The sequence below is a fragment of the Falco biarmicus genome, chromosome 10 (assembly GCF_023638135.1).
Source record: "Falco biarmicus isolate bFalBia1 chromosome 10, bFalBia1.pri, whole genome shotgun sequence".
NCBI classification, from domain to species: Eukaryota; Metazoa; Chordata; class Aves; order Falconiformes; family Falconidae; genus Falco; species Falco biarmicus.
The window spans coordinates 33,785,909-34,067,763 of NC_079297.1; the positions used below are offsets into that span (position 1 = coordinate 33,785,909).

Sequence of the window (281,855 nt, forward strand, 5' to 3'; positions counted from 1 at the left end):
AAGCCTCACAAACGCTGCCTCTGCTGCCAGCCCTGAGGAATGTTGCTTTTATTCATTGTTCCCTTCTTACGGAAAAAAAGTAAGACTCGGGAATCGGCCATCCTTCCTAATTCTTGAAGCCCACAGCTCTCGAGGCGCTGTAAAGTCAGGGCTGGAAACTGCTGTCTGAAGTGGCCCAGAGGCAGAATTTAAACGGCACACGGGAGAGTTGAGGTGCTCCAGCACCCCGTGAGGGCATCCACAAGAAACTCCCAGTTCCCACCAAGTCGGGAAAACAGCCGAATCTAAAGGTACAGCCTTGAACAGGGTCGGAATATTACCAGTTGCCCGTGTCCTGCCTTGGAAACAGAGATCTTCCTGCCCAGCAGGACACTCAACCTCCGGCTGGGTAGAGAGAAAGCACCCCCTGCAATCATCTCAAACATCTGCTGACCTCTGCTCCGGTGTTTGCCATCTGGAAACTCTCAGCATTTCCTCTGCACGTGGGTTTTTTTCTCTCCCTGCCGTTGCGCTTCCTCCCCACAGCCTGCGAGGAAGCAACCGTGCCACGTTCGTCTGGGCTGTGTGCGCTGAAGGAAAGGGCATCGCAGCTTCTGCCTTAAACCCCTGCATCGCCCACACTGAATGGTCCCCCCAAGCCCGTCTTCTCTCTCGCTGCGTCTGACTGAACCACGAGCCACTGGAAGGCAGCAGGGACTGTGACCCCGCAAGCCTGTTGAAGCCTGTTGCAGAGGTAAATAAAGAGAGCAAGGCATGGAAAGGAGGAAGGAAGCCTGCTGCAATTGCACAACACAAAGGCCATTAAATAATACAATAATTTCCTCAGGAAGAGATTATAGAGGATTGTGTGTAATGTCTCAGGTATGAAGGGCTTAAAAAACTCACCTTAGAATGAAAGTCTTAATTGCAAGGCTAGAGCTGCAAAGAAAAACGTTTTTTTTATTAATCCCTCGCTAAAGTTGTTTGGAAAAATACTGGTTTCTCTTTATGAATAAAAAAAGCAAACCATTCATTTACATTGAATCGTGTTTTGGATGAAGGCTCAAGACTCAAATTTCATGATTTTGAAATTCATTTTGAGGTCTTTTCATTCCAGTTTGAAAGTGTGAACAACCTCAAGGAAAATGAAAGTTTTCCATGATGTCTTTATTTGTTTTTCTCTCTGGCCTCTCCCAACTAGTTTTGATTTTTTTTATATGTATTTTTTGATAGGTTTATTTATACATACACAGGCTTTTAGGCAATATTTATATAAATAGGTCTTTGTACACCCGTAAAAGTACTGAGTAAGTGACAGGTAACGAAGTTTCCGGAGGAGCAGGTAGATCTCTTGGTTATCATCCTTTCTACTGTTCAATTTAATAAAAAAAAAAGACAAAATCAGAAATATTAAGGCATACCTAAGCAGCAGTTTCTGTGGCTGCACGCTCCAGCTGTGTTCTGTATGAGACCACCATTTGTGTCACAATCTGTGTTCTCACTTCCCGAGCAAGTAAAGAAAACCCAAAAAGAGGAAGGGATGAAAAAGACAGACAAAACCGGAGGCACTGCAGACAGCATTGCACCAGCGCCCTGCTGCGCAAGTCACGGGCTCTCCTGGGCATCCTCAGGGCTGTGCTCTGCCATGGCCCCTCCAGGCCACCTCAGCACTGGAGCGAGGTGGCAACACGGCAGCGTGGACCTTGCAGGGAAGGGGCTCCCCCATCTCCAGCTCACGATGCTCCTGCCTTTGCCTGGCTGCTTCGTGGCTTGCACTTCCCAGCCTTTCTGCTCGCCGCCGTGCAAGAGCTGGCAACGAGAGAGAGTGGTTCCCAATGAGCCTGTGATGCTGGCGGGGGGATTTGGAGCAGAGACCCTCTAGGGGGTCCCTTAGGAGTGCCCTGAGGGCGCAGCATCCTCGCTGGCCTCAGACACCCAAACCAGGCTTCTTGCTTTCACCTGCTGCTGGATGTGGCGATGCAGAATCCAGAGGAGCTGACAGAAATCTAGGCTCCCACTGAAATGTTTAACGGTGACAAAGAGTTCAGATCTCAGCTCTTGTGGTTCCTGGTAGCGTTCCCTCTTTGTCTTTGTGTGTGGGAGAGGCTTGAGCTCTCAGAGTTCAGCTGTGAGTTGAAGTCTGGATACAGCTTGTTCAGCTGGACTGGTCTCCACTCCCAGTATGGGTCTGTGCTGGGCAGCACACGGTTTAGTGCCCTGCCCTCAGCCCAAGCAGCGGGTTCACCCTGCCTTGAGGTCCTTGTGCTCTTCTCATGTCAAGTCTAAGTCATCTCTGACCTATGCAATGTGCCCGAAATCTTGGTGCAGATTTGACCAGATCTGTAAGGTAATTGCTTTCTGTTCTTGCTGATCCTTTTGCTGTAGGAGCAACCTTAGCTGCAGCGTACTTGTGCATCATGGATTCCTTCAGTGGTAGACCAGTGTGAACCTGGCAATGTGCACACATTGAATTCACTGTATTTTGGAGAGCTGCTAGTGTTGCATCACCCTATGGTCTCTGGCAAAAAACTGAATGCTCTGCCAGTACAAGCTGGCTGACCTCTGAGAAGTACGATGTGTTGATGTGTTGGGCTCAAGATACCTGTGTAAAGTTGCAAAGGCACTGGCGCAGGAGGTGTAGGCGGTGTGGGCTTTAAAAGCCTGGCTCCAGTGAGTCAACGGAGCCTGGAGATGATCCTGTGGAGCTCAGTGGGCTTCCAGGTGAAGCAGCAGTAGATGGTGGTGCTTAAAGAAGCTGTTTTAAAAGCAACTGGTGCTCACCAGAACCTGACCTGAGGGAGCAGGACTCAGGACCTAGTGGAGCTCGATGTTCCTGCTTGGTTTATCCCCTTGTTGTAGCTGGAGATCAGTGGGTCAACAGCTTATTTACACTTTTTTGTCCCAGAAATTGCAACACAGCTTTGCCTGTCCTGAATCTGCTCCTTCCCCGGGGGAGCCTTTGGACGTAAGCTCTGCCTACAGTTCCCAACTGCTTTTGGGTCACGGGGGGTGAGTTCAGCGGTTTTCCCTGGGTCCTGGCTGAAGAAGGAAGGGCTGAGCCACAGAAGCGGGCAGCTCACGGAAAGGCCAGCTCCTTCGTGTCGAACCCCTAACCCCAGAGGACGAGGATGTCACTCAGAAGGGGGAAATGTTATTTTTATCATGCTGGCTCTTCTGGCCGAATGACAGATGTCTTGCCTTAACCTTTACCTCCCACCAATCCAGAAGACTGTGTGCTGATCACCGCCCTTCTGATTAATGCATCTGTATTTTTATTACGTCAGGGTTTCTATGAAGGCTGCAGGCGCTGACTAGTTACTGCTTTTCAGCCCTGCCTCGTGTTCCTGGGAGAAAGTTATTTGGATTCCGCGCTGAGGTGCAGGGAAAGGACTGCACAAGCTCTGCAAACAGATGAGAAAAAACAGAGAACGTTTTTGGCACAGTCACCCCAATCTGGTCTTCATTCAGCTCCCATGCACCTGGCCGCAGGCTTGGCTTTTGTTGGGTGCCAGTTTTCCCCTCCTGCTGCTGGGAACTTCCAGTTGACGGCACTGGTTTGTTTGCAGAGATGGCTTGTGCCTTGCGTACACACATCTATACACATTTAAAAAAAAAACCCGCCCCTCTCTTTGCGGGCCTTTGGGGTCATGGATGTTCCCATTCAGCAACTGGGCTTGGCTTTGGCATTCGAGGGCAAATACTCTGTGTGCAGAGTGACAGGCTGTGGGGCAGCTGGTAGGGATGCTGGGCTGACGATGGGGGACGATCAGCCCCTGGGGCAGTGTCCTTGCAGGAAAAAAAACCAACGTGACTTCTGTGCTGGGGGACTGGCCGGGCATGGGTGAGACAGTGTGTTGTGCATCACTTGGGGTTTTTTTCTTGGGCTTTATTCCTCTCTCTCCTTTTTCTTAATTGATGTTGGTTTTGTTGTTATTGTTGTTATTATTATCATTATTGTTGTTACATTTTACATCATTTAAATTATTAACTTGTTCTCATCTCAACCTTGTTATTATTATTATTATTATTATTGTTGTTATATTTTACATCATTTCAATTATTAACTTGTTCTCATCTCAACCCACAAGCTTTATCTTTTTCCACTTCACTTCCCCATTCCACTGGGGCTCAGAGCAGGGAGGGAGCGAGCGGCTGCCTGGTACGTACTTGGCTGGGGTTAAACCACGACCGTCCTTTTGTGACTGTGCTTCTGTGCTTCTGTTCTCGGTGCCTCCTTCATCCTCAGCCTTAAGAAAATCAAAGCAGGCGCTGCCTTCCCGGCTCACATCTCATTGCGTTTAACAAACCGGAGCTAGCCAGCACTTGCACCAGGCCACCCCAGCGTCTGAGTACGTAAGAAACAGAAACAAATTACCTTGGGGATGCCTTGATTAAAAAGGTCACGAGTTTTTGTGAGCCCAGCTGCTCATTTTTGGGGGGGACCCAAACCCTCCCTCCTATGCATAAAAGTATGGCGAGGGCAGACCTGAAAGCCACCTGCTCAGCCACCTCTGGGGGCTTTTGGTGAAAACGGGATGGCAGGAGGGATCCGGGTGAGAAACCTTTGTTTGGGTAGTGAAGACATCAAACCAAAGTTCTCGCAGCATGGGTGCAGTCAGGATCCAGTCCTGTCCTTGCTGGGGGGGGAGAAAACCACTGTGCCGTGGGCTGTGCACCATCCCTGCGGGGCATGCCGGTACCGTGCCCGTATCCCGACGGCCTTTAATGTCATCTCCATCTAAACCCCAGCTTTCTGAACCACAGGGAAATCGTGTGTCTCATGGCTAATGATTAAGACGTTCTGGGGACCACAACTTTGCTTGGAGGCATTGACTTGTTCACTAACACGTTTCAAACCAGATGTGAAGCCTGTTCCCTGGAAGGCACCCGATTAGTGTGCTTCTCAAACTGGAAGTCTCTTTTTCTCTTAGGGAAGGCATTGCTTCACTTCCCGTGACTGCGAATAGCAAGTTTGTGGACTGCCTGCCCAGGGTGATCTCTCAAAATCCCACAACCTTTTGCATCGCTGAGGAAGACAGCCATGCTGGGGATGGTTGGTACAACACAGGGCTCTGGAAGAGGCTGGGATAGGGAGAGGAATCGTCCTGAAATATCAGCCCTGAGCACCCCTGAGTTCCCATACAGACAGCCTTAAAAAAAAAAAAAAAAAAAAAAAAAAAAAAAAGGAAAAAGGTACCATTTCCCCTTTAAACAGCTGTGAAGACTGGGAAGAAAGAGCTGAATCTTAAGTACACAAAGTGAAACGATTACCGGAATTGGGCAACAGTCCGGGGCACCAGTAGTGTAGTTATTTCTAAAAACATTAATAAAGGGGTTTATATAGCTGGGACCGTGAGGCTGGCTGGGATGCCACGGGGCTTGCATTTCCACTGCAAACCAGTTCAACCAGTGGCCCCTCACCAAGCATACGGTGTGGGGTGCGTGTGTGGAGCGTGTGGCACATCAGGAGCTGGGTCCAGAGCCGGTCTAAACCACTTGGTTCTTGAGCAGAGATTTTCAGCTGTGTAATGGTGAGCAGCCAGTGCTCCTACAGAGCAACACGTGTTCTACAAAAGGGTGTTTTGCAGCCGGTGGTGATTCAGGCAGACTGCTAGATTTGGCATCTGGCCGGCTGGGTTTTATTTTGTTTTGTGTTTGAGAAACTCCTCAGGCACGGAAGGGTTTCTGAAACATTTCTCCATTACCCAAGTGGTTCAGTAAAACCAATTTTCTCTGTTTGGGTGATGTCTTCTGGGGAGTGTGTTTTCCCATTTCGTTCCTGGTTAGGGGAGCGGGTAAAGCCTTTTCCCTTTGTTTTAAAACCTGGGTGTTGTGGTGATAGGAAAGACGACCTGATTTTATAAAACAGTGTGAAGAGAGCTACATCTCAAAGAGATTCAGCACTTCTGAAAAGAAGCCTGGCCCTGACCAGAGAGAGCCAGAGCCATCACTTTACGGGTCTCCTTGGCAGCCGTGTGAAATTAGAAGGTGAATTTAGGACTAATCTTGGAGCAACATCGTTCAAATGGATGCCGGGAAGGTCAGAATGGAGCTAGAGATCGGGATCTCCCTTTCGCAGGGGGAATTTCCTAGGGAGGGTTTGTTGGAAGGGGAAATCCAGAAGAAATGATGTTGCTCTGTCTCCTTGAGGGCTTTCTGCTGCCCAGGCTCCAGGCAGTGGCCACCCCGCTAAACAGCAGTACGAACACAGAGCCACCGCGTGGGTTGTTTGGGGTTTTGGTTTTTTTTTTTAATTGACAAGCAAAAAATTAATCTAGTTAAGAAGCTTATGGTACTATTAAGCAAATGCTCTGGAATACGTCCCACGGGCTAGTTGGTCCCTGAGCGCAGGGACTGGGTTTTTGGGCTAGCTGCTCTCTCTGAGTGTTTCATGCTCCGGGGCTGGGGGGGGGGTTTGCTTCCCATCCACAGCTGTTCCTATAGCACCAGCCCTGTGCACATGCCGGGCATGCCGCCGTCTGCACCCGCTGAATTCATTCCAGTGCTGCTCTTATCGATGCCTCTTAATGCTCACTTAAATGTATTTTTCCAGCTGTCAGTCTTGCTTAACTAAACAACAAAAAAAGTGTTCGATTGCTGCCCTTGAAGATAAAGTGCCGAGAAGCTCCAAGCAGCTCCTTATCTCGCGGGCTTCTTTTGAGTGAGAACAAGAGAAACTCAACGTGCATTAGGGCTGCTGGGGTGGGGGTGGGGGAGAGTGAATCCAGTGGGAGCCCCGTGCCCAGCAGTGCAGGAATGGTGCTGGCTACCCCGCGGAGCTCTGCCCGTGGAACCCAAACCCATCCCGTGGGTGAGAAACTCAGCAGGCATTCGGGTCATAACCTGGGCTAAATCTGGCTCTTTTCCCCTCGGTACCTGCCCTGCCAGCTGTGCCAGCTGTGGCAGCCGTGGCAGGGGCAGAGCTGCTGTGTTTGGTTCGTGGTGCTGTAACTGCCCGGAGAGCACACGGAGCTGGGGCATCATCCCAGGGCATCATGGCCAGAGCCCCAGCCAGCCCCGGGATGTCTCCCCAGGCATCCCGCTACGGACCAGCAGAGCTCTATACAATTAAAAGGACAACACAAGAACAGGCTGCCTGGACCACAGATGTCTTTTGCGCCTGCGCCAGATGTTTAAAAATGGCAGTTGTGGTGGTCAGATGCCCAAATGTGCCGCTCCGGTGAGGCTTGAGTTTTTCAGGTTATAGCCAGGCAGTTGGGGGAACTTGGGTGCCTTTAAGATGTCAGGTTGGATGTCCATCTGCTGGGGCACCAAAAACCCTGCAGTGGGTCTAATTTTTTTCTCTTGCTCTTGCCCAGCTGCGTTTGGATGGCAAACCCGTCCCGGCAGGACCAGGGCTGGCTCCAGGAGCAGGCAGCAGAAGGGCTCATTCCCAAAGCTCTTCGGGCCACCGGCTGAGCAAACCAGCATCTTTATTTCTCTTCCAAGAACAAATTGAACTCTGTGCTTGGCCGGTACCTGAGGGAGACGTCTCCCGGGAGTGTTGTTTGGCTCGTGGTAACATTTCCTCCGCTTGCTTACACCGCTTCTTCCTCTCCCCGCCTCATCCCCCGCGCACGCACCTTGTTTCCAGAGTTTTTCCTGCCACGTCGTTATCCCCATCGCAACCGCGGTGAGTTATCGCTGGAGCCAGGAGTCGGATGCTGCGTGCCTTTGGGTCAGGAACTCCTCCCCTCCGATGGGAGGATGCGTTGTATTTGTTGTTGGCCCTCGGCCGGCGCGGTGCCCGCAGGAGGCAGCTGGAGGGGTGCCGGCGAGCAGGGGCGCAGCGGGAAGGAAGCGGCTGGGACCCAGAGCCCGGCTCAGCTCACAGGGCGATGCTCCTCAGGCGCCAGCGGATGCTCAGCAGGGAAAAGCTGAGCCTCAGCTCTCAGCGGCTTTCTCACTGTGTGTTTGCATGGGAATGGGGCTACCGGCAACGCGAGGTGGCTGGAATATATCGCCTTTGGCCCTCCACCAAATCCCAAAGGCACAGCAGACTCAGACCTCTGTTTCTCCAAGGATGCAATTGCCTTTTATCCCCCCTCCACTCTCCCAGCCTGCTGTTTCTTTAAAAACCCCACAGTTTAACCCAAATCGCAACCATTATGCTACCACCAGGTAGCAACTTGCAACTTTCTGCCGCGGCCAGGGGATGGTCAGACCAGACAGTCCCCAACAGGCTCCCAGGTGACAAATGGCCGGTACGGGATGCAACCGAGCTCCCGCAGGAGTAAAGCCTCTGCCTGCAGCTAACAAACAAAACCAGGGCTCCACAGGTTTTAGTTCTCCTGCTTTTATAACAGGCTTTCTGCGTGATTGCGGTCTGCACCCTTATCTCTTGCCTGAGATAACATTTGCCTCCCAGCCAGTTTGTTGGAAAAGTTGAATCAGCCATGAAGCCACTTGGGTTCGGTGATGAGAACTTTGGAAAAGGAGGTAAGGGGTGGCAGGGAGGTGGATGCTTATCTGGAGCCAAGCAGACACTGGAGGCTCACGGGCTGTTCTGTTCTCACTGAGGAGGCAGGGACAGGGAGGGAGACGAACAGGACTGTTCCTCCTTCGGACAACTGTCACCTTGCTGATTGTCACCTTGCTGATGCCGCCGGGGGCCCTGCGAGAGCTGACACGCTGACACAGAGATGCCGCCTGATCCCCGGCTGGCGCACTGCAGTTTATTTTTTTTAAACACATATTTGCATTTTGTTTACGTGGGGTAAGTACCAGGGGAAGAAAACACAAGTGCTCGCTGCTGGCTGTTGGTGCAATGCTCTGCCTTGCTTGCCTGGGTGGGGGCTGTGGATCACCACTGCCTGGTGGAGCTGGATGGGGACCATATGGCTGGGGGGGGGCATCAGGTGAGGAAGCAGTCATGGAGCTGGCCCACACACACGCTGCTTCTGTCCTTGCAAGCACAGGAAAATCCTAAAATACACGGAGGAGTTCCCAGAGGGATCATATCCCATGCAGAGCATGGGAGCGCCGTAGGGCGGTAGGTGGCTGGGCATGGGCAGGCATGGCCGGGGGGGCTTTCTGACTCCCTGCTTTTGGCCTTCTGATGGATGTGATGGTTTAATCTTGTTCTGGGACTCCAGTTTGGGTGGGAAATGTTGCCCAGCATCAGGTCCTGCATGTGTGTGTGGGGGGGGTTTAAGGTTTGGGCAAGATCCTTGAGATTTCTGAAGGAGTGGGGCTCCACTGGTGCTGCTGCAGGAGCAGCAGCTTATGTGCAAGGTCATCATGAACACTCCCAACGAGGGATTGTTCTTATCAGGACTGCTTAGGCCGTGCCAGATTAGGAACAATCACATGCTTGTTTTTTTTCCAGAGAAGCTGTGGCTACTGGTTTCACTAGCAGCAGCTACCAGCATGCAGGGAGGGGAGGAAGGAGGGGGACAGGCGGGTGGGCTGTTTCTCCTCACTAGCAAACATGGCTGTACCAGAGCATCTTTATGGTGATGCTCAATCATTAGGATTAGCATCATCCTAGATTATTTTTTCTCCTGGTCAACAGCGAGGGGGAGGCACCATCCAGCTCTGGCTCAGCCCCTGTGTGGTTTGAAGGTGCCCACCCCTGCTGGGGGGTGGCTGGGGGTCTGCAGGAAGGCAAGCAGGGGGAGTTGCAGCCTTTTTAGCTCCTTCCCCTGACAGCCTGTCACAAAGTGGCACTTTGCAAGACCCCCACTGCCCACCCCAGCAGCTGCCACTGTCCCCAGGGACGCAGCTGCACAGGCCAGGAGGGGACCCCAGGAGGGCCAGCTGGGGGGCACAGGCAGGACCTGCTGCTGCCAGCCTGGCTCGCCTTTGGGTGAGCTTTTGGGTGGCTTTTGCTCACCCAGAGGGCCCACGTGGGGTGCGAGGAGCACAGTCGGGGCTGACTTTGGGGTCTGTGTGGGCAAAGTTCCAGCGGCATGGGGAGCATGGGAATGGCAGGGGAGATGCCCGAGCTTCACGCATGGCGCACGCGGGGGGCAGCTCCCTTTTGTCTCTTGCTTTCAACTGGGGAGAAGAGCCTGGGGAGCGGGGCTTGCGCTGCACAAAGATGGGGGGCAGGGAAGGGGAGAGGCAGGTCCCTGCTGCGCTGTAGAGAGCAGGTGCTTAGGGAGGAGGGGGAGGGAAGGGTGGACACGGGAGGTTTGCCAGGCACCACAACAGCTGGGAGCTCCTGGAGAGGAGACACGTGGCACGTGTGGGCAGATTAACGAGCTGAGCCGATCAAAGGCTGCTCAGCCCTGCGCACATACGCCCGGGGCTGCTGCCAGCACCTCCGCAATGATTTTTGCTTGGCCAGCAGCTGCAGGAAGGTGCTGTTCAATGGGGGAAAATTCATGACCATCTGAACTTTTGCTCCCACCGGCCGAGACTTGGTTGCAGACTCTCCTGGCTGAGACCAAGACTTGGGTGCCAAAGTGTCCAGTGGCACAGCCTGACTGCCTGCAGGGCCCTTCCCACCAGCTGAGGGGAGCATAGCCCTAGGAACTGGCTTAGGGGACTTCAAACCAAACGCTGAACTGGTTGGGCCCCAAAATTTGTCTCCAGAGCTGAATGTGAGATCTGCCATAGTCTGGAGAGGTCTAACATGTCCAGCTCCGAGTGTAGACCTGAATGGGATGAGTACTTTGGTGTCCGTCTTGAACTGGGCGTCTTGCTTCCAGTCCATTTGCATGGTGCTTGGCTAGGGCTACCCGACCGTGAATTACAGGCGGTGCCTCCAGGCTTGCCGCGCACAGAAAAGCAAAGGGTATGACAGTGTTGTCCCCCAGGCACGGTGGGGAGGCCCACAGCCTGGCTCTCCATCTGCCCCCCCAGCTCCACCGTGCCACCCCAGCGAGCTGCAGCTCTGTGCCCGCAGCCTCACGTGCAAACTCCTCCGGGCGCAAGGAGAGAAACCCCCCTCCTTCAGCCCCTCCATCCCAGCCGTGCGCAGGGGGGAGCTCATCTTCACTGCAGCGCATGATGCCCGTGGGGAGAAATCCCCGCAGTGCTGGGGGCTGCTGCTGGTCCCAGGCTGACCCTGCACTGGGCGCTCTGGGCCAGACCCCTGCGCCTTGGCTTGGTGCAAATTGGCTGGTGCCTGCATGAGAGCCTGGCACTGCAAAGCTGGGGGGAGGAGCTTGGAAGAGGATGCAAAAAACCTGAAAAACCCCAAAAATAATCCCAGGTCATTAAGACCTCCGGCTGAAGCCACCCAGCCCCCACGCCAGAGCTGTGTTGCCTCCGCTCTGCATGCGTGCTGCCTTCAGGCTATCCCCGGGCGCTGCGTGTTCCCTGGGGCAATCCGGTGGGTCCCCCAAACTTCTGCTGCTGCCTCAGTAGGGCGTTCTGCTTTACGACCCTGAGAACACCGTTGCCTGTGGTTACTACAGGCGGGCAGGAGAAGCTGTGTGAGGGCTTGAGGCCACAGCTAGTTGCCTTTCAGAGCTACCCCAGGCGCACCCAAACCAGCCGAACACGGCCAGCCACCGGCACGAGCAATTGCGCGGAAATGCATCTCCAGTTCATGTTAATAGCTCCAAACCTAAAGTGGCCAGAGGCTAATTAGAGAAGCTTTGAGACTTTGAGAAGTAAAATTATCTTCATAGTTTAACTGCATAAACTCGCTGACTCGTTATATTGAGGGTGGAATAACGGGCTCCTGAGCACCGTGTTCACCTGCCAGCCGGCGGCTGGCTTCTGCTCCGCACGTTGGCCTTGAGATAGGGGGAAGGGAGTGAAGGTTGTGGCTCTGCGGGCTGATAGGGCTTTGCCTTAGTGATATGTTTCTGCTAGGATTTGCAGGGCTACTTGCCCATCTGTCTGCACAAAGAGTTGGAACTTATTATTTATATATATATTAAAAATATATATAAATATGTATTTGCGATATATTTTTCTATATAAAATATATATAATCCCACAAAAGCACCGTATCTTTATTTGTAAGCCACCTTTTTCTTCCTGGGCTGAGCTTTGCCTCGCTCCACCCGCAGTCAGACCTGTTTGCTGCCCATGCGCTCCCCTGCAAAGGCAGCGCAGTGACGGGCCTGAGTGGCTGCGAGCAAGTCAATACACAGTGTTTGGGAGAGGAAACTCATCTGCCGTAGCAGACAGGAGCGGGCAGCATGTTCCCAAAGAGGCCAGGGAAAGCATCTGCCCCAGGTGCGGCAGCAGGCAGGGCGACGGGCATCCCGTGCCTGGAAAGGGTGGCTGCTGCTGCGTGCCTGGACAGCTCTGGAGGTCAAAGCCTGCAAACATGGTCATGGGTGACAGGGAGGAGACGCCAAAGCCAACCAAACCACGCTTGGCCTCTGCAGGGAGGGCAGGACAGAGGATGGCAAAACCAGTGACTCCTTTCTGCTACCTCCTTGCAGCCCCGCGATGCTGTTTGCCTGGAGAGCTTCCAGCACTCAGGAGCCACTGTCCTGTTTGCAGCAGTTTATTGTCCAGGCTGCTGGACTCGAGACGCCACTTGTTCTCGTTCTAAAATACACTACTATCGTTAGCAGCCGCTTAAAATACACCTCCAACGTTTTTTTAAATCGCTATTCATTCCATATTGGCACACAATCACCTGTCTCCATTTTGGGCTGCCAGTCTCTTTAAGCAAACCAAACGGGCATCGGCGTAATGTGCAGTGAGCTCTTGTCTCCATGGGTGGAGAAGGTGCTGCAGCACAAGCTTGGTCATCAATACACCTCCATCCTTCCCTGGAGACTTCACCTGGGAGATGCATTTTCAAACTCCATCCCTGTAACACCCTGCCTTCCTGCGGATCCTACCTGAGGAGTCTGCTGGGAACGGAAGGGGTCTGCTACGGCAAACACCCCACAGCTGGTCCCCGAGGAGGCAGGGTGGGGATTTCTCGTTAGTCAAACGAAGGGCTGGCTGTACCGACACACAGCTCCCTGGCCGCCCTATGGGCATGCAGGCAAGGCTGTGTGATGGAGCCATCGCCTTTGCAGCCTTCACACTTTGGGAGGCATTAGCTCGCTCAGGGTGACCCTGACTTCCCCCAGCGCAGCATTTCTGGAGCGTTTGTTGAACCATCGGACCTGTGGGAGAGAGGGAAAAAGTGTGTCCGTGAGGGTGAGGTGCCGGACGAAGCTGTGCCACAAGTGCCTCCGCATGGACCACACCCGCACCTCACACAAGGGGGGCGACCTGCCTTTAGGGCCAGTTTCCCTGTGTTTCCACCCTCACTCTGGGCTGTCAGGGGCATCAGGATTGGGCTGTCATGACAGCGAAGGCAGCCCATGCCAAGGAGTACAATTCAGACTCTTGCTTTCCGTGGCACCACCTGAAAAATGGCTCCTGCTGTGCCTCCACCTCTGCTGACGCCCCGCTGCTCTTGGACATCCGCCTGCTGGCACAGCAGGTGACATTACCTCGCCCTGTCCCCTTTCTCAGACCATCTGTGTGAAGGCCATGGCCCCTCTGATCCTGCTGAGTCCTGCCCTTCCTCGGGACGAGCTTTGCCCCTGCCAGGGCCAGCCGGGGGAGAGGGTGGCCACTGGCATCCCCTCGCCCGAGGGCACGTCCCCTGCCAGCTGCCCACGCGTGCTTCATGGCAGCTCACCGCGCGTGCTCGCACGTGGCTTCAGCCCCCGCTTTGTGTCCCCCCCAAGCTGTGTCTCCAGCCTGTGGTCCTGGCGTGTGGCCATTCCCCACCCTGGCTCCGCTGATTGCTCCCACAGGAAAACTTCCCGGCCAAATCAAAGGGGTTTTGAAGTAATGTGCAACTGGGTGCCTGTCGAGGAACGTGAGAGCTGCAGCAACGCGTGGGAACCACCATTCAGGTTCAGACCATCAAGCCATCCAGTCCACTGACGTCTTTTGAAATAGCAGTCGCTGGTGGCTCCAGGGATGGAGGGAGAAATCCAGTGTGCGCCCGGAGTGGGGCAGGAGCATCACTGCTGATGTTTCTGAGGTCCTTGGTCCTGCTGGAGATGGAGATGATGCAGATGCACAGTTTGTCCAGCTCACTTTGTAGCACCTCCACCTAAAGCAAGTTTCTTCAAGAGGAGGAGAGAAATATGGGTCTTTTATAGTCTGGCGGTGGTGAACTTCCCCCCTGTTCGTGCGATGGTAGGAAGAGGAGGAGGTGTGTTTAGACCTGGTGCCTTTGCAGTAAGCCAGGGGACCACGGGGGCGCGTGGGGTGCCCCCAGCGCCCCACGTCCCCTCTCCCGGCCGGTCAGCTCTCTGGCGTCGTGCAGGCAGCTCGTCCTGCTTCAGACCATGGGCAAGAAAGAGCTGGAAAGAGCCTGGCCTGGCCGGGGAGCCGCGTAAGCTGGGGCTGGGCAGCGAGGGCAGCGCTCAGCAGAGCCCAGCAGCTGCGGGGCGGCAGGGAGAGCAATCCCAGCGGAGCAGCTGCTTCCCTGCCCCGGCTCGGGCAGGACGGGCTCTCTCCCGGCCTTCCCCCGCCTCTTGCCATGCTTTTCTTTCTGCCGTTGGCTCTTCTCTTAAGTAGAGAGGAGCAGCTGCGACCCTCTAATAACGGCTCTGTACTTGGCAGCTGCCGGTGGTATTTGGGCGCTGGCTCCTCTCTGGTGCTGCTGAGCCTGCCCTGCCGCGGTGCTGTGCGTGCTGCGTGCCTGGGCTGCTGCCCGGCCAGCTGCGGGGAGGCCGCCCGGAACCCCAGGAATGCATTTTGCTGGAAACCGCATCCAGTAAGGGAGAGACAGGCTGGAGACAGAGAAGAAACTGGGTCTCTTCAGTCAAGGGGGAGGGACGGAGGATGGGAAAGGTTTGCAATTGCTTCTTTGTCAGGACAAATTGAAGAGATGGATCAAAAAGAAACAAGTAGAAGCTAAACTTTTCTTCAAGTGAGAGGAGACTTTTTGCAACACTTTCCCCAGGCATTGCTCTGCCGGTGTTTTCGCCTCCCTCAGCAACAGACTTCATAAGCTCTGCAGTTCGCCTTGCACCTGGAAACAGGAGCAAAGGTCCCTGCGCATGCCGGGACACCCACCGACCCACCGTGTTTGGCTTGCAGCCTGACAAGCTGAGGCATCCCAGCAGCTCTACTTAAAAGAGGTCAAGATCTGCATTTGCCATGCAGAATTCACCCAGGCCACCTCTAGTTCCCTCTGGGAGGCTGCTGAGGGGCAGCGGAGGATGGGAACTGAGCGCACAGGTGCTGTGGGTGGGCTGCAATACCTGCGGAGCCACAGCAGTGGGGCTGGCTGCCGACCTGAGGCATCGGTGCTTCGCTCCCCCCTTCCCTGTTGTGTGTCTGTGACTGTCTGGTCCTGCTCGGGTGGTGGGGACAGCTGGACGTGTGGCCCTGGTGCGCACGTGGCCCTGTTACCACCCACGAAGGGTTTCTGTTTAAGTGGGAGAACAATATTTTATATTACATAGATAGAACTGGAAGAGCAATATTTTATTTCATATAGATTGTGTTCTGTTCTGTTGTATTCTACTCATTCTATTCTACTCTGTTCTATTCTATTCTACCCTACTCTATTCCACTCTATTTTATTCTACTCAACTCTACTCCTATTCTACCCAATTCAATTATACCCTATTCTATTCTACTCTCTTCTCCTCTCCTTCTCTTCTCTCTTCTCTTCTCCTCTTCTCTTCCATTTTTCTCTGCTTTGCTTTGCTCCTCCCTCCATTCCTTTCAGCCAGAGAGTCTTTTTATACATTTTCTTGACAAAGGTTTTTGGGTCTTCTTTTCTACCAAGGCAGGACAGGCTTGACACGACATGTGCATCTCCGTGTCCTCCCCGTGGCCCCGCCGCCTGAACCGGGCTGTCACTCCTTCCCCATCCTGTGCTGACAGCCTGCAGCAGGCCAGGTGCTCCCGCACATTTGTGACTCTGCCACTACCAGCAAAGACCTCACCCTTCCCCTCTTGGCCCGAGCCCCCTCCAAAAGCACTGCAGCCCCCTGAGATGCAGCCCCAGGAGGAGCTCAGCTGCCCTGCTAGAGCACCAACAGCCCTGCCAGGGTCCCGCAGGCTGGGGACATCACTGTATTTCCCTGTAAATCCCAGAGGGTCCCCTTCCCAGCCCATCCCAGGTGCCTAACTCCACACTGGGCAACGATGGCAAAAATCCTACCTTCAGAAATGGTACACAAGCACATCCTGGGAGCCCCCTGAGAGCACAGATGTGCCACGCCACCACCAACGTGGTAACAGCTTGGTTTGCTGGACTAGAAGAACAAGTTGCCACCCTGCCCGGCAAGAGAGGGGCCGACGTCGGCAAAGCTGGCTCAGCACAGGGCGTGCGTGGGGAGCCATGCGGCGCGGAGGCTGCTGCTGAACTCCAGCACAGCTGCGGATGGCTGGTGTCCTGGATGCTCATTTGGAAAATCCGGCCATCAGGGTCACGGGGAAAGCTGCTCCATCCTGAGCTCCCCTGCCGCTCCCAGGAGGGGCCCAGCAGGACACGGAGGAAGGCTGAGCTTCTAGATGCTCATAGCAGAGCATTTATAACCCCTTGGTGCTCTTGGTGAAGCCAATCCGTGTCAATATGTGAAGTCCTCCCTGCTCTGCAAGCCCATAAACAGGAGAAATGAGTGGGCTAAGAGTACGTGCTCTTCAGCTGCTTGTGCTATGCAGTTGTTTTAACTCTTCTTTCTCTACCCAAAGCAGTAGGATCTCTTTTCTTTTTTTTTTTTTTTTGGTTGTTGTTTTGTTGTTTTTTTTTTTTTTTTTTTTTACAAGTATGTCCTGTGGGTGTTGGAGCTGGGGCTGTTGGACCGGGTGCCAGCAGTGAATGAGAAGCCTTTGCACACACCAGTGGAGCTTGACCCACAGCCTTAGCTGTGCCAATGCCATCTCATACCCTTCCAGGGTGGCCAGGCGTAAAATCCAGGAGCATAAAGATGCTTTAAACACTCAGAGGCAATGAGCCATCTGAAAAGCAGGAGTGCTAAGTTACATGGAGACGACAGGGCCAAAAACTGTGGAGGGAGGTGAGAAAGAAGGTGAACACCACCCTCCACTGCTTTCCTTCCTCCCTCATCTGGTTTTCCCTCCTTACCCACCCTGGGCTTCGATGGTTTTCCCTGAGACATCTTGGATCAGTCCCATTCTGCCTCTCCAGCCTTGGGAGCTCTGCTTGCTCTTGATGAAGCCATGCAAATCCGGGTGGATTTCTTCCCCAGAGCCTTCGTTAGCCGACGCTAACCCACCTCATTGGGATTATAGCCATCTTTGATCCTGCTGTAGTCAGGAGACGTGGCTGCATGCCATGTAGCATGTCTAATTGAGATTTGCTTTGCATGCTGCAGCACAGAAGGGGGAACAGATCCCCTGGGATCCTGCTGTGCAGAAAGCAGCAGCTCCCCGCTGCAGTCAGGGATGAACAAAACAGTCTTTCCCCACCCCACCTCCCCTTTTGTGGGCAGGTGTCACAGAGAAAACTCTTTGGTGCTTTATATTGTAATTATCTCCAAGTGCAGCCTCATTACTTGATTTGCTTTTACTGCACGTTAGAGATGAGCCGATGCATCTGACCCAGCTGCAAGGAGCTCAATTAGCTGAGCTACACCTAGAAGTCGTGGCAGGTAGGCAATGTTTCCTAGACAATTACAATATGGCCTGGGGAGTATTCCTATACGCAGAAGCAGAGGTGCTTTAATCATCTGTGAAGCATAATTAGGGTCTGAACTAAGCATCTAAGCAAAGTGTGCAACAAGGGAAAGAATCACACGGTGTGAAAGAGTGAGCTGGGGTGGGCAGTGCTGGCTTTGCCGGGGGCTTTGGTCCGTGCACTGTCCTGCTGGCACGTCCTGGATCTTGGGATGTGACAGTCACCGGTGAGGTAGGAAACAGGGAGCAGCACCGCAGGATTTGCATGAGTTGCTTGCAGGGTGCATGTGCAAAGAGCAGCTGTGCTGGTGCTTTACGTCGCTCTGCGGATACTGCGGCTGCTGTGTGCCCGCCCGACGGCGGGGCAGCTTGCCTTAGGAATTCTTTTTGGGCGTCTGCTCTGGAACATCATCAAGGGCTTGAGGCATTGCCAACGGTTCACCTCTCCCACTGCATACCTGCCTTTAATCGCAAACAAGAGAGGCCATGACACAATATTGGCAAGCTGAAGTTTCCATCCCCCCAGCTACATCATCCCGAATCCCATGTGCCACCGATTTGCCCTCTAGCTTGGAAAGGCTTATCGCCTGTGCAGGCATCTGACCCAGCACACCCCTTCCCCCCGCCAGGGGCTGCCTGTCCTCCCCTGGGGGGCACAGAGGGCTGTGGCTGAGGGAGGCAAGCCTAACCTCACGTATTCATAAAGCTGCCAGTTTGCCAGCCCTTGCCAGCCTGGGAATGTGTTTGGCTGGCAGCAGTCACGGTGTGGGTGCCAGGGTGGGAGAAGCAGGGAAGGACGGGCCAGGATGCTGTGCCCCGGGGGGGGTTGGGATGCTGTGCCCTGGGAGGAGGAAGGCAAGGTGTCCACGGCCTATTTGCAGCTGCAGCAGGTGAATGGGCCAAGTAGGTCAAAACTCTTCTTGCCTTACAGGGAGAAGGACTTTCTCCCTTAGGTCTTAGTGTTGGGTGGGTTTTGGTTTTGTCGGTGTATGTTTTCCCCACTGGTAAAAGAGAGGAAACGAAGGATGTGCTGGGGAAGAAAGGGTGGCTGAGGAATGGAGCACACGGAGAGGAAGAGATAAGCTGGAAATGATAATGAACAACCATAATTTTCTGTGCAAAAGGGGAATTCAGGCAAGAAGTAACTCCCTCTACGACTGTTTCAGTAGAGGGCTGGGACTGACTCAGATGGCAAGCAAAGATGTTTGCAAAGAACAGGGGAGCTGTGGTTAACTCTTCAAATAAATACACTTGGCTCAGTTTCCCCTTTTAGATTCAACTGAAATTGTTGCTAGCATTTGTGTTATTTGGAGCTGGTGCCTGGGGCCTTGCTGTGCTGGAGCTCCTTCCCGAAAAGCCCAAGCAGCAAGGCAGCAAGGCAGCAGTCAGGGATGCCAGGGCAACCGTGGCATGACACCCTTCCAAAGCAAGCACCGGGTTTAGTGGGGAGCAACCTCTTTGCGAGGCCGGTGATGTTTGCTTAACTGCTTCTGCCAACGTTAACTGGGACACGGTGACCTCCTGCTGGAATTCGTATGCTGTGATGAGTGAAAAATCAAGTTTATTGCAGAATCCTAAACGATTAGCAGAAACCTGAAGTTTTCACACACTCTGAACCACTGTTCCAAACCTGCTCCCTTTGGATTTAAGTTCTCTGCTGCTTGATCTCAAGGGGTGTATTTTTTAAGCTTCTAGTATTTGCTTTAAACTGAAAGTCACACCTGGATTTCTTAACCTTCTAATTTGGCTGCATAATTTTATCTTTAAGCTTCCTTATGCTAGGTGGGACTCAACCCTTGCTAGCAGAAAGCCAGTATTTGCAAAGCACTGGTATGGTGAGTCCAACCATCTGAGGACCAGCCTGTGACTGCGACGTCCTGGGAGCTGCTGAGTGCTCTGGCCGTGACCTGGGACGAGCAAGTCTTTGACCGCCAGCCCAATATCTGGTCCACATGAGGGTTTTGTGACTCAATTCCTGCCTACTCCTTTTAGCTTAAAATGGTGAAGATCCATCCATCCAAAAATGCAGGAGCAAATGTCTCTGTCTTTCAGCAATCCCAGGTTCACGGTTTGTTGCGGAAGTGAGCGGGACCACCTAATAGACGAATAAAAACAGGTGAGTTTTAGGGATACAAATCCTCACTTAAGTCTTGTTTATGAGCACAAGTGTCTCTTGCTCCAGTGGCTCGCTCCCAGATCCTCGGATTTATCCCAGGTTTTTATAGTCGAGCACAAGACCTCACATTGTCCTAACGCAGGGGTCCTCAAACTGCGGCCCGCGGGCTAGATACGGCCCCCCAGGGTCCTCAATCCGGCCCCCCGTATTTACAGAACCCCCCTGCCGGGTGTTGGGGGGGGGAAACCAAGCAGCCGCAGATGACTGCCTGCCACTTCATCCGCGCGCCGGCCCCCGGGTTAAAAAGTTTGAGGACCCCTGTCCTAACGCATGGCACGCAGTCTGTGTGCCCAGGCTCCCCCCCATCCCGGTGGATCCGTAGAGCTCTGCTGGGCTGGCCTGCCCTTGGATGCTCCAAGCTCATTGAGATGGCAAAATGGGGCTGCAGCGGTTTTTCCTGCTGGAGCCGGTACGCGGATAAGCAGCAGGTGCTGCAGAGACCGTTCCCAACCCTGGTTTTGCAGGGAATGCAAAACCGCTCTGGGAACCGGCGGGCGTGGGGGTTGCCCCCAGCAGGAGGGTGCCGTCAGGGGCCGGACACCTGTGGGGGCCATGGTGGCAGCCCCGTCTCAGGGCTCCTCGGCCGGCAGCAGAGGAAGAAGAGGCATTTTCCAGGCGTCCAGCGCTGGAGGCCAGCGGCAGCGGTGGCCTGCGTGGGGACAGTGCCACCGCCTGGGTAGCCAGCACGGGGATGCTGCGGGGACGCATCCTGCCGAGGCACGGGTGCTGGCTGCCGGCTGGCTCGGCCCGGGTTCGCCTTTGGCTGACGCAGCCCATAGCCCACCCTGCCAGCGAGCTCCCTGCCGGTCAGCTCACCTCCCACCCGCCTGGCTGGAGACCCCCGCTTCCCTCCCAGGCGTCCTCTCCTCTCCTCTCCACCACACCAGGCACGCTCAGAAATCCACTTCCAATAGTCCCTTAATTTTTTGGGAGCGCTGCCTTCGCACCCAGGCAGATGCCTGGTTTTGTGGGTCCCCCTACGCGTCCTCTCGCCCCTCTTCAGCCCCACCTTCTCCCCCAGCTGCCAGGAGCCCGTGCATGCCCAGCCCAGGAGACACCGCGAACGCCGAAAGCCTGTGCCAGAGCCCCTCGGGACGGGCAGCTTTCCGAACACACAGATCGCTTCTGCCCTTGCTGGAGAAAACCAAGTAGCTCTTGGAGCAGAAAGGAGTGGGGTTTTAGCGTTTTGGGCAGCCTCAAGAGAGACATGCCTCGAGGAAAAAACAAATCCCATCCTTCACGCCTACCCGAAGGCACAAGTAAGCTACTTCTCAGGGACCATTTGAGATTTGCAAAGGCTACTGAGAACCCACACTCAGGTCCAATCCTTCCTTAAGTCAAAGGAAAGCCAGTTACAGCCTCAAGCAAAAGCAGACGCCTAAACCAAGGTATTAGTAGTATTGCAGTTCAGAAGCGTTGGCCTTAAAGGAGAAATACACAGACATATCCTATTTTTCTTTCTGTAAGTAGAAAACCAAAGCATTTAATGATTTGCAAACAGACTTTATTAAAGTTCCTGTAGAACCACTCTTGCCAGAGCAAACATATCAAACCATTTAATCCTTTCCCATATTAGCAGAAACGCACACAGCATCTTTTGTTTGTAGGAAAATCACTTTTCAAGGGACAGCAATTTTGATGTTACGCAGCTGAACAGCTGCTCATTTCTTTCCTCTATAGTGCATTGGCCACCACTGCTTTTCCAAGAAGTCTTCTAGGGAAAGGCAGGGGAGAGCTCCATGTCAGATTAAAATACATTTGTTTTTTTGGAGAGCCTTCCCCAGAGACCCAGCAAAAGCACCACCCAATAATAAGACAGTAGGTAGTTCTCCACGGGCTCTCTTTAAAGCCTATTGCGTTAGTGTGGTGGGTCGACCTTGGTGGGACACCAGGTGCCCACCAAACTGCATTATCACTCCCCTCCTCAGCAGAACAGGGGGGGAAAGAAAGTAAGATGGAAAAAAACAAATATGGGTGAAGATAAGGGCAGTTTAATGAAACAATAGCAAAGGTTGTGTGCATGGAAGCAAAGGAAAAAAAAAACCCAAAAAAAAAGAAAAAAAAGATGTTATTCTCTACTTCCCATCAGCAGGCGATGTCCGGCCACTTCCCAGGAAGCAGGGCTTTAGCGCATGTAGCAGTTGCTCCGGAAGACAAAATATTGTTAAAGGACAAACGCCCGCCCTTTCCTCCTCCTTTCTCTCTTAGCTTTTATTGCTGAGCAGACATCATACGGTACAGAATATCCCTTTGGTCACTTTGGGTCAGCTGTCCTGGCTGCATCCCCTGCCAAGATCTTGCCCACCCCCTTACCCCCGCCTCACCGGTAGGCTGGGGAGTGCTGGAGAGACAGCCCCGACGCCGCGCGGGCACTGCTCGGCCGCAGCCAGAACACTGGTGTCTTATCAACACCCCTCCAGGTACCGATGCAAAGCACAGTGCTGCGAGGGCTGCTGCGGGGCTCAGCGAGCCAAGGCCGTCAGAAAGGGTTGCGGGATTCCAGAGCTCCTAAAGGGTAGAGACCCACTTCTAGAAGCTGCCCAGTAACTTTATTTCAAGGATAGAAAAGCTGCTGTGAGAGCGTACAGTGCTTTCACCAGCCTCGGAATCAATACATCGAGAGATGCACAGGAGGTCGATCAGCTCCCCAGACACCCACTCAGGGATTCCACAGACATTTTTGGTACAAGCAAATTATCTATTAAGTTAATCAGCTTTATATATGAAAAAGTTCAGATTAAGAAGAGGACGTTGGTTTGATGTTGCTCCGCAGGTAGTCACCACTCATGAAATGATCTTCACTTCAGGCTTGGACTCCTCCACGGCTCTGAGTTCATCATCCACTTCAGAACTCCAGTAAATGTCATACAAACTACACCCAAACAAAAAGGCAAGCTGGTTTAGTGAGCATCCACCCATTCAGGAAAGAGAAAGATGCACAAACGGCCGGTATGGGAAGGTGGTCTAACAGGAAGGACCCTGTCTAGGTTCAAGAGTCTGGCCAGGCAGCCAGAAACATGCCTCATGACACAGGACCCATTACCACCCCCCCCAGCCCAGCACCACCTCCTCCTTTATCTTGGGCCTTATGGACCAAAGCAGATCAAGGCACTGTGGTCACATCACTTGGAAGGGACAAGGAGTGTTTTGCAATATGCAGATGGCATTTGGCCCACCCTGGGTCACCCGTTGCCTTCAGATGCAATTCCCAGAGAGCTGGTGCTCACAGCCCCCCACCCCGCAGCCCCCCAGCTCGCTGGAGCTCACCACCTGCCAGGTGGAATGCAAGCAGGACCAAAAACTTCTCTCACATTAAGTGCTGCAGATTGCAGCTGGGATTCAGCAAGGCTTTGCTGAGCTTCCTGACGCCTTCATCGTCCAGAGGGTTTTGGCTCAGCTCCAGCTCGGTAAGGCACGGCTTGCTAGTCATGATGGTGGTCAGGGTTTCACAGCAGGCTGACGTGATATCACAGTTGCCCAGCCTGCAGGGAGAGGAGGGAGAGGCCAGTGCAGTGAGTGATGGCTCCAGAGACCAGCCCACCCTCGGACAGCGGGCGCTGACATCCCTAGCACAGCCCAGAGACCCCTGTTAGGCTGGCGTCTCCAAGACATCAGCAGGGGCTGGGCTGTGGTCTTCCCATGGAGACAGCCGTCCTCGTGGCGACTGCTGAACACCTAAAAGTCCTCCCTAAAGCTTAACGGTGTGTAGCTACAGCAGGAAAAGGAACCCTAAGAAGATATCCCCAACTTCAACATCACACAATCTTCTCTCGGGTTTAAACTGATCATAAATCACCACTAAAGTCTACTACTTGAGATTTGCAACCATCTCTCTAAAAAAAGGGCAAACTGAGGCCTCTCAGCTGAGAGCCAAGCAGCTTTAACTGGTCAGCAAACATATCTTTCTGGGCAGAGACTTCAAGTCTTGCTGGTGTCTTCCATGACTCATCTGCCTAATTCACTCACTGTGAGTCTCTGCCACCGGAGCACAGCTCTGGCTTCTGTCAAGTGGCATGCAGGGGACAAGCATGGTGCCCTGAGCACCACGCAGGCCACAGCCACACCAGTCCAGAGCTCAGTGCCCACTGGGGAAGGGAAGAGGCAGATGGGGAAGGAGAGTCCTACCACAGGGCTGGAGATGATGCTTCAGCTGGCCTCCTGCTCCTGCTGGTGAGGCCGGACCAGCCCATATGAGTGGCCAGCTGGGGTTAAGCCACGACACCAGAGACTATACAGGAGGCAACTGGCGAATTCAGGCAGGCTTTGCACTGCGACTGGCAGGCATGAGGATTAACGTGCTAAGCCTGGACCAGGAGTTCCTCCACCTCGGTGTCCCACCCAGGAGAGGCCATACAGCGTGAGTTCAGAGAAGGGCAGAGGAAGCTCTACAGTGCGTGGCTTGCAGAACAAAGCAAAGATCTCTCCAGTCTCCCTATACCTTGGCTTTAGATCCTGAAGGTATGCTGCACAGTGAACTCTCAGTTCTGCACCTGGGAGAGCACCTGAGGATGGCTACGAATGCACCGTCACATGGGTGACGGCCTGTACTTGCAAGAGACCATGAGTGACAAGATACATGGAAGCACTTTTGGCTTTCGTTTACTTGCTAGTGGACTAGTTAAACATCAGTTTGTGGTGTGAATTGCTTCACATGAGCAAAAAAATACTGTGCTACCATCTATTGCTATCCTCCTCTCTCGAAGGGTAACACAGCAAGACAGAAGTCAGCTTCTGAGGGTGCACCTTACCATAGGGTATGGATGCTGCAGTTGGGGTGCAGCAGCCCCTGACACAAGAGTTCAACGCCTGCGTCTCCCAACTTGTTCTCGCCCATGTGCAGTACTTTCAGGTGCTTGTTTGTGCTGAGAGCAGAGCTGACGGCCTTGCAGCAAGCAGTCGTGAGCCCGCACTCCCTAAGCCTGCAAAGCAAAAGTGACATGAGATCTAGTTGGGGGATCTAGAGTATCAGGCACCATTCGCTTCTTCACATTTGCTTCACAGGAGCCCGGACAGTGGGAACAGAGGAACCAAAGCCTTCCCACAATCACCGTACTCCTCTCAATGCCCCCTGTCTGCTCGATCCTTCTAAGCAGCACATCTCCCACTCCTCACGTTTGGGATGCCTCTACTCGGAGCGTGCACCTAGGAAAGGCACATGCTCACAAAGCACAGGAATGATCAGAGATGAAGCGTGCTGCTTTCACAGTCACCCTGAGCACCGCTGTGCGCTCCTGAGGCACCTTACCAACTCCCAGGCCACCAGGGCAGGGCATGAACCCAGCTATGGGCAGGAGCTGAACTTGCCGTGTAGTAAGGTTCAGGTTATGCTTGTTCAGGTTCTGTGTGGAAGAACAATCCTCCTTTCCCGGCCACAGCTGGTACCAGACTATCCCAGCCTAAATGGTAACACTGTCAGCAGAGAGGATGCTGATAATGGTTTGTGTCATTAGAGCCTTCTTTTGGCTCATTAGTGAGGGCACTTGGATCCAGTGGAGAGCCCGAGATAACTGATCACAGCACTCATTTTGCTATTACACGAGGCCTTTCAAACTTCAAAAGTCTCTTAGCTGCCATTTGTTGCACAATAAAATATATTACACAGAAGCTCTGCAAGCATCCTATTGCTTATAACAGGATGACGACAGGGCAGACCTTCAAAGCCTCTATGAGTTTAGAAATACAAATCCCTTTAGCTCTGTAAGTCTAAATCCTTTAGGTAACAACTGACATGAGTTGTTCACGGAACCATTGCGACTGAGGATCTATCTGGTGGGCATTACTTCCCCTACATCTTTCCTTCAGTGAGGTCTGCAAAGGCGGCAGTGGGGATGTGAAACTTGACAGCAGCTCACCATAGCTCCTGGAGTTTACACTCGGGATCCTTCAGTGCCTGACACAGCATTTCCATGCCCGAGTCTCTCAGGTTATTGTCTATCAGACTCAACTCTGCGAGGGTCTCTTTTGTACTAATGAGTTTGGAGAGATATTTACATCCAGCACTTGTGAGATCACAGTCCCATAACCTGCAGGGAAGAACAAAATATTATTTTCCCCCCAAGAATGACTTAGATTAGAATACAGTGTTATTTTAGTATTCTGTATTTCTGATTACATCACCTCATTTTCTTCTATCTTTTACAAAACCCATCCATGCACCATACCACACAGCTTTCAGCTTACTTTCCACCCGTTGCACCAAAACCTCTGTTTGTAACACAAAAAAGAAATAGGAACATGCAATGCTAGTAGACAGATAACTCAACAGGAAGCCAAGACAATGCCATCACAAATTTCCATTCACCACCTCCCCAGAATTTTATCCGAGTGATTTCAGTGCGGTCCTGCTTCTCCACGGCATCCTCCGCCCGGTTTTGAGAACTAACTAATTTGCAGTAGATTATTCTCGTTTCACTAGGGGGTGTAACTGAGAAAGTTTCCGCTTAGGAGCAAACCAGCGGCGCACTGTAGATAGTTCAGAGGCTGCAAGAGGGATTTAAGTAATCTCTGCCTACCCTTACCATAGCTTCTCGATTTTGCAGTTCGGATGCATCAGTCCTTGGCAGAGGAGAGCCAGACCAGAGTCCCCAATCTTGTTATCCCCCACAGAGATCTCTCTCAGTGATGACATGCTACTGAGAACAGCGCTAATCTCCTGACAGCTATCACTGGTGATGCCGCAGTTCTCCAGGCTGCAGAAAAAAGAACCGCTGGAGTTGCTGCTCCAGACCCACTGTGTTAGATACCCCCCAACGCCCCCAGTTCAAACTGAGAAGGGTCTAACAGCTGGTTCCCTCTGACGCACCCATTCACATCCGTTAACGTAAGGATCATTTTTGCCAAACTCCCCCTTTATAGCGACTGTCCTTTGTAAAAGGAACTTCTAGTTGTACCACACAGCAACTCCCCGGCAGCCAACCCCTGCTGAAGCACAGAGGCAAGATAAAATGAATCATGCTTCTCCCCTAAATCCCTTCGGAGGCTTTACCCCAGACACGAGGCCAAATCCAGCATCTCTGTTGTGAAGCAAAAAAGGGACCTGAATAAAAACAGTCAGCTGGGTGGTAATCCAGGGGTAAGAACTGGAGCCACTGAGGGAGACTGCTGCTCTCCTCCGAGATGCTGGCGAGCAGTCACCCCTTGTAATTGCAGGTTTAACCTGGGGTACGTCATGCTCACACTGTACCAACAGGCATAAGAATGAGCTCAGAATCACATGCTAAAAAAAAAAAAAAAAAATATTCAAAAAAACTCGAAAACTGAAAGCTCCCAGGTATTTGCTTGCCGTTTCCAGTTACAGAAATCTGAACCAGCAAGAATTCTGGCCAAATGTTAAGTTTCCCTGACAATAGTTTATCTTATCTTATAGATGGTATGACTAGCAGCAGGACTAGTTGCAGTTAGAGGTGACCAGCTCCTTCTTACTGTAATAACTCTAGGTTGCAGCTTGACTCCACCAGCCCCCGGCACAGCTGCTTTGTAGCTGTATCTCCCAGCGTGTTGTTACTCAGGCTGAGCTCCTTCAGGGTGGGCTTGCTTTGCAGAGCAGCATTGAGAGCTTCCACAACATCAGCTGTGAGTTCGCAGTAGTCCAACCTGCAAGAAGAAAACAAATCCAGGGGAAAAACAACCGTCCTCATCACATCCTGCTACCCGCGAGATGTCAGCCGGGCAAAGTGTGCGTTAGCCAGGGCAGAAAACGTGGCAACATGAGCTGAGGGCAGGCAACACATGAAAACAGAGATAACCGTAAGAGTTTTTAACGGCATCTCCCGGTTCGTTTCAGGAAGTGTTAATTCTTAAACTAGACTCCAGGGGACCCTAGCAAACCAGTTTTACACCAGTCCTCTGTTAAACCAATGCACAGGCTGCCTTGGAACACACGACTTGAGTTTTGCATTGCAACACGTCAGGCAGGCTCACCACCAAGCCCTCCCAAGAGGAGCTGGGGCTGTGAACAGACCTGGGTCCTGCTCAGCCATAAAAAAAGGACCAAGTGCAGCAGAATCAGACTTCCCCTGGGTGTCTGAGAGGTCCTGCATGAACAGCCACCACTGCCAGGAGGGCCAAATAAAACCTATGGGAATAGACACCCAGCTCTTCCAAACCCATGAGATCTACCAGCACAAATAAGCATGACACAATTCCACACAGAATAGGAAGAAATCCCCATCTGGCAACAAAACTCCAGCTTGTCTCAAGGGAAGGACAAGCATGACCTGCCTGATGACCAAGAAAGCTCAGTGATTACTTACTGCAGCTTCTGCAGCTTACAGCTGGGGCTCATCATCCCTTGACAAAGCACCTTGACTCCAGCGGTTCCCAGTCTGTTGTCACCAATGCGCAGCTCCGTCAGGGAAGGCTGCGTGCTGAGGACAGCACGGAGGGTCTCACAGCTGGCACCTGTCAGATTGCAGTTTTGCAGCCTGAAGGAGAGAGGGAAACGCAGGGAAGCTCTTCTCAGAGGGGTGCATCTGCTGAGGATGGAGCTTGGAAAGGACACCGTGGGCACCGACAGTGTGTAACCCTCTAGAAAGCGGTATGTCTGAGTTACTACTGCTGTTTCACAGGTGTGCCCAAATATTTTATCAGCTAGTATTATACCTGCAGCATGAATAATACTCCCATGCTTCCTTCAGTATAATCACACATATAGCACCTCTAGCAGAAGGATCCAGCCTACATTAAGCAGCACCACCACTGCTTAATGTTTTAATCATCATGAGGCTTATCCCAGAGATAAATTAATGGCACCTTATGATTTCTTGCCTGTTCTGGAAATGTGATCCAGAGTAGCTGAAACTAAAAATCTCACCCAACTTGGCTTAAATCTCTGAATATCACTTCAAAGTTTAACAGTATACTGCAAGAAGGATCTATGAAGCTGCTCCTTCAGAACTCAGGCTGGGAGAAGTAGTGTAGGAACCAGGTGGTATTGCTACGGGGTGTTTAGAGTTCTCCATCAAGACTTTCTGGCAATGTAGAGGTGTTGTGCACAGTGGTACTAAGATTGATTTGGGTTTGGTTGCTCTTTTATTCCCTAGCGTGCCTTACCAGAACCCCCAAAATGGACAATTATGTTTCTAAAGAACTGAAACAGCCTAATCCAGGCTGTGACTTGAGTATCTGGAGAAGTCTGAAGGTTAGGACAAACTCTCTGAAAAATCACTTGTGTTAGGCTTCCAGTACAGCCCACCAGAGAGGTGCAGTTCGATTAGCTTCACAGTCAACTTCTCCTCTGTCAGTGAGTCCTCATTGCAGAGGACACAGGGACTTTGAAGCAAGCATATCTAATCTAAAAGGGACTTTGAAGCAAGCATATCTAATCTAAAAAGGCAAATGATTTTATAAGGTAGTGTCATGAAGACCCTAGACCCACCTCAGGAGCTGGAGAACTCCAGTACCCTGCGGAAGAGATGCTAGAGAGAGAAGGTAGCATCTCTTTGAGGGTCACTGAGGAGCAGGGGCAGCAGCCACTGGCTTTCACTAAAGCTCCTGCACCATGATTGCTGAGGGAAGCCCACTAAGGCTATAGCATGCTGCTGGCACCTCCGCGGAACATGCTGCCTTGAACCAGGCTGGCCCTGACCTACTGAGAAGACAAGGCTTGAGGCAGAGCCAGGCTGGTAGAGCACAGAAGACTGCCAGCTCTTGAAATGCCACGTCTCGTGAGAACAGCATTTTGCTTGGCTCCTAGAGAAAGGAGCAAGCAAACTGGACCAGATGCTAAACACTGTTCGTACAACTGGCAGAAAAGCCCTCTGAAAAATGCATTAGTGAAAACGTCGGGTATTGTGCTAATGGCAAAGCGGGGCCCTCTGTGGACATCCTTTTGTTTAAACCAGCCTAAACAGATAATCCAGCAGCCTAGGCCAGGGGAAGATCTGCTACCTCTTCTAAAGAAAGTCTCCAGAAAGCCTTCACTTGGCCGGAAAACCCCTCTCCCTGTCATTCCCTCAGTGCTGAAAGACAAAGGAAGACAGATTGACGATCTGGAATCTTCCAATAAATATACTGCTTCGATAAAAACTTCTGGGTTTTTCCAACCACCTGACCTAGGTAAGCACTGAGATGCCTCAGCATGGCTCTTAACTGCCATTACATACTGGCTTGCCTCATGCCTTCACCTGCAGCAAACTGCAGGCGTGTTAGAGCGAGACAATCAACGGGGCTTTACCATAACTTCTGTAGGCTACAGCTTGGCGTCAGCAACCCTTTACACAGGTACTCGATGCCTGCATCTCCCATCTCATTGTTGCTCAGCTTCAGCTCCGCGAGGACTGGATTCATACTAATGATGGAGGAGAGATCCTCACAGTGACTGCTGGAGAGATTGCAGTCATCCAGCCTGAAAAAGAAGAGAAGCAGCACTTTAGTTCTCAGGGTGGCTCCGTTCTCCCTGGCTGGAGAATTGCCTGTGAAAGCAAAGCAGGCAATTCACTCTGCTGCAGTCCCTGGGACACCTCTGTTAAGTACGTGCGGGGCCTGTTGGATGATGCGTGGCCCAACAAAGACACGTCCTCTCTGCAGGGCTGCAGTACAGGGGGGGCTGGGTGGCAGCTCCCCAAGCCACAGATCTCCTCTGTGCTGTGCAGAAGACGGCACACGACTCGAGTCATCCTCCCTTGGCAAGGCTTCAGCTGGATTACGCACCTTCATTTAAACACGGATAGCAACAAACCACCTGGTGTGTGAAGCCACGTCTAACCGGAGGCCAGCTTACAGGCTGCCAGACTGGTTCTGCCCTGAGACCAGCCCCAGCGACACCCATCAGTATTTGGTCTCACGTAGGTGAGTCACACTGGTCTGCACCGTCTCTCTCCAGCGTAACCCTCAGCACACAAACTGCAAGTTTGCAGCGTGGCAGGGGCTTCTTCCACTGGACATCAGCATTTTTCTAGTTACTGCTAAATTGATTGGGGGGGGGGGGGGGGGGGGGGGGAAGGGAGGCTGCTGTGTATGTGAGCTGAACTGGAAGGAGAACCAAGGAAAAGATTAGGAGCCCAAGACAGGCAGGGAAGCGTTAAGGGAAGCAGAAACGACATGGGACAAAAGGAAGGTGTCACGGAAAAACCCTACAGCCAAAGGCACAGCCAGGACTGCCGAAAGTAGTTGCCTGGTCACTTGTCCTTAGACAACTATGAAAACAGAGGCTCTAGTAGGCTTCTCATTCCCTCCCTCTGGCAAGGAGACTTGGCTCCCCATGGGATCACGTTCAACAATCCCTGCTGCAGCTGCTCTCATCCACTGTGAGTTAAGCAGCCCAGCCTCTGCCCAGGAGGCAACCATCCCACTGCCTTCTGGCACCCAAGGCAAACCTTGGGAAGTCAAGGTCAAGCCCATGAAGCTTGCCTGCACATAGCTCCTCTGCAAAAGAAAAGCAAGTCATCTTCAACCTGCCTGATGTCCTCCAAGTCATTGCTGGCTTGGTGCGGCCCATCCCCTCCAGCTAAAGCACAACGATGCCAGCCCGTGGGGTATGAATTCCCAGTCAATCAGGAGAGCAGGAAGAGCGCAGGGGCAACTCTTCTGAACCCTGCCCTACAGCTTACACTCCAGGAGATGGTTCCTTCACACTGGTTTGCTTAACACACAAGGCAGGTGAAGGCCAGATGAGCAATAAAAGCTGATGGCACGTGGCTTGTGCATGACTATTAAGTAACAGTTACTTGACAGCATCTGACCCGCTGCCCAGAGAGTGCGCAACCTAATGAGCACGGTGAGATGTCTTCCCTCTCAAGGGAGAAGGACAGGAGTTACCAAAACAGCGGTCAGATGCTTAGACAACCACATTACCTAGCTGAGCTCTACGGCATGCCATAGAAGAAGTACCTTACCTCATACCAAAGGGTGCATATCTGTAGCTGAAAAAGCTTAGGGTGGGTTTTTCTTTTTTTAACACTACCACCCCCCCTCCCCCTTTACATTAACTTTCTGGATAAAAATATGTAGAATCATTCCTGCTACTGTGCAATTTCTAAGTCACAGGTTAACAGCTCTGCAGCTGAAAAACACAGGAGAGAAGCACAACAGTTCTTACTTAGAAGAGATGATACGCAACTAGTTACTACCTGATGCTTTTGCAGGACTTCATTGTGGGCAGAAGTTCAGCCCATCTAGATGGGCTTATCTCCTCACACTGCATGTCAAGCTCCATTTTGACAGTCGAGACAAGGTCTGAAAATAAAATTTTAAAAAATAAAACACACTTTCATGGACTGAGAAGCAACAATCACCCCCCCACCCCAAGCTCTCAGTTGTGAGCTACACCATGCAGAGGACAGATTTTCCAGCACCAGTATGAGCCAGCAGCATCAGAGTGGTTTTGTCTGAGACCCCACAAAGCCCTCATCCGACAGGCAAAAAGCACACGGATCCTGGAGAGGTATGGCAACATTTTCTTATCTGAAGGCAGCTTGTACAAAAGTAAGATGCTCCCCTTCCCTCTCCAAGGGACCTTACGCAGAACGAGCTTTTCAGAGGCACAGGTGCCGCTGTCTCACTGCTGCACTACTGAGTCACACGGGTGTGCCACACCACTAAGGCTGTGACACTGGTTGTGAGACCTCGAGCTACATTTAACATCAGGGTATTTTTGAGAGAATGAGGCAAATGAGAGCTCAGATTAAAGTTCCTCCTGGCCACGTATCTGTACGTGAGAGGTGGAACCTAGGTGGATGGCAGAAGCATTCCTCCACGATTTGATATCCAAGCTTCCAAGGTCAGGCAAGTCCAAGTACAGAGAAGCTGGTAAGCAGGAATTTAGGTTTTTTGCTCTGCAGCCCAGCTGCACTTCTGAACCAATATAAACACAGCACCTCGCAGAGCCACTCCAGGCAAACACGCACAGGAATATGCCAAGGCTGAGCTCTGGGCTCAGAGGGGATGGTGGCAAAGGCAGCGCTCCAGAAGGTGACAAAGTGCGGTCTTGGTGTCTCGGCTTTGCTAACATGACTCAGACTGCAGAATGTTTGTACCAAAAATAATAAAAATCTCCTGAGCTATCACATAGGAATGTGAACAGTAAAAAAACCCAAAGCACCAGGCGTTAGGGACTGCAGCTCATCTCTGCCTTCCCCACCTCAGCCACCGCCACAACGCACAAGCTACCCCAGCCCGGGCTTTGCAGGGCGGCGAGCTGGGCGTCACAGCACGCACGGCCCCTCACCCGTGGCCAACGGGACCCCCACGGCCAACCAGGCCCCCCCACCACGGCCAACGGGACCCCCCACAGCCCCACAGACAACCGGGCCGCCAGCCACGGCCAACGGGCCCCCCACAGACAACCGGGCCCCCCCAGTCGGCCCCTCACCCATGGCCGACAGGACCCCCTGGCTAATGCGACCCCCTCCTAAGCCCCACAGACAACCAGACCCCCAGCCACAGCCAACGGGCCCACGCAGGGCACAGAAGCGCCGCAGGCGGAGGACGGTGCCCGGTACATACATATGTTTAAATATATAAACACACACAGAGCCAGAGGGCAGGGCGGGCAGCTGGGCACCGGGCGCTCCCGTACGCGCTCGGCCCCCCCCAGCAGCCGCATGCGGAGCCCCGCTGGGCTGAGCCCGGCCTGCCCCGCCGCCCCGGGGGTCCCCGGCGTCACCGAGGGGAGCCGAGCCCACGCCGCCTCCCAGCGCACCCGCCGCCGCCGCCCGCACCACTCACCGGGCTGCCGCTCGGCCGCCATTTCCGGATCGCCGCCGGGACCCGCCCGCCCCGGCCCGGCCCGCCCCCGGCTCCCGGCTCCCGGCCCCGCTCCGCCCCGGCCCCGGCCCCGGCCCGCCCCCGGCTCCCGGCCCCGGCCCCGCTCCGCCCCGGCCTGCCCTGGCTCCCGGCCCTGGCTCGCTCCGCCCCGGCCCCGGCCCGCCCCCGGCTCCCGGCTCCCGGCCCCGCTCCGCCCCGGCCCTGGCCCGCCCCCGGCTCCCGGCCCCGGCCCCGCTCCGCCCCGGCCTGCCCTGGCTCCCGGCCCTGGCTCGCTCCGCCCCGGCCCCGGCCCGCCCCGGCCTGCCCTGGCTCCCGGCCCTGGCTCGCTCCGCCCCGGCCCCGGCCCCGGCCCCGCTCCGCCCCGGCCCCACTCCGCCCCGGCCTGCCCTGGCTCCCGGCCCTGGCTCGCTCCGCCCCGGCCCCGGCCCTTCCCCGGCCCCGCTCCGCCCCGGCCTGCCCTGGCTCCCGGCCCTGGCTCGCTCCGCCCCGGCCCCGGCCCTTCCCCGGCCCCGCTCCGCCCCGGCCCCGCGGAGCCCATCTGTCCCCTCTTCCTCCTCCTTTTTTCCCTTTCTTCCCTCTTTCCCCCTTTCTCTCCCCCTTCCCTGCCTTCTCAGCCACTCTGCCCGCCCCTTCCCCTCTTTCCTCCTTACCTCACCCTTCCCTTTCCGTGACTTCTCCCTGCTTCGCTCTTCTCTCCCCTTTCCAGCCTTCTTTCCCCCTTTTCCCTGCTTTTCCTTCTTTCTTCCCTTCTTTCCCCTTCCCCTCTTCTTCATCTGTTTCCTTCATATCCTCTTTCTTCCCTCTTTTCCCCTGTGTTTCCCTCACTTCTTTTCCCTCTCTTTCCCCCTTCTCCCCTTCCCCTTTTCTTTTTTCTGTGCTTCCCCACTTCTCTTTTTCCTCCCTTCTTTTCCCCTTCTCCGTTTTCCCCCTCCTCCCCTTCCCTCTTTCTTGTCTTCTCTTCCGTCCCCCTTTCTCCCTTCCTTCCCTCGTTTTCATGTGCTCTCTCCACCTCCCTTTTCTCTCCCCCTTCTCCTTTCTTTCCCCCTTTAACCCCTCTTTTGTTGCTTTTCCACTCTTTTGCTTGCCTTTCCTTCCTCTTTCCCTATTTCTTCCCTCTTTTTCATCCTCTCCCCTTCTTTTCCTCCCTTTCCCTTCCCCCCCCTCCTCTGTTTTCCCCTTCCCCCCCCCATCTCCCCCAGAACAGGGGCAGGGGGATACACAGGGATGAAGAGGGGAATGGGGAACCCCCTGCAGTGAGGGATGCGCAGGGGGTGGGAGGATCAGCCCGTAACTGACGGTGTCCCGGGGCTGGCGGGGACCCGGGGTGCGATGGGGATGCATGCAGGTCACCCAGGGGAGAGGCACCGCGGGGGGGCTTGGCCGGGGCAGACAGGACCCCCTGTTGCACTTCCCCAGGGAGGCTGGAACTGGGAACAACAAAAATATCCATTCCTCAGCGCTCTCCCTGACTTCCAGCGTGCCTGCGTACAGGGGCCGGCTCGGAGGGCCTGGGCTGCCCCCCCTCCCCGTCCCTTTGACCAGTCCCATCCGTGACACATCTCTTCCATTCCGTCTCCCTCATTAGCGCAACATGTTGACGAGCAGCCGAGCTGCACCTCGCCCGCACAAAGGCCTCTCCTCTGAGCTGTTTGAGACGAAGCCACGCGAGCAATGGAGGATGGGCTGGGCACGCTGGAGTTTGGCTGCCGTGGTGCCCATCACCCTCCCCGGGCTCCCCCAGCGCCGCGGGACCCACCAGCCCAGCGCCCAGCAGCGTCCCCGCACACCCACCCCCCGCCCGAGCCAGGGTGCCAATGCCAAAGGCGTTCGTCATCGCTCGGTCCCTTCCTCCTCCAGCTGCCAGCTACTCCCCGTCTCCCTATTGTTTGCCGGTACTTTTAGCGTGGTAAAAGCTCTTTCAGACTTTCACAAGACAGAGCAAAGGAAGGTTTTGTAGTGCCAAGCGCTTCCTAGGCAATGTACTGAGCTGCCTCCCTTCCTCCCCTCCAAAATCCCAGTTTCTTCTTCCTACAAACACCCCGTCCCACTGGCTCGCACAACAGTTTGATTAAGCACAACCAGCCGTTCCCTACAAAGCAGCCTCTGCAATTCATGGCTTTAAAATCATTCCATGCTCCTCCCCGGTACGCAGAAGGGAAAGTTTAGGGAGTTTAAGAGCCCGATTTTCCTGCTGATACGTACCTCGCTCTTCTGGGCGCTCTGCAGGAGCGAGGAGGGCAGAGCTGACGCCTTCCTGCTGCTGTTACTACGCAACTTCTGCTGTTGTACGCACGGTGCCTGCTAGAGGGAGGAAAGCTGGTGCCTGCTAGAGGGAGGAAAGCCGTTTCGGGTGGTGATGCCTTTTTTCCTCCCAGCTCAGCTCTTCAGGGGCTTGTGGAGCCTCACTCCATACACGATGGTGATGATGCAAAAGTCCCACAAACCCTGATGATGATAGAGACGGCTTTAACGTCTTACCCCAATCGTGTAGCCACTCGCCGGGGTTTAGCCCAGAGCAAGGGAGTAGTTGCCATTGAAGGATCCATCCAGAAATGAGGCCAACCCACTATTAAAGCGTAGATAGAGATGCTGGAGTTTGCATAGTTTCTCCGTTCCTCGGGCAAGCCCTGTCCCGCCTGGACTGGGTGGGATGCTGAGCACATTGCTGCCTCCCTGTCACCTCACCTGGGGGTTAACCCCCCCAGCAGGGGCTAGGGCACGTGCAGCCTGCAAGGGTCCTCCAGGGGCAACCCTGGTCGTGCCTCCCCAAAACTGCCTCTCGGCAGCAAGCAGGACCCCAGACCTACACCCCCTCCTCCCAAACTCCTGCTGGCTCTTCCCCTCCCCGAGGATTACCCTGCCACCACACGCTAATCGTGGGCTGAAGTAACCCGTTTTCTCCCCCTCATCCTCAACAGCGTGAAGGTTAATTAATATTTCAATAGACTGCAAATGAACCGGAGGCAGAAGGTCAGCTTGGGTTTTCCCTCCTGTGGCTGTGGATGCCGGCAGAGGAGCAAGCAGGGAAGCACAGCCCATGTTGCACCCCCAGGGGAACACTAGAGGTTCTCCCCCCACCCCCCCACTCCAGTTGCCTTTTGTTATGCTTCTTCTGGAGGAGATGGGAACCGACCACCAGAAGAGCTCAGAGAGCTAACCCCCACCTTTCCTACTGCCCAGAAGAGAGCCAAGTGCCGGGGGCACACCTCTTCCCCATTCCCTCCCAAGGAAAGGCAGGATCGTCCACTTAAAGGGGTTGCCGGGACAGTCCTTGTGCCCCTGGCTCTGATCTGAAACCTGCTGAGCCCCAGCCCGAGCTTCGGGTGGCACGAGCTTCTGGCTTCAGGGCTTGCCAGGGGGGTGGGCAAGGGTGCTGCAGCCAGGGAAGGGGGGTCTCGGCCCTTCTTGCTTAGCCTGATGCTCTCGGGAAGACCACTAGTGTTAGGAAGTAAGTGGACGGGGGCAGGTGGTTGCACCATCCCTGGTCTGCCAGGCAATTTGGAATCAGGTGCCCGTCATTCAGCCCCACAGGCAAAGCGTCATTCCCTACCCAGCCCCTGCCAGCACCTGGCTGCTCCCCTCCCGGCGTCAGGAATCTCCACAGGACAAAGTCTAGCAGTGTTTGTTAGAGGTTGCAGAGCGGTTTACGTCACACAGATCTTCTCTAGAGCTCCTGCCCTGGGCAAAGCACCCGCTGCAGGCTGGGCTGTGCTGGTGAAAAGCTAGATTTACAAGCCAGTAGCCAGGCCAAGATGTTACCAGCTTCTCCCAGTTGTCCCTTTGGCTGCCCTCACTGTGGGGGACAGCAAAAGGCGTCTTGGGGAAAAGCTATCGCCCTTTCCCCAGCAAGCAGGACCAGGCTGTCCCACTCACCAAGGTACACACAGGTCCAGAAGAAACTGTGCCAAACGGGCTGGGGAAGCCACCAGCAAACGGTGGTGAGAAACGCAGGCGTGTGTCTTTCCACGGCAGCCGTGGCAGGCTCTTGGCGTGGAAGGCATGTCCATTTGGGCGTCCGCACTGACTCAGCTCGGACTTCCTGAGGAGTCTGACGGTGACACGCGCCCTGTGTTCCCTTCTTCTTTATCAGCATTTCCTCATCTCCTTTCTGAGGTCAATCAAATTCATCTCCCTTTTTTCTGAGGGCTTCCCTCTCCTCTGGCCTTTGTACCGGGGAGGGAGAGCTCAGTGCCACCCGCCTCACCCTGCGCTTGTGGCACGGCTGCCACCGACACACCACCCCAGGTCTTGTGTCCTGGGGTCTGGGGAAGTTGAGATGTGTCTCTGCATTTAAGGTGACTTCATTTTAAAACTATATTTACCCACATAACCCCAGAACAAACTTACAAAAGGATACTTAGATTAAGCTCATTTAGCATAAGCTGAAAGCATTCCTTTCTCCCTCTCTAGCAGTTTCCCATTTTGTCTTCTCTGCTCTCATGACGCCTCTGTGCATACTCTTAACTGCAATTAAAGGCAATAAAATTTTCAGGGTAGTGACAGACAGCTCTTTTGCTAACTTGACCATGCAATGCCTACCAGGGAATTTGTTACATAAATTCAGCTGTGGCAATTGGAACAGCCAGTGGCAAGCATGTGCTCAGCTCCATTTGTTGCACTGAGAGCCTTGTTTTAATTCCTGCTTGATCCATTGCTGGAAGCCATTTGCTCCTTGGGTTTGTGTGCGACTTGACGTAAGGCTTTGTAGGGGGAGGAAATGCAAAATTTGGGTCATTCCTGAAGAGCCAGAGGGCTGATAAAGCACTGGGGAGTGAAAGCATCTTTGGAGCCGGAGCAGAGAACCCAACACTGTGGCCTGGCTGATGCCTTGGGAAGACAAAAAAAAAAAAGGGAGATCAATAAACAGATGGTGGTAGCCTGCAGTTGGGAGCTGCAGGGTGGCCAAGCAAGCTTTGGGCTCCTCAGCAAATACAGGCAAATGCTCACCCTGACTTGCATGTGTGCACGCACACATATGGATGCTCCATACTGTGGTAGCTCGTTACAGATTCCCACAAGAAAGCCTTAAGGGAGGAATTTTTAGCTGTTCTGATGTGGTCATCTTGTTCTTGTAAAAGAAAAGCTGGTCTCTTCATTTCACGCTGGTTTTATTTTTTCAGGGGGTGGGAATCATTATAATGAAATAGTGCTGTAAGTATACGCGTGATATTTTATCCCTGTGTGTACAGTCTTTCACCGTGGGTTCAGTGAAAATGGGGCCCCAAGAAAATGGGATTTTCCAGACGTGTTCGCCAACGACTGCACTGCACTGACCTGCAGAAAAAAGGAACTTCAGGGCAATTTTTCACCCAAACCTGCTTTTCTTCGGCATCTTCTGCCTCAACCCGTGGCAGCTGCTGCCTGCCAGTCTGCAGAGGGCGATGCAGCACCAGTCTGACCAGTTTACGGCTCGCCCTCATGTTTTCCATCCTCCCCAGGTTGCCCATGGTCACCAAGGAATCGCAGGGGCTGAGGGCTGAGATGAGGCTGAAGGTAGAGGGGAAAATGAGAGGACGGGGCCGCAGGCACAGCTGTACTTCACTGCATGGTCTCTCCACGCCAGCTGCGTGGCAGCTGATGAAGTGGGAGACTGCGATGGATTTCGCTTTCCCGTTCCATCCTGCTGCATGGGAAGGCTTGATCCGTCTGCTGGAGCTTTGAAGGCCATTGTAGCGACAGCTGGTCATTTCATGAGTTTGTCTGGGACTCAGGAGCCTGAGTGTAAATCAGCTTGAAAAGGCAAGAATGGAATCTTCAACCCCAGTAACCAAACGCTCATCTGTTTTTCAGACTTCAGTTTGCCTGTTACCATCGCCGTGTTCCAGGAGGGACTGGTAGATGACTGCTGCCAGTGGAGACATCTCCCTCTAGCATCCATGAGACTACCGATGAGAATTCATGGGCATTTGTGCCAAATAATTACTTTGAAAAACCACTGCATCCTCACTTCAATCTGTTTCTTCCTTGGGCTGTTGGGAATTAATTGGGAATTGTCTAATTTAAACACCCATGCTGCCTATGAGGAAGGGCAGTGGGGTTAGAAGGACTTTCAGAGACCTGCAAGAGTTAAAAAGCAAAATAGCCACGGCTATAGATGCACAGAAAGACCATAGCTAAGTAGAGCTGCTCTGCAAAAATCTCCGCACCTGAGATTTATTCAGACCAAAAAATTATTCTCTTTTAAAGGAGGTGCAGTAATATTAAGGCTTCTTACTCTTTCTGAAGATGCGCTTTAACGGAAGGATGCTGCAGAAGGGCTTGGTCGGTCTGGAAGGCACCCGCCGATGTTTTCCACCATGCCCCAGGTCCTTGCTTGGGCATGTGAGGAACACGCTGGGAAGCCCTCTGGGATGTCAGAGCGTGGGCTGGGGGCCAGGTCTCTGCCCCCCGCAGCCAATCCAGGGCTTCGGCACGTGCCCCGCAGGGGGGGACCCTGGCCCAGGCCGGCTGCCAGCGCGTGGGGCAGGGGGGCTGCAGCTTGCTGCGGTGTAGGCTGGGGGCTGCGAGCAGCTGGAAAGCTGAATTCCACTCCTCACCATCTGGATTTGTCAGGACGATCGTTTCCTCATGCACGTAACGGGAGAAAGCGTGCAGAATTGCTTTCCACCTTTGGGTGCCAGTTAAGCGCGTGACTGGGATGGAAATGCCAACCGAGTGTATTCCTATGGGATTGGGTTCTCTTCATGACACACCTTCAGTTTTTAAAACCTCCTCTCTTTGAAGCTTTTGATTGTTCCTTCTGGCGTGTTGCAGTAAAATAATAGCAGAACATGAAGAATTTGAACGTTTGCCTGAACTTTGCACCTGGATAAATTTGCTGGGCAAAATCTTGCCAGTTTGTTGAGTCAACAGTGCATGCCTCGATGCCTCCTTGAGGTGTTTTGCTTCCTTCTCAAAATTACTCAAGGCAAACGGGGTCTGTTGGAGGCTCCTGGGAGAGGGAGGATGCTCCTGGGTGGGATGAGGAGGTGAGGGCTGCGGCCGTGGGAAGCACCGGAGGCGGCGGGTCTGCTGCCTTGTCCAATATTAAATGAAAAAGCAAAATAACTGATCGCCATGCTGTGCAGGCTGCAGTCAGCGCTCCGCTCGCCTTGAGCACGGGTTAGGTGAATGTGTCTTTAGGAGTTTTAAGGAAGTAAATAAGAACTTAAGGAATTTTTAAGAAAAAAGGAAAACGCATTGGGCCGTGCTGTGGAGGCCACAGTCAGCACTCAGCTTGCCCTAAGCACGGGTTAGGTGAATGTATCTTTAGGAGTTTTAAGGAAGTAAATAAGAATGTAAGGAAATTTTTTAAAAAAGGAAAATACATTAGTGAATCGGTAAAATGCATCTTTAGGAGTTTTAAGGAAGTAAATAAGAATGTAAGGAAATTTTTTTTAAAAAAGGAAAATACATTGGTGAATCGGTAAAATGTATCTTTAGGAGTTTTAAGGAAGTAAATAAGAATGTAAGGAAATTTTTTAAAAAAGGAAGACATATTGGTGAATTGGTAAATGTATTTTTAGGAGTTTTAAGGAAGTAAATAAGAATTTAAGGATTTTTTTTAAAAAAAGGAAAATACATTGGTGAATTGGTAAAATGTGTCTTTAGGAGTTTTAAGGAAGTAAATAAGAACGTAAGGAATTTTTAAGAAAAAAGGAAAACGCTTTGCTGAATCGCCAAAGGATAGAGAGCTGCGGCCCGGGGCACGAAAAGATGTGGAGAATGCGGGCATCGATCCCGCTACCTCTCGCATGCTAAGCGAGCGCTCTACCATTTGAGCTAATTCCCCTCCTTCCAGTCGCCTTCTGCCCGCTCTACTCTATTCTCTTCTCGCGAGAAGCTGGGCGGCGCCGGCCGCCCCCCGTCCCGCCCGGGGTGGCAGTGCGCCTGCGCGGGAGCGCGCCGGCCGGGGCTCGGCGGCGGCGCGCCGGGGGACGCGCGGCGGGGCGGGAGATGCGCCCGCCCGCGGTGAGGAGCGGCGGGGCGCGGAGCGGCCGGTGCGTGGCGGCGGGGGCCGGGAGGGGGCAGGGAAGGGGTGAGGGGCACGGGGTGGGGTGAGGGGCACGGCGGGGGTGAGGGGCACGGGCGTGCGCGGCGCTGAGGGGAGCGTGCGTGGGGAAGCGGCGGGCGGGGCGGGGGGTCGCAGAGGGCATGTGCCTGGGGGCATGGGGGGGTGCGGAGGGCTGTGGGCGTCGCGGGGGTGTGTGCAGAGAGCTGCGTACCCGGGGGCACCGCGGGGGGTGTGGGTGAAAAAGGCTGTGTGCACATGGGGGGGCTGCGAGGGGCAGCTGGGCGTTTGCCGGCGCGCTGTGGTGGGAAGGCATGGGGGGGTGCGGGGCTGCAGGGGTGGCGGCCCAGGGGGGGCTGCGGGGGGCATTTTGTGGGGTGAAGGGCTGCAAAGGGATGGGGGGGCTCAGGGCATGGGGCTGCGCACCCGGCAGCGGCTGGGGCAGCCCTTTGAGCCGTGGGGGGGCTGCACTGAGGTCAAAGCAGAGCAAAACAACAAAAAAAACAGGTGCTACCCCGTGTGTCGTGTGTTCCCCCCCGCCCCCGAAGCAGCACAGGAGCTGCCCTTGATGGCCCTGGCTGTTCTTCGGGGCGGCCTGGCCTTGCCAGCAGCCAGGCGTGCTCCCGGGGGGTCCCCAGCCCCACCGCTCCCGGGGACACACCGGCTGGCACGGCTGCAGCCGGGGTACCCAGGGTCAGCGGGGACCCCCAGCCCCCACAGCCTGGGACGCAGCTGGCAGCACCAGTGGGGCGCCCCGGTTTGGTCCCTGCGGGTGGCGGGGGCAGCTGGAGGGGATTAGGGAACCTGCTGCTTGCAGTTGCCCCCCGCTTGCCTTGTGATGCCTCCTGTAATGACAGCACCCCCACAAGTGACATGTGGCACCGTGGTGAACGGGGGGGGGGCTTTTCCCTCAAGAAATGTTTCCCTTTATTTTGCGCTCCAGTGGGAGTTCAGCGCAGCGTCTCCCAACTGGATGAGGAAGGAGGAGGCACGGGGTCTGGAGCGGGGGGCTTTGGGCAGCCATTGAAATGGTGGCTGGGGATGTGCTGGAGCTTTGGGGGGGCTGCGCCGGCTGGCCGGGAGCCGGTACCCTGCCTTCAGTGGGAAAGCGGCTTGCGCTCCGTCAGGGCCTGCCTGGCAAAGCGGGGGGGGAACGTCAGGACCTTTCTCTGCCAGCACAGTGTGAGGAAGAGGAGGCTGCTAATGGGCTTGACGCGTCAATGTGAAGCTGTGTTCAGCGGCGGTATCCAGGGCTTAGTTAGAAACCTGTCCTGGTAAATGCCTTACCTCGTGCTCAGTCACTTTTCTCGCCCTCTGATGTTCTTGAATAAGAGAAGGCAAACCCGAACGGCAGTGAAGGCCTGTGCAGAATGCTTTCTAAACCAAAGGGATTACAAAATCCCTTCTGTTGTATAACCTCGGTGGTGGTTGCTTAACACCTTGCAAAGTCCTGGGCTGAGCAGGCAGGGATGCCTGTCCCCAGGGATGCCTGTCCCCAGGTTACAGCAATTCCCTGAGCAGCGGAGAAGTTGGGAGAGAGCGATGGGACCTGCTGTGGCTCCCGCACCATCGGGCTCCTGGGTGCCTTACACGGTTTGCTTTCCTGCCTTGCATTTGTACTTCTGCCTCGGCTGTGTTCAAGTCAGGGTTCTGTTGGATTCAAACCCACTCTGCTCAATTTTACACCCTTCCTGAGGGATTCGCCTTAGTTTGTCCTCTGATGTACAAGTTACTTCTTTTCCTGGATGCATTTGCTGAGCTAGCCTCCTCCGGCCTGAATTCGTGATGAAGTACTCCTGTCTATCAACAGTTTCACAACTGAGAAATAGATTTTTAAAAATTATTTATTTCTTTTCCTTGACAGCTTCTGGTCTGTGAATGGGCTCTGCCTCTTGCAGAGTTTGCTTAATAGCTTCTCTGAATGCTAATTTATCAAACTACTTGGGCTTTCAAATTTACTCCTCTCTTGTCCTTTTCAGCATACTAATACGTTGCATCTTACTTTAAAGGGCTGGTGAAGTATGAGCTTAGCTCTTCGGAAACCGTCCTACCTTTCATCTACTGTTTTCACGGTTGTGAGCTCCCTTCTTGTTTTTTTTTGTCAGCAGAGAGAAGATTGGCCAACAAACATGTCCTGGAAGACACAGTTATCTTTTAAAAAAAACCCAACAGTGTCCAAACAGCCGCGCCCAGCCAGCAGTATGATTTCTTATCTCAGAGCTTGACTCATAATTCTGACACCTCCTTACCTTTATCGTTCTTTTAAAAAGAAAGTCGTTTTCTTAGCAAAGCTGTACCCCTGGGTGCCAGGCTGAAGAGCCTTGCACATGTGTCATTTCTTTTCCTGATGCCCTCCTGTCTCTTTTACATTGCCCTGAGCTGCAGGACCCCATCATCTTGCCCATAGGCTTCTTTTTTTTTTTCTTCTGATATCCAGAAAATAGGGAAATGCTTGAGAGTATCTCCTGCTGGTGAATCTCGCCTGAGATGCAAGCAGTAGCCTTTCCCCAGCTCACTTTTGCAAAACATCAGCTCGACGCTGTGGAGCTGGAAAAAATGTTTCAGGCTGCGTTTTGCATAGATGCTCTGAGATGCGAGTGAGGTTTCACCGCCTGGGTGTTACATGTGTTTTTCCTGTCACGGGGCAGTCTGCCTCCCTGAATCGTTATGTTGCTGCGAGCAACTGGCAGAGCAAATGCAGGGGCAGGGGGAAGAGAGGACTGCCTTCAGCCTGGCTGCATCAGCCACAGCCTCCCTCCTCTGCTCCCTGGGTGGTTTCAATGACGGGCTTGTACAGGATCTTTTCTCACAGCAAAAACACTTTCTTTTCCTTTTATTTTTTTTTTTTTTAGAATTAAAATCACACCAAAGAGTGCGTGTTAAGATAGACTCTGGAGCTGAAAGCCTGTTAGTCCTTTGCAGTCACGCTGGAGTAATTCCTGTGCTTTTCTCTCCGGCATGTTAATCGCAGGAGAGAGGAGTTCAGCTCCCGCAGCTCAAGCTGTTGTAAGGGCACGTCTATACTCTGCAGATCAGCTTTCCCCTTGCTGCCTTTTCCTTGCTTTGGCAGTGCTGTGCACCTGGCTCTCCACACCTGGGGCGAGCATCGTTCGAGTGCTGGTGAATCTGTTTTCTCCTTGAGCTCCTGCCCTGCCAAGGACAGAGAAATCCCTCTGCAGGTGACTGGCAAAAAACCCCACCAGCCCATGTCAACAAACCTACAGCTGCTCTGTGCAAAGAACAGCTCCCAGAGATGCTGAGTTGCGGTGCTGTCAGTGGAGCTTTGCAGTAGGTTGCTGGCTGCATCCCCTTTAGCTTTCGGCAGCCGGTGGCACTCCCAGTTGTCCATTTTATTGCGTAGCTCAGGGGTGGTTTAAGGAACTGGTTCACGTCGTGCTGCAAACTGCTCGGCGTGGCACTGCAATAGCTGCTGTGTGATGATGGAAGGCAGTTTTCTAGCACGTGCAAGATAATCTTCCATGCTGAGGTTAGCGATCTTGGCTGGTTTGCTACGGTACGCCTCCCCATTTTACACAGCGGTGGGCATTTCTGAAACAACTGTTCAGGCTCGAGTGCTTGTTCTCTGATTTTCGAGGTGGATGGGTGCTCTCCTTAGCTGTGGGTTTGCTTTGACACCCTCAGCATCAGGTATTTGCAGAGAGGCTGATGCAGATTCACCCTCCCTGAGTGTCTGCTTGAGCATCCCGCTGTGCTTCCCGGCTCAGCATCCTGCTGCGCTGCTCCTGCGCGTGCCGTCCCCCTCTGTGCTGCGGGAGAGCTAAATTGGGGTTGGGAAAGAGCTGGCAAGAGGCCTGCGTGTTCCTGGAAAGATATTGATTGCCCTGGACAATTCGGGTTTGTTCCTTTTGTTTCCCTGGCACAGGGTCAGGCTCGTTAGGGCAGCAGCTCGTTGGAGGATGGAGAAAGCGTGTCGGCTTTGCGGGTTGAGGCTGGAGCGGTGCCATTGCAGGCTGCTGCTCTCAAGTGTTAAGTGTGAAGCAGCCTGCCTGGTAATTCCATTAATGGGAGCCTAGTGCCGGAGAGATAAATGTAATTCCAGGGTAAAGCCGATGCCGGGGCTCAAATGGAGTGGATTTGCTGGTTCTCCTGGGTGCGCTGCTGTGAGTAATGTGCTCCTGTATTAACCCACAGACGATGTTTAAAGTCTAGGTGTCAGCATAGAGATGGGGCAGAGATAAAAAAAAAATTGCTGCTAAATCTGCATGTGAAGAAATCCTTAGCTTCAGAGCCTAGCTGCCTCTTTGCAGCGGGTTTTACCAGGAATAAGTTTCCTGTTTAACTTCTGACATGTGGGATGGCCGAGCTGAGCAGCCAGCCGATTCAGGAGACAGCTTGCATGGGATCTAGCCAGAGCGAGCTCACCCCGTGTAATCAACGCAAAGCAAAAATGATACCCTATGTATATTACACCAGCAGGCTTGCAAGGACATCAGAGCTAGCCACCACAATTGCCAGTAGCACAAGCTCCTCCGTATTTTTGAGCAGTGAGGTCCCAGATTGCTGTCCTGGCTAGCTGTTTTCCCAGTGCAATTTCTTCTTTTTCTTCTTTTTTTTCTTATTTTTTTTTCTGTAGACCACATCTTCCTGTTTGCAGTTGTATAATACCGCCGTGGCACCATCAGTGAGTCTTGCATTGAAAAGGAATGGTTAATTGGGATATTTTTAGCTCTCCTTGTGGCCGGGATCCTGGAAATTAAACACAGGAGCCGGCGCCGTTCAGCTTTATGCAGAGGGGCTTCCGAGCACTTGCATCCAGCAGGGTGGGAGCTCACAGCACCGACGAGCCCTGGTGCTGTGGTACCCCCAAAATGAAGCAAACGTGGTGCTTTCCCACCTTCTGGAGCTCAGTGCAGGGTTTTCCTTGTGGGGAAACAACTTGTCATCAGGCCAAGGCTGGGGGGGAGAAAGGTCCATGAAGAGGAAGCAGGTGCTGGGGGGTCTCAGCCCCCCACGTGCCCCCATCATGCTAGCTTTGCCCGACTGTCCGTCGGTACAAATATTGATCTCCTTAGGACTTAGGGTGCTGCCGGCATCCTGACGGCAGAATTACACCCACCTTGCTCAGAAATGCTTGAGGTATTCAGCAGCTTGTGGATGCCCCTCTCCTGCGAGAGGTGTGGTGGAGATTTGCTTGTTCAGCAAAGCGGGGTGCACGCTCTGCCGGTGCCCGAGCAGCAGCTGGGGCAGCCGTCCACGCTCTGCAACCCGCTCATGCATCTCTTCTCTCTGCAGTAGCTGCGTGGCCACGTGTGGTTGCTTTACACGCATGCTTTGGGGCAGCTCGCTTGCCAGAAACCAGCAGAATCTCACAGAGGCTCACCTCCTGCCTGGAGTTTTTACATCTCCTGCCTCCCGTTCCTTTCGGTTCTGTTCCCTGCCCAGTGAGGGCCATGCTTCGCGTGCCTTGCCCCGGCTGCTGCAGGGTTTGCTGGGGAAACACCTCTGGCAGGTGCCTTGACCAGGTGTGTGAGAGCCACGGCTGCTGCTCGCCACCACGGTGGCAGGATGCTGGGGGGATGCAGCTATTGGTCTTCAGCTGGTGCAATTGCCTTTTTGTTTTCAAATTTTTTTGGCCTTTTTTTTGGCCTTTTTTTTGCCTTTCTTTTTGCTTTTTTTCCTTTTTTTCCCCTTTTTTTTTTTAAGCTTTATCCATTTCCATCATAGCTGCCTACTCAAGTTTTAGTTTAATAGCATGGCTTTCTCTTCCCAAGATGAACTTTTTGAGCATCTCCTTTCCTGCTTTCATAGCTCTGACATCTGGTTTGGGCTTGGGCAGTGCAAAGTTGCACCCATAGCGAACTGTGTATCTTGTCAAACATTTCAATACAGAGCAGACGAGGAGGGAGCCGGTAAGAAAATGACCTGCATGTTTAAAAATTCAGTTTCTTGAGAAGTGTTGTGCCTTTGGTGTCTTGTTCTTATGGTTTCTCTCTTCCCTCCCCTCCCCAGTTCCGTGAGTCAAAACTGGTCGTGAGAGCATCCTTGCTTGAATGTGGGGGACTTATCAGGGAGGATGTAATATGTTTGTTTCCTTTGGGTGGTAATAAAGCGGGTCAGAAGTGTTTTGTGTGCTTTGGCTGCTGATTACAGCGTTAACCAGATCAAGTTCCTGAAGTTGTTTCAAAGCATCACTATTTTCTCTGCTTTCTGACTTGCTGCATGGATTTCACAGGGAAACCTGTACCTGCTCTGCAAAGCATTTATTGCTTTATGGCTCTTCTGGCCTAGGTGCAGGGCTGAGTCACCTTCTTGCCACCTTGGTGCAACAGTTTGGGGGCCTGGCATTACATTTCTTCTTTACAGAAGTGTCTTTGAGCCACAGCTGCATCCTCATCTAGTTTGCAGGCAGCTGTACCAGCTCAGCTGTGGAGGAACGGCCTCAGCTGCTGCGGGCTGATGCCCATCACTCTGTTCCCTAGAGACAGGGCTGGTAGGACCATCTCTTGGACCTCCTGGAGATGCCAAGCCTGTTTGCTCTAGATGTCTAGAGGCTGAGTAAGTAGAGGCTGGTAACGTCCTTCTGACTGTCTTGCGCTTATAGTGTAAATCCCACAGCAGGCTCTGCAGGTCATGAACTGAGGATGTGAGCAGTGCTGAGACACCTTGAACAGCACGACGTTTGGTGAGCGATGTTGCCTCAGTGCTGGGCCCTAACAATGCCCCTGGAAAAGCCACAAGGAACTGGATTTGGCACTGATCCGTGTTGTGGTATGAGGGAGTCAGCTTGTCTGGGTCCTCTCTGAGTTTTTGCAGCTGGAGGCCTTGTGGCGCTGTGTCTGCTCAGCTTTGGGATGTTTGGGGGCGACCTGATGGCTGTGCTTTGGTACCTCTGTGGTGAAGAGGGCTGGCTGGAGGCTGCTCAGGGTCTCCCACGCTGCGAGAGAATGATGCTGTGAGCTACAGAGGGTGGAATTTGAAGTTGAATTGGGGGTGGGAAAGGGGAGTATATAACATACAGCTCAGAAAACCAATAAGCTTCAGAAGACCTTAACCATTGAAGGGGCTGGACTTGTTTCTAGCTGACGTGTTTTAAAGCGTGATTAGCTGCCTCTTGCAGTGGGATGCTGTAATCCCCCAAGGGCTGGACTGCTTTGCCATGCCACTGGATGAGGTCAGTGGAGACCCAGCTAGCGTCCTTGCCCAAGCAGTTATCTCCTGCAGGGTGCTGGATCCAGCACGGGGGCAGCTGGATGGACAGGGAGGTCCCATCCCAGGGAGGCTGGGCAGGAGGCGTGAATGCCCCTCCAGCCCTTGGCTGGGAAACGCATCCTCAGTCTTCAGTTTGTGGCTCAAACAGTGCTGCTAGTCCATATTCTTCGGCTACGGGAAGTGGCAGGCTTGGAGATGAATATGTTGGGTTAGCCGGTGTCCTGCCTGAGCCGACGGAGTGTGAATTTAGATCTTCTTGGTTTATTTCAAGAAACTGCATTAAGAAACGAGTGAATGAAGCTGCGCACCAGAGGCTGCTCCCGCTGCAGACGTCTGCTTGCAAAGCCGCGTTGCAGAGTGATTCTTCCCGGCGCTGCAATGCCGGCGGGGAAAGCAGAGCCACAGCACGGGCCAGGAGACCTTTGGGGAGGTGCAGCCGAACGCCTGGCTTGATTGCTTTGGCAGCCCGTCTTTGAGCCAGGCATGGGCATTGCTTCTGTCTGTTAGCAGGGGTTGCTTGTGTCTTGGTGGGTGCAGTGGGCTGCTGGTTCCTGCAAGCCGAGGGGCCTTGCTCTGCCCCAAGTCCCTGCTGCCAGGAGGTGGCACGCAGCTTAATTGAAAGGTCCCCGCCGTAAATGTCGCCTGTGTGATGGCTCTTGTGTCCTGCCTAGCATCGGCTCTGTGGTTACAGCTAGTTGCAGCTGACTTCAAAGACTCTGCTCTGTAAAAACTGGCTTGAAACAATCCGTAGTGGCTTGTTTAGTTTGGTGTTTGGTGTTTTGTTTTTTGGTTTTTTTTTTGCTTTAAAGCTAAAGATAAGGATGAATTTCTGCAGAGGGGAAAGCTGGAGCTTTGTAATAAAGTCCATGATATTCTTCAGGATGCTTTGGGATATTTCTGGGGTGTGCATGTGCTCTGCGTGGTAACAGTTATCTGAGAACAGCTGGAGATGCACAGCTGGTTAATTGATTTTAATGCCGTGGAAACTCAATTTGAGTAGCTTTGTGTTTTTTCTGGAGGGGGGGGAAGAAAAAAAGGGCGCATTAAGTGAAGGAGCAACTCTGGGTATTTCTGTGAAGCGTGTTTAAAGGAGGCTTGAACGTGAGGGTTTTAACTGTGCTCGTCGGTCGGTGTTGAGAGCTGGCGGAGGCGGTGGTTTCGGTGCGAGCGCGGCAGAGCTGGTAGGCAAGGCTCGCCTGGGGGCCCAGGGCAGCTTCGTCAGGAGCCTGGTGACTAATGCTGCACAAACTTACAAAACCAAGAGAGGATGAGCTCTCCCTCCTTCACCTCTGTAAGGAGCTGGGGGCAGCTCCGGTGGACTGCTGCCGGGATGTTTGCATGGTACCTCTGGGGATGCTGGTGCATCAGCTCCCTCCACTCAGCGCAGCATCGTGACACGTACTCTTTTTAGGTGGGGATGGTGCTCTGGCTGGGTTTGGAGGTGAGGTGGCTGGCTGGGCTGCCAAGGCTTGTGCCAGCAGCCCATCCGGGACTCTCGGCTCTCTTGGGACCCCTCCATCCACCCCTGTGCCAGAGGAGAAGCGGGATGGAGGTGTGGGGGGGGGGCAGCTGGGGCCACCCTGTGGGGACCAGGCAGGGCTGTGCTGTGCTCTCCCTCTGTGTTCCTGGGGGTGGTCAAGGAGGTCACGTCTCAGAGTGAAGGGCTGGCTTAGAGTTTGAGTTAGTGCTTCTGGTTTTCTGTCTTTATTTTCCAGAGTTTCTCTGCATGGAATTGGAAAACCCCTTCTATGGGCTGCTGTGACAGCCTGAGATATGTCCAGATGGATTTGAACACTGGTGCTGGAAAGGGCTTTGTCTATTTATTCTCAGCATCTTGCTGTCTGCTTTGCTTAAGAGTTTTTGCTAGATCCTTCACATATGCTTGTCCTTGCTGCTCTTCTCCTGAAAAAAAAATATTTGAGAACACCCTTCAGCTGGGGCAAAACACACCAAAAAAAAATAATCCCCAAACCTCTTGGAAAAATTATTTTTAACTGCTGTTCCTTGGTATAAGCTGCAAGGTTTGCATAGCTGTGGTGTGTTGCCGTCTGGGTGCATCAGCCTAGTTTGGAGACCTCACGTAGCACTTCACCGGGCTGTTTTAGATGGGTCTTTAGAACGGGCACATCCAGCAGTGAATGCAGCTGTTCAAGTGTTTTTTAAGTGACTTACCCCTGTGCAAAGACAAAGCTATGATGTGTTGAAGCATGGTTCCTTGAAAGCCTCATCTAGGTTTCCAGATGTACCGCTGTGCCATCTTTCTGAGGTCGTGCTTCCCATCAGCTTTAGCTGATCTCAGGCTGTTCTCCTGCCAGAAATCCTTCCCCTTTATTTTCTTCTTTCTGGAATGGCTTCCAGTTGGATCAAGCAAACGATGGTTGCTACCACAAGCGTAGAGATAATTGGGTTGTGTAGAAGGGGGAGGAGGGAGGAGGCAGGGCTGTCTTGGCAGCAAAGGATGGTTTTGGATCAGTTAAGCTGATGAGCATGTGGGAGTGGGCACCGCTTGCCGGAGGGCAGCTGTGTAGCCCCCAGCCAAGCATGTCCAGCTTCTACCCCAGCGTCCCTCCCTGTGAAGGAGGGAATAAGGATTGCAAAGTGTGTTAATGTTTCTGGGAGGCTGCAATGTCAGTGGAGTCCTACGAGGTGCATTGCTGACTGACGGCTTCATGTATGTGTTGAAAACGTTCAGCTTCCCCGTTAACCCAGGGGGGTATCCCTCTGGGAGGACTTTGAGCACAGGTTTTAAATAAAACGGTGAATTTGACTGCAGCTTTTAAATAAAACGTTCTGCTGAATGTATCAAAGAGAATATTACATTGAATATAAGGGTGTAGTTGTCTGTGAGGCGCTGGCACAGATTGCCCAGAGAAGCTCTAGGTGCCCCATGACTGGAGCGTTCAAGGCCAGGTTGGATAGTCTAGTGCAAGATGTCCCTGCCCAGGGTAGGGGGTTGGACTAGGTGACCTTGGAAAGGTCCCTTCCAACCCAAACTACTCTGTGATTCGATGGTTTCTCTGCTTAAATACGCTGCAGACCAGGGCCTGATGTGTTAGTGCCTCTGTGGGAGGGAGCAGGACCAGTCCCGCTGTCCGTTCTCTTGCCCTAAGGCTGGGGGTAGGTTTATCTTCCTGCTTGACTTCTTATAAACATTCATCCGACTCATCTTGAGCTGAAAAGCCCTTGTCTTAGGTGCTTGTTGCAAATACTCTGTTGCCTTGATGATGACGTGTCAAGGTCTGTTGAGTGAGGAGCCGGCAGGCTCTCCCGGTGCTAGCTGGACCCCATATCAGAGGAGCCCATCGTACTAGCCGGATCCTGTATCGGAGGAGCCCATTGTACGCGCTGGTCACAGCGGGTGGTGCCCCTTGCTGTGAGAAGCCGCGCAGATGCTCAGCCTTGCTGTTGGCTGGGGCCCCCCCCGAGCTGTTTGCTTGAGCTTGAAATTGCTGGTGTTGCAAGATCATCACGGAAGGGGAGGAGAAAATTAGCGTAAGCCTCTTAAAGAAAACTTTATTATTTCTCAAAGATGGCAGGAAACACCCCATCCCTCTATTTAAGCTTCAGAGTAGGGATTCTCTTATGGTGGGTGTATCTGCTTGTGACCATGCAAAGTCGCATGGCCAGTCTCGGGGTCTGGCAGGTCCCCCAAGGTCGTGTGCCTTCCCTTTGGCCAGTGCCACCCTTCTGTCTTACTGCTTATGCTGGGGGGACTTGGCTGCTTGCTCCTGCCACGCGGAGCCCTCCTGTTTCTCTGCCCCACTGCCTTCCTCGCACCCTTCACTCCTGATCTGGGGATGTTTCCTTCTCCCTCTGCAGGTATCGCTCAGTCGTCTGCCCCTATGCTTCAAAACTTTTTAAAAAAAGTCTGGTGAATCTTTATTTGCTGCATTAGATGAAATAAAACAAAATGTTATCGTGCTGGTTCAGTCTGCCAACGAACAACATGTTGTGACATCGAGGTCAGGGCCAGAAGGAGGTTGTTGAGGTGGTGACACTGAGAAATACATGTTTTGGTGGACACACTGAAGCTGCGGGAGGGCAGCAGAGGAGCTTTGCTGGCATGAGTGTGTCATCCATGCCCTGCAGTGCCTGGAGCGTGGTTGTGTCTCCAGGAGGGAGCAGCCCTGGGGCGAGCGATGCCGCTGGGCTGGGCGCTGTGAGAAGGGAGTTTGGGAAGGGGGTGGAGGGGCTGGTTCCCTGGCTCTCAGCTGTGTCCCCAGTATGTCTGGCTGCTGCGGGACAAAATGCTTTGTTTGAGAGCTGTGGTTGCTTGGGGAAGGCAGGCGAGGCCACCTTCATATGGGTTTGATTAAATCCAGCAGCACTTAGGAGAAGCTGCAAGCATCTCTGCCTTGCTCAGCAGTACCGGCAGGCGAGGAGCTTGAACTTTGCCAGTGATGTTTCTGCAGTGTTGTCTAATAGTAGCAGTCGCATTGAGAAAGTTGTTGGAGGAAGAAGGAGCTGGAGGAGGGAGGGACAAAAGGTTGTTTGCACGGCAGCCGTGCTGCTCTCCCCCACGTGCAAAGCCCTGGCGCGGGTCGGTGCCAGTGCAGATGGAGTCCTACAAAGCTAATGCAGCCCCTTTAGATTTAAGCCACGCGAAACTGAAGTATAAATTTCCTTGCTGGGGGAGGAAATCTGTCTTTTCATACTTCCATAAATAAGCTGCCACTGAAGATTATTGGCCAGGTTGGATTTGTCATGTTATTTTGGTCTTTGTAGAGACTTTATGTTCCACTGCAGAACAGGGTTTGTTTACTGACTTCAAAAGAAAAACAGAAGACCCTCCTGGAGGTACACAATGCAAGTAAGTAACTCTTGTGTGTTGGCTAGTGCGATAATGTAAAGCAACAGGGAGAGCAATTACAAATGTTGATGGAAAAATCAGCTTGAGGCTGGAGTCCGAGGTCTGTGCTGTGGTCTTCAGCATTGTCTTCATCCTTAGAAATGCCTTCAGCCCTTCCATAACGGGAAGGGAGAAAGGGGGAAATGGGGGTCCAATGGATTATGGTTTTTTTTCTCGGTTCTTTAAATACCAGCTGGCAACGGCTGATGTCTGTGAGTCACCCACAGAGACTAGGGAAAACAAATCTTTTTTTCTCAGTCCAAGGTAAACCAGCGCGCTGCATGAGTAAGTTTTCTTGCCGTTCCTGACAAGGTCCAGCAGGCAGGAAATATGTGAGATGTTGTGGGGCTGATGCCGTACCTTCCCCTTGCTGGTTCGGTGCTTTGGCTGGAGCAGCTGTCCCACCCTGTTCCCGTACCTCCCTCTGCTTCCCAGTCCTCTGCCCGTTGCAACATGCTTGAGGATGGTTGTTCATCCGCCGTGTTCGTGGCTGCCCCTGAACCGCTGTGTGAACAGAATGGGAAAAGTAAAACCGGCTGGGATGCAGTGACCGTTGCTTCAGTTGTATCATCAGAAAAAACATTCCTTACAGCTCCTTAGAATTGTTTGCAGTAAAACATCTTCCCCCCCCCGCCTCCCCGATACTGCTTCTTCTGCAGGCAGCAGGCGCCTTGCATGCCTGCAGTGAGGTGTTTCTGCAGCCCACGGAGGCGGCTGCTGTCACAGCTTTTGCTCAGATATCTTTTGTGTAACTAATGTACAAAAAGCTTGATAAAGCGATCAGTGGGAAATGTAAAACCATTTATGTTATGAAACCATAATGAAGAATCAATGGTAATCATGAAAAAGTGGAAGCGGCCTGGCTCTGAGGCCAGATGGGATTCACCTGCTCTGCAGACTGTAAGGAATCACTCGGGTGCTGTGCACCAGGAGATCTTCAGTGGCATCTCGGGGTGAGGAGCAGGGGCACCGCTGCCTCTCCTCTGCCTAGGCGTTAACCTCGCTGCACTGGTGGTTGAGGAGTCTTTGCTGGATGAACAACCTTGGTCCTGGACTCATCATCTTGCTTTTTACCTTGGCTTCCCTCTGTGGTTTCGCAGGAGCACCCCGACAGCCCGGTGCTGGGTGACCCCGCTGCCGTGCCAGGGATCTAACAGCCGCCCATCTCTCACGAGCTTGCTGTGGCATCCTTACCTTTCCCCAGCCCGTTCTTATTAATGTCCCTAATTGCTCTTCTCTCTTACCGCTCGCAGGATTTGCCAGATCCCGTACGCTGATGGGGATGGTGTTCTGGCTCCTTGTCGGTGCCTCTGGAGAAGCCGATGCTCTGAGCAGGTACGTTGGCTGTGCTCCTGGCGAGCATCTGTGCGTGTCCAAGAGCAGAATGTGTGCACCGCTTGCCTTACCAGTGTGGACTGGCAGATACTGTGGGAGAGGCTGCTCTGCAGTGAGTAGGTTTTTTCTATCCAGATGTGAAAACACCCAGGCAGAAGGTAAGGTGTGCATGGAGCCTCTCTGCCAGCCCTCTGAGGAAAGCACTGGAGAACACAGTGTTGCTGCAGAGCGACTCCTGGGGGGCCACGCTCCTTGCTAACGTCAGCACAACCTTTTCCTTCCTGTGGCACCAGCTGGGGGATCCCAGTCGAGCTGGGGGCTGCGCCCTCCCCTGCTTCGCTGGCCTTCGATCGCTCCCCATCCCGAGCGGGGGTGGGGGGAAGCTGTTTTCATGTTGGTATCCAACCATGAACAAATCTGCTGTTGTTTTCTGAGTGTATGGCAAGAACAGCCTGTAGCAGCTTATTCCTCCCAGGATCGTTCCTGCTGTGCTGTGCCGCTGATTGCTGTCAGCAGCAGAGGGGTATGCCTCCGCTGCGCTGCCTGGTGCATCCTTTTGCACGAGTTATTTGCTTTGTTATTGCTTTAAGGCATCAGTGCTCAACAGAAAAGGTCTCGTCTGCGCTGTCTACAGCTGTTTGGCGCTGTAAGTGGATTACTTGAGTCGGTTGTCACCCAGATGCCAAGCGTGCTTTAAGTGGTGCCCTTCGCTCTGCTGCCAGTGGGTCCTCGTGCACCTTGACTGCAATTCCTGTGGCGCTTTGAGAAGAAAATGTAGGCCTGGGTTGCAGGCTACTTTTTGAAGAGCTGGAATTATGTTCCCAGCTGTCCAGAGGTGTGTGTGCAGCCACACACCGGGATTGGAGTGCGATATTTGGCTAGTTGTGGTCACTCGGGGGGGTCCGAGAGGCAGATGAGTGGATGCTGTGGCAGGAGCATTGATGGGTAAGGAGGGATTGGCCTGGCACCCGAGCTCGAGCCATCGGCTTGTCCTGAGAGCTTACAGAGCAGAAGAAGCTCTTCCTGAAAATGTCCATCCCTGATGGATCTCATCCCAAACTGGCGTTGCCTTGCGTTTGGCCTGCCTGCATGCTGGATGGCCCATTTGGAGGATGTAACTGTAACTCGCCGCATGACGATTCCTTGATCCTTCAAAAAGTGAAATGGATTCATTATGGAAAGTGATCTTTCTTGAAAACCTGGTTCACCGGGACTGTCTGGGTGGCGCAGCAGACGCGCTGGAGGAGTAGGAGTTGGGGCGGAGCCGTTTCCACCTCATTCCCCTGTTATTTCCTGGGATTTATCGCACCGGGCAAGCAGACATGCTCTCCATTCCAGAGCTTAAAGCAGAGCTGGTTGGTAGAGCGCTGCCTGTGCTTCCCCTGCTAGCCTTCTCGTCATACTTTCCTTTCCTTAAATTATTTTTCTGGCGTCAAAGGCATCTTTTCAAAGGGAGAACCGCACTGAGAAGGGGAACAGCAAAGGTAGGAGTGCCTCTGTTTGCTGGCAAGCTGTGGCAGGTGCGTCTGAGTCGGAGGGAGCCAGCACTGAGTCAGTGCCCCAGACTCCCGGTGACTCAGGTGGCAAAAGCCCAAGTCATTCTTTTACGTGCCTCAGCTGCAGCAGGTTTCCTGTGCTTTGGTTTTGCCTCCTGCAGCGGCCGTGCGGGGAACGCGTGTCATCCTCTTCCTGCCGCACGGGTTATGAGTGGCTCGGTTCGCAGGGGATGCAGGCACACGGTGGTGGCGCTTTCTCCTGCTGGCAAAACGGAGAAACTTGATTTACCCCAGCACCCTCAACCCTACCTCTCTCATTCCCCAAACTCCCCACTTTTTTTTTTTTTTTTCTTGTTATTCATTTTTTTGTAAGATGGGACAAGCCACAGTGGTTGCAGCTGTCTGTCACTGAGCTTGATGAGATTCTCATGCAGATCTGGAGGTTGTGTTCTGGCAGGTCTGCTTGCATACATTATACACTACTTCATCATACTGGGAAGGGATCTATTTTCTGAAACGTTTATTTTTAGTCAAGGCTTTCCCTGTCTAACTGGCAAAAGTTCAGCATTTGCAGCACAATTTGCAGAAGGAGCGATTTCACCAAATACTCCGGCTGGGGGAAGGGAGAGGAAATGTCATATTAGCTAGGAAAAAGCCTAGATGCTGACTTGAAAAAAATAGCTTGAGAGGCTGTTGTGAGAGCATAAGGATGGGTAATGCAAGTGGAGAGCAGCCTTGCATTTGCTGCAGTGGGTAAGTCAATCTGGGTTGCTCTTGTTTTCCCTTGTGACGGCTGCCCCGGAGGCTGAGCAGCACTGGGTGGGTGGGAGCTGCTGCTGGCGGGCTGGTGGGTGATGTGGCCTGACCCTGAGCAGTGAGTTGGGGCGCTGAGCAGTGATGCTGAGCAGCGGGTGAGTTGGAGTGCTGAGTAGCAGGTTAGAACCCTCACCTCAAGGGCAGAGCATGGCTACGCAGCACCTTGCGCTCTCCTGTTGTGCCCGTGCTTGGGGCCGCTGGAGACTCACTGGTGATACAGGCACTGCCATCCCCGTGTGTGTGTCCCCTTGTCAGATACCCCACCAGAGCAGGGTGGCGTGTGGGATGTCCTGGGGCAGTGCTGCTGTCTCCTCACAGCTGCTGCTCCGGGGGCAAACGATCTTCATATGCCTCATTGCTTTCACCAACTGCTCCTAACCATTCTGCGGCATGAACTGGCTTCTCACAGGCAGCTACCCTTCAGAGGCGCAGAGATCTTTTCATCTTGCTCTTGCATCTTGCATCCCCCTTGACATTTCTACCACCCCTTTCACAGAGGCATCTCTGTCACTGCTAGCTGTTAATGCTGTGAACACCAGAGGATGACAGCGGGGAGCGGAGGGCAGTGTTCAAAGCCTTTGATACTTACTCCTCTGACAAACAGGGCTTGGCTCTGCGTGTGGGCACGTGAATAATTTGTTTGCTGCTCCAGGTTAACTCCTGCAGTTGGCTTTATCCTGCTCTGCTGCCCCCAGCCCGTAACAGAGAATTGCACAGCAGCTTTGTCATCGTTCCATTAAGAAAACAAGAAGAAATGGTTCAAGCTTCAATTTTCTTCTTAATATTTGGAAACCAGAAGAAAGAAGGTGGCACTAGGATTTTAGGTGTACTCCTGCATTTGATCCGAGTGGGTGTACGTTGCCTGCAGGTTTATCTTTGTGAAGAACTGGGAATGAAACTTCTAAGTGCTGTTTCAATCACAGGGGTAGGAGCACCATGAGGATCAAGGTAAAAGCACCCATCAGCTGTCTAGAGCAGTAATCTTCCCAGGGGGCATCAATCTAATTTAACTCGAGTAAAGAATGTGTGCACTGGGGGAGTCTCTGCTGGGTTTCCTGGGAAGACTGGGAAAAATTAAGTGCTGAAACAACACTCTTACCTCCAGGGAGGGGCTTATGTTTTCCTAAGACCTGTTATTATCTTCCTATTGAAAAAAAACATCTGTATCAGCTGGCAAACTGGGAGTGTTTTAGCTACTCAGTTTTCCCTGGTTCCCTGGGGACTCTCTCATTGTGATCCTAATTGCAAATCCCCTCTCCACGTGGGATGCAGAACATGGGTTCTGCACGTGTCCCAGTGTTGCTGCCGTGGTCAGCCCCACGCTCGCCACGCATCTGCTGACCTCTGAATATAGAGGTTTCATCAGTTTGAAGCTTTTCCTCAGGGAAAGTTTGTGGGTGGTTGTTTTTTGCTTTGGGTTTTTTCCTTCCCTCCCCCCTTCTGTTGCTAGTTATTTCAGGGGAACTCCTGTCTTAGTAGTGCTTTCTCCCCAAAAGGTATTTCTTTTCCTCTCTGCCTCTTGCCCCCAGAGGCTGGAGGAACCCTGGTATGTTAGGAGAGCCAGTCTCTGCTTTAAATGGCCTTAAGCATGTGAATATTCAGCTCAATTTCCTTTTCCAGTGGCTTGTTACGAAATGAGCAGGAATCTCAGGGCATCCCTGGGTCGCCTTTCCTTCTGACCTTGGGGTGCAAGCAAGGAGGGTTTTGCTCCAGCGGGTGAGTGCTTGGAGGAGGAGGTGTCCACCTCGAGCTTCGAGTACTCTGGTAGGAAAATATTTTTGCTATCAGTGGATTTTTGCCGATACTGTTGAAGTACGCTTAAGATATGTGGGCAGATATTGCAGTCTCCTGGTGAAGACAGTGAAAATAGGCATCCTGGGCTGGCCGGGGGGTGCATCTGAAGTGCTTTTGCCCGGAGCGATGCCCTGTCTCCGGTAGCTGTAGCGTGGCTGCCCTGGAAGGAACTTTCCTGGGTGGAAGCTGAGCAGCCCCGTGCAGGTCCCCATCTGCTCTCACCCGACTGGGTTCTGAGCAGGCTGAGCGCTGTGCCTGGCTGGTCCTGAGCCCCAGGGCTGCGCGTGTGGCTGTGGCGGTGGGGGCTCTTGGGGAGGGGGGGCTACCTGCAGGGAGGCCAACGTTTGCAAGGGTCAAATGACCGCGTTGGAAATCGTCATTTGGTGCAGCGGGGCGGCTGTGGCACGCGGCTCCGTTCCTGGGGCATCGCAGGGTTGGTGCTCAGCAGCCTGCGAAGCCGACAGCGCCGGTTGAAGCGTCTTTCAATTTGCTTTCACGGGGGGCCGTCTCACGGAGGGTCAGCGCTTGGTGCCTAAATTGCTGCTTATCCCTGGAGGCTGTCGTGCCCTGCTTGGCCCCGTAATTCCCTGCCGCGCGTTGCGTGCTTCCCAGCAGCTTTTGCTGCGGTTTGCAAAGGGAGGACGAGGGGCAGGAGGAACCTGGAGGGCGGCTGCTGGTGGGCAGGGGGAAGGAAGCGTGCTCTCCAGGCAGATCCCGCTGCGGTTCTCCATGAAGTTTCCCTTTCCTTGGCTGACTCGTTGGAAAACCCTTTTCACTCGGCGTTTGGTTTGGAAAGAGAAACGCCCACACAGATGGCCGCTCTTCAGTTGTCGTTCACGTTGGGGATTTTTATGTTCCTTTTTGCATTACCCTCAGGTGAAACCCAGGCTTGCTGCCAAAAAACATATCCCAGAATTAGAAGGGAACTAAACACTAAGGTTATTCTGTTTTTTTCCGCTCTAAGCTAGAAATGCAATGGGCTATCTAATATTTTGTCGGCTCACAAGGGATTGCGTTGCTTTTTCTTTTTGGCTGAGTTTCTGTGTGGTTCACTTGTTTGTTTTCCTCACGTAAAAGATACAGCTTTTATTAAGAGTTGTTCTAGCTGTGTTTTGCTCCTTGATTGAGGCTGTCTGAATGGTGCCACTTCTTGAGACAAATGCTTTGCCTTGGAGTCCTGCTGCTCTCATCTGATAAAGTTTGGTTTTGTTGTGGTTTTTTTTTTTAATCCTACCTAGCTCCCAGAAGAATTGCTGGATTGTTAAATAACAAGAAGTATTTTTAGCTCTTGGAGACACTGTAACTGAAGGCCAGGGAAGGAGAGCGATAGCATTGCTGGAAGACGGGCTCAGTGTGCTGGTGATTTATGAAACCAAAGTCGCAGCCTCTTGCTTGGATCCCATGTTGGGATCCAGGATGCTGTGGGTGGCGCAGTCCACCTGAGCTCCAGTTTTCTGGCCGTACAGGATCTTTGGTCTGGCATTGCTTTTTAGCCAGTAGAGGAGAAGCAGAGCTAGGTCACGGCTGGCTGGTGTGCAGCTCTGGTGGGACTTCACCCTCCCAGTGCCCTTGAGGGGATGCCGGAGGGTCCCGCACTGGGCTGCCAGGGTGCTGGAGGATGAGGCTGAGGAAGAAGGTGGAAATGGCAACCTCAAGGCAAAGGTTTCTGGTTTGTTGCTAGAATTACAGCTTGCTGTCCCCTTGTTTATGTTCTCTGACCCTGCAAAACTGCTGTGGCAGGCTTTGGTAAGCTGGAAATATGCCGGTGCAAGGAGCTGGTGGTAATTCCAGGTGTATTAACTCATTCCTGAAATACCCGTTGTTCTAAACCCATTTTTTTTATAGGATAGCTGCTTTTGGGGCCTCACTGGGCGTCCTTTGAGTGGAAATAGGACTGTCTGAAGGCCGCTTTAGGAGGACAGGGACAGATACCTGCGTGGCATGCAGTGATGCTGCCAGTGCTGCCATCAGCCCCCATGGGTTTCCATACCCCCGTGCTGTGCATTGAGGACCACGCGGAGGAGAAGCGCAGCCTCCCAGGGATTCAGCAGGTTGCGTTTAAATATGCTGAGATTCATCGCTGTGAGATCAGTGGTGGCTTGAAAGATGCCCCTGCTGTGTCCCTCCTGCAACGAGGATTTTTTAAAGGAGGCATCTGTGGAAGAAGACGAAGCAGCAGACAGATGGGAGGGTGAGATGTGTGCTGCTGTACCTGCCCACAGCCCCATATTTATTCCCCGTGTGCATCGTCCCGTCTTGGGATGTAGATGTTAGGGGGGGGTGTAGCTTGTCTTTGAGACGTGAGGGGATGGAGAGGGGTTGACACGGCCACCGAGGTGCCTCCTTCCCTCCACAGTCAGTCCTTCGTGGCAGTGCTGAGTGGGGGCAGAGCTGGTCCCACACGTGGGGCTGGGGGGCACGGCGGGCCGCACCCCTGCTCGGTGCGAGTGCTGGGAGCCACCAAAACCCCTGTGCTGGGTTTCTGCTAAAGGCGCTCCTGGTAAAAGCCAGGTTCATGGGAGCTGGGATAAACAGCTCGACCACAGCAATTTTCTTTTTGGTCGTTATTTCCTAGCGTGCAACTGCTGGAATTCTTCTGTGTTACTGGTACCGTCCTTGATTTCTGAAAGTATGTTTTTCTTTTTCTTTCTTTCCTGAGGGTTTTGGGCAGTGTTTTCCAAAGCTATTGTGGTGTGCATTTCCCCTTCTCTCCCAGCAGCAGCTTTCATTTTTGAATGAATAGCTCAGCATTGTTCACATTGTCTTCCAATTTTATGGGCTTTTTTGTCCGTCCCCCCCCTTTTGACTTCAACTAAAGCAGTCTCCTGAATGCTTCTGGAGTCCTTTGGGTCACTTTGCAAAAAATATTTTTTTCCTGTTAGAGGAGGTGGTGTATTCAAAGCTCCAGGCAGGAAAACCACTTTTGTAGCACTAGCATTTGAGTTTCTGAAAGCATGATTCTTGCCGGCCTTTTGCTTGGTTTTTGGCCAGGTTTCAGTTAAGATCGCGCTAAGTTCAGCTTGAAGCAGGACTTCCTAAGCTTGGTGGAGTTGACTTTTGTCAAAATATTTCTAACAGCTTAACAAACCCTGCTACTTCTGGTTTCTACAGAGCATCCCACACATTAAATATGCTCTACTCTTCCAGCCCAGTGCCCATTTCCCACTCCCCAATTCCCTCCACGAATAACAGGTTGTCGTTATTAGGACCTGCACGCAGATGTGATTATCAGACTTGACATAGCTTTGCACCAAGGACGTTTATCTCTTTACCTCCGTTGAACTCCAAGGCTGGACCCTGCAGCCAGCATGGTGTGCATCTGCAGACCTCCCGTGGTTTGCTCAGAGCGTGAACTTCTGCCTGTGCAAGGACTTAGGTTTGTTTCCCCAATTTAAAATGAGCTGCCGTAACGAATTTCGGCACTCAGATTTTTTTGGAACCAAATATCTTTTAAGTGCGAAGTGGGTTTTATTTGCATTTTTGGGTTTTCCCCTCCCCTTTGAGCAGCGAATACTGGTGAAAGGCTTTGGGTTGTATCAACCCGGGTGGATGGTGTTCGAGGCATAGCAGTGGTGTCTCCTAGGATGTGTCTGACTTCTTCCCCTCTCTGCTAATCAACGTAGATCTTGTCGAGAGGGACGAGAGCTCCTTGTCCGTTGGGTACTGGGACCCTGCTGCTGTGGCAGTGGGAGGACCACGACGAGCAAGCTGCTCGGGGACAGGATGCGAGACACCCACAGCTGCCAGCTAAGTACCGTGACCTTGCAGTGGCTGCAGCTTGTGGTCTGATGCTCAGGAGATAAAGTTTCCTGAGTGTTAACTGTTTGAACGGTGCAATCCTGCTGCAGCTGACCAGCTGGGTTGGATGGACTCTAACAAACAACATGCTCCTCAGCTATCGTGCCCCTTAAGATAGGAAAAAAAAAATATTAAAAAAAGGGTGGAGGGGGAGAATGGGATGGACACATGTAGAGATCAATAATTTTTTCTCAAGTTGCCGTTCTCATTTATCTTTTGAATTTGCTTTTTTCCCAGTGCAACACCAAAATTTTGCAATAAAATCCACATGTGAGAAGCCAGTGGCACGTCTTCTAGTCCAAACAGCTTCCATGTCATCCGCCTCCTTAAATGGCCACAGAGAGATGTTTGGATTGAGGAACCGGAGGGCGAGGGCATGTTGAATGAATTAGTTTCTCCCCTTTATACTGCAATGACGATGCCGTTAGAGAAACCACATGAGAGGAACATTTCTCAGAGCATCTCTTTTGAGTTCATGTGTTTAAAACTGCAAACTGGAGTATTTTTAATCGCAGTTAAAACCTTTCTGGGTTTTTGGGGGAGGTGCTTTTCCTTGGTTAGGTTTTCTGGCAGGGCAGCTGTAGTGTGCATGCTTGCTGCTAGTGACGGGTTGGTCTCTGAGCAGAGGAGGTTGTGTCCTTCTCTCTCAGCCCTTGACCTCTTTTGAAGTCATCTCACTGTGTCAGCCCCTCTGAGAAGGTTGCTGATAGGTGTGGAGGGATATTCATTATTTTTCTTTGAAATCATGTGGTGTTTATATTGTCCTGGAATGATGGTCCAAGCATGGTCCCGACTTCTATTTCCATAGGAAAAGATGCACTTTCTTTCCTCCTTTAACCTCGTCTCTCTTAAGGTTGCTCTAAGCAGCTGTTTCTTTGGCTGCTTTCAGATACCAGCCAAAAATACTGACGTTCAGCCTTCAGAGGCTTTATGTGTGGGTTAAATGAAGGAATAGCATAATGAGGGACCTAAGCATGTCACTGCAGCATCCCTTAGGTAAGCCATGTTTACCTACAAGTGCCAAAGTATAAGGTAAGAAGTTGATTATACTCCTCTTTGAAAAACCTGGTTAGAGGTCAATGGAAAAAAAATGTAATTTTCAGAAGGGCTTGTACTTGACGATTGCCTGAATCCTGAATTCACACAGTTGCTGAGTATTATTTCCGAGGCAAAAAAACCCGCCTTTTCTTTCTGCCACCAGCACTGGGGATGCCCTTCAGGTCTCCAGGAGAAGGTGGGCAGCAGTCCCCTCCGTGCTGCAGCGGTTTCTTCCTCCGGCTCGTTTTGCCTGGTGTGTTAACGACCCTCCAGGTAGGCTGGCTTGTGTTTAAATTAGCCGGTCCTCTACCTCACTTAAGAAGCTCTCTTGGATAAATGTTTAGCGTTCACGTTGAGAGAGAACGTTTCTGTAAGTAGCCTGATGCCAAGTTTATTGGTATGTTAATTGGGGGGGAAGAAATAAAATATCCCTGGACTGTACAGCTTGCTTGAGCTTTCTAGCCGTAGCGGTTTGGCAGGCGTGCTGTGAAAGAGACTCCTGCTTTCCTGATGGAAACCCTTTGGATTAAACTTCCTTTGAGTCGAGGGACTTTGTGCGTCTGGTATGGAAAAGCCTGCAAGCGTACCAGCTCCCAGCGTCTGTGGAAAAACCAGTTGCTGCGTCTGCTCGATCCTGGGGATCTGCCCGAAAGTCTGGTTTTTCCATTGCTGGAGCACGGTATCAGGCTTGGCACGCTATGTCACACAAAATAACACGGTTAGGGCTTGCAGCTGGCACACCTTTCAAACAGCCTAGTATTATAACCTTGCCATAAAGGGTTCATTACGCTGATGAGGTAATGATAGTAGTGTGCTGGTATAGCTAAAATGGCTCCTAGAGCTGTACTAGCACGGATCGCTTGGCTCTGTCCTTCCAAGACCCCCTGCTGTCCCTTAAAAGATTGCAAAAGCTGCAAGGGTGAGGCATGAGAAAACAGACTTGGTGTTAATAATTGAGGAGCGAGATGCCTGATGCTTTAACAGTTGCAGCTGCAAAGATGAAAATATGATTTAGGTGTTGGTATGATAGGAGCACCGTGCCAAATGCAGGCGGTGGGGATTTTTACCTGCGTGAAACTGTACTTGCAGACATAACTATTCATATTGTACTTAACTATTAATATATTTAGTGAAGGATTGCCCTGGATAACGGACTGAACTTGAAAAGTCACAGCGGTCCTACTTACTGTACTTTATAAACTGGATTAACCTGCAGATTGGGCAGCCACCTCCTTTTTGGTGGGACGCATGACCTGACCGAAGACGAGTCTTTGGCTTCGGTTCAGTTGCACGTTATTTTCCTATCAAATCTAGAATAGCCATTTCTGAAAGCGGCAGGGAGAGGGATGCTTGATGGGTTTTTGGTACACCCAGGGCAGTGAAGAGGCCAGGAGCTGTGGGTCCACTCCGTTTGGTAGCCTTGGCCCCGGCGTGCTCCCTCAGCGGAGCAGATGCCGGAGGGCACCGGCTCAGTGCACGTTTTGCAGGCTCTGCACTGAAACGCTCTGCTTGGTTTGAGAGATATGAAATCATCATATCTTTTTCCCCGGAGGCTGAGCTATTTGCCTAGCCTGGAACTGAAGAGGGGAAAAAAAACCCGAGCCATTATTAGTGGGTCGAAAAGAGCAGCCGCCAGCCTGCTTAATGCAAGGGTTATGCCACAGCCCGGAGCTGGGCTTTTTGTGAAGAGGACTCAAGTAACAAAAGCAAGCAAACCTCCCGACAAAACAGAATCCAAAACTAACAAAGGAAACATCTGCTCTTCAGATGAACCGATATAGGTGAGGGAGGGGAAAAAACCAAACCATCGGAGACCTCCAAAGGCTTGCTGCTTTGGCCAGAAACCTGCCGTTTGGAGCTGGCAGGCATTTTGTAGACTGGTGATGGTGATGCTGGTGTTCCTGGGGTGCAGTCCTGGGCAAAAGCAGGCTGGGTGACAAAGAGTGGCGGAAGGTGCTGAGCTAAGATGCGGGAAAGCCACGTCTCGGGTCATGCTCTGTTTAGATGAGTTGAGGTGCACTTCTGCAGGCAGCTCCAGTCCTGTTCTGCAGCGTGGTTTTGATGCGGTGAGAAGGTACGGCAGGGAGAAGGGAACCGGGCTGCAGCAGCCACCTTCTTTTTCGGCTCGTGTGGTAGAGCAGGGTGCAGTGCCGGTGTGCGGCGGCACCGAGGTACTGGCTTGGCTGCTCTGCACGAGCATCTTCTCGTGGAGGTATGGTAGGAGCCCTGGTCAGCAGGAAGGGCACTTAGCTTCGTGCTGAGGTGGGTTGTTTTATTTGAAAGCCTGACACCAGGCAGAGATGCTTAGGTTAGTGTTTTTATGAGGGTAGCATTTGTCATGCTGGGTTAAGGATCCGTCCCTGCCAACGTGGGAGCAGGAGGGCTGTTTGGTTACTCTCCTGGTTGCCAGAAGCCTGGCTGGTACGAGGTGGGAGAAGCAGCGAGAGGAAGGGATGTTTTTGCTGGATGCCTAACATAAAGAGCAGGTATGATATGCCCGTGGGCTGCACGTAAATCTAGCGAACAGGTGCTTGTGTCGGCACTGCTGTCAGCTCTCATTTTCTCACAGCTGGGGGACCATGAATTGCGCAGACCCCATGGAGAGGATGTCCTGGTTTTAACCTTCTCAGGGAAGGGATTTGTCTGCCCTGAAGCACAACACATTTCTGCGTGCACCTCTCCAATAGCAAAGGGTTTCACACCCCTTTGCTGAACGGTCCCTGGAGGCGGCTGGTGCCACGTCACTCATCTTCACCTCGCTGTAGAGTGAGAGATGCTGGCCTAGGGCTTTTAATTGTGATCATCACTCTCATTATTACTGTCCGTAATGTCCGTAGAGCTCAGTCTGTTATTTAAACCAGCAACTTGGTGAGAACATCCTCGTAAAATTGTAGTAACCTATCATTTTAATAGCTTGGCTCCTTGTATTCAGAAGTGAGTAACCTGGTGTTGCACGGACGCCTGGAGCAGCTGCCAGGAGCGGGAAGCACAGGAGGAGCACAGAGAAACAGGAAGATTTGGTCAGCCTGGTTGGAAAGTAGCTGCAGCAGTGAGCAAATGCTTCCTCTTAGGTGCAAGCATGACTTGTGACAGCAAGGCAGGAAGCTGACAAGGTGCCTTGGCTTGGAGGACAAGTTGAATGATCTGCATAAAGTCCTTATGATTTCCCCTCTTGAGGCAGAAGTGGCTGAAAACCTTCAGAAGAGACCTCCGCCTGATTATCATTGCTGGCAATTTGTTCTGGATGGTTGGTTGCCACGGGGAGAAGGATGGGCCATCTCCCTGCCCCGTATCGCTGGTGTTGCATCTGCTTCTGGTTCAGGCGAGATGGAGATGCCCTCTGCGTGAGCCATTAACCTGTTTCCCGGACTTTGCTGCGCTCATGCGTCTTCTGAGAGAGCAACCCTAAAGTGAGCTGAGCGGCTTCCTCCCTGCCCCAGCCGTTTCCACCGTTAACGAGAGGGGGTTTCGTTTTGGAGGAAGATCGCACGCGAAGCTGCCCTGGCAGGTTTGCTTGTGCCAGGCTTCACCTTGGACACTTGGTGAAGCAGAGGAGCAGCTCCCAAGCAGTGCCCTGGTCCTTCAGCTGCCAGAGGGCAAGCGCAGGAATAAAGCGGCTTGAAACCCTCGCTGCTCAGCACCGTGGCACAGCACCATCTTCCTATTCCTTGTGTGTATACTGGTTTTTACAGCCTTCTGGCGTCATCCACAAGTTAATGGTTTTGGTAAGTGTTTGCTGTGGCAAAGCCATGGTGTAGGGAGGCGATCCTGGTGCATTTTCCTGGAAGCTCGTCCGGTCTGGTGGTGCAAGACTTTTGCAAGCACGATCTGCTTGTTGCAGCATCTAAGATTGCAGTGGTCGATGTGGCAGGGATGGCCAGGCAGATGGAGGTGCCTCTTGCCCTCAGGCTTCCTCTGTAAAGCTCGTGGGCAATTCATCATGAGAGCAGATGCCTTTTATAAAGGGCTGCTGGTTGTGGATGCTGGATAAATTTTGTGCAACTCATTGGGGGTCTCAGTTCTGGAGTCTGCGCTGACTTTGGGTTGATGAAGGATTGCTGCACTTGTTCTTGTCCCATTTGAACTCTTGCAGCCTCTGGTTCAGAGCGACACGCTGCAGAGAAGGTGGGACACGCTGTGTCTCACTGCCTGGGGCTCTGCATCAGAGAGAACAGTGTTTCCCCTCCGAACCCTCTGCCCAAGGAAGCGCAGGTGGTGGTGGGTGGTGCAAGGACGGTTACAAGGATCTCCGTGGTCTGCTCGTATTGCAGAGCCCTGGCAGAGATGGTCTCTTCAAATGCGGGGGGAGGGGGCTGAAATGCTGCTGCCCAGCCTTCTCTCAGCTTTGCTGTCATTAACGCCGGGGTATGGTAGCTGGAGAGGGGCAGACCTGCCACACTGGCTCCAGCCAAGGTCCAGCCTGGCCAGTGTCCCCCCACTAGTGACCACGGCTCCAGCCTGGCCAGTATCCCCCCACTAGTGACCAGCAGAGAGGATCCTCAGGGAAGCAGAATGAGTCACTGGGTTTAACAGCTGCAGGCGGTCTTGTTCGGCAGTTCGCTTCTTGCTTTGCAGACAGTTTCTGTAACTTGCTCTGAGTAACAGAACATGCCACAGCCCATTTGTGGGTCACTTGGAAAAAGTGTTTCCTCCTTCTGTTTGGCTTTTTTAATCTGCTGTCTCATGGTCTTTCACTGTGAACAGTCGTTCTTTGTTACTGACATGGTTTGCATGACACCAATGGCCTCCTGCAGGTTGTTTTGTTTCTTGTCTCGGTACAGAGATGCCTTTTTTTTTTGTGATGCCCATGGCTTAATATTTCATGATGATACACTGTCTGCCTTGGCCGTGCTGCTCTGGAGTCTGCGTCCAGGCAAACACTTTGTGGACGCTTTGAAGAGGATTAGAAGCAACCATCTAATTGGCGAGAAGATGGGGTAATTGCAGGCTTAGTTGAAAAAGCGTGCTGTGCTTCATTGCATTGACTTTCTTGCTGGAGGAGTTGTTGAGCATACTGAAGAGAAGGAATTTGGAAACATGCCCACATGACCCCACATCTATTACTCAGCAGGCATTTCTGTTGCACATCTTGCATTTATTTTCTTGCTGAAACATTAGGCAATTTATCAGTCTTTCCATTCCGTGGCTGGGCACCCCTTTGCGCGCTCAGTCTTTCCAGCTAAAAACAAAGTGAGAGCGCTGCTTGCTTAACAGCGTGATCTCAGCGGTTCATCTAGAGGAAGACAGAAGTTGGCTGCTCTCTCCGTTTAATCACTTGGTTAAAAGTACTGAAAGCTACAAACGAACTCGTTTCAGTTTTCTAAATGCAGGGATAAGAAAATAGCCAGCCCTGTTTCCCCAAAATTGCCTGAGCTGATGCCCATACAGCTAAAACTCCAGCACATCCAAAGCCCAGGGTCCTGTGCAAGAGCACTGCTGCTTGAGGTGGCCCGAGGTGACTGATGAAGGGAGCAGGCTAGAAATTAAGCCTACAAATCTCTACTTGTGTGCCAAGCCTTGTGTTTTCTCTGTGCTGCTCCGTGTGGAGAGGATTGGTGATCCATCAACAGCAATAGAGTAGAAACTGGGTGCTGACTGGTTTTGGTGAAACTTTTCCTGTGTGTCTTGGTTTCTCTTTCCAGTGGGATTTCCTTAAAACTCCCCTTCCCATCTTCTGGTGGCTGGTGCTAGATCAGATGGAGAAGGGCGTTTGTCCATGGCAAGGGCTCCCAAACACTAAGAGGACTAGTTTCGTTGATGCTGGATGTGAGCAGAAGGAATAGTTGCCTGCCTGGCTGAGTGCCGGTGGCTTGCTGGGACTTCTTTCGCTTTTTGGGATGCTTCACGGTACCTGTCACGGTTTCCCGTGGGGCTTGTATTTGCTGTGCGTGTGGGATTTGTGCTTCACCTGGGACCAGAACGTGGCTGATGTTAGGTGGGGAGCAGCAGCAGCAAAACCAGGCTGCTGTTGTCTGCTCTCTGAAAAGCACTTGGCTGGCGGTTTTCCCCTGTGCCACCTTCTCCAGCTCTTACTCCAAATGAAAATCACTTGCTTTCCTCTTTTGTGTTTCTGAAGAACCTTGTGACAACATACCACCAACATTCTGCTGTCGGGTTGAGGTGTGCCATGCCCTTCCCCTGAAGCAAGGAGGAGATGTTATGCATTAAACGAAGTAACTGACCTTTTTTTATTATTATTATATAAATTATATATATATATATATATATATATATAAAAATTATATAATTAACGTAGCTGGCATTAGCAGTCCTGGGAGCTAAACTTCCCTGGGCTTGGTGTGTCCTTTTTGCTGTGAGATGGATGTCGGCACAGTCTGGCTTCGCAAAGCAGAGTCAGATGCTGTTGGAGAGCTTTCTCCTGACCTTCTGCCTTCCTGCTGGAGCCAAGCCTGCGCAGTGCCGGCCTTTGCTGATGAAAAGTCGAGGGGCTGGTGTCCCTCGGCATGCGTGGCGCAGGGGATGGAGGAGCAGGGAGCATCTGTGCTTGTGCGGAGCGTGCCGTGCCCACGTGCCGGAGGGTGTCCGTCAAGCCTTGGCGTTAGAGGAGCTCGTTAGCTGTGGCAGGGGGCCCGGGTTTGGGTCAGCTTTTGGGCAGCTGCTTGGAGGAGGTGGCGGGTGCTGAAACGTTCATAAACTGGAGTGTGACTCTTCGGGCTCTTCCCAGTTGCCTCGTGCGAGATGGGGGAGCGCAGCCAAGAGCTGCCGTGCTCATCCCCTGCTGCTGCTCCTCGGCACCCTCCTCCGTGTTAATTCTCTTCCTTAATTCCCATAACAAAAGTTCTGCCTTCAAAAGCCCGACTGAGCAGAGGTCTGCCAGAGCGATGCCAGGAGTAAGAGCTTTTTCTATTTTTCCCCCCCTCCCCCCTCCTGTGAGGTTCATGTGAGGGAGTGTGCTTTTACAGTCTCGAGAAAAATAGCAACAAAACGATGCCAAATACCGGCTATAAAAACCCTACTCATTTGCTGTGCGCCTGTTGCAGTGGCAACGGGGGCGTCTCACGCAAGCCCCTCGTTATTTTGAGCTTTTTTCTTTGCTGCTTACATAAGTTTAAGACTTCTTTTAATATATTCCCCTATATTTAGAAATAAGGGCACAACAGTTCGGAACACCTTCAGTCTTTGTGCTTCTCACAAGATGCCCAGGTGTGCTGGGACCGGGTTGACAGCCCCGCGTCCAGCACGAGCGGGGCTGACCCTTCTCACTGCGAGCGTTTCCCCGAATTGGTGTTGTCGTCCTCTTTTCCTTTATGAGCTTTCTCCTGCTTTCCTCCTGAAAACCAACACAGTGGATGGTGGCCGGAGGAGTCAGGGAATTAAAAGTGAACTGCTGAGCTTGTCCTCAGTTCACCCCTCGCACATCTCTCGCTGCGGCAGCCTGCCTTAGCAAAGATGGTGTTGGATTAGTCGGAAGAAACAAATTTTCTGCTCCATGAGGAATTGGCTAACCATTACGTGTCTCAGTTTCCCCCCTCTAATAATGTGTTCTTGAAGTCTTTGAAACTGCCTGTCTTCTCCCAAGCTGGCATCTCTTTACAAGGGGCAGGAATTTTGTTACGAAGTCCCGTGCAGCGCTGCCATGAGTCCAGTGCCGCTTCCTACAACCAGGCACAAAGTGTCTTTCTGTGCATCGCTGGGGGGGAATAGCCTCCCTAACAGGATAGGGCTTGAACTTTTCCAATTTTTTTTTTTTTTTTTTTTTTTTGTGGGGGATATTTTTGCAGATGTTGAGCTTAAAGGCTTCTATTTTTAAAACCTTAAATCTTGAAATGTGGCTCCACAACACTATGTAGTGGGATTTGGAAAATGTCTGCTAAAATTGTCTGTGAGGAATGGTGGAACAGTTAGGTCGTGTTAAAGTTGTTAGACTTTCTGCTGCTGGTGCATGTGATTTTTATTTTATTTAATGAATGTAGACCTATGAATGTTTTTCTTTTTTTTAAAAAAAAAACCAAAACACCCAACTAACGGGCCTTCGATCTTAGACAAATGTCCTTTTTTTACGATGGTATTTTTTCCCCCAGTTAATGGCTTTTTTAGTGGGGGCTGCCCTGTTCTTTCCATCTGAGCTCTGTGCCCACACCTCTGAATGTTTCCATTTCAGACAGGAGGAGGACGCTGGTGCCAGCAGACGAACTTCAGAAGCTGCCATGCAGGAAAGTGTCACAGTTCTGAGGCATTAGGAACAAGCAAGGAAAAAAAACCCCAAACCCAACACCAAGACCTCTTAAACTTTTAGTGCCATGCAGAGAGAACAGAAAAACTTGCTTCTTGGTGCCTCTGGCCCGTGTCACACTAAAATACTGGAACGGAATAATCCTGTCATCCCGTAAAAAGAATTGGAGAGGTTTAGGGGCGTTTAGTAGTTTCTAAAGAAAATACGACGTTTTAGCTATTGAATGCCGCAGTTGTGCTGTCACGCTTGGTGACTTCAGATGGCACTTTTGGGTGCTGCTTAGCCGCAGGGCACAGGTAAGGGCAATCTTTCTCCATCATACTGCTGGTGGTCCGTCCGTCCCCCGCAGAGCCAAGTGGTACCCGGTATTTGTGCTCGCCCCCATCCCTAGTGCCCAGCTCCAGGCGTCCCGGTGGAGCCGGGTTTGAATTAGGCAATGTTTTTCCTAAGAGCCTATTGAGAGGGAAGGGGAATGGCTTTTTTTTTTTTTTTTTTTCCAAGAGCAGCTGAATGCAATGCCCTAGTTACCATGGTTTTTTAAATGGAGTACTTCAGAGGATATACAAAAGCATCTTTAGCACTTGCAGTACAAGGAGAATGAAAGGACCTAGATTATGTCAGCGCTGCAGCGGGGGCTTAAATGAGTGTCATTCATTTCTTGTCAGGACATGACCCAATTTGAATTGTCTTTATGGAGTGGGAGGGGAGAATGGACCTGTTTCAGATGACTTTTGAGCCTTAAATGTATTTGCAGGCTTTGTGTAGGGATGGCATTGGCTGCCGCGGGGTGAGCAGAGCCCTTCGGAGGGTGTTCCCCGTGTCCTGCCCTTCCCGGCCAGACGTGCTGCCAGAGTGGGTGGGATCACGCCACGTCTCTCCGCGTGGCGTTGTTGTGGATGGGGAAAAAATGAGTTGTCCCACAGAACCTGCCCAGTTAATTTTGATTTGTTTTATTGCATTTTCTTGCAAGGCTTTTAAAGCCTCCAGTTACTCTATAATTTGCAGACCAGTTCCAACCAAGCAGATGCTTAGCCAAGGGCTGTGACCCTGCAGGGCTGGTAGTGGGTCCTGAAGTCTGCACACTGTGGGATGCTTCTTTCTGCTTTCCCCCCTCCCCTTCTTGTAAAATGACAGGTGATCTGTTTTAAGCCCCACCTGTGTCACTGTCCGCTGCCCCCGTCTTTTCTCCTGGCTGCGATGGTGATGGAGAACTCCCCTTTCATCTGAAGGGCTTTGCAAGTTGGGCATTGGGTGTGCTGCTGCTGCTTGCATCTCCTTCTGGAAGGCTCATACCTGTCTTGTGAACAATTTTGGTCCTGCTGGGATAAATACGCCAGGTGCAGATCCTGTGAATGATGTAATTGCTGAATTATCTTCTTTTTTTCTTCTTTTTTCTTTCTTCTTTTTTCTTTCTTCTTTTTTCTTTCTTCTTTTTTCTTCTTACTTTTCTCCTTTTTTGTTTTTTTTTTCTTCTTTTTTTCCTTTTTTCTCTCCCCCACCCCTGCTTCCTTGCAAGAGTTCTTGTAGTCACTACATCAAGCTTGACCCTGATGATGCAGACTGCTTTGAGAAATGTTCGGAGCAGAAGCTGCTGTGAGCTTAAAGCAATCAGCAAATTTGGCAGGGGGAAGGAAGAAGATAAGCAGGGAAGACTCATGAGGAACCAGAGCTCAGAGAAGCTCAGCCTTTCCAGCAAACAGTCCTTCCTAGTTCAGATGGGCCTTGTGTGGTGGAGACTGGTGGAAATCTGAGTTTCATTGTAAAGTCATTAGCAGCATTCCCATTCATTTCAGCAGAGCCAGGGTGGTTCCTCTGGAGAGGCACGTCTGCCTCGCATCTTCCGCAGCCTGCTGTTAAAGGCAGCCCTTTCCCTGTGAAGAGGGGGAGGATGGCATCTACCCCTTCCCGCAGCTCTCCCAGCAAGCCCCGGGATGCTCTGCTCCAGGGGAGCTGCACCCCAGCTCTGGTGGGGTACCGCAGGGTGGTTGCCGAAGGATGGGACGGCTGCAAGTGCTTGGAGGGACCAGCTGGATTTGCTCTTTTGGGGAGACAGCATCAGCCGCAAAGCCGGGATGCTCCGAGCAGGGATGCAGCTGGTGCCAGCCGACTTCTGCGTTAGAGGAGGTTGTTGCTCTGTAGGAATCGTCGGGCAATGCTTTTAGTTTTGCCGAGAACCTGCTGGCTGGGAAAGCTTGCTTGTTTGCGGGCGAGAGTATCAGAATGATGTTGAGTGCAGGTGTGCTGGACAGCCGGGGCAAGGGCGGTGGGTGGGTGGTCTCATGGGGCAGGTCCCTGGGTCTGCCAGCACACCAAGGTTCCCCAGGGTGTAAATGGCAGGTTTTTGTAACTAAAGGCTTCGTGCAGAGAGGTATCTCTGGTGTGGGAGATGTGAGCCCGCGTTCACGCTTGGACGTGTCCCTTTTCTGTCTGTAGGAGCTTTAGGCTGGTAATTGTGTTTGGTTCATTTTTCTTCCTATGTTTTTTCTATTTTTTTTATTTTTTTTTAAATCAAATTTGATAATGCTGGTCCAAGTGAAGGATAATGAAAATTAAGTAACTTGCCCTACCTCTTACACAGCCATTGCTGCGCGTAGTTAGTAGTTTAATGAGAAATGAGGCAAGGCAGAGCTCGTTTTGCTTTCCTGCGACTGAGCTCTGCAGCCCTTAGGAGTGAGGTGGGATGGTAATCGGGTGCGATATCGTGGTCCTCAGGGCAAGACTACAGGAAATTCATTGTATTCCATTAAACAGGATGGAGCCTCTCACGTGATTATTATTTTTTTTTTTAACTTTAATTCTGTAATCTTGATCCGGTATCTAATAGCAGGAAGACTCCCTAAACTGGGAAATGTATTTCGTCTGCTTGGGGAGTAAAAGACTCCTCCTTGGTCTGCCTGGGGAGCTGGGGCTGTCCCCAAGCTGTCCCCGAGCGTGGGGCATGCTGTGCAGCAGCAGGTGCTGGGGGTTGCAGTGCCACATGCAATGCATGGAATCCCCTTTTCACTTGCATTCGGGCTGGAGGGGGTTTTGTGGCTGCTGCTGGCTGTGCTGCGGGCTGGGTAGTGCTGGCTGACACCCGCCTGCCCCAGACTGCCCTCTTGGATCCGAGGAGTTGCTCCAGAGCAGCTTTCCACTTTTGTCATCCCACTGGGTGGTTTCTGTCTCTGGGGGCAGTCTGTCATTCATCTGTCCTCACTGGTAAGCTGACTCCTTCCAGAGCTCATTAAGGTTTCAGAAGGAATTAAAAAAAATATATATATCTTTAATGTCAGTGATGTGCATCAGCAGGATCGATTACTACTTTTTCCTTCATCCTTATAGCTTTTCTCCTAGATTCTTTTTTTAGGCGTGGGCGGATTATAATTTAATTTCCTCTTGAATTGAACAGCTTTAAAAGGACTAAAATCAGTGGTTGGTTGGAGTTGTGACTGGGGATGCAGAAACTTTCCTGCCCTTCTCCTCTAGAGCAGACAATGCTTCAGGCGCGGCAGAGAGCGGAGCGCTGGGGAGCGGAGAGCTGTCCTGCGAAGCAGCCCACTGCACGGTTGCAGCCGGAGTCCCGTTTCAAGCCCTGCAGGGGGAATGTTTTGGGATGCTCTTCTAAATCTCATGTGTGACCTTCAGCTTTTAAAAGAGCACAGCTGAGTCTGCTTTATTACCTTGCCAAGTCCGAGTCGCATGCTCTGGTGCACAAGCCTGGAGAGCGGCTTTTCTGCCGCTGCACTTCTCCCTCGTGCTTTTACCCTGGGTTCGGTGTGACATCCCTGCCTGCTTTCCCCTAATAACCTCATTGCCCTATTTCAGCTACATTTTTACAGGGTAGAAACCCTACAGAATTAATTTTCTGCTTGCTGTAGAGGTGCAGCTCTAAGGGCTCACCCTGAGGGAAGGCAGGTGGGACTCTGGCAGCATCAGACAGGTGTCTGGTGGGTATCTGGTGGCCTGTCACTGGAGATGATGGAGAGGTGGGTAGTGTGTTGCCACAAGGTGGCAAGACTCAGTGGACACAGGGAATGACTCCTTAGAAAGTTGAGCTGCGGCAGCTCAGGTGTCCACAGAAGAGCTCCCACCTGCTCTTATGTCTGGGAGGAGGTTGCTGGATGGTAGAGCCATGCAAGGACCCACGGCGCAGGTGGGGGTGACATCCTTTGAGCATCCCCGGCGTTGGGGGGTGGGGGCTGACATCCTTGAGCATCCCCGGCGTTGGGGGGCGGGGGCTGACATCCTTGAGCATCCCCGGCGTTGGGGGGTGGGGGCTGACATCCTTGAGCATCCCCGGCGTTGGGGGGCGGGGGCTGACATCCTTGAGCATCCCCGGCATTGGAGGGGGGGCCTGACATCCTTGAGCATCCCTGGCATTGGGGGGGGGGCTGACATCCTTGAGCATCCCTGGCGTTGGGGCTGACATCCTTGAGCATCCCTGGCGTTGGGGGGGAGGCGAGGAAGCCCACAGCCTGGCTGGCTTGCTGGGCTCCTGGCTGCTTTGTCCTGAAGCCCCCGGGGGGAGGATGAACTCTTTTCCCTGAGGTTCCTGTAAGACAAAAGGCAAAGTGATACAAACCACAACAGCTTCCACTCTAAAAATACCATAAAAGGCTGCGTCCTTCGGAGCTGGGCATGGGAGCAGCTCCCACCCACATTGCTGCAGCGTGAGTCACTGGGCGATCCAACTGCTCTCCCTGTGGATGCCCGGCTGAAGATGTGGTGAGGAGCAGAGGGAGGAAGAGGAACCGCTCCGTAGCGCTGTGGAAGTGATGAAGAGTTACGAAGAAGAGGATGACACGCAGGCAAACATGAACTCAACTGAACTGCCAGATGGTTTTGCTTTCATTCGTGGGTTTTCTTGTTTGTTTTTTTGAGAACTTCCAGCAAATGCTGCTTGCTGACGATTTGAGCTTCAGGGGTTTGCAGCCAAGAGTCTTCTGAACATGCAGATCCCCCCCCAGTTTGCTTTTAGGAGGCACAGTATTTGCCACATGAACAACATGAAGCTGGGAAACCCCTCTGATCTGGAAGTATGTTTTATTTACTCTCTTTAAGAAAAACGTTTCTCTCCCTATCCTCCCTCCTTGTATTCATCCTCCTGTCCCCTGCCCCGGAGCAGCAAGAGGCTGCACTTCCTTGTGACAGGTGGTTTATAAACACATCTCCCTTACGTTACACGCCGCTCTCCCCCCATGCTTTTTATCCGACCTATGCAGGTATTAGGGAGAAAACTGGGTTTGTTTTGGTTTCTTTCCTGAGTCACCACCCACCTGCCCTGCCCCGGCAGTGGGACGGTTATTGTCATCCCTTTCCCTTCCCTCCTCCTTGACATCTTGGCTATCGGGGTTTACCGGATTAAGTTTGTCAGTGGGAAATTCTATAAAAAGCTTCCTTTATTTAGACACCAGCCTAGTAATGACATCATGCGGACACAGTCTTCCAAGTTCCTCAGAGCCGAGCGGGTGGAGGGAGGTGGTGGCTGTGAAGCTGAGCCCTGGCCCAGTGCATCTTTGTGGTCCTGCTTGGTGGCTCTCCAAAGTCCCCCCAGCCTTCCTCCCCCCGGCGGGGGGGGGGGGCAGGGGGCTCCCCAGCACACTGAGCCACCTCCTTTAGCAAACTTTTTAACACTCTAACTTAGCTGCGGTTTTCTCCCTGCTCATCGCTTTCAGGTTAGTCCTCGGAAGGGCTTTTTGGTGGGTACTCACCCTGACTTCTCAGGGGAGCAGGACGCTTGCACGCTCGATGTCGGCGATGCTGCTAAATTTTGCGTCGGGCCAAGTTCAGTGACTTGCACAGGGGAGCAGGTGGGCTGAAGGGCCGCACGCCTGCGGGGACAGGCAGGGAGCAGGACACGGCCACGCGTGGGATGTGCTGCTTGTTTCACGGCGGAGGGAAGGGGGCAGCTGGGGGGGGGGGCAGCGGGGCAAGGGTTGGCCGCCGAAGCAATGGACTGACAAAATTATTTCTGATGTGCGTGTGGTTTCTTTAAAAAGTACTGGTTTGAGTTCTGGACCTGCTGAAGAAGTTATTCCTGGATTTTGTTTACATCTTTGGAGGAAAAAGCATGCTGTGGTGTGCGAACCGTCCCCTTGAACATGCTCAGTTTGTTGAAGTGTTAGCACAGGCATTCCCTTACCTGCCTGCAGTAATTCCTGGGGGATTTTTTCTACGTGATAAATAAACAGGAGCTTATTTAAGCAAAGAAATGGTACAAAATTCTCTGCTGGGGGGCACTGAATTGACTCCCTTTATTCTGCTCATCCTGTTGATGGAAGCCGTCAGGTTGCCGTACGTAATGGCTGTTTTGCTGTCCACTGAACATCGTTCATACCCTTTGGAGCTGGGAGGATTTTGGGCAGCAGACTGAGTAACCGATTCAGTCTGTCCATAATGCAGATTTTTCCAGTCCTACCTAGGATTTGGGTCAGATGAGACGCGGTTTCCAGCCCTGTGCTGATGCTTGCTGCCACTCTGAATGTTGACGTTACCTCCTTCCCACGTTCTCCACCTTGATACTCTGAAGTATTAAAAAATAAAAATAAATCCATATTGCACAAGCACTCAGCAACTCGGTATGGGTGGCCAAAATACTTTGTTCTCTTTAGAAAGTTATTTTGCAAAGTGAGAGGTGGTGCTAGAAGAAAGTGCAGGTTTGCAGCGCCAGTTTCAGACTGTGCCTCACCATCAGGTGGCACAGAAAAGTGGGGTCTTTGAGGCAGCGAACAAGGTCTTTTTGCAAGGTCTCTTGTGTTCCCTGGCCAGAAAGTCCAGTGTTCAAAATACCACCTTAATTAAAAAGCAAACAAACATGTTTTTACCATTGGGAAGTGACATCTGATAATGTTTTCTTGATAGAAGGGGTGTGGGGATTGGGTATTTTTAGCTTCAGCTATTTTCAAGTTGTTGTTCTTTTATGACCTTCTCTTCATAATACATTTCTCTTAACGCTTTCTTTAATGTTTTTGTAGCTCCAGAAGGTTTTTCAGCCAAAGGCGTGTTGCTGGGGGGAGGAGCGGCCCACAGGCAGGAGAACTGTGGAAATCTGTTTGCTGGTGGGTTTTGGTGCCCCGCGCGATGCTGGCATCGGGCACATCTCGTGAGGGACCTTTCCCGGGTCAGAGGGGTGGCTTGTGCTTCAGCTTTTCCCCCAGCTGCAGCAGCTAGAAGATGACCCCTGCCTGCTTCTTAAAAGCAGTTGAGAATGGGATCAAAAACCGAATTTGGATGAGTTTAAAAGGTTGGAAGAGGAAAGCTTGGAGAGAGCAGTGACATCCTGCTGGAGATGCTGTGGTACAGGAATCCCATGGGAGGGCAGGGGTCTTACGTTTCGGTCTTTGTGTGGTGGTTTGGGCTGTGGCTGACTGTCTGCAGACACGTGGGACTTGCCTGCAAGTGGTGTTGTCCCTGGGGTGATAAAAGAGCCAACAAATTCCCATGCCAAGCCTGAAGGTCACCTTCGTCAGCCCCCGGGCTGCTGGGCTTCGCCTTGCCTGGTGTCTGGGGACCAAAAGGCCAGCGCAGACCCTGGGGGTCAGGTGAGCCAGGCCTGGGCTAGCACAGACATCAGGGTGGCCGTGAAAAAGCCGCTCAAAGAGCGGTGCTGTGAGAAGCAGGAGAGGACAGGCGTTCTCAGGTTAGGCTGCTGATGCCGTCTTGTCTCTAGGTAGTCACCAGGGCAGATGGTTGGGCTTGCTGAGGTGGACCATGTGGTTAGGCATTTCTCCATGCTTGCCATCAGGGGAGGAAGGCAGTTAAATGAGCGTAGGTAAGAAGCACATGCCAAGGGAATGCAGGCGGGAGGAAGGACAGGCAGGAGGTGGCCGTGCTGCATCCACGGCGAGCTGCTGCATCGTGGTGGTGCTGGAGGGGCGCCTGGCTTAGCCTGAGCCTGGGGAAGGGACGAGGAAGGTCTTTAAGTGCTTCTTGTTTATATGTTTTTCTCATTACCCAAATCAGCGACGAGGAGTTTCTGCGAACTGGCAATAAATGAACTGAAGGAAACCTTCCCTGCGCTGAGGCTGTGTTGCTTGCCGACGCGTCCTTTCACATGGTGGTGCCCTTTTAGCGACCACAAGCCCCATCAGAAATGACAGTCCAGCTTGTGGAAGGTGTTGACACCGCATGCGGTCACTGGCCCGGCCTTGAATCAGAAAAAATAAAAGGGTGGCCGCTCCCTGGAACACAGAGCCCGCATCCCATGGCCACTGTGGGGTACGGGCGTGCTTGCAAGCCCCATGGCTGGGCAGGACCTGCTGTGCTAAAGAGCACCTTGCCTGGAGGAGTTTATGGATCATTCAACACCAGAAACTGGCCAAAGTGGTGTGTTTTGTTGGGTTTTTTTTTAAATATATTTTGTTTTATTTCCCCTGATGGTATTGGGCTGAGAATTCACTTGTTTGCTTTGAAGCTCATGCTTTTAAAATCTGTTCAGTCTGCAGTAGAGGCTCACGCCAAAGGGATTGCCGGAGGTAAGACCTGACCTCTCCTCTTCTGGCTGAGACCCCCTGCCAGCCCTCCCGGTGGATGCTGCAGCGCTGGTGCCGAGCCCCGCAGGAGCGCGTTGCCTGCGACCCCACACTTCCCCTTGCATCAGTTTCGGGGTACCGAGCGGCTGGCTGGGTGACACCTCCGTTGCTGGAGCCACCACTGGTGTGTGAGCAGCTGGGGCTGGGCACGGCCGCCGTGGGCGGGTCGCAGCGAGGAGTTTGCAAGGTGCCAGCTGGGGCTGCGGTAGCGGAGTGTATTTCATGTCCTGGGTAACAGTTGGACTTCTGGTGCCCTTTTTGGTTTTAGGACCTGACACTTGATACTCTGCTTAAAAAAAAATTAAATTAAAAATAAAAAGTGACCAAATGCGTACATGCATTCGGTGCTTTGCTTTTATGGGAACTGTGAATTTGGCACCGTCTTTTCCTGTGCCACCTGTGCGTAATTCTGCGTGGCTCGGTGGCCGGAGCGCCGTGGGCTTGGTGCCGGCTGTGGGAGCATTCCCTTTGGTGGCTGAGCAAAAGAGCAGCATCAGCCGGAGTGGAGGTTTCATCCAGGTGGTTTTGGGGTGAAACGTGGTGATAAGGGATCTGGCAGGAAGGAAGCGATGCCGTGGTGAGAAGAGAGGCACAGCGGATGCTCAGGGTATGATGCAGCAGGGACCGGTGGTGACAGAGTGTCTTCTGGGGATGCTCTGCAGCTGGGAAACGGGGGCAGCTGCCCGGAGCCGGGTCGGTGGGGCAGAGCTTCAAGCTCTCTCCAAGCCGGGCAGTGGAGCATCCCTGCTCCTGGAGGAGGTGTGGAGTGGGCAGTCCCCCCCAGGGACGGGAAGGGCAGGCTCGGGCTGCGCTGCGTCCAGGCTGGATTTGCCAGGTGGGCATATCCAAAGCGCCTCTGTCCCAGGTCACCCCCTGCAGCTCGTCTTTGGGAGCCAGCCTGTTATTCTACTGGAAACCCTTCCGAAACAAGGAGGGGAGAAACAGTCTGGGAAAGCAAATAATTTTCTGATAACGGTGAGCAAGAGTACAAGCTTTTGTTTTCTGTCAATTGAAGGAAGTGGGAGAAACACGTAATAACTTTAGCGCAGCACCGGCTTTACTGCTGCAAAAGAGATTGAGTGCTCGCCCTCCTGGAGCGAGGTCCTAGGGGAGGGTCTGGTGGGGGGGTATCCTAGGGAGAGGCCAGGCTGCTTGGGGAAGGTGGGCAGGGTGCTGCTTTTGTTTTGCTGTGGCTGTGCATCTGCCTGAAGGTGCTGAAGGTGCAAGCCGAGCTGGGAATCCAGGTCTGGGCTTGGGTGGGAACTGGGAAGACAGACTCCTTGGTTTGTGTCAGCCAGGACGAAGCATCTGTGCTTTAAATTAAAGGGCGGGCTCACAGGGGCCCCTCTACTCAGCTAAGGGTGGTGGCAAGGAGCGAACCAGCTCTGATCGCTGCTCTCTGGAAAAATCCTTCCTGCTAAACGACTTGATATTTTGGAAAAATGAACTGTAAAAAACTCCCGTGCTATTGCCGTTCTATGTTGAAGTCTTACCTGAAGGCCTGCAGGCACCTTCTAACTTGAGCACGGATCATCTTCTTGCTGGCCCCACTCTTTACTTCAGGGGAATAAAAAAAGCATTGGGTTTGGTGGGCGTTTTTTTGTGCCTTTCCTATCAAGGCGCCCTCCGCTGCCCTCAGATGCTTATTTATTGACAAATCCCCTTTTCCAAGCTTTCTTGCACAGTGCCAAGTCCAGCTGTGCTTCAGTAGAGCTTCTGCTCTCCCAGGTTTTGTTCTTGGAATGGGAAGATTCCCATTCCCCAAGCTGCCGAGGAAATCATCGTCCTGCTTGCATATGTCTTTTGTAGCAATTAGTTGAAATGTTGTGTTTATAAGTGAACTGTTTTAGGTGAACTGTCTAGTTGTTGCTTTGTTGGGTGATTGTTAAAGCATTTTCAGGATAAATGCATCTTTTGTTCAAATTATCTTTTTTTTTAAATTTTTTTATTTAGCTGAGCATGTCTGCAGCTAACTAGGACTGCATCTTGGAACGCAGGTGATACCTGAGTTGTGTTCATTTATTTCCTGGAGAGACCAGCATCTGCTGCTGCTTCTACGGGCAGCCTCGCACGCGTCTCCATCGTACCAAATGTTTGGCTTTCTATCACTGCTGCAGGCTCTCATCCGCTTAAACTTCTCCCTCTGCTTTTTATGTCATCGGAGAAGGCATTTTGTAACGTTTTTAGCTCTTCCATGTGTACTGTCGCCTTCCCCGTGCAAGCTCAAGCTGTCACCGGAAAAAACTTTCTCAAATATTTTCATGAACAGACTTGAGCCTGCAGTGGTCCCCTTTGACTCGCTGTTATCCAGCTTCTGTTCCTGTTATTCACGTCAGAAATGCTGAGGACATGGAAAACAGTAATTGTAGGTAATAGATCCACTGTGGGTTTAAGCATTGTATTTTCTAAAGTTCCTTGTGTTGTCTTCTCAAGCATTATCTGATCGAAGGTGCTGCCTGAGTGCCTCTGAAACGCTAGGAATGGGAGGATGGTGCCAGGTTGGATGTCTTGCCCATGTCACCTGGCTCACTGGGCTGTACATCCCCGCAGGTACCGGCCTCCCTGGTGGCACCTGCGGGGTCAGGTCCACACGAGACCAGCTCGGGGCTCCAGGTGCCACCTTTGCGTCCCTCGTGGGGCAAAATGAGGGATGAGCCAGATGACATGCTGGGGTGCAGTGTTCTCCCCCCAAAGGCAAGCTGAATTCCTGCCTTTCCTCGACGTTGGGATCGTGGCAGGAGGTTTCCAAACCCGAGGTGGGAGGAGGTTGAGTCGGCAAACCTGAGGCTGTGGCTCACGCTGGTTTGAGGTGGCGGGGGGATGCTGAGGGTGTGCACTGTTACATGGTGGTAGGTGCCACCAAACGTGGCAGTCATCTGTCATCCCTCCGAGGGGGTGTGCGTGCCGGGGGCTCGGCCTGGCTGCTGGGGGTTGGGGGAAGGTGCTGCCATCGCGGTGAGGCCCGTGAGACGGCAGCGTGGCGACATGGGCGCTCCTCGCCAAGCCCCTCGGGGGCCGGTGTTCAGCAACCCCAAGTGCCAAGGGTGTGTTTGCAAGGGAAAAAAGTGTTGTTGGGGTCTTTCAGGGTGAGCGTGGGGCTGCTGAAGGAAGGGGGGAAAATCATTTTATCCCCCAAGCCATGTGGACAGGCACCAGCTGTGCACCCACTGCGCTGGGGGTGGTGTGGCGGTGCTCTGGGGCTGGGGGCTCCCCACGGCAGTGGTGGGGAGACGTGCTCCATGCCTGCGCGGGGTTGTGCTTGGCTGGAAGGGCTCCGACCGCAGTTTTGGGAGCACTGCATCGGCTGCTGTTGGTGGCCAGGAGCTGGTGCTGCTCGGCACTGGTCGCTGCCCGGCGTGGCACCTCACCACTTGCCTGCTACCAGTTCTGGGCCCGTACCAGTGGCTGGGAGACTTGCATCCTCTTCCACACATAGCTTTTACCAGCACCAACCCACCCGGCTGCACTTCCACCGCTCCCCTGAGCATCATTTTGTTGCACTTGTATCCCCGAGCGTCATTTAATTGCGCTTGTATCGCTGAGCATCGTTTTGTTGCGCTTGTATCCCTGAGCATCATTTCGTCGTGCTTGTATCGCTGAGCATCGTTTCGTCGTGCTTGTATCGCTGAGCATCATTTTTGTTGCGCTTGTATCCCTGAGCATCGTTTCGTCACGCTTGTGTCCCTGAGCATCACTTCGTCGTGCTTGTGTCCCTGAGCATCATTTCATCGTGCTTGTGTCCCTGAGCATCATTTCGTCGCGCTTGTGTGTCCCTGAGCATCATTTCGTCGCGCTTGTGTCTCCCTGAGCATCATTTCGTCGCGCTTGTGTCTCCCTGAGCATACTCTTACTGCAGTAACATGGCCTGCTCCCAAATATCAATGCCATTTCATTTTCCCTGGCTGGAAAGTCACGTGTCTGTCTGTGTTTCAACCCCAGCAGTTTCAATGGATCCATTTTTAGTGTCAGTTTTAGTTTTACGTCGACCACAGTATAACAGTAACAGCCAAATACGTTGTGAATTGTAAGATGCGTTTTGCAGCCCTGACCAAATGACACAGATGTTGAATTCAATGATCTTAGAAAAAAAACCCAAAAAGGCATGACAAAAACCCTTGAGTTATTTTTGTATTGACTTCTGAGCTGGCAATTTGCTTCTAACAGGGTGTCCTGCACAAGCACTGCTGTTTCGTAAGCTGAAGCATTAAGTCTGCCTTAAGTCTTTGCCTATAAAAACTGTTTTATAAACATGTTTTCCACGGAGTGAAGAGGGGAGGACTTCTTGTGTGAACAATTTCCTCAAAGGGAACACAACCATTAAATTTTCTTGTTTATATAAAATGTCACTTTTTTCACAAAAAAAAGAAATAGCAAAAATTCCTGCGGCGGTGCAGTTGGGGTAATTTTAGGAGTTATCAACAAGCAAAAAGGAAGGGAAAGGTTATGTTGTAACTAAAAAAAGATTCTTTTCATACTCCTTAAAGATTTTGTCTCCAAACGCTGTCCTGCATATGGTTTAAGGCTGTAAAAGCGCTTGGGGAGACATTTTCTTAGTACTTTCCAGCATCGGATCAAATACTTCTTGTTTCCCTGAAGTTTTCTGTTGCTGGACATGCTTATGTGGGGCTTTGGTGGAAGAAAAGCCATTCAGGACAGTTCGCCCGTTAGCGTCTGGAGATGCTGTTTGAAGGTAAAACAAGTCCAAGGTCCTGCCGGCAGGGAGTGTCCTCTGCAGAGGCTGCCAAGGACAACTCACTGCTTGGGGTTCTGGGTTTGGAGGCGGTTTGAGCTGATTAAACTCATTAAAACAGCTGAAGGAATGAGGGTGGTACTCAGGACCTCGTTGGAAATACATATTTTCTGAGGGGCTGAGCATTCGTCTGGGTCAGGGTCAGGTTAGTGGCTCAGGCTGCCTCTCCTCCAAAAAACGGGGCGCAGCCAGGGCTCCGGCGAGCGCTGCGAGACCCACACAGCCTAAGTTGCGCTTTAGCTCAGCTTATAGATCGATAACTTAGGAATCATTCCCCTCGATGATGATTTTGGGTGAGTTTTCCACAGACAGGCTTGCATCCTGTCGTTAGTGGATTTTTAATTTTTTTTTAATATATAATATTTTAAATTTCTTTTTAATTATTTATTTCATCGGTCTCGAGGGCTTTATGTGACGGTACATGTGTTCTTGCCTTATTTATGGTTTTAAAAAAGATGCCGTCCCCCCGTGCCAAGGAAAGCGCAAGCTGCTGGCAGCACCATGGCTTATTTTTGTAGCCTTATTCTTTTGGCTTTGGCTAGTGACCGTGGCTAGCTCCGCAGGGCTCGGGGTGGCACTGAGGTACCAGCCGGGCCACGTGGCCTCACCCGCTGCTTTGGGCATGTGGGAGGTGTGAGTGCCGCTAGCTGGTGGTGGCCGCCTGGCCCAAACAGGGAGTGTTTTAAATAGCAAAAGGAGATGCAATAAGAGCTTTTAGCGAACCCCAAATTGCCACGTAGAGCTGGAGGCAGGAGTGACTGTGGGGATGGTAAAAGGGATGAGTAGCGTGTCCCGTGGTGTTGCTACATGGACCAAAAAGAACAAAATACGGTATTTTGAGAGGAATGCATGTATATGCGGGGAATGACCAGTGTTGTAGCTTCCTTTAGCTTATGGTTAAAGAAATGTAAACTGCTCTTACAGCCTTAAGCAAACAGAAACAGCTGGTTCCTAAGTTCCGTGTTTATAGAGTTCCTTTCCTGGTAGTGCATCACCTGAAAAAAGGGGATTGCTTTCCCCCCCACCCCAGCTTTTCTGGCTTTTTTATAGACACTGGAATGGAGAAAGGAGGGAATGAGGACAGAAAATCAGTCTTCGATTCCCAAAGCAGCACATGGACTTTTGCATTCTTCAGCTTACTTCTCTTTTTAAAATGAGAAATCATTTAAATAATGATGTTTAAAAAAAGTATTAAAATTCATGCATCTTGGGGGGTTTTGTGCTGGGGTTTTTTTGGTGGGTTTTTTTTTTGTTTGTTTTGGCTCTTCTTGTCTGGAGAAGATGAGTTCCCGTCAAAAGAGCTTTAAAAAAAAAAAAGTTTGGATGTTCTTTTATTCCCCATGAGGTCTAAAAATAGAAGCTGATGAAGAATTACTTGTAGACTCGCTGTTCTGCTTGGAGGGTTTAGCTTGTGTTTAAAGCTGCATCTTCTGCCACTGCAACAGCTGAGCGTTGCAGGAGCACCAAGGCTGGGTTTACCGGGTGTAAGCAGCGAGCAGAGCACATCTCTGCACCAGCCTCTTGCTTCCCTCCTCCCGGCTCCATCCTTGGGCAGAAGACCTTAACCCGAGTGCCGAGGCACAGCGCAAGAAGCGCCTGTGAAAACGAGAGCGAGACCTAAGTGCTGGGAGCACAGAAAGGATGGTGGGAAGAGGGTTGAGGTTTTATTTACTGGCAGCGCTGCCGTGCGTGCTGGTAGTGGTGAGGCGGGTGGGTAGCATGTGAACGCAGCCTTAGGTAGTTTTTCTAGTTATTTCTATAATGGAAGTAATTAAAGACTGATATATCTGGGTTTCACGGTATTGCCGTAGTCTAGGAGCGAAGCATCCTCATCGTCGTGTCCACGGCTTGCCGTTGTAATTTAAACGCTTGATGCAAGTTGGGAGAGCAGGGGGAAGTGTGTGTAACCTGCACTGCAATGTGTGTAAGCACATTATAAGCTACTCAGTCATAACACATATGTAATGTAACCTGTGTTATAGATTTTTTGTTACTTGTATAACTATTGTTATAGATTACTTGATGATAACGGTGGCCACCTCTGAAAGGGTGTGAAGTCTTCTGCTCTTCAGAGGCTCCAAGACATTGTGTCCGGGTGCTGGAGGGGTGGCCGTGGGGAAATCTGGCATGGGACAGCCCAGGGACGTGTAGGGATGTCCATTCGGAGGGGCTTGTGAGGGAGGTAAGGGGAGAGGGTTTTACTGAAGCGGCTGCTCACGAGGAAAGTGAACTGTGCTTCTTTCCCGGGCATCAGTGCACGCTTCCCATCCCCAGCGCTTGCTGGCTGCAGACAGCAGCATCACGCTTCAGGGTGGTGTCTGGATTCCGCGCTTGTGAAACCCATGCGTTGCTTCTATGGGTTGATTCAGGTGAGAATTAGAAACCAGTTTTTAAAAAACGACAGCTAGATGTCAGGCTCCACTGTCCTGCGAACCACGTTAGCTGTTTGGAGGTACCAGGTAGGTGGCTCAGGTGGTGCTGCCGGTGCCAGCTCTTCTGCCGTGCAGCTCGGTGATGGTTGTGTTACTGGTCTTAACCGGGCCAGAGTCCTGGACGAGTGGCCTGGACCCCCCATTGCATCCCTTGGTGGTGGCAGCGTATGCTCAGATCGGCTGACATCGGGCGTGATGCTGCGCCTTTGGCTTGGGCAAGGGTCGTATCCTGCCTGCTTGAGTTGTCACTAGCACGTGTCTGCTGGTACAAAGGTGTGATGGGCTCAGAGGTCTGCACAGGAAGCCCCTCCATCCCCTGGCACTCAAGCAGACCAGAAAATGGGCTAAAGCACCACCGCCTGCTGCAGCCCGGGAGCCGGCTTGTACCTGAGCTGAGCATCCCTGGATCAGCACCCTGGATTAGATGACGATGTGCGGCTGGAGGCATGCAGGCTGGTTTCTGGTACCTGGCATGTGTGGTCAGATAGTTGTAAAATTCCTGCCCAGCCCCAAGCTGAATCCCTGCGGCGAATCCTCTGTGTCAGCACAGGGCTGGGCTGGGCTGATGCTGTGAGCTGGGTGGGGAGGAAACTCATCCTGGATAAACCCACCAAATCAACAAAATCCGAGCATGACCCACACCCGGGGGTTTTCTTGCAGCGTGGGTGACTGTAGTGTCCTTTTTCCCGTTCCAGCCAGGCTGAGGCATTGCCAGGTTGCCCGCTCTGGTGGGACCTGCCTTTCCTCCGCCTGCAGAGACCCCCGGTGCTGGTGAAGGACGGTGCCTCTGCTGTGCCAGAACTGGAAAACTTACAGACTTCTTATTTTCTTTGCAGTGAGCCCGGGGGAAGAGCGGGCCTGCGTGTGCATCACCTCCCACCTTGCCTGTTCCCCCCGCCGCCGGCGGTGAGCCCTCACGTGCCGGAGGAGCGGTGGGCAGAGCCGCAGCGGTGCGCCTGAAGCCGAAGGGCGGTGGGCTGGTGGGCTGCGGCAGCTGGGGGTCCTCACCACCCCTCGCAGCGGAGACAGCCAGCTCCTGCCAGGTAGATGCCTGCAGGGGAGAGGACAACTGCAGCGGGGCTGATGCATCTGGGCACCTGATAGCAGGCTCAGGTGAGGGCATGTTGCGTGCAGCTGGGTTGCCTCCCCATGCTTTCTCCTCCAAACTCACGAACCGGCTCTGGAGCAGGTGAGAATCGCCCTGGGAGCCATCGTGTGCCGTGGGTACGCGTGCTCATAGATCGGCAGGATCCTGTCTGCGACGTTGCTGGATGCTCTGGCTTGCTGGGGCATTGCTGGTGGCATCAAAGCAAGTTGCAGTGGTGGTTGTCACTGGAGTGTTCCCGTGCCGCTGCTACGGGAGGTGAGCGTGGTTTTATCCAGCGTGACATCCAGTGCAGGTCTGGATACAATGCGAGTTTACTGGGATAGGAACTTGTTTGAATTTTCCGTTAACACATCTGCGTCTCATATAAAGCGATCTGTGGGCAGTCATTTTCAAAGACCCCCGAGACAGTTAAAACATAAACCTCCGTGCAATTTAGCTGGCTTAGTGCTCCTTACGCTCTAAAAAAAACCCCAGAAGAGCTCGCTTGCGTGCTCTTGAGTTTTTGTTGTAGTCAAGGAAGTAAACATGCAAACAGGATCTCCTGTATCTGGGCTCGTCCTGCTTGATAGTAGTTTAATTCCTGAAGTCGTAGCTCACTTTGGGAGTGCAGGGATCTCCTTGTGGCAGCGGGGCTGCCAGCGAGGGCCAGCTTTGGACTGGTGGCGTGTTGCTGGAAAGCAGGTGCCTGGCCAGGGCACTTGCCGCTGGGCTTGCTACAGAGGGGGGGCAGCAGAAGTCCTGGATGCAAAGGTCTTGTCCCCTTGGGGATTGCAGCTTTGGGTTTCCAGTAAAAAAAAAAAAATCCTGCGGCAGCTGTGCTGATGGAGGGAGGGATGTTGGCCAGGTCTGGTACTAAGACCTGCGGAGCAGCTCGACTTCCGCGCAGGGAGCGGGTCTGGCGCAGGGCCATCACTTCCCCCTCCGGCTCGTCACCTCCCGGGCACGCAGCCCTGCGGGGCAGTGCCTGCCGGCAGCAGCCCAGCCTGCGCCTCCTCTTCGGTGGCTTCGTGGGAGGCTTTGAGGTTTCCTCGGGCCGTGGCGATGCCGTCGGGGCGCACCCGAAGCCGTGCTCGTTTTGGCTGCACTTGGTAGGTACGTGCGGTGCTGTGGCCCCGTGGCTTTGCTGCTGGTGGGCTTCGAGCGCGTGGGAGAAGAGCCTCCGATGGCAGCTCGCCTCGGCTCCCCACTGCCCCCCACATCATCCCAGGCGGCCGGGATGGGGAGCCTGCTGCCGGTTGGCAGCCCGCGTGCTTTGAAGCATGTCGGGGTGCCTGCTTCGTGTGCTTAAAAACCCACACCGGCAGGGTTTATCCAACGTTTCGCAGCTTGCTTTAGCCGCTTTGTAAGCAGACTGCTGCACCACTTCACGTGGCCGGGTTTATTCCAGGGTGTGCAAGCGTGTAAGTGGCTGTTACAACTAGTAGTAGCTTTGTGAGTGGGAGCAGTGCTTTGCTGGGGAGCGGTGCAGACTGCAAGTGTGCCTTGTGTGAGGGTCTCACCCCGTAGCAGGTGGTGTATAATAAGCCTTTTCGTTTGCACAGATGCGTAAGCATTTCCCTTAAGCCCGCTCCCCCCATGGGTAGATTGCAGGCTTATAGCATAGACCGCTCAAGGCATAAAACACTGCATTAAAGTGTGCTTTTAAAATAGAGCTTGAAACAGGAACAGCGACCTGTTGAGTTTCGGCAGCGGTGGATGTGGTTGTAGTGAGGACGTACCTTTGTGACTTTATTCCACAGCAGTAGCTTCAGTCTGATGCAGGCAGTGTTTTAAGTACAGCGTGTCAAAATCTGCCTGCTTTCCCCCCTCCTTCTCTCTATTAACAGCAGTCTTTATTAGTAGTTAATTGGGCGCATTCAGGACTCCAGCACACTTTCACCTAAGCTCATTTCTCCTTTTTCAGTGACCTTCTGCTTGCACTAGCATGCAGAACAAAAATCACACGCGTTTCCGTGCGCCTGGGTGCAGCTGGGCAGGAGAAACACGCGGTGCTGTGAGAAGCAAAAATACAGATTTTACGGTTTTTCCCCTGGAGGCGGTGCATGCTGAGGAGGGGTGCAGGTGGTTGAGATGACTCTGCTTGGGGGATGTAACTGTTAAAGATTTTGCAACTCGGCTGTATGTGGCTGTACGCCAGCATCGTGCTTGCCTTTAGTTTTGCCACTTAGTCTAAGTGGTGGATGCGGTGGGACTGGAGAAACAACCAAAATTCCAGTCTGTCATCTCCAGTGGCTTGCAGAGATGCTTCTCTACGGTATAAAACATTTAAAGATTGGGTTCCAGAATATCCCCAAATCCAGCCCGAGGTTGAGAACGTGATGCTATGCTGTATTTTCTAAAAAAGAGGAGGTTTTACTGATACTTTCATTTTCAAAAGCCCTTCTGCCAAGTGACACCGGATCTACAGTTCACCTTGCAGCAAAGTGAAGTTGGGCAATACAGTTCCAATGCTAGTGCAGCCTGACAGTGTAAAACCCACATGAAACCAGCGTAAAGGCATGTACGACTTCTGTGCTTTCCTCATAAGGAGGTGGAAGGGGCTTGAAGAGACGGAAAATTCAGCAGCTTTGTCTCAGGTGATTTGCTTGGTGGCATCACCGCAGCTGTTCCAAAGGCTGGGAAGCTGCTTTCTGGCCAAGGTGGCAACAGCCAAACTGCTTTGTGAGGAGGGCTGGGGGCGGTGGGGTCTGGAGTCACGGCTGCGGTGAATTTCTGGGAGGGCATCCCAAGACACGCTGATGTGCAACCACCCACGACCCTCTGCAGCCCCCATCAGCTGGGCTTCTGGTGTCTGGGCTCCAGTCAGACCGTTTTGCAGTTTTGGTGGATTAAATCCTGCGTGCGGGTCTCGTGTCGTGGTGGAGTCGAGCGGAAGTTTGTCCTTGGTTTGTATACATTGAGCAGCGAGGAGGGGAGGGCCTGGTGGCGAGCAGAGGGCTGCAGGCGTAGCCTTGGCAGGTGACCTCTCTGGAAAGAGGTGGCAGCATCCTTGTCTTCTGCAGGTGCCGGCACAGAGGGAGCAAAACCGGCAGGGTAAGCAGGAGCTGCCGTTCCATGGGTGGGGGTGACGGGGGACGTGTCCCCACGCTGTGGCACGAGCAGCGCTGCCACCATACCGTGGGAACGCTTGGTTCCTCTTCTGGGCGGCGAGCAGGCTCGCAACATGCGGTGGGTGACTGGTGGGCAGAGGTTCCCACGCGCCCGGCCAGGCTGGTCCCGGCAGGGGCCACCCCACGTGGGGCAGCGGGCGGCATCTGACTGGGAAAAATACGGGACTTTGCTGGAGGGTTGTAATGGTAAATGTGATTTATGGATATTAGGGTTTGCACCCAGTCTGGGATTTTTGATGCAGACGCTTTCTTTCCGCTGCTGGTACTTGAGATCCCGGCTGGTGAATTGATTGCTGGAAAGTTGCCCTCATCCACCGTTCGGAGCTTTTATTTCAGGTTTGCTGCTGCTGGCATTCCGTGTGGGTAGGCGGTACCGTGTGGCGCCATTAAGCATCTTTAGCTTTACTGTTGCTGGGATTCATTTTTACTTCCCAAAGTTGTAAACTGGAAGCTGCAAGTTGTAGTGTGAGGGGACAGACGGTGGGAGTTTTCAACTTGTTCTTTTCCAAAGGAACTAGTCGGTAACTTTGTTTCCGAATTGAATTTAAGTGTGCCTGGCTTGGGGCTTTCTGTTGGTTATAGCTAGTAAATTTATCTAATACCGTTCTTGCATGGTTCACGTTCTCTTACATCCCTGTTCATAGCGGCTTCACCTCGTGTGTTTGTCACGGGGAAAAAAACCAAAACTGTTTGCTGGGGGAATAGAGTACTCAAAGGAGAAAATTAGGTGGCAGGCTTAAGAAAGTAATTTTAGTGGTGTATTTAAAAAAAAAAAAAAAAAAGAATGAAAAAAAGCCTCCGATCTTATATAGGTATATGGAGAAGCGTGGCAGGTACAGTCTGTGCCTATGTATAGGCAGCCTATTTATATCAGCGCAGCATGATGTGTTTTGTCAAGCTTTGCAGAAAATAGATGTCTCGGTAGTTTTCATGTACATAAAGTGTCACTTCCCTCCAGCAAATGCTGTAACTTCGTGGTGTCAAACTACTCTGGTGTTCAAATATGCACGGAATTAAATAATGGGCATACCTGCATTCAGTACCTGCGTTCCGCACAGGGTGCCACAGAGCTAAGCTATATGCTGTCACACCTCCAGGGCACTCTGAGCATCGCCTGGTGGGGCACAGCACTGCCTTTGCGCTCCAAAAAGCAGCCTCGGGCTCCGCGGAGGCCGGTGCAGCCACTTGCCCTCCCCATCCTTCCCACCGCCAGCAAACCTTTCCAAGCTTTTTCTTTAAACTGGGCCTCTCGTGCTGTTCTAGCAGAAAGAAAACCAGCGTGCTCGTGCTGGGCATGGCTCCTGCGCACCAGCCTGGTGTTTCTGGCAGCAGGGAGGCTTCGGGTGCCAGAAGGTACGTGGCTCCTGCGGTGTAAAGCCTGCCGCGCTACCGAGGCGCTCTTCCTTCGGTTATTCTACTACAGAGTGTGGTCAGAGACTTTCAGAATAATTTCTACTTCATAAATATCTTGAAAAAGAGCCCATTTAACTTGACGTACAGTTTATTTTTTCTCTCCAGCCCGCAGAACAGGTGTATTTTCAGCAGCATGTGAAGGGCCCGTGGCTCGTGGTGTTCCCCGGGGTCACTGCTGGGTCAGGTCCTGGTCACCTTATGACCCAGTGGCCTGGGTGAGGGGACAGCACACCCCAGCAAGGTCATGGGTGATATAAACTGGGAGGAGCAGCTGATGCACCAGTAAGCTGTGCTGCCGTTCAGCCAGAGCTGGGCAGGCTGGAGAGCTGGCGGAGGGGGACCTGGTGGAGTTCAGCCAAGGCCAGCGTAGGGTCCTGCCCCTGGGGAGGGACAGCCCCAGGCACCGGTGTGGAGAAGGACCTGGAAGTGCTGGTGGGCAGCATGTTGCCCGTGGGCCGGCAGTGTGGCCAAGGGGCCAGTGGGATCCTGAGGGGCATCAGGAGCGTGGCCAGCAGGTCGAGGGGGGTGATCCTCCCCCTCTGCTCTGCCCTGGTGAGGCCACATCTGGGGTGCTGTGCCCAGTGCTGGGCTCCCCAGTTCCAGAGGGACAGGGAGCTGCTGGAGAGGGGCTGGCAGGGGCTGGCAGAGGCTGCAGAGGTGATGAGGGCATGGAGCATCTCCCGTATGGGGACAGGCTGGGAGAGCTGGGCCTGCCCAGCCTGGGGAAGGGAAGGCTGAGAGGGGATCTCATCGATGCACACACATCTCTCCAGGGCGAGTGCCGACAGGACGGGCCAGGCTCTTCGCAGCGGTGCCCAGTGACAGGACAAGGGGCAACGGGCACAGACTGCAACACAGGAGGTTCCTTCTGAATGTGAGGAAGCACTTCTTCACCTTGAGGGTGACAGAGCGCTGGGCCAGGCTGCCCAGAGAGGCTGTGGGGTCTCCTTCCCTGGAGACATTCAAACCCCACCTGGACGCGACGCTGCGCACCCTGCTCTAGGTGACCCTGCCTTGGGAGGGGGGTGGACTAGAGGATCCCCAGAGGTCCCTTCCCACCCCGACCCGTCTGTGACTCTGTGACCTAATTTGAATTATTTGTCTCCATAACAACCAAAAAACAATGTCAGAAGTGGGGGAGTGAATTTGCATCTGAGTTAAACTTTGCAGAAGAAAGATGTGAGAAGGAGAAGATGCAGATACGTTAGGTGACGCCCTGAGACAGTTGCTCAGACCTTGCTGCTTTGAAAAATGAGCAAAATTAATGGGAACATTCGATATAAGAGCTGCAGCTTGGAAAAATAAGACAACAAAATGTACTTTAATACTTCTATCCTTGCTCTGTTTTGATTGTGGAGTCAATAACGGGGAAGGATACACCTATTCCTGCCGTGAATTTACAGAGTTTGCTTTTCCCTGGTGTCTGCATAGATGAGTGTGACGCAGTGAAATGCCGGTGCTGGTGGCTGATGCTGTGTTGTGGCAGAGCTGCCCTGGTAGACCTGATTATTGCGTGTGCTTTAATATTTCTGTCACACTGCTGGCGCCTGGAGCGATGGCTGCTTTCCGAATGAAGAGTCAGGGAAAGGTGGATCTCCCGGCCGCCTCCATCCGTGCCTGATCGACATGGTGGCAGCAAGCAGGCTGCATTAAGGAGTTGGTAAAGATGAGGCAAATAATGACTGACAGCTGTCTGAAGGTGCAGAGAAGTGGGCTGATCCTTGGAGACAGCGCTGATGCCCGTCATGACTCCCCCATATTTTTATTAATTGCTGAAGGAAAACCCACATTCTTCAGCTCGTCCCCGGTGCCATGCCTTTGGCTGCTCTGCCTCACCCCATGCCAAGTGCTGCCGGCGAGATGCAGCTTCAGCCAGAAGCTGGGGTAGCATGTTCTACAAGAACCCTTCAGGTTCCTCCTGGAGGGCAGTCAGGGTGGCTCCTGGTGTCCATCAGAGAGCTGCAGCAGCAGCTTGGAGTAACCTTGCTCTCGAGCAGCTGCTGACAGTGTTTATCCATGGGTCGCGGTGCTCCTCTTCTCTGCAAGGAGGTGGGCACCAGTGCTTTGGGAAAGGACCAGAGCGCAGCGACGCAGGAGTTACTTTCCAGCTTTAGATGCAACACAGGAGTCAACCTGCTCTTCTTTATATTCAAAATTTTGTCATTTCTTACGAAGTCTGTTCAAGTCTGCTTTCAAGTCTGTTCTGCTACGGGGGATCCCAGATGCTCCAGGGAGCTCCTTTCAAGCTCTACAAGAAACCTCTGGACTGTGTTATTAAAGTTGTTTAACTTTCAGATGTTCCGAGTAAATCACTGGATCATTTGTAATAAGGCCGTGGGGAAAATATTTTTAAGGCTGTGTTGGTGGCTTTTAATAGATTTTTCCCAACCCTGCTGAATCTTTTCACAGCAGGGCAATAGGCAAAACCTCCTTAGAGCAGGCAAAACGCCGTCTGCCTTTATAGCAAGCTATTCTAAGAGGATTTCTACTCTTCAGTGTTCCAAGAACTTTTCCAAATGCTAAGCTGCTTGCAACTGTGGACTGAGATTACTGTGCCTTGCTGCTGTTGAAATGCATAGTATCTACCTGGGACCTGCGGTGAGCTGGCAGGACCCTGAGGGACAGCACCGTGTCGGTGACAATGCAGCGTGATTCCCAGTGCTGGCCCTGTCTGCACCGAGGGGGGTTATAATTCGTAGGGGGAGCGTGGGGAAAAAACTTAAAACTATTGAAAAAAGCTTTAAAAAAAAAAAAAAAAAAAGCAACTGATCACTGGGGAAGGGCAGCACCAGGAGGATGTGTAGCCGTGGAGGTGAGGCCATCCCCGCTGCTGCCCGTCCCCGCTGCCGTGGCCGGTACCCAGCTGTGGCAGCATCCCTCCCGTAGCCACCGGCGTTGGTGCCGTGGCCGTTGCGTGGTCTGAGCTGGGCTGGCCGCGACGCCCTGGGGTTTCAGAGAAGGATGCATCAGACCTTCCCTCTGCTCTCTTCCTTGAGCCTCCCGTGAGGACTGTGGCTCCCCGGGGATTCTGCCTGCCCGTGTTTTCCCCTCCCGGTGTTAGATCAGCCTTTCCTGTGGTGAAGCAGCGGGTTATGGCTTGACAGGGAGGATGCTCCTCTGGGCGTTTGCAAGACAACGCTCAAGCTGCGTTTGACTTGGGAAGTTACCTTGCTCATATGTACGTGCGTGGGACGAGGCGAGGCAGTGGGCATGGACCTTGGGGAGCTAGACTGGGTCTTGTCCAGACCAAGACTGGTCCATCTCGGGTCAGGTGAGACTCTGCAGCCATCTTGCTGCCGTGTTGTTTTTCTTCTGGGGGTGCGTATAGTAGGTGTTCATCTAGAGGCCAATTCACTTGTTGCGTGCACGCTTCAGCAGGCAAAACCTTCTCTCTGGTTTCTCCTTCGATGCTAAATCTGCCTTCAGATGCCTCTATACAAAGCATCTCGGGGCTCCACATCCATAGCTTGGGGCAAGAGCGTGGTGGTTTGCTGCCAGCCCCACGCGGTTTGCATGGGTTTGCAGCCCATGCATGGGTTTGCAGCGCCCCGTGCAGCGCCAGGGCTCTGTGCCCGGTGTGCCTGTCTGCATTTGAAAGCACAGTGTCTGTCGTACAGGCACGTGTGTGCCTAAGAACAGAGGGATGGCGCCTCATCTCCCGGCAGAGATGCCTCCCCCTTGCTCAGATTCGGCGTGTCCCCATGCCGAGAGCGGGGAGCTGGCGCACAGCGTGCCGGCAAGCTCCGGGCAAGCTCCGGGCAAGCTCCATGCAAGCTCCGTGCAAGGGCTTTCCACCCTCAGCCTGATTTTACCTGTGGGATACAGCTGGAAGCTGAAGTTGTCAGCAAAGCCTTTTTCTATTAGCACTTTCCTAAAATTTAATTCCTGTGCTGTATACTTACCTTCTTTTCCCTCCCCTTTTTGTTTTTTTCTTGCCTTACAGCTTCTGACATGAAGAAGGACATAGAGTCTTTAATAGCTCAGGAAAAAGCGGAGATCGTTGCCAAGTATGAGAAGGTACCAACTTCGAGTTTCTCCCTGAAATGCTGGCTAAGGCTGAAGCTATTTAATCCGTTAGGAATACTTCAAATAAGAACTTCTGCCTGCCTGCAGACGTCGCCCCAGTAACCCTCATGCCATCAGGCTTCGTGCCAGCTCTCCCTGCCTGCTTCTGCCGGCACATCCCCTCTCACCGCATCCTGAGTTTCTCATGGATTTCATGCGTGCTCAGCGCAGGTACCGAAAGGTCCTGGGCTTTTAGTGCTTCAGTGCTCCCGTAACACCGGGACGGCTTATCCCCGACGGCACTGGTTTCTCTGATGTATGGCCCTTCCCAGCTGGTAGCAGTCACACCGGGAAAGCTGGATAGGCTGGATTTTGCGTTTTTCTCTTGCCTGCGTTGATTTTGTCTCTTTAGAGCAGGTTTGGGGCTCTTGGCTCCATGCCTTCTAGCGTGCAGGGAGGGAGGGATGGGGGCACAGGGAGTGGGATGCAGGTACTGGGGCATTCCTGATGCTGGGGCAGCTCATGGGTGTCCGTTGTGCTTTCAGGGCCGGCAGGAGGGAGCTCAGATTGACCCGTGGGAAGATGCTGATTTCACGCTGTATAAGGTTACAGACCGGTTTGGATTCCTGCAGTAAGTCCTCCTGCCCGCTCCTGTTCCCCCTGCCCCGCGCGTCTGTGCGGAGCATCCCTCTGCGCCAAGCGTGGCAGACCCAGTGTCTTGCCTATAATCCGCTCCGTGGCTTGGATGGATCGATCCCAAATGTGGGAGGAGAGACCAGATGTGCCTCCTCCCTCGACCACACGTGTTCAAACACTCTCTGAGGCTTTGAATCTGCTGCGAGGCGAGGCTCGGGAATAGTTTCCGATGGCAAGCCCGGCGTGAGAAGGTGGGAAGAGGCTCTGGCATTGGCACCTGATGATTCAGGGAGACGGAGGACAAGACAAGATTTCTGATTGTCCTCGGTTCCCTTAGGGAATCCCCATCCTAAGTGAGATGCAGGTGAATTAAATGCATGCCCTGTACCTGGGGAGAATGCGTAAAAGAACTATTTTTATTGCAAATCCAAACAAAAAGCTATAATAGTAGGTGTTTTGTGTGCAGGAGGGGGTTTTGAAGCAACTGCTGCCCAGAAATCCGCACCTCCTCCCGGGCCCTTTTAATTGCTGGTCATGTGTGTATTGAAGGAGCTTTATGCCCAGGATTTCCAGTGACATCCAGTGCCTGACCACCCCCCGCAGCTCCTGTAGCATGGTGGGGTTTTGGCCAGTGCTTCCCCTGCCTCTTCCTCGTCAGGGATGGCCATAGGAACGCACGAAGCCCCTCAGCCATATCCCCTCGGGTGCCAAGGTGGTCCCCCAGCTGCAGCACCCCGCGCTGCTCCACACCCTTCCTCGCCCATGGAGTAACCGGTGACCCCTTGCTTTTCCAGTGAGCAGGAGCTGCCGACCCGTACCGCCTTGGAGGAGAAGGTGAGAGCTGCTATATCGTCATGGCTGTCAGATCCTTACCACACCGGCTGGGGAGGGGACGGTTTGTGAGGGGACAAATGTGCAAACGAGAGCAAAGCACCCGCTGGTCACTGCTGCTCGCGTGGAGGTGGGAGCTCTGCACAACGTCCAACTGCCGGAGCTTTTATTTTGCTGGGTCATGCACCTCCCCTCCACGCTGCACTGAAATTGCACCTTTTAAAGCAATTTTGGGCTTTTCCCTCTGCTTTGGCACAGTGCTCAGTGACTGCGGTTTAAAAAGGGGATTGCAGGTAACAGCCATCTCCATCCTCATCTTCCCTGGACTGGGAGCGTGTCCTCTGTTAGCATCTTGTTAGCCGGGGCTAAATAGCATCTCCTTTCTGCCAGTCTGTTCCGATGATACAATTTGAGGCTAGCCGAACCTGCAGAGATTTTTGTTGTCAAGCAATCCTCCTCTTGGAAGTGCTTTCTCTGTGTTAAGCCTTGTGTCTCTCATTATTTTTGCCAATTCTGCCTCAGTTACCATGGGCTGAGATTACCAGTTCCTGCAGACACCTTTGGATTATTCCCTGATGCAAGGTCTCTGCACTGAAATTTAAACCTAAAGAGAATGAAGTTTTGTTTTTTCAGGAGATATCTTCTGGGGCTCTTTTTCTTAAATTCGTCTTCCCTTCTTCCCCCCTTGCAACAGCAAAAGCAGCAGGAAATAGAACGTGTGGACAAGTGGCTAAAGATGCTGAAGAAATGGGGCAAATACAGAAACAGTGACAAGGTAAGGAGGAAAAGAGCACATGTCTGGAGGGGCGGGCATGGTGCATCCTTCCAGTGAGCCAGGCTTTTGGAAAGTTGCTAGAGAAACCAGAGATTGCTGGAAAATATCGCCTAATTCTACCCGTTAAGCTTTAATCTTTCCTTGAAGTTGCAGTTGAGGGAAAAGTCCTGTTCCGAGTGGTATGGTTTTAAAAACGGTTTCCTAAATGCTGCTGGCGTGTTTGTGCTTCTGCTTTCCCGTGCCAGCAGGAGCACAGCAGAGGTCCCTGCCCCAGAGCAGGGGTGGTCACACGCCGCAGGTCGCTTCTGTGTCTCCATCACCTGGGGGTGGCCCAGGAGATGCGACTGATATGGTCCAGCTGATGTTCCTTGTAGTTCTTCATGGAGGGAGAGTTATTTGACCAGACACGGCCTAGATTTTGTATTTTGCTCCTAGCTGTGCCCGCGAAAAGCTCCTTAGGTGTTAGATCGTGTGCACTCGTCTGTGGAAATCAGGGATGGGGACGCCAAGCTGTGTCTTGGTTTGGTGTCCAAAACAAACCCTGCACCAAACGCCACTGCAAAACCGAGTTAGATTTAATACCTACTATTTGTAACGTCTTCCTATGACAAACCTCTTGAAAGAAAACTCCCTTGAACCTAAGGACAGGACCCTTGCTGGGTAAGGACAGGAGCGTTAGCCTGACCTGCTGTGCTGCGGCGCTGGGCGCAGGGGAGGGCTGAAGCCCAGCACCCCCCTGTCGCTGTGGCCTCTGCAGCCCCCTTGTTGGGCAGGAGGAGCCGGCGTCGGGATGTGTTGCTTCCAGCTCCTGCTGCGAGTTTGCAGGAGAAACTTGAGCCCAGTTAAAAGGTTGTGCAGAGGGTATCTGCAAAGCTGCAGGCGGGCATCGAGCAGAGCATCCCCCTTGCCTGGCCATCCAGAGTGATGCCAGGTTCCCCCAGCAAAGACCAGCTGTAATCTTGTCCTTTTTTAAAAAAAACCCAAATCGTATCTTCGTTACAGCAGGGATAGGGTGGAGATGGGCTTGGGGGTTTATAATCCTTCGGTTCGCTTCGGGGTGGTTCTAATTATCTTGTTCATCGGTGCTGCTTCGTGGGCAAAAACGGAGGTTCTCCTGCGGCTTTGGTATTTCTAATTAGAAGTTAGCACTAACTGATTAGTGGCCTTGTGGGTAAAAATTCCAGCGGAGTGCAAGGAAACCCTTCAAGTCCTGGAGGATGTTTAGGATAGGTAACGATGGGTGGTTTTAGCATCCTTGGCTTGCCTGGGTCGGCTGGTGGGACAGGCATGGTGTTGGGGCGTGTGGAGCAGCAGCGGTCCTGGTCTATCTTGGATTTACCCCGATAATTAGCAGGTGTGTTAACTGTGCGGCAGCCGATGTCGCTCAGGTCTGCTGCATGGTGAGGGGGCTGGACCAGCAAGTGGCTTTTGAGGGACTCGGGGTCAGAAAATGACAGAACCCTTGTAATGGGATAAATGATGCTATTTATAACAGCCTGTAAATGGCCGGTGGCTCCTGGGCACAGTCGCGGCATTGTTCCCGCGCCGGGGGGGGGGTGGAAAAGGCCGTCCCCACTCCCAGCAAACCGAGAAGAAGCGCTTGGCTCCACGCAGGGAAGGAGCAATCTGGTGACCCCAGGGAGTAGAAAGGAGCTTTGGTTTCAGTCCCATCCAGCCTAACACCACCCCGCTGCCTCGCACCAGTGCAAGCGCTGGCAGGAAGGTCTGTGCACTGGAGCAGCCGCACAGTGTTACGTGCAAAGGCCCTTACAGGTGTAAAAAAAAAAAAAAAAGTGCTTTAAAAAAAAATAATTATAAAATCAGGGTGTATCCTTCGCCTGGGTGTGCAGCCCCATGCGCTTGTGTTGGGAGTGTGGAAGCTGCTCAGAGATTCCTGCTGCAGCAGCTGGGTGCAGCTCAGAGGTGGCGTTTCAGGGCCCTTTTGCTGGGATCACAGTCATGCTCTTCAGGTGGTTATGTTGTTTTCTAGCTAAAGTAAACGTGACAAGCCCTTGATCTGATTTTTCGCAAGTGGAGTGGGTTGGTTTTGTTCCCTCTCTGAGCACTCAGGCTGTCACATCTGCATTGCGTGTTTGCTTCAGATTTGTTTTGGCCACTTCACTGATGTGATGGAAGCCCAAGTGTCACAAGACAGCAGCTCTGTCTTATTTTGACAAAGACTAGGATGTCATCTTTGAAAAAACCCTCTGCTGAAGACAGGAACCTTCCTTTTGATGTTCATTTTGATAGACTGTGCTTGATTAGAGGGAAAAAAATCCTGTTGCAGGACCCCCAGGCAGTTTCACAGGGAAGCTGCCCTGACTTTGGCTCTGCTCAGGTGATGTACAAACCCATCTTATTTTCTAGGCTGGGACTTTCTGGTCTTCAGGGCCAACCTTTCGAGTCCCCATGCAGGTGCTGGGGCTGGCAGACAGCTGACCATATCAAGTCCGTGATGAAGAGGGACTCGTGCCTTATCCAGCAGGCTGCCGTGTTTTGCAGTATCTTGGTACCTGGTGGGGGCTTGGCTTGTTGTCTCAGCTTCTGTGTACCCATCCTGGGCACGGGCTCCAGAGCAGCCACCATCAGTGGGCGAGAAAGCAGCTTTCTGAGCCCCCTGGCGCGAACCGTCACCAGAGAGCAATGCATTTTGCTTTCTGTTTCCCCGTGTGCTGCTGGTTGTGGTCTGGGTATTGGGGCTGTCACAGATTATTGGAAAAAAAGCTGAAAAAAACCCTTAAGAGGAGGGACTTCTACAGTCCCCAGCCCAGGATGGCCCGGCTATGCCTAATATCCTTCCTGGCACAACCTGTGTCTGGATGAGCAACAGATAGGATTATCTTAATGAGAGCGCTGCCTTGGGGTTCCTTGTGCTCATCACCGCATCGCATCTGTCTCCATCTCTGCTCTAGACACATTGCATAGCGATCTGATTTAATTTCAGCAGCAGCATCAACAAAAAGTGACAGCAGCACGATTCCTGGCAGGGATGGGGTTAGACTGGTGCGATGGTGCCTTTCCCTGGCTGTACGTCCACAAGGGGAAGGGTACGAAACCGCAGGAGTCCATGCAAGGACCACGCTGCTTTGCAGAGTTAAGGTGCATCCAACCTGCAGCGCAGGGCTCAATCGTGTAATTCGGGGTTCAGCACAGGGAGGCTGGGGTGGTCGCTGTCCTCTTCACGGCTGTGTTAAACCTGAGTTTAAATCCCAACCTGACCCTGCTTGGGAAGGTTGGGACACGATGGGTGCCGTGTCAGAACTGACCCGGTTAAGGCAGCGTGGTTTTGCGGAGACCAAAGAGGCTGTGCTGCGTGCGGTCTGACAGCGGGACGGTTTATTCATCGTAGCCCTGAAAGAAGTTGGTTTCGGCCAGACAGACCGGCCCTAGGAAGGGGATGTGACCTCTGCGTCGTTCACAAGCTGCTTCTTGCTGCTGGCCATGTGGGACAGGACCTTTAGAGAGGGATGTCTTTGGCCAGAGACGTCTGGGTTTTAGGCAAAGCCCGTCTTTGTGCACAGGGGTAGCCTGGTCTCTGCTGAGGTCACGGGAGTGCAGGGCGCTTAATCCAGTGCATGCCAGCAAAGCGGTTTAGAATGAATCGGGGATCTGTATGGACTGACCCCCAGGAGTGAATAATCCGCTGGCGCTGGGGAGAGCCAGCAGGCGTTGATCGTGGAGGGTCGTCTGAAGTCAGGTCTGCCTGCGAGTGCCACGGGAAGGAAAGGGGGTTACGCTTGGGAGCTGCAGGGTGACTTCTGCCGCTGCCTTTGCCATTTTGGAAAGGCAGGTAGCATTGTCCTCTCCCCCAGAGACAGCCCTGGTAATAAATGCCAATACCCACTGATGACGCGTCAGCTTTAGGATTTTAATTTGCCCCGGCAGACAGGCTAGCAGCCCCTCCGGCGTAGCCAAGGCTCCGGCTGCAGGGACAGCAGCTGAGTTGGGAGCAACTGATATCCATACGGAAAAAAAGCTATGTACAGCAAGGTCCAGGCTGCCAAGTGTCTTGCATGGCCGCGTCATCAATCGCAGGAATTAATCGCATTGTAAAAAACAGGTCCTCTTCTCCAGGGTGAAGTTTTTCATGGCTCAGCTCTCCTGGTGCATCACTGGTGGAGGAAGTGAAGGAATCCTTCCTCTCCGGAAGGACCACTCCTTGAGCCCTAAAGGAACTGAAGAAGGGGGGCTGCCCCCCACTTCAGGTGTTGGAGACAGATGGTGGGTGTATGGAGAAGCTCTGAAAGTGAGAATGCCACGCATACCCAGAATTTGGGCATTACTCCTGCTGCCTCTTCCTGGTGGAGCACGCACACAGCTGAGAAACTAACAGTGACAGGCTCCAAAACGTGGAAGCGAGCTGAAACGCGTAGATTCTGCTTTAAAAAAACCAACCCAACTTCCCGTGTTTCAACTACTGCGAAAAGATGTGCTGTGTTTAATGGCAGTGACGCCACCTCTCTAATGAAAGACTTGGAGCGCTTGGTTGGGTGCTTCTCGCAGGAGGGCTCTGATGAGGGAAGATGGAGCTTGAGTCTGGGCTTCTAGAGGCTTCCCCGTCCCATCTACTAGAAAAAAAGTGCTTGGAGAGGGGAGAGGTGGGGATGGGGTGACGATGGCCTCCGTGCCGTGAGCTTCATGTGTTACAGCCCTAAGAGGGAAGATGATCCTACGGCGAAACCCAGCACAAGGTCACTCCCTTCCCACCGACGAGGGCTGAGCAGTGTCTGAGACAGAAGATGGTGACCTCAAGGGTGGTTTTTTTCTTCCCACACGGAGCAGGAGTTGCCATCACCTGCTGCCTTCCCTCCATCAGTTCCTCACAGTGTAAATGCTCCTTGTGGTGATAAACTTCCCCGTTTGCCTTCAAGTCTCATGAGGAAGGAAAATTGTTCATTTTTCTTGCGTGTGACTCACGGCTCCGAGGGTTTAGCACTTTCACGCCTGGAGGCGGTGGGAGGAGGAGAGCCCTGGGATGAAGAGCAGGGAGGCATTCCAGTTCAGTTCCGTCTCTATGCATTTTGTAACTCCCCTGTTCCTGCCACGCTCTCATGCGGAGAAAATCATTAAGAGACCTTCACTATCTGCCAGTGAGGGCTGCACTCATTAAAGTACAATACCAGCTCTGGGAATTAAAAAAATATTTTCTTTCCACGGAGCTAAGCATCATCTTCTACCTCAGCGGCTGTCAGTCAGTCTTTCCTAATCTGTCGGAAATAAATAATTTCTTCTGAACTGGTGATTTTATCTGAGTGGGTACACACTCCAGTTTCTTGATCCCGTCTCAGCTTTCGCTCCATGGAGTCAGGAGCACTTGTGGGCACCTCGCCAGCACCGCTCTGGGGACGCGCTTCACTATGTGGCTTTGTGTCGCCTGACACGTTGCACTTCTTGTGTCCTGGTTTAATGTCCCTCGCGGGATGGGCATCTCTTGTTCCTCTCCTTGGTCCTTCAGCCGTGGGGATGGGGCTGTCCGGCACGGCGTGGGTTGCTGTCCTCCAGAAGCTCCTCACGTGCGCTCGGAGGAACAGGACCAGCTCCCCTGGGCGTGCGGGCAGTGAATGAGTGATGTCCCGTGGGATGCTGTTGGATGGGCGGTGGCCTTCCATGGGCATGTCTCGCTAGTGAGATGCTTTTTCAGGGGCAGCTCTTACTTGGTGCGTACGGAGCAGGAGCAGGCAGAGGATTTCTGTAGGGGATGGTCCTGGCTATGCATTGCGCCGTCAGGTGTGAAGCAGCACCTGGGGCAGAGCAGGCGTTTGTCAGGTGCTGAGAATGGGGCTGTAAATGTTCAATGGTGTTCACGGGATCGGGATCCATCACACTGACACTTTCTGTGTCAGCAGAAATACTGAAATATTTAGCATAATGGGGAGGAGGAGCGTTCTAACACACACCTGACTCTCCTAGTACTACATGGTGGTCTTGGCATTTATTACGTAGCTATTCTATATACTTATTTTGACCGTGATAGCAGTGCCATTTCTTCGTTATCCCTTAATCTGTCTACTTCAGCCCCACCTCCCGTCTCGCCTGGTAGTAGCTCCGTGGAACGAGAGCCGTCGCGGCTGTGGGTCGCACTCAGCAGGCGCAGCGCTGCGGTGCGGGTGGTAACAAGAGGAGGAGCAGGGGTCTGTGCCGGGGTCAGGGCTCTGGGCGGGGGGGGGGGTGTGACAGCTCAGTGCCATGGCTGTGGTGTTTATAACCTTGTACGTAGGCTGGCATTACAAAATCAAGCCAGAAGGGAAAAAGCTGCAGATGCAGGAGGGGTCGTAAAGGAAGGGTAACAGGAGCAGGTGTTCGGCTTGGGGTAAGAGGTGCAAAGGCAATGCAGCAGGACCACGTCCAGAAAGCCTTGTGCTAGGGTATGGATGCTTCCTTGTGAATTGCAGCCCTTGAATCAGCCTGAAATGCGTGAAGAAGAACCCCCTATGGGGAAAAAAAAACCCAAAAAAGAGGGACTTTGAAGGAAGTCGGCTGCACTTGTACCAGGCAATACCAGTAGCTCCAGTTGATTGCCCAGTGGGGCACTGCTCTGCTCAGCGCCGAGCCCATTCCCATGGCAGGGAATCTGGCACCTCTGTCCCCTCCCAAGGAGTCGCCCGGTCCCAAGGGATGTCTGTGTCACAATGTAAATCCCCTCCACAGCTGGAGCTTGGGCACATGCAGCAGGTCCTTCAGCGTAGCCCGCGGTCCTCGGGGGCCCAGAGGAGTGGGCGGTTGCCTTTGTCGTGCAGCTACAAGGCGTTTCATGGGTTGGATGAGTGAAAGAGTGGAAAATATTCAGAAATTAGACTTTTTTCTTTTTTTTTTATGAAGCTTTTTCTTTTAATGGGAGAAATCAAGGATGGAACAAAAGCTCTTTTTTCTGTTTTCCATTGAAATGTAGTAGTTTCTTTAGAGAGAGGGGGCTTTATGACAAGAAAAAAGAGAAGAGGCATCTGTGAGATGTAGTGAACATGTGGAAACTGGAGGAGGGGCACATGCATGTTTGTCCCCAGTCCCCCTCCTTGCTGGAGGAGCACCCTGCACATCCCAGGTAGAGCCTTTGGTGTAGCCCACAGTCTGCTCTGCCACTTGTCAAGCCATGAGAGTTCCAGTGGACACATCCCTGTGGCTCTCATGGTCAGAGCTCTCCTCTCCAAGGAAAAATGTATTTTTCTCTAAGTCCCTGAGGATCCAGGTGAGAACAGCCATGCCAGGTCAGATCAGAAGCTTCAAAGCCAAGGATGCTGTGTCTGGTCCTTGGAGAGGAGCCCAGGGGCAGGCTGGTGTGCACAGAATGTGACTGCTGTGAAGCACCTGAGATGTCTCCACGTATAAAGGGGATGGTCTGTGTCCAGCTCTTCCAGTAAGGTTAAAAACATGAGGTGCAGCTTAATTTTGGCTGAGTAGCTGTCTTTGGTGGATACAGGTGCTCAGCTCCTCCATCAGATTGGCGATGCCCTCTCTGTGCCAGTGCAGGCAGGGGAAGTGATCGGTTGGGTGCCTTCTCAGCTGGCTGGTGGTCCACAGCAGCAAACTGTGGAGCAAATCTGTTCTGCAGGACCAGCTAACCTCGTTTCCCTCCCTGCAGATGTGCCGGCGAGTGTACAAAGGGATCCCACTGCAGGTGCGAGGCCAGGTCTGGTCGCTTCTGCTGGACGTTGAGAAGATGAAGAAGGAGAACGAAGGAAAATATGAGGTAGGGGCTCTTCCTGGCACAGATTGTGGGAGCAAGGTGATGGGGAGGCTAGTTTGGTGGGGCTTCACCAGCTGGGGCAAGTCGGGTGGGTGCAGGTGTCTCCATCCCCACCCACATGGGCAGGAGGGAAATAGGGTCCCTATGGAGCTGCTGTAAGGGCCAGGGGGGCACCCGGCCCTTGCATCCTCCCTGTCAGGGTAGCGGTGTGCCAGCCGCCCTACGATGTGCGCTGCTGGTGAGGTCCGATCCTGTCGGTGAACTCGGTGACCTCTGAGAAGGAAAGGCTTAGAATTTGCGAGGACTGAAAATGCAGAGGGTATAAACCGTTTATCGCCGTGTGTGTGTTAGGCTGGAGCCTTTCGGCACGCTAGCCAGCTGCTTTCCCTAATAGCCTGCTTCCATTTACTCTGCTGGAAGCCGCGAGCAAAAATTGCTGGATCGCAGTTGCTGCATCCTTAGGGAAAAGTGCAGGGAGGAGGGAGGGGGAGTTCAGCAAAGGTACCTCTTGCAGCTCCCCGGAGCAATGCGGAGCGGCCGCAGGTACCCCGGCGCGGGGAGGTGCTGGCTGTGGGTACCCCAAATGATTTATTTTGCATCACGTACCCAGGCAGGGATCAGGGTGTGATGGAGACGGTTACATTTTGGAGGCAGGAGGGCAAGTCTTGCTTCCAGCAGGTGTTTCTAAAAATCCCTGCCTATCGAGCAGGATGGTGCTAAGGCTCATTATAGTTAGTGGAGCGTAGATGTTAATTGCGAGATGCTGCTGGGATGGAGTCCCATGCAGGGCTTGGGGCAGGCGGGCTGGGCTCCGGGCAGCAAGCGGAGGTAACGAAGCTCTCGGAGGTAACGAAGCTCTCGGAGGTAACGAAGCTCTCCCAGCTGCTGATCGCGCTCCCTCCCTCGAAGCCGTGCTGCGCAGGCAGGGGAGCAATCCAGACAAATGAAAGTCACCAGGAGTTTCTCTGCACTCCGGAGGAGTCTGCGTTAAGCAGGAGCTTCAGGGCTAATAGGCTTTGCTGGTGCAGCCCCCCTGCAAGCTCGTCTTTATCTGCCTCTTCTTTGGTGCCAGCTGCCGCCAGTAATTAGCTCGCCCTTCATTTCCTCCCGACGAGGCTCAGGGCAGCTCCGGGGTGTGAGGGCTTTTGCTTTCAAGAAGGGACTAAGCCTCAGCCCCCAGCCCTGCGTCCTGGGGGGGCTGGTCCCACGGCCACCCCGTTTCTCCTTGGCCGTGAGCCATGGCACAAAAGCCTGGCTTTTGCGTGTGCCGTGAGTTTTGAGCGTGCCATCCAGCACGTGCTGGGCAATTTTTCCTTTTTGTATACCCACTGCTCCCTCTGTAGAGGTGTCCCCTGCGCTCAGGCTGGCGGAGGAGCTGCTTTTCCAGCCACGTGGGCTGCCTCGCTCCCTGTGTCCTTGTCGTCTCTGGAGTGATGCAATTAAAAAGCCCAGTGCGATTGCTTCCGTAGCGCTTCATCTTATCCCAGCTGTCCTCCAAGTCCTCTCTGTGCAAGTCCCCGAGTCTTCTTCAAGGCCGTGGCAGCTCAGTTGTCCGTGGTGCCACCGTCCGTGGTTTCAGCGTGGGTGTGATGCTCTGCCCTCCCCGGGGTTTTATAGCCACAACTGGGAGGGCTTGAGGAGAGCTGAGAAGGTGGACAGGAGAAACGTGTTGGGGGCGGGGGGGCAGAGTGGAGGCATCCTGGCTTTTATCGGCCGCTTTGGAAAAGGTCTTTGGGATGGGACCTCCAGCTTCCCAGCCTCTGCTCTGCCACTGGCTTGCAGGGCTCACGAGCTTGGCAGGGCATCTGTGGACCAGGTTACTTAAACAAGGGGAAAAAAGGACATCAGCCCATCCTGGGCTTCTTGTTTACCACCTGCGGAATTAATAAAGCCTCCTGGGTGCGTGGAAGTGGCAAAGTGCTGTGCAACCTACCTGCTATTCAGGTGCAGTGATTAAAAAAGCCTAAAGTAGGGAGGTTTACAGTCTTTGGCAGGCTTCTGTGTTGTTGAGGGCCTTTAGCAGGGGAATTTGCACTGAAGTGACCGGGTGCATATGAACAGTCATCTTGTCTCAGGTAATCTGCCTGCTTTATAGAGGGCAAGGAGCCATAGGATGCCGGGAGCACAGGATTTACAGCAGGGAAATGATCTGGTTCATCAGATCTTCGTTCTGTCATCACTTTTATCCTCCCTTATCCTGTGCAGGCAATAATTCAAAATAGCCCCTGCGCCGTTCCTCCTCCAAACCGCTGCTTTCAAGGTTGCAGTTAATATTCCCAAGGTGCTGTGACTGTGCTGTGCTGGACACGTCTGGGAGCTAATGATCTCCTGATGTTCCCCAGAGCTGATGTGGCCACCTCGGGAGGTCAGCAGCAGCCTGGAGGTGCCTTGTGTCAAGCTGACAGGCGTTGGTAGGACAGCAGCTGCTGGAGGTGATTCAGGATCTGTGCAGATGTGCTGTTTTCTGTCTCCTGTGTGAGCAAGGAGGGTCTTGAGCCTGGGCTCAAGACTCGCTGCTCATCTCCGCTGTCCCTAAGCTGCTGCTGGATCTCAGGCTACCTGAGACAGTCACAAAATGTATTTTGTTAATGCAGTTAACCCTGGAGGTATTGGAGGAGGAAGGCATGATCACCAGTGGTACCTAGAGGCTGTGGGATGAGATAATGGTCCTTGCCCGCACGCCCAGGGCTGAGCGGTGGGTTACGGAGGGGACTGCAGTGGGGTTCGTTCATGGAGCATCCTCAGCTTGGGAGTCTGAGGGCATGGCTGGTTGGGGTGGGCTTCGGTTTGGTTTGAATTCCCTTTTGTTGCAGTAGGCTTCGGTCCTTCATCTGTGTTGGGGGGATTCATGGGGGGAACATCCTTCATCTGCATGGGGGGAACATGGGCGTTCTTGGCTTTGAAGTCAGTTTCTGTTCTGGACTCAGCCAGTTCCTTAACATTTGCACCAGTCCAAGGGAATACCCCAGCACGGCTTTTCTAGCAGAAGCTCCTTAAAACTAAGATAATTTTCTTCTTCAGGGGAAGTAGTAGTTGGAGATCACTTCATAGAGTCTGGCGTAACTTTGGACTTGATTATGATTGAGCCTGTGAAAAGCTCAGAGACTCGGCGCATACATCTGCTTGTTGGTTCCTTAGGGAGGTGCATCATTCCTCAGGCGCCAACAGAGGTCTTGATGCTTTATGACAGCCAGACAGGGTACTACAAAGAAGTCAAAGTAAATCAGAATTGAATTCAGTTGCAAAGGCTTTAGATTCTGAAAACTCAGTATCTGCATTGCAAGAGGGCAAAGGCTGGGTTGGCAGCTGCTGGCGTCGTGGCGTGCAAGCATGGGGTTGTCCCCTTCGCCGTGCAAGGCGGCAGTGTCCCCGGTGGCTCTGCCGTGGCTCGGTGCAAGGCGGCAGTGTCCCCGGTGGCTGTGCTGTGGCTCGGTGCAAGGCGGCAGTGTCCCCGGTGGCTCTGCCGTGGCTCGGTGCAAGGCGGCAGTGTCCCCGGTGGCTGTGCCGTGGCTCGGTGCAAGGCGGCAGTGTCCCCGGTGGCTCTGCCGTGGTTTGGTGCCGTGGTTTTGGTGCTGTGGCTCGGTGCCGCTCCAGCAGTGGGAAGCGTGTCTTCTCCCTGCGCAGGAGGTGTGGGCTGGGATGGTGTCCAGCTCCTTCCTCTTGTCTGCTCCTCTCCCTTCCAGCAAATGAAAGAGCAAGCAAAGAGCCTTTCGTCGGAAATCAAGCAGATCGACTTGGACGTCAACCGCACCTTCCGGAACCACATCATGTTTCGGGATCGCTATGGAGTGAAGTGAGTACGGGAGGCGTCGCGTGGCTGCACGGGCATCGGTGCCGCTGGGGGTGCGTGGGGTGGAGTGGCCACCAGCCCCCTGGCTCCGAGCAGTGCCCAGGAGAGCAGAGTCACCTCTCCCTGCTCCACCAGCCACCAGCACACGGTGCTGGGCTGCTGAGTCTCTCTCCACTGAACTGTGTTCAGCCCCGGTTCCTGAGCCCAGCACCAGCCTGTTGCGGTGCCTTGTCCCCCAGGGAGCCAGGGCTGGGGTGACGGGGTGGGTCTGTGGGGAGCTGGCTGGCATGGGGCGGACGGCAGGGTTGGAGAGGTCTGACAGAGTGGCTGTGTCACTTGGGTGAGTCACACCTGGCTGCCCGGCACAGACGTGCAGCCTGCGAGGAAGCCTGCGCCGCGTATCTGCGCGGTACTGACCCCCTCAGCGAGGAGGGGAGGGAGAAGGGAGCCCACTGATGAAATGGTGGCAGTGCTGTCCCCCAGGGTATGTCACACCTGATGCCTGGGTGGTTACAAGTCTATTAAAATCCCACCACGACTCTAAACCCAAGGCGTGGGGGTGTTGAACACAGGGTGTGCGGGTACATGCATGTCTCTGTGGGAGACCCCCTGATGGAGCAGGCTGCTGGTGACCCCCCTGAAGGAAGAGCTCCCATCCCCCGTGCCCACCAAGGCACTTTCTGGTTCCATCAGCCCCGCTCCTTGCAAAAGGCATCAGGACCAGCTGGCTGGGTGTTCTCAGCACCTTTGCACTCTCTGGTGTGCCCACGAGGCTGGAGACCCCACGCTCGGGTGCTTTAATGTCCTTCTTTCTCCCCAGGCAGCAGGCACTCTTCCATGTCCTGTCAGCATACTCGGTTTATAACACCGTAAGTAGTACGTTAGTCCTGTTAAAGTGAAGAGCATTGCACTTTATATATGTCGTGTGTGTGTGTGTATATATCTCTCTCTAAAGATTTTTAAAAAGCTTTATATAAGTTTATATATGTGTATACATGCATGTTTGTGTATATATGTATTTACACCCCCGCGTTTAGCCAGTCATAATTCCAATTTTAAATCCTCACGCTGGCTGTACAGACAGCTGCAAGGCTCGCTGTCAACACAGGGCTCCTTGCCGCAGTTGTTTCATTCCCTTGTCTGTTTTGTCACCTGGTAAATGCCATCTGGTAGATGCGGTCTGGGTGAGTGTCAGCGGGGGACAAGGGACTGCCCTTCGGCTCTCCGGCAGGGCTAGCCTCTCGGCAGAAGGTCTGTCGTCTTTCTGACTCCTTGTCATACGCTCAATGGCATCCTTGTTGGAAACACTGATTTATTACAGCCTACCAGTAATTTTTAGCTAAAGGGCATGGGCAGAATAAGCCTAAATTAGCAGCTGAACCTACCGCCTCCGTCTCCAGGAGGGGACAGTTACCCCAGAAAGCAGAGAAGATGCTCGGGGGGGTTAGTCAAGGAAACAAGGACCCTGCCTTCCCTCAGACCAGATAAATGGTTACCGGATTTATTTATTTAATTACTTCAGCGCTTATGCGGCTGAAGGAATCCACAACAGCATTGGAGCCACATGCTGTTTGTCATCTCATCCCCTCTTCCTTGATGCAGCTGCAGGCACCTCTTATGTTGGGGCGTCTGTCCCTCGCCCTCCAGGCTCAAATGGGCTGATAGGGGTGGGGGGCATTGCCTGCAACCCCCCACCTCCCACTGGAGAACCTGCTGGAGCAAGTCCAGAGGAGGCCATGAAGATGGTCAGAGGGCTGGAGCCCCGCTCTGTGAGGGCAGCTGGGAGAGCTGGGGCTGTCCAGCCTGGAGCAGAGAAGGCTCCGGGGAGACCTGACAGCCGCCTTCCAGCACCTAAAGGGGCCGACAGGAAAGCTGGAGAGGGGCTTTTTACAAGGGCAGGTAGCGACGGGACAAGGGGGATGGCTTTAAACTGAAAGAGGGCGGATTTACATCAGGTATTAGGAAGAAATTCTCCCCCGTGAGGGCGGCGAGGCACCGGCCCAGGCTGCCCAGAGCAGCTGTGGGTGCCCCATCCCTGGCAGTGCCCAAGGCCAGGCTGGACGGGGCTGGGGGCAACCTGGGCTGGTGGGAGGGAGCCCTGCCCGTGGCAGGGGGACTGGAACTAGATGGTCTTTAAGATCCCTTCCAACCCAAACGGTTCTGTGAGTCAGTGCCGTGGTGGATGCTGTAGACCTACGGGAGCTGTGAATTTGAGCATAAACGATAAAAGACCTTGAAACAGGACCAAACCTTGGACGAGGAGAGGGAAGCACAGGCAGCCTGACCAGCTCCCGCAGCTTAGGCATCGCGGTGGGGTCTGGCGGCACATGTGCCTCTCTTGGCTCTTGCAGGAGGTGAGCTACTGCCAGGGGATGAGCCAGATCGCAGCCGTCCTGCTGATGTACCTAAACGAAGAGGATGCGTTCTGGGCGCTGGCGCAGCTGCTGACCAACCAGCGGCACGCCATGCACGGTACGGCGGGGCGGGATGCGCCCGGGGGGTCTCAGGGCTGCTCGGGTGGCTCGGTAGAGCCTCCTTCCCCCTCACCTGCTTGTTTAAAGTGAGTGAGGCTTAATTACATGCCAGCGCAACCTGACTGCGGAGCTGGGCTTGGCTCTCGGAGGCAGACAAGTTCGTCAGAGAGAAGTGCGGTTTATCGGCACTGAGCTTCAGCGCTCGGTAATTAACACGTTCACAGAGGTGCTATCTTCCTTCTGGAGCGCCTTGCCCTTGGCAAGCAATTAACTCAAGGTTATGAGTTTTTAAAAGTCTCACAGAAGTACATCCAAGAGCATCGTGTAATGCTCTGTTTTAAGCGTGCCATCAGCTACGTGCCCTGGCGTTTTTATGAAGATGTAATTCCACCAAACGTGCTATGTTAACTTCAAACACATTAAAGATCCTTTCACCTTGCTTGTGGTTAGCAGTAATCTGTGCGCGGGGAGTCAGGTTGTTCTCTGAGCAGAGGGCTGAGCCTTATGGCTCGATAAGACCAGACAGCCTTCAGTTTGTGTCCTGCTGGGTTACGGGGCGTTGCACAAGCTTGTGGGGCTCAAACGCCTTCAGCTTATCTCTGACCCTCGGAGGTGCATCCAGGGAGGGCTTGGCCAAGGCAAGGCTGGGGGCTCATCGGGGCTGCTGGGGGGCTGGGGTGGGGGTGCTGGTGCCCGGGTGGGCAGGGTGAAGGGTGGGCTCCGGGGGGGGATGCCGAGGGAGGTAGCTGGGCTTGCTGTGGGGTCCGGCTGACTTCAGCAGGCAGCATGGGATGAGTTTCTAGGCTGCCCCGGTGACTGCCTCAGAGCTTTTCTTGATTATTCTGTATTTCTCTCATCTTTTCAAGGTTTTTTCATTCCCGGGTTCCCGAAGCTGCAGAGGTTTCAAGCTCACCACGAGCAGATTTTAAGCAAACTCTTTCCCAAACTGAAGAAGCACATGGTATCGCTTTGGCTATCAGTCCCCCGCACTAACACCGCGGTTTAACGCTAAAGCAATTAGCGCCGCGTTCTGCCAGGCAGACACACAGCTGAACGCGTTTCTAACTGCGTTGAGGCTGCTTCTCTATTAAATGAGGTGCCTGAATCTGGCTGAGGCACATGGCTGTCGTTTGCTCGCTGGTTATCACCAGTTTAGGGACCGCTAAAACCTGGAGGCTCCCATAGGGAAGGCGGGAAGGCTCCCGGAGCCTGCGGCACAAGGAGCTGCGGCACGCAGCAGCAAGGCTGGACCACGCTCTCACGCCAGCTGCGAGGCCCCAAGGGTGATGCTGGACTATCTGGAGTCTTAATTCACTGATTATTTAACGGCTTTGCTGTTGGTTAAAGACAGGAGGTGTGTAAGGTTTGCTGTGTGTTTTGCTGCTTGGGAAAGTCCAGTTGCTTTTCTCTTGAGCAGATGGTACGAGCCCATTTGGTGGCTGGAGGAGCATCTGCAGGGCACATCGACTGCAGTCCGATTTTGCAACACCTGTTCCCCCTGCCCCCCTTTTTTGTTTTTCCTTCCCCCCTTGTCCCCCCTTGCATTTGCTGTAGACGGTTGGTATCCAGTGGCCAGACTCCTGCAGGTTCCTTGTGCTCCCAAGGGGCTCGGTGGCCCAGGTCCAGGAAAAGCTGTTTATATTGCCGTCTTCTGCAGCAGCGCTTGCGTCGTGCTGCAAACGAGCCAGCCCTGGCCGTAAAAGTGAAACAAAGCCAAGACAAGGTTTTCACTTCATTGTAGCCATGGGTACGGGGGGGAAACCTGGACAGGGAGGATGGGAATAACTCTCAGAAAGCTGCTCATGCCTCTCGGCTCCTGAAGGCTCCCCAGGCTTGCAGGTGCCCAGCACCAGCTGAAAGCAAAGTCTGGAGACGACGGTTAATCCCATGGGCTTCTTTCTCTTCCCATCCCCGCCGCTCCGCTGGCTTTGCGCGTCGCCTTTATGCACGTGCAGGGTGCTGCGCATCCCAGCACCGGCTGTGCCATGCCAGGGAAAGCAAAGGTATGTGCGAGCGCTGTGCCGGGTGCCAGGCAGGGATGGAAAAGTGATAGACCGGGGTGATGCTGGTGAGGTTTTTAAGAGTTTCCTGGTCTGGCAGCAGCCATGCCATGCAAGTGAGGCAGTGCTAGCAAAGCTGGCTTGCTTGTGCAGGTCTGGATTTACCTTCGGGATACTTGGGGCTGTCGTTATTGCGGTGCTCTGAGAGGCTCGCCTGGGAATGGCTGCGGAGACAAAAGTGGCAGCCCGCAAGGAGCACGTGGTTTTTGTCCGGGAAGGTTTTTGTTAGATCCTTGGAGTAGGTGTTAGGCCAGAAAAGCTTCTCCTAGAAATGCCCCTCCAAAGCTGCCTCTGGCCACGCTGAGGATCAGGGGCGATGAACACCGTGGGTGAAGGGCCAAAGCGGGGCTTCAGCGCCGGGATGGAAAGCAGGGGCTTTGCTGGGAGACAGACGCAGCCAGATCCTGCACCCAGACCCTGGCATTAAGCAACCAACCAGCCGACCTCCCCCCCCCCCCGCAAAAGCCCTGTGAGGTGCCTGACCCCCCAGCAGCCAGCCTGGTGAAACGCCTGTCTCTCTTTGCTCTCTCCTCCCAGGACAAGGAGCAGATGACTACGGGGATTTACACCACCAAGTGGTTCCTGCAGTGTTTCATTGACAGGGTGAGGATGCTCTGAGGCTTGTTTGCTGCTCTGCCGCTTGCGTGCACGGTTAATCCACCTGGATTTTTGAGAAAGTATTGTAATTGAAGAAGGTGTTAATATTTTATAAGGTGGGGTATTATGCGCGCACTCGTAAGTTAGTAAGGGAGAAGCTAAAAATAACTGTGTGTCACTGATGACAAGCCAGTCCCTGCTGCCTCATCACAAGCAGGTGCCGGGAGATGGCTCAGCAGCAGCAGCGTAAGCTGCAAAGTCAGGAGAGATCCTTCTCCTGCCCACTGGCACTGCTGCAGAGGCGATTATTAACCTCACTTCAGCTTTGGAAACAATGTAGGGAGAAGAACTGCTGGAGGCACAAACCTCAGCAAATAGCGCTGCAGCAGCTGCGGGCAAAGGAGCAGTCTGGGCATTGGAGACACTTGAAAGCGTGAGAAAATTACCCGGATTTGTCCAGAGCTAATTTGTCAGTCCCAAGCCGAGAGTACTTTATTTTCAGGGGCAGCGTTGTGCTCACACACTGGAACGCAAGATCTGGACTTGCTCATATTTAGGACATCTGTGTGTCCTCGGTCTCAGTTTTCTGCTGCCCCGTCTCCTATAAAACAGCAGGTGATCCCTTCCCCTGGAGAGGGATCTCGCTGCTTTGCAGCCTGACGCTCAAAGCTGTATAAAATGCAAAGTCCCTTTAATTGCAGCGTCGTGATGAGAGGGTCTTGCCAGACTCTGGAGAGTAAGCACAGCATCCTAAGCTTGAACTGAAATGTCACAGTGGGACCAGTATTAATTTCTGTGCTGGTGAGATGCCTGAAATCTTTGCTGGGAGGTGATGGACGGCTCCATCATTTTGGGTATCAGTTCAGTCCTGTTTGTTAGGTTGGATCTGGGTTTTTCTAGCAGGCACAAATAAGCCTGTGTGTAATGAAGAGTACTTCTCTAGACACCGAAGGAGTGATTTTTTTATTTTTTTAATGCTTAGTGAAGCACTGTTGGGCCCTCAGACCTGTGCCATCAATAGCCTTTCATCTGTCTGGGCAATCTGGATGGATACAGGAGTGGTTTTGTGTGCTCGCAAGGCTGGAAGATGATGATGCTCCCTCCAGGGTAGGGGAGTCCACGTGCTAGCATGCCTGTGTGGAAAGTTTCTCCTTTTTCTGCATTCGTGGCCAGGTTTTAAGTACTTTTCCAGCCACCCAAGGGTCTTAGCTTTAAGGCAAAACCATCAACTCTAAAATAGGGTTTTGTGTTGTAGACTAATCCAATGCCCTGTTGCATGTTGCGGTGGAAGGGGACGTGGCGGTGCCACCAAACTCTGCATCATCATCCCACCAGTCGGTGCCAATGAGTTTGGTGCTAATGAGGCTTTTTGTTTGTGTGTTTGAAACAGACCCCCTTCACCCTCACCCTGCGGCTGTGGGATATCTACATTCTGGAAGGCGAGCGGGTGCTGACGGCCATGGCTTACACCATCCTCAAGCTGCACAAAAGTAAGGTCCCAGCAGGGCGCATCTGGTACGGCAGGGGTGGCGCCGTGCTGGGCCACCCGCACGCAGCTGGTCCGGCGAGCCTTGGTGGCCACCACCGGCCTGCTTCGTGCCTGCCCCGGCCCCAGAAGGCACCGGCCCGTGCTGGTGCTGCGGGGAGGCTGTGAGATGCTGCAAGGGTTGAAACGCTGCGCTCAGCGCGCAGCAAGCCCCACCTGAAACGCTCCCGGCTGCCTTCGTGCTTGCTGCGCCCCGCATTTTATCAACAGACTTTTAGGGGTGACACAGACCCATCTGACTGCAAAGCTCTGTGTAGTGGTTCAGCTGAAAGGGCTGTTAGAGGGAGGAAGAAATCTATTAATACGTTTCTAAAATGACCAGACCCAGGGTTTCTGACATAATATTAGGGCAATGATGTTTCTACCTCGAGGTCTTTGGGATTTTGAACCCCTCTTCTCCCATAAACTAGCAGCCTTGCTTTTGTCACCCCGTTAGGTCTCTGATCTGGGGCGGGAGCGATGCTGACGGTGCATGTTGGGAACCTGTGGGCCAGCGGGATTTATCGGGACTGTGTGTGTTGGCTTCTGCAAACAGCCACCCTGCTTCTTCCTTCAGCCGAATGAAGAACAGGCTATCCTGAAATACATCTTTAAGTATCCTGTTGGTTTGCAAAGGCTGGGCAACTGGCAGGCAGAAGTTTCAGCCTGGCTGGGAAGTCACCTCTCCTTCCTAAGAATGTGTGGTGTGGATCGGCATCTCTGCCTGCATCCTATTCCTGCCTGCATCCCACCCCTGCCTGCACCCCTGGCGTGGGTCAGCACCTCTGCCTGCGCCTCTGCCTGGGGCTGGCGGCTGTTCAGTCTGATGCTCCGGGTCTGTCTCCTGGAGCTTTTCCTCCTCCTAGAGGTACTGGTGAGAACTTCCAGAAATGGCCCAAACCTTGCATCCTGGTCAGCGTAGGTCCCAGCCGTCATCATCCTGCCATTGCTGAGCTACTGCCCGCAGGTGGCACGGACATGTAAATGTATCAGCAACCCCCAGCAACAGCAGGAGGGTGGGAAAGAGGCAAAAATATTCAGGCTGTCCCACCTTGGAGTGGGAGCAGCAGCAGAAACCTGGATAAAACCAAAGCAATGCAACCCACGCTTGTGCTACCCAGCAGCTTGGCCATGCCGCTGCCATTACTCCTGTCTGTCATCCCCCAGAGCGCTTGCTGAAGATGACGCTGGAAGATTTACGGGAATTTCTGCAGGAGAAAATTGCCGCTTCCCTGCAGTACGAGGACGATGCCGTCATCGAGCAGCTGCAGGTGTCGATGACTGAACTGCGCAAGATGAAATTTGACCTTCCCCCACCAGGTGCGTCGAGGGGAAGGTGGGCGGCCCGGTGGAGGCAGCCGGTGGTACCCGTGTCCCCTGGGGACCAGAGCATCCCTCTGGTGTGGCTGGGAACCGGGGCAGCCCAGGAGGGCTGGCACCTGCTGGGTGCAGCGTCTGCCTTCCCCCCGGTCGGGGCATGCCGGGTGCAGAAGTGAAGTGATGCACGGTTTGGGGTTTATTTTGTTTTCTCTGCTTCCAATGCAGCAAAGCCTGAGGAGTTCCCACGGAAACCCCTGGGGCTGGAGCTCTCCCTCAACCCAGTAGCTGTGAAGGGCAGCGTGGCGGCCAACGGCCAGAATGGGCGGGTGGGCGAGCACCCCCCAGACAGGGAGCCCCATCCCCAGCGAGGTCCCGGGGCCCTGGGAGGAACGGCGGTGGCAGACTCCAGGACTCCCACCCTCCCGGGCAGCGAAGCAGCTGAAACGACGGACATCCCCCTGCATCCTCCTGTGGGTGGGCTGCCGGGAGAGGAGCGTCGGGTGGAACCCACCGAGGATGGGCAGCTGCCATCTCTTCTGAAGGCAAGTGAGATGCAGGGCCACCACCACCTCCTGCCCACGGCCCTGCCTCCGGAGCAGCCGCTCCTCGCTCCCGGCCGTGCCGTGGTGAACCACGGGCCGGTCTCCCTCCCCACCCCAGCCAAGCACGGCTCCTTGGACTCCTTGCTCCAAAACGCGCCGTGTCCTCCGGACTTGAGCACAGCTGAGCCTTCTGCTGTGGACCACGCGGTATGGCAGCCAAGTCCTGCTGCCCGGCTGGCAGGAGAACAAGCATCTTCCCTCGGTGAAGACAAAGCGCTCGATGCACCCCCTCGCCCCTGGCCGGGCGGCTGCCAGCAGCTCTCCTGCACGTCACAGCACGACAGCTCCCCTGAGAGCGAGCGCAGGGAGCAGACAGCTGAGGAGCGCTGCCAAGTGGCATTGCCAGACCCAACGGACTTGAAGCGCTTGGCAGCCAAAGCTGCATCCACGGGGGAGCTCACCAGTTTGCAGCAGAACGGGCCGGGGAGCCCCACTGGCCCCGGGCGCTGGCCGGAGGGCTTGTGCGCGCTGCCGGGGGGCAGCATGCCCCTCTTGTCCGGCAGCGAGTCGGTGGCCACGGGGCTGGGTGAGGGCTCCCCCGGGCAGCCGGCACCGGAGGCGGGGAACAGCCCCCACACCGTCATCAAAACCACCACTCCCCTCCACATGGCCCACGCGACAGAGCAGGACTTGGCCAACAGAAAGCAGGTGGCATCGCCTCTGCCGGAGACGGGACGTCCCCTGCCTGCCAGCTCCGTGCCACCCCCTCTCGCGCTGGACCCGGCGGAGGCAGACGCCCAAAAGAGCCTCCAGAAACCATTAAACGCACTGAAAGCCCCACGGCCCCCCCTGAGCCCCAAACCAAAATTACCGCCGCAGGTTGCCAAATCCCGCTCGGAGAACAGTTTCCTCTCGGGCTCCCCTCCCCTGGCGAAGCTGCCCAAATCGGTCACCTATTAGTGGGGACAGGGGGGAGGCGAGGGAGAGGAAGCGGGTGCTGGAGCAGCACCCTCGCCCCGTTTTCGGGACCACCCCCCCTTCAGCAGGGCCGTGTCGGGGTGGCAGCACAGCACTGTGCTTCGGTACGAGCGCCCGGCGAGGAGGTTGGAGCGGTGGCCGCCGGTGCCAGGAGCCACCAGCAAATTGGGTTTGCATCGTTCCTATGGACAAATGGGAAAGCGCTTTCGTTTTTGTGTTGCTCGAAGCTCTCTGAGCCTCATCACGCATTGGTGGGGCAGCAGCAGGGCTGGGGAACGCAGCTGGGGAACGCGGTGCGTGTTTTCTGCTCCTGTCTGCGGTGGGTACCCATGGCCGTGGGCGTTTCTTTAAAATGCCCGGCGGGTGCAGCCAGCAGCGTTGCTCCCAAAGGGCCCTGCCGCCGTAGCTCGGCGTTCGTGGCAGGCGGTGGGAGTGGGGGGGGGTGGCAGGGCCGTGGTGCCCGGCAGGGCACGGGCAGCGCTGCCCGCTCCGTGCAATCCCGCAGAGCGGTGCCCGGCTCTTCCCGGCGCCTACTGCAGTGGCGGGGGCTGTCTGGGGCAGGGGGGTCTCCTTGGTGGGACCCCGGTGAAGGACCACCGCCAGGGTGGTTTCTTTCCCAAGGTGACAGGGACAGCAATGGAGGTTGAGCCTGGTCTTCCTGCTGGCCTTCCCCTCCTGGGTGCAGGGTGGGAGCTGCTGGTGGCGCGGCGCGGCGAAGCCGGCTTGGTGAGCAAGCGTCGGGGAAGGGGAGCGCGCTGCCCCCAGCCTGCACTCGGCCCACCCAGAAATCAGCACCCAAGGAAGGAAAGCCAGGCATGGCGGTTGGGATGGTGATGCTGTAGAGCATCAGCGTCACCACGGCACGCTGCTGGGGAGATGAGGCAGCGGGTGCCTGCGTGCCCTTCATGCACCGAGTCCTGCTGGGCTGGCCATGTCCTCCCCATCCCGCTGCACAGCCCAAACCATCGGCTGGAGGTGTGCCGGGACCCGGGCACGGCTCCAGTGTGGAAAGAGCTGGTCCAAACTCCTGTTCCCAGTAGCTACTTCACACCTACAGGTGAAAGCGCTTCCTCAGGGAGGAAGATTGATGGAAAGGGCAGGTAGTAAGCTGGTCCAGATGTGCTCTGTTTGACTCTGCTGGCCAGAAGAGGTGGGACTGCAGGTGGGATTCCCATGCCATTCCCAGGCCCTACGCAAAAGCTCCGTTAAGTTCTAAGGAGACTTTGAAAATGTTTTTTATCTCACAAGTTGCTTCAGTAACACAACCTGATCTGAAGCCTACCTGGAAGCCCAGCAGAAAACTTCCACTACGTTACTCTGTGGGGTTTATCAGGGTTCCTTTGGGTCGCTGTTTGATATTTTTGCCTTGTGTGCACGTGGCCGTTTATGTTAGCAGCAGGGAGCACAGCGGAGGGTGCACCCCATCCTTGGCTGCGGCCAGCCAGACACAGCACCTCGGCTTCTGGTGCAGCCCCTGCTCTGGCAGGGACCACGGCATCCGCAGTGCCCAGCCTTGCCCGCCCGCTCTCGCTCCGCAGCGCAGGGATAACCCCACTAGCTGCCTCGCCGGCGCGTGGTGAGGAGTGGAGCGTTGCTCTTGGAGGGGAAGCGCTGTACGAACGTTCAGGTTTTGCCTTTTGAGACGCCACAGGCCCTTTCTAGGACGAGGGTGCTTGAACTGGTTTTCGTTTAGGGTGTGTTTTTCAGTAACCGTGCAGTAGTTACACTTGTTGGTCTGTTAAAATGCCGGGGCAGTGTTTCGGGACAGGTAGGGGTTACGTCAGGGGGCTGCTCAGCACCTCTTGGCTTGGGTTCTGTAGCTGGGGGGTCGGTCCTCTGCTTGAAGCACACGTAAGACTCCCGCTGGCGCATCCCAGCGTTTGACTCGCTTGTGGGAGATCTGAGACCTCTTTCCCCTCGTTCTGACCCGTTTCCCCTCTTTTCAGGTACTCAGCCGTTGCACGTCGTGCTGCGTGCGCGCCCGGGCTGGGGTGCTGTGTAGTACTGACGTTGGAAAAGGTGGTTGGCTCTGGTTTTGGAGACATGTCAAACGCACAGTACCCGTTGCGTGGCATTGGGTGCATGGTGGTCACCAAGAATTTGGGGGGGTTCCTCCCCTCCAAGCCCTAACAGGAACAAGAAGCAAGGTCCTCGGTCACCTCCAAGCCTGGGGGAAGCCACCAACTGGTTTCAGTGACCTTTGGACCAGGCTTGCCCATTCCTACCAGTGAGCTTCTTGCTGGGAAGGTCCCCATCCTCCTTGATGTGCCACCTAAGCAGCTCTTCTCCAGCCTGCAGCCCCTGAAAGCTGGCAGGTTTGGGAAGAGTTCCCGGGGGCAAATAGCCTGAGCTGGCTGGAAGCTTGGAGGGATGCCCGAACCTCTTCTGTCTCTTGCCGCAGAGGAAGATGTGTGCGGGTGTGCGGCAGCGGGGCGGGCAGGATGTGGCCCAGCCAGCCTCAGCTCTTCTGCTGGCGATAGGAGGGGAAGGAGAAGGCTGAGGGTGGCAGCTCAGCAGGACAAGTGACTGGCCCAAGCCCCCTGCCCCAGCCCCCTGCAGCGGCCTCAGCAAAACTCAGGAAAGCTGCTGCCCCGTCCTTGTCCTCGCAGCCTTGGGGTGGCACCTCGCTGCCCTCCGGGTAGTTTTAAAGACCAGTGTTGTGGGTTTGGCTTTAGTTTGTTGTTTGGTTGGTTTGTAATTGAGCACTTTGAGTGGCTGCAGTGCTGGGGGGGGCAGCGGGAGCCAGGAGGGCGGCACTGGGGGACCCACACTGGGGACCCACACCAGGGACCCGTGCCAACGCGGGACGGCGGCTGAGGTCAGGGTTTCAGAGCCTGGCTACCATCTGCTTTTTCTTTTTAATTGCTATTCTTGTTTACAGCGTGGAACGCTTCCTCCATGACTCTTTCTAATGTATTATAATTATTACTTTAAAAAAAAACAACAACGTTTTCATGTCTGTGCTTTTTATTATTATTATTATTTTGGGGTTTTTGGTGCCTTTTTGTAAGGAAGTTTGGGGGCAGGGGGTGGGAAGTCAGTCAATCCTTTTTACACTGTTCCAAACAGACCGTCCGGAGTATTTGATGCTGTGCTTCACATGGTTGTAATGGTGACAGTTAAAGGAGTTTAGCATAAAATTAGTCTCCGCGAGGTTTCTTACAGCAACAGATGCTGCAGCAAGACTGGCTGCCTCCTGGTGCTGGCTTTTAGCTTGGTTCCCCACATGTGCTTCAGCTGCGGTGAGTCTACCCTGCTCCTTTCGTGCCTTCCTCCCTGCTTTCCTGCCCTGCTTAAATCCCGGCATCCCCAGCAGCAGTGGTAAGAAAACTGCTGCTTTCGACGTGCTGCCGTCCTCTCCCGGTGGGCCATGGGCAGCATCCTGCCCCCAGCCCCTGCGCATCCCACGTGGCCAGCAGCCCTGCTGCAGTTCTCATTTTTTTGCCCAAGATTTTGTATTTGGAGTTTTGCTGCCCACAAGCAGCGCTGGGAGGGTCAGAGGGGATGGGGAGTGAGGGGACACAGGCCTTGGGCACAGCGGAGGGGGGGAATGTGACACATCATGATGCTACACCAGTCAGAGCCAAGTCATGCTTACGCTGCTCACTGGGAGCGTAAGGGGGTGCCGCTGACAGCGGAAAATGGATTTTAAAAAGCTGTATGTGAGCAGCCCCTCTGGCACCCCCCAGATTCCACGGCCACTGCTTCCCGTGCTTAGATCACCACAGCACTGTTGGCTTTGGGGTGTCACATTTGCACGGTATTTTGGTTTCCCCTAAGAGAACACTGCCGTTTGGTACTTCAGCAGCATGGTTATGGTAAACGCAGGGTCATTGGTCTCTAACAGGGCAGCACGGAGGCACAAAGACTGACAGCAAAATCCGAGCTGGATGCCATCCTAGGGCTGAAGGACAGTGCAGGAATTGTGGCATCCTGGAGCATCACCCAGCGAGTGCCATCAGCTGGTGTTCCTGCTTCTAGCAGTGCTCTGCCTCACCTAAAAGAGGTCAAACAGGGACAAAAAAGGCTCCTACCTTGTTCTCCTTAAGTTAGCGCATTTATATTAACTAGTTAAAACCCAGCCTGCGACCCTGGGGAAAAAAACAGCAGCAGCAAGCACCACGTCGCAGCACTCTCCAAACTATCAAGCTGCAACAAGGTCCGTTACCACCTCATCCCAGCACTCTTCATGCCAGACTCTCTGCTGCCTTCGCCTCGTTTCTCTTCATCCAGGGCATGTGTTCTGTCTCCTCTTGCTTCTTCCTCTCTCTCTCTTCTTCCTCGGCTGCTCTCCCTTCATTGGCTCTCGACCCCTTCACAGAACCAGCCACAGCTGCACCTTAGCTACATCGGCCAACGCGCCGCCCCTGAAGCCGACCACAGCTGTATATTATCAATGCTAATTAACCCAGCTTCATTCCTCTACAGAGCAGTGCAACAAGGAGGCAGCTCTTGGGGTGGCTCCTGTATCATCTCGCGCTGGATGCCAGCCCAGGGATGCTCCACGGCGAGCAGGGGCAGGACATCGTGGGCTGGAGGAAGCCAACCTCATCCCTCGCGTGTTTGCAGGTGCCAGCTGGGCAAACCTGCTGGCCGGGGCAGCACAGAGCGAGCGGGCGACTGGGGCCGGGTGTGAAGGGCTGGCAGTTACCTACATGATGTTGAGGATGTGGCATCTGTCTGACCGCTGGGACAGTGGCAGCTCCATGCTGCCACGCAGGGAGCAGAAGCATCCAGAAGCACAGGGTTCCCCCAGGGAAGGTGAGTCACGCTGGGTTTGAGGGGTGTAGCGGGGAGAGTCGTGTTCCTCTCCGAAACAGCCTCGTTTTGTGTGGTCATTTGAAAAAATGAAGTAAAGGCATTGCTCCCTGGCATCCCCAGGCGTGTGCCCGGTCGTGGCCTCCTGGCTGTGTGCCCCTGTGGGGACCAGGGAGCGGGGCCGGGCTGCACCGCGTGCCCTGACAGCATCCCTCGGGCTAGTGCAGGAGCACAGTGGTACCCAGCACCGAAGGGGACCCGCTAGGGTTGTGGGGCTTGGGTTTGGGGCTTGGCTCACGAAGGACATGCCAAGCACCCAGTGCAGAGTGCCCCCCCCCGGGAAGGCCACCCCTGGGACTTGCCCAGCAGGTCAGCCCAGGACCTCAGTCCCTTACCAGAGAAGTGACAGACCTCAGGGTGGACACAAGCCATGCCTGGGGTCCAGCCTAGGCCAAACACCGGGAGCAGCAGGTCACCGGCATGGCTCCCCCGCTGCCAGGAGGGGCTGGGGACAGGGTGCAGACAGCCCCTGTCCCCTCCTGTGCCCCCAGGGCCGGGTGCTGCTCCCAGGGACCGAGAGCAGGACAGCTGCGTAGTCCCAAGCCCAAGTTCACCTACAGCGGGGACCAGTGACAGATGAACCCTGTGGAAGGTACCGAGGCTGCTGCTTAAATCCTAACGGCTCTGTCAGCCAGGGTCAGGTCCTCCCACTGCCTCTCCCTCCGTACTTGGCATTCGCCATTAAATCCCATTAATATTGCCATATTCTCATTAAATCCCCCCCTTTCTGTGGTGGAGTTCATGAGTGTCACCCTTTATCCCAGCTCCCCGGGCCGGTCGCTGCCCAGAGGCCCCCCCAGTGCAGAGCCACAGGCGACGCTGGGCGCGGGTGCCCGGGCATCCCTGCAGTTCCTGCCCTTCCTGGCCCATCCACAGCCAAACCAGCCGTGCCAGGAGCTGGGACAGGGGCAGCCACGTCTCGCCCTGTTGCTTGCTCGCTCTGTGCCAAGCCACGGCTGCACTCCTCATCCTCCCTGCCCACCACCCACGGCCACCAAGAGCTTGGCAGCCCTGCTGCGTGCCTCTGCCATACACCAGCCAGCGCTGAATAATTTATGCTCAAGTGGAGCCTGGAGCAGAGCCAGGCCGAGGGAGGGAGCGAGGCTTGGGGCTGTTTGAGGCTCTGGTCCTGGGATGCAGTGAAGGGAGAGATGGATGTGCTGTGCCTGGGAGCTTTATGCCCCAGCCTGTTTGGCAGAGGTAGTGCTAGTCTTCCTCCTCTTCAACTCGCTGTGCTGCTTTGCCTGATGCTCGCATGCGGCTGTGCTGCTCGCATGCTCCTCGCATGCTGCAAAGGGGCTGCGGCAGCAGCGGCTGGGAGCTGGGCAGCGGGGTGAGGGCACGCAGGGCATGCACCCCCAGCCCCAGACGCCCTGGCCGGGGCTGGTACCTTGGCACTGCAAAGCCACAGCCCCTGCCCTGAGCCCAGGGCCAAGCAAGGCTCGCCTGCCCTGGGGAGAGCGGAGCTGCGCATGCACAGATCATCTTCATCCCAGTTCCCACAGCTGCTGGTGGCCAGGACGTTTGCTCCCACACCCTCCTCTGAGCAATGCTACCCCCCCTTCTACAGCGCATCATCAGGTATAAACCTGCACACAGCAAATAACAGCCTGGCAGTGGGAACAGGCATGTCTGAGCCCTTCCCAGACCACCTCCTGCATCCCACCACCTCCTGCATCCCACCTCGGGCGTCGAGGAAGCACGCAGGGTGCACGCCAGCATGCTGTCACTGAGCGAGGCCACCGTGCTTGCCCAGCAGCACAGGAGGGAAGCAACCGGAGCTGGAACAAGGCAGCCAGCCACCTCGCTAGGAGACAAAGCAGCTGGTCCCACCCCACGAGCACCCCTGCTCGCTGGCAGGAGCTACAAGAGACCAAGGTGGGGATGGAGATGGCTTTGAAGGCACGCGCAAAGGCACGGGTCCGAGGGGCTGGTGTCACCGAAGCCTGGCCCCGTTCTTCAACACGGTTAAAACGAGCCCTCCCTAAGACACAGAGGAAAGTTAACTGCAACGAACTTCCATCCTTGCTCCAAAACTGCTATGAGGTCCCAAGAGACACCTGTGGACAGATGCACCCCAAGCCCCTGCTGCCACCCACCCTGCCATGAGCCTGGGCCACTCTGGTGCTCTGGAGGCCACGCAGCCCTGCAGCTCCCTCTGGCAGGCAGTTCCTGGGGGAAGCTGGTTCTTGGGTGGCTTTGCTTCCCTGTAAGGCTCCTGGTGGAGCCAAGAGGTGATACAGAGGTACTGCTCGGGCTGCAGAGGTCTGCAGCATGGACTGGAGTCCAGAAGGGAAACCTGGTCTGCTCCTCTTGACCCAGCTACACCGCAAGCGAGGAGGAGGATGCCAGCACTGAGCCACCAGGGCTGCTCCGTAAAACAGCCTTTCATTCAGCTACCCACCCCCTCAGGTCTCTCCAGCAACGACAGCTGCCAGCCTCCCGCAAACTCAGCGCAGATGCTTGCCAAAGCCTTCAGCAAGCACCATGTGCTCATCCATCCCGGAGTCATCCTCTCTGCTGGCTTAGGGAAACGCTTCTGTGGAAGCCCTGACAGACCGAAAGGCACGAGACCTGTTCCAGCACTTCATCAGCATCTTTAAGGACCTGTAAGCAGTTCTGTCAGCTGACTCAGCTGTGATGTCTCTGGAGCCCCAACCCCTCCGTTCCAGGGTGTGGGGCACTTGAATGATGTGGGAGAGAAAAGCTTCTATGTGTCCTGGGCCATCCAGACCTGACCTGACCTGACCAGACCTCCTCATCTTTTCCATCATTTGAGGATGGGTTCCAAGGTGGCACGCCTCCACCACCAGAGACGCAGCCTCGGCAGCTGATCACCACGATACTGCTGCAGCCTGCTCAGGGGCGGCATTCACGCTTGCCTGAGACCCAGGGCACAGCACCAAGCCTGCAGCCTTGCCATGACCGGCTGAAGAGAGATCACAGCCCCCAGACGTGAGATGATGTGCCCAAATGCAGCAAAAATCTTACCTCGGTGGCCTCGTGCAGCTTCCAGCTACGCGCCCGCGGCGGCTCTTTGCAACAACCGCACTCTCTGCCACAGCAGCAGAACCGAGGTGGGCAACAAACTCCTTGTCGGAAGGGAAACGACATCTTCTAGTCCAGGGACTTTGAGAACAACCGGGCGTTAAATAACTACAGGGAAAATAAACTACATCAACTCCAAGCCCAGACCTACGCTCGCTCCAATGAAACTGTCCCCTCCCTTTCAGATTCCAGCAGCTCAGCTGGCGAGCAGACAGCACGTGGTGAGCTCATGCGCCGACCTCCTGCCTGGTGCCACCCACACTGCTGTCCCATCCCCGTTACCAGCACAAATTCGGCACGTGGGAACGCCGGGTTCAAAGTCACAGCCCCACCTGCGAGGGGCGACACGGCTTTTGGCTACCGCAAAGATCAGATCAGAGCTGACGTGTCGTACTGTGTACTGAAGACGTATTTTAGGACCCTCCCGAAAGCCACCTTCCTGGGACAAAGGAGCAGCACCACATCCATCCACGATCAGCACGTGATTTTGGGGGAAGAGCTGTGGGTCCAGCTTTTAGCACCCCCTTTTGCTCCCCCCATCTACCTCCAACTTTCAGCATGGACCTGAACATTGACCTGAAGCAATGCTCCTTGGGATCTTCTAATTACAGCAAAAAGCTAACCAAAGGTGCTGCCAGCTCCTGAGGTGACCAGCACTGCCTGGCAGAGGGTCCTGGCTGTAATTCACCGGAGGACTGAGAGTGGTTTGCAACCTGCCGGCCTCGGACCACCACCATCCAGGTCCTCCTGAGATGCTGGCCATCTTCAGTTCCAGCTCCTGCCTGCCTGCTGGATGTCTGAGGTGCTGTCCTGGCGTAGCACTGTACCACCACCTGCACAGAGATGACGGTGTGCCCAGGCTCCTGAAGAACTTTTAGGTCCATCTGCAGAACCCTGGTGACTCTTAGCACCCCTTTATGTCTGCTTTAGCCATAGGTACAACAGGACTGTGACCAGCCAGCCCAGAGACTGTCAATATCCGGAACCGCTTGAAGCGTACAGCAGGTCAAAGCTGTGAGATGTCAACTAGGCTCTTCCACCAGGGAGAAAAGCCTGGCTGGTGCCTGGTGGTGTGCTGCTAAACACAGGCAGTGACCGCCAAGATGCTGATGAAACAGCTCATCTTCGGCTCCCCTCGGTGCAACACCCATGAGGAGCAGCCCAAGGAAGCAACAGGATCGTGCAACTAGAAGACACCAGCACAAGCCACGGTAACACACGGGACTTGACCAGACCCAGAGCTTTCCTGAGCAAGCTGGAAAACCTCGCCCTGAGGGGTGCAGAAACGCCTCTGAAGGGGGATGCTCGTACTTCTGCTTCCTGCTCCCGACCAAAGGGCTGAAGGACGTCGTATTGCAGCCAGCGCTGCCCTCGCCAAGCTGTGCCTGCCCCCTGAGAACGCCTCACCCCGCTGCTCCCCGGAGCTCCTCAGCTTGCCCGACCACGGCTCACGGTCCCAAACTGCAGTTTCTGGCTCCCAACCAGAAATGAGCAGATACTCTCAGGGGTTAGAGCCATCCAGAGCCCCAAACACAGTGTTACTCCTCACCTGAGGGCCTCCAGCTAAGCTCTATGGCAGAAACAGCACCGGGTTCCTCGTGCAGTTAACAGCACCAAGCACGGGTCCCCCCCATCAACCCACCCACTTACCATTAAGGCTTTTAGTCATCATCTTCTGGAAAGACGGGAGCAGCCCGGCCCTGGGCCCTGCCTGCAGTTCCCCCAAGCAACCAAACCCACACTGCCAGGCTTCACGCTTGAAGCAGCTCGGGTTGGGAGGTTTTCGGGGAGGTTTTCGGGGAGCCTCTGGTCCAGCCTCACCATCCAACAGCAGCTGCAGCATCTTCAGCACTCCTCCAGCGCGGGGCAGGCGCCGCTGCAAACAGCACAGCCAGCTCAAGGCAGGGCAGCTTTTCCCTCGGGTGACTGCTCCTACTCGAGCCGGGATCAGCCTTTCTCCCGCAGGAACCGGGTGCCAGGCAGCTGCAGCCAGGGTGAGGGCTGTGCCCCGCGGCACGTCGGAGCAGGCAAGTACAAAACACAAGGCATTAGCACAAGTCTCGTCTTGCCCAGGCCAAAAGCAAAGGCAGCAACTCCGAGCAGCACTGCAGTTTGCTTCTGCTGCTGCCTGGCACGACAGAAGATGAGGGGTGGGACGGGAGGCTGCCCGCACGGATGCTGGGAACCCCTGGTGGGCTGTGGCTTCATGCTGGGGTGACCGGGGTCTTTGTACCCGCTTTGCCCTGTGACTCACGCTGCCCTCGCTGCTCCCAACCCCTGCCAGCCTCGGCTGCTGAACCCGGTGCCTTTGCAGGCCTGGGCGAGCCTGTGCAGCGCAGCTGCCCACCAGACTTGGCTGGATCACCTTCCCCCTGTGATGCTCTTCACTCTGGATGCCAGCTAAATCAGCCTGCGCAATGGCTTGGGAGAGGGAAAGGCGGCAAGCAGCAAGCTGCCTGCTGCACCGAGTGCAATGCCTTGCCCTGGCCCTGCGAGCAAAAGGCAGGTGAGAGAAGCTGGTCAGCCCCCAGGCAAAAATCCCAAGGCTCATTGAAAACCGGCTTCCCAGTTGATCAGTCCTTATCCAAAAAACTCTTACGTACTCTAAACCCAGGGACTGGAAGTCTGAATCCTTTCGTCCTAGCTGCTGAGGAGCCAGCCAGCTGTCTGCAGCGCCGGAGAGCCCTTCTGCTACATGCTCACCAGTAATTAAGCTGTGCACAGGGCAGACGAGGATCTGAATACCATTACGCAGTGCTGACAGACTGGAGCAGCCCAAGGTCTATGTGCTGTGCAGGTGTTAGTGTTAGATGGGTGCTATAGGGGAGCAGAAAGGCCTAATTCTACCTCTGGAGCACATAAACATTTGAGAGGTGCTGTGCCAGAAAGAGCTGCCTGGGAAAAAAAAAAAAAAAATCAAGGAAGCAACCAAATGGCACCAGCTGAGGTGAACCCAGCTCTCAGATCTCCTCCCTGATGCTTCTTCCCTTCCAGGTATCACATCTAAGGCCATAAAAAAATAAGAAATACCACAAGGACTAGGCTGACGGCAAAGCACCCAGGGGAGCGCCAAGGACAGGCTTCGATGGGCTGCGCTCTTCCACGCCACCAAAACTTGGGGCCAGCAAAGAGTTTCAGGTGGACTGGGGGGACGGGGACATGACGATGACTTGCCGGAGACAAAGACAGCTCTATCCCGATCGCCTTCACGGTCTACAGCATGGCCTCGGTCCATGGAGAGCAAATCTCAGCGCCCTCCCCTCCCCGCCGTCCCACCAGCGATCCTCCCGGAGCACCAGCAGCAGCGCCTCTGGAAGGAGGACACAGCCAGCGAGACGGTTTGTTGAGACCATCAAATAATAATTTACTGTGATTCAATCTGTGGCTTTGTACAGTTGCCGGGGTGGGAGGAGGCCAAAGGAGGAGGGGATAGGAAAAGAAAAAACGTCGTTTGCCGCAGGCTTGGGTGAAGTGCGAGATAGTCCTTGGAGGGGCTCATGCTCCCCCTGTCCTCTTCCTCCTCCTCTTCCTCTCCCCCTCCCCCTGTACTCCTCCCCTGAATCCACTTGCTTCTTCCTTCGCTTCACCTCTTTCCTTGCGCTCGGCACAGTGGGAACCTCTCCAAGACGCGGTCCAGTCAGCTGAAACCAAAAAAGGACACTCGTCAGCACCCCCTCGCCCTCAGGACCAGCGGGGGCTGTTTCCGTCGCCCACCCTGCACGTTTCGGGATGACCCTGCTAGTGCCCAGAGAGGGAAAGCAAAGGGCTACACAGGCCCCGGAGGTGTGGACCCGGCTCAGCACGGAACACGCATTCCCTGCACGTTCCCCCCTTCCCCCCCCACGCCCCCCCCCGATCTGAAGGCACGGCCCCTGCCGGCACTGCCACCCGGCTGCGACAAGGACCCGGCTTCTGGCCATCGGTGCAGGGGAGCAGCAGCATCCGCCAGCCCGCGCCGTCAGCTGTGAGCCAGAGCAGGAAACGAGCCCCGAGCTCACATCCCCATCCGGAGGAAATGCTCCCGAACATCTGGAAGACCCGAACATCTGGAAACCCCTCCTAGCAGTGATAAGTGCGCTGGGCACAGCACTCGGCTTGGGCCCCCCGGAGACCTCGCGCGCCTCGGCGGGGAGCAGAGGGGTGGGGTGCTCGGCTGGCTTTTTGCTCAGAGGAAGCGAGCACTGCCAGCATTTTTATTTTTTTCCTCGGGGAAGAGCTCTGCTGCGCTCACAGCCTTTGGCTCAAAAAGCAACGGAGAAAAACCAGCTGCCCACTTCCACCTTCAGCAAGACCCTCTTAGCACCACCTCCAGAGACAATGTGCTTCGCCTTAGGACTCCCAGCAGTTGTGTAAAGGGGTGAAGGGCCAGGCCAGGTGCTTGGGAGACCCCCCCAAAAGACATTGAGGGCAATGTCTGTGCACGGTTTTCTCCCACACCCCAGTCCCAGGTGGCCTTAGACGTACATCTCCCCCGCGCGCTCTCTCCCAGTTGCCTCCCTCCGTTTCTGCCATGGAAGGAGCTGGTCACACAGCCAGATGTTCCCAGGCGTTTGGCTTAAGGCCATCCAGCTCACACAGGGACACCAAGAGGAGCTCTCCCTCACTGCTACCCAGCAGGATTGCAATGATTTAAATACTCATCCTTCCAAAAAAAACCCCCACAAAACCACCAACATGGAAAGAAAAAGAAGAAGAACAGACAAGTGAACATGGACCATCTGAAAAACCCTGTTTCTGGCTCCAGCACACACAATTTATGAAAGCAGAACAGCCCCCTTATGGCTAATTCTCAACATTGCCACAGTTCCAAATATCCCAGCGGATGCACGTAATGGGGAAGATGCTTCTGAGGAACACGGGACTTTCACAGTGAGGCAGGTCTGCTCCGAAGCTTTAGGACGAGGGAATTTACAGGAGTTTCTCAGGAGGCAACGTGCTCACCCAGCTCTTCATCTGAACTTTTCTAGGGCCAGCGTGGTGGACACGCAGTGAGCCGCACACCTGTAACACCAGCTTAACTCCCCTTTCAGTGGGGCAGCACGGGAAGGAGCTTTCCTGGGGAAAGCACGACAAAACACATGGGTTTTTTAATCCGTTCCGTAGAATTTTTGTTCCACAAAATGGCAGGGGGGGGGGGGGGGGGGAAGTAAACAATCCTTTCTTCCTACACGCTTCCTCAGGAAAGTGGGAATTTTGACTTACCCATGTTTTGACAGAAAAATGCTGTTTCAGTCAAAAAAGCATTTCCTTAAAAAATACCCGTTGCTGAAAATTGTTTCTGCTGCATTTGGTTGCAGATGAGCGCGCCTGCAGTCGCCTCCTGCCCTGCTTCCAATCTAACCCCGCTGCACCCCATTCGCCTGCTTCCAGCACTCACCGCAGTCACGATATCACACATTTACAGTTCATGCAGCCGGGGCCGCTCTCGTCTGGGGGATTCAGTTTGCGCAGCTTGTGCTGCCGGATCTCCCGCACCAAGGTGTAGAAGGCATCTTCAACGCCCTGGAAGAAAAGCATCACTTCAAGCGGCTGCCCGCTTCGAGAGGGGACAGTGGGGAGAGGGAAGAGCTCTGCTCCCCAGCTTGGTGTCCCTAGCGCTGTCTTCCAGCAGGGCAGATGGCAGTTAAAGCACAAAACCAAGCTGGGAAGATTTAACAGGGATCTTAGCGTGGCCCCCAAACAGAGAGCGAGATGGAGTGAGCCACCACGAGGCCAAGGAGCTCTGAAGTCCTTGAGATGCATCAGCTTTCAGCAGCCTGCAGGAGATCCAGCACCCAAGAGAAAAGCCACCACTAGACCACGGAAGGTATCATCTGCTCCACTCCCACCTCTGTGCTCTGGGAGCCCCACAGGGTCCTTCCAGCGCTGGCACATTCTGCCTGCAGGTCTGCCAAAACAGACCGTGGGTGAGGCTGGCCCAGTCCCCTGAGGTTAGCTGACCTGCTGTGGGGGTTAGCCCAGAGCCCTGGAAAAAACCCTGAGACAGCATCTTGCCTCCACTGCTGCCAAAGGGATTATGGAGGCTCCAGCCTGGACAGGGAGGGAAGGGAAGGGAAGGGAACGTCCCGATGGAGCGTTTAGCCTCAAGGAACCAACTAACCCCAGCCCTTACACCCATCTGTCTGCCCGTTCCCGGCTCTCCAGGACAGCGCTGGAGAAAAAAGAAAAGATTTTGTTTACAAGCCTCCTCCTACCTGTCTGGTTTTGGCAGAGGTTTCTATGTAGGGGATCCCGTAACTCCGGGCCAGGTCCTGCGCTTGCCGGGTCTCCACTGTCCGGGCTGGCAGGTCACATTTATTTCCCACCAGCACCATGGGAACATCATCTGAGTCTTTCACCCTCTTGATCTGCTCCCTGCAAGAGTAAAAAGTGCTAAAGTGAAGGGAGAAAAGGCACCGGGGGGCAGCTCCGGGACATTCCCCACCAGTTTCTTCGTCAAGAATTAACAGCTCTGCTTCGTTCCTGCCCGGCGCCTGGTGTTGGGCTTCCAGCAGAACATAAATGACCACAGCACGTAACCGAGTAAACAGCAAACTAGCTAGGGCACTTTTGGAAACGAAAACTAAACACACTTCTGCTCTTTAAATGCGACTATTTATAAACACAACTTGAGATCATGACAATCTGTATTAAGACATGAGCTTAAGACAGTTTAAGCTGAATAAAAATGAGTCCTTGAGCAGTCACCTGTGTTATTTCCAACATTTTAGATCAAGTCATCCCCCTGAATGGGAACAAAAAGAAAAAATCCTCTGCAACCTGAGTTTGCTGAGCTGATAAACCAGCTTTTGGCAGCCGTAGCCTTCCCTGCAGATGCACAGGCAGCATTCGCTTCCGTTCAGTTTAGTTCAGGTCATTCAAAGTTGAGAAACCAACTGGGAAGCAAAAAGGCTGCAATGCTCGCGTCTTCATTCCAGCCTCAGACTTAAACCTAGGTGGGCGAAGATGAGATCTACCACTTCTAAAAATCTGAAAGGCCACTACGACCACAAACAATCCATTCCGTTCCCTCCTGGTAGATAACAACTTCCTCTGCTTAATAAATCATTTAACTTCAGATGCAGAACAGCTTTTTTTATTTTTTTTTTCTTCCTCATGCATTCAGAATATTTAACTTGGGTTTATTTAACTATCAAAAGCATTAGGTAAATTTCTGCTGATTTCTGCATTTTAATCGAATTCAAATTTCCATCCAAAAGCAGCTGGACATGTATCACACACACGCCAAAAAAATAATCAATCTCCTTTTTTAATGTAGCAGAACATAGAAATGAAGTCTGACTATATGTATGATATGCCATAAAGCCACTTAAACGTTCCATGTAACATCCTGATCAGCAAATGCAAGTACTAAATTTAGTGCACAGGCTACACTTAGCTGAAAAGAGATACCTCCTAATGGTTACTAACCGGGGAGAGCTGGCATTTCTCTGGGGAATATTCTTTTAAAAGTGCAAACACAAAGAGCAGAGGCGAAACAAGATGAAAGCCAGTGATTTACATCATGATTAAAACTGGGGCTTGAAATCAAGCCATCCTGCGAGTGATTCACAGGCACCGGCCCCAGCGCAAGGATGAATGCTGCTGAATCCCTCAGGTGCTTTAGGAAAATCCCATCCTTTGTCCTCCGGTTCAGCTAAAACAAGCCAAGTTAGTCCGGCCGTATAGGTATTACGCCAAACACACCTTCTAGCCAAAGACCGAGGCCTCTCGACAGCTCAGAGCAGCATCTCTGCCTACGGAGCGAGGAAGGGCTGCGCCTGCGCCCGGAGCAGCAGGATTACCCCAGAGCCGGGTCTATGCCGAGGGATCCGGGTCCCTTGGTGGGCAGCGCAGAGCAGGGACAGGCACAGCCACCTCCTGCATCCTCTGCAACGCGCCTCCCACCACAGCTAAGCCTCGGAAAAAGGCAGAAAGCAGAGAGATCCCTCCTAAGCCAGGGTAACCAGGGAAGGCTCCCGCTGCGTTTCTGTATCTTGGTGCTCCAGCTCTGCGGGGATGATGGCAGCAGCGGGGGGAAGCAGGCTGGGTAGCCTGGGTGCAGCCAAAGCAGGAGCACGCCAGGATGGGGGTCCCTGCTCTGCCACTGCCCCCCCAGCACGTCCTCTCGCGAAGCCCCGGCCCGGGGCTCTGCCGCTCCTCCGGCTCCGTCCTTGCCCTGGTGGCAAGCGAGCTCCGGCGGGCCAGGAGTGCCCCCCCGGTGGGCCAGGAGTGCCCCCCGCCTCGCCGCAGGGGCTGCGGGCAGGGAAGCAGCCCTCCCGGCCCTTCCCCACCTCCTCTCCCAGCTCCCAGCCCTGCACAGCTCCCTGAGATCGACTGCACTAACAAAGCAATTCCATTAATTAGGGAGGGAAGGGAGGGGGTCACAGAGGATCAGCTCTCTCTTTAGTCACCATAAACACTTCAACATTACATTACCGAGTCCCCAAAGGCCACGAGCAATCCCTTCGGATGGGTTTTATTGGAGTCACTGACATTAGCCGTCTGCTCCGTCTCTTCCCTGGGGAACGGCCACTTGAGCTAATGGTCTTTGCTGGCAGCCAGCGCTTCCACCGCGGGGGCTGATCTAAAAGGGAGGGCGGGAGGGTGCAGCGAGGCCTCCCCCTCGCACCGGGCATGAGGGAAGGGGCCCCTCCAGGATACCAACCTGTACTGGTGAATGTCTTCAAAGGACTTGGTGTTATTGATGGCGAAGACGCAGAGGAATCCTTCCCCCGTTCTCATGTACTGGTCTCTCATGGCACTGTACTCTTCCTGCCCTGCGGTATCCAAGATGTCTAACAAGCAGGTCTCTCCATCGATGACGACTTGCTTTCTGTAGGAATCCTGGAGGCCAGGAGAGGGAGAGAAAGGCAGGAGGATGCGTTAAGGGAGGGCAGGGGTCTGGCCAGGTGAAGGGATGCAGCAAGTGCATCCCTGGGAAGATGCCAAGTCACACTCTGCTCAGTTTCAGCTCCCATTAAACAGCCGACTCAACCTGTTTCAAAAATGGGAGGTAAAGGGAAAAGAAGAAAAAAAAAAAAAATGGAAAAAGGGAACAGCTGAGCACGTTTCCCTTTCTCTGGCAGAGCCACAGAGCAGACAGCCCCTGCCTTGCTCTCCCCATTCCCAGCCCTGCCGCTAGCAGACCAGGGGCAGCTTTGTCTCTGCCACACCACACAGCCCTCAGTAACTATTTTCCTAAGCCTTATTTAGTCCCAGCTAATCCCTTCTGCTGCCGCCCTGCCTGGGTGCTGGAAGGGGACACCCGGGAAAGGCGGCTCTGGCCACCCAGAGCTTCCAGCAACCACCACCTGCAGTCTGTGGCGCTGGAAGGTGTTCGAGATCACCCGCAAAGCCAGCACCTTCAACGCATCTCCCATCAGGCACCAGAGGTGATAAGCCACCAGTAAGGCTGCAAACTGCTTGACAGTAAACCTCTGCTTCAAACATGAGACCCCCCAACCACACTGTGAGGAGTGTGTTTCCCACAACCAGTCTGTGCCCAGAGGGCTCCAGGAGAGGCAAGGACTATCCAAGCCGGTCCTTTGAAGTTGGGTTTTTTTTTTTCCCTTGCAGCAGAAGCAATCACAACTTATTACAGATGTGAGAAGACCTGGAAATCACTGAGTATCCCTCTAAAAGTTCCATTTTCAAGGCAGGCTCCTCCAAGCACCACTCCTCCCCACCATGCCTCTCCCCAGTTTCAGCAGCAGGGATGCTGCTGGGGCAGCCCGTGCACAGAGCAACTGCCTCCTCCCTCTCCGGCAGCCGTCCCCTGGGTACGGCACAGCATCCTCCGCTCTCAGCAAGAGAAGGAAGCCAAAACCAAAGGCACAAGAACGGTGAGAGTCAGCAGTATGACCGCCACAGCGCTTTGCAGCCACTCGCAGAGGCTACGGCTGCAGTTTAAAATTAATTCAAATGTCTGCTGCACTTCCAACGACCACAACAATGTTATCAGATGAGCTCTGCAGGTCTGCAGACAAACAGCCGACACAGCAAAGGTCACCGACAGGAGCAGCAGCAGCACAGAAAGGGAATGGGGCCAAGCCTTTGGTTCATTACTATGTCGTCATCTACTGGGGCTAATTAAAGTCTACCCTCACCTTGTGGAGAGGGCCACAGAATGAGGAGATGAGATCTATTCTGCCATGACCTTCTTGGTCGTGCCTTCCCAAAAAGGGGACTGCTGACCCACCGGGAGTAAGTGTGGAGTGATGGGCTGGCTTTCAGCCAGCCGCTCTGAAGGCAACTGGCAGGCTGCCCTGTGGGGATGCACTCCCATTTCCAATCAATAATGTATCTGGAGCCTCCTTGGCGCAAGGGAGAAGGGCACTGGTTCCACCTCTAGGGTCCCAGTGTCTGGCAGGGACCGGCAAAGGGGCCGCCAGCGCCTGCTCTTCCCAGCAGACCACCCCCCTCTTGTGTCCAGAGGAGCAGCCCCTCGGCACACGCGGTCACAATTCATTGCTAAGTCCCGGCTAAGGCGGTGCCACCAGCAGACAGCACGCCCAAGGAGAAGCGATCCCACACCTCGGCTCAAGTCACCAACAGCCTGCCCCTAAGGCCAGCCGGCTCGCTAGCAAAGCGAAGGCGCTACCAGTCTTGCAGAGGATGCTCTGCAGCCCACTCCCCAAAGGAAAGGGACAAGCTCTCCCCACCTCTGCCTGGTGTCCAGCTGGGGGGATGCTGGGGATGGCAGCCCAGCCGGCCCCGCCGTGCTGCTGGGTGACCCGGTGGCTGCTGCAGAGGTAGAAGCCACCAGCCCGCCGGTCTGGCCACCGGCACCCTGTGGCCTCACTGCTCCCGTGCAGACCCCATGTCCCACCCCACCTCTGGGCGCCAGGGAAAGGGGCCGGACCCAGCTGTGAAGTGCCAGGCGGCAGAAACAACGTCCGCTTGGGGTTCAGCCGGGGGATCCCAGACGGATGCTGGGAACACCTCGGTGTGCTAAGGGAGCAGGCCAAGAGGTCCATTTGTTAAACACTATGGTCAGGATACGACCAAAGCCTCGGGAAGCCCATCACTAGGTGACTGCTAAAAGCTGGAAGACGAACTGAAGAATTTCTCGATGCAGTCTGACTCTTCACTCCATCCCGCTCGCTCACCATGGGACGCTGCCAGTGGCGCACATTTCCTTGGTGCCTTGGCCCTCCTGTTCCCAAAATAAAGGTCTTAATGCTCCTCAGCAGCCCCAGAGCAGGCGTGTGAGTGCATGCTGTAGCAGGTCGGCCGGCACCGAGTTACAAAGGCAGACGTTTGCACTAGAGACCCAGGCGTGCAGGAGGGGAGCAGGCACGCAGTCAGGATCTGCCCCAGACAGAGGACAAACTCACTTCTCCACCCCTCCTGCCCTGGGCAGGATCCTCTTGGTGCACCCCGACCCGCTCGCACCCCACTTTGCAGCACAACCTGCGCTTGATTCATTTCGGTGATGGGTAACGCCTGTGCTCCATGCTCGTACATTTTTTTTTTCTTTTCTTTTTTTTTTTTTCCTCCTCCTTTTATCCTGCTCATTTCAGCATTGCTGTGCTGTTTGTTAGCCGGCTGAACAGTCAGAGTCAGCTCCTGGGCATGATCCAAAGCAGCTTAGTCACAGGAGGGTGGTTTGTTGGTCACATTCAGATGGCTGGCAGGTAACTCTGTGCGTCCTAAATCCTCATAAAATGAAGCATAATTAAAAGGCGTCACCCTGGAATGAGTGAGAAGATGGCTGGGAAGGAGTGGATGCGGGGCACGACCAAGGGAGCTGCAAAGGCATCAGGGCTGGTGGGACCTGCAGGTGGAAAAGCACCAGGAGTGAAGAGCTGCTGCTTTTGGAAGAGGAGGAGAAGAGCAGAGTGGGGCTGAAGGGGGAACAGCGGAGGAGCGCAGGCGTCTCCGGGGGCACGCAGGAGTGGGCAGGGCGAGGAGGGGGTGCTGGGAAATGCCATGCAAGGTTTACATTCCCCACTGCCTGTTTACATGAAGAAAATTTCCAGCAGAGTACGTACAGGGGGCAGGCAGCTGAAGACAAAAAATATCAGGATGCTAAAACCCACCGTATCACTGGGTCAGAGCTGCCTCTGCCCACCCTACGGTCCAAGAGAGGACCCATCCATGCAGACGTCTCCCCAGGGAGGCTGCTCTCCATCAGCACTTCTCTTGCCAAAACTAACCTGGAACTGGTTTCTGAGAAAAGCAGACGATGCTACTGGTGACAAGCACGAGAGGGTAGAGGGGCTGGGGAAGAAGGCAACTGCATCCGTACACAAGGTGCAGCACCGAGGCTCCAGAGCCCTTAAATTAAATTCCAGTCTCTGCCGCGGGCTTTCTAGGTGACCTTGGCCAAATGACGTAATGGCACGTGCTTTTAAGTGCTTTCTCTCCTTCCTGTCTGTAGGATTGTAAGACTATTTCTGCCTTTCTACCGAGCCTTGTTTTGCTTGTTTACTTAAGTTGTAAGCTCTTCAGGGTGGGGACTACACATACAACACCTACCAGAATAGATTTCTGATCCCAGCTGGGGCCTTTTAGCCATTATGGTAATAATAACTGCAGCAACCACAGCTGCATTTATACACATCTGGTATAGAATCCTTCAGGACTGCAGACAGGGAGGTTATTGTCCAAGAGGCATGACAGTGCTGTAATCTGCCTTCCCAGGGTGGACTTACTCGTTGTGCAGAGCAGTGATGGCTGCCCACATTTCCCCCAAACGAAGGTGTAAGTCATGCAGGGAGTAATTAGCATCTTGCTAGCAACAGTGAAAGCAGACGGAGAACAGAATATGGTTTTTAAAAGTAAAAAGAAAAAGCATAATGGATATCGAAGACTAGACCTCCTCTCTGCACAGCCTGGAGGAGCACAGGGTCCCTGCCTGCTTCCCCAGGATGGTTCTTCAATCCCAAACCTTTAACCCCTCCGTATGCTGTCATCTCATCAGAAAGTCGGACTTCTCAGCCCCTGCCTGGCTCTGCCCGCTTCTGCTGCCTCCCGCTCTGCCTCCCTGGCCATGTCTCTTCAGCAGACACTGCTGTCCTTCCGCAGGAGGCACAGGCTGGTCACTGTGACCTCCAAACACATGTGTAGCGACTCAGAGGAACATCCCTGCTCAAGTTCAGACCCGAGACCAAGGTGAGCACGCTCTGAGTTGAGAGGAGCAAGAGGAAAACATGCAGACAGACACAGACCCCATGCCCAGATCAGCTTACCTCTATCGTGGGGTCATACTCATCAACGAAATGGTTCTGAATGAGCTGTATCGTCAAAGCACTCTTCCCGACACCACCAGCTCCCACCACCACCAGCTTATATTCAGTCATCTTCCAGCCGACCCCAGCTCAGGACTTCCAGGAGCACCACCACCTGCAAGGAGAAACGGCCACCGTGTTAGGAGAGGGGCTCCCTCCCCGTCGCCCCCCGCTCTGCGGCAGGGCTGCGGGGTCAGCCCCCCTCTTCTGCTGGGAAAGCCAGAAATCCACAAAGCACAGCCTCATTCCTTGGGCGCCAAGCGTTCCCAATGTCTCCTGCACGTCCCAGGAGCACTCAAATGCTGTGAGTTAGAGACACTGAGGTCTTGGATCCAGCGCGCTGTAACGCAGAGGTACCTACTCTGCAAGGCAGAGGCGAAGGGATGCACCCCCTAAGGTTTTAATGGTCTTTTAAGTTGCTTTACTTCGGTAGGGATGGATGATGGGACAAGGTAAACTCACTTCACCGCTGTTTTGGATGGCAAAGAGCCATCCCTCGCTCCTTGGGGTGAAAACCAGTAAGCCTTCAGGGATGCAATGTGCTTTTAATGCAGCTTTATGAAATTGTCCAAGAAATTGCCACTGCAGGGTATTCTGCCGTACGACCACCCTGGTCTCTCATCTCACGTTTGCAGGTGTACCACCCCGGCCTGGAAACGGGGAGATGGTGGGATGGCCCGTATGTCCCAAGGGTCAAGGGCTTTCTTACCTTCTTCCCACCCAGCACGCTGACTACCCTGGAAATCTGGCCAGAGGGAATTACCCTATTTCAGCCTGTCACCCCATCCTGTGCCTCCAGGACCCACTGTCTTTCTTTTGTTTTTATGGTCTGATGCTCTGGGGTCTCAAACGCGAGAGCGCTTCACCTAAACGCATGAAAACTGGCCTAAAAGCGCAGCACGGAACGGCAGCATCGAGAGCTATCTGACCTGACGCTCCGGGCTAGTAACAAAGGATACTTTAAAATGGGCAAAAACAATCCATCAAACTGAATACAAAACTATGTTTGTCACGTGATATGCTGCAATCCTTCAGCCTGACAGTCTGGATGCAAACTTCACACATTCCCCAAGCAAACTCAAGAGGCAAGGGAGTGTTACAGATAAGAGAATGGAGGTGCAGACGGTGTTAACCAAAAGCAACCAGTTTAAGAGGTCTGGTTTTCCAGAAGTGCTCACAGCACTGTCTCCGATTTGCCTTATCTCAAGTTGGCGATCCAAAATTGTTAAGATAGATTTGAAAGCCTTGGCCAATGTGGTTTGGATGTCCACAGGAGGGGGGAAGTCGTCCCAGCCCCCCCCCCAAGGACGCTGCCAGCTCCATGTCTTCACCCTCAAGGCTGCGTTAAACTTCAAACCGCAGGCACCCCCGCAAGATGAAGCTAGCATGCCCCACAGGGGAGCAAGAGATGCTATCATGAAGGATGCTAATTGGGAATGCTGATTAGGGTCAGGACGAGCAAACCACGCTTCTGCAGCAGCATGTCCTCACCATGGCCCTTCAGCAGGAGAAAATTCACCCCCACCCCACCTCCTCCCTTCAATTTCTGCTCCAACTCCACTGAGAAAGAGGAACTTTAACTCAGGAAGATTACAAAACCCCAAAGGTTTAAATAGAAATCCACCCTCATTGGACTGCAACCCCTGCCCACTCAAAGTCACCCCAGGGTCAGATACTCATCCGCAGCTGTCATCTGCAAGCTCTGGGGAAGCCACCCGAAATGCGGTGGGTAGGGGAAAGGCGAGCCCACGGTTCCCCCGGCCGGTCACCATTTGATACAGCCTGCAAAGGCACTGCACAGGGATTACACCCCCACGGACAGTTACACCACTCCACCTTCCTGCCCGGGCTCCCCCAAACCCTGGAAGCCGGGTACGAGCTGTGCTGGTAAAGACCCAGCCTGCATCTGACGCATTTGCTAACGCAGCAAAGATGTAACGGAAAGGAGGCCAGAACTTTCTGCCTTCAATCCCCACCTGACTGCAGCCTTAAAGCACTCAGACAGCTCAATCACCCACTCGAGCTGGGAGCAGCCAGACACAACCGCCTCTCGCCAAAGCCCTTCCCTCAGCTGCTGTCTCGGTAGCGGGATGCAAACAACGCTCATGCCCTTCTCAGCATCCAGGATCCTGGCGAAGGGTAAGGGAGGTGGTGCAAAAGGGTAAGCAGAGCACAAACACGACACCAAGTGGGGCTTCGGGTTGCTGGAGAAGCTGAAGGTCGTTAAACACGGTGGGAAAGTGGTGATGGTGGGGGAAACGAGGTGCAGATAAAGGGATACCCTAGGTCCATACTCCAAGGTGCCACTGCTTCCCAGAAAAGTCCAACGTGCCCCTGTTCTGGCGGCCAAGGAAGAGATGCAGGTTGAAAGCAAGGCTCCAGGCAACAATCCCAAGTGATCGCACTACTTGGCCATGCACACGTTGCCCTCACATATATGAACCTCTCCATACACTGCTCCTCTGGGCCAAGAGAGATCCCCACCCCAGGCTTCTCACCTCTCTCCGATGGGAAGAGAAAACTACCGTGAGGGGCAGCGCCAGGCTGAAATGGGGCGAGGAGCAAACGCTGACCATCTCCACCAACGCTGCTGGCCGGGAGAGGGTCACTCCTGCAGCAGGACAGCTTCACAGCCGAACACAGACGGGTCGTGAGGGTCTGAAGAAAACCTGCAGCCAGTTCCCGTCTTTCATACGGAGCAGGGAGACCTGCGACCCCTAGCAAAACACACGGCAGCTGCAAATAAAGGCCCGCAGTGGCTACGACGGACCTTGCTCTGCATCTGGTGCTGATGACGGAGCAGCTGCCGTGATGATGCTCAAGGGGAACTGCACAACCACCCACGTCTAGGGGACACACTACGGCAGTGACAAAAGCCCGGACTCAATATGCAGAGGAGAGGACATGAGTCCTTGAGGAGGGAGTCCTCCCTGGAGACCACCCCGGCGGAAGGCACTGCGTGGCCTACCCCTTCACAATCCCACACAGCCGCACCAGCCCCCTGGTGCACAGTGCAGCAGGAGGTGGGGGCTGAGGTATCACCCACGGCAGCTTAAGGGTCTTCCCCTACTCCGGACCCCAGCTGAGCCCCGCTGCGCAGCGGAGGAGCAAGCACACAGCAGCCAGCCGTGCACACCACCAGCCCAGAGCTCCGAGCTCCGGCTCCTCCGGAGAAACACAGAGCCACATCCCCCTGCTCTGCACCCACCCAGGAGGCGGGGGGAACGAGGGTGGCGAAAACACTATTGCTCCCCACGGCTCACGGCCAGCGCACAGACAATCTACATATGAGAACTCTGCCCCGTTGGTGTCTGCTCACCCACACGGTACCTAGAAGGTGCCGGCACCCCGGCTAACCCCTCACCGTTCTGCACACCAGCCCTGCCCCGGCAACGGCAGGGGAGATTCTGCAGCTTGCAGAGGATGCCGAGCCCAGCCCACCCGACTGTTTCATACCATTGCCGCAAAAATGTCCCAACATAGCGCGAGAGTGTGGGGAACGATGGAGAGCTCTGGCTGTGAGGGCTGCCTGCATTAACGTGGGCTAAAATCGATGTTCAGACCAGCTCGCTTCCCTCCCCAAGGGATCCATGACGCAACCTCTTTGCAGGGAGTGCGCAGATCCAGCCGCCCATCAGAGCACGTGCAAATGCCACAGGAGAGGCAGCCTGGCCAAAGGCTGCGGGGAAAGCGGGGATTTCCATATGGCCAAGCTTTGTTACAGAGCTGAGCAGCTGGTCCCATCCCTGCGCTGACCTCACCACCACCACCTCACAGCTCCCCATCACGCTCTTTGCTGCCGAGCCCGGGAAGAGCGAGGCTGCTCATCGATGCACGCGCAGGTTTCGACGCAGGGGTGGCTGTTCCTCAACGTGCCAGGAACATCACCACCACCGCATGGGCTGGCTCAAGGAACAGCCATCCCCAAGACAATGTTTCTGGCTCTCCTCAAAAACAGAGGCAGGGAAGAAAGAGTGGGGGCTCCTGCCAGAGAGATGGTAACAGGCACCCCAAGTTTTCACACTCAGTCTGGGACGCACCAGATGGAGGTTTACAGCCCACTGGTTGTTGTGAAAGCTCCTCCTGGCATGAGGATTTCCAGAGAAGGATAAACAAGAGTTTCTCTTTCTCGGCAGCTAATGCAGAGCCCAGACATAGCTGGCCACAGCGTAACGCAGGGACACTCGAAAGCGCGACCTCCCAGTCCCACGCTGAGCAGCAACAGCGCTTCCTCCATCTTCTGCAAGCCCTTCAAGATCTGAAAGCTTGACCCAGGTCACTGTCTGGTGTTTTCCCTGTCTCTCCAAATCGATGACCTCTGTGGCACGTGACTGTTGCACCCCTGAAAAGCCACGCAGGGCTGTCAAACAAATAGCCGAGCCAGACGATGAGGAGGAGAGCCATTCGGGAGCACCGGCCGGGAAGAGGAGGGCTGGGATCCGCGTGCCAAGCCAACAGCCCCAGTGTGGAGCTGGAGCTGCCGCCGCTGTATTTCCTGACCTCGTGGATTTTCTCCTGTAGCGAGAGGGCTCCTGGCTCCCGTTCAAAGCTGTCTAGGAAAGCCTCGCCGAGTGCTTCCGCCTGGCAGCAGCAGCTGCTCCCAGCCCAGTAGCCGGAGCCACGCAGCTCCAGCAAACAAGAAACATCTGCCAGCCTCGCGCAGGAAGCCGGGGGAGCGAGTGCCCAGCCCCAGTGGGCACCAGCACCCTACCTTTGTCCCACAGGGAGGGGATGAACGTGTAGGGGAGGGCGGAGGGCACATCTCCTCATCTTCTCCCCTGCCTGCGTGTGCTGAGCAGCACGGAGGCTCTGCCTGCAGAAGCAAGGAGCGAGATGCTTGGTGCAAGCTTTCGCAGGGCTAAGATCTAAAACAGGTGTAGGCATCGAGGTTACAGGTGCTACCTAGAGACCCAGCTGTGTCCTGCAAAGAACCACCTGATGTTCTTCACCATCCCTCTTCTCCAGCACAGAGCTTCATCTGCCGGCGGACAGGTGGTTTTAGGGACCTGATTGTGAAACCTCCAGAAACTCACTTAGCAGAAGCAGAGGTGAAGAACTCAAGAGGCTTGGCCCCATCACTATGCCCCATTGCAAGACCACAGTTTCAAGAAAGCCTCAGGTGTCAAGCAAAATGGATTTGCAGTGGGTTTCCCACGCGTTCACCACAAGGGAGGCTCTGACACTTCCAACAGGATCACAGACGGAGCTTTCTCTGTGTTCTCCCTTTCCTCCGGCCTTGTTTCTCCCCCAGGATGGCCACCAAGCCAACTAAACAAGGCAAGAGAGATATCTTCGTGCAGTGCTGCCATACTGAGGCCAGCTGTGACTGAAGTTGTACAGCTGCTCATTACTGGACATTAACCCTCTACCTGTCCTTTGGGAGTCGCTGCATGTGAAGGCATCAGAAGCCAGTTTCACCTCTGCAAATCTCTTTGGACACGTCTCAGATTGGGCACCCTTTCCTCCAAAAGCCCTCTCCACAGTAACAGAGGAGCCCTCAGACCACCTTTATTCCCTCCGGCAGAGATACCATGCAGGCAGTAGTCTGCAGTCTTCTAGGCAAAACCTTGCTGGCTCACCCTGGTGACTGTCCAGGCTCCTCCATTTGCTCAATACTGTCACCAGTGTCACAAACCACAACGTCTGGAGGGATGCAGGACCCTCACCAGCAGCGTGAAATGCCACCTCTCCTTTTCATTCAAGGGTCAAAGTGCTGATGTTCTCTGTGGCCTGCCTAGCCTGAAAGAGATGAGGGAAATGAGCCTGGCAAACCGATGCTCTGTTACAAATCCCAGCCTATCCAATGCTTCGTTTTAATTTACTTGCTGCTTTTAAAATTAACACGTGGGCTGCAAATCTAACTCAACATGCTTGTTGTTGGCTTGCTGACTGCATACCCGCAAACTCAGACAATGCAACCCACAGATGAAAAAAGAGAGGGACGCCAAAGATGCAATCAAAGTTGCAGATGGTGGCCCTGCTTTGGAGAAATGACTTGGAGATAATAAATGTCTTCTATTAGGGAAAAAAGTCTACGAGGAACTGAATGGCTTCTCTGCAAGCTCTGAAGAAGAGGCAGCCTGTCCCAAGACACTGAGCACAAAAATATTGCTCCGAAGGAAAAAAAAGAAAAGAGGTAAGGAACAGTACCCTGTAGGAGGCTCAAAACACAGGCACAGGTTCAAGGGGAAACCTGGAAGGAAGAAGAGCAGAAAGCTGCAGGCAGGTCTGGAAGGGAAGGATCACCTCTCCACAGCAGCCATAAGCATGTCCCAGCAGCCGGGTGCAAGCCATGGCTTTGCACAAAGTCCTCAACAGGCAGGGATTGGTCCAGCCCTCGCAGAGCTTCCAGCTGAAGCACCTCTGGCAACACAAGCCCTCTGCCAGACTACCCAGCCACCAAGGGCGCGCGAAGTCCCTGCTCGTCTTCCCTCTCCAGAAGAGATGGAAGGACAAAGGAAGACAAGATAGTACCACCCTCACCAAAGCTGCTGCTCATCTGCTGTTCCCTGGTTCCCGCTTCAGCTGTCTGCCAGTTGCGTAAAGGACAAAGCTGTGCAAGCCCTGGTAAGCTGTTCTTCCTTTCTGTTGACGCGGAAGGCTCCGACACAACTTACATGACCAACATGATCAAGTTAGTGCCACTTTATTAAGGGATACACAGCAATTTATTATAGACCCACAGCAATTTATACCCCCAGCTAAAAATGCACACGCTACACAGGCTTTGTTGTGTAGAAGGTGATCGGTTAAAACCACTCGTTCACACGCTTCCACCTGCCCTAGGATGGGTCCCGGGGTGGTGCCCACACGCTGCTCGCCCCTTGTGCAGGCATCCTGTTTGTCCTCATCTTTCTGTCCAACTCTCTTATCTCTCTGCGAATACCCAGTTTCTCTGTCTCCCTTGGCCTTGCATGTGTCCTTCACAACACCTGCAGCTTGTTACAGCTCCGGCCTGCTCGGCCTGCTACTACAACAAAGTTACTTGGGCTGGATTGCTCGTAATATGTCCCTTGTCTTCCAGCCACTCCACAGCTTTCCATCTCAAATCATAAAAATTCTTAATAAAATCTTTGTTGCCCGCTTACTCTAAGAAAAACAACTGGCAGGCAGCTATGCCTAAACCACCAAACCAGCAAATGACCTCGACAAGACAGCAACGCAATAAACCCAAAGAACAAACCAGCTACCCAAGAGCTTGCCCCCTGGATGAAGGCACGGCCCCCTCAGCCGATACGGGCCACCAAGATGACTATACTCCAAAGAGAGGCGAGCAGGCCCCTTATCTCAGGAGCTTACAAACCAGAATGGCTCAGGCCCATGCCTCCAGCATCGTGAACATGGGACAGGGAGCAGCACGCCACGAGGAAGCTCCGGTCGGTGCCGAGTGGTGCTTGCTAGGGGCGGTGGGACATCCACCTCCCACCATCACCACCCTGCCCCTCTCCCTGGAAGCAAGGAGCCCATCCCACCACAGTCTCTGCAGAAGAACCAACCTTCCCAGCTAATGTCCACGGAGGGAAAGCAGGCTGCTCTGCAGGTTACCGGCTGCCAGTCCCTGCAAAGGTCCGAAGGAAAGGGGCAAGGAGACGATACGTCCCACCCCGCTGCAGAACAGAACCCTGAAAAAATCAGAAGCAGTGGGAGAGACCACCTGGGCTAGCACCCAAATCGCCAGCTGAAAACACCTGTTGTCTACATCGGGCAGGGCCAGGCTTTTGAAGGAATCAAAGACCCTTTTTTAATTATGCCCACAGATTTATGAGCTAACATTTCAGTGCTGTTGGAGACTCTACGAGCAAGCGCAGCCTGCGTAAGGGAAGAAGGGACTGAGTTTTGTCCGAGAGCCTGGTAAAGGTAGAGGCATGAAGGTACGAGCACACCATGAAGCAGGCTGGGACGCCAGGGGACAATTACATAAAACCCGAGCTCTCTTCTTGCCATCAGGACTTAGGACTAGCGTTGGCCCTGCCAACGCATGTGGGAAAGCAGTGGGGGGGAAGAAAAGCTCTCAGTGCCGAGATGCAGAAGACTGCAAACTGCCAGGGCTCCTGCACCTCCACCTCCCCGGGCCGAGCGGGCGGTTCAGAGGCAGACGCTTCCCTGCCTGGGCTGGCAGCCATCCGCCTCACCCAGGGAAAGAGACTTCTCCCTGGACTCCCAGCCCTCTCCAGAAACACAAACAAAGAGCTCAAGAGACGAGGCAGCTTTTAACCTTCCTCTGCATTAAAACGCCAGCTATAAACATAAATGGGATGTTTATAGGTGATTTATAGTCATGAAAGGCAGCGTGATGTACCTGGAGCATACAGAGAGATGCACATGTACCCAGGAAAGTTTAAAGCAAGATCCACATTACAGACAATAATAACTATAACTGCTAAAATGTGTGGTAGGCAACCATGAACCCAGGCACTGAGCAATCTCTTGACTTGCCAGGCTCAGTACCAAATTGTATTGATTTTCCCACAAGATATAAGGCACGATGAAGTAGAGACTTGGACCAGACAAGTACGCAGCGCCAGTGTAAGTGGATCTCTGTAATTACAGCTATTAACAGGGACAGAGAACAGTAGGCTTTGAGGCAAATGTTGCCCAGTAATAGGGGGGGAGGAGGATTAAAAGAGATGATGTCTCCCAGCTGGTTTCCTAAGGTACCTGGTGTCTTCTGCCTGGTCCTCCTGGTGACAAAAGGAGCAGCCCCAGGCAAGCTGCTGGGGAAAGGTACAGCCTCTCCTGGGACCCACCGGTCCTGTCATCACACTACAGCAGGTCACAGCCACCCGGCCCTCTGCTGCAACAGCCTGAGAAGGGACAAATTCAGACCTCACCACTGAGCTGCAAGCGATGGAGCACTCAGTGCTCCAGCTGGGGGTGGTGGCCATGCACAAGCAGAAGCACCATCCTCCATCCTCCTCTTTGTACAGTCAGGCAAGGGGATGCACACAAGCCAAGGGACTGGCCCAGAATCATCAGCGGGTGGTAAAGCTGGGAACTAGATTCAGGCAATGTGAATTCCCATCCAGGGTCTTCACACAAAGCTCCCAGTAGAGGTTTTTGGATGGGAGAGCTGTTGGTCTCCTGCTGGGTCTTTGTGCTGGGCTGTCAGAGCTGGCAGCTGCCCCCCAGGCCAGCTTTCCTGGGCAGAGATGGTTGGGGAGGCTGGGTACATCAAGCAGGAAAGCCTGGTGTGCTCTCCAATTATCCTAATGAAATCACAACTGGGTCATGTGCCCAGGCGGCCAGCAGAGAGACGGATGCTCTGATGCACAGATAAACAACGGGAGACGCAGGTAGGGCTGGAAGCAGAGGGGTAGGCTGAGCACCACTGCTGTTTTCCCCACTGGAAGCCTGGCTAGAAGGGGAAAGCCACTGGTATAAAGTAGCCTTACACATCACTTAAGGCAGCCAGTCTCAACCTGAGCACCACTGATGCATATCGGGCCAAAAAAAGGTACCTCATAAAGAAATACTTTCCCCTTATGAGAATTCTGTTCTCCTCTCCCTCCCCATTCTTCCCTGTTCCTCCCAAACAGCTGCTGACAGGGAAAAATTAGGAAGCTGGTTTCAGGAAACACATCCAAGCCATTTTCACTGAGAAGAATTTGCAATGGAAATAGGCTGGCTGTTCAGCTTCCTGCTTGCTTTAAATCCTAACACATATGTATTTTTACAGCAAATAAATGGGTAAGGAACCAGGGTATTTGCAGCTGGGAAGTCTCAAGAATTGTTTTGATAATGCTTTCAGTTTCTTAATTTTTTTGTGTTTTAACATTTAATGGATAGGAGACCATTTAAAAGGCCAGGGTTTGGAGCAAAATAATATTACAAGAGTATTGGTGAGCTCCAGTCTCCAGGAATGAAACGGTACACGCAGCACATGTCCTATCGTACTACGGCTCCTGCAGCAGAAAGGTCCGAACAGCGAGCCAGGCGCGTTGGGACTGGGTGGCATGAGGTGGAAGCTGCTGGCCAGCAGCAGAAAAGCAGACAAATGAGTATCCTGGGACAGCACAAGCCCAGTCTGCTTCTGCCCACGCGGCACTCACGCTCTGGATGGCTAACCGGCCCCACAGAGAAATAGGGTCCTCGTCTGGGGATGGCTCAAATCCCCCTGGAAGGAGAAGAAACACAGAGGAGGAGTGAGGGGGATCCCTCTCTGCAGGGCCAGCCAGCTCCAACTGGGTTGGACTCAGATAGGCGCATGTTGGGGTACTCTTTGCTCGGTACCCAACTTGGCCCCCCCAGCTGCCCTGGACAGCACCTAGGATCCTGTACTGCAAGGGGAAAAGCAGAGTCAAACCCCATCCGTCCTCTCCCACGTGTGGTATATCACAGGCCACTAACCAGATCCTCCAGAGTTTCATCTTTCCCAGGGAAAGGTGGTACAGCATCTTTTTCCCCCCCCTCATTTTTCAAGACAGACGGCAGAGCAGCACAGATGCAACCGTGTCATCTCCACAAGCTAGTTATGGATGAAGGACAGCCCCATCCTGGGATGAGGCAAGAAGACTGTTTCCTTCTTGCCTTTCCATTCCCAATGGGACACCAATAAAAAGCTGTTTGCTCAAAGGAACAGCCTGAGTGACCCCGAACAGCCAAAATCAGATACTTCCACAGCGCCTCCTTTGTAAGCCATTTAATTTACGTGATCAAATATAACGATCACCCTTCTGCATTCATTTAGCCCTTGCAGCACCTTTGCAGGCACACACCCTTATTTATTAGCACAGCAAGGACGAACGGGAAGAAGGCACCACAGCAAAAAGCAAACCTGCAGGGCTCGCTTTAGCAAATCCGGGAGAAGGAGCTGGGGAAAATGCATTAGAAAAGCAAGTGATGGGGCATCTTAGGGAGCCAACAACAAGTGAGCAGCAGGAAGAGGAGATAAAAGGAAGCAAGCAGGCACCTGCTGCTGGGACCCCATCCCTGCTCTCCTTCCCACTGGGACACGTTAGTAGCAGGGTGACACAACGCTGTCACAAGCATGAATATGCACCAGTCATTATGCAGCAGATATTCAGGGGCACTCCACTGATTTATGGACCCGGCAGCTGCAGCACCAGCCAGCTGCAACCTAGAGGGATGGGGACGCTGAGCACAGCTGGCAGAGAGGTGTGGAGAAGACCTCCAAAGTCAGCCCTTCAACAGCCAAGGCGAACGAATTCATCACAAGCAGGTCTGAAGCCAGGCAGAGCCAACCAATGCATTGCGTGCGCAATCCTGGGCAACCACCACGCCACACCGACATAGGCAGAGAGCTCCAAAGGTGAAGGTGCAAGATTTAAGTTTGGATCAACAGACTTTGTTAAATTTGTGTCCTGGATTCCCCAAACCCCACTTTGCAGCTCATGGCCAATCTCAGCCACAATAGGCTTGTTAATGTGATGCTCATGTCCCCTCCCTCTGCAGCAGCCTGGATTGAAAAAAAAAATCCAAGCAATGTTGCTGTGGGTGGATTATTTAAATGCATCACTGTCACAGCACAGACCTGCTGCAAACAAGACTGAAGATGTACGGATTACAGCTCTCTGTACTGGAAGGGGAGGAATCTCTCCTCTTTTGCCTCTGGAGTGACAAAGGGACACTGCACAGGGACTCATCCTGCCTGCCTTGCAAGCATCACAGCGAGGGCGCAGAAGACGTGCTCCTTCAGCTCCGACTAGCCTCCATGCAGGTTCGTGTCTCTCGCTCCCTGGGAACACACAGCGTAGCAGAGCAAGGAAGTAGTAACTCCACCCTGCAATGAGGAACCCACAGCCATTAAATGACTCGCTGATGGTCACACAGGAAACTCATGGTAAAGCCGGGATTTCTGCTCCCCCACGTTCAAGCTTTACCACAAGACTGTGCTTCTTATTAGCGGCTGCAGTTGACTATGAAGGGGACGGGAGCACAGCACCTACTCCATCACCTCTGTCACAGCCTCCAGCATCTGCTGGCAGACCTGCACAATCAGCAGAAGCAGGGGGGGTTTCCTTCCAGAGCTTCCTTGGGAGCCCACAGCAATGACGACATGCAGGATTTGGGTGGGCTCACAGCCAGCATCCACAGGCGCACTAGGGCTGAAAAGAAACCACAGAAAAGCAGGACCCCAAGCCTGTGGTGTCACCAACACTGAGGCTTGACGAGCTGATTAACAAATAAGCAAAGCCTCCGAGAGAAAGCAGTTGAGGTCCCTCTGACAATGCCTAAAGGTTAGGTGGACCTGCATCTTCTTGAAATCCCTCAGCTGATCCCCAGTCCTGCAGGACATCCCTGGTAAGGCACTGAGTAGATCCAGATCTGACCTTGGCACCGGACTTGACACGGCCATCAAGCTCCGGAGACCCTACCCTACATCTTTGATTCAGCTTAGATATTCCTCTACATAGATCAACAACGGAGAGAAGGGCAACGGAGGGCTCTGATCCTCCTTGGATCTCGGCAAGCACTCCCTCCCATCACGTTAACCAGACTCGCTGGTTTGAAAGAGGTATGGATGGGAAGCACGCTGTGCCCTGAGCTTTGGGGATGGCAACTCGCTGTGGCAAAGTCAGAGTGTTCATGAAGTAAATGGACAAAAAGATGAAAGGGAGCTTGGACACGAGCTCCCAACTGCAAACAGAAAGACGAAAACCTTCAAGTCTTTAGAGAGAGAATGCCTTTAGTAGGAGAAGTCAGTCAAAGACCAGCACCTGCCCACCCCTGGTACCCCCAGCAGGTACCTGGGGCTTAAAACAGCCACAGACAGGATTTCACCCTGTTCTTCAGCACCTGGATTGTCCTGAGAGTACACAGAGCAAGAGACTGTGCAAATTACAGCCCAAAACATCTGCGGCATGAGCTGGAAAAGTCACGGCTTGGGGAAGGTAAACCAGGTCAGCGTGAGCCTGCAGGTGCCCTTCTAGGTGAAGCATCCTTTCCTCAGGCATGGCAACACACCTCCAGCGCAGATCAGCCCCTGCACAAACCCCCCAGGCAAAACCCCACACAGCAGCAATCAGTCACACACATTGAGAAGTTAAAAAAAAAAAAAAAAAAGAAAAAAAGAAAAAAGAAAAAAAGGAAAGAACAAAATAACCAAAGAAAAAGGGGACTTTTGAACTTTGAACTGCAAAGCACTGTAATTACTGTAGTGTAACATCATTAGGGCAGTGTGAGCAACGGCTGGGAATCAAAGATGTTGCAGGGGATTCTCATGTAGCCCAAAACCTTCTTTTACTCTTTCCAGTGGGAGCTATCTTTGGTGCCAGAGCAGTGTCTAACCCTGCCAGATTATCTGCAAACAAAAAAGGGGGCTCCTACACCAAAGTTTCCACTTTGGAGAATTTGTTTTTAGCTCCGGTTGGTCCCTGCTGCCCATATAACACTCAAATGTTTTACCTTCTGAAGCCACTGACTTCCTTTGCAGCAACGAGGTCCCCAAGCTATAAACACCACTTCTTTTTACCAGGCTTGTATCTATGGCTTCCCATTTTCTTTCCCAGTGTCCAGCCGTCTCCCACTAGCCTCTCAGATTTTCTGATCCTGCTGCCCAAGCCCAGATGCTGGGGAGGCACACATGGCAGAACCATTTAACACTGGATTTATTCTTGGACTTTACAAGGGTCATGCAAGCAGTTCTGTATTTGGCCTGCAAAAAACCCCATAAACACAAATGACAAACTTAGAACTTCAAAGCTGACATCTCGCAACAGCCCTAAGCCACTGTGCGTGTGTAGTATGAGCAAGGTGTAAGATGGTTTAGGTCCCCAAAGGGAGAGAACAGGCGAAGACCAGGAGTCAGAACCAAACATCCGAGCCCTAAAACTGAGATCTGACCTTGCAGGATCACCTACCTTAAAGAAAGGGTAAAAAGTAGTGGCTTTAGTGGCTTCACTGCACGGACAAGACAGTCAACACTGGCTGAGGACCTCACTTGGTCTATTTTAAGTTTCAGCCTCAGCCCACTTGGAGCATTTATCCCTCTCAGCATCTTGAGACAACAGCAAGGTAGACTGATGTTTCCTGGGAAAGGAAGGATTAAAAGTACACCTTCGTTCTGGCAAGGAGGCGCAGGGAGTGCCTACAGAGCAGCTCCTCCTCCCGGGAGACCTGTCTGCCACCAGGAATTGCACAAGGTGCTGGTGGGCGCTGGCACAGAGAACTCACTCCTGGGACCAGCAGCAGTGTCTTCCCAGGACCGTCTGCTAAGAGGCACAAGCATCCCCCCCTACCCCTGGCTCCTACGGACACACCGAGCCTCCCTGAGGAGTATCTGTGAGGGGTGGGGGTGACAAAAATAAGCCTGCACATGTTTATAGCAGTCTCTGGGTTCATCCATCCTAGTGGAGGTGGAGGCATCTGTTAGACAACGCCTGGGGACCACAGCGGAGGAACTGCTGCAGCAAAGATCAAGCTGACTCACGGGTTTTTTTGGCTTCGGTTTAAAAAAATATTAAATAAATAAATAAAACAAAATCCGAACCTCCCTTCAGCCCACTGGGGAAAATCCAAGCATCTGCCTTCAATCCCCCAGCATCTAATAATACAGGTTCATTATAAGTAAAATCGTATTTTCTATATGTTGCAAGACTGGGGGTGGGTGGGAAGATCTATTACATGACGTACGTCACTCTGCAAATCACTGAGTGCTGGGAGCATTTCATGCTATCGCCCATTTGCCTCCAGCCCCCCACTCCTGACCTTTTATTCCATTGCTTACCACTGCGTTCAGCCGCTGCCCTCGCAAACACCAGCCAAGACCCAAGAAGTGAAGCTCTGGTACTTAAGCCATGCCTTCTGGAAAGGGGGTTGAAAACTGGACCTCAGGACACCAAAAACCTCGTCCAACTATCTCTTGGGCTACAGCAAATACCACTAAAGGGGCGCCAAGCAAGGCTGGTGGGACACAGCGATGGGGTATGCACCAAAGACCACAGCGTATATGCTTGCTCAGACTAGTGGCTGCATCCCTTGTCACACCTTCAGGCTTTTTTTTTTTTTTCCTGCTACTATAAATATGAATTCTAACAGCTACAAACTCACTGTTCAAGTGGTAGGAGCCTGCTCCTACGTGTGGTCTGGGGTTCCTCTCCAATTCTGCTCAACCATGTGAACACTGCCAGGGATGCAGGCACAGGATGCTCTGGGCAGCCTGTGCCAGCACCTCACCACCCTCTCAGGGAAGAATTTCTTCCTAATACCTGATGTAAATCCGCCCTCTTTCAGTTTAAAGCCATCCCCCTTGTCCCATCACTACCTGCCCTTGTAAAAAGCCCCTCTCCAGCTTTTCTGTCGGCCCCTTTAGGTGCTGGAAGGCGGCTGTCAGGTCTCCCCGGAGCCTTCTCTGCTCCAGGCTGAGCAGCCCCAGCTCTCCCAGCTGCCCTCACCGAGCGGGGCTCCAGCCTCTGCCCATCTCTGTGGCCCCTCTGGCCCCGCTCCAACAGGCCCATGTCTCGCCTGTGCTGAGGACCCCAGAGCTGGACGCAGCGCTGCAGGGGGGTCTCACCAGAGCAGAGAGGAGGGGCAGCATCCCCCCCTCGCCCTGCTGCCCACGCTGCTGGTGACACAGCCCAGGACACGGGTGGCTTTCTGGGCTGTGAGCGCACGTTGCTGAGCCATGTCGAGCTTCTCATCCACCAGCACCCCCAAGTCCTTCTCAGGGCTGATCTCAACCCGTTCGCCCTGTCTGTGTTTGTGCTGGGGACTGCCCTGTCCCAGGACCTTGCACTTGGCCTTGCTAAACTCCACGATGTTCACACAGACCCACCTCTCCAGCCTGTCAAGGTCCCTCTGGATGGCATCCCTGCCCTCCAGTGTGCCAGCCGCACCGCACAGCTCACTGGTGGTGACAGAGCTGTGGAGGATGCACTCGATCCTACTACACTGGTCGGGATTTTTTTTCTTCCCGCTAGTGGTTAGGAAAAAGCAAGCAAGAAAAGGGACAGGTGACATGAACCGGCACTGTTAAAGCTGATGCAGTCTGATCAGAGGATGCAAACTTCCTAGCTCTCATCACAACATGATCTGCCTTGTGAGCTTCAAGTTGGACTCTGAAATTATCCGAAGATATGGAAATGATCCCCCTGAAGAAACAGCCACTAGGAACAACTAAAGAAAGCCTTTACTTTTGAAGAAGCAGCTTTTCCAGAATTTTGGTGTTTTGTTTTGGGTTTTTTGGGGTTTCTTCCTTTTTTTTTTTTAAACAGAGCAGAGAACCACCCAAATATCTGCAGGCAGGGATACTACTTTATGGGGCCATTTCTCCTCAAATCCTCAGCAGGACAAAATTTGCCTTCCTTTAGGAGAATAAATACAGAGAGTAAGCTTGAACTCTGAATTTTTAGTCTTGCCAGTACTGTGAGACCTCAAACGTGACCACGTGCTTCCACAGGAGCCTAGCAGAGAGACAAACGCGGGCGCGACTTTGGCAAGGGGTGATGTGCTGATAAAGCCTCCCTGCCTCATCTGACAGCAGCGGAGCTCACTGGTGCCGCTTCTCAGGGCTCCTACAGCACACACAGCAGCTTCTCACTCTTGGACGTCATTCACACCTAACTGGAAATAGCCTGCTACTTGATTTCCTCCTTAAAATTCTCTTATTTTCAGAAAGCAGCTCCCTGAGGACCATCTGTGTCCCTACGATGAACCTTCAAGGCCACGGCACGGTTCCTACATAGCTCGCATTGTTCCCACGTAGGAACATCAACTGAAAAAATAAAATAAATTTTTTTAAAAAGTGAATCAAATGTTTGCAAAAAGCTTTTTTTAGAAACGAGAAGCTCATGGAAAACCCCTAGCTCACATGTCAAACCAGCCTACTTTAGCCTGAAACACTACTTAAGTAAAAAGAGATGCTGCAGTGTTTTGTAGAGAGTGAGTATATTAACACAAGAGAAAAATTTATACTCCGACAGCAAGGAAAGCATCGACCTCGGAAAACTGGAGTTTGCCAGTGTCCTGGTTTTGGCTGGGACAGAGTTAATTTTCTTCCTAGTAGCTGGTACAGGGCTGTGTTTGGATGTAGTGTGAGAGTAACGTTGATAACACTGATGGTTTAGTTGCTGCTGAGCAGCGCTTACTCTAAGTGAAGGACTCCTCCGTTCCCCGCGCTGTGCCATGAGGAGGTGCACAAGGAGCCGGGAGGGAGCAGAGCCAGGACACTGACCCGAACTGGCCAAGGGGCTATTCCGTACCACAGAGCATCACGCTCGGTACATACACTGGGGGTGGGGCTGGCTGGGGGCTGCCGGTCACTGCTGGGGGGCTGGCTGGGTATCAGTCAGCGGGGGTGAGCAACTGTGTTGTGTGTCGCTTGTGGGTTTTCTCCTCTCTTTCCCTCTCCTCTTCGTTATTGTTGTTATATTTACTTTATTTCAATTATTAAACTGTTTTATCCCAAGGGTTTTGCCTTTTTCTGAGTCTCCTCCCCATCCCACCTGGGGCACAGGGAGCAAGTGAGAGTCTGCGTGGTACTCGGTTGCTGGCTGGGGTTAAACCACAACAGTCAGCTTACCCTCACCATCCATCCTTAAAAACTTGGGATAAAGGTTGTCTTGTTCTAAATTAACTCCCTCCATCAGAGCCTGATTAGGGTCTAGGATCTGGACTCAAACCCCTACTAATCACAAATATTTTAATCACCTCATATAACAATTTTTGCCTTTCCTGCACACCCAAGATAGGGCAGAGAGGGTGCAAGACCTGCACTGAAGAAAAGTGTATCTGAAAATAGTATTTCTTACCCAAATGGAGATCTACCATAACGATGCTGTTCCAAGTGGTGGCTGCCATTCCACAAGCTTCATCTGCCCTTCCACAGAGTTTTGATCAAACCCAGGACATACTATAGCAACTCAAACAGGACATCTGACTTAAGCTACAGTCACAACCCTGATCAGATACAAAAAAATCACGTAGCTGGCCTTTTGTTTCCCCCCTAAAAGACTTCCATATGGCTACAAGGTCTGAAGACGACACCGAAGTGATCAGTCAAGATTGCTGCGAAAACACACAGCTGATGGCCCTGGCTGAGTTTTATACGATGACAACTCCTCCGTGCCACTATAACCACTATAAGCAAGTGCTTCTTTTATTCTACAGCACCAAAGGAATCTCTGCTCTTGAAAAGAAAAAAAAAAAAAAAAGCAGCAGCAAGTTCAGAGAGTACTCTGGAAAACACGATGAAGCACAGACTTCATGGGGTTTACACAAAGTTTTGCCACTGTACCTAAAGATGAAGCATGCTCTCCAGGTCTAAACTAGGTACCTTTTTTTTGAACCTGTACTAAAATGGAGGGAATTTACCCTCTAAAGGGGCTGATATTCATCCAGTAGCTCAGGAGAGATCATGCATGAGTACCTTCATGAGCTGTGTCAGCGCCTGGCACAGCTGCGACAAGCACACTTCATCCAGCCCTCTTGAGATAAGACCGCATTAGCTGAACGAGGCAGAGAGAAGGTATTTATTTGCATCACACCAAGTTCGGATTCCTTTGACAACATCCCATGGCATGAACTTCACTGCTCTTGCACAATCTGGGCGACGATACGAAGGAGCAAGGCAGGTCTAGCATCTCCCAGCTGCTGCCAAGCAAGTGTGGGAAGGCACCAGGGAAGAAGGGCCACGCCGCTCAGCTGGGCTGGCATCCACTTTGACCAGACGCAGGTTGCAGGCTTGGTACCCACAGCACTACGTATTGTCTGTGCCTTGCCCGCAGCAGCCACAACGTCAGCGGACAAAAGCTCCCACCACCTCTCCAAAGTTGAATTTGCAGCAACACGTTGCTGCTCAAGGGAAAAAAACCACAATGTGCTCATTTCAAAGTAGCCATCTGGTAAGGAGCAACAAAAGGGAGAGGGGAGGGGAAAAAAAAACCACCTAGTTCCACTTCCCTTTCTTTCTCTCATGCAGAGTTGAGAAGATTAATTGCAAGCTTATATTAATTGCAAAGTATGAGAATCTGAACAAACACCCTCCTTGGGCAACCGGGGCCAACCCAAGGAAAATATTTGCATCTATGGGATGATTGAGTTGTGCAACTAGCAAAATATCAAGCCAGATAAGCCAGGGACCTTTCACTAGGCTCTACAGAGACACTTGCTACTCCACAATGCTGACTCAGGCTAAGACAAGTTGCTTTAATTTTCTCTCCCTCGCTCTAGCCTTCACAGGGGAAATAATACCCACCGACTTCATATCCAGTCTAAAGCCACGAGACGGTATTTGCAGAGCTGAATCAGAATCCAAAGCAGCCTCTGGTGGAGCAGGGGAGGGAACCAGGGTTCTCTGCGATGGGATTTGTCTTCCCAGCCTAAAGGTAAAACCTTAAGGAAGGTCTTGGCGCAACAAGGTTAGCTCTGCCCTGGACACCACACACAACCTGACCGTGTTACACTATTTCTCATGCCTAAGGCTTGATATAGCCTTGTCTGCCCAGACTTAGTTACACATATATGTTATTATTAGGGAAATTAATTAGGAAGGTCAAATAGTTACAAAACCTTTGTGAAAGAGACTGATGGATCCGGGTTTCTTCTCCCAGCTTTCAAAGACCCCTACACACGCCTGTTCAGCCAGGAGAGCAAACAGCCGAGCAACACCACTGCACATCTCCCACAGACCCATCAATCGTCTCCCGTTGACAAGGCAGCAAGCGTACTGTCAGTGGCAAAAAGCAACGAGTAAAAAGCACTGCTTTGCCAGAGTGCATCCAGCCAGCAGCAGGTCGATCGCAGCAAAAAGCCACTACTAGCACGATACCGCTCCTGCAGATGGGGCTCAGTGTTTTGCACGTGAGTAACAGCACAGCAAAGCGCTGCAGGTAACATTTTGCAAACCAAAACACTGCGTTAACACCTCTCCCTTTCTGGCTTGTTTTTGGCCTATGGAAGGCGTAACGGAAGGAATTACCTTGGGCGAGCAGACAAACGGGGCAGATGCACGCCCGCTGTTTGGTGCCACCGACCATGCGCTTGCTGACCAGGCAAGAGGCTACGTGCAACAGGAACGCTGAGAAGCTGCAAGGACCCAGCGCTGTGCCAGATGCCTCCCTGCTGGGACATTCTTCAAACAGGGACACTATTTACCGTACCAAAGTTCAGAGGGGAAGGACAACGAGGAAAGTATCAGAGCAAAGTGTATGCTGGGGATCTTAACTACAAGGCACTGATACACCTTCCCTCCTGAACTCAAAGCCTCCTGAAGGTTTTCACACGCCCTCCCTTGTCCTCTCCATCCCCTAGGAACGCGAGTTGGAAAGTAGAAAAGCTTGTGGTAGACATGTAGCCAGGAAAGAGAGCAGATGTGTTGTGAAGCGAGGAAAACACACTATATAATGGAATATAAGGTGTATTTTTGCCGTTTTCTGTAGCACGGTCTGCGTGCTTCCCACCTAGGGTCAGCCAGAAATCTCCCGCTTCATAAATTCCCTGCTCTTGCAAAGTTTAAGGTGACTCCAGCGGGCACAGCAGACTTGCAGAGACTCTCCAGAGCGAGCCACCATTTTACACGTGTCTGAAAGGATGGGAATTACAGCGTGAGTTTCAGCAACAACCAAAAAGCAGTGTACGAAACCAACGCTGGTTTTCTTCAGGGTTGTAGGATTTAATGCTGACTACACAGGCATGAGACGTAGGGTAAATATCCTGGCATGGCAGCCTCCTCAGCTGAGCAGGCTTGCAACCAGCTGCCAGCACAGGGACTCGAAGGCTGAGCGCAGTTCAAGCTTTGCAGGCTTTTGCTGTGGACAGGTTTTTCACTCCCAAAACGCCTGGCACATCACATTTCTGCCACCGGGCTAATACTTCCCCAGCAAAAGGCATGATGGAACAAGTGCTCCCAATCAAAGGGGAAACAGCCAGTCAAGAAAATCCTCCCCAGGCTACCAGGCTTTATTCCTTCCAGTCGGCTCAGCTTTGTTTTTCCAGTTCTTTCAAGAGCAGTTCTGGGTCTCCTCCAACCTGCTCCCTGCAGACCACGCCAGGGTCTTCAGAGCAGCTGTGAAGGTTCAGCTGAAGTGGGATACAGAACTACAGAAACCCGCTCCATCACCCCCAGAGCCTCATTACTGCATTTGGTAGCACTTCAGTGTTAAAAAAAAGCTCTTTTTTCCCCCGAACATAAAAGGTTTTACCAACCAAGCCTGGAACGCCCAGATGCGCAGCCCTTGTAGAGGCACTGCAGGGCTCCTGCTGCTGTCATCTGTTCAATCCACAATTTGAAGTCCCCATGCCCTGGTCCCAGCTCCAAATTTAGAGGTCTCATGTCCTTCCCCACTGCAATGCAACAGGACTGCTGTTGGGGCACACATACAAGGCCATGAACTCCCGAGAGGTACCTGAGTGACCCCTGAGCTACGCCAGCAGCCTCAGCACGAGAGGATGAAATGGGACAACACGGCCCCGTTTCCACCTGCGCTTTCTGCCATCACTCGGTTAAACACCCTGTGGTGCAGAACTGGCGCAGGCTGGGAGCTCTGTCCTAGCACCTTTACCAGCAGCACCTCCGACTGGTGTTTGTCTTCCAGCTGCTGTCTGGATACGTCCCGCCAGCTCCTGGCCAGCCAGGAATCGAAACGAAGGGCAGCTTCTGGAGCAAGGGAAGAAGCACCAGTTCACCAAACGAGACAGCACAACAAGCACAACCTACATCCAACACTGCCTTGCTCCCTTTATGTGCCACCCCGACCTGCTCCACGTAGCTGGTCCAGCTGCGATTTATCTCACCGACAACACAGAATCTCCCGGAGAGAGAGGAGACAGGCACGTACTGGCTGACCGGTTTCAGATGTCTACCTGCGTTAGGATCCTCCGCTGCCTGTATGGGGGGCTGAGGATACGCAGCTGGGATGTCGGATGTCAGCATCTGGACAGATGAATCGCACCCTGATGTTCCCCATCTCACACCTGGTCCCCCTCTGGAGCTACCTCACGCTGCACCCAACACACAAGCACTTCCAGTCCCCAAGGCCTGATGGCAACACCACACCAAGCAGCAGAGGAGAGGCCCATGTCCTGAAGTATCTGCCACTGAGAAAACTTCACAGTGTTTTCCCCCGTACCAAGTGGATCCAAGCTATTTTGGGGGCTGACTGAAGAAAAGGCAAAGCTGCAGGTCTCAACCTGCCTCTGTGTCAGCAGGAGAAAGGCAAACATCCCAGATGCCAACTGCTTTGTGCCGTGAGAACCTGCAAGGCTCACTCCATGCTCACCAAGAGCCGCACCAGGATGGTCAGGGAGGGATGCACACACCCGGCAGGGCTGGGCAAGGACACGGGAGAGGAGAGGATACAGCACCCAGGCTGCACATCTCTTTGAGCAGAGAGACTTGGGATTTACAGACCAACCTTGAGGATTCTTCTCTTTTTTTTCACAACTTCTGATATATGATCCTTTGGGGCAGGCAAGGCTGGAGTTTGATGCAGACAAATGCAAAATAATGAGTCGAGGGGCAGGAAGCCAAAGCAGACGGCGCACATTAAATGGAGCTGGCGTGCTGCTAGGCTGGCCAGGGAAGAGATTGAGGAGTTACTGTAAGATTTGTGAAGCCATCAGCCCTCATGCTACAGAAAAGGGGGACTGCAGGCAGAATAACTGCCCTGACAACAGGATCAATGAGGAATAAGTTGTTACGAAAGGCCCTCAAATCAGATGGGGGGGGGGGGGGGGGGGGGCGGAGGAAAGCAAGCATGGGAGAGACTGCATGACATTTACTCACATTGAGACTGAAATAAAGGGTTCAGAAGAAAACAAGGAGTTCAAATTAGCTCCCTGAAAGGGTGACTTACTGGTGGCAGACCTTTTTCTTCCACCCCAGCATACACCTGTCACCGAGCTTGCAGGCTCCTGCCTCAGATTTAAAATGTTATCTCTTTGTGTCCCAATACTGACAGGTACTTGCTCCCGTTGCCCCCACAGAGCAAGCCATGCCAAGGAAGTGTGACTGGCGGTTGTCCACCTCCACGCATCAGCTGCCAGTCACATCCCAGTTCCACAACATGAGCCATTTGATTATTTTGATCTGTTTTGTTGGTGGCGAGCTTTTTTTTTTTTGCTGCTGCTTCTTTTTTCTTTTCCTCCTGCCATGGGACTGATCCTGAAGTTGCTCTGGGCTGTGAATTGAATAAACTCATTAACATAAGACTTCGAAATAAAGGAGAAGAAAACCTGAACTGACCTGAGAGATGCTGTACTGTGGTCACTGCAGTCAACACAGTTCAACCAGCTTCAGCAGAATTCGAACAAGACTTCATAAGCCTGTTGCGATGCAATTGCAGGGCTTGCCAAAACCCACGTACTTAGTAGCATGCTCTGAAAAAGCCCAGCCCTCTGCTAGGCACTCAGCTTCCCACCTCCCGACAAGGAGCACACTTCACACAACACTCTTCTTGAGGACCCTTAAACAGGGCGACAGAGGCAACGCCATACCTCTTTCTTCTGAAATTGTACGGCTTCCTCTAAAACTCAGGCAAGCTTTCTTTTGCCTTCCCAAAGGAAAAAATCCTGCCTTGTTTTCCATTTAAAATGGTAGAAATTGCAGGCCAGCTTTACCGAGCTCCCTTTGCACCCATGGGTGGGTGACTGCCATACCCAGCTAGCTGCCCTGGGCCTCTAGAAGTCCCCAACCAGGGACTAGAAGGTATGGGGACCTGTACCCTGAAGTGCTGTCATCTCCCACCTTTTATTCTGCATCCATTTCATCTCTAAAGCTGACCAGTACCAGAGGGTCTTCCCTACCACCTGCCTGCCGGGAGAAGCATCACCAAAACCTCCTTTGCTGCCACAGCAAGGACACGTGCAAGGATACAGTAACAACCGCCCTGTTCAGAAGATGCAAACGGGCTACAGCTCCGTTGGAGTCAAAAGAGGAAGAAGAAGAACCTAATTTCCAGGAATTACACTTCTGCATGGGCATCTTCCATCGGCGGTCTCATCTAAGCAGCCTCCCACCCTGGATGGGTTCATCATCCACTCCACGGTTGCTCTGAATCACCCCAGGGGTGACCACACTTCAGCAACAAATTAAACTGTCAAGATATATTCCTTTCTACCCTGGTTTTTAAAATGTGTGAGCACAAGCTGCCAGAGAATTGTTTTGGAAAAAACCAAGAAAGAATCAGGTACCTCAGAAAGTGCTTTGGGAAAGAGTAAAGGTTTTTTTTGCTTCTTGAGGAAATCTCTTCTTTTTTTTTTTCCTCTCCTTCCCTGGGAAGTTGGTTGGGGTTTTTTGTTGTTGGTTTGTTTGGTTTTTTTTAATCTTTAAAGACTTGGTCAATTATTTGCATCTTGTTTTTTTAAATCTCTACACCAAAAGCGACTTGGCACAGGTGACCAAAATGGAGACTGCTCGTTTTGCAATCATCTGCCGCCAACACATATCAAAATCCTAAAGCCCTCTGGTTTTCAAATCAATCCCCATCCAGAGGGCTAAAACATCTCCTTTCAATTGCCCAAATTTTCTCACCATTTTTCCAACCCACAGCAAGCCAAGACACTCAGTTTCACCATAGGACATCTACCCATTTCTGCAGACACAAGCCCCGCTCGCAGCCTGGAAGCCTTACACGGAAAGGACTGCTATGCCAGCCCTCCACTCGCATCTCTTTTAAGACCGGATCCCTAAAATATTAAAACAGACAAGACAACCTTGCTTGAAATGACAAAAGGAAACAAAACCCCACCTTCTCAGGGTTCGTTGTGACGAGAAAGCATCTCACCCCTCAGAAAAATCAGATTAGCGACACGCCAACAGTTGGGTGCTGTATCTTTTGACACTCATCAGTTACCAAGGGAAGGGAGAACCTGATCTGGTAATCAAAGCACCAGACTAGGACAACAATTTCGGTTCTCAACTCTTTTCCAAGCTTCTCCCATTAACATGGACATCCATTCCTCAGTTCCTCAGCTGTAAAACAAGAGGTGTAATAACACCTCTCCTTTCCCTGCCCGGAGCCTGCCCTGGCAGATATATGGGGCAGGGACACGTTTGTTACCTACAAGCAGTAAAGGTGATAATTTCTACCAGCAAAATGCTGGGAAGGAGCAAGAAGAAAGAGAAACTCATGGATTAACTCACTTGCACAGCAAGAACTTGGCACTGGGAGTGCAGTTTTTCACATTCTGGCTGTTCCTCATATCTGCTAACTGGACATTTCACAGGCTGGAAGAGGGTGGCTGCTTGGGACGTACGCCACGGCAGAAGAGGAACAGCAGAGATGCAGAGTGATGTGGAAGAAGCATTCTCTCTTACCCATACAGGTTCATGTGTTCATCATGGAACGAATGTGGAGCAGAAGACACCTTGTCTGGCTCCTGATAACCAGGTGCAGCCGTCGTGGGGATCAGATGACTAATTATTAAGTGCATGTTACTCGGGGTCTGGAAGTCCTAGCTTTCCTCCTTGCATGACAACTGCCCAAATTCTTACCTGGGATGGCAGATTAGAAACGATCTCAAGAAGAAAGCCACAATGGTAGTTGCTGCAATCAGGCAAGAAAAGCCACTTTCCTATTGTGCCCTCCTTGTGCCTGCTACAGAACAGGGAGAGAACCGCTCTCACCCCACCGAGGCACTGCCTGGTTAGACCTGCACCGAAGGACCACTAGGATGGTCTACAGGAGGACTGTGGTGGGCTTATGATGACCCTCCACCTAGGATCAGCCCTGAGATCCTGCGGTTCACGGGGAGTGGGGGTGGTAGCCAAGCAATTGAGGCCAAAGCTAAGCTGCAGCCATACACCCACAAAAAGCACTTTGCTGCAGCTCTAAACAACCACTGTCAGTGGTTTAAAAAGCTCGTGTGCTCCAAAGCACCCACCACCCTCTGCCACTTATCACAAGTCGGCATGGTCAGCAGGGGAATGGCAGCATCACCAAGGCAGCCAGCTGATGGATCTCCAGCCCAACGTCAACCGATCACCTCCACCACCTACCCCCGTACAGACCATCACCCGCATGCGGGATCCAGCCCGTGCCTGGCACCGCTCACAGTTCTTGCTTTCCCCGAGCCTTAGCCAACATTACCAGAGTTTGTGTAATGACTTTGGTCTCTGAACGACCAACCAAGATACGTAAAGGGACTGGGTTTTCAGAAGACCGTGCTTTTCACACTGTTAGTGTTCTAACATCTAACTGATGTTAGAAAACATCTCTAATCAGGTGCCTGACATCTTTAGCCACTGGTCCTTCCATACTGGGTGTACTGCCGATGGAGCACCGGACAACATGTCTGTGTTGACTCTGCTGGCCACTCTCAGAGACATGTCCTGATGTTGCCTCCACTGGGGCTTTCTGGGATGAACACCATAGCTTTCATCCCTTCTGCACAAGGAACCGTGGTATACCAACCACACTGGATGCAACTTGCACAGGGATCAGGCGAGAGATTTCTACCCTCACCCATCCGCCTCCCTGCTCTGCCACAGACCCAGTGAGACGCTGCTCATGCCCCTGTGACCATGAGCCGCACCAGCACGCAGCCTCCTCATTCTGTGGAAAAGTGGGAGCAGAAGCACTTTTCCAGATGGAAGTCCACCTCTCGTGCCCCTGTTCCCCACCTTCACCGTGATCATGGTGGTTATTTCTTTCCAGCACGTGTGTTTTGAGAACGAATACCTTGACACTTGGAAATTCATGGGGGCCACCAGAATAGCCACAGCGCTGGCAGCTGCAACTGAGCACAGCAGGATGGAGGATGTACATCTGTACCCCTAGGAGCAGAGACAGCAGATCTGACCCTCACAGACTTAAGCAGAAGTCACAGCCACCGCATCCCCCAGCAGAACGATGAGGCAGAAAGCGGAGCCAGGATGTGCATCTACATCCTCATCCATCAGCAGCTACGCCGACTGCCAGACAGGCGGTCACACCACCAGCCAGCACAGCGATGACCTGCCCCTGCCTAGCCCCCCAGCACTTATCCTCCTGCTCCCTCCCACATCAGCGAAGCAAGAAGCCAGCACACGCCTGTCGAAGCAGGTCAAGAAGCAGACCACTTGCCCACAGCTGCCTGCATGGAAAATGGGACAAGCTCCCCAGAAAACGCAGGCTGGCCTCATACGATGGAAAAGGCCAGGGGAAACAAGGTAGGAGAAACCTTGCATGACCAAGGTTATATATTCAGGCGGGGGAACATATATTATATATTCACAAGCGGGGGAGGCGAGGGGCATGCGTGCACACACACTCACACGGGCAGGAGGCACCTCCCGTGCTCACCACCACTTGCTGGGGCTGTGTGCCACCGAGGGGGGAGCCGTGCTGTTCACCAGGAGCCTGACATGGTGGGACCCAAAACGATCCACTGCTTCAACGGACACAGATCCGACGGGAGACAATGGAAAAGTTAGTTACAGGATCGGCACACGTACAAGCCGGGGTCTGTCCCATATCTACCACCAAGGAACACTGACGGGTTATTCATTGATCATAGTCAGCTACTGTTTTATTTACTTATCCTATCAACCAAAGCCTGGTTCCTCAAGCCCAGCTGCCTTCTGGAGGATGAATTCCAGTCCCTCACGTAGCACTCAGCTCCCCAGCATCTTTACTCCAGCAAAGTCAGCTGCAGGGAAGACACACGGATGCTACGGTCGCTACAGAAACCTAAAAATTAGTGCCACACAGCAGAACCACTCTGGCTGCTGCAGCGGCTCACAGGGGTAGGACCAGGGACAAAATGCATCACTTGCAGACTCCAATTTCATACATTCAAGCTTCTTCCATACGCATGGTTTGGAGCGGGCTGAACAGAGCTGGATGCAAGCCACAGAACTGCTGAAGGCAGCGTGGAGCATCAGAGCAGCCTCAACACTGATACTGGAGCAAGCCTACACAACGACAGCCTGTTACCCCAACAAACCGCTGAGGAATGGAGCTCACTTTTCAGCAAGCCTCTCAATGAGATCCCAACTTGTCCGGGGCACAAGCACTTGCTAGCCAGACTCTCCCTTGCAGATTTTTCACCAGTCTGCTTTTCTCAGGGGAGACGATCCTGTGCACGTCCCACTGCCATGCTCTGGTTCAGCCTGGACCGGCAGGACAGCAGACAATCCGCCCACCTTGCACAGCCTCCACAATGCCTTCCTCCACCGCTCTCCTCCTCGCTTCTCTTCTTGCGGAGCCTTCCCCAGCAAGAACAGGGCAGCCTGGAGCAGACCCCACTGTGCACACCTGCATCCCTCATTTCGCTCCTACTCCCTGGCTTCTTAGATCTCACGCCTCTCCTTCTCTCAGTAAGAGGATGACATCCTCTTCACAGGCCACAGCTTCTCCCTCACGTCTGCTGTTCTCTCAAGGATGCTAAACAAGCAGAAGATGTACGGGCATCTTCCCAGAGACACTGCAGCAATGTCTCTTTTTTTGTATTCGTCAAGTTATCGCTCCCACACACTCACATCTAAACTCAGCTCCACCAGCTCATGAATTTAACTTACATATGAGCAGCCTCATCTGTAACGGGTTTAGCTATGCAAAAGGAAAAATCCCGTTATAGTTTTGGCCCACAGCACTGTATTATATAAGTACCTGGGCTGCTGCTGCCTCTACGTTATCAGCATGCTCCTCACCCAGGACATCCTACCCTTCCAGCAGACAGGCTGGTATCTGCTGGGTCAGCATCACTCCTAAAGAAGAAGAGAGCCCGGTGAGGTAAGGCAACCAGCTGAGCCAACACCAGAGAGGGGATCAGGACTCCCAGGTTCACGGTCCTGCACTTTAACGACCATTTAATCACCTTTCAGCACAGGGATGAGCTGTTCCAAGAGCCCATGTCGCCAAGATGGGCACCAGGTCGTGCATTAAGGCAGCAGCACAGAAAGACTATTTCCCCTGTAGGCATTCAGGCCATTTTGCATCACACAGAGCAAGCTGTAAAACCATACTCCAGCACTGAGAAGTTGATAATGAAGTTTTGCTTTTACTGAACCAGTCCTTAAACAGCGCTGGTCACACATTATAGAGAAACCAAGAAATAGGTGGCAACACACAGAATAAAACGTTATCACCTCAAAGCATTTTCCTCTGGATAGCTGTAATAATACAGCAAACATCAGCAGCTTCCCTCTCTCCCTGCGGTAAATAATTAACTGCAAAATAATATTCCTCTTGGCTCCATCCTCCCCAATCAATTTTGCTTCGCAACAACATGCCGCCTGGATCGCTCGCTGTGCCAGTGCACCCGAGTGCTACCCAAAACATTTCACAAGACACGGAGAAGCGGTGTAACTGTTAACTCGGGCACAGCGCAGACCTTTCCTTATGGGTACAAGAGGGTATCATCACGTAACTCCCAGTACTTACAGCAGACAGCTATGACATACACAGCTTAGCTCATTCACTGCAGCAACATCACTGCAACCATCAGCGGAGGCGAATCACGCACTCTGAGCATTCCCATCACACTCCTCCGGACTGCCTGAGCTGTACTGCCAAGGCATAGCAAATTTCCTCCCCTAAAATACAAAGTTTTCTGTTACCTTCATTGTTTTGGAGAATATTCTGCACCCCACACCCCCTTAGATTTCATCCAGGGAAAAAAAAAACTCCAGTCTTCTCCATAACAGCACTTTTTAAAGAGACTTTAAGCTCTGAATACTAGATTTAAGTTGAATATTGTGACTGCTCGGTCATGCATGGTAACTTGTTTGCCTCTTGCTACTTAGCCTCATCAACCTGACACTCGAGAGACTCTGAAAGCCACAGGTAAACCAGGAAACCTTCAGAGCACTCATTCCTTTTGCCCTATGGGAATATACCTCCTGGACATCACTCCAGAGGGGAAGGATGATGCCAGGAGGAAAGCAGGGCTGCCCAGCAGGGAGGATGGCCTTGGTCTGGCAGCAGATGGAAGCAGGTTGCATACAGATAACTAGTAACACAAGGTCTGCCATTTGATCCTAGTTCTTTTCTTAGGATAGAAAGTCATTCACATTTAAAAAAAAAAAAAAAAAAAAAAAAGGCATAAAGAGAGCACAGGCTAAAATGAAAGCTGGGAAAAACCTCCAGAATTACAGTAACACCCTTCCTGCAACAGCCAGAACACCCAGGAAGAGGCAGAGAAGCATTACTACCAAGAGCATTACCACCAAGCAAACATCTTCATGCTCACAAGCAGTTTGGCTTTATGTTTTTCTGGGTTTAAACGCATACCACCAGGTTTAGTTGAGCCGACTGTGAAGTGTTCAATAAATAAAAAAAAAAAAAAAAAAAAGGAAAATGGCTTACTTAGACTCAAAAAGCATGGAAAGTTGAAGAAACAGGCAGAAGAAAGAATGAAAGGAAAACCATGACACCAAAGAGATGAAGAACAATAAAGGGAAAGGAAAAAATAAGTTAAACAGATACTGAGTACAGTTCAGGAAAAGATAAACCGTGAAGAAGTAGAATGGAAACTGGAAGGGAAAGATAAGAGAAAGAGGAACGTGCCACGGCAGAGCAGTTGAAGGGAGTTGGCAAACAGATCATTTGTTTAATCTCATCCATATTTGTCAAATAATTTATTTGATTAATACTTTTTTGTGGTCTTCAACCAGCTATAGAGCTGATCAAATATAATTTCATAAATATATTATTAGATTAATTCAGGTAAAATTCAAACACGTTCAACATTTTTATCTGCTGCTTAATAAGCTCTGGGTTTTAAGTTTACACTTCAAAAATGTTAAAATAGAAAGCTGATAATAAATTACAATTAGATAAAAGAGTGCTCAGAGCACAATCATTTTGCTTTTCCTAGACCAACAAGAAGTCCAGTGGCATAACACATGTTGAAAGACAGATGAGACATTTCTACCTCTTCCTTCCTCACCCTGCCGCAAGGAACCCCTCTCCACCAGCAGTACTGTCCGTCTTGGGTTTCCTTTTGGTGACTGTTTCCCCCATGTTGAACTTCTTTACTCCATCAAGCTCTTTTACCCCAATGAAACCTGGGGAGCTCCAAGGGCAGCCTAGCAGGAAGGGAAAGTCGGGGTTCACCAGCCACAGGAGGGGTAGCGGTGGTCGCCGTCCCCAGCAAACGTTTACATTTGTGAGCCGAGCTCCGCTCCACTAAAGGGAAGGGACATTAGGGGAAGGATGGCCACCTGGGCAAGGATGCCTCAGGACCTCTGCTGTCCCATGGAAAAGCTTCTCAAGTACCAGCAGCCTTTTCCAAACCTCCCTAGGACAACTAGGGGGAAAAAATAAGGTCAGTTGGCAATATTTCAGCCTGAGTTGGTTTTTTTCCCTCTTCCCTCTCTGGCCCGACACAATAGCAAGGAAAGCCCCGTGAGAGCCCACAGGGTGGAAGCCACCAAGGCAGACCACCTCCACACACGTGGCAGCAGGTCTGCCAGGGACCCCCAGGGGCAGCACCAGACCTGACAGGGAAACTGCGGCCACCACTTTCCAGGGCGACTCGGAGAAGCCCCAGGTTCCCCCCACCACTGCCCTACCTTCACCACTGACAACAGCCAGGAGCCAAACTCACCACAGGAGAGAACCACACCAAGAGTAACTCCTCCGGGCCAGAAAAGTGTCCCTCAGGTCATAAGTCCTGTCTAAATATTACAGTGATATCCCAAACTGAGATAATTATTACTAATTACAACATCATTTTTATGGAAACGTGAAGGGTATTACCATGCATAATTCATCTCTTTTTAATTAAAAGACATAAGAGGTTCACTAAGATACAAAAAAAAAAAAAAAATAAAGATATGTTGACAGCTCCAACCCCAAAGCAGACTTTTCTGCAGCGATAACACCCATCAGCCTGCAGACCCACCAAGGAGAGCAAACAGGGAAATCCATCAGCATCGGCCTCCCCGGTGCTGAAATGAAGCAGTTGGCACGTTATTAATCACACAGGGAAAATGTTTGATGAGGAGGAGAGGACCAGACACACGGGGGGGGGACACACACATGGATTCAAAGTCACAGCTGTATTACAAACACTTGGGGGTGGGGAAATCACACAAATCACCAGCTGCAAAATCAAAATACTCTGGAGCTCTGCAACGATAAACACATGAGCAATTCCGACCAGGAGAACCCAACATTCACCAGCATCCACCTGGCAACAACCTCCAGCAACTCTTCAGCTGAGCCCGCACAAAGCCTCACATGCTTTGCTCCATTCAATCCCAGGTCCTGCCCCAACCCACGCCAACCAGAGCGGGGTACGCCGCGACAAAGCCTCCCCAGGAGCGGGGACCCCTTCTGCACCTCAGAGACCTACCCAGGAGCAACTGTGCAGGGCGCGGGCTATAAAGAGCCTTGACTTAGGTCATTGAAAAAGTCAATGGCTTGACTTGGGTCATGGCTTGAGGTGGGTCAGGCCATTCCTGGCTGCACCATCCTCCTGCTTCCAGCTGTTCTAAGCATTTCTCCAGCCGCTCCACAGTTTGCCAGTCCTCTCCCAATTTCTCATCTGCTCTTTTGTCTCCAGGCATGCTCTGCTCCTCGAGGCGACTGAAAGGCATCCCCAGGCGGGACCCCCAGGCGGGCTGAGCGAGCCACCCAAGGGCGCCTGCTGCCACTGGGGCCAAGGGGTCCCCGCGACGCCCCGGCACGGTGGGCAGGGTGCGAGCAGCCTCCGCACACCGCAGAGCCCCGCGGCCTTGGGAGGAAGGGAGGTGCCGCCAGCTCCGCAGAGCCACACACACGCAGGGACAGGGGGGACCCCGCTGCGACGTACCTGCGCCCCCACCACCTGCACGCCCGTGGGCCGGGCTCTCCCTGGGTGCTGCACCCACGGCGGGTGGGCGGCCAGAGCATGGCAGGCACCTGCTTTGGCCAAGGGTGAGGGTCCGGTGTTCCCCCCCAGAGCATCACGGGGGCAGCGTGGGGATGCCAGGGGATGAGGGAGGGCGGGTGCAAGCTGCTGCAAACTGGGGGTGCGAGGAAGAGAAGGGAGAGGGCTGCAGTTTGGGGATGTGGGGGGGAATGGGGGGGGGAAGGGGGCTGGGGGGGGGAATGCGGGGGGAATGGGAGGGCAAGGGGGGAAGGGGGCTGGGGGGGAATGCGGGGGGAATGGGGAGGGCAAGGGGGAAAGGGGGCTGGAGGGGGATGTGGGGTGAACGGGAGAGCAAGGGGGGAATAAAGGGGGTGTAAGGTGGTGGAGAAGGGGAGGATGCAAAGGGGGGTGCGGGCGGAGGGCAGGGGATGGAGGCAAGGGGGTGCAGCAGCTGCGGCTGGGCGGCCCCCGCCCCCCCCCGGCGGCCAGCCCGGGCTGGGGTCGGCAGGCAGCGCCCAGGCAGCGGGGCCGGGCCGCCGCCCCCAACCCCCCCCCCGCCGGGGGGCCCCTCCGTCCCCCCGCCCCCCCCTCCCCGGGGCACGGCGGGGCCACAAACTTCCCGAGGGGGGGGGGGGAGCTGCCGCCCCTCTAACAGGTGGCGGCCCATCGCCGCAAAACCGGCGGGTCCTGCCGCCCCCCCGGCGCCTCCCACCCCCCGGCCCCGGCGGTCACTCACCGGCTCGTCCACCCCGCCAAGGCGGGATGCGCGTCCTGGAGAAGGGAGTAAGTTTAAAGCAGGATAATAATATTATTGGAGGAGGGGTGTGGGTGTTTGTTTGGGTTTTTTTTTCTTCCAACAGACGAAAATCAAACAAGACGAGGCGCCCCCCAGGCGGGCGAACCCGCCCCGCCGCTCCGCTCCTCCCCACCCGGCCCGGCCCCGCCGGGGGCTTCGCTTCAGCCGCGCGTGGGCCCGGCGGCGAGGTGAAGTTTCCACCGCGGTGGTGGAGGCGCCCCCGGCGTGCCGCGCCCGCCCCGCATTGGCACCGGGCACCGGGGCGCTGCGCCGCCGCCGCCCGGACAATGTGCGTGCGGGGGGAGCGGCGCGGAGCGGGAGCGCGCCCCGCCGGCGGCCGCCGCACACGCCCAGGCCCCGCCCACCCGCCGCGCAACGGCCGCCCGCCGCCCCTGATAGGCGGCCCCCACCGCTACCGCCCTCCGGGTGGGCCGCCGCGGCTGTCAATCAAACGTCACCACCCGCCTCGACCGCGGCCTGGCCGCGGGGCGGTCCCTGAGGCGACGGCGGGCGGCCGCGAGGGAGGAGGGAGGCGGCGGGCGGCCGAGCCCCGCCGTGTGACCCCCCGCCCCGCCGCCGCCGCGCCCCTTCCCCGGGGGCCGCGCCGATCCCGCCGTCCCTGCGCGGGGCCGCGCCTCCGCTGCCCGCCCCGCCTGAGGGGCTGCCCGCGCCGCGGCTGGGGGCAAGGCCTGGCGGCCGCCTCGCTGCAAGCACCGGCCGCCGCCCGCCCGCTGCCCTCGGCCCGCCCTTCCCCGCGGCTGCCGGGCTGCGGGCCCGCGGGGGCAGCGCAGCCGCCCGGCCCTGCCCGGTGGGCTGCGGGCCGGCGCGGGGGGCGGAGCTGGGGGTTCGCCTCAGGCCCCCGCTTGGGCCCGGGCCTGCGAACCGCCGCTCGCCCGGGTAGCTGCTGCCGTCGCAGGGGCACGGCCCTGCGGGGGGCGCGGCGGGAGAGCCCTGGCCCTGCGGGGCCGGCTGGGGGCTGACCCGGGCCGAGCCGCCTTTCCCGGCTCCCCACCGAGGCCCGGCAGCCGCCGCGCTCCGGGCAGGAAGACCCCCGGCCACCGGAGCGCAGCCCTTGTCACCGGTCCCAGTGCCTGGCCGTTACCCATCACGGTGCCTGGCTGTCACCCGTCACTAGTCACGGTGCCTGGCTGTCACCCATCACCAGTCACGGTGCCTGACCATCACCCATCACCAGTCACGGTCCTGGCTGGCACCCATGGGCTGGAGCCAGCTGGCAGGGCGCTTCTGTCTGGGCCCTGGAAATGCCTAGAAAAATAGATGGCTCCAGATTATTCAGGAGGGATTTGGGCCAGAGAAGGCGCAACACCTGGACTGGCTCCACGTCAGACAACCGGTGTCCAGCTGGGCTTTGCAGCGGAGACACACACCATGTGTGAACAGAATTGATCTGATTACAGGCAAAGGTACGAGCGTGGCAGGAGGTTCTGTCTGATCCTATGTGGGTCCCACAAGGAGCACCACTAAATTGGAACTAGTAAACCTTGATGGACTCCAGCTTCATTCCGTGAATTCGGGTCTGCCAACACAGCGCTTCCCATCCTGCCACAGTACGCCTGTGTTACCAGACATTTTCTACCATTATGCACTGTGGTTCCCCTGTTACTTTGGGAAGTGAATAGTGGATTGCGTAGTCACCTTGTTACCCAGGAGCATGCAGAAGCGATCCTGCTGTGGTGCAGAATACAACGCTAAATACAAGCATGCATTCCTGGTACTGGGAAAGCACTGTTCACTCTAATAGACTCTCAAGCACACTGCCACGATTTGTTGTTTCCATTAGAAAAGCATCTAGTAATCTGAAAATGGATCTAGAAACCATTGTTCTAGATACTACGCTTGACACATAATAAAAAGAAAGCTCATGCCCTGCAGAGCTTGTAGCAAGAGTAGATTAAGCGAGTTCTTAAGGATACCCATTGAGAGAGTTGTGCAGGTTTTTTCAGGTCTCATAGACGTGTTGCACCAGCACAAACAAACCTGCCAGAACACTTTCTAAAAGCCAGTTCGCAGACAGGCAGGTCCAAACAGAAAGGCTGAAGCTTTAACCTACCTTGGAACTCTTTGCTGGTTTCTAACAAGCCCTCCCGATTCTGAATGACCTCTCAGTTCTCGACAGCAGCAATGACCACAGCTCGCAGAAACACAGCATCTCTCCTGACCAAGCCGACAGCAGGGTCAGCAGCATGCAAAAAGGCGATGGGTTTCACAGGCAGACACACGTACACACGGCGCACCGCCTCTCCGCACTACCTGTCTCGTCTTGTTTTAGCCGTTCCTGGCGAGCAGGCAGGGTACTGGAGCATGCAGAAATCTCGGGTTTTTTAAGCACCCTGAGAGTGGGCTCATGTTTTTCAGTACTAGGTAGCCCAGAAGAATGTGCCAAGGAGCAAGAACCAAACAGGCAGTGTAATAGATAGACACAGCTATGGGTGAACCTCGGCTTCATGCTTCTTGGGCTTCTCTGTGACCTGCAAGAAGCAAGAAACACCAGAAGATGGGACTGAAACTGCCTCTTTCTTGCTCATTCTTCAGTGCCAGATCACATCAGGATATAAGATACCTGAGGACTACTTGCTGTTTGCAGACTGCTGGAAGACAGAGGCGTAATCACCTATTGGTGAGTCATAACCACACAATCACACAGGGGTGATGACACAAACTTGCGAGGACACAGAGAGTGATACAGCTTAAAAATACTGGGGCAAGAGCCTCAGCTGTTGCAAAGCAGTGTAGCCCCACTGCTTTTGGCAAAGCTGGGCAGATTTACACTTGCTGAGGTTATAGCCCATTCTGTTTGTAAAAAGTTGTTCTTCCTGGACAGATTCTTCCTTCCTTTCTCTAAGCTTGAATTTAATTCTAGAAAAATGTCTGGCCTGCCTAGAGCTCTGGAAGACAGAACCCTCTTTTTTAAACAAGGGACATGCAGTGCCGCTGCAACAGTACTGCAAATGCCACTGCCAGAAGGTAGTTCAGCCTACTAGGTAACTAACTACTCTGCTAACTCATCCCATGGTGTCTCCAGCTGGCCTGGCCGCAGACTCCTCCCGCTGCCTGCCGGGCACCAGTGCAGGTTCCATGCTCTACCGCACTTGAAGGCAGGCAAAGAGAAATGCACAGCTTCCTCGTGCTACTGACTATTGCAATCCTTGCTTGACAGCAGAGGAAGGCAAGTCAAATACCGGGCCCGCTGGCACGCAGAGCAATAAAATGGGAGTGGAGAGAATCTCAGAAGATCCTTACTGCCACAGTAATACTGCCAAAACAAAATCAGCAGTGAGGTGGAAAACTCTTCCATCATTCTCATGCCTTCAGTTTTTCCTGATCGTCTTCACCAAACTATATGTAGCTTGCAGGTGGGAGGCCATAACTGATGGACGTGCTTATCCTGTCGTGAGTTTTTGTAAAAGCACTCTAAATGTAGTCTGGGAAGGTACGTCACTGGGTTTTGTAGGTGCTGTGACCCAAAAAATAACTCCTTGATATTGGCATTCCCACTTTAACCTCTGCAAGAGGGGAGTCATAGGCAAGGCATGAACTTAGCTCTCCACTGTGTGACATACAAACTTATGCCAAGAGCTTAGTTAGCAACTGAACTGCTCATTAGCTATAGATCAAGGCTATCCCTGACATTTTTGAAGCGTTAATCTTTTTTTAGAGTTATTTCTAGTAGAAACACCCAGGCAACAGCCAAGTTAAACTATTCTTTCTTTCCCCCTAAAAAAAACATCAAAAGAACATGAAAAGTTCTTGCGATCATCAAAATCATCAGCAAAGTAAGTAACAGCAATTTCTTATCTTCACAAGGATAGTACTTGAATACATCTGGATATTTTTGATATTCTGAAGGTTATATCAATTCTCAGCAGGCTCAGAGGGTAGATTAGCAATGTCAGCTGCTTTTGTCGTTCTGAGACTCCTGTTGCTTCGCCAAATCTACAAGTTCACCTGACTTGTAATTACGCAGATAGCTTCCTGGTTCTTTCCACGTCTTTTGAGTTCTCCCTGCACTCAGCTAGTCCATTTTCCTGGATGCATACTTCTTCTGTGTAACCAAAACTTTCTTGAAGTGTTTGGAAGGAGGACTGTATCACTGTGCTCTCCATAGCATTGACTCTGAGAGCATACTAAGAAAAGCAGAGATCCCCGTGAGATTTTCTTCCTTACAGCACCATATTATTCGTGATTTTTCCTCGTGCAGATTCACCAGACTCAAGAAACCTGCAAGTATTTTTCCCATACTGGGATGTTTTTCTTGCTTATCTCTCCCTGAGCTTAGAGGATGAGTAGTGTCACGGCAGAAAGCAAACCGATACGCCATCAACTTTTATAATTTTGAGTTTTCTGGAGAACACAGATTGTTTCCTTTTAGTATCTGACAATGTAACACAAGTAACTTGCCATGGCAACCAGCTTATGAAACAGGGAAAAAAATTATCATCACAAGGTGCTTTGTTGCTATAGCAAGAAAAGAAGCTGAGACCTTGTCCTTTTTGTTCACTGCTGGGCCATGCATCATCTAGGTAGCAGAACCTGTCAGTAGAAGTTTATGTGAGATTTGGTGCAAGTCAGCTGCTTCATGGGCCTACCTGATACTTAGATCAAAACTGAAGTGCAGTCAGAAGGAAAGAAGGAAGTCAGAAGAATTGAAACGAGGCTGAATTCTCAGAAATACAAGGCCAAATCCATTTCCACAGCAAGCTGACGCAACTCCATAGATGCCAGTAAGGGATGAACCAATTTCTTCTGAAATTAATTTGGCTTCCATTCTCTGACAGTCTCCATTCTTCACACACACACACCCCCCGCTCATTTCTTTCTTTGATTCTTTTTTTTTTTTTTTCAAAGTGGAATAAATCTCTGCAGATTGGGAAGTATTCTGAAGTTAACTGAAAGAGAGGGTGGAATAGGCTCACAGAGTCTGTCTTCGAGCCCATTCTCTTCACAGGGATGCTTCTGGGAAGGGCAGACATTGCTACACAGCTTACCTGTGTTAATGAGAGAACTTAGAAATGGCAAAGGGAAACCCTCATCATTATTGCTGTGGGAGGCAATCAAAACTGAGCTTTGTTAGCTCAGGGGAGGATAATTCTGAAAACTCTTATATGTGCAAGTGGTCACAGAAGCCAGCAGAACTGCCCTATGCTTAAGATAGGCTCATTTGTAAATCTGGAGTGGGTCTAGGGTATACACAAAAGTTTGTTTTACTCCTGAGCTGGAAAGGTTGCCTTCTGTGGCATAGTCTTGAAAAGTGAAAGAAAAACTGAAAGTTTTTTAATCCCTAGACTATCGATATGAGCTACAAGTAACACAGCTCCAACTGTGTGATGGAGTGAAGTGTATGCTCCCTCTTTCTATTTCAGAAACACTCTCTCCCAGTTGAAGTTTAAGCTGTTGGTATAGTCGTATCAGGCTTGAGAAACTGGCCAACCTTCTGCGCTGCCTGGGGGTTTAGCTGAATTTACAGGTAAAATTACTGTGACTCATGGACAATCCTCTTCTAGCTTCCTGGTGAGGCTGCAGAGAAAATACTGCTGGATCACCAGCCCAAACAATAGCACAACTTGGAAAGCAGCCTTTGAGAGAAGCTCTTAATGTGTTATCAGATAAATCTATGTGGAGATACAAGGCTGGAGTTTACTCCCAACAATGAATTGTTATTCTGTGAGTGACTGACTATAAAAAGACTATGGGGAAAATCTGACTTCTTCTGCAGCACAAAGGAAACCATGAGATAAATGAAAGTAATGTCAAAGAAACCATGCTAAAACCCTTCAGCCCTATGATTCAACAGTCTCCTAGAGACTCAGAAAAGTCTGGGTTAATCCTTACTGCAGATTGCATCAAGACAGACATAGCCACAAGAGACATCACAGCTGTGAAATTCTGCAAGCAGGTACCATCATCCCAAGGGCCTGGGACTCTCGGCGATACCTAAGACTTGGAAGCTGAAGTCCAGCTGAATGGTCACACAGAGGAAAAAAAGAAGGCTGGTCAGTCCTGGTTTCAAAGGGTTTTTTAAGATGACACTTAAGGACACTTTTTTAAGGACACTGAACTGGAGAGATTTACCAAAGTAATCAATTAACAAAAAAAAAAAAAAAGCATGAACTAATCAATCAAACATCAGTCAATCAACAAAATCTTCCTCTATACCATCTCCAAAACCATCAGGCTGCTTCAGATGACCCAGCCAGTGAGTGGACCCAACCAGTGAGTGGGACCACTTTGTTCTGAATTCCCAAAAAAATGGCATTAAGATTGGATTAATTCTACTAAGTAGAGTGCTCAGGCCTCTTTCAACAAAAACATTTGAAACATTGCAGAAGATTCTGGGAGGGCAGAGCAAAATCATCAGTCCTGGAGGGTTATCTGATCCAGGACAGGATCTTTCTCATCATGGGTTTCCTTTTCTGGAATAAGCAAGGAAACCAGGCAGTGCCTTGCCAGGTGCCTGGCCCAAGCTCCACCAAAGCTAGAGAGGGTAAAGATTCCTGTTGACTGCAATTAATTCTGCTACCAGTTGAATTTAATCAATTATGAACTGAAAATAGAAACTGGCAGAGACGAGATGCTCTGGAATTGCAGAAGGGAAAGGCTTTGTAATCAGATCTTGGAAGTGGAAGGAGGTCTATGTTCCACAGCTTAATAATACAAACAACTGCTGATTCCTTTTTTCCATTAATCCCCCACCAACAAAAACACACACACACACACAAAATACATGATTCAAGGACCGGTCATTTCCACGGACACCGTAGGGATGACCAACAATCATATCTCCCCATACCTGATCTGAAGCAGTGAAGGCCTCACCTGAATGAACGGTGGGATGTTTGGACTTCAATTTTGCTGATGGTGGGGCGAGAGAGGAGATACAGGTTAGATTTCTGAGGCTGTATTTAATGTCACTTTCTACAACTGCTTGCTAGTTTCAGTCTGGTCTGAACACTGCCCTCAACGGAAAGTGTCCCGTTTGTTCCTGTGGGTATTCCTTAAGTCCCCAACAAACGTTCTTTTTGACTTTTCCTGCTTTTTTCCGGAGTTATAGCTGAATGTGTGGTGCGTCTAGAGCCTGAGCTACTTAGAAATGACACTGATTCCTTCCTGATGCCCGCACCTGACTAGGAGTGACCAGGGCTGGTAAGGTCCCATGTCTCCTTCCACTCTGCTGAGCCTGCCAGCATAGATCAGGGAGGGTCACATAGGGTAGGAGGTCTGGTGATGCAGAAATCTGCAAGTTGGGAGCCACACTGATTTTCCTGGCAGTGGTTTGCTGGCACACATACAGGAACTTTTGTTAGCTGTCAGCTTGAATTGACCGTCAATCATTCCCTTGGAGCCTGATCCTCAGGTCACTGCATTCTTAGAGAGGTTTTTGCCTTTGTCTTCATACAGCTGAAAGCCTTATTTTTTGTTAACAAGCCCTCGCGATAGTTAGGCCCCATGTGATTTTCATTTTCAAACTCTATGGAAAAGTTTGAACACTTTGCAGCTTGCATGCTACTAGTTCCTTTATGGGCCAGTTTGGATCACTTACCGTGCTCTGGGTCATCTATCACTTCTGCTGGCAGGAGCCAGATTTCCAGGAGTGGAAACCGGATGAGTTGCTAAGGCATGCCTTGCGCTCCATGTCATTTCTGCATTCACTGATGTGCAACAGATTTATCTGTGTGGTTCAAGGCGTCTCTGTACCAGATGAGTTTGTACTGAAATCTCAGACTATCCCACATATTCTCCTGGAGGAGACACTTAAGATTATTCTTATTCTTTCTAAAAGAATCTTCTTACTTCTTCATCAGCTAATGCTGACTTTCCTCCCCTCAGCATCAAGGAACAATTGGTAACTACATCTGTTTCTCGCAGAAATTTCAAAGCAGTGTTGCACAGCATGATTCAGCCACACACACATGGTACAACTAGATAGAATTAAATACATTTGTGTTTATCCACTTAAACTACTGGTTTCTTTTCCTTTGATTGCTTTTTAATGTACTGGCTGCGCATTGTCTCTTTCCCTGCCATGCAACCCTCCTTATCATCACACTCAATCTGCTGAGCCTTTTCTTCTCTTCTGTCAAGTCCTTCACTAAATTCTGGTTTTAATTCCTCTGTAAGGAGCTGCCCTGAACCTTGGTTCCCACCTCTGAGAACAAGCAAAGCTGATGCAAAGCGTTACTCACAGAAAATGTAGCTACCCTGTAGACTAGGCAGGAGGATGGAATCCAGACTTCCCACCATCTCTCTGCTTCTTGGTCCTCTTGAGTCTCCAGTGTATGCTCTGCTCCTGTATCCAAACTTAGTAAAGCTTGCTTTTCCCATCCCTTTCCATTATGGACAGCTGCTTTCCTCTGCAGCAGCCTACTCCTGATGCTCTTGTTGCAGAATTTCCTCCTCCATCCCTTTCAGTGATTACCTAAAACCTGCACTGCTGTGGTGACAAAGTCCTCTGGTGATCTTGGCTCTCATGTTCTTTATAGCAAAGGCAGGCGTTCCCACGGGGCAGCTGCTTGCCAGCAGAGCTAGAGATCCTGAGTTATAGAGCTCCCTGTGAGCTAAGAGGGGTACCAGTATTCCCACATCAGATGAGATTCAGGCGGGATATTGGGAGATCTCCTTAACGGTTAGGCTATGCTCTTCTGTCAGTATCCCACCTAGGCTGTCCTGAGAGACCCCTAGTAATGGTGAGGATGTAGTTCTCCCATGCAAACGCTTTCAAGAGCAGCACAGGGCTAGAAATCATGCCTTCAATCAGAGAGTTGGCATAGCTGATCTCTCCAGGTTACTTCTACACCTGCTTCATGCAGATTCTCTTCTTGCTGGCAGTTCTACCCTTCCTTATTAAAGATCTTTCCCACACTAAAGCCGTAAAGTGGACCACCAGCGTCAATTTTGGTTGGCAGTTGATTCATCCCCTTTCTTCTGCTGCTTCTCTGTCTGGGAAGGTGACAAACAGAAGAGGACCTGCAGCCACTTGCATCACGGAGGACCAGTGCAGGGCCATTGCATGCTTCCAGGTAACTTTTCAGGCAGGTGTTCACGAGTTCAGCGGCGAGGTAAGTGTGTGTGTGTGTGCGTGCATGCAGATCAGTCAGATACTGTCTGGTGGCTTACAGGGGGCCAATGCCAAACATTTCTGAGGTCAGACCTCCTGCAAGATTCCTGAGATGAGATATCCATATCAATATGTTGCAATTTTTTTGTCTGGCCTCAAACTCGTGACTTTTCCTTTTCCACTTCCAGTCAGCAGACTTCAGTTGGGGAAATACTGAGGCTAACGTACTGAAACACCTATCAGAAATGTTATGTGAATCCAAGTGATTGATAGAATTTCAGCCATTGACTATGAAAACATGAGTAAGCTGATGTTAATCTACAGATGTTGTATTAACACTGAGTGATTTCCCAGTCCTCATTAGCAATACGCTTTGATAAGGGTAGAAGTGCTAGCTATAGTTTCCCTTCAGTAAGCTGTTTAATCATCAGAGCTTACTGGCAGTGGGATTTGGGAGACTTACACGATCACAAAGTGAATTAAGAGTAATATAATACAATACCGTCCCTCTGTCTTCCCTGGGATAGCACACAGGGAGGGGAATGGGTTCAGATCTGCTCCAGTCCCCCGTTCAAGCAGCGCTGGTGTGCTCTCGTGAGGAGTAAGCAGGAGACTGCTGCCTCCTTAGTCGAAGGTATCCCTCGTTTTCGGGAGCACGCTTATGCCAGCTCCCCTGCAGCCATCAGCACATGCCAGTGGACTTGTTACAGCACGTTCAGCAGCACATTCTCACTGGTTTACTGAGGTCTGATCCAAAGCGTACTGTAGATATGGCGAAGATTCATAGACTTCTTCAGTGGTCTTTGGACTATTCCATGGAGGCAAAAATACAACAGTGATGGACACGTGGGGAGAGGACTTTACCTTACCACCACATTTCGCTCTAAAGAGGTGGTAAAAGAGATTGTGTAGCCCAACCCTGTGCATCCCAGAGCAGTAAAATCAACATGAACCCTCCTTAATAAGTGATTCAAAAGCACTTTCTGGTTTGTGAATCATCTGCATCCCAGCCTTTCTGAGGATCTTGGGCAATGAGACATGAATAGTGCAGCTTCTGTGGTCATCTCTACCAGCTTATGGGGCTGCCAGCCTGCTCTGGCCCTAATTGCCAGCTGCTCTTTTAAAATGCTCTCTGCCACTGAGCAGTTCTCATCCAGAGATCTCAGACATGAAGTAATCCTCCTAGCTTTTCTAGAAAAAAGCCAGCTACTATTAAACCTGTTTTACAGGTGGGTAGGCTGAGCTCCAGTCTGCCTGAGATCACAAAGTGTTATTTAGGGCCAAACTGCCTGGGCTGACACGTTCCTGTAGCAGGGATGACTGCCTAGGAGGAATATTAACCTCCTTCGTTAGAGGAAAAGAGTGCCCAGGCAGAGGGGAGGGCTGGCCACACAGGCTCTCTTTAGATACATGCTTTGCACATGACTACAAAGCAAATAAACCTCACTGACTGCATGGCTTGAATCCAGGTGTCCCCTAGATGCAGACGCAAGCATAGCGTGAACCAAAATGCCATGCCTGGCCCTTTGTGCTGAGCCATCCATCAGGTGGGAATGTAAAACTCGCCTGATTGCTTATGCCTGAGTCACCTCCTTTAGCATTTGTTATTGCCTAGCGCGTTAGCATGCTGCCTGCTGGATAATAAATGACTTCATTCGCTGCGGCACTGAGGACACTATTAAAAATTAACCCTGGCAAATGGTCCTGCATATTTTTTTCAGTCAGAGCCAGACAAGGGGGAAGAGGAGGGGAGCGCTGTTGAAATCTGATTTGCAGAAAAGGCAAGTGGTGAGTTTTTGGTAATGGGGATGGGTCAGGCTTCAGTTTAATCACTGCAGTTGTTGGTAATCGATGATCAAAATTCAGAGGGCTTAAGGCACTGGGTAGAGTTAAAAGCAGTGCAGGTAGAGCAGACTCAATAGGCATATTGCAGAGGACATCAAAGAATGGGATAAATGGGGATTGCTATCCTGATGTGTAATTTATGACCTGTTTGCAGAAATAAATGAATTTATCACATGGATGTTGTTACCACGTATAAGGAGAGTGGTCCATAGATTAAAAACTCCTCAGTTTTGGTTCATGTATTGCACCCTTTTCTCACAGTATCACACTTCCAACCATACCCTATCTATAGCAGCAGGCAGAGTATATTTACAGAAATGAAGGGTTTGCATTAAATATCTGAGGAAATAGATCAATTGACAGATCTTGGCTACTTTTGCCTGCAGCATGTACACAGTATCCATCAAATTGTCTTGAGTCAAACCCTCGCAGGCTGAATTTGAAACTCAGGCAAGGAGCCAGGCAGGCTCAGAGAGCAGAGGCCTTTCTGTCTGCATGCACTTCCCACCGTCTGTATGCTGCAGCCCAGAGCAGGGGAGCTGAGCTTTAGGCTCAACAAAAAATACTTCCTTACTCCCTTTGCGTTGCTCCAAAAGAGGGATTTGATCTGAAGCCTGCTGATGCTCATATTAACGATCCCGTTGTTGACATAAAAATCGCACGTTTTTCTGAGATGTCATTCAAGCTGGCTTCGGTACAGCAGCAAGTGGCATGCCCCATCCCAAGCCCACGGTTCCTCAGGGCTGTTCCGGACCCTTGGGTAGTTCCATCCGTAGATGGTTGATACGTGTAGATAGTCTAGGTGGTAATATGAGATGGAATGCCAGGTGCAGTGACTATGCAAGCAGATCTACCCTCTGGCTGGCATGCTTTTTTCCAGAAGTGTATCATAGCTGTTGATTTCACAAGCTGTACTGCAATATGATGGCATCTATCAAAGGGCCAAGCTGAGGTCTGCATGTTTGTACTGAGTCACCTGCCCAACTCCATGTGGCAGAGGTATTTTAAAATGTCAGGCTTAAGCAGATATTATGCTGCAGCAGGGAAGATGATATAAAGTTCCTGTATAAACAGTGTTATGAATTTGCTGGATGAAAGGTACTCAGCTGTTGCTATGTCCAAGCTGGAGACATTTCCTGCTCTAAGATCTATCCTTACCATTTCAGGGACCATAAAATATTCCTCAGATTAATTCCTCCTTTTTATTTATTTTCTTTTCTTCTAGCTCTCCATCCAGACACAGCTTTGTCGTTAGCCCTAGTCACTGGCTATCTTGGCCAGCTGTGCGAGTCCCCAAGTGCCAAATCCAAATCCCTTCTCCTCTCTGGTCCTGCCCATGTCATTGATGGGGAATGCGCTTCCAGAACAAGCAGCTCTGGCTCCCATGGATCTGGGACTTGGCCACGCACTGTGCCACACAGCAGGAAGGCTTCCAGACTTATCAGCAGGGTAGGGTGGTCCCAGGGACCTCTGTTTCTCAACAGCTAAGGTGTTTGCCTAACATGTTGGTTAAAGAACAGGCATACCAGAAAGTTGTGCTTGCAAGTACCAGATCCTCCCTGAACATATTTCCTAGATAGCTGCTGTATAAATGATGAGGAAGCAATCCAAGCGTGTGATCACAAACAAGAAGGTGTGCGGTTTGGTACAGGACCTGCCCTTGCTGGGGTGTTCGCTCTGTGACAAACAGGCTTTTTCACTCTGTGGTAAGATCCTGCACTCATTGCATGCAGCAGGTAACAGTTTGACGGATCTCTTCCTGCAGCCCAGCATGCTGCTGGAACAAGGATTTTATTTTAATGATAACTGACCAGGAGTTATCACAACGGTTATCAGTCAACACAACAACATTTTATAAATACAGTCTTTGTGGAGGTAGTAGTTTTGGAAATCCCAATAGCTTAAAGTTAGTTTGGCACCTCTTTGTAGGATAGGTGGTGGGTGTGATCTGAAATCACTTCCTTTAACTCCAACAAGTTTGGGATCACATCCACGGTTTGGTTATTTATTTATTTATTCCCCTCCCAGTCTTTATATGTCACTCTCTGGGTTGCCAAGGGCTGGACATGTAAGGCAAGTATCTCAAAGGAGAAAGAAGTGTCTGGTGCCACCAGCTGTAGGCACACATCCAGCGGCTTGGTTCTCTAGGAAAGGAATTTGTGGACTGCACTGGAAAATCTGTCTTCCACAAACCAGGAGCTAGCCAGTAAACACTGAATGCATAGCTGAGCACTGGACACTTGTGTTTCTACTGACTTCTAAGCAGAATGAGAAGGAAATGTATTTTTTGCACTAGTTTAACTTGTACCCTGATCTGCCACTGCAGGGAGTAATTGACTGATAACTTAGAAATTAGCCAGCTGCCAGTGTTTGCTGCACAAGATTGCTGTGAACGGGCTGTTAATGAATGTCCCTGTGTGAGCAGGTCCACAGCATGGTGTGGGGAGTGACCCGCGTAGGGCAGGACAGGGGAGGAGGCTTGTGTGGGCTCCAAGGAAGACAGGTTCTGGCAGTGGTGATGTGTGGGCAGTTACGGGGGGGACATGCATTTCACCACACTGCTGGGTAGTACTTTAGACATCTCTTTCTACATCGGCCTCCACTAGAAAATAGCAAGAGCCAAGCCCTGCACAGAGTCATGTTAGTGTAATGCTAACGCAATGCATGAACTTCTGCTCATCTCATTATGACAATACTTCCGAAAGAATCAAGTCTCTGCATCCCATCATAATAGAAAAGACCAGGTGCAAATCCAGCACTGTTTTTTCCCCGCTTTGTGTTTTCCAGTAGTTCAGATCCAAACTGAAACAGAGCTTGTCAAAGGTCCGTCTCCTTTGCTAACAATGGTGGGCAAGTCTCTAAATGCAAGGTCTTTGCTCAGACTGAAGGAAATGAATGGAAATGAGTCAGTACTTCAGGAGCATCATGACTCCTACAGATAAAAGTAGTTTGTGGTCACGAGAGGATTCACATTCTGTATTTCTGCCGTCTGCTAAAGGGATTTGCTCAGCCAAACACACACCACTCAGCTCAGGCACTAGGAGTTTCTATTAAACCACAACAAGGGTTTACCCCAGGGTGCCTTCTAAGGTGTCCAAGAATAGAGGATACTGGGATGGAGTGCTTAGCCAGAAGTGCAAGCATGCAGTGATAAAATGCAGGATTTCGTGGCCAGATTGCTGGCCTACAAGCATGGCTGGAGTCCCTTGTAGCAGCCAACATGCCATGTTCACTGCCCTGTGCTGTCACCATCCAGTGGGGCTGCTGACAGATCCAGCCTTGAAAACAAACTGTCAAGCAAAGCATTTGTCGTAGGTGTGAGATTTGTGCAGACTGGGATGTGCTTTATGGTCTTTAATACTCTGAAACACTACCTGAGCATCTGTCTTGGTCTCACTCAGCATGCTAAGTTAGGTAACAGAGCTGAATTTTACTGAAACTTCTAGACAGTGCATAAAAAGTACAAAAGCATACCAATAATCCATCTTCTGTCATCACCAGTCTAACTCAGCTGCTGGAACAACAAAGTATATAGTCCTTTTTTCTAAGCATGCATTATGCAAAATCAGAGCCAGGGCTATAAGGAGACTATTGGAAATTGGGTCTCTCCAGTCATTTTGAGAGCAGGGAAACATCCTTCCCTCTCTACAAGGACAGGATTCCTTCTAGTAGTCTACAGGAAGTTACACATGACAAATACAGATGAGTCCCAAGGCTTTCCAAAGAGGCTATCCATGGAAAAGGCAACCTGGACCCCTCAAATTCTAGGGGAAATCCCAGTGCAGGATGGTGGGGTGCGGCATCACTTTTCATTCCTGTGTGGTATTTGCTGGACTGGAATCCAGGCTGCGTGTGGCAGAAGCAGATGTGTAGGGTCAAGTGCTCCTCTGACAGAGCAGATACAAATGTTTTCGCCTTTGCACAGCTCATTCACTGATGCTGAGCCAGAAGCACACGTAAATCACCGAGCAGACCATGGAGCTGAAACACTCCTGGGAGTACCAGCAATGGGCAAGGCACCTGAGGCAGAAGCAGCACGTTGGCTCTTGGCGTGTTGGGACAGAGAGCCGTGTCTTCTAGGCTATGGATGCTGGCTGTAGGATTGCATAGGTGTGCGTGGGGGTACACAGGGTATATGCAGCGTTTGTGTTCCAGCCTGCAGAACTGCCTGATCCCTCATCTACCTGCTGACCCCTCCACCACCGCAGACTGTGCCCCAGCCACCCTATTTCCTCCGCTGTAGGACATGGACTTGTGAAGGACTTTTGCCAGAGCTGTTGTCTATAGCGTGGCTCGCAGTGGTGCTGTTGCCGTGATGGCTGAAAGCCTTGGCGTACATGAGGTGCATTCAGAGTAAGCTTTGAACTGTGCAAAGTGCATGCAAACTAGCGGTGTAAGGGCATGCAAACTGGTGCTTTGCCCTGATTAATTTTTCTAAAAGCCCCAGTTTCTCCACTGCTTCACGCCATATATTGTCACTTACACTGATGGGAAATTAGTATAATCGACACCTTTCTGATTTGGTAACATTTTGTGGTGGCTTTGCATTGGCATAAAAAGCAAGTACACATTGCAAAGCTGCTGAAGACAGCTAGATGAATTTCACAGCTAATGCCTGCTTGGCAAAACAGACCTAAAAGCACAGTGCAGCCACAAGTTTCTTTACACTACAAAGAACAAGTGATGTTGCTGAAAAACTATGGTGAAACAGTCATTGACCTTAACTCCTTTGCAACATCAATTCATTTTTCTCTTAGTTTAATGTTGAAAAAAAAGTTGTAACTCAATCACTGACCATGGAATACATCCCAGAAGAAATGCAAGGACCACCAACAATGTGGACCAGGTGTGAATTACAAATAGCATCAGCAAGAGGCCTTCTGTGTCCCAGGGTCATTCATCCCATAGCCAATGCTATTCCTTTTATATTTTTCTTTTCAGCTTGCCATTTTTAAGCCTTTTCAGCAAGACCTTCTCTTGCTGTGGGTTTCTACCACACCAAGCACTGTGATGCCCCTAAACTGAATGAAACCCCTATAATGGTACTACAGTTGTAACAACATTGGGTTTTGTTCCTACCAGTTCGTTAGCCAAAGTGACCGTCTGGCAGCTGTAGGGCAGCTTTCGGCTTGTCCCGTACAGTGGGGCAGGATGCTATACCCTGGAAGAGCAGATGTGTGCAGATAGTGTCCTTGAGCTTTCCAAACCCAGGAAATAGTTTGACCCAAAAGAAACTGAGAAAGGTAGGTGGCATTGGAGACAGACACAAAACAATAATCTCTTATTTTATAGAGTCATCTCAAGTTACCATTGATTCATCTTGAGTCAGGAATGATATAAACAAGCGAGTGCAAGCATGCTTCAGGCTCTCAATATTTTCCATATAAGAAAGCTTTTGCTTCCTTTTACCTATAAAATTGGGAAGGGAGAGAAAACTTACATTTGTTTATTTATTTGTTTGTTTATTCATTTATTTACAACTCTTCAATAAAATGAAGGCAGAATTAGGAGATAATGCTTTCTGGAATTAGGAAATCCTGGCTCGGTAGCTCAAATATTAACGCAGTGCCTCATCTCACCTTTGCTACCTCCTGTCTTTCATCCTGATCAATCATCTTGACTGCACTGTAATGCAGCTGCTCTGGGCAGAATCTCTTGTCACGAACCAAACCCTGCTTTTCTGAAGCAATGGTACAAAGGAAGGAGAGAGGCCTCTGGTGTGGCATCTGCACTGGGAATTGCTTGAAAGCAAATGGGATTCCACGAGAGTTCTCCCCTCCCACCAGAGCTGAATCAGGCCTTAAGCTAATGAGATATCCCAACACAACTGAAACCTGCCTTAAGCTTACCTTTTCTCTAAGAGACCCTTCACCGTGAGAAATTGCCATTTGCTGGTTTTATTGCTTTATATTACCCCAAAAACGTACCCTGAAACTCTAGCAAGCCAACGAGGGGGTTCATTTTCCTTGAGCAGGCATGCAGCAGTGAGAGGACTCGCTCTGTCCCTCAGGACCGAGCTCAGGACCTCTGGAGTGCATGGTCACCTTCAGGCACCACGCAAGGTTTCTGTACAACTTCAGTGAGATCAGTCGTTTGGTTTATTTTTTCATAGAAGCAAGGACAAAGAAAAACCGCGATCACCCGTCTTTCAGTGTGAGTTAAAATACTCTATAAAAACATCTAGTGGAAGTTTTTCTAGGTCTAGTTCAGCTTGCAAAGATACAGCTTTGTCCCAAATGCCGTATGTTGTCTGATGAAGCTTTCCTTTCATATTGCAGTTTATGAATTCACATAAGCCTGTGAAAAGGAGCAAAAACAAATGCCTGGATTCAATGAGTCAGAGAAGACATTTTTTTAATTGGTTCCTCTCATTGCCCTTTCTTTTCATGCCAGGTGCAGTGACAGCAAAATAAACTCAATTCACAGACTCCTGTCATCCTCCGGATCTGTGGATCGGTTCTGACTCCCTCCCAGCCTCATTCATTGCTTCTGAGGATGAAGTCCTGAACATCTGCTGTGGTCGAAACTATTCTTACATCATCTTCTGAATGCAGTGACTTCAAGCCCATGAAACCATGATGTTAATGCCATAGTCAAGGCTTCAGCCAAAGCTCTTTCTGCAGACCTGGGCTGACTTTTTTGAAAATGCCATGGCAGTTGCTAGTTCTTCACCAACAGAGGAATTACCAGAGTCGTGTAGCATTAGGTTTATCATGCAATACAAGAAAATGGGAGAGTTTTCCAGCAGAGCAGCAGTCTGCTTGGGGGTGGCAGTACCATAGTATGAATTCCTTACTGAATCTCAGATGAATTTTGATTTTTGTCTTGTTGTATAAAATGGGGAAGAATATCCTTGCTCTGTGTTATCTACTTAGAATAATAAGCTGCTGGAGGCAAATGTTTTACCATGCGTGGTATTAATTTGGTAGTGTTAGCTGTATTGACACCTTTCTGTGCAAAGATTAATAACAGTTAAAAATCAAACCCAAATGGGGCAAGCCTGAAGATTATCTAGGTGTGGACTCACAGCTGAAGTAATTACTGTTCTTCTGCTTTCGATAAGAGATGTATAACACTGTGGTAGTGATAGCATGGCTAATGAAAACTGCACAGAAATGGAAGTTATCCAGGGAGAACGCAAAATTTCAGGAGTTTAATACACTCAGGGACTGAGTAATTTCTGCCTTGCTGTACTGAAAGGACATCTTAAACAAAATTGTCACATTTGGGATGATGCTACAGAAATAGATGACTGCTGTTGCACACTAGTTCTGAAGAAGCCAAGAGGCAAAAGAGGGGAGATGTAGGCTAATGCACACCCATCAGTCTGACCCCCAACAGTATGTAGTATTTTAGAACAAATTTTGACTACAAACATCATTAAAGATATGGGAAAATGCGGCGGGAGCTTACCAAAGGTAGGTTATACCAACCTCTGGTAAGAGGGACTGATCTAGATGAAAAAAATACTACTATTTGGGACTTTAGGACAACCTTCATTACCGTGTCCTAAAGGAAATGGATAGTTCTGCTGGAAAAGGGATTCTCACACAACAGAGAGGTGATACAGGGCTGCTAATGGGGACAAGAGATCATGCTGCAAGGGGAAATACCAGGCTGAAAGACAGCTTGAAGTGAAGGCTTTTCTGGAAAATACTCATTTTAATTTCTGTTAGTGCCATTTGGAAAAGCCTGAAGCATGCTGATGACATTTGCTAATGATTAAGGTGTATCATCGGAGGAAGATGGTAAGAACGGGGTGGGGCGGTAGGAATAGAATAAAATGTAGTGGTACAGGAGTGCAGGGCCACGTAGTTACAAAACCTTTTACTACAGTGGGGACTTCCATTCCACTTGCCTTTCCAACCAGGGAGGACAAAGAAAGAGAGGACCAATTTGTATGGCCTTGATAATGTGACTCCAGGATATACCAGCCATTCACAGTACAGAAAGGAGAGTATTTACTCCACTGCACGACACATCTGGAGTAAATTATACTGTTCTGGTCACCCATCTTCAAGAAAGGAAAAATGGAAAAGAAAAAACATGATGATGAAAAGAATTGCGAGCCTGTCTTTGATGACAGGAGATTTTGAGCTTGGCTTGTATGACTTAGCAAAATAAATGTCAAGAGGAGATGACAGCGAGCCCTATAAATACATCAGGAATGCAAACATCATAGGGGAAGTGTTATTTTAAGCTGAAAAATAATTTGGCGAAAGAACAAGTAGGTATAACTTGGCAATAAATAATTTTAGCCCATAAATTAGGAGGTCTGTAATCTTCAGAGTGAGGCTTTGGTCCGATCTTTCAGGAGGAGGAAGAAGAGGGTGACAGTTATCTAAATGACTCTGGTGTGGTGGCCTGCAATAGCAGAAATCTGGTTCCTCTGGCTAGAAAGCCCCTGTGGTTTTAGGTTCCAGTGCAATGGAATTCCTACATGTTAATACTGTGGCAAATGTTAATATTAAATATGAATAAAGTGTCAACAGCAATTAGCTGTTAATCAGTAATATTAATTAATGACTGGGATGATTGGATGTTGCTTGTGACTGGATGAAAACCAGGAGGACAGACAAATCTCTGTAAGGTAAGAGCCCGAAGGAGAAGCGTGTCCGTCTAGGCTCGGTTTTCAGAGAAAGTTTCACCTGATTCTTGTTCATTTGGGTAGCACCAATACAATTAATCCAGACTAACCTGTTTCATGGAGTTCCTATGATGGTGAGATCAGAATCAGGCCCAACATCTCCAAACAGGTTCAGGGTGTTGTAATTGTGACTATTAAGGTTTAAAAATTTTAAACATTTCTTGGCAAAAACCAAAACGTAACTCTTCTCTCCTACAAAGCTTCATGAATGCACAACATCACGATTCCTGGATAGAGATCACATCATCTCCACAGTTATTACTTTACAGGTTTCTCACTGACCTCAGCTCAGCTCTGGGAATGGTGCCAGCACAATTACAGTAACTCTGAATAGGGCAGACATAAAGCTCCTGTATCTACCCTGAAATTGTGCCAGATTTTTCTCTTGCTTAATGATGGAAAGATGCATTTCTTCTTTGATTGGTTTCAAATAGTTCAGGCTGGGCTGGCTGTAACAAGATTATTTCCAGCAAAAGAAGGAAAAGAAGTAAACTACCCTGCAGGTATGTGCATACGCAGTGCGCTTATTCCATAGATAACCTTGGGGAAGGTTGTTCCAAGGAGAGTTGTGGGGGAAACTGAGTCAAGGTGACTTCAGCTAGTTACCTGGAAGGTAAATGGCAGAGCTGGGAATAAAATTCAAGGGGCAGGTGCTTGATTCAGTGTTGTTTTCACTGAACCACGCTACCTTCCTGGAGCACGTCAAGGCCCATTGCCTTCCTTCCCGTGAAGCTGGGCAGCTGGACTGCAATGACACCAGGTGGAGATGAGTGCACTCATCACCTTGGAAAATCAGGCCCCTGGTGATTTTCTCTGATGTTAATTGACTGTCAGACCCTGCAAGAGGGGAGTCAACACATTTCCTGAACTGTGCTCTAAGAGAGTGTTTTCCAAACCCGAGGGTAAATTTAATGTTGTTGCAGAGGAAATGGTGATGGGACTCAGCAGCAGCTGCTGCTCTCCAGCATCCTCCCGAAGGTACGGCGCATTGGAGCAGGGAGCAGGGAGCGCCTGCAAGCAGTGTATGCAAACCCCAACCCCTTCTACTTGGCAGGCAGGACTCTGCCTTCCCTCCAGACCTCCTGCCTTCCTCCCCCAAGAAAAAGAGTCCCGAGGGCTGCTCCCAGGAAAATGCTGGGTACCATCCTGAAAGGTAAATCCCTGAAAAACCAGGCTTTTTGCGTGGGACCACTGAAGGTGCAATCACGTTTTCCTAGGTGCTGGATTTATGAATCTATTCTAAAGTGTGGAAATGGGGATTCTTCTCAAGTGAGAGTGAGAACGGTAAGAGCAATGTTCTGAATAAATACATTGTGATGAGTCTAAAAGATCAGGTAATGTGTGTGTTCAAAGAGGCAAATTTAATTTATGGACAGATGAGTCTGGGTGATTGGATTACCTGATTTAATGAATTACTGCCTCTCAGTGGAGCTGTGAAAACTGACTGCATTGTGCTTTCCTCCTTTGCTTTTTAAAATAAATCATATTAAGGGAAAGCAAACAGGTTTCATTTAGAGAGTGGAAGGGCTGTTAACGTGGTCAGTTAAGATGGCTCTGCAGATGCACGGTAACTCGCTAAACTCTGGAAGTTAATCCCATACACTAACGTGGCTGTGCCCTGCATGTGCCCTGGGCACTGATGGCACTCGTTTTCTGATGTTCCATAATTACACACACACACACACCAATTAGTAATTTATTCATATTGGGGCTGACTAGTGAGACAGGAACACAACAGTGCCATGGCTATCTCTGACAGGGGATGTTGAACGGTGAAAGAACAGCGCATTGCTGCTCACCAGGCTGCACCTCAGTTACACCTTTGCACCGATGGAGATGTTTCATCGCATCACCAACAAAAGTTGACCCACATCCGTTGGATCCAGGTTATGACAAACTTAATTCTGCCACATCTAATCTTTTGACCGCTCTGGTCAGGAAATTTGGTCTCTTAGTCTGTTTGGGTTTTTCTTTTTTTAAATGCAAAATGATTTGGGGAAACCAGCCTTGTTCTGTATCACCAGTTGTATTTTTTGGTCCCCACCACTGGAGCTGATGGAGCGGCTGCTCCCCACACCCGGCTGCCCGCAGGCACAGGGTGTCACCTTCGTGTGTGGTGTTGGTGCCCCCTCGGCCTGCAGCGAACATTCTTCACGTGCTGCTGGGAACAGAGGTGCCCCCACCTCCCTCCTACCACACCCCAGCACCTTCAGCCATGTGGTCCCCTGCGACCCACGCCCCGCAGGGGTCCTGCTGCCTCTCCTGCCCCATCCCTAGTGCTGTGCCCACCTCTGCCCTCCCCCGCTCTGCTCCAGCGTTTCCCCTCCTCCCCCCACAAGCACCCCCCTCTGCTCCCTCCCGCCGGGATCCCCTCCTGCCTCGGCAGACGCCCCGCCCTCCATTCGCCCCAGGCAGCGGGGCGCCGCACTGAGCTGTGGGGGCCGCGGGGGCGTGGCCTCGGGCCGCGGGGGCGTGGCCTCGGGGGCCTGGTCAGGTGCTGAGGCCTCAAGCGGCGGCGGTTGCTGGGCGACCGGCGGTGGCCGCGCAGCCCCGGCCCCAGGCCCAGGCCCAGCCCTCTGGCCGGGCCCCGCTTCTCGTACGCGGGCGAGAGGGGAGGGCGGGGGAGGGGGTCCGGGGGTGGCTCGGTGCGTGCGGCGGGCCGGAGGGGTGGTTTCCCCTGCCCCATCCCGTGTTTCCACACGCCTGCTTAAGGGCCCCTAAGAAAGGCCTCCGCGGCACATCCTGCCTGCCCGGTGCCGCTCAGGCCCTGAAGGCCCCCAGACTCATACCACTGCCCTGCGCGGAGGTGGGAAGTGCCTGAAGGCCCCTGTTTGTGTCGGTGTTGACAGTGCATCTGGTAGGTTTAACAGCGTGTTTGGGTTATGCTTTGGTAGAGCTCTGACTGCGTGTTCCTGGGCGCTTGCAAGCTGTGGGAGCAGCCCAAGGTGTTCTACCGGGGCGTGTGGCTCTGCTGTGGTGGCCCCTCAGCTGCTGCGGTGACAGGAGTGACTTGCTGAGGCCAGGCTGGGGGGCCCCGGTGGCCTTGGCTTCCCAGGGGAAGGGCTCGGCTACAGTCCCCACCCTGCTTCCAGCCCCTCTGTGGTCTGGGGGTGAACCCACTACCAGCTGGAGGCTCGTGGTACTCGCCCATAGTTTTTAGCAGACAGTAATTAGCTAATTGGTTATCTTAGGCTCTCCCTTTGTCTGTGAGGCCTGTGCTCTCCTGGCTCTGCACCCATCTTTTACAGTCATTGTTTCCTGACATAAACGTCCCTGCTTACCTGTTATTTTCTATTCTGACTGCTTTCACGAGGCAAAATTTTCTGATGAGTAATCCAGTAAAAGTGTATTAAATGTTGACTTCAGCCTTTTACCCCGTGCTAGCCTGGGGGAGGGGTTTTCTCTAACAGGTTCAGCCAAGGAAATCACTGTTCTTTGAGTAAATAATTGTTTATTAAATAACTATTTTTTTTTTTACAAATATGTAGATTCTTCTGTATCAAATCCTTCACCTTCTCATGATCCTCTTGGGAAACTGTTTTCAGTTACACTTTCATTAAGCTCTTCAAGGCTGTACCACCTTGTGTCCTGTTACACTTTAAAGACCAATTGAACGTGGACTTCTGCTGCTACAGTGGATAAAGTACTCTTTCATTATCAATTGCGGAATGCTCAGAGTCTGCGTTTGTTTGGGGCTTGGTTTGATTTCTCTTGAAGATTGTGTTCTTAACTGTTGTTTTAGCAGGATACGGAGCAGTCATAAGGAATTGCACTATGAGCAACTAAACAGAGATGAACGCTGTGATTAGTAAATGAAAATCCCTGTAGCAGAGGAATGGGAAACGAAAGACACAGAACAGTAGTGGCATTGGAAGAAAAGGTAAAATAATTTCAAATGTACAAATGACTGAAAATGTTCAGAACTTCTTTTTTTCTTCTCCAATTTGATTTTATTTCTCTGCTTTGTGTTATTTTTGAATTTACCTAGAAGAACTTGGTTTTAAATTTAAGTGTTTGGGCATGTCAGATCTCAGAGTTGCTGTAATTAACAGGTTTTGGGGGTGGTGATGTGCTAGGATTTTATTTTCTGGTCTTTGAGTTCTCTCTCTTGGCATTAACATTGAGAATTACTATGCTCCTGTAGATCTGACCTCTCAAGAGATTGATGTGTGGGTACATCTACCTATGGACAGTTTAATTTGTTAGTTTAATCATATGCTGCTGTCGGTGGAAGAGATATAAAAGCAGGATTTGGATTCAATGTGAGACCAGATGTGAGTTTAGCACTGGGCTGGAGTGATATTATTATTTATGAGGATGCATGTGCTCATCTAGCTGAAGCTCCTTAGGGGATGTAGTTAAAAAAAACACATATATTCTCTAAGTTTGAAGTAGTATAAAATTTGATGCTTGCACAATAGTAACATTTTGTAATAGACCATAAATCTGGGATTGCTACATTTGTCAGTAATGGGAGTGGCTTAATATTTATTCAGGAGGAATTATGAAGAGGTTATTTTTTAAATCGGAAAATTCATGAACTTTTCACAGAAATTATTTTAGGTATGTCTGTATAATTTTAATTTGCTAGGAAAATGCTTCGTGTTTTTATACCTTCTGTAGATTCCTGTGTTGGCTTGGAAGACAGTTGGGAATAAAACCTTTTTTATATCAGTAAGGCCACAAGTACTTGTAATACAAATCAGAAGACCAGCTTTGCCATGGCAGATGTAATCAAGGCTAATGTAACTGTGTTAAAAAGAAAAGATTGTGGACCCTGGCCAGTTCAAAGAAGCATTATCTAATATTTAAAAAAATAAGATTTCAGAAAGTATTCATTCCTGTGATTATAGCATCTGACATCAGGAAGCAATATTTTAAGTATCCCGTAACGTTGGCTGTTTCTTTTATATTTTTTGCATCTTGAGTTAATTTTTTAGAGTTCTAATACTACCTCTCGGTTTCTCTCGGTTGGTTGGGTTTTATGTTTTGTTTTGTGGGGTTTTTTTTTGTTACTGCTAGCACAGGTAGTGTTTGGGTATGTTTTTGTTTTATTTCAATAGAGTATCCACCCAAGTTCAAAGTGATGGGGGGGTGGGGGTGCGGGGAAGTGAAATGTATATAAAATGACGGACTTTAAGTAAATTGTGGCTACTTGGGCTACTATAGCATTAATCTACTGCAATAGTTCTCTGAAAATATCATCTTGCAGCTAGTGAAAAGAGACAGTGTTAAAACCTGTTAAAAGAGGAACTGAAAACAGATTAAATTCATGTACCGGCTCTGTGGCCGTATCTTGAATTTTATGTGCAGTTCTGATCATCCTGGATGGTAAATGGCAGAACTTCAGATCGTTCCTGTGAAATATGACAAAGACGAGAAATAGAAAACAGACAAAATAAATGAGGCTTTTCAGCTAGAAGAGATGAAAAAGGAGATGATTGAAAAGAAAGCTATAGATTAATGAATGGCATGGACATATGGATGAGTCTTCCATAATTCTAAGTGCTTTTGACCTCATTTATAACTTTAGCTTCCACAACAACCTATGTTTGTGTCTTCCACAATTTAAACAAATACGATGCGAAAATACACTTTCTCATCTTTAAAAACTGCTTCCTGATAAAATTCCTGGGGCTTCTTTTGTCGTTGGATGACTATTTGTCATGTCACGACACCTGACAAATAATTACTTCCCTATACATCTCCCCAGCTGTTGAACGCAACGCACCTTTTGGCTCGGGAAGTTACTAAGCAGCTGACTGCCGGAAATTAAAACAGTATGTAGGGAAGGATCGCTTTGGACTACCTCTGCTTCTGGTACTGTTTCTTAAGCATCTGTTTCTGACTACAGTAGATAGCTGCGCATCTGTCTTGACCCAGCAGGACAGTTTTAGTGCAACCTCATTAGCAGACTAAATTGATTTTGCAAAGTCCTTTTCACTGTCAGTTTTCTGCCCTTGCTAAAATTTTGGGAGTGTGTGTTACTAAATAAGCTCCCGTGCCATCTTCCACTGTTCAGTATTTTCCTGTGAGTTCAGCTAGAAGTCATCTCTTACTATTCAATGTATCCCATGTGAGCAACACATTGGAAATCGGAAACATCCCAGCCTTGAAAATGCCTCTTCAAATGGTTTTGCGGGCCATGGAATCTCTTGCTTCAATCAGCTTAATTACCTAATAAAACGACTGAAAATTGTTTAGGGACAACAGAGCACTTTGAAATTCAGGAATGCCATATATGATGCATTTTCAGCCTGCACAGAAGTCTGGATTTCAAAGGGCTCATAACTGCAATGCATCAGTAGCTGGAAAAAAAAAAAGACTGTTTTTATTGTCCTTTTCTTAGCTGGAATCTGGAAATGCTTCTATATGGTGGATACTACAAAATGCTTTGAAGACTAAAAATGTGGAATTTTTCTTCTCTGCAGCTTTGGGCTGTCACTTAGCCCTGAGTCCATGGGCTAGAATAGACTGAATGAGCAGCGCTGTTACAAGCTTGATCTGAGACTGTGCTCACCTGTGCAGGGACACACTGCATCTTTTTGTGCCTCAGAAAACTGAGCTGCGCTGTGCTATTATTGCCCTAATGAATGGAGAGAGCCTGCAAGACCTTTTGGCATGCAGGAGACTTTGGGGAAGATGCTGGAGAGAGACCAGTATACAGGTGACTTATCCAGCTTCTTTATAACGAGGTAGAGGGTGTCAATGATGTGAAAGCACCTTGTCTCAAACCCCAGATAAAAGCGGCAAGGCTATGTTAAAAGCAGTATTTGTGCAGGGTGAGAAAGTTTTATATGCAATGGGAAAGGATAATTAGTGCGACACTAAAGCAAAACTAAGTTTGCAGTGAGAGGGGGAGCTTTTTTTGTATTGTCCCATCTTTGCAACAATTGACACTGCCTTGTATATAATTAAAAGTGGGTGAAACTTGGAGCCCACATGGGACATTAACTTATTATTTGGCTCTCATCACTTACAAAAAGTTTGAGATTAATCTTCTGTTCGGTGTGGCCACCACTGGAGTATGGTATAATCTATGCAAATCAGTTGAAAAATTATTTTATTCAGTAAGAAAGTACCTGTACGCTGATAACAGAATATGTCCAAAGGGGGCACCCAGCAGCAATAACTCAGGGATATTATTGCTTGGGTGATGAATTAGCCCTGAGTCACTCAAATCTTGATGATTTTTTTTCTTTTTTTTACTCCCCCTAAAATATAATTTCATCGTGCTGCTGCTTACTTTATAAATATATATAATTTTGCAAGCTATGTGCTGAGACAGTATCATTTATTGTTCCAGATGTTCAATATATATCATAAGTGGAGAGCTTCCTGAAGGTAACTTTTCTTTTAACACACTCAGACTTGCATACAGAGTGGTTGTAGGATGTGCAGTGCTGGTCTTGGGCACTTGGGCTGCCTTTCTTCAGCCCAGCTTCAGCAGCTCGGAAGTAGTATGCTGGGATTCGTATTTTCAAGTCTTCTCAGTCAAATCGGAAGCTTAAGAAACAGCTTGGGCAACTTTCACTTCAGTGTGAGCCTTGACCTATGGGACTTTATGTAACATGGCTTGTGAAGAGCAGAGAGGTGTTCAAGCTGGTTGTAGACCACCTCTTGCAGAGATGTTTTGAGGAAAGAATACACATTTGGGGGAGGCTGGTGGGAATGCTTTTGTTAATACTTAAAATGATACTGGCAGATGCTTTTATCTTGGGTTAGCCAGGTGATGAACTTTGTGCTTGGGTCATCCCTCTACTCAAGCTGCGCAAAGTTGTTCATGTGAACGAGTCTTTTCAAGATTGGGACCTGGAACTATGGTGCTGAGTTAATTTCCTCTTTGAGCTTGGAGAGCATGAATGATGAGTGCCCATGACATGAAGAGGGGTTTGTGTGCCCTAAAACTTGTCTTGTTTTCCTAACTGTTGATCTTAAAAAGATACTGACTGTGCAAAGCCTTGCTTTGTTTATGTCCTTCCTCAGTATGTCCAGTAACAGCATCTGCAATTTAAGTAATTGCTAAATTGGACCTTTTGAATGCAAGGTAGGTAAGTGAATGACCTAGATGATGTTTTAGAAGAAATAGTTTGGGCTATTGTCCTTTGAAGATTAACAGAATATCCAGTAGATATTAAGATAACTTGTGGAGTATTAAATATGAGATCAAATCTTAATTCAGCCTGGCAGGATGCACTCACCTGTACAGTCTGTCTTCTGAAATAACAATAGGATATTGTAGGTAAAGCCAAAAAAGAAGGACATTAAGTTTTTCTTGACAAAAGACTTCATTAAGCTGATGCTGTGATTTAGATTAATATCCGTACCTTGGGAATAGTTGGAAATAATAACATTATATTTGCATACTTTTTATTTTAACAAAACTGAAACTGTAATGTTAGAATTGCCTAAACTAATTATATTCCCCAATTTTCTGGTCCAGTGACATCTACATTTAAGGCAGGATCTGTGTGTGTGATAAGCGCAGATATGCTGGTTCCCGTGTACCTTGGCGTTAGCTATCCATTTCAGGACCCCGACCTAAGGACAAGAGGATTTTAAATAGAGCAGCCTTGTTTCTCACTTATTTCACATCTGGACACTGTTGTATAAAAACCTATGACCTTGAAGTGCCAAATGCAGCTTCCTGATCCCTGGCTACCTTGCTGAAGTTAAAATAGTAAGAGACTTTTACCTCCTCCGCTAACTGAAATGATCATAAGATCATTTGGCAACCTTCTGGCCATGAAGTCGTGGGCACCTTGCAACTCTGTTTTTCCATAACCCCTGTTGTTCACCACTTACCTCTACATCCTAACCCCTGTTTAGCTTTTCTTAGGCTGGTTGTGGGGAGGAGTGGGGACAAACAGCAGCAGAGTCTTTTGAGAAGTTTCCTTGCAGCAGGAAGTTCACCTATATTAAAAAAAAAAAAAAAAAATCAGTCTGTAGCATCTTGCAGTGTCACCTAAGGACTGAGATAATCCACACTCATTCATAGCCACTGTCTGTAGACTCGCGTTGCAGGGAGTATCAATAAGTGTTTGTAGCCAGACAGAGAATGCCACTGATCCCCTCCCACCACAGGACTCTAAAAAACAAAAGCGGTTGATTGGACTTCGATTTATTGTTTCTTTGACATGTAATAGCACGTATAATAGAGAGTGATCTGCTTTTTATCCTGCTATGAGGACAACATTTGACAAGCTAACTCCAGAATGATTTAATTTAGAGGCATTTCTAGCACACACGATGATAAATTTCTCATCACCTTACAACATCCTCAGCAGGATCTGGGAAAGTATTATATATCTTGCTTTTTTAGTACATACGATTTGTAGATATATGAAAGAGAAATGGTGGCATTTAAATGCATTGCCCTTTTTTTTTTTAACTGCCATGTTTTTAAGAATATGAAACACCTTTTATCTCAAGGGTGTTGGCTCAAACCTACTCTGAGTTTGTAGCATGTGTTTTCTTCTCTGGGATCGCTGCTGCTTTGGATGATGGCAGTTTGAACACCACTCTGTGCATGGGGTTAATACAAAAAGTCCATGAAGCACCCAAAAACTTTCCCCGAGGACTGTGTGGGACATAGAACCCGAGGCTTACCTACCATGGTCATGGCAGCTGTAGAGCAGGATTTACACGTAATACCAAAGGACTGTCGGGCACCCTTACAGTCTGTAAAACCATAAATAAGGAAGGTAAACAATGAGGCAAACCAGTGCACTTGCTTTATGTGCAAATGTGGGTGCTTGAACCAAGCCCTCAAACTGGCTGAACAGTTAAACAAAACCATCTTTGTAAGCGCTGGAGTTGTTCAATGTCTTGAAGTCAGTGGATTTTTAATTACAATAAGTGGGATATTGAGATCTTGATATTTCAATGTTCTCATAAAAGCTTTTTTCTTTAGTGGGGCACACAAGTGGAATATTTATGAATGGTCTTTATAGTCTTTACGTGATTCCTTAATGTTAAAGTAGCATTACTGAAGTAGTCACTACCTCCTTCTGCTTAACAAACCCAGAAGATTAAACCAAGATGATTTAGTTATATATAAAGAAGAGCAATTCACATTAATATCAGGTCAGATGGGGTTTTTTTTCAACTTTTTAGAAGTTGCACCTGCTAAAATAGACTGATATGTTACAGGGTGCTTTATATTGCATAAATGTAGCAGGAACTGTTTCAGCCATTAGGGTTGGATTATTGTAACAGTAGTTTTATGATGACATCATAGCAATTTCCAGCTGCCCAAACAGTTATTTTCCAGAAGAGGTTATCTGTAGTGCACTTGCACAAAATTACACTTAAAAGGGCACTCATAGTTCCCTTGGGACTTACAAACCAAACCTTTTGTCAAATCCTTAGCAAACACAGAATTCTTTGTTTTCGTTCTGTGTCAGTGGTAACAGTGTGGGCACTACTATGATTTGTGATTCTAGATTAAACAAATAAAAACTACATTGTGCAGGGCAAGAGAAATGAAAGTCTGCAGTGCAAGCTTCCTGTCATGAAGGGATAGATAGCACAATGATTCTCAGATGTTTTTTTCTAGACTATTTTTAGGTTGGTGGCATAAAGATAAGGGTATACGAATTGCGGTACCCTACCTGAAATGGCACTCCTCCCTGTCCTGGGGAGCGTTTTGAAGCCATGGGTAGCCACAGAGCACGAGAGGATGCTGGCTGAGAAGCTGGCTTAAGGGACTAGACCTTCATTTTTGTATGGCATGTTAATATATAGAGGTATATGTCTTTCCTAGAGTAAATCTGGGTTGATTACTGTTGGTAGGTTACCATTTAAAAATGAAAAAAGCCAAATTGCTTGGACAAGCTCTTTAGGCAGTGTCTTGAAGGCTGCATTAGAAATTATCATGCCTAGTCACACAATTCAGAGGATCTTTCCCAGACTTAAGAAGCCAAAAGTAATATGGAGTCAAGCATTTCTGGCAATTGCTGTATTGAAAGGCATATTAACATATATTTAATGAAGAATACACGATCCTGTCATTGACTCTTTGATAAATCTCATAGCAGGAAAATAAAATCTTGGAGTTTTACCAGTTTGTCAGACCCTAAGAATATCAAATAACTATTCTCTGCCAATTTCATTCTAGCAAATTACAGTATTCTGCAGGGATTTCAAATCGCATGTTGTTCCAAGGACCATTTCATTTTAATAAAGATCTTTATTAGCTTTATTACTTTATATATGTTGAAAATGTCATGCAGTTTTTAATGAACTTGCACAACATATCAGTGAATTGAATAGCTTACCATCATCACGCTTGCTTTGGGAAGGAGCATGGCAGCAGTGGGGAAGGTCAGCAGATTAACTGTTTGTAGAATTCAAGATCTTCCATCTCACTGCTCTCATCATTGATTTCTCCTGCACTTACTGATTATCTGCCTCTAGTTATCCACATACAGAGCCTGCCAAGTCAAGACCTACGATGCAAATCCTGCAAAAACCAATTCATTGATTTCTTTTATTCTTAATGTTCATATGCAGGACAAGACCCCAGTTTTTTCAGCCATTTTCACTTTCCCTGACACTTTCATCTACTTTACAGTTATTCTTTTGCTCTGCCATTGAATTCATTGGAGGTTTTTGTTGGGTGCAGTTAGCTTCTGTCCTTGTTGGTTCCACAGTGCTGCAGGCGTGATCCGCCTTACCATTCAGCGTATATATCCAACATAAAGCCAATGTGACCATCTTCTCTGTGGAGTAAATCTTCAGGTTCGTGACTTCTCAGACCTCTTTAATGACAACGAAGTCTTTCCAGTCCCTGTAAACTGTCCCACTTGAGGCCAACACTAGTTTGGGTCAGCGGCTGCTTGTTCTGTGCAGCTGACAGAGCCATAGATTTCTCACTTGCTTTTTAACACTTTAAATGAGTGGGTGAGGTGGCTTTACTGGAGTGATCTTACCTGTCTCAAAATCAGATGGACCTGATGAAAAAGAGCAATGAAAAAGATCCTGTATCTGTAGGGGGATGAGTGTTTTGCCAGGCCCCCTGCTCACTCTTGCATAGTGCTGGAGATATTGGAAGTTTATGGATTTTTATGTAAGATTGGTACCTCACCACCCTGCACACTGAGATTTTTCTGTGTTTTCTATATATTTGCTATGTTTCTCATTTTGAGGATGTTATTTTGATCTGTGTTCAGGAGAAGATTCTTCTCTGGAGAAAGTTTTGAGGTGATAGAGGCATGTCAAAAGAATTAGTTTTGTTTGCTGACAATAACTCAATTTGATCCCGGACAATTTGTAATGAAAATACTTTTCTCCTCACTAATCCAATGTTACAATAATTACAAGCACCAGATCAATAGCGGGAAGTATAGGATTGGAAGTGTTGCTTCAGATATTAAGCCACAAATTGATCTCTCTGTCAAACCTTAAGTAAGTGCTGTATCAACACATATTTCAAAGATTGGAGGACGTTCTGAAATGTAATAGTGATGGACTGAAGAAAGGAGAACAATAATATGTTTTATGCAAGAGTATTAACTCTTTACAGCCCAAATCTACACACACCTGTTGTTAACTCATTATGTTTTGCACCCACACGTTACATCAGTGATTTCTGACTATTATTCCACTTGGTTCCATATGGGATTATCTCTGGATAGTAACGAACCTCACCTGAATTAAAAGAACCATAAGCAGTTGCACACAATCCAACACAAATCTTTTGCAACTGTTGAAGTATTCCAGCATTTATATGGCAAATATTCTAATTGGAGTCACTTGCTGACCAAAATAATAGTTTCTTAGGAAAATAGACAACACCGGAAGACCTTTGTATCACATAAGATTCTGAATTTCCTTGGACAACTGATGGAACTCTGCACTATGTCATACTGACCTGCTCTAAAGAAAGTAGAGGGGGGAAAAAATCTAAGAAATTCTAGAATTCTTTGGGAAAAGAAAAAGATAAACTTCATAAATCTCTCTTTTCTTTCAAAAACTAAGACAAATAGGTTTTTTTTGAGATCACTTTTCCCTCTTAATGAGCAGAAATAGGAAATTTGTCCTTATACAACTATAGGCACGCTGAGGTGTTAGAAGCTGCAAATGTCACTGTTCAGTTCACTTCATGGTGTTTCTTTTATAAGCCGTTAAGAACAATTGAAAGAAGTGTCTCTGAAGAATTTGTATTTGAATATGGTTTTTTACGCATTGAACATTGCCGTGGCTTGGATGTAGCACATTTGAGAGTTCAGCTTCTCCTCTAGGAGGGCTTGCCAGGTATGTGTAGTGATCTAGGAAGAATAGTTCTTGCTCCTTGTGGGTTGCCTCTCCCCTGATGAACACATGGAAGGAGCACTCAGGAGCGTGAGGGTTTGCTTCCTGTCTTTCTAATGCTAGGAGATCCTGCAGGGAGGGGTTTGGTGGATTGTTAAGTTGTTCTTCTTCAGATAAGGGCTGCTAATATTTCTGACTACTGAGTATTTTGAATTTTTTTTTGCTAGTGCAGAGATGAAGACTCTTGACTGGACACAAGTCGTCACAGCAAGAATTCTCTTTGGTGTAAACCTCTCTCACCTACTAAGTGGTTAGTCCTCTCAAGTAGAGATGATTAGCTGAGCAGTCACAACTTCTGTGTTTCCTAACTGAAATCACTCCTGTGTTTTCCTTAGGAAGGAAGGTGGTAATTCTCAGGTCTTGGCCACCACTGAAGCCTTGTCAGCCAGTTATGATTAGCTTGATTGTTTAATTAGTTTTCCAGCACCAAGAATAAGTATTGCTTCGCAGTGGAGAACAGAGGAAAACTGCAGGTGTCCCTTCAGCAGAGTGAGGAGGCTTTTCTCTAGTCTAGCCTTTTGTTGTTACAGCAATGTTTCCAGCTGTGATACTTCCTCGCTGCCAAGTAGTAGCAAATAGCAGTATAAATCATAGTAATGCTTGTACGGTTCGGGTACAGCCGATTGATTTTTGACTCTTAACGGGTGTACGTACACTTATTCTCATATTTCAAAATTAATTATTAATATTTCTGTAAAAAGAATAGCTTTGGGGATTAAAGAATGAACACTTTTGAAGTGTTTCATCTTCAAACTTTGGATTTCATTCCTCACTTGAAGCACACAGAGTTTTGTTTGAATTGTATTTTAATTTTATTTTCTCCAAGACTCTTCAGAACTAGAAGTCGATAGCCATGGCCTGCCTGACCCAGAGGGCAGTCAGTAGCAGTGCGGGTATGTTTAATTTAGGGCAGCAAATACAGACTGCTGCTGTCCGTGCTCGCCTACAGGCAGAGCTCAAAACGCCAAAGAGCAGCAGCGACATGTCTTGGTGCAGGCACGTGCAGCCTGGAGCTCGGCGGCGTTTTGCTGAGTACGGTTCACATTTCTCAAGAGGGGATGGGTAGGTAGGAAGCCCATGTGGAGAAGGGTGAGTGGAGTAGTGAGAAGACTGGAAAGGACTAGTATCCGGAGTTGTTTGTTCTTGACTACCTTTTTTGTACAGAGCTATAGGTGGTATGCCTGGCCTTTTGTATAACTGCAAATAATAGTTTGTGTAAAAGCTTATACTCAAAGCTGAATGAGCGGTGCGACTAGGATAGCTCTTGAGGGTGAAGAAAAGGAAGATTACATGTTACATGATGCATGATTGCTTTGGGGTTTTTTCTGAGTAAAGAAACCTGTATCACCATAGGCGCTTGCTGACTTGCAATGGGAGTCAAAATAGATTTTGCTGAAGGGAAAATAGTAAATACAGGGTGGGGGAAAAAAATCAGACTGCTTGTTATCCTTTTGTTCAAAGCATATTGAGATGGACCTGAAGTGGAATCTTGGCAAAGTTTCTCATCGGGCCTCAGCTGCAGTCCGGGTGACTGATTTGAGTTGGCGAGGCAACCTAAATCCCAGTCCGCTGATTAAAGATGACGGAGAGCTACTTATCGATGAATACCTTTCCCCCAGGAAACTGGTGAGTAGACATCCAACTTTTTAATGAAGAGACAAACTGGCATATACAGAGCTGTATTAACTTAACCTTCCAAGTGCCTTTGTGATGGTTGCAGGTTGTTGCATATCTGACAGTTAGACTTCTGCATAAAGTAGATTCTGTCTTATGGAAATTTACCAAATGTTTGTCCTCCTTTCACCTTGTTTCATATAAAAAATATTCCCAGCATGAATGCTGCTGTCTTTATTGCTAGGTTTCTTGAAGCAGCAGGAAGAAAAGTACAGGTAGCATAATTATAATTTAAACAGATCTCATTAATGCCATCTGAAGTACCTCGAATCTTATCATTAGAAAAAGCTTTTTACATTAACCTTGTTCTAGAGATTGGAAATGTAACTTTAAAAGAACAACTTTTTTCTGAATTAGTGAAATCCTCTGTCCTGCTAAGAAGCCAATTAAAATATCCTGCCAGTGCTAGAAGTACTTTCTATATATATCAAAGTATATGAAATTGCAAAGCACATTTGAAAGCCATGTTCCTTTTTGACTGGAGGAAATTATTTTGCCATGCAGCCCGTTGAGAGAGAGTAACATGCTGAAGTCTTTGTGAAGGAATTCACTTTACAAAATATTCGTGAAGGAATACTTGGTTACATATTGTGCTGGATTTGCTCAGGACTAATTAAGGGTGAAATCCTTTGGGATATGTAGGAGCTGAGAAAATAACCTCATTTATCCCTGCTAAAGAAGGGGAGAGCTGAGAGCAGAAGTAGAAGTTCAGGAGAGAAGCTGCAGCTTTGTGTTGCAGAGCTGGGTAGAAATTAGTGAAAGACAGATGAGGCCAAGGCTGTGGTTGGGATGCCCCCAACGCGTGTGGGGGGGGTGGCGGTGTCTGTAATCTGCCGCAGGGACGCTGGCTGCTGCGGGGGCACGTGCCAGCTGCAGGTTTACGCTGCTCCCTAGCTATAACCGTGCACTGTCGATTGGACAGCAAGTTATTCTCAGAACTACTCTTCCCTTAGCAGCTATGCCTTTTAGTGTTTATGAAATACCTGGAGATGCAAAAATCACTTTTTGCAGAGTGTTTTTTTTAAGCTTTCTGGAGAAAAATCAATACATGATCTTGCAATCTGTGCCATTCACTTTCTTTTGGTTCTTGTGAACCTTTGACAACTTAGTCTTTTTTTAAAATCTGGCATAGAATTTGACCAGTCTAATGTGTTTGTGGCCTATAACACCCTGTCTAAATCCAACGGGAAGCTCTCAGATTGGCCTGTTTTCTCAGGGCGTGAACCAAAGCCCATTAGAGTAACCAAAACAGCTGCCCTCTGACTTCAATAAACTCTGAATTAAACCCTTAGGAAGTTCTTTCGTTGGCATGAAATTCTTCTCTTTCTGAAGCTCTGCTGCTTTTTGTTCACAGTAAACTGTGAGCAGGAAGGTGTATGTAAGGCAATGTTACCCACTTCCCATGAAGTTACAGTTCATTATTTTATAATATTCTTTTAAATACAGATCTGAAGTGAAATTCTCCTACAACTCTAGGCTATTTTTTAAAATGGGTAAAACCCCTTTATTATTCTTATGTACCCTCTTGAACTTAATGGAGTCTTGCCTCTTTAAGGTTGTGTATATTAATATTTGTAAGAAATTCCATTTCAAAGTTTCTTTTAAATGGATGCGTACTCTTCTACTAATTTCTCTGGACACAGTGATTTCCTGGCCCTAGAACCCGACATTTGTGTTGACATCGCTGGGGCACTTCCTGCTCAGAGGAAAAATGACATGGCATTGTTAAGGAAACATTTGTAATGTTTATAGCTTGGTTTAATAACATAGCCAATTTTTCTATTCTTTGACCTTTATGTTGATCAAATGGAAACTGCTGCTTCCATGAATTTACTTCCTCTGGATCTGCAAATGTAAAAATAGAGACACTGTTCAAACATTTAATCTGAAGCAAGTTTTCAGATGCTTTTTTTTTTTTTTCAAGGAACCACATACCACTGATAAACAACCTTTCAGACCATTTGGTTTGCTTAAATCGATACACTTGCAATATCTTCTTGATTGTCTTTTAGTTGTGAATATTTTAGGAGTTATTGATTGTGTTTGCTGAAGTGCTCTGAGATGGAAACTAATATATTTTTAAAATACATGCTCATTAAAGTAAAATTATTTTACATTCAAATAAGGACATGGGCCTGAGTTCTGCGGTGTTGTGTAGGGAGATTTCTGGACACCTGGTGGAGGTTCCTGAGGAAGGTTTTCATTCAGAGATACACACATCTTTACTCCTTGCCTTTGCAGTGTTCTGCCTTGCGCCAGTTCCGTTTGGGCTGAGGGCTGGGAGGTCTGGCTGTGCAGGACCTGCGAAGGCTGGGTGCCTGGAATTGCAGCCTGTGGCCGCATCTCTGCCTGCACATCTCACTCATTTTCTCCTTTTTCCAGGGTGATGGCAGTCTCCATTAGCAGTCCTCGTTATTAAGGACTCCCTAAAAGGTGTGATACTTGTATTCCTTCACTTTTTTTTCCGGTTGCTGGGTTGTTTTCCCCTGAAGAGAGGGAAGTTTGGCTTAAACTGATTTTTATTCTCTTTCTCCCCATCCTGCCCCACTTCCTTTCCTTTTTGCCTGCTTGGACCCTGTAGCACCTAAGACAACTCCTACAAAACCATTGGTCCCTTGTCTCTTCTGTTCCTCTCCATAGTGGATCCTCACCTCACATAAATCTTACGCTCACTCATTACAGGATTTGTGCTCTTCTGTGGCCTTGTTTTGGCATAACATTCACTTTAAAATCCTGTGTGACTCTGTATCCCTGTTACGTTAATCACATCTTCTGTAGTTTCTGCTTGCTGCCATCTCTCTTGCTGCGATCTCATGTGATGCCCTTTTATATTTGAATACTCTGCATCCAAGCTACAGGTCAGAAGCCTTTGATGCGAGGGTTGGTATCATTAGTTGTTCTCTTTCTAGTATCAATGTCAATCCAGTATCAATGTCAATTTTCTGATGTACTGTTTGATCTTTACACTGTATGAATGGGCATTCTTGCTTTTCCATTTGTACCTGTCCTGTTAACATTTCGGGCTCCCTGTTCTGCCTGTACTTGTGTTGGGCTTATGTGTTGTTGTCTGATGTTGCAGAATACCAGGGTGAGCACATTCCCTTTTCTCCCTTTGTTCTCAAATCTGGCTATTAATGGGCAATAAATTACAATTAATTTTTAACTTTTAGGGCTGTAGCACAGGTTTCTCATTAAGTGTGAAGGAACTGAAATTAAGAGCTCCACTTGTCTTGAATCAGAGTTTTATTTTGTTCTGTTAACCCCCATCCCCTCCCCATCGTTTGCAAAGGATCTTTTCCTGACTCCAACAAAAAGCATTCAGCTTCTCAGAATGAACTCATTTTACAAGGTCAAATGATCTTCCAGATATTGTCACATTATCAAAACTAATCACGTTTGTGTGTGATTTGTAGAGAAGAAAGGAAGTATTCTTATTTTGCTATTTGTTGATCCTGCTCCAATTAATCATGTTTTCTAAACTTAGGAACACGTGTTCGGAAATGGTGTTTAGTTTTGTTGCTCAGGAGGTTAGGGTGTATTTCATATGGTATGCACGCATCCTCATGGGGAGAAGAAAATCCTAGAGGGTCCTGGAAAAACAGATTGGATTCTTGCTGAAATGACTCAATCGTTTCCTTTTTTTGCCTTTGCAGAAAGTTTTCCTCTCAGTTTTAAGCTAAATGGATTTGAAAAAAAAAACCCTGGAGATCAAGGAAGCAAATGCAAAATCTTGATAAATTAAGTGGAGTCTAGGAGATGAAAGTATGACTGATTTTGGATTTGCTGAATCCTTAATTAGGATTGTATAATAATTTTTAAAATAATAATTAAGAAGTTTTAAGGGAGCTCTGGAGGTCTTCCAGTTCAATCTTCTGCTCAAAGCACAGCTTGTTTCAAAGTTAGATCAGATTGCTCAAGATAGCAGATAGCAGTAAACATGATAATGTGAACAGGGAAGAAAAATTACAAAGCCTCGTTTAGTTTGGGAGCTTTCCTTTTATATGTTGTTATCCTAACACTAATGCCTTTACTACAGTGAAGGCTTGTAGTTGTTATATTAGTGTTCATCTTGCTGCTTAGACATCTGATGTTTTACACTCAAATTGTCACATCAGGAAACTCTATTTATATGCATACATGCACATATGCATGCCTTTATATGAAAAAACCCCAGATTTTCATTTGCATACAGTGACAGCTGCTTAGCTGACATCAAATGGCAGATTACAGTCTTGAGTTTTGCACGTTCAGTGACACAACACTGAGCAATGGCTGTAGCTGCTTACTACGCACCTGATTGCTAGACAGGAAAACAATTAATATTGGGGTATGGCTTCTTTTATATCTAGGTGAGGGAAAGTAAATCCGTAAAACAAATTCAAAGCAAAAATTGATCTAAGAATATCTACTGTCTTGTCCACAGTTAAAACTGGGCTCCTACAGAAACAATACAGGCTATTTCTGGGAGATCAGCAAACCTCCAATGTCATTTCTGGTGCTCCACGTGCCCTTTGAAGCTTGCAATAGTTGGGAAAACTCCCAGCAACTTGCAGCATCAGACCCTTAATACTGGTTTAAAACAAGGTGTCAGGACTGTGAATCCCCAGCACAAGTCAGCAGGTAGCTGAACCGGAGGTGGCAGGGCTAGGCTGGCTGTGTAGATCTGTCGGTGTGACTTGGAGGCTTCGGCACGGGAATAAAGACCTCTTTACTGACGCTTCCACCACCACTTAAATGTCATAATTATTGCCCTCACCTACACTTCTCATGCAAGCCAAGAAAGATGTCTCTTTATCACAGATTGAACGCCTGGCTAATCTCTTCATCTGAGCTGAGAGAAGAATGTGTTTGTATGTTCATGCAGCAAGTAGTGAAATACAGCTAAATATTGTAATTATGGGCATCTGCAGCACTTAGTCATTTTGAAAGGAAGATTGTACATGGGACCACAGGGAAGTTATGTTCCCTCTCTTTGAAAATCCCTTGACATAGAATCACTTAAAACTTTGTTAATGTTCTAATAACTTTCTTCTTGGAAGAAATATTTTGTCATGCTTTATATATTTATTTTTTTTTTTGTGCAGGGAGAGATTATACTTGAGTTGGTAATTTGAAAAAAAATCCTTGCAAAATGCAATGAACACATGAATGGACATGAATCTAGGATTTGCATACAGGTGTAGTATTAAAAGAAAATAAGCTCACCACTCAGGAATTCCTGTCTTAGCCAAATTAACCAGGATCAGCAAAATAAATGCACAGCTGGAAGTGCTTCTCTGACAGCTGCACGCAACATGCTCTTCAGCAACATATCTACTTTTCTTAAGAGTGTGTGAAAAATCTAGGAAAGAGAGAAGAAATCAGTTGTATACACCAGCTTTAATTGAACAGATATTATTTGCCAATTAAGGAATTTACAGAGAGTTGCAAGTGGGACTTGAACTGGATTTTGCGTCATTCCCAGGTGACTCTTCTGCCAGTTGGGAAGCTCTGCAAGCACAGAAGTATTTTTCACTTGCAATGTTTTACAGAATACTTATTGGCTCTTCTCGTCAGTCAGGGGAAAAGCTTTCCAAACCAGTGCACACTCTCCAGTGAGCTGTTGGCCAGACATTTTGCATGATGGGAATAGTTTGTGACCTATCATGGAACTGCTCCTTAAAATACTGGACAAATTATTTACCAATAGCTTCTGCATGATCTCATGGAAAATAGTTTTACTCCTATTTTGGGGGAGGTGCAAAAATGTAAAATGAACCTCATCCATCTTTATTTTACTTACCATGTATTCTTCTTCAAAGGATTGTACAGTAATTTACCATGGAAATTTATCCTTTCAAATAAACAGACTTAGGGTGGAGTATAACTCTTGCTGCCTAGAATGAAGCTGTCCGGCCACCTTCTTGACATCATATGCCAGAAAGATTTTGATGTTTGATTCTTCAGAAAACATCCTCCTCCTCTGTCTAACCAATACCTACCTTGCTAGGCAGTGGTAAACAGAATCCTCTCTGAACATCAGCAGTCAGCCTGAAATTATAGTTGGATTTTTCAAGGTATCTTTTCCACGTAAAGTAACTCTGATATATCAAACTCTTTGCCTAGAACAGATCCTCGGTTTTGCCTGCTCTATGTTCAGGCTAAGCAGCTGTAAATAGCTGAAGAAATCCCTAGACGGCACAGTACCTTCAAGGCTGTAAGCATTCCCTGGGGCACAGGCAGAGAGGAGTTCTGTCCCTGGCTGTCAGAGCAGTGCTGTGAGCTGTGGGAAGGCACTCATTACCTGGAGTCACAGTGGGACACCTCTGGACCAGGGCAGAAGCCTGTCCTAGACCTAGCATGGCCCTAGGAACAAAGAGATGCAGCACTCCTTAGCATCAGTTCTACCCAAGTGGTGCCAGACATTTCTGTCCAAGTTGATGATGCCTTAAGTGTGTTTGGCCATGATTTTTTTTTTCTTTTGCTACCCAATAGCAGCAAAATTCTTCCTAAATAGCCCTCCTTTCAAATTGTGATGAAGGCTGCTGTGCTTTGACATTAAACAGCAAGATGAAAGGGACATCCTGCTAAACATCTGTTATCTTGTTTAAATGTTTCTGTGTCCTTCCCTAAGTCTCCTCTGTTCCTGGTGCCAGAATTTTAGCTGTCAAACAAGACACATCACGCTTCCAGCTGCACCAATATACCAAGAAAGGTGTCTGGGGAGTAGGAGTGTCCTAACTGTCTTTCACGGGAACCGTTCACCATGTAACCTTCTCTTGAACTGCCGCCCTGGCCTTTTGCTTGCTAACTAGTTTGCAGTCAACACCTGGGGTCTCTCTGCTTCTAGTGCCTTGAAATGAGCTCATATCCTCAACCTCAAAGCATTTCTTGTTTCCTTCATGTAGTATGATAGCTTTTGCATCCTACAGCCAATCGGTTCCAAACTCTCTGAGCATCACCTTGGCATCAACAGATGGAAGGACAGTGATTTTCACAGAGATGCTTGAAAAAGCAGAACAGGGAAGTGGGGAACACATGGAGTCTTGTCGCATCTGGTTAGCACATGCTTCAAGGCAGCTGTCTATATTTCAAATAGCTGGTGATGGGAGCCAATAACCCTTCCCAGCACTGGAGCCACAGCTCTGTCTGTTGCAGTACAAAATATGGATGTGTTAAGCAGCTCATCTTTCAGACAGGAGAAAAAGTACAAATGGTGGCTCTGGAAGAGGAAAAGGAGGGCAAAGAGGCCCACTGGTAATCCCTGGTATGAGGAAAAGGAACAGGGAACCCTGGATGAGGAGAGAATATAACTTTGTGCAGTTCCTATGCTTGGATTTTGAAAGAGGAGAGCAAGGAGCAGAACTGTGAAAGGAGGCTGTCTAGGTTACAGTAGTGGGACGAACAGCATGCAGGGAACTTGCAGACAGCAAAGGAGAAATGCAGAGGCTCCTTGCGATGCCAGGACCTTCTGCTACACTACTGACAAAGCATGTGAATGACCCTAAGCTTATGACTTATTCTGAGACTTCTTCCTGGTCTGCCTTCTAATGATGTAGGCTCTTAGGACTGTTTTGATGGGGAGGGGGCAGATATTTTTCAGAAGAAGCTTCCTTTAATGACAGTAAGCCTGTGTCCAAGTCCAGCTATCAGAGTGCATGGTTGCATGCCAGGACATGAGCTAGCTCTCATTTCACACGTACCCTCATGCTATATGACAGACAGTGTCATCTGCTGAAAAGGATTACTGCAAACTGTCTTGCAGTGAGGGATCTTGTGTATACTGGGGGCAGAAAGCAGTCTGTAGTTTGTAAGCTTGCCTTCTTTGCAGGAGCAAAACTGTTTTTGTGGTGGCTGCATCGGGAGATAGAAAGTGTATTTCTGGATGCCATTGGGGACTCCCAAGTTTTCACCTCAGACCTTTGTTTTTCATATGCTAGTGGCAAGGCAAGAAAGTCTAGAAGCTTTCTTGGGTTCAGCACGCTTAAAATCAGTTTAAAAAAAATTAATTTTAAACATGGTGTTTTAAAGACAATTCAAAAGCAGTTGAAGATTTTGGATGATTCTGTTTCTTAGGAGTCCAAGTGAAGACCTTACAAAGGGAGCCAGTTTTTCAAGGAGGGATATTCAGCCTTTTCAGGAAACCATGTCTTTTTAAACTGTTGTCTCAGTTAAACTCAGACTTGCATTGGAACCTTTGTTTGTAAGAGGGTGTGGAACCATCAGAGTAAATGAAGTTGTAGTCACTTGTACACAATACAAATTTTACATGATGAGCGGGAATGTCGCAACCACCATTTTCCCTGCAAAATTAACTGGATGTTCTTCTGGTTATTTTTTTCTGCCCAAAACTCATAAACAGATGTGGTCTTGCACATTCCCTTCTAATGAATAATTTTCGCCTTATTAAACAAACTGAAGAATGCTGTAACTTTTTAAGAGTAAGAAAACTTGTCCCCTGTAGGTGGAGGTTGTTGAATGACTTCCTGCCTTCAGCTTAAATAGAGGGACAAAAGGCAGGTGACAATAATTCTTCCAACCCGTGCTGTTGATTGCATCATTGAGGAGGAGACACTGATGCCAGGGTAAGCCATTTCTTTGAAGTGGACTTTTTTTAGCCCCATGTCCTAACTCTTTTGGCACAGAAAGGTGAAAATTATTTATATTATATACATAGTTGTATCACTATGCGTGGTATCAGCTCTTTCAGGCAGTTATTGTGACGCAAAAGCCTCATTTCTCATCGCTCAAGGGGTGTTTCAGACTCCTCCATGAACAGCTAACCCATCAGGAAGAAAGGATACAGTTCCCTCTTGGTTTGTTTTGTTGAATTTGTGCATGGAAGGATCCACTGAGCACCTAAAGCAGATGCATAGGAGGTGGTGGGACGTGTAGCCTGGATGAGCGAAGCTGGGGAGAGAGGAGCAAGGTCATAGCAGGAAGGAATAGGGGATGAGAGCAGCGGTAACGTGAGATCGCTTCAGCTGCTTCTGGAATTGCAGCCTGGTGTCTTAGGACTTCACAGCATTGCTCTAGTTTTCACTGGCTGTCCTAGAGCTTCCCTTTCTCCTCTGTATATAGTGTCTCCTTGTTTTTATCCTCCTGCTTACCTCTGCCAAGGTGAAATCTATGTGTATGTACCAATATAGACTTTAGGATATTCGGAAAGATCCTGCATTCACATACACTCCCCCCTTGCTTAATGCAGTGGCTGATGCTATTACTCAGATTTTGCAAAAACAATGGAAGATTTTGGAGACTTTTATTTGTATTGCATAGAACTTTTCAAAAGAATCTGTAATTCTTATAATTAGTGTTGATGTCTTTCAGAAAAGTGGGCTGCTTCAGGTAAACTCATGTTTTCTTTTCATGATTCTGGGTTAAAAGGCTAAACAGTGTGTTTTGTTGAGTTTTACTGCCTAGTGCCTTTTTGATTACCAATCTGCTGAGGTTTACTACAAGATTTAGGCAAATCTTAAAGCATGGACATACTGTTTACATTAAACTAATTGCCATGTAGGTCTGTTGTTGATCTGCAGCTTGAATGTAGCCCTCAGCCCTGACTCCTTAAGCAATGCAGAAGTTATGTGAGACTAGAATAATTCAGATCTATGAGGAAGAAAGATCTTTGAATATTGTATTTGTTTAAATGTTATTACACATCTAGCCATTATGACCTGGAGTATATGTTGACAAAGCACTGGTTGAAAGCCTTTCTACACGTTTTTGCTCCTGTGCCACCTAGTTTATTGCATGAGAGTACACATATATGTTTGCTTATCTTTACAGAAAGTTTTGGCAGGGGTAGATGATCTGCAGCAAGTGAAGGCCCTAGAGATGCGAGTAGATACAAGAGAGAACAGCTTGGGGAACTTTGGTAAGAAAACACTTTAACTTCTCACTCTCTCAAAATTTCCTTTGTCATGTCTTGAAGCAGGACTGGGGACTTCGAAACCAATGGCCAGTGTAAAGTACCGTCCTGCTCAAGAGCTCTTGAAACATCGTCTCCCTGGTATCTCTCACTCCTTGATCTCTGTTTTCTTCTCTGAGGGTCTAAATAGGACTGAAAATAATGGCAATGGGATGAGTGACACCACTTCTGTCTAAGGCCAATTAGTTTGAACAAATTTCTGAATGACATGCCTCTAGGCCCTGAATCCGCATTTACTGGTTACCTTGTCCTCTAGAGTTTATGGCACTACTCTAGCAAAATAGTAGCCAAAGTTCAGTTTCTCTCCACTGTAAGATTTCCCTGTGGCTGAGAAATTGCTAGTGGTATCAGGCTGCTCGTGCTGCCAGCAGCCTGTCTTTGCATCCCGTACTGCCTCATCGAGCTCTGCCAGATGATGTGCTGGAGCAAGGTCCTATAGATACGTCTTTTTGATGAGTGCCAAACAGCCCTAATGCTTCTGATACATTTCTGTGTCATCGCTGCACTGGGGAAGTAAGGAAGTTCCAAAGGAATTCCCTCTGTAGCAGAGTTAACACTGAGAATATGAAACCTTCCTTTTTTCCAGTACTGGCAGTCATTTTCTGTCCTGTGGATTCCCATTGCAACCAAGCCCATCTTCTGCTATGTTGAAGCTGAGTAACTACTGCGGGGTATTATTTTTTGTGCCAAAAGGAGTCACGTCCCCAGAAGCATGTGCTGGTATTTTCAGCCAAGCAGTTCATTTTCATGTGCAGTGACTGTAATGTAACAGCCGATATCAGCTTTAGTGGGTCTTTCGATGTCAATTTGTCAAGAATGGTTAAGCAAGTACAGTGAAGGGGGCTTTTGTCTTGAATTATAAACCCACTTTGTATTAGTTATTCTGTTTATTTCGTAAATAGGTCTCTTTCTGATAGGCATTTGATAATACAAGGTAAATTACGTCCGTTTCTTTCAGAGATCATAATCTGGTCAGTCATATTTCCTCCAGTTAAGGTAATCTCATTATGCCGTTTCTACAGTGCTCGAAAGTGGTGCTGCCATTCCTATGCCATTTTGTATTAGCTGTGACAAGCCAGCAAAGTCTTTCACATTTTTCACTCTGTACTTTCCTTTCCATTACTGGAATCAATCCCTTTCTTTCTGCTCCCCCTGGTTAGGACTTTGCAACTTTTACAGAATATGGAGCACTATTCCCATGTTGCAAATGATTTCCGTCTTGTTTATGTCACACCATTTGCACCAAGAGTTGGCTCTTTCTTGAGAGCTACAAAAACCAGCAGCTGCAGGTCCCCACTGCTTTTGAGAATAACAGAACATGAAGACCATCCTGAATTGCCTTCTGTCTTTTTTATTTTTTTTTAAATGCATTTCTGAATTTCTATCCCATGAAAATTTCTTTGCAAATGTCAGCAGGTGGCTAGGGCAGAAAATTTGCTACTTAATGCTTCCAGTGATCATCAGTTCCTTGCAGGTCTTTTTTTCACATCTGACTTTTAGGGGCATGGAGTAAGGCCTTCCTTTGGGGTATTGCAGGGCAGTTTGCACCTTCAGGGTGAATGGTGTAAGCCAGACTGCTGCTGAAGGTGTTGGGCTCATTGCATGCTCCTCACCAGCTGCCTGCCCCTGAAACTGTGCTGCTGACCTGGTCTCTGCTCACAGGGGCCTGGATAAATAGCCTGAGGGAAGGAGTAGGGTAAGAACCGGACCAGATGGAATGACAGAATCATTAAATCATAGAACAGTTTGGGTTGGAAGGGTCCTTACAAAGCATCTACCTGGGTGAAGACCTGAGCACCCTGGTCTGATCTCACAGAAGACTTAACTCTGAGCAGGAGTCTGGGCTTGAGAGCTCTGGCTGTCCCCTCCAGCCTGGACCGCTCTGCAATGTGGTGTTTCTGTTTGCATTCCAAACCTAATTAGCTTTCTGTATAGCCATATCAAATCACTTAACCTTGATTTCACTGTATCCCATAGTTGCAGAAGATGGGTAAAAGCATCTTTATCATCAAGGAACTACTTGTTTGGATGATCAGCTTGCACTGAGTAAACAATACTGGTTTAACTGTGTTTATGTGTAAAGATAGAAGCTGTGCAATCTCTTAAATGGCCAGGTAAAGGAGTTGCAAGTTACTAGACTGTGCATAGTTCTGGGTCACCCAGAACCTTGCAGCACTTGAACCCCAAATTTACACCACAATTTGCACTTGAGAAATGTTTTGGTGTTTACAGCCGTACACAGGCTGTAACACAAGCATTGAGGGCCCACATCTCCTTTAGCAAGATTTCCAGAGTGATTTAAAACACGTTGCTTGAGGTTTTTCTTACAAGCATTCCACTTGGGGATGTGCTAAACTTTAAAGCACCGTCCTGCTAACCTTTCCTGGTTCGTCAGGTCAGTCTCAGTACAATGGTGTGACACGGTGGGGAAGAACAGTTATATTTCTTAGGTGTGGGTGTGGGCTAAAACATGAAAAGACCGATATTAAAATATTTTCATGTGACCAGGCTTGAAATTAAGGAAAGGCTTCATGCCGGAGCGTGCATCTGAGCCTTAGCAGGGCTCGAGGTAATTGCTGAAAGCTCTAGCTGTTTGTTTTCAGTGCACCTTGCTGAGCGACAGGCAAAACACTGACCCGTCCTGGCAAGCCTTGTATCCAGCTTTGCGGATTTGGGACATGACTTCTGTGCTCTTCAGCTGCGTGTAGGCTTCGGTTCATACTCAAACAGATGGAGTATTTCCTTTTCATTAGCTTAGCCCTTCAGTTTTGATTGCTGACAGATCTGGGACCGCATTCGTGACTGACTCGTAGAAATTCCTGTTGAAAGTGATGGTGGGGTAGAGTCATTTAAGACACTACATAGTTCTCTTCTTTCTAAGTGATTTTAATAGCTACAAATCACGTTACCCACAGTGCTCTTCGCTGGTACTTATTGAATTGTTGCCTGCTGGTGGCCAGGCTAAGTTGATTACGTGTCTGGAGACTGCCGCTTTCCTTGCATGCATTTTATCAAGGAAAAGCTCTGCTGAAGTTTCAGAGGCAGGCACGTGTTATTTTTCACACAGGGTCATCGTCTCTCTTTCCTTTTGCTCCATTTGTCAGTATCCCTGATGGGAAGCTGGGACATGTTTGTCGGCAGCCAGCATTGCAGTGGCAGGAGCTTGTGTGGTCGGGAAGCCGGTGCAGAGGCTGGAGGCAGGAGACCTGCACACACTGGTCTTGGTTTGGCTGGTTCCGACAAGCCTCGCTGAGAAGGTGCCACAGCACCCGCTGCAGCAGGGCTTGGGCAGGCTCTCCAGGAGTCACAGGTTTGTACTGGGGCAGTGAGCATATGTTAAACCCTGCACTGATAGGGTGGTTTGGGTTTTTTTGTGAGATTCTCACCTCAGTTAGCTAGACTGCAGCTAGCCAGGGTTTGCCTGCAAGTGCTGCGGTCTTATCTCCAGTGGCATTGCCCAATTCACCCCAGACATGTGCAAAAATGTCTATTTAGAACATGTATGGAAATAACTTGACCAAGTTAAGTACTTACTTGTGTAAGTGTGACTGACTTACACAGCTTAAGGCAATTAAACAGCCTGTTTAATGTACATAGGTTGCTCTTGCTAGAAGAGTGCGGCCTGCGTTCGCATGCCTGTTTTGTACTGTTGGATCAACAAAACATGTAGGTTGCCTGATGCCAAGGCAAGTATTTGTCAGTCATTTCAGTAATATTTTTCTTGTGTATGTTTTTCACTAGTCCATATTCCAGAGGGTGTAAGGAGTCAAGGCATGGTGATTTTTTGTTAACAATATAAACCCAAGATATGTGATGCTACCTAAAGAATACATCCGAATGTAAACAACAAGTGCTACAAGTGTTGTAGCTTGTAGAATATAATAAAATCAGCATCTTGCCTGTTTTCTCCTTACTCCTGGTCAGGTATCTAAATGCCACCTGCTGTACCAAGGCAGCTCAGAAAAACATCTGCATTGCTACCCTGCTTGTCAAGTGCAGCACTTAAGGCAATGTTGTTGAGTGTGCACATATCACTTTTATTCACCTACCTTATACTCTGATTTCTTTCTGCTCTTCATTTAGTTTTGTTCCACTAGGGTAGTACAGTGGAATAGTTTAACACTAGTACATTGTTGGTGCTTAGTAATTTCAGAGCCGTATAACAAAAAGGGTATTTAGTGAAAGGGAATTGTAGACAGATGAGATAACATAGCTTGCCATTCTGAATTCTCAGCCTTGTACTGCAGTCATCAGCATTTTTCTGGATCGTTCTGAGTTTTAAAAATCAAAATTATACAATCTGAAGGCAGGATGAGGAATATATTTTTTGTACTTTAAAAATTAATATTAGAAGTTAATATATTATTGATATTTTATAGTATTTTTATGTTAGTTTAAGAATAAATTGTGTCCTTGCTCTAAGGAAACATGCCGTGAGGGTTAAAAATAAGAAAATTAGAAGTATGTTGTTACATTTGGATAGATCTTTTATTTTGTCACCTTCATTTTAAGATTTTCTCTTCTCAACATAGTCTTCCAGTCTCTAATCTACATATAAGGAATTAGGACTACAAAAACCAGCAAAGTCAAATGGACAACGAATTCTTAGCACCAACTAATAATTATATGTAGAATATAAAAGTTAAGGGAGGGAAGAACCTGCAGAAATGTATTGCAAAAGTCTTCTTGGCAGAATTTTGCACCACTGCACATAGTATACTTTTATTTCAGTCTAGTAAACAGCACATTAGAGCTTAACACTATACAAGTTCCCAGGGACAGATTGTGCCAAAATACAATAAAATGTCTGAGATGGAGGATCAGGTTACAATAATGAAATAACCAGATGTGAAAATTGTATCGTCAGCCTGTCACCCTGCCTCTTTGAATCCTTTAATAGTCTTTTTTTTTCTTTTTTTTCCCCCCCCTGAACCAACCCTAAATGCATTTAGTGGAAAGCTTTTTCTTGAGCAAGTCTCTCCATTTCTCTTGAGCTCAGCTTCTTGACTTCTCATTCAAATCTTCTGCTTAATAGTTTTTAAACCTCATTTGCTTTGTAATGCGTTGCAATAGCCTTTGCTTGGTAACTCTTCAACCTCTCGGGTTGAATCCCTGGCAAGGCTATTACCCACTGCTGTGCTGGGACTGGAGGGGCTGCTGCATCCTTCTTCTTCTTCTTTCCTTTAACGCTTTGGGAGAAGTAATTTCATCTCTCTGTGCTTCAGGTTTCTTGTCAGAAACATGATAGCAATTTTTTGAAATCTAGATTCTGGTTGTTTTATTTTTTGGGGGGGGGGGGGGGGCAGATCAAATTCTTAGTACGTGGATTACATGTGAGGAAGTCTTTGTGAGTCCAAATTATTTGGTTGCCATACTTTATAAAACTTGTTTGACTTCAGAAAGCATGCTCTGCAGGATGAGGACAGTGTGTTATAATTTCTGCTACAGTTTTAATGTATTATGGAAAATGATTTAAAAAAAGGCTTAAAAATTCACAATGTGTTTTGAATCTTTAGTATTTTTTGAGGAGCTTTGCAAAGACATGGAGTTAAATATTTGCAGTATAGCATGAAGATCAATACGTGTGTTATGATCACTCCCAAATAGCATTAGGTATAGCTAATGCTTCTACTAAAACATGATTTATTAAAATGTTTTTGCCATAAACGCTCTTGTTCTGTTTGGGGAAATGGGATGAACAACGTGACCTTTTCTGTTTGCTTTTGAGATCCCACTCCCTTTTTTTTTTCTTTTTCTCTTTTTCTTTTGTTTTGATTTTTTGCAAAGAGCTGGAATAATGTCCTTCTGGACACTGCTAAGTAACCCTTGCCAGAGAGAGATTACTCAGAGGACTCATAAAAATATTTTCTGAGAACAGATTTTAATGTTTTAGTATGATCCAGTTTGTCTAAAATTGGTATTACCTCTACATGGTTGCACGTTATACTGGCGGATCCTTGTCAGCCATGGCCAAACTCTACTGGTGGGGAATGGGTAAAGTTTGCTGTTGTCAATAGGAAATGTTTCCTGGGATTTGAGCTTATGTCCAAATTATTCCGTTAGCTTGGAGGGATTTGGTCTATGATTTTGGTTCGGAGATACCTGTAGAAGCATCCAAAAAGGCAAATCTTAGGAACAGAAAGAAGCATTAATCAAAGTAATAACTAGAGAGTACTGAGGTTTTCATAGATATGAAGCTTGTACAATTGAATAGTAAACAATGGATCACATCCAGAAAATTAAAAGGCGAAGGCAATGCTTAGCAAAACATAAGTAGTGTTTTGGGGACCTCTGAACTATAACAGGTGGTGTTGTGACATGGGAAATTATGCCTTTGTTGTTTGACTCAAAATTACATTTTGAATAAGTGTTACCTGGCTGTATATCGAATAAGTCCATCGCTACTTGCCATTAAATAGGTAGAAAAAGATTTTGGGGGAGAGAAGCAAGAGCATTATGTAGAAATCAGAGGTCATGAATGCTATACTCTAAAGCACCCGGTACCTCTTTGGAATATCACTCAGTTAATAGTCAATAAGGGTTGGGAATCGGACCAAAGGAAACAGTCACCCACCAAGCCAGTTTCTGCTGTTGTCTGTCTGGAAAGATGCTGTATCAGAATTGTCATGGAGGGGTTCCAAAAATTATAATTGGGTGGTCATGCAGACAATACGTATATGTTTCAAAAATGCAGAGAGTGAAATAATCTCGTTAATTTTTCTTAGAAGAGGTCCAGCACAGATCTGGCAGAAACAGGTAAAAAATGCATGTAAAATTAGATGCTTCGACTTGTAATTGTCAGAGGTTTCCTTTACTCCTAGGTCTGCAGAGTGATTCTTTATTCTATTCCCGTAGGTGCCTATCTACCTAATCTGAGAGAACTGAAGTTGAACAATAGTTTGCTTGTGTCCGTGAGGTAAGACATGAATGATAACTGAAATAAACATAAAGAATAACAGCCCTCAATTTTATTTAAGTGATAAAATCTTCATTTGTGCTACTTTCATTTCTTCCATTTCCCCATGCCATGATAATGGATTAGGTCATGAATATACGCTCTGCAACTATATAAGCTTAAGGACAGACCAGAGCTGGAATAAATGAGTGTAGCTGCAATGGTGCCAATGAATTAGCCCCAGGCTGCCACCAAGGAAGTTCCTGTTATGCTGAAGTCCCTGGAAATTTGTCACAAATTTGAAAGGAGCTAGAAATTTGCCTCTTATCTTTGTCTAGGTGCTCAGATTTCAGAGCGTTTCAGCCTTTGGGCTTTTATTGTGCACAGTAGCCTGTTCTATACGGGTCAGACCAGTTCCTCAGCTGATGAAAATCACTTTGGCTTCATTGAAGTCAATGAAGTTGGGTTTATGAGACCTGCTGTGAAGACTGCGTGTCTCTGGCTTGCTAAGCTCCATGAAAGCATCACGTGTTTTCTCCTAGAGAGCTGGGAGGTTGGCAGGTTGGGAAGGTAGAAGTGAAAACCATCGCAATGAGGAGGCAGAGCTGTCTTCTCTCTCCTGGGCTGATACCTGTATTATCCTTGGTAATTAATACATAATAGAAATGTACAGTTCATATCAGTAAAGGGCTGTGTAAAATGCCACCTTAGTGGTGAACAGGACTGCTCTCTGGCTTTGTATGTCCATCTGCTAAATGGGCGGGGGGAATAGTGATTTTGGTAATTCTTGTTAAAGAGAACATGGTCCCTGATGGGAAACAGCAATAAATTCTTCTCGGTCTCATGCATTATCACTACAGTAGCTAATGAACATCAGTTGTGACACTTTGATCTTTATTTTTCCTTGTTCTGGTGACGGGACAAAGTATTTGCAGTCTGAATATTTTTTTCCCACCTTCTAGTCCGTAACATGGAAAAGTGGTGATTCTACATTGCTGCAATTATTTTAATGGCAAACAGCCAAGGTCATAAGCATGAAATTGCTCCATTATTGCAATGGAGGAGTAAGTAATGGGTGAAAAACAATCTATTTTTGACAATAACAAAAGACGTTTTATTACATTAAAAGGAAAAAAATTAAAAAGAGGCTTTTTGTTTGGTCGAAAATCCGTGTTCTTTTAAAATGTGTCAATGGAAAATGTTTTGACCGGTTCTGTTGGTATTGAATACAGGATGCAGTTCAGGAAAACTAATCTGTTTAGTTTGACTTACAGCTTTAGTAGGATTTTGCACGCCCCATTGTACTGAGACTCTAACTTCTGTCATGAAAAGTTTTAGCAAACCATTTTCTGTGGCCTGACATCCTTGTGGTCCTTGATGCAGGTAACGTGTGGTCTCAAGCTGAGTTTTGATTTGATCAGCTAGAACATAAATATGTTTTGCCTTGAATATCAGGTCTAATATTGTGACACTTCCCAGACACATGAACCCCAAGGAGCTCCCTGCTTTTCCTTTAAATAAGCGTGCTTTCTATACACCAGTTAAATGCAATTATTGGGGAATAGGTAAAGAAGACCCTGTTAGCTCTCCCAGAACTCAGTCGGTATAGTTAGAGCAGCAGCTTTCCTTTATCATTTCCCATCTTTCACAATGGGTCACTGATAAACACAGATCACTTAACGGCACAGCCCATGCAAGCACAGCCTGGATGCTTGAACTTTATTTTTGGATGTCTGCATCATGTCAATTTAATGCCTTTTAAAGCAACATTGCTGTCACAGCAGTAGTGATGTCTGCTAGAACTAACGTAACATAGTTCCGTTCTAGCAGGCTGTTGCCATTTACTCAAAAATGTTTAGCAGTCTTATTCCTGAATTAAACTTGATTTTTGAATTCTGTCCAAAAAGGGGTTATTTCATTGTGTTTGACCAAGCCCTTGCAGCTGAGGTTTTTGAGGATGATGGAAGGGATGTTCTTCCTTCTCACTGGAAGTAATGCCCACAGACTTTCTCACCCATAAGGTCAGAATCGTTGTGGTTGTGATTTGAAAATAGGTGGCAGATAGCAGGAAACGTCTCGTAAGGACAGACTGGAAGATTGCTGTTTACTGAAAAGAAGGTAAAGGCAGAAAAGCAGGCAAAAGATAGAAGGTGTTTCATATATACTCTGGATGTTAAAAGCAGACATTCTTTTCATGCTATATTACATGAAAAAAATGTATTATGGTGCATTAGTATGAACAAAAGACTGTCAGTGTGTATGCATGAGTGGGTAATTAAGATGGGAAACTTGCTTTTTGTCACTTTATTTTTGTTTTGTTCTGTCTTGCAGAGTAATTATTTCAGGATGAAATGGAATTAAAACATCTTTTTTTCAGTTTGAAAACGTGAGAAGAATTCTCTTGCTAGGAAAGTGCATATAGGGAGATGACAAAATAGGGATTTATGATCCTGACTTTAGTTACGGAGCAGGTCATCTACCCAGTCACACGTCACACGCTGCCCTCCAGTAGCAGTGACGGGCTCAGGCACTCCCTGCAGCCTGTCACCTGGGCAGCTGCGTACTTGTGTGGGAGCTCCAGGTCGCCACATGCCTTCTGGCCAAGTGGAAACCACAGCTAGGTTTCATCTCGGTGGGGGGTACACAATGACCACTACTGGAGCTTGCCTCTTTGAGCAGTCAGGAGGATGGTGCCTCCCCGTGCAAACTGCCTTGCCACGTTGTGCCCTGGCTGATGTGCCATGCCATGCCCTGGCTGATGTGCCACACTCCTGGACACTCACGTTCCTGGAGGGGCTACTTTTTCATAGGTAGGGGTTTGGCCACCTTCACTCCTGGCCCTGCCTTCGCTGAGCCAGAGCTGCTGCTCATCAGGGTCCCGATGCTCCCTGCTCTAACGGGGAGCCCCAGGGCACCCCCTCTCAATCTCTGCCCTTGCTTCTTGGTTTGCTGGTTCACAGAAAGCTCCCCATGGTCCCTCGGCACAATCCTTCACTCTGGAGCATGTCTGCCGGAGTAGCACGCCTCCAAGACTTCATTATCAACTATTTAATTAAATCCATAAGGGAAGTATATCCAAGTTTATTTGCAGATAATCCATCTTGGCAGTTGAATGGGAATTTCTTTTTTGGCTGTTTCTGGGTTTTAGTTTTCTGCTGGTCCTTTGCTAAAGGGGAATGGCTCTGGAAAATCCAGCGTACTGTGGAAAGAAATCAGTTCAGATTGTTGCTAATTTTCTAAATCGCACTAATTTTATGAGGTCCTTATTTGGTGACCTTCACCCATCTGCTAGCAGCTAAGAAATTCTAGATTTATGAACTGATAATTGAGGATGAAACGTGGAGACTATTCTGAAGAGTGCCTGTTAAAAGCTGCCTTTTTTTTGTGATGACACATGGTCCTCGTCTTTGTAACGTTTCCAGTAAAAGAACTATATTTCAAGGCCAATGAATTACTACTTCTGCTTTGGCATGCAGCCTATGTATTTTTTATCAGATTGCTTTTATTCTCAGTTCAGGGCTGAATGAAAAGATCTGTTTAAAAATGTGAGACAGGTATCTTTATGAAAGGGCTTTTAAATCAGATAGGGGCATCTCAGGAACTGGTTCTTAGAAGTTTATAGCAGAAGCTGTTTCACCAGCTGCTTCACTAGAAGTTCATTTCCTCACATTCGGCTCTACACATTGCAGCCAGCAGAAGACTGGTCTGCTCCCAGGGCTACTGAAGCAACTGCTTGTAATGGAAAGAGGTTATTATATTTTAAGTGAGATGAAATGCAGAAACTGCAGAATGTGGGGACAAAAGGGCGAGGTATATAGGGAAAGGAAAGCAGATTTCCCTCATCCAGGTGAGAGTTAACGTTTCTTTGCTGCAGTCTGCATTGCATGCAGTTGTGAAATTGCTCTTCCTCTATTGCAAAAGGGTCATTCGGAAGAAGAGGACGGTAATTCCTGGTCTGTTTGGGTCAGTAAAGTCATCATGGGAGGCTGGAAATGAGACAGCTGTCCTGAAGGCTCAAATGAGCAAGGTGCAGAGGACATTCAAATTCAACAGTTCTCACGCTTTTATGAGCCCTAGGATAGAGTTCTGATATTTTATTTTTTTTTAACACCAGCTCCTGGGGACAAGACTAGCTACACAAGAATCTCTGTATTCACTTTTTGGGAAATTTCAAGCCCTCTTGACTATGAAAAAATAACTGAAATTGTGAGCGGGGTGATTTGAGTAAGGATTTTACCCATCATTTCATGACTTTAAGAAACCAGAGCCAAACTAATTCATTCTTAATTGAGGGCAAGGGCTTTAAACCAATGTTTAAAAATGTTTTTGAGACCTGAATCAGGATGTTTAGGAAATTGAACTTAGCAATATTACTCCTTAGTACTTATTCAACAAAGAGTTGAAGCAAATGCTCACCTCTTAAAATCACAAGAAGTCTGAATTCAGTGGAACTGCTCACAAGCTGAAAATTGAACATCAGTCCAAGTGCTTTGCTGGATCTAGACCAAGTTACACTGAGCCATGACAGTGATCAGCCCAAAATTTGATGTGTTGCTGATAGCATCTCTAGGCACCCAGCATTTGTTTGATAGTTTTCTCTCAAGCAGAAGAAATTCAGGGGCATCATTCCCTTAAGTTTGTTTTTTCCTTGTAATTTTTACTTATCCCTTTCCTTGCTCTTTTTTGCTCTCCAGTTTGCTTGTCCTTCTGCCGGTCATTTCTAATTTTTTGCAATTACTAGGTTACTGTCTGGTGCATATAACATAAGTACTGCACGTAAATGCAAGGAGTTTTGTGCAACAAGGATCAGGATTGCTTTTATGATAGATAAGATCCCAAAATATTTTCTAAAATCAATTCAGTTACTTTGCATTAAAGATGCAAATGTTTGTCAACAGATGATTTATTTATATTACAGTAGTTGCTCACGGTGTTTAATTAGGGGTCAGGGTGCTCTTGCTCTAGGCTGTACTCACCCATGCAGTCAGGAGAACCACTGCTTTGATTTGGTGAATCTCTTTATGTCCAAATTTCAGTGCCCATAGCATCACTGTTTACTTCGACATTTGCTTTTCTGGATAAGGAAAGCATTTAATTGTAAATGCAAGCTAGTTTATTTAGGAAGTGTTTCTGTTGTTCCTTTTTTCTTGTAGCCAGCCCGAAAGGCCTTCAGCAGTTAAAGTTGCTATGAAGCCTATCTTAAGAACATATTCTTTGAGGACTTTGGGTGCTTGCCAGGAGCTAGGAAAGCATTTGAATTGAATCTTAATCTCTGTATTAATGAGTCTTCTCTGTATTAATACCTGCAGATACCTGGGAATATTACAAACATTGGCCAACTTGCTGTGACCTCAGGTTTTATTTAGCATTGACAGGTTTAAGGACATTCTTATTATTAATAAAAAATAATGGTTTGGGGACAGAAATACAGCTACTTTTAGTTGAGGGGATTATTTTCAGTAAAGCACACTCAGCTCGTCTGCATTAGGCATAAGGAAATCTGATTGCTTTGCCCATTTACCTGTTGTGGGTAGACCCCTCTGAGCTGCCTAGCTCTCCCTTGACAAGGAAGGTAACGTAATGCTTCTGATTTTCCTTGGTTTAATTTCACCGGGTCAATTGCCCAAAGTAGAGAGTGTGAGCGCGTTTATGACGTTAGATATCAGGGAGTCTGACGGGCTGATTCGCCAGCAAGGGAAGCGGAACTTGTTTTCTGCACAAATGCGCCGTTGCAGTTCTGGACCTTGGGCTCCGTTCTGCAGCAAGTGCAGAGGACACCAAAACAAGTTCTTGGCCTTGCAGTGTCTTTCCGTGGCTCTTGCCTTCAGCACTATGTTTTATACAGCCTTCCTGAGCTGAAACTCCCCTGCCACCTATTCCAGGCTGTCAGGTACAGAGCATACCTGTAAGGAACAGGGTTATGAGGCAGGTCCTACCATTGCAGCTCCAAGTTTAAGTCTCCTGGTCCTGACAGGGTCGGTGGGGAAGATCTCGTGCATCCATCTCACCTTGGAGCAGAGAGAATCTGCTCTCATTGTCACCTGAGCAGTTCCACAGAGGTAGATTTCTTCCCCTAGGGAGACAGCTATGGTGTTTCTACCTTGTGATCCAAGCTGCGCTACAATACAGGGCATGAAAACTATAAGAGGATCATCGGAGACCACAACACTTTTTGCAGCATGCATGTGGCTAGCGAAATAGCAAAGTAAATAAATAGTGGACAATGTGTGCAGCAAATCTGCCATTAAACATCTGCAAGGTAAGGTAAGCCCATCATTTAATGAATAGTTGTGCCCTTTCTCTGCTAACCATCTGAATAGACACACCACTTTTGAGTACGTTTGGTAAAAAGTAACTTTTCAGGATGTTTTCTCATGCCAGGCACCTGTCCGAGACGGGAGTTCTGCTTCTCTTTATCGCTGCCTCAGCCACTGCCTTGCTAACATAGCTCTGTTGTATATTGGAGCAGCAAATACCTCTGCTGGAGCCTGGGCTTGTTGACATGAAGCCCTCAAACCTCTTCCATGTACGATTTTCTCTGGGGTCCACCTTCATTTGGTGTTGTCCAGCCAGGAGATGAGGCTCATCTCGAAGCAAGCACTCCCTGAGCTGCGGATGTGCTGGTAGGACGGTGTGGTCCAGTGCAGCAGGGGACTGGAGGGGAGATGGTGGACACTTCTCAACTTTTCCCTTCTTGTGAGAAGGTCTGAGGGATAGAGATGTCCCGCATTCCTTCTCTGGTGTTTGAGGGTAGACTGTCCCATGGGAAGAATCCAGCCCTTACCATTTCAAGGTCAGCGAGCAGAAACAAGTGCATGCATCCACACCTGCAAAAGCCACATAAATCCCTGGCTCTCCCCCTCTGCACACCATTGCTCCTTTCCTTTCCTTCATCAAGAAAACAAGTAGGTAAAAGCTTTTGCCATTTCCAAAGGGAACCTCTGAAATCCTGTATTCATTGGTGTTCTGGTCTTAGAAATGCTGTTTGTTTACAAGTAGTAATTACTTAAGCTGCACAAATTGCTTTTAGTGAATGAAGAACCTTGATGGGGTCCGTCAGCACACCTGATTCCAGTCTCTGGGGTTACAGGGGCAGCTTTACTCTTTGAACCGACTGGAGATAGCAATGGCAAGGACTAGAGGCTTTGTAGCTGACTGGGCTGTGGCAAGACTGGGCTTTGTGGCTGAGCCACTGGGCCAGGACTTCAGAAACAGGACTCAGCTCCTGGGTTAGCTCTTGTTTCTGCAGCATCCTGTGTTAGCTGTAGAAATCTGCTGTATTTTCAGCCTCAGTTGTTTACTTCATACGTTACTCTGGAGCAGACAGTCTTTTGAATGAGTTATGTACAAGGCTTTGCCTAATGGGATCGTGATCTCACTTACATGTTTTGGATGGCTACTGTAATACGATAAATAAAAACGTTGGTAATAGCTGATTTCTGCCAGCCAATAAGTACTTACATGCCTGGGTATTATGGTTTGCAGCTGCTCTGTTTCAGCTGTCAATGTCAGGGATCAGTTATGAAAATGTACTCCTAAATGTTCATTTTAGTGATGAGAAAGAATGATTATAATTGTTGTCTGAGAAAACCCAAAGAACTGGGTTGGGAAGCAGTAGGAATTAGCCCATTGCCAGTGGAGCTAACCACCTGTGGAAGGCTTGTCTTCATGGTAATAGGTAGGAAAATAATTTTAGCATTAGTTTAATGGCTTTGTAGGTTGGTTTGGTTCTCTCCTACAAGAGAGTTGCTTGTCTGCAGCTTGTTTGGTTTTTTGTTTTTTGTTTTTTTTTTTTATTGAAAATAATTATATTCAGTGGGAAATTATGTCCTTGAAATGCAAGGTGAGTGCTGATTTTAAAAAAGGGAGAGTCAGGCTGGATGGGAAATTAAACTATGTGGTTGTATTCATCAGTTGGTAACTGCCAAGCAATATGAATAAACAATGAAGAAATAAATAGAATTTCAGTGTATGATCAGTTTATGTAATTTAATTTCTAGAAAATACCTTCTATGCAGGAGTTGATTTAGTTTTTCTTATTTTCTGTGGACACATTACTGCCCACAAAGGACCTGTTGCTCTTTTTCCCCTAAAATATGTGCACACTTCTTTTTCTCTAGATTTATTTCTGATTTGCTGTTTGGCAAAGTTTTATCCTTCTGTCCTGAGATCTTTACAGGGTGCATGAGGCCTCTCAGGGGTGGAAGAATACCTGCAAAAAGAAATACAGAGATGCCTTTGTGTTTTAGGAGGTGAAGTTTGCGATTCCATCAGCAGGTATAATGCATGCACGTTCTTCCCCCTTTGCCTTGAGCTGCACTGTGTGTTCATATTCTAGAGGTGAGAACTTGAAAACAGGCCTGATACTGAAACCTACCACCCACTGCTGGTAACAGAAGTTTTATGAAGGATTGCACGTTTGAAAGACCATTTGTGGCAGCTTCTGGCTTGAACTTCACCAGCCTCACAGTCCTACCGCTCCACTTTCTACTGCTTCATCTCACCATAGGCAAGAATTTACAGAGGTTTGGTTTACTCTGCTTAGTGTTGTTTAGTCCAACTTGCCCTTGTTTATAATTATAATAATTATCCCTATTAAGGTCCCACAGACTTTTTTTTTTTTATGTTCTTGTCCTTAGCATCCCAAGGTAGACCTAGTTTTAAAACATAACATTTGTTCCCTAAGAGCTTCTTAAATTGAAGAATTTATTGCCACATGTTAAATTTTAACCCTAGAATTAGTAAGAATCAGTAGCATAAATTTTAACCTTTATAAAATAAACACAATAAAATATAGTTGCTAAGTCATACTTGAGGGTTTTAAAAATATTTGAAAATGTGCTTATTTGTATAATCAGTCTTATTTTATCACTCTTATGTGTTTAAGCAATACAGCCACCATTGTCAAAAGGACCTTCTGTAAGGTTCATCTATGTCAATAAGCAAATTCTGTATATTTTTAGTATTTGCTCTAAACTGCAGTATGCAATGATTCTTCCTACTAAGTTAAAAGTGCATTTTTTTTTCTGGGTGGATTGTGGGGTTTTTTGTTTTGAAGAATGTCATTATTTTTTATTAAATAGTTTAGATTAACTGGTATTTACTTTTAAGCTCACAAAGCATTATAATTAGGGGGAGTCATCTCTCTCTACCTCATACACTCATTAATATTAAATACCACTCATAGCCATCTCACAGAGGGTTTTTTTCCTTTTTGCATTCCCAAGCTAACTTAATGGTGCAGAAGAAATGTTAGTCTCAACAGGGTTTGAAAGGAGACTGTATGTCCGTATATTTGGGCCTTGTGAAATAGTTACCTCATTTCCTACAGTCTATACTTAACAGTGATACCAGGTAGTTTGTACAATGTCTCTGAGTTAGCTTATGTAAAAATTGATAGGTACGTTGACTGAAAACCTTTATTTTCACTGGAGAGGTACGCAGAGCCACTGAGATCCATGGTGTGAGCGTCCACTGTTGAATAATGTGGCAGTTAGTGGGTGACGTGACGTTCTGCAGCTTTTTGGGGGATATGTTCCCTTACTTCACAGCCAGTAGCCAGCCAGCTCAAAGTAGTAGAATTGCTTTTCTCAAAACCAGTATAAATCATAGCCACGAAGGGGTTTATCCCAACTCATGAGCTACTCGGAAGTCTGTCTTATGCATTTCTCTCGCACGAAGACTGTGTGCCGTTTTGGGGAGACTGGGCACTTAGTTACTTTTGCAAAGGATCCATTGCAAATTAGTCTATAAAGGAACTATTTGTTACTCATGGGTGGCAGCTACCGTTGCCTCCAGAACTCAACCAAGACGGGTGGGAGAATTTTGCGTGAGTGCCTCTGAAATAGTTTATGCAGGCCTCCTGGGACTTTTCTTGGCAGGAGGGCACTGGGGAGCTAGAACAACTAGTCTGCTCACACGGGATGATCAGTGGAGCTGATCAGCGGCATCTCTGGCAGCTGAGAGCCCTCATGAGGATTTGCACTTCTGCCATAAAGTTCATCTCCATGACTGGAGACACATTTCAACATCTACTGCTAGATCCCCCTGGAGTGGGAATTCGTTTGAATGAAGCCAAAGAATGGGGTGTGGCATTTGCTATACAGCCGATGAGCACACCTGCTCCAGATTTGAGAGCTATACTGGGGTACTGTGACATAAACTTGCAGGTTCTGTCTTGTAGTAACACCCTTAGTATGGAAATCTATAAGGTCTGATCTGCCTCAGTAGTCAGGGTGACGGGCTCTCAGGTCCCCCAAGCTTCTCTTCTGCATCTTGTTTGCTTGCTGTAGAACATCTGGAGGCCAGTACAAGCAAAGTCTTCCTTGAAGGTATTGTTTAAAGACAAAGTGTTGGCTCAGGACATGCAGAGTCAAGTCTATCATGCCAAATCCAGGGTGAATATTAGAGGCTGAGAGGGAAAAGAAATTTGGAAGAAATCAACTGGTGTTTGCCGGCCATTCACAGGCCTAAAATGTACCTGTATCTCTTCCTTGCAAGCTTCTGTATTTTTCCTGTTTTCTTATTGTATATATACATAGATTAGAAAAGGAAGGAAAAGGTACAAAGAAGAAACTACCGTCAGCCACAGGAGAAAATCATTAGTGTCATACAAATGTGCCAGATTTAAAGAATCTCAAGAACCTGCTTTCCTGCCACTGTACATTCAGACTAAATAATTTTAAATTACGTTTTCTCTCTGTTTTCATAACAACCCATTTCTGCAGTATTGCAAGTGGGGTTTTTTTCAGTGGAAGCTATAGCCATTACTATGACAAAAATTGAATAGCAACTCACAGCTGATCTGTTTTTTTAGTTCTGTGTGGTCAATTAATCTAGAATTCCATTTTTTCTGGTACTCAGAAAAAGAGGTTTGGGGGGCTTTTTTTGTGGTGTGTGTCTTAACACCACTGAATCTGTCAGCTGATTTGGATCTTTTACAGAATATTCCTTCTGTTTACCCTGCAGCGTTAAAAGTTTTAAGTGTTCATTTTGAAGGATGAGATCTATATTAAATCAAAGTTGCAATATATCTGTCTTACTCTGCCAAAGCTCAGACCTGGAACATACTGTGAAACAGGCACACAACATGTGGGAGACTGAAAAGTTGTTCATGCAGGAAATTTTAAAGAGCTGTGGGATTCATTCCCTCAATGTAAATAACTCATTCTGTAACCACAGTTTCATTATCCTTTATTTTTTTTGTATGTAAACTTTCAACAATGAAAATGAACGATTGCCAAAGCTATAGGAACTGTCAGTAGCTCTGGGGCTAAATTGAGGGGCAATGAATATGTGGGTGTGAGAGTTTTATTTACTGTGTGTCTCAACTTTATCCTATTTGAAAATTCTCCTGCTCTTGTGGAAGATGTAACGCACCCAGTGAGATGCAGCACAGCGTACTGGGTTTCCACAGCATCTCTGGGGCGCAGCTTCATGCCAAGGGTGGGAGCTGGAGTAGGGTGGAAAAAAAAAAAAAGATCAAGGGCAGGTCTTGGCCCACAGAACCGCACTTTGGCAACCCCTGCTCCTTCCAAATTGTGGGAGCTGAGTTAAAGCAACTGATCTTTCATCGTTAAAACGCTACCAGTAACTAAGCTGACAAGCAGTTTTAATGATCAAAAGGAAATTAACACAAAATTACATTATCCTTCCCACACACGCTGTATGTTCGTGTGTTAGGGAATTGCTGTTCCTGACTCTGAGTACATCAACGTTGATCAAGCCCATTATTCTGCTCCAGGTTTTTTGACAGCAACTAAAAATGAGAGTACTTGAAACTAAAGCTAAGTTTCATGTGTATTAACTTTAACAGAAGTAAGCATCTGCATTAACTGAAACATGATTGACTAGTTACAGAAGTGTGTTTAGCAGCACTCGATTTCATTTACAGCTACCTCTCTCCTCTTGGTCTCAGCAAGCACTTTTGGTTTAAATGAGGTATAATCTGACATGGAAAATAAAGTGCTTGCAAGTAGCATAGTGTAATATTGCAGTTGCTGCAGTGAGTTCAATGAGGCAGCAAGAAACAACAATACGAGTGGAAATGTTAGAAGTCAGGAATGGCCCAGAGCTGTATCTCGTTAGGGTTGGGTTCCTTCCCTGTTGTCACCTCCTGTCTCCTATCTCCATCTCCTGCCGTCCTCACCTGCCGGCACCGGAGGGGAAGGTCTCAGCCCCACTGAAGGCAGGGGGAGGTTTGGCACTGCCGTTAGTAGAACAAGGATTTTCATGCAGTGTCTCTGGTCAAAGTGTTGGTCACAGCCGTGTCCGTGGCAGAGCCCAAGTACTCTACCAGGAGCACCAGCGTGGGCTCTGCCTTCGTGCCTGGACAACAACCAAACTGCCTTGAACGGTTGTTGGTTTTGACTGCTGCAGCCAGGTAGTCTCCTCCTGTTCTTGTTTTCAGGTTTTAGCTTCAGAGAAAGTGCTGGCCAAAAGCACGTGGCTCCTTGGTAATTGCAATTTGCTTTAGCAAGCCCAGGAAAGCTGTGGCAGCTGGCTCACGCTGTGGCATAACGAAGCTGAGAAGGCAAAACAGAGTCGCAGGCTGGACAAAGTGCAGGACCCGGAGTGCTCTCCCTGATTTACCCCTTGTGCAGCACCAGGGGAGCTGCGTTTTCTCCCCAGAGATGGGTTTTGCTGTCCGCAAAGCCTGAGGCAGAGATCCACAGGTAAAAAAAAAGCAATATGCTGGACCTTTTCCCCTTTCCAAACTTGAAACTTAAAAGCAACTAACCAACAAAATAAAACCCCAGCCTGGAATAAAAGAGTGGAATCATTTTATTGGGAGAAATATTGCCAGTGGCATCAGCGCAGTAGCCCATTTGGAAAACAGCTTCTTATTCACATGGAGGTTGCCACAAAAAGATGGGACAAGAGAGACACCCTACTACAAAGACCTTTGGCAGCAGCAACTTTTCATTCACACAGAAATTCTTCATTTGCATGTAAAAAGGAGTTATGAAAACGGAATTTCATAGACATGCTTGTTATTTAAAAAGACCTTTGGTAAATACATACTTTCTGTTCAACCTAAAACACAGTTGTCTTCCTCTGATGTGTTTAAGCTTATGAGTTGCGAATTGCCTAGCAAAGTCTTTTTTGCTTAGTTTTTGAAGTCTCCAACAACATGTCTCAACAGGGTTAGGAACCCTTCCAGTGAAAAAGCCGCACAGCTCAGAAGGAAGGCGGAGGCCAGAATATTAGGTGCTACTTTTCCATGGCATTGCAGCCTAAAAGCAAGCTTCTGGCTGCAAAAGATGGGACACCACTCTTGTTATCTTACCCCTAGGGCAGCGGTTCATGCTTGCACAAAGGAGCGTATGATGCTAAAGGCAACCTGTGTGCCGTGGCTGCAGGAGGTGCAGGACAGGGGACACACAAGCCAACGTATTGCTGCTTGAATTTGGACGAGGAAGTACAAAACCATCCAAGGCTGCAATACTGGAAAGCAAGTCAGGTCTTCACATTGGTATGACCATTTTTTCAAGCGTGAAAGGACACTGCAGGGACATAAGGACACGGCCTTAGCGCTGCTTACGGAGTTGGGGGCTGTGTCATGGATTTGATCAAGTACGAGCAACACATGCATACAATCAGTTTTGCAGTTTTGAATACTTTACAGTTATTTGAGAGTACAATGAAACTATTATGTAAGCTTCCTATTAGAACATATGTTACTGATTTAAATAACATTCAGGCTTTAAAAGTTTTTGCTTCTGATGTCAGAATTATCTGTACAACGAAACCATTGTGTGCTGACATATGGACCAGATCACTGTTATCACAGTGCGGCTTGATAAATTCAACTGGATTTCTGTAGATCAGAGACAAGATTCCCCCCCCCCCCCCCATTCTCTTTACTTTTTAAGACTGTAGTTTTGTCACTCTCTTAAAATCTAAATCTCTTCGATTACCAATGCCTTTGTTTTCAGAGTGATATTTAAAAATAAATATCTGCATCAACGGCTATTTTAGAGGGATTGCTACTGAAGATTTATTCAACAGATGCATGTGGTCTTTGAGATACTGCTTGCAAGTTCAGTGGATTTAGTGTTTTATTGCTAGGCGAATGATTTGAAACCAGCTTCCAAAAGAAACTATGGTTTTCAAGCTGATGAACGTGTTCAGGGTTGTGCTGTTGTGTTTACTGGGTAGCTTGAGCTCAGTGGAGCTATTCAGGATTTATTGTGAAACCCAGAACAGGATTTGGCTCTCTAGGTCTGGTCTCCATCCAGTAAAGTTTTGGCTGGAGTGAATCAATCCCCGAAGAACAAGGATGTTGGATTAACGGAAGAACGCGTTATTTCTCAAACTTGTTATTAGGTGTTGTAAGCCAAACTGTTCCTTGCCCCTCAGCTCTCCCCCCGCTCTGGGGGAGTGATGACAAGATGGGAGCGTCAGATTTCATGGGAAAAAATCCGAAATGGTCATGCAGAAGTGGGGAGTGTGTTGCCAAGACCCTCACAGAAACACAGAGCTGTTTTGATGAGTTCCCATCCCTGCAGCAGTATCTAGAGATAGTTGAAAACCAGGTTTCAAACCTTCGGCCTATGAATATAATTTTTTTTTTAATCAATTGTAAATGCAAGTTTCTGGGTTCAAGGTGAAAGTGGGGGAGCCTGTGTTGGTTTCTTGGCGCTTCTGGATACTAAAGCAATGATCTGTTAGTCAGTGCGTGTTGTACAGGCAAGTGCGTAGGTGTGTGTGGAGTAATTTCTCCGCAGGACACTGGTTTGGCAACCTCAGAGGCTGTAATCCTGTTTATCACAACCAAAGATATGACGTACGCGTTCCCGTCTCTGTCTCTCTGCTTCAAACCTGACCTGCACGAACCGTAGCAGAAGTGAGCAGGTTATAGAATTGCTTTGCCTATTAATTCCTTGCCCTTTCTGTGAAGTTCCTGGCTTCCACGTCACTCAGGACAAGACACTTGTCCACTGGAATTATTTGCTGTGTATATTAATGGGAGCTACGTCTCCTCTACGGTGTCCTCCAGTTCCTTCTGTATGCTCTTTGTTGTTTGTACATCACTGGGGTGCTCCCGTGCTGCGTCAGACGACCAGATGCCACCAGCTTTCTACAATGTCTCATCTTTTTCCTATTTCAGCTTCAGACTTTTCTCCCATATTCTCTACCCTATTTTTGGAATAGATGCTGTCATTTTCTATAGTTTCTATCATGCCTAATGCAGAAGGGTTCTGGTCTTTGAGATGCATATCATTAATTACAGTCTCAGTCAATGATTTTGTTTTTGCGAGGGGTGTGTTTTGTTACGCTACATTATAATTATATGTATATATATATACATATATATATGTATAATTATAGTGGATTTTTCCTCTTACTACCCTGGTAAATGGAGAGTTTATTATTATATTAATTTACCCTGGTAAGTTATTACTGCAGATTCCCATTAATTCCATTTCTTGTTTAAAAGTCATGAGATACATCTACCCGGTTTGGGCTGATCTGACCCTCTGCACTCAACATAAATGAAAACATACCCGTGTGCACGCTTGCACGCACACAGCGGCCATGCGTGCTCACACAGCTCCTCGCTTTGCTCTGACCCCCTCCAAAGCGGACGTGCCAGATGCAGGAGAGCTGGTCCCAGAGGAGGCACTCCCATCTCTTGCAAGCTCTTAAGTTCTCTTCTCACCAGCCAGAATATTTCAGAAATATTTTCAGAAATGCAGGTGCGTGCAGTTGTCAGGAGCAGCTTGCTTTGACTTACATTGCTGTTTCACCTTACAGCAGCTGTGCTCTTGGGGGCAATTATCTGTGTAGTAATTAACAAGGGATTTTTCTCTGATGCTGCAGCTTCCAAAAGATTAATTTGTTAGTTACCGAATAGAGTATTTGCAGATGTACTTTGCTGCGATAACATCTCTGACTGGAGATGACTTGTTACAGACGCAGGCATAAAGATCTGCAGGGCCAAAATGTGACTGCATGACCCAGAATTTTGGTCTCCTCCAGCACCTAGCATGACCCCGGAGTCAGCGAGGGGAACTTTGTTCCTGGCTTTAACTTGCAGTGAGGTTCTGCAGTCAGGGCTGGGCAAAGGAAAAATTCCTTTTGCCTCTTCTCCTCACTGCTGTTTGTCTGCAGTAGCAGGGAAGGAGAGACAGGAGGCATTTGCTCTCCAAAAGAGCTGGAGTGCTCTTCTTGAGGGGCAGGGGGCAAAGATGCCTTGGCTTGCTAGCTGCCTTTCCTGAAATAGGGTATAGAGAGCAAAAATGGGCTGAGTGATACCAAACCGTGCGACAAAATTCATGCTTTCTTAGTCTTTTGTTTCATGGGTTAAATGTGAGCTTGGGACAGTCAACTTTAACCTTGTAAGAAACCAGTTCCCATTAGCTTCCATGTTTTTTTTGCTTTTCTGAAGTGTCTATAGAAGCATTTTTGAATAACGAGACCCTGTAATCGAACACTGGGCTGCACTGCAAACATGCAGCAGTTCTGCCTTTTGCAGGTACCCGAGACATGGGATATAGAACCTAATTCCTTTGGTGGAATGCTAATAGGAATCAAATTTGACTGGTATTAACCTCAACCATGCTACTCCTGACTTGCACCAGAGTTAGCTGTAGGAGGCTCAGAGGTGCAACCCATGAATGAAACTGGAATGGATTTGAGACCATGCACTTGGCAGCATAAATTGTGAAGAGTAATGTAAGTAGGTTTTAGAAGTCATTGAAATTAGTGTCTTCTTCTGGTGGTGTCTGCAACAGGAGAATGCTTGGAGACTCGTTAGCTCGTAATTCTGAAAGAATACCTGCTGTGCATGACTTAGCAAGTGGCGTGAGTAGGGACTGGCCCTGCCTGGTGTGCGCTGGGTTCGGCTGTAGCCAGCACTGGTACTGAAACCTCTGTAACACACACAGGGGAATACGATTTAACTCTGGGAGTCTCAGACCTCTGAGCTGGAGCAGGGGACTGCTGCTTCAAAATGCATGAAGTGAGCAAGGTTTTAGCAGGAGGAGGAATCGCTGTTTCTTCTTGGGGCCTTGTGTAAAAACTGCTTGGGAATTAATCCTGCACTTTGTTTTGGCATCCTTTATATTGACAGAGGAATGTTAGGAACAAGCATGCTACCTGAAGCTCCATCTTTTGGCTAAAGACCTTCACTTAGGAACTACAAGACAAATTAAAAATAAAAATAAAATCTATTAATCGTACCTTACCATACCATATCTAAAATAATCAGGTTAGGATAGTCGTCAGTTTTGCTGGCCTAATGAACAGAGCATCTTATCAGAAGCTCTTGTTTCAAATATATAAAAATGAGAGCGAGCACTTTCTTTTACCTATGTTCAGTGGTTTACAGAAAAGAAAATTGTGCACCAAAATTAGCCTGAAATTTGAAAAACTCATTAGTGTTTGAAGTGGGTCATGAAATGAGCAATGTAATCCCTTCACGTTACTCCTAATGTCATATTTGTGTTTACGGATGTGTTGCCCTTGGTTGATGGTAGGTTCTGCTTTTGTAACGTAATTTAATTTCTTTCTTATTATAGGCATAGAGCTTGCAAATCTAATAATAAATTTCTGTAAATATTACTTTGGGAGGCATCTGTTCCTTAAGGAAGCCTGAGAACCCATGTTTGTTTTATTTATAACATATGCACAGCGTAAATAGTTCCTGGAAGATCTTCTGCAGGGCTGGGGATGCGATGACATCCAGGGACATTGTGATCTGGGTGACTGCGTGGGAAGACACGTGACAAACTCCCATTTTTTTAGGGGCTTATCTGGTCACAGGTCCAGTGACAGGATGGCAAGCGTTCCCTGTTGTCCTCATAGCTAAGGGACGAGGTGAAGTTTGCAGCAAGTTTGCTGCGGGACCGTGTTGTGTGTACGTGCAGGGAGTTGTGTGTGCGTGTGGCTCGCTTTGTGCTTGTGTCTTTGCACCAGCGGCGCGTGTGAGCACAGCCAAGCTACCCAGATGCACAGAATTTGGTGGGGGAGTTGTGGTTTATGTCAGTTGAGGGTTTTCTTCTGTAAGGAGGAGTAGCCTTAGATGGAAAGAGATGTCGGGTGACTGAGATTTTTCTTATTTGCTTTGTCGTGGCCTTTAGATCAGCTGCACTGTTTGTATTTCAAAGGCTATAAAACGTTACGTAAACCCATCGTATGGTGTACCCATTGTGAGCTCACATCTGCAGCATCCAGGGCAGAGATGATGAGGGGCACCCAGTGCCTGGGGCCCCTGCGTTGGTAGAGGATGGATGAAATGAAACAGGTCTGAATGAAACCCACGGAGAAACCGTGCCCCAGAATGCAGAGGGGTGAAAATCCCCAATTTCAGCCTAGAAACTCCTATTTGACCCTGTATTTGATAAATCACAGGAGAGGCACATCTGGGGGTATTTTTCCATGCATCCATCCTTTCTTCAACCTTATGCGGTCTCCTTTCTGCTGATGTGGCTCTTCCCAAGTGTTCAGATGGTGGAGAAACAATGAAAAACACAAACAAGAGTGCATCTGTCCCCACTAAAAGTTTCCTGGCCTCTTGGGCTGGCTGTGCAGTATCCCTCAGGCAGGCGATTGACCATCGGGTGTTTGCTGCAAAGCTGCATCAAAGCTGCACGAGGTTCTCAGAGGGCAATGAAAAGCTGCTGGGTTTTCCCATGGTCCATAAAGAGAAGACAAGAGTAAGGGATCTGTTACCTTTATTCCAAGATTAGAAGGGAACCCATGACCACATTATTTTATCTTCCGCAATTTTCCCTAGACAGGGCATTCAAGTATATATTATTTATGATAATGTATATTATAAAAACGGGTATTCTAAAACATAGCTAATCCACAATTTGAGTGGGTTTAATTTAAAATTTTATTTTTTTTTTTTTTTCATTTTAAAAGTCCAAGAATCTCTATTTAAGAACTATATTCGCTATTTGGATGTGGACCTGGGCAGCTGGCGCTGCTTGAGCATGCGCGTCGGACAGGGTGATCTTCAAGGGTCCCTTCCAACCTCAGCCAGTGCTGTGATTCTGTGAACTCCATGCCAGTCTCTACCTTTTCTGATAAACTGGCCTTGTATTTAGTTCCCCCCTGTTTAGTTCTTTATTATTCAGATGGTCTGCTATCACAGCTGCAGCAGAGAATTCTGACCTTTTGCTTGGTTTGGGATTTGATAAACTGTTGTGTTTTATTTATGTTTGAGCAGTGGCTTTATGCAACTTAATGTTACTAAATACAGAAGGTGGTTAAGCCCTCAAGTTTATTTGCCACCATTTTTGCATTTTTCAAAGGCACAATTATCTTTGGATTGTGCACTGTTGCAACGTCAGTGGGACATGACACATGCATGGAGTTAAGCAGGTCGGTATGTGGTTTTTTGGATTAGGACCAGAAAGTTTGGATACAAATGATCCCTTATTTATATTTTGCTAGACCTAAAGGGTGGGAAAATGGGATGGAAAGGATTCTAATTTTCTGCTGATTCAAACAATGGTTTTTGGCAAGAGTGCTATTCCTTTCAACTGCAAAATCAGAAGAAACGTAACTCCGTACGAGGACAAAGTGAGGTGACTGTGCAATCGGCTCAGATATGTTAATTTGGGTTATTGGTGAAGAGTAAATTATGCCAGCACAGGCAAACCTCACTTAATTCTTAGCGTTTGGCTGTGATTTATGACAGAACTACTATGATGTAGCTCTTGGAAGAATTTTAATCAAACCAAACTGGGGTGCCACGTCGTCATACAAGAACAAAGAGGTCTGTGAGAGAGGGAGGTTAAAGAGGGGTACAATTTCATTCTCCACCTTTGAAGGTGAACATTTTTAATGACATCTCTTGTAAACAATGTGAGATTTGAAGGAAGTAGCTGTGGCCTAGTCTTAGGGAAAGTGAAAGCAAGTCCCGAGTTCCTTCGCCCATTCAAATAGAACTTGAATTGTTTCTTTTCTAAGGGATCTTGGAACCACGTTGTCCCATCTCTGTGTCCTGTGGATGGCTTGCTGTGGGCTCTCTGATTTAGATGGGATCTCTTCCTGCAGCTCTCTAAAGGTAAGTATAGATGTGTCCTGCCAAATGACAATCTCAAAACTATCTTCAGTTGATACTTTTTCCTTGTAGGCTTTGTTCTCTTTACAACCTTTGTTTTACTAACGGACTTTGGTTGGATGCCTTCAATTGCATGTTTTAGTTTAGAAGACACTACAGTTTTGGTGGGGGTTTTTTGATAAGGTGTAACTTTCAGGCCTGCTCCTGAAGATGCCTAATGCAAAATAGCATTCGTTGCTATATTAGCCCTAGATATTTAAGGTGACAACAGCCACACTTGAAAAGTGTTCACTTGCGTGCTCATTTCCTGTTGTGCCATGTCATATTTCAAATATTAGAAAACATTTTGCAAAGCTTGAGTGTTACTTGTGCAAGCCTGTGGTTTATATATTTATTCTGTTTACTTCTGCTGAGGAACTCTACATAGCCTATAACGATATCTCTGACCTGAGCCAGCTGACCTGGCTGGATCACCTTGAGGTTTTGGACCTGGAAGAGAACAATATTGAGGACATCAACCAGATGCAGTACCTAGGACTGTGTCGCAAGCTGAGCCGCCTGACAGTGGAGGGCAACCTTATTTGTCTGAAGCCAAATGCAGAATCAGCAGAGGTGAGGACTTGGTTTGCACACATTGTGTTAATTTTTGGCAGTGCTTTTTTAGTCTGAGTTGGAAACGAGAAAAATTCCTGCATCTTCCTATTGTATCACTCCGAGTGATGACATGGGATGCATTTCTTATCTTTCATTCCTGTTGATTTTGTCCTCTTGTGGGTATTGTCTCCAAGATGAGCACAAATGAAATACAAGGAGTGCTAGTAAAGACTCAGGCCTGTTTCCTAGCAATGTGTTCCTTCTTACCTATGAGAATGGGATTAAACTAGAAAACAGCTGTTCTGATCCATACAGCTGTTCTGCCGTCTCCCAGCTTCCAGTGCAAACAAGCATCTTAATGGAAGACCAAGGAGAGCATGGACCCCAGCTGTATGGATCCTTCTAGCCTGTAGGGATCTTGTAATGGGTTAGAAAGCCAATATTTTTTTTACAAGATGTGCCAGTTGCAATGTCTCAGTTAGTTATCTGTTTTTGTTCGTTTGAATTTCTTTTGGAAGCTCTCTGGTCCAACAGCGAGTGCTCCAGGACCACCACCATGCTCAAAAATTGAACCCTCAGAAAAACAATGCTTGAGATAACTAGGAAAAGCTGTGCTGTAGGAACAGCTTGCTGTCCTTTCCCCTGAAAGATTAAAATCAAATGGCCAAAAATACCTTCAGCAAAAGCTGAAGATACAAAATACAGTGATCACCTCTTACATACTGAAATGATAAAATCGTTTCTGCGGAGGTATTTTGTTGAGGGCATGAGATCCACTGTGTCACAAAGATAGAAAACACAGTTTTCATCAGGAAGAAACACTGCTTTGGGTTTCAGGGCACTCACCAAGAAAAGTAAGGGAGATCTAAATCTACATGGACAGTCTCAAAGCTGTATTACTCCCTTTTACTTTCCCCTGCTTCAAAAAACCAAGCATTGCTGGGATATAAAAATGAGCATCCTGGCATGTGCTGAAAAAGTAGCTGGAGGAAAAGTAGTGTTTAAAAAAACTGGTCAAATAGGAGTGTTCCTCATTTTGGTCACATGGTGTCTAACAAAGATCATGAGGTGACAGTTTATGGCCAGCACACAATATCTTGTCATCCAGACCTTCTGGAAGGTGACAGGCCCACACACACACACATAGGTGTGTAACACGCAGCGCTCAGGAAGGACGGTGCAGTCCCCGGCGGCACCGTGAAGAGCTGATAATGCAGGGGTTATCAAAGGAAGCAGAGCAGGAGCTGGCACTGTGCCTCCGCTGTGCCGTGTTCCACAGTGTGCATTTCACAGTGATCATGCCCGTGCCGTTAATTTGCGTGAAAGGTTGGGTTTGATATTTGTCTTGGATTTAGACTCGAAAGCTCTGGTGCTATCACTAAAACTCAGTCATGTAGTAGACGTACATATTTTAAATCTTTGTGCTTTTTAGATACACGAGTTACTAGCATTTTTCAGATTTAATTGTTGGCTTGATCATATCCCTCAGTAAAAGGAGCCACAGAAGGTAGTGCTTTAGCTATCATAATTTTCCTCTCTGGAATCCAAAAGAAAATATTATACACTTGCCTTTCTGTTTTGAACTGCTAGAAGTATACTTCAGAGACCACATTTGTAATGATTTGCAAACAAAATGATTTCTCTATTAGTAGTTCTTCCTTACGGAAGATGCAATCATGAGAGGAAAAAACTTATTCCTACAGTAAGGAAGCACTGCCTGCTTCTGGTGGACAAAGCACGCCTACTTAGTGGTTTTACTCTCACGGAGACAAATACAACTTCTGAGACTTCCTTCTCATAGCCTCCTACCACGAGCATGATGCAGTATATCCTAACAGCGCAGAAAGTCTGTTTCTACTCCCTTGTCATTCCTGCTCAATGAAAAGTGGTGGTTTTGGAGGACACTTGGCATCCTCAGCCCTCAAATGCACTTGTAATGGAGAAATGTCAGATCGCCCTTGGTTTGTTTAGCTGAGGAAATAAGTCCTCGGGATGCTGCTGCGTGTTGTCACGTAATGGGAATTCGAAGAGGAGTGCGATGTGGTGCTGTGCCCCATGCTCTTCTCCCTGCGGAACGGCTGTCTCTACTTCTGCGCAAGTAGTTGCATTCAAATGCCAGCCCGAATGTGTCGAGGGAGCCTGCACGATGGTGTTTTACACCGAGCTGGAACAGGCAGGCAGTAAGTTCACTGTGGTCTCCCACCCAGTCTCCGTGTTGGGAAGCTGCTCAGCCCCGGGATGGTTACAAAGCTGGCCCTGCCCTTGCCTGCTAAGAGCTTCTCTGTGGGCTTTGTCGCTTTCTTCATTTCAACTGATGTTTGCATTTCTTCAGGGTATAGAAAAGCCACCTGAAATACAGGAAAGAATAGATGTGGGCTTACTTTGCCGTGCCCTTGATGGCCAGCTCTAATTCCTCAAGCTCCTTCTTGTAGTCTAGCCCTTGCTACAGCTCTGTCAAAGCTCTTCTGCTTATTTACTTTTAATCTACAGAATGGTCCAGCGAAATTTACTGCTCTTTCTTCAGACAGGCTGTTTGGTCTCTGTAATTTGATTTTCAGATGAGCTCATCTTCCCCTCTTATCTAAACCAAGAGCAACAACCTGATGATAAATTCTGCAGCCTCTGTTGCAGTCATGTACCATAAACGTAACGTGATGCTTCCCCCCGACAGGACATGGCTGGGAATTGGCTGTAGCCCAGGCACTGCTCTGAGCACATGTGGTACGGGGTAGCATGGCAATCGGTTGACTCATTTTCTAAATGAAGATTAAAGACTTAGTTAGAGAAATTTAGTGTCTGCCTCTTAACAACGAACTCGCGCTTTGTTTGGTGAACTCCCCCTGTCTCCCTCAGTGCTGCATCGTGCAGAGGGAGGGAGCATACAGCCATCCAGGTCCCACAGAAAGATTTCTGTTTGTTGAATGAGGACTTGGCTTTGTGGGGTTTCCTAATATTGCACACAATGTCTTGAAAAGCGTAATATTTATCCAGATGAAGCAGTTGATTTGTAGGTAGCTGTTCATTCGTATTCTGCCAGTAGCTGTGCACTCTTGCTTTCCACTTTCTTTTGGTAGAAGAGATCGCCATCACCGTGTTCTGCCATTTGTAATCGTGAGACTATTTTACCCAAAAATATTCCCGCTGCAAAGCAGCACGACCCAGTCAGCCCTGAGGTATTTTTCCCAAAGATGAAGGTGCCACCTGAAATTGGTCTACCACTGGAATCCACCAAAGCAGCCCAATTCGCCATGTGCTCTGAGCACAGTTGTAACTGTTCTGGGTTGGCCTCGCTGCTCATAGGTCCCCAGGCGTTGACATGTGCTGGTGAATCATTTTATAACGTGTCAGCTCCACCCGTGCCTGCAGCAGGGAGCTGCACCCACGCTTTCCCCCACAGCTGTCACACGGAGTCCATGCGCACTGGGAGCAATCACGCTGTTTTCTCCAGCCCTCACAAAAGAAACTCAAGCCCAGTCCAGTTCAGCCTTCTGCACCTGCTGTTGGCGTGCCACCTTTTGCAGAGGAAAATGTAATTTGGAGTAAGCCATCGCTTCTAACTGTATAATATCACACAGCGAATCCCCAAAGACTGCCCCGGAAAATCAGTGCAGTTCATTCACTGTAGCTGGTCTATGGTTCCCTGGGAATGTTCTCTCTTTTTCCATGGGCAGGTGTAGCAACACTCAACACGCTTTCGAGTCTTCCCTGTCACCTGAGTATTGATGCAGCAACCAGAGAATCACAAAAGCAGGGAGAGAGGCTGGCTGAATGCTGAGGGTGCACAGGTTTTCCAGGGGCATCAGTGGCCTTTTATGCTTTTTTACATTATACATAATGTAAAACATAATATACATAATATAACAAAGACAAATGCCAAAGTTATCAGTGACTAAACAGTACGTAAAGTTTGTGGTGTTTTTTAAAAAAAACAAACAGTAAACTTTACATAAAGTAAACAGTAAAGGAGCCTTTGGGCAGGAGGCACGTGTTTGCAATGCTCAGGACGTGCCCATGATCAGTTCGAGTAGAAATGATGAGAGGAGGAAGCACAGTGAAATGAAACTCCTGTCCGTATGTATTGCTGTTGAATGAGGTGAATAGGTTTGCCTCGCAGAAGGCGTTTCAAGTTATACGGCAGTCGTACAAACTGAACACTGTTGTGCTGCTGGTGGATGTCCACAGTCTGTCAAATAAACTGTGATCACTTTCTCAATTTCTCCAGGACCCAGATTATAATTACAGAGCTGAAGTAAAAAACCTCATTCCCCACTTGGAGTATTTGGACGAAGTACCAGCAAGCCAGACTGCTCTCCTTCCTGCCAAGAAGATACATAAGGACTGGCTAATCATCAAGGAATCCATCAAGAAAGGTGGTTTAGCTGGAGACCTGTCATGGTTAGGTATGTCAGGTTTCCTATTGGGGTTCATTTTTCAGGTTATGATGTGTGAAAAAGAAAGATGAAGAGCAAGCTGGCCTCTTCAAAGCCAGCGTTCAGTTATCGCAAAGCGGTGAAGGACGTTGTCTTCTCCACTTGGGAAGTGAGGAAGCTAGAATTCAGCATGGTGCAGATTTAAATGAAAGCTGTCCTAAGCTGTGCATCAAGATCAAAAGAATGCAGATGAGTTCTAGAGCATCAAACAAATCCAGCAGCAGTTGGGAGTCTGTACTTAGCGTTGGTTCTGCATGATGGAAAGAAGCAAAGCTTGGAAAAGAATGTTTCAACAACAGCTGTGCGCAGGCCTTTCCATGGTAGCAGTCAATCCCATGTAGCACGGATGTAGCGGGATTTCCTACTCCAGTTTAATAATAGGAAAGGCAATTTGGTCATCCCCCGTCAATGGTAGCAACATCCTAGCAACTGAGATTGCATGGTCCTGTAAGAGATCTGTTCCATTTCCTTTGCCTCTGTGATTAAGTCCATTACAATCATTAGTAGAGAGTAAATGGTTTGAAAATAGATCTGTTGTGCCTTTGCCTGTAGCCTTCGTTATACTTCAGATGTCCACGCTTTTATGTATCATGCTACATGCACTTTACCACGTACCATTAAATATTACAAAGTATTTCCTATAACTGCTCCTGTTGCTTCCCATTAGTGTGGGCAATGCAGTTGGCTTCCCAGCCCCCCCCCCCCCCCCCCCCCCAGTTGTGGTGTGCCTGCCAACTGTACTCTATTAAAAATTTAGTTTGTTTTGGAATAAGTACATACATTTGTCATTTATTTAATCCCTGCGGGTCCGAATCGTTAGTTGTAATAGTAGTTATGGTAGGGAAAAAATCCATTAAAATCTGATCCCTCAGTGATCCTGCTTTGGCAACGTCAGCTACACTTCAGAAAACTAGTTAACAAAGGGAGCAGACAGGAACAGTGGGAATGAAGCACAAAAATGTGAATTTGTATTGTTTCCTAGTGTAACCAGACTTACAGTCTTGCCTTCAGCTCTAAACTGATCATCTTATATGGTCAGATTAAGACATCCCCATATTTTTTTCTTTCCTATAGTGATGTTGACTCCGGTACTTTTCACCCACTGTGTATTTCATGGGTTTATATTAATAACTACGGCCAAGGTATATTAAAGGTCCCTAACACTCAGCTCTTAAGGAAATGGCCGTATTATTACAGAGCTGATTGCTGCATTGTGGAGCTGGGAGATGCTCAACACTTCACAAAGCATGCTATTCATCTAGGCACCAAAATGAAATTTGCTTTCCTATGGATTGTTGGCTGTATGTGCTGCTCTTACAGCTGTGCTGTGCTCCCAGGACAGCCGGCAGTCGGGCAGGTAAGAGGACAAGGCTCTGTCTGCCTTTGCTAGCTTGTGTATAATCCACCCTGTCCCACAGAGTTACAAAACCTCGGTTATCACCTTTCTTTCTGGGGTAGAGAAGTATCTGTCTCTGAGGCAGTACTGGCAAAATCTGTCACTGCCATTCCCAGATTTCCGTAACTCCTGGTACGTGGTTTGCCCTGATTGACCAGTAGCTCTGGCAAGGTGGCCATCATCATTGTGCCTGCGTTTTTGAGCAATGTATTTTAAGACTGAGGGCTTGGATTGTGACTGGCAAGCCTGCAGCACTTCCCCACAGGCAAGTGGGCTGCACATGAGAGGCAGCTTACTCTTACCGTAGGCACGCAGGCAGGGGAGGCAGCAGAGCCCTGGACACATCCAGGCTCACCCCTGGGACACTCGGAGCTGGGTGGTGGGCACAGAGGGGTTCCTGACCCCCAGTCTCTGTGCCAGGAGGAGGGTGGGAAGGGACTGTGGTTAGTTGGGGACTCCAGGTTCTGCCTGCTGTAGAGGACAGCCGCGGGGGACTGCATGCAGCACCAGGAAGCCCTCTGTCTCCTGGCTGGACCCATTCCAGCACATTTCTTGTAGCTACGATGACGTATTTTTCTGTCCCCGACAGTTCCAAGTGTGCAGCAGCAGCCCACTGTATTAGCAGCGTATGGTGACGGTGTGTCTGAAGCCTTGCACCACTGTGCTTACACTAGTGAAACCTCTCTCTTAGATTCGTGTCTCGGGGCAGTAGCAAGGCAGTCTGGCTGCAGACCAAGACCCCCGACAACTTCCAGACCTGGAACCACGCTATGGTCTGCTAATGCGGGGAGATGTGGCAATGCCCACCTCTTGCACAGTGGCTGTCCTCTTCCAGCTCCCACCGTTCCTGATGAGCTGCTCGCAGAAGATGCCTCCAGTGATTTGACACATGGTAATGTATGAGTTTTAATCCTGTTCTTTCCCACACCTCCACCTCCTTCTGAATGTTATTACTGCTGATGAAAGCCTGGCTACTTTGAATACCACCCACCCATTCTGCTACTAGATCAGGTTCAGTATAGTTTTTCTTCCATAAGACTCACCTGCTTTAGCGTGGGCTTTCCTTTAATTTCCCCTGCAGCAGAAGGTGCAAGTCACCCTGGCTTCCCCCTCCTCAGCCCCTCACCCCCAGGCATTACGTGCTGCTATCCCTCTCGACAGCCCCGTCCTGCAGTGGTGCTGTCTTGCTGGAGTTGCCTTTCACACCTCGTCAAAAGTTGTCCTGCTCAGTCCTTTAAATTACCCGTCAGCCTAGCTGGGGCTCGCTTAAGTCACATCTGGGCACATCTTGTTCAGTCACAGGAATGTGGTCCAAGGTAGTCCCCTAGAAAGGCACGCTGATGCACACTCAGCCCCCGTTGGATCATGCACACGGATCAAACTGCGTACATCACTGCTGGCAACGAGCACTTTCTTTCGGGTTTCCAGGGGTGGCTCCCTCAGCAAGAGGAGTCAGTTCCTTGACTTCACATACCTGACCTATAGGCTCGCCCAAAACACAGGTGCACCACTGCCCTTCATGCCCTGGCCACCTGGAAGTACTGCCATGCTAGCAGCTCCTGGGGACAGCTGGATGGAAAGGGAGTTCACTTCTGGTACAATATTTGGTGCTTCCCAAGACACCCTTCCCTGGCTCCTGGAAAGACCTTGATGGTGCAACTCCGCTGGCCCATAGAGTGCAAATTAGATAGGAAGATGGTGTTTGTTTTCCCAGCGTTGTGGGGTGCTTCGCTCAGATGCCAGTCCCACCTGAGTTCCTTGCTGTAGGTAGGACTCAGGGTGATGAACTAGATGAAGCAATGCAGTGTCAACAGCTGAGCGTGCATTCGGGAAAGTACATGGAAACCAAGTGCAGCATTGCCAGGGAATGAGACCATGATTTCACGTGCACTTTTAGGTAACTAGCTCTACTGGTAGAGACAGTTTCACCCAATGTTCACTGATTCTTCCTGCCCCTGTACTGCCTTGTCTCTTGTTTTGGCAAGAGCATCTGCACAGCCACATGGGGAACCTGATACTGATCGAGGTCTAGCTGAAAAATAACCTAGCAAAACAAACAAACAAAAAAATCCCAAATAGCATATTTAGTTTTAATCTGGCTCTGTTTCCTGATCTGACTTGCCTGTGTGGCCACACAAATGTTTGCGCCAGCGCAGTGGAGGAGGCAGAGCAGAAGCAGAAGGAGACAGATTCTGGCAGAAACGGAGAAACTGCCTCTAAGCAGCAGTGTCAGGCCACACCAGCTGACACGCTGAGCCTATGCCATGGAATATCCCATCTTCCAGTCTGTGGGAAATGATGTTGACTGATTTCGAAGACAGCACCTTTTGTTAAACACTGGAGTAAAAATGTTTCCTTTTTTCCTTTCTTCTTAGGACTCAGTCAAGTTATATGCGGGAACCCCACCAAGGCCCTTCGTGCCAGGAGGCAAAAGCTAGGTGTATGTTTTTCTTGCAGACTTCATATTCCTGCCTAGTGACCCCTATAAATCCTGGGATAAACCTGAACGCCCGCTGTGGCTTGTGGCAGCTCACTCTCTTCTGTAGCCCAAAAGCCTGCAACATACAATTGGCCTCGAGGAGGACGGAGGGTCTTTTGCCCCGCCGTTACAAAGGTGCCCGTGTCCTAGCAGCCATCAACCATCAGCTGTAAAGGAACATGTGAAAACTCTTTATTGGCTGCTGGCAGCACATTTCCTATCATTCTAGCCGAGCAAAGCGCAAAGCAAGATTGCAAAATTTGATGGTATTTCTACAATAGCTATTAGATACAATTTTTTTAGAAGTGTTTCTTTGATGCTGGCATAAATAGTCAGATCGCTGATGCTGCCGAGCCATTCCTATTGCCTAAACAAACACAAAGCCAAAGTGTGTTCCTCTTGGCAGCGGGGTGGTACCCCAGCCTGGCGGGTTGGCCTGCTTGCTTCAGCAGAAGCTGGGTGAGAGGGCACCCCTATAAAGGGGTGCAGTCTGGCTTGTCATGGTCACTTTTTGTGAGCCCTGAGGTGCAGCATGGCAGGGATACACGTGTGTGGGTTTAAAGAGGCAGTGCTAAATCAGGGAAGCGGCCCGCACAGGGTACCTGCATCGCTGCGCTGTCGGCAGCCTCACTTAATGCTGACAACAGATGTTAAAGAACTGCTGGGAAAAAAATGTGTCCTTCCTTTGCCTCCCTGCTGCTACTGCCCGAGCACTGGAAGCTTTTCTGAAACAAATGTGAGCATTTCAGTGAATGACTGTGTGTTATAAACTAAGATGTGGAAGGGGACTGCGGTCATATGCCGAATGGTGCAATTTCTGTGGTACTGGTCTTAATGTGCTTATTGGTATAGATGCTATGGGCTTGTACGCCAGTGAGATATACATCAGCATTTTTGTTACAGCCACCCTGGGTTCCTCAGGCTGTAACAGTGCATGTGACCGGGGCATGGTGCTTCTTAAACTGAAGAGCAAGAAAGTAGGGAGGGGTGATCTGAGAAGTCAGGAGTGACAGCAGATTTTGATGCCTTGTAAAATCCACAATCTAGAAGCAGAGCTGGGGAGAGCTCCTGAGGTCATCAAGGTAACTCCTATCATTTTTGCAGCCACCTGCACCTTTGAAACTGTGCGGTCTGAGGACAGAAAACATTTACGGCTCTGGAGGAGGAAGAGATCTGCACCAGGAAGATGTGTTCTCTGACCTGAGAGTACAGAGTGAGCAGCACAAGCGGTGAGACAGCGGGAGCAATCTTGTCGTGCAATAAAACAGACATTCATTTTGTGCTGTAATAATAAAATAAACTCTTTGGCCACCTGGTGGCAGTTTCAGGGGATAGACTTGGCCTCCTGCCTTCCTGTCCCTGGAGTGGGATTCCTTCCATCAGTCCTTCCGGATCCTTCCATCCATCCTCCCCAATCCTTCCATCAGTCCTCCCGGATCCTTCCATCAGTCCTCCCAGATCCTTCCATCCATCCTCCCCGATCCTTCCATCAGTTCTGCCGCTGGAGCTGCTGTGGGGTGGCCAAGGGAGAAGAAACCTCTGACCTCTCTGTAGAGCAGGCTGAGGACCAGCCCAGGCAGGGTGGGCTGGCTTGCTTAGCGAGAGCAAGGAAATGACTTTTCGTAACGGGTAAGGCATTCTTGGCCCTGCCAGTGTCTATCTTTCAGCCAGTAAAAGTGAAAGTGGATGAGGTTTTCTGCAAGCATCGCGTTGGGCTAACCAAATGAAAGGCTGAAAGGAAAATACTGGCATGCTGAGATTCCCCCATCTATCTCACAGACAGATAACGGTGGGTTTGGAAGTAGAACTGATGATGAATTTATTTCTCTGAGCTTACTTCCCTGTGTAGTACTTTAAATCTGCCTCATTTCACTTGATTAACTTTTTAGCACGCTTTCCGATAATCAGACACAGGCAGCTTAGATGGCTGATCCATTTAGAATGATTTTCCACATCTCCAGGAAAGCGGGAAATCGCAGTGGGTGACTAAACCCGCTGCCTGGGTGTTTGCCTGTGTGGCCGTGCCAAGCTGCACTTGGCTGGCTGCACGTTCACAACTCCAAGGCTAACTACGGGTGTGAAACTCAATGTTGCCCAGGTGCCTGCAAACAGGTCAGCAAGAAGAAGCCACCCAAGCACTGAAGGCAGCTCTTGGTGATGAGGAAGAGGGTGACGACTGCAGCCTGCCCGACAGCTGTGAAGATGAGTTGAGGGAGACCTGTGATGAGGACCTCATTGAAAGGATTTCACTTGATTCTTCTTGCCACTCCTCTCTGTCCCAATCTTCCTCAGGTACTGGACCTAAACCTGTGGGCGTGGGTTATCCCTTGGTAGTGACACGTGCTACTAACCATTTGTAGATAGGTGTGTTAGTAACTGCGGTGTTTTGTGAGATCTGGCTTCTGTGCTCTAGAGCAGCAGTTTGGAAATACTATTGCAGAGGCAGACCCGAAGTAATCCGTTCAAGTTTTTAAGCAGGGCATGGTGGCCAGCCGTGTTGACTATCAGTTGATACATTTTGGCATGGATCTGTAGAATTAAGAGGAGCAACGCTGATCTTACACCAGCTTAGCATCAGCTCTAGAGGAAGGACATGCTTCCGTCTTTTACCTTGTGTCATTAATTTCTGTCAGTGCCAGGTGAGTCTAAAATACAGTTGTTCCAACTGAACTATATTTTAATCCAGTTGGCACTGACGGAAATAATGGCTGAGCTAATGATTAAGGTTTAACTGGGCAACTGGGAATTCTAGAAAGATATGCAACCAAAGGAATACATTCAGTAAAAGAGCTTAAAACTGCGGTGTGCTCTTCTGCTCAGGAACAAAGCCAAAGGGCTCTCTGGAATTGCATGAACGAAAGCAGAATTCCCACTCTTCGCTACTTTTTGTATATTGTATTGAAGACTATTAGAGACATTAATAATGGTTATTCCAAACACATATCAAGTAGGAGACCTTACAAAAGTACAACTTTAATCTGTTTCTATTGTTAGTAACAACTTCTTTTTTTTGCCTCAATAAATATTAGCATGTAAGTTTTCATTTTATACATTTCTTTCAAGGGTAAAAATGGATCTATTAAAATTTGGAAAAATATATTTTGGAAAAAAACCAGAAGTATCATCAAACTATTCAATGTCTCTGTGTATTAACAATAATATAAACAATATCTCCTTAACAGGAACAGAAGCTGTTTAGAAAAACCTAAAGGAATGACCTGTTGTCTAGTGACCGCAGAAGTCTTAGATTATGATCTCATGGTCTCTTTAGATGTAATCTGATCTTTTTCAGATTTAATCTGATTTCTTAAGGCTGAGTATGATTTATTATGATCTCATCATCTTTGTAGATTGAGTAGACAATGCCCCAAACATCTCAGAGTGTACCAGTGTCATGTGCTATAGGACTATGGAAGTGAACGGATGGCATAGATCTGCCCATCTTGCAATCAAATCTGTTAGGATCTGGTTGCAAGATGGATGGAGCAGTTGAAATCTAGTATTACCTAAGGCATGGGGTGGGGGGGGAGATGACCCAGATCCCAAATCACAAGCAGCTGGCCATAATAACCAAGATTCAAATAATCACAAACACAGTAGCCTTTTCCCACTGTCACTAATAGACACATACATGTGTTTTGCAGAGCAAATACCCGGTAAAATTTTAGCATCTGATAGCCTTTATTCAGCAAGGCAGTTAAAAATCACTTGACCTCTGTGACTTGAGACTGTGTCAAGATTTGGAGATATATTTAAGTGCCTCAACACTTAGTTTCAGAAGTTTGTCCTACCCAATGTGGCTTTCTCACAGAACAACTTGTAGCTGGAAACAATCCTTCTGACCAGGAAAGGACAAGTCACTTGAGCAAAACCGCTCTTGTGTAAAAGTGTTTGCAGCATTGGATCTGTATAATCTGCATTCTTTGGGAGTCATTGAGTGTTATTCTGGGCTTTTGAATCAGGCATACCAGTCTTTCAGAGTGTCTTTACTTAAAAACAAATAAAAAACCCTATGAAATTCAGGCATTTTGAAAGCGTACAGTATGATGGAAACTATGCAGTGAACGTTTTAGATCAGCTTTATGTGGTTACCTAAGCAGTAAAATACATCCCCATTAATTAGGGGCTATAAAGCTGAACTTTCTGAGCCTGGGTTTTGGTGGCACATTCTTTAGATTGTGTTCCTGCCCTGGACCACGCAGATCAAGCGTTTAGGTACAACTGGTTCTTTTAATAGACAAGAGCAATCAGATCCCTGCTATCTATAGAATGGTTTTAAGCATATATGCATGCATGTTATATTCATAAATCAGGAACAAGATTTTTCTTCTACGTATGTTGCACCTGAGGATTACGTGGGCTAAAATATGAACAGCCCGATAGTAGCCCTGCGTGTAATGCAGTATTTTCCCTAGCAGTCAGGCACTTTCTGTTATTTTAAGGCTAATCTCAAGATCTTATCCTTACACCTCTGCCTCTGAATAAAAAAAAAAGTGGATCCACTCACCTGTGATTACTCCTGTGCCTTGAATGTTAGACCACTGGATGGAGTCCTCCAGTATTTAAAGCAAGTCAGTGCAAACACTGGCCAGGAGTGATGCAGGTATGATCCCGCCTGAGAGCAGGAGGATGGTTGAGCTGGTCTGTCCCTCTTGAGCTGTGCATGGCTCGTGAGCAGTTCCAGTGCATGGCACATCACCAGCAACACGGGCAGGGAGGCTGCCAAGTAACCCAAACCCCTGACTATCAACAAGGCCAGCATTGCTGTGTGCCCTGCGACACATTTGCCCACCCAGCTCCGTCACACAGCATTCTCCAAAGCCTTTTGCTCACTGGGTTGGTCATTCAGAAGTAAGATGAACTGGTAAATCACTGTGCTTCTCCTTCCTGTTTCAGGTTCGTCACAGGGTCAGGAAGGTGCAGTGTTCTCCAACCCAAACCACCGTCTAATTCCGTCCCCTCCAAAAAGCCCTTCACCTGCATCCCTAATGGGTCTTGCAGCAAGACCCTGGAAAATGAGGAACCACAGGGTAAGATGCCTAAAAATACCCAGCCAAGAGGAGGACAAGCAGTGGACACAGCGAGGCCAGGCAAGGGCTCACCAAGAAACCCCATCCCAGCCTCTGGACAAGGCTCTTGCTCTCCTGAGCCAGCACAGCTTGCCAGCTGCTTCTGGATCCCAAGGGCAGCGCCAGCCTGCTGGGAACGCTGGCCGGCAAAGGCCTATTTCAGGACCAGCAGCTGCTGGATCAACAAGCATCAGGTATGTGTGCACCACTGGCAGCACTGTCTGCAGTGTGTCAGGAAAACAGGAGGGACTTTATGGCAGGAAAAAGCAGCCTTCTGTGTCGTCTCCGGAGTCTTCTGCCTATTCTGTAAAAGGAGCTCCTTTTTTTTCTGCTGACATTTACCTTTGTCCGCCTAATGTTAAAATGAAACATTTTCTCATGTTCCTTGAGGCTTGATCTTTGGAAATTTTGTATTTTCTTGAATAATAGTTGTTTGCTTTTTTTCCTCTGTTCTTACTGTTCCATCCTTATGTTCCCCACTCAGAGCCAATGCCCACATCTGTTGCAGAGCTCTTGTAGTGCTGCTTGTTCAAGGCTCTCCTCAGGTAAACCCCAGGACAAGTTCCTGAAATCCCACTTCATTTTTTTTTTTTCCCTTGACACTGACATTAATTCATGTCAGAATGAGCTCTGGAAAATAAAGTAGGCATTAGAGCAGTGTCACATGCACCAAAACATGGTTATTTCTGAACCCGCTTACTGTAAGATTAGCATTGTGTTGCTTCTTTGAAGGAATAAAGCTGAGTTGCGACATGACACCCAGATGTTGAAGTTCATGTAGTCATTACAGAGCAGCAGCGGCAGCGAGCGCGTGCCTGCATGGGAGGCTGGTGTGCCTTGTGCTGCTCCCAGGCCTGGCAGCTTTTGGTTCAGTTTTCAGAGCAGGAGATGGCAGAGCTGGTGGGGAGAATGCGGCTCTCCAGACCCAGGGTGCAATTTCATCTTAGCGTTTCTCTCTTTTTTTTTTTTTTTTTCCTCAGGCCAATCGTGGACAAGAGGAATTGTGGATCTCCTGGAGAGATCAACTGCCACGCGCTGGCTGTCTGCTCATCCCCAACAGCCTCGGGGGGGTTTGGGCTGATGAACACCGTGCGGCCCCTGACTGCCAGCTCCGTGCTGCAGTCCCTGCCAGACAGAGCCACTGCCTCAGCAACGTCTCAGAACAAAAGTCCCCGCTCTTAGAAGGTACCCGGGCGGCAGCGTGTGTCAGAGCCATGTATGCAGCACCGTCTTGAATCGATGTCATCTTTCCGATTCTTCTGCAAGCTAAACACAAAGCTGTGCAAGTAGAGCAGTTCAAACAAATGACATGATTTGCCTCAATTAAGGCTACAGCCGGTCCAGAAATGCTTTCTTTAAAGAGCACCCGCTGATCAACAGAAGAGCTAATCAACCTCCTATTACAGCAAAACATGGGTATTTTTGCAGCCGTCGTGCACTAAAACAGAACAAGCCCTGAAGTATTTCCACGCTCAGCCAGCTGACCTAGCAGCAGCCCCGTGATGTATCTATCTTCTGCAGTCGTGGATGTTTAACACGCAAGGGACAAAGCCAAGGGCTTGAGAGGAAGCATTGGCTGGAGCAGGCTGGAAGGGAGGGCTGCGTCACCTTGAGGAAGAGCCCGGCAAGGCTGGGTGCTTTCAGCCCTTCGGCCGCCACAGGAGCTCACCCCGTTCACAGGCACCCAGGGTTCTTGGTGCCTGCATTGCTGTGGGAGCAAATGCTGACCAAGTGGGTCATCCCAACGAACACGTTTGTTTGCTCCGTTGCCACCTGGAAGGATTTCTCTCACTTCCTATGGATAGATGTTGCATGCCAGGATTCCTCTGTAAGCAGGTGTCAGAGCATCCCCTGCGTGTGCCTGTCGAGTCAGGCATCCCACCTCTAGACTTTCCAGTTTCCTATGACTGAATAATTTTAAGTAATGCTGCAGCAAAAACAGTGCAGGGAAGTAAGGGAGCAATCTCTTGATTTTTTTCGGTAGGGCATTTGCTTTATATTTGGGTGAGATTTGAAACATCTATTTTAGTGACTGCAGACTGTGAGATGCTGATCCAAATGCCTGTGCCTTACAACTTTATTGATGTTGCAGTCTGAAACCGAGTGTCATCACATTTTTTCCCAGTTTAAATTACTATGTTAGGTATATATGTTTAAACCAGTTGATAAAACAGTAATTACATGATGAGTGAATGAATTGGTTTATGTCTTCTTTCTACTGGTCAGCTTAACGTAGAGGAGCAGAATAACAGAGAAAGCCCCAAAACGTTGTCTCATCATGGTGATACTTGAACCACTTTCTCCTACAAAATAGTCTGGAGCTTGAAGCTAGCTCGCCCAGTTTTGGTGAGTACTAGAGAAAATCATCCATCAAAAATCATTAAGAATTATGTGGCCTGTGGTTCTGTGCAGTACTAGGGATGCAGGCAGGATTTCCCATCAGATGTTGCCCAGCAACAGGGCCTGTGTCTTCATACAGGGTCCTAACATCGACTTTTTGCCAGTGTCACTGACCATGACCATCACCAAAGGAAAAATCTGACCTTGTGAAAGAAAGAAGAAAGCGGCAGCATAGTTTCCAGAACGCTCTGCACCCTCCCTGCCTGCTTGAGGTCTGCAGCCCTTGCTGGCGGTCAGCACTGGTGGCCACCAGGCCCTTCTCTGTAGCCAGAGTCATGTCAGTGGGAGGTGGGTAGGACTGGCTTCTCCAAATATTCAGAGCCACCTTCTCAGTCTGCATCCTTGATGTCAAAGGAGCAGAGGGGGAAAAAAACCGTGAGTGAGTTTTTGTGCATGGCAACTGGGGCAGCTAGATGGGTCTGCGCATGCGCATCTGCAAAACTCTGGATCTGGGAAGTGCTCTCAAAAGTGCCTGTCAGCTTTTCTCGTGGCAAACACAACTCATTTCTATACGTGCATGAGGCAAGGAGCTTCTCTGCAGTGGCAGAGAGGGCTTGGAGAAATGGTCGGGAAAAAAGCTCTGCCTCCTGTATGGGAAGTAAGAGTCACTGAGGGCTTCATCAAAACCATTTAACTCAGGGTTTCCTTTTTTATCTTCCCTTCGGGTACCCCAGTGGTAACTCTCAGGGGTGCAGGCAGTGTGTGACCTTCAAAACAGCCACCCCCCCCTTGCTAACCAGCCCTGCTGCACTGATGGCCTAACCAAGGCAGTGCAGTGGCGTGGCGGGTGCGTACAGAGGCAGGAGGAGGTGTCTGCTCTACCTGTTGATCACCGCATCCGCTGGTGGCCCAGCACCTCCTCAGGTGCACATTGGTAGGGATGGGCACGTTAAGACAGGCTTGAAGCCACATGCTGTCACGTCCTGGCAGTGTCCCCGTGCGGATTTAGTGTCCAGAGCTGACTCAAAGGCCTGAGGAACAAAGCAGATGGCACCGTGTGGCTTTAGTGGCCCCGTGCTGCAGCAGCAAGCAGCAATGCCAGGGGCTGGGGGCCCTGGGCACTGGCGGGGCAGCATCTGAATGCCGCTCTCGTTTGAATCTCTGGGTTCTGTGCAGGAAAGCAAAAGCTCTGCTCTCAGCTGGACCTTGCGAGCCCTGTGCTTCTCTGGGAGGTGTGCTCGGCGCACTGCTGGCCGCCTGCCCAGCGCACAGGGTGGGAGGCTGCAGAAGGACACTCCCGTGCTCAGCAATGTGACAACGCTTATCTCCTGGACGTTGCTTCACTGAGGTGGACCTCCAGCTGTGTGACCCAGCAGGACAGAGCCTGGTTTTGGGCATACAGAGAGGAAGGTGAGGTGGCTTGGCAGCAGAGCAGTGGCACCAGTAGGAATCTGACTTCCCTCCACCATGCACGCATCTTGTTAATACGGTTTTGGCACAGGGAGTGGAAGAAGACTAATTAGTTCTCAACACGTGAAAGCTTAGCAGGTAGCAGAGGCAAGCATTGGTGGACAGCTCTGTCGGAGGCAGGGGTTTTGTGTGCCACCTTCATCGCACCCTTTCTGACCTGCTGAGTGGTATGTGCAAGAGCGTGTGCTCTGCAGTGAAATGCGTAACGAGACCCAACACCAGGCTGTCATGCATGGAGCAGCAGGGAGGCTTGTCACGAGGGCAAGCCTGCGATGACAGCCTGCCTGCCCTAACCGGGAGGAAGGGCTGGCAGTCTCCCCTCTGCCAGCAGCGGCTGCAACTCAAGGTTTCCCAGAGCCGCCACACTGTTGTCTGTTGCGATTCCAGGACAAGCAAAATAAATGGGGCTGTTGCAGATTAGATCTGCACAGGTTATAACAGATCCACAGAGCAAAGTATTGCTCTGGTTTTAGCCTCTGCTCATCCACTTTCCACCCTTTTCATCTAAAAAATACAAAAGCCAGGGCTTTAATAGGCTGATTAGGAAATGTCAGGCATGATGGGCTACCCGTGAATTTGATTCTCTTGGCCCAAAAGGGAACTATACAGGGGTTTTCATCATGGGGTTTCTTGCCGCTGTTTCATCCATTAAAATCCTGCATTGGTCTCTTGAATGTGGACAAAGACAGGTAATGAACGAGCTTATTCCCATCCCTGCCTTTGCAGACTTAATATTTATCTCAGTAGGATCCTTGCTTCCAGTTGGATGCAACCAGTTTTGGATGTACATCAGCAGCGTCCATCCCCTCACTCTTGTAATGGGCCAGGAGCTGCCGATGCCTTTGGGGATCGCCCTGCTTTAATGGGATTTGCTGCCAGCTGCCAAATTGGTGTCTAGTGAGCAAGCAGGAGAGAGGGGCGAGAACTGCTCCCCTCCTCGCCGATTAATAAATCAGCACCACGGGGAAGAGTTTTTTGCCAGGAGCTGAGCCTCACCAGCGCATGCTGCTAAGGGAGGGGGTGGTTAGCTGGGGGCACCTGCCCTGCAGGGAGCAGGGCTGGGAGCAAAGGGGTTTGGCCCAAAGCAGCAGAAGCACGGTCCATCCAGGAGGGCTCTCTCGTCACTGAGCTGGGGTCCCGCAAGCAGCTCTGCTGGAGCGGCTGGTGCTGCCCTTCGTACTGAAAGGCTCTGCTCCGCTGAAGCTTTAAAAAAATAATTGGAGAAAGAAGCAGGAGCTGCGTGCCAGCCAGCCAGTTATTTCGGTGTCTAAAAATCCATTCCTCCTCCTGAAGGGAGCATGTCCAGGACCGCAGCCCACCCAAACAAATGGGCCCCAACAAGCGAAGGCAGCTCCCGCTCAGGCTTGGATTGCGTTCTGCACCCCCTGGCTCTGCAGAGCCCAGCCTGTTGCGGGGACCTCAGCGTCCCATTTGGGGACAGGCCAAAGGCGTCCGGTGTCCCCCTCACAGCCACCTCCTGCGCAGGGCTTGTTACCGTGGCTGTTGTTCTCATTGAAGGCTTGGGGTTGCTTTGCACTTGGAACAAATTCATCTTCATTGCTAGGTGAAGAGGAGATACTTTCTTCAGCTGCCAAGGAGGAGAAAGCCTGGGAGATGTCCAGAAGGAAGGTCTCATAAAACCTCCTCTTCAAATACATACAAACAACGGGTCAGCTCAGGATGATTTCCTACACGGTTCCTTGGCTTGCCACCGTGTTCAGAGCCCAGCGTGCTCAGGCTCATTGCTGTGGGCGATGTCTGCACCCATGGTAGGACATGGGTGCTTCTGGGGTATGGTTAGTCAGATGGTTCGTGCTCCAGTAGTGCCCGTCCCTCCATTGATAAAACAGGGTTTGAGCTGGCTTAGATATCTGCGTGGACCATCCAGCACCAGGTGAGATGATTCCTGCCCTGCAACAGCTTTCTTGATACGCCAGGCCATGCTGACCATGGTTTTATTGTTGGCCGTGTCTTACTCCTGTAAAGTTCCCCTGGGGGATACTGGATATGTCCTGGCTGAGGTGAAGGACCAGCCCTGAGGAACGAAGGTGGCACAGGAGCGTGTGACCACTGGGGCAGCATGCCTTGTGTCCGTGTACAGGGCTCCTTGAGCAGCCTGAGAAGCTTTTGGACCTTCCAGGGAGGCACGGGCAGGTAGGGCAGGGTGGCTGTAGGGCAGCAAGGAGGGCTTGTCTTGGACTGAGTTGAAGGTGCCACCACAGACTGTGGGCTGGCGTGCTGTAGATGCGCCTGGGAGGGCGGGTCTGCTGCCCGGTCCCCCAAAAAGGGGGGTGTCTGTCATCTTTGCTCCCAAGGAGGAAGATGCTGGCTGGACTTTTAGAAACCAGTCCAGCTAGTGGGGAGGTGACTCAGGGAGTGGGGATCCTGCCTGGGAGGTCTCTTGCTATCAACAGAAGAAAGACAACCTTGTGGTGACAGCCTTGATCAAGCCTTTGGGGCAGTGGAGTCATTTTTTGGCTCTGCGCTGGTTTCCTACGGCCCAAGGACAAAGAGTGTGATGGGAGGAAGCGTAGCAGGGTCTTACCCAGGCAAGCAGAGCAGGACTCATCCCAAAGGCATCCACCACTGACCTGTCCTCTCCCCACTGCCACCAGAAACCCCATTGCACCTGCGCATCCCCAGCTGGAGCTCCGCACCATCGTGCTAACGTTAAGGGAGGAACTGGGATCATTTTTTAAGCGGGGAGAGGGGAGAGGGCCTTGGAATGGGATCTCCCACATGGCACAGAGCAAACCAGAAAAATTAAGCGTCGGCTTCCAGGGGAGAGAGTTGCACTATCATTTGTAAATGTCAAACCTGTGCCTGAGGAAGGGGCTGCGCACGCAACCAGGCAAGGTGCTGCTGCAGCTGAATTTGAAGAGCAAGAGGAACATCGTGAGATGGACACTAGAGGGAAGAAGAGAGTCTCACAAGTGGAACTTTTAAATAAAAGTAAAAAGACTCAGACCAAAAAAGACCCAAAGGGAGGCGTTGTGCACACAGTTGGCTCAACATTTTCTTTTTCACCTTCTCCGGCACCCGGTGTGCTGGCCTCGTGTGATGCCCAAACGCGCTGCGCTGGTAGTGGTTTGCTGTATCACTTCCTAATTTACTTGTTTGGAAATGTTTCCTCAGGAAACCTGCAGCGCCCACAAAATGTGATGGAGAACATCTCCAGCCCCTGCCTCGGCACTGGAAAGCCGTGGTGCCGTAGGGCATCCGATGATGCTACGTGCAATCCCAGCATGTCTTAAAGAGGTGATCTCTGTCACCGGCTATAGCTGCAACCTGCAGACAGGTCCTAGAGCACGCATGGCTCCCGTGCCAGCTTCCCCGCACTGCTTGACCAGGGATGTCTTGTCTCCAGAGCCCAGCAGGCAGAGCTTCCCTGGGGCTGTGCGCCTCTGTGCTGCCGGGCCAGTCTGGAACCGGTCCTCCCCCAGCCCGGCTGCGTTACAGCTCTCTGCCGCTTCTTTCCCCTTTATCCCCCCCTTCACCTCTTCCCTCCTTCTTCCCCTGCCCTGCTCCCTGCTCTCACCCAGCTCAGCCCACTGCCTGCGAGCCCTTTCTGGCGTCCTGGGCAGGACCTCGCTGGAAGAGCGGTGCAAGCTGGGCAGGGTTTGCGTTTATTGCTGCTCTTCTCTCTTCCATGGCTTTCCACCCGCAGGGATCTTGGCCCTCCTGCTGGGAGACCCTGGCAGGTTGCAAGGGGCTTCACAGCAGCAGCCGTGAGGGCTGATCCTGAAGGCTCTGCCACCACCCAGCCCACATCTCTTCTGCCCCAGCCCTTTCCTCATGTGGAGCTTGGCAAAATCAATGCCCAAATTCTTACTGCTGCTCCGTGGGCAGGATCAGACCCTTCTTCTCCAACGGTGAGCACCAGCCGAATCCCTTCCTCATCCCTGGGCCACCTTGCTGCTGCAGGCTGCTGTCACCAGCATCATCCACGCCCCAGGGGACATCTAGAGCTGTGACAGGGGCCTGAAGGTGGGTACCACCGTGCCTACTCTCTCCCCAGCAGCCAAAACACATCAGGCCCAGCCATGCTGCCTGTGGGGATGGTCCTGAGCACGTGCTGTCTCCTGGTCATGCCCTGGGCTGACCAAGCCTGCACAGACCAGGGCTGTGCCAGGGCACGGGCAAACCGAGGGCATGGGCGATCGCGGCTGCACCATCTGCCACGTAAAGGAGCTACATCGTTGTCAGGTTCAGGGAGAGACAAAGCAAAGGTGGAACTGCCATGGGACAAGAGATGGAAACCTTTGGGAGATCTGCACCAAGAGGAAGGCGCTCGGCAAGAAGAGGAAGAAGTGTACCCAGTGGGCAGCACGGGGGAGACGGGCGCACTGACGGCAGCAGGCAGGGTGGGAAGGGGCTTATCCAGACAAGAGCTGGGTGCTCCGACGCAGCAGGAGCAGGTGGCTGTCAGATCGCCAGCTCAGCAGCCAGCCCGCCCGTCTCAGCTCCCAGGCGCCGGTGCACGATGCTCCGGGAACACTCGGCTGTGCCAGGCCATGCTGTGCAGTGCCCCCTCCGAGGGCAACGTGTCCGTGAGTCCAGGCTCTGGAGCACGGGCTGCGTGGGATGCCTGCGTGGGAGTGCTGCCAGCCCCGGGTGGGAGGGGGCTGCACCCACCGCACCGACGAGCAGCGATGGAAAGGGGCTGTGGTGTCAGGCCCGAAGTGCAAGAGGGGCTCTGTGCGTGCGCATGTGTGTGTGTGACCACAAGCGTGCATGTGCCTGCCCCCTGCCAGGCCCTGAGCCCTGATGGGGACAGCTCTGGCATCACTGCCACCCTGCCCTGAGCCAAGGGCGGAGGGCACGGGAGATGGGAGATCAAACCAGGGCTGCAGGGGGGCTTGGCCAGCGAGACCCTGATCGCTCCGACTCAGCCACCTCAGCAAACCTCAGCCTTGCTGCGTCCCTCTCTTCTGAGGTGTCGGAGCAGCGGGGGGCAATCCAGGGCCGGCCGTGCCACCGGGCCACCCCACCGGCAGCGGTCAGCAGCGTTGCAGCCTTGCGGGATGGCAGCAGCCGGGTCCTTCGCTCCCCAAGCCCTGTGCCTGTCTCGGCAAGGATCCCGGCATGCTGGCAGGGCTTGGCTGCTTTATTTAATGGGCACTGGGGCTGTTGCCTGCGATTTATTCCTGTTCTGGATCATGGAGCTTGAACCGTCTTTCCTATTGCCAGCGCTTCTGCCATGGCTTCGTTTGCAGCATCGTCGCTGTTCAGCAGCTGCCTGCGCTGTATGTAGAAGCGGGGGTACCAGAGCTGAAGGGCATCTCCCAGGCCCCTGTGGGACTGGCAGGTGCTCAGCACCCATCTGCATCCGTAGATGCCACCTCTGGGAGGCATTGCTCAACTCTTGGCTTCTGTCTGGGGACGGTGTGCTTTGGTCCTGGCACGTTGACCCAGCGGGTCCATGGTTCCCCGTCTCCTGCCCAGGCAGATGTTGGTGCGTTTCACCAGAGCCACTGGCTTTTTGTGGCAGGATGAGGTTGGCTTGGGATGGGAGCCCCAGGGAACACACCGGTGTGGATCTGGGAGACCAGGCAGGTGCCGACGCACCTGCTCTGAGAATATTCATGATATTCATGTCAGGGAGGAGGCAGCAGCAGACAGAAAAATAAATACAGCTCAAAAGCAGGAGAGAGGTGACTGTAAGGGAGCATAAGAATATCTCTGCAGCATAAATCCTAACCTGCTAACCCCAGCCCCCTAAACCCTCACCCCTGGTCCTGCATCATCTCCAACTGTAGCCAGTAGCAGATGCCCACAGAAAAGCCACCAGAGCATAGGAACAGGACAGGTAACGTCTCCTCCTCACCTTGCCCCATCCCTGCGGCTACATGCCTGTGGCACAGGACAAGCAAACATCCAAAGGGGCCCGAAACGCACCCCCAGCCTCCAGCAATCCGTAGCTCAGTGGCTGTGAGTTTAATCAGTGAATTTAAATCTTTGCGTGTAATAGATGGCAGACATGGTTGATTTTTCTCCATCAAGTCTCCCAGGCTTTTTTTTCGCGGGGGGAGCATCCATTGGCCACTCCTTGTCCCCACGCCGCAGCCCAGTGGGATGCAGCTGGGGCGACTTCCAATGGCCCCACGTTTTCAAAGACTTGTTGTCATATTTTCTCTTTTTTTTTTTTTTAAATAACAAAAGCCCAAAATAATAACAGTCACGACGGGATACAATGTTTGTTTTCTAAGTGGTGCGGAAATGAAGAGAGGCTGTCATTGCTCCTCACTTGCAGACTGTTCATCACCTCCCAATTCCCATTCTCCCCGCGCTGCCACACGCGCAGCCCCTCTCCTGGCTTCGTGGCTTCCCCGGCGCAGCCTGTCCCAGGCCTGGCCCATGCCCGAGGCTCCCCCCTTCAGCTCCGCTTTGCTGTGCCGGGGCTTCTTGGTGCATCCTGAAGCCATGGGCAGGTGTTTGCTCCGGCTCTGCAGTCTCCTGCCGTGTCACAGCGATGCCTTGTGCTGCCGGTCCCGTCCCCCCGTGCAGCATCCCTAGGTGAGGGATATGGGTGGTCTCCCTCCAAACCGTGGCATGCCAGCGCTTTGTGCTCCAGCGTTATCACCTGCTGCCCGTGGCCCTGCTGCCTCGCTCATCTGCAGTAGCTGACGGCTCCTGACAAATTGCAGAGCGAGCAGCAGAATCGGGCATGGGAGACGGGAGCGGGGAGAGCGCGCCAGGCTCCGTCCCTCTGTAACATGCTGGCCAGTGTCACCCCCTCCCCGGCACACCCCTGTCCCCGAGCAGGCGGCAGGCACCGTACGGACGGGTGAGCACCTCGTGCCGCAGGTGCAAACACACACACCCGAACCCCGGCCGGGGCTGCGGAGGGGAAGAGCCGTCCCAGCCGTGTCCCCCCGTGCCCTTGCCACCCGGTGGGGACCTGCCACGATGCCGAGTGCTGCTCTTCCCCACGGCTCAGCCCTGCAGCAGCCCGCCTTTTCCTTGTTTGTTTTTCTCCCCTTGAGAGCTATTCTTTCCCTCCCATATGCTGTAATAATTACAAGCGATAACTTAACAGCTGCTCTGCTATTCCAGGCTCAGCAGAGCCACGCGCCTCCACCTTCCCTCCCTCCCACGGCTCCAGGTCAGCATCTTGGCTCCGGCAATCAGGGATTCCTGCAATTTCTGCCACTCGGAGGATCTGGACTCTTTTCCCCTCTGTTGCCATCTGTCTCCCGCCCGCCTGCCCCAGCATCACCGAGGGGGATGGGACTGCGACATCCATCTGTTACCATGGAGAGAGCTGAGCCAGCGAAGGGACGCGCCCGCGTCCTGGGTGAAGGCCACCGGAGAAGGGGCAAAAGGGATTTTCTCCTATATTTGTTTTAGGACCATGTGTCCAGTGTCACTCGTGGGGTCTGCTGCAGGTGACAACCACCACCCTTGCTCACAACGGCCAGCACCTCCCAAGCCCTCTCACTGGAAGAGATGCTGGCCTTAGACCTGGTGTGGCAGCTGCCACCGTCACAGCTGGTGGACCACGTGCACATCCCTCAGACAAATGCAACGCCGTCCGTCCTCCCGTGCAATGGTGGCACTGCAAAAACGATCACATTAAAAAAAACCTTCTTGGGTTCCTCAGCTTTGGTAGCAGCCCAACACTACAGGCTGAGCTAAAAATGGTGCAGAGCTAGAGAGCGGAGCAGAGCCAAGAGGGCCAAATGTGTCTCTTTGGTGGTGAGCAACAGTAATTGCAAAACTGGACTCACTAATTAAAGGTTGCATCTGGTGTTGGCCTGGGCTGACCCCGGAGAGGCCTTCGCTAAAGATAAGGGAAGAGCAAGGAGGGTGCCAGTGGCCTGGAGGTCTTCACCGTCCTGTGTTGATGCTGCTCCAGCGGTGTTGCCACATGCACACACAGCCCGTAGCCCCCCAGGCATGTTGTGCCACCCCCGGTGCTGCACCTCACCACATCCCCCCTTGGCAGGCTCCCGAGGAGGTGGTAGCCCCCTGCACAGCATCCCTTGGGGCCAGGGTAGCACCCAGCCCTCCTGCTTTGGGCGTGAAAGGGTTTTTTTCTCTCTTTACAAGAGATTTTTGCCTGCAGTTTATCCGATTGCTGAAAGCCCAGCATGAATATACGGTGGGGTGAGGGGTTTCTGCCGGCTCCCCCCTGAAGGACACACTGTGTCCCCGAGCATCCCGGTTTGTCCCCAGCCGGTGAGGCTGCTGAGGCCAGGAGCATGTCTCCAGCACAGACGAAGCCTCCCAGAAATGTGTCGAGACGGCCCGATCCGCAGCGATGGTAGCGAGACGTGAGTGTCTGCTCCATGCTGGCTCATCCAGCCCACGAACGGCTGCGCTTCCCAGGCAGTGCAAACCCACCTGCGGGCTCCCCTGTGGTCCCATCCTGGCCACTTCCCTTCTCCCAAAGGCAGCGTTCCCAGCACCGCTGGCTGCAGAGGGCTCGGGAAGGTGACAAACCCCCCCAGCACACCAAGGCAAGCGGCTGTGGCATGGCCAGCACCTGCCCTCCGTTTCGGCAGGCTGGGGTGCACCCAGGCTGCTGCTCTGCCTCCGTCGTGCGTGCTTGGCTTTACCGGGGGCGCAAAATGCTGGGGGTGAAGGCAGGGTTTTACCTATGGGATTTGCCAGAGTCACCAGCCCGCAGTGGTCCTTGTCCCCACATGCAGATGTGTACCACAGCAGGTGACACCTTCCCCTGCCACCAGCCAGCCTGTCCCGGCGGGCAGCGGATCCCGTGGGATGCCTGGAGCGGGTCTCCCTCCGCGACGGGGCGGATGCTCTTTCTCGTGATCCTCTCAAAGTTGTAACTGGGAATCAAAAGTGGGAGCGTGCAAGGAGGAGGGTCTTCCCAGGAATTTTGCTTCCCAGGCTGGGAATGCTGCTGCTGGCACCACTTCAGCGCAGCAGCGGGCAAGGTCAGGGGCTTTTGTGCACACGCTGTGGGCTTCCCATGTCGCAGGGTGACCACAGAAATCCCATTCCTCGGCTTTGGGCTGGCAGCCGCGATGCTCTGCCTCGAGTTACCCTCCACCCAGAGGGCATTTGGAAGAGGTAACGCGGTGCTTATCTGAGCTGGCTTTGATGCTGGGTAGCTCTGCAGGACCACCAAGCCCAGGCTTTGCTGGTGGCACTGGGACACGCTGGAGGACCGCTCGCTGGGGGAAGCAACACGTGCCTCGCTTACACCTCCCACGCGGGAGTAGGCAGCCCCAGGAAGAGGCGGCTTGAAAAGCCTGTGCCATCTCCACAGGCGAGCTGGCAGCTCCATCTGGCTCCGCTTCGGCGAAGCTCTCCGAGGAGCTGCCGAGGGCGGCCGATGGGGCCTGTGGGTGGTGTGCTGGGAGCGGGCGAGGAGGAGGAGGAGGAGCGGGTGCAATCCATGTGCCCCGCACCGCCAAGTTTCTCTTGAAGGGTGCTAAACCTTCAGGAAAGCAGGCGCTTTGTCCCATGAGAGGGATGGTGGGTGTAGGGGCCATGGAGGGTGTAGGATGGTGCACTGCTGGTGCTCAGCTGGAGGGGAAGGTGCTGAGGGGCTGCAGCGGCCGCACGCAGTGACCCGGGGACGTGCTGGGCTTTGAGCCCAGCAGCTCCAGCCCACAAGTGCTCCGAGCCACCACGCGCGCTTGCCATACGGCAAAGTCTCTTTGCGGCTCTGCTCATTTTCACAGGTCTCGCACTTTTACTCTCCCAAAAGGTGCCGAGATGCTTTTCATCGAAGCTAGCAATGTGATAGCAGAGTCCTCGTTGAAACTAGGCAGCTGGGGCATTCGTTAGGATAAAACCACATGGGGTTAGCACTGTATCCCTCTCCTCTCCCAGCCCAGGCTAATTCACAGCAAAATTACAGTCCTTATCTCCACCCGAGTTTTGTAGCAGTGTAACTGCAGCCATTTAGTTATCGGCTTCTTCATTTCAATCTCTTTGATCATGTGCCACAATTAATCTGATCTCTACGAGGTGGGATGAGTGGGAGTCAGAAGCAAAATTGTAATCGTCTGTGCCTTTGGCATGCAGGAATGGAATAATTTTGTAGTCTCATCTCCGGGCTGGTAGCTCTAGGAAAAGCCTCCATCACTTTAACGGCCAACAACGCCGTGCAGGGCTGAGGGACACTGAGCTGAATGGAAATGCCTGGATCCAGGCACCATCCCTGCTCCTTGCTCGCTTGTGTTTGCAGCATCTCCAGGCTACAAGCCACTGTGGCCAATGCCTGCAAACTGGTGGGCATCAGTGACCTCTGGGCACGAAGGCAAGTCCGCGATAAGCTCCCTGCAACCTCGTCGGTGTGTGCTCTCACCCGCCACACCGTGACACCGGGCAGCTGGTCCCCAACGCTGTTCTGTTGTCTGGGTGAAAGGAAACAAGCTTGTAGTGGGCTGGGAGAAAGGGGCGAGCAGAAGGGGCATGGGGAGGTGACACCCTGCTGCCCATGGGGAGGTGACACCCTGCTGCCCAGCCCTGCCCTGGCTCTCCTGGCACATTTTCCTTGCCAGATCCCCCCTGTGCAGCATTGGCACTGGTTTTTGCTATCCTGACAGCTGACACAGGGATGTCTCCCCTCCGTCTAGCCCAGACCACCCTCGCCCCCCACCGCAGAGCGTTGCTTCTCGTTCCACCTGCACACACCCGTGGCCCATCACAGCCCCTTCTGCATCTAAAACATCTCACCAGCCTTCCCTTCCTTAGACGGAACGATCCTCTATTTGCCCAACTGACCATCCAGTCTCCCCTCACCCCCACTTCTGTTGAATTATGGGGGGGTTCCCCAGATTCTCTGATTTCTCCAGACTATGTTGCATGGTGATCCCTGTCTCGGGTGTGCTGGCAATTCCTCCTCTTTGCTGCTGCCTCCAAACTGAACACCTGAATGCGTTAACACTTTGGGGCCCTCCCTGTTTTGACCTGGGCAACCAGTAAACATGCTCTGTGCACTCCCTCTGTGGGGTTTTTCATCTCTCCAATCATTCCCCAGACTCACCTATGAGAATGTTTCATCCATAACAATGCCCAAAGTCTTACTAACACCAAAATATGTTACCTCCTGCTTTTCCCCCTCTCCCAAAGCCAGTGCCTCCACTGCAGGAGGTGGATGGATGGGTTTGACACAGCTCACCCTCAACAGATCCCAGCTGGTGATGGCAGGGGATCGTTTACACCGGAGCAAAAGCGAGAACTAGGCGGGAGATGGGCGTGATGGGGCTGCTCTTCGGCCAGTGTTTCACTGGATGGTCCTGCTTGCTTTGGAGGGAAGCCTAGTGTGCCATTCCTGGTCTGACTGGCCTTGTTAATGGTGCATGATAATAAGGAGATGTGCTGCGGGTTGCATCTCCCTGCAGTCTCCTGTGCGCCCCCCTGCAACACCAGCACCCCCCTGCCAGGCAGAACTGGTATATGATCTCAAAAATAAGCTTATCCCAGGGGAAGAGTTAAGGCCAAGGCTGTGCTCTGTCTGGCTGCCCTCTGGATTTGTCCCCCAGTTGTGGGGTCCTCCGTGCGGTGCCTCTTGCCAGATGCCAGCTGTCACTGCTGGTCACCCGCGAGCCTGGCATCCCCCCTGCCCCCGGAGGCTGGCTCTGGCAGGGAAAATCCAGCATGTTTAATCCTGCGATGGTTTCCAGGTGCTCAGCCTTAGTCGTCAGCCTCCTCAGAGTTTCCCACCTAGGGCAGACCTGCTTTGCAACACGGTGTTAGAAGGAAGCCCAGTGAAAAGCAATTTGGGCTGGGAAGCCTAAACGAGGTCTCGTTAAAATGCCCTCGGTGAAGGGCTCCAGCACCACCCCGACCCTCAGCTGGGACTCCCATCTGGCACCAGAGGAAGAAGAGACGAGGAGATAAGGAGGTGACCGTTAGCACAGGTTTATGAGCAGAGGGGTGGTTCACACATCCTGGCAGCCCCCTCTGTGGCCCAGGGCGGGCTCAGCCCCTCTCCTGGCTGTCCCCAGCCTGCCTAAGGGCTTGTGTGAGGAGCTGGGGCTGCTGCTGGCTGCTCTGGTGCCCACCCTGCAGCAGAACCACGCTTCCCCCTCTCCGGCATGGTGGGACGTGGGTGCTGGTTGCCCTATGCTGGTTCTGGCTGGGCTGGGGTGCCCAGATACCCCAAGGAGATGCCGGCTTTGGGGAAGAAGCTTTATTGCCTTATGAGCGATGATGGATGACTAGCTGGTGCTTGGCACGGCACGATTTTGGGGTCCGTATCTTCTGTGTGCAGGGTGAACTGCAGCGCTGAGCACCTGCACAGCCTTAATACGTGACTACGCATTTCTGAACGGGCTTTGGCATCTGACCCCTGTGGGTCTGGGTCCCCATGGGGGTGCAGGGTGGGCTGCACACCCTTAGGAAGGGAGCGATTCCCTCCCCAAGCCCCATCAGAGGACAGCAGGCACCGGGGAGGTGGGAAGATGTTGAGACTGGAGAGTCGAGAGCCCCAAGGGGCCATTTCTCTGCTCGAGCAGTCGTGCGTCTGGTCGCAGCACCGGGGCTGAAGAAAAGGCTCGGATGCGTTATCGTCACCCCCATGTCCCCCTCGCCGTTCTCCGGCTGGCCAGGGAAACTCCCAGCTGGTTCTGGTCTGGTGTAAATATGACAAGCAGCATAAAATCAGCTGAGACCTGTATTGACAGCCTCATTTGGAACATAACGGACTAAGGGTCCCTTCGGTTTAATTAAGGATTTTATTGATGAGTTATAAATTAACCTGAATTTAGAGTGTTTATTTCAAATGAGCACGTATACAAAAAAGCTTCATGTGGTTCCACTAATCTAAATTTGCAGTCTTCATTATTTTGGATTCATTTTTTCAAGTGCACACACGACGTTTTTATTGGTGTAAATATCAGTCAGACGTGTGGCAGGTTTTGAAAGTGAAATATTTTTGTCTTTTAAGGGGTGCAACACTTGATATAAACACGTCTTAAGCATCGTCGGTACCTCCTTCCCTGGCAAAAATAGACTATGCCAAAGGAAAGGATGCCATTTTAATTTTACGGTGATATATATATGCCTGTAAATATATATACATATTTGGGGGGGGGGGGGGGAAACAACAAAACAAAAAAATCTGGGAAAGTTACTCTGCTTTAATTACTCCAGTAGCCTTAAATCAATGAACTTGTGAGTGCTAACTAGGTGTGAAGCAGTGGCCAGAAGGTGACAGCAGGAGTATCTGTGGTGGTTTATGATCTGGTTTTTCGTCCCCTCCCCTCTCCCTCCTCTCCAAGCTGCTCGCTACTGTCTGGCTGCTCGGGGTTGATGCACCCATACCAGTGGTGGTGGGAAGGGCTGGGGAACCTGTTCTCGTCCTCATAGCGCTCGGCTGGGTGTAGCTGAGGTCCCCCTCCGACGTCGCCCTGCTGCCCAGCTGGGTCCCCCACGAGTCCCCTTTCTGCGCAGGGGAAGCTGCCCCAGAGCCCCCCGTCCAGTGTAGCTGCTGGGCGGCTGCTTCAGAAGGCAGCAATTGTATCCATCAAACCCTGCACTGCAAAAATAACCTTTAAGGTGCCACGCTTTGCTCTGCTGTCCCTAAGGGTGCTGATGAGGCTGGGTGGTTTGGGCACAGGCCATGGCAGCCTGCAGCCTTCTGCGCCGCAGGACCGGGGCAGCAGCCCGCCCGTGGTGTTGGAGCTGTGGTACCACCCAGGTTATCAACCAGAACCCACCGGGGATGTCACCGCCCCAGCCCAGGCCACCAGGGCCATGAGAGGAGCGGCAATGACCTTTGCTTTGGAGGAGAGACACCAGAGCGCAGACGTCGGTTACACTCCTGCAGGGGAAGGAAACCCCAGGATGGCTGAGTCAGTCTGTGAGCAGCGCGCCCGGCATCACCCAAGGAATCAGCTGCGGAGTCAGGAGCTGAAGCTTTTCTGTGATGGCTCGGGTACGTGCAGGCGCTTGCAGGTGTGGAGGAGTGAGCTCGTCCTGGGAAAGAGAGACCGGTGGGCTTTAGCTGGGAGAAGAGCAACGGCTCGCCATCGCTCCCCCGTCCCGCAGCTCAGGCGCCCGAGCTGGCCTGCAAACCCAAGGCAGCTCCTCCGCAGGGAAGGGCAAGAGGCTGGGAGGAAAGGAGAGTGCCTTTTACAAATGTCTGCTCTAGGTGACCCTCCCACCTCGGGGTCTCGAGGCTGAAAGGCAGAGAAAAAGGCCTTGTTGACCCGGCGTCAACTCCCAGCTGTCAGCCATTCAGCTCCCTGCTCCTCACATGCCGCTGCTTAATCCGGGAGGAAAAAAAGCCCAAAGCTGCCCAGAGCCTGTGCCATCTCATTAACATTTGGCTTAAGTGAGGTTTTTACCCTGCGCCGTGAGGCTGCCGCAGTGCTTCCCTCCATCGTCACTGTCCCAGCAGCGCCGGGGCTTGTCACAGCCCCTGCAGCACCCCGCTGGGGGGCTGGGACCCTGCGCCCATCACCGCCGGCCAAAGGGGAGCCAGGCAGAGCCACTGGCATTTTTTGACTTCGTGAGAACTTTGAAAGACCTTTCTGTGAGACTGCGAGGTCCTCCTGGCCAGGTCAAGGTGGTTCCCAGCAGACACAAGGCAGAGACCAAACAGGTCTGGCTGGTGCCTGGCACCTCTTGTTGGTGCTGGCAATCCCACGAGGCCGTAAAAGCCACCCCACGGTGTCTGGCTTGCCACCACGTCGCTCACCGTGGGACCTTCCATCACATCTTCCTTCCAGAGGAAGGGAAGGTCAGAGGGATGGTGGAGGAAGACATGGCATGGGAGGGACAACAAGGACCACATGGTCATCTTGAGCTCCAGCCAGCCCTCACCTGCCCCTGCGCCTGTGCAGATTCACTTCATTAAACATTAAAGCTCTGCGGCTGCCTGAGCAGCTAGCATTACATGTGGTTCATCAGACACGAAGTTGGCAGGGGCACCTGCTGCCCCGGGGGCTGGCATGGGGCTGGCACAGGTTCCCTGCTCCCAGCCGGGAGCCGGAGCTGGCGAGAGCCCGTCCCCGTCCACCAGGCAGGTTGGAGGCGGGAGGTGGGTGGCTTTGTGTTGTCTAATGTGGGCGCGGTGGGTTTGGTAGTGGAGCAACACGGCCGTGGGCTGAATGGGGCCGCGTGGGCTTGAAGACGGAGCTTCAACCCTATAAGAGATGAATGATGCTCTGTGGGCTTGGTGGGATCCTGCCACGGAAGGACTTCTGTTTCTGCTGGAGCATAATAAAGCGGTAAGTCACCTGAGGCTGCAGCTTGGCTTCTTTGACGTAGGCTAGCGGTTGTAGGACACGTACTACGGGGAGAAGTCACTCGCTGCCAGGCTCTCCTGGTGATAAGCTGTAGGACAGCTCTGATCCTGGGAGACCTGATGGGATGAGACAGGGATCCACGTGGCTGCTTAGCCACGAGTAAGGAGAAACTCCTGTACGAGGTCAGGGTCGGAGTCGCCCAGTGCCCTGGGAGCCATCAGGGAGCAGGAGGTGCTCCCAAGGGCATGTCACTTAGCACTCCCTCCTTCCCCACCCCTTGTCCTTTCCTCCAGGAGTGAGGTCCACCCCGGTAGAGTGTGGCCCCTGTGGCCCCTCACCATTCCCCACTAACACAAGCCAAAAGCCCAGCCCCACAGGCTTCCTCAGCAGCCTGTGTCTGTATTTATTAACCCAGGTGATATTTTTTTTTTCCCCCACCCATTTGTCCAGTCGTGTCTTGGACCTGTGTCAGTGCTCACGGCTGACAGCCCCCTCGGGCAAGTTCCCCAGGTCTGTCCCCCACCGCACAAGGACTGTGTGCTTTGAACTCGGCCCGTTTCTGCGCTGGGAAGAAGCAGCGAGGCCGGTCCCTATCAGCCAGCCTCCTCTGGGCCACGCACCAGCCCGTAGCCCTCAACCACAACCTTCCCAGTCACGTCTTCTCCAGACTGAGGAGCCCTGGCATGCACAAGTCTTTGCTTGCAGGGAAGCTCCTCCAGACCTTTGATCCTCCTTCATGCCCTTCCCTCTGCTGCCCCATCACACCTGGGGCTGGAGGCTGCAGCCAGCGCCTGCTGGGGCACAGGTCAGTGCGGTGGCTTGGCCAGCGCGCCCACCCCGCAGCTCTCGCTCCCTCCAGATGCTGCTGTCTCTTGGCTGCAGGCTGTGCCGGCTCCTCTGATCCCCATTGCTTAAGTAATTGGCACCGCATACCATGGCTAACCAGCTGCTTATTACATTTTTATTTTTTTTATCCAGGACTCTTTCTCCTCTGAAGAGAAGAGGTGACATCTGGGTGTTTCTGTGGGTGCTGGGCCATCTCCTGATGGCAAAGCTGTCCTCCCCGTGTCAAATCCCTGGGGTTTTCCTGCAGAGACCCCACAGTGCGTAAGGGACCCTAGGCAAGAGCCTGGTGTTGCCCAAGAGCAGAAAGGAACACGTTTAGTGCTGTACCAGCGCCTTCCCTGGGCTTTCATCCCAGGTAAAACATATTTACAACAGCGTGGAGCAATGCAAGCAAACAAACCTCGCTGTGGTCAGGTCTCTCCTGGCTGATTTCATGCCGGTAAGTCAGTGATCGACTCAAACTGGAACTTCAAACTTCTCTGAAGGCATTCAGCCTGTTGCAAAAGCAAGAACCAGATGCACAGTTTGGGTCCTGAGATGAACTTTGCTGCAGGTGAGGCTGTAATGTGACTCTGCCTGGAGGGCTAATAAGTCTTTTTTTTTTTTTTTTTTTTTTTTTTTTTGTCTCCTATTGTTTTCTTGCTACAATTTTTCCTTCCTCTTGGCCCCACCACAACTCTGCTCTCACCACTCAGCCCTAATCTTTTCTTTGGCAGCTAAAACTATTATCTTTATTGTTTCAGGGCTTGGCTTCCTCCTGTTAGATCTCCTAATTGGATTTTTTACTCTCCAATCCATTTAGTCTCTTCTTTGCGTTTAGTAAAACCCTTTAACCCTTCAGCACCCCTCCACCTTGCTAAGCCTTGAAGGTGCTCCCTCCTCACACCGCTCCAGTTTGTCTCCTTTCCCTGATTTGGATGGGCACAGCTTTTCATCGATAGGCAGTGTGCTCTATCCCCATCCCCTTTGCTCTTCACAGGCTGCAAGGACTTGTTGGGCTTTAACCACGAACAGGCAAAACAACCTGCGTCACCCTGCAAGAGGAGGTCTGAGGTCACTCCAGGGCCAAAATCATCCAGAAATGGTGGCGGTTTAGCTGCGGGTAGCAAAAGGCTGCTGCTTCATCCAGCTTCGCCTCCCAGCTTGGAGGAGACGCCGGTCCCACCAGGCATGGTGGCACCCAGCTGTGTCTGCTTCTGGCTCTGCCACGGGTGTCTGGGCCAACCATGGACAGGTTGCTCGAGCCTCTACAGGCTCTCTGGAAAACACAGAGGGTGAAATGTGCTTTCTTCCACCTCCCATCAATCTCGCCCCTTTGGCTTGCAGGCTGTGCAGGACGGGGTCTGCCGGTGCAGTGCTTCACGTAACCAGGTCAGGGTCCGAGCTGGGGGCTCCTGGATTGCCTCGCAGGTGCTTTCTGAACAGCCACGATGAACCCTGTCTTCCATACCAGCAGCGATCTCTGTCCTCTCCGTGAGTAAATCGGTGCAAGCCCAGAAAAATCCTGCTTTGATTTACCCAGTCGGGAGGTACGCCTGAAGCTGCGCCGTGAGCGCGGGTGCGATGCCATGGGGTCTGGCACGGAGGGGAGGTGGGTGCCCCACACCCAAAGCAGGGGCTGTTGGGTTTCACAGCCTAAGCCTGCAGCTCAGCCCACTGGATGGAGGAGGATGGAGCCGAGGTGATGGCAGCGCACCACTGCTCCGGCTTTCCCGTCAGGCCA

The 281,855-nt window shown here is 50.6% G+C and overlaps 4 protein-coding genes, 1 long non-coding RNA gene and 1 other non-coding gene across 19 annotated transcripts; 3 read left to right on the forward strand and 3 right to left on the reverse strand.

The window, feature by feature from the left end:
* Nucleotides 1-22,208: 22,208 nt before the first annotated feature.
* On the reverse strand, nucleotides 22,209-35,681 carry RNH1 (ribonuclease/angiogenin inhibitor 1). 2 transcript variants are annotated; one of them, XM_056354700.1, is made up of 10 exons: nucleotides 35,588-35,681; nucleotides 31,750-31,855; nucleotides 29,856-30,026; nucleotides 27,934-28,104; nucleotides 27,104-27,274; nucleotides 26,200-26,370; nucleotides 25,534-25,704; nucleotides 24,430-24,600; nucleotides 22,993-23,163; nucleotides 22,209-22,553 (listed from the first exon to the last, which is right to left on the reverse strand). In XM_056354700.1, the coding sequence occupies exons 2-10, from the start codon at nucleotides 31,833-31,835 to the stop codon at nucleotides 22,466-22,468; spliced, it is 1,371 nt and encodes a 456-aa protein (XP_056210675.1). In that variant the 5' UTR covers nucleotides 31,836-31,855; nucleotides 35,588-35,681; the 3' UTR covers nucleotides 22,209-22,465. The 2 variants fall into 2 exon arrangements, with proteins under 2 accessions (XP_056210675.1, XP_056210674.1); XM_056354699.1 differs by lacking the exon at nucleotides 35,588-35,681 and adding an exon at nucleotides 33,347-33,410.
* A 5,402-nt stretch (nucleotides 35,682-41,083) lies between these two features.
* Nucleotides 41,084-41,156, reverse strand: TRNAA-AGC (transfer RNA alanine (anticodon AGC)). Its single transcript has one exon. It is a non-coding gene; the product is annotated as a tRNA-Ala (tRNA).
* A 101-nt stretch (nucleotides 41,157-41,257) lies between these two features.
* On the forward strand, nucleotides 41,258-123,361 carry LOC130156500 (USP6 N-terminal-like protein). Of its 10 annotated transcripts, XM_056355052.1 has the most exons (16): nucleotides 41,258-41,364; nucleotides 54,648-54,729; nucleotides 88,394-88,670; nucleotides 97,132-97,205; nucleotides 97,739-97,824; nucleotides 98,624-98,663; nucleotides 99,355-99,435; nucleotides 107,012-107,119; nucleotides 110,800-110,909; nucleotides 111,727-111,775; nucleotides 113,258-113,378; nucleotides 114,247-114,341; nucleotides 115,978-116,043; nucleotides 117,428-117,527; nucleotides 118,730-118,882; nucleotides 119,108-123,361. In XM_056355052.1, exons 4-16 carry the CDS (start codon nucleotides 97,140-97,142, stop codon nucleotides 120,382-120,384), a joined length of 2,352 nt encoding a protein of 783 aa, XP_056211027.1. In that variant the 5' UTR covers nucleotides 41,258-41,364; nucleotides 54,648-54,729; nucleotides 88,394-88,670; nucleotides 97,132-97,139; the 3' UTR covers nucleotides 120,385-123,361. The 10 variants fall into 10 exon arrangements, with proteins under 10 accessions (XP_056211027.1, XP_056211030.1, XP_056211031.1 ...); XM_056355055.1 differs by lacking the exon at nucleotides 88,394-88,670; XM_056355056.1 differs by lacking the exon at nucleotides 88,394-88,670 and having other exon boundaries at nucleotides 41,274-41,335.
* Nucleotides 123,362-131,607: 8,246 nt separating this feature from the next.
* On the reverse strand, nucleotides 131,608-175,300 carry HRAS (HRas proto-oncogene, GTPase). 2 transcript variants are annotated; one of them, XM_056355060.1, is made up of 6 exons: nucleotides 174,895-175,300; nucleotides 141,444-141,597; nucleotides 136,916-137,094; nucleotides 134,463-134,622; nucleotides 133,646-133,770; nucleotides 131,608-131,909 (listed from the first exon to the last, which is right to left on the reverse strand). In XM_056355060.1, the coding sequence occupies exons 2-5, from the start codon at nucleotides 141,552-141,554 to the stop codon at nucleotides 133,651-133,653; spliced, it is 570 nt and encodes a 189-aa protein (XP_056211035.1). In that variant the 5' UTR covers nucleotides 141,555-141,597; nucleotides 174,895-175,300; the 3' UTR covers nucleotides 131,608-131,909; nucleotides 133,646-133,650. The 2 variants fall into 2 exon arrangements, with proteins under 2 accessions (XP_056211035.1, XP_056211036.1); XM_056355061.1 differs by lacking the exon at nucleotides 174,895-175,300 and adding an exon at nucleotides 161,359-161,458.
* Nucleotides 175,301-175,413: 113 nt separating this feature from the next.
* Nucleotides 175,414-194,365, forward strand: LOC130156517 (uncharacterized). The gene is made up of 3 exons (XR_008824445.1): nucleotides 175,414-177,596; nucleotides 183,918-184,028; nucleotides 192,266-194,365. It is a non-coding gene; the product is annotated as an uncharacterized LOC130156517 (long non-coding RNA).
* Nucleotides 194,366-197,144: 2,779 nt separating this feature from the next.
* LRRC56 (leucine rich repeat containing 56) lies at nucleotides 197,145-262,497 on the forward strand. Of its 3 annotated transcripts, none has more exons than XM_056354995.1 (14): nucleotides 197,145-197,376; nucleotides 198,262-198,399; nucleotides 209,295-209,459; nucleotides 219,276-219,363; nucleotides 226,273-226,333; nucleotides 246,239-246,335; nucleotides 246,747-246,944; nucleotides 251,149-251,326; nucleotides 253,444-253,644; nucleotides 255,128-255,192; nucleotides 256,336-256,460; nucleotides 257,330-257,523; nucleotides 260,128-260,494; nucleotides 261,281-262,497. In XM_056354995.1, the coding sequence occupies exons 2-14, from the start codon at nucleotides 198,355-198,357 to the stop codon at nucleotides 261,480-261,482; spliced, it is 1,986 nt and encodes a 661-aa protein (XP_056210970.1). In that variant the 5' UTR covers nucleotides 197,145-197,376; nucleotides 198,262-198,354; the 3' UTR covers nucleotides 261,483-262,497. The 3 variants fall into 3 exon arrangements, with proteins under 3 accessions (XP_056210970.1, XP_056210971.1, XP_056210972.1); XM_056354996.1 differs by having other exon boundaries at nucleotides 198,265-198,399; XM_056354997.1 differs by lacking the exons at nucleotides 197,145-197,376; nucleotides 198,262-198,399 and adding an exon at nucleotides 211,890-211,940 and having other exon boundaries at nucleotides 209,340-209,459.
* Nucleotides 262,498-281,855: the final 19,358 nt, after the last annotated feature.

Excerpts from the sequence above, each read along its gene's own strand:
- RNH1 (XM_056354699.1), bottom strand. The coding sequence starts at position 33,368 with ATGGCGGCCGAGCGGCAGCCCG. Across the intron at positions 30,027-31,749 it reads AAGTCCTGCAAAAGCATCAG|GCTGGATGACTGCAATCTCT; the intron begins GTAGTAACTAGT and ends CTTCTTTTTCAG. Across the intron at positions 24,601-25,533 it reads TGTAAACTCCAGGAGCTATG|GCTTAGGGAGTGCGGGCTCA; the intron begins GTGAGCTGCTGT and ends TTTGCTTTGCAG.
- LOC130156500 (XM_056355049.1), top strand. The coding sequence starts at position 89,487 with ATGGAGGGAGGGATGTTGGCCAGGTCTGGTACTAAGACCTGCGGAGCA. Across the intron at positions 97,825-98,623 it reads GACCGGTTTGGATTCCTGCA|TGAGCAGGAGCTGCCGACCC; the intron begins GTAAGTCCTCCT and ends TTGCTTTTCCAG. Across the intron at positions 117,528-118,729 it reads CATCCTCAAGCTGCACAAAA|AGCGCTTGCTGAAGATGACG; the intron begins GTAAGGTCCCAG and ends GTCATCCCCCAG.
- HRAS (XM_056355060.1), bottom strand. The coding sequence starts at position 141,554 with ATGACTGAATATAAGCTGGTGGTGGTGGGAGCTGGTGGTGTCGGGAAG. Across the intron at positions 137,095-141,443 it reads AGTATGACCCCACGATAGAG|GATTCCTACAGAAAGCAAGT; the intron begins GTAAGCTGATCT and ends CCTGGCCTCCAG. Across the intron at positions 133,771-134,462 it reads CCTCTGCCAAAACCAGACAG|GGCGTTGAAGATGCCTTCTA; the intron begins GTAGGAGGAGGC and ends CTTTTCTTCCAG.
- LRRC56 (XM_056354995.1), top strand. The coding sequence starts at position 198,355 with ATGGGAAACGAAAGACACAGAACAGTAGTGGCATTGGAAGAAAAG. Across the intron at positions 209,460-219,275 it reads ACCTTTCCCCCAGGAAACTG|AAAGTTTTGGCAGGGGTAGA; the intron begins GTGAGTAGACAT and ends TTATCTTTACAG. Across the intron at positions 246,336-246,746 it reads CTTCCTGCAGCTCTCTAAAG|GAACTCTACATAGCCTATAA; the intron begins GTAAGTATAGAT and ends ACTTCTGCTGAG.